General features: G+C 28.9%; 11 protein-coding genes and 2 long non-coding RNA genes across 17 annotated transcripts in view; 6 read left to right on the top strand and 7 right to left on the bottom strand.

The window, feature by feature from the left end:
* Window positions 1–34,101: 34,101 nt before the first annotated feature.
* LOC114124502 (uncharacterized) lies at window positions 34,102–38,635 on the bottom strand. The gene is made up of 3 exons (XR_003592452.2): window positions 37,734–38,635; window positions 35,220–35,482; window positions 34,102–34,288 (listed from the first exon to the last, which is right to left on the bottom strand). It is a non-coding gene; the product is annotated as an uncharacterized LOC114124502 (long non-coding RNA).
* Window positions 38,636–55,089: 16,454 nt separating this feature from the next.
* Window positions 55,090–59,657, bottom strand: LOC114127492 (52 kDa repressor of the inhibitor of the protein kinase-like). Its single transcript, XM_050203828.1, has 3 exons — window positions 59,604–59,657; window positions 55,965–57,678; window positions 55,090–55,889 (listed from the first exon to the last, which is right to left on the bottom strand). Exons 1-3 carry the CDS (start codon window positions 59,655–59,657, stop codon window positions 55,090–55,092), a joined length of 2,568 nt encoding a protein of 855 aa, XP_050059785.1.
* A 576-nt stretch (window positions 59,658–60,233) lies between these two features.
* On the bottom strand, window positions 60,234–81,394 carry LOC114124501 (phospholipase B1, membrane-associated-like). Of its 2 annotated transcripts, none has more exons than XM_050203434.1 (8): window positions 81,378–81,394; window positions 71,090–71,273; window positions 69,430–69,706; window positions 68,135–68,361; window positions 67,632–67,791; window positions 63,140–63,285; window positions 62,368–62,536; window positions 60,234–61,007 (listed from the first exon to the last, which is right to left on the bottom strand). In XM_050203434.1, the coding sequence occupies exons 2-8, from the start codon at window positions 71,207–71,209 to the stop codon at window positions 60,838–60,840; spliced, it is 1,269 nt and encodes a 422-aa protein (XP_050059391.1). In that variant the 5' UTR covers window positions 71,210–71,273; window positions 81,378–81,394; the 3' UTR covers window positions 60,234–60,837. The 2 variants fall into 2 exon arrangements, with proteins under 2 accessions (XP_050059391.1, XP_027843561.1); XM_027987760.2 differs by lacking the exon at window positions 81,378–81,394 and adding an exon at window positions 78,989–79,147.
* A 2,837-nt stretch (window positions 81,395–84,231) lies between these two features.
* LOC126550762 (uncharacterized) lies at window positions 84,232–109,313 on the top strand. The gene is made up of 3 exons (XR_007604798.1): window positions 84,232–84,708; window positions 84,783–84,933; window positions 109,140–109,313. It is a non-coding gene; the product is annotated as an uncharacterized LOC126550762 (long non-coding RNA).
* Window positions 100,728–151,451, bottom strand: LOC114124504 (tolloid-like protein 1). The gene is made up of 18 exons (XM_050202849.1): window positions 150,714–151,451; window positions 149,642–149,872; window positions 139,787–140,072; window positions 134,551–134,775; window positions 130,665–130,843; window positions 128,602–128,708; window positions 119,869–119,998; window positions 118,426–118,641; window positions 116,048–116,170; window positions 115,192–115,343; window positions 113,415–113,610; window positions 110,504–110,626; window positions 105,386–105,546; window positions 104,884–105,070; window positions 103,992–104,245; window positions 102,910–103,123; window positions 102,572–102,822; window positions 100,728–102,245 (listed from the first exon to the last, which is right to left on the bottom strand). Exons 2-18 carry the CDS (start codon window positions 149,793–149,795, stop codon window positions 101,907–101,909), a joined length of 3,297 nt encoding a protein of 1,098 aa, XP_050058806.1. The 5' UTR covers window positions 149,796–149,872; window positions 150,714–151,451; the 3' UTR covers window positions 100,728–101,906.
* A 1,654-nt stretch (window positions 151,452–153,105) lies between these two features.
* LOC114124505 (uncharacterized) lies at window positions 153,106–211,859 on the top strand. The gene is made up of 11 exons (XM_027987764.2): window positions 153,106–153,558; window positions 172,342–172,569; window positions 175,844–175,947; window positions 176,472–176,882; window positions 182,711–186,064; window positions 203,893–204,041; window positions 207,310–207,494; window positions 207,993–208,257; window positions 208,335–208,516; window positions 208,670–208,878; window positions 210,904–211,859. Exons 2-11 carry the CDS (start codon window positions 172,355–172,357, stop codon window positions 211,047–211,049), a joined length of 5,220 nt encoding a protein of 1,739 aa, XP_027843565.2. The 5' UTR covers window positions 153,106–153,558; window positions 172,342–172,354; the 3' UTR covers window positions 211,050–211,859.
* Window positions 211,860–213,212: 1,353 nt separating this feature from the next.
* On the top strand, window positions 213,213–219,542 carry LOC114124506 (valacyclovir hydrolase-like). Its single transcript, XM_050202851.1, has 6 exons — window positions 213,213–213,360; window positions 216,665–217,021; window positions 217,643–217,736; window positions 217,847–218,010; window positions 218,084–218,493; window positions 218,878–219,542. The coding sequence occupies exons 2-6, from the start codon at window positions 216,983–216,985 to the stop codon at window positions 218,969–218,971; spliced, it is 801 nt and encodes a 266-aa protein (XP_050058808.1). The 5' UTR covers window positions 213,213–213,360; window positions 216,665–216,982; the 3' UTR covers window positions 218,972–219,542.
* Window positions 219,543–229,054: 9,512 nt separating this feature from the next.
* Window positions 229,055–240,452, top strand: LOC114119745 (valacyclovir hydrolase-like). 2 transcript variants are annotated; one of them, XM_050202852.1, is made up of 5 exons: window positions 229,055–229,315; window positions 230,236–230,329; window positions 230,440–230,603; window positions 230,680–231,089; window positions 240,146–240,452. In XM_050202852.1, the coding sequence occupies exons 1-5, from the start codon at window positions 229,283–229,285 to the stop codon at window positions 240,237–240,239; spliced, it is 795 nt and encodes a 264-aa protein (XP_050058809.1). In that variant the 5' UTR covers window positions 229,055–229,282; the 3' UTR covers window positions 240,240–240,452. The 2 variants fall into 2 exon arrangements, with proteins under 2 accessions (XP_050058809.1, XP_050058810.1); XM_050202853.1 differs by lacking the exon at window positions 229,055–229,315 and adding an exon at window positions 229,447–229,465.
* A 269-nt stretch (window positions 240,453–240,721) lies between these two features.
* Window positions 240,722–243,114, bottom strand: LOC114119744 (protein unc-119 homolog B). Of its 2 annotated transcripts, XM_027981430.2 has the most exons (7): window positions 242,874–243,114; window positions 242,562–242,785; window positions 242,007–242,090; window positions 241,819–241,935; window positions 241,619–241,727; window positions 241,321–241,493; window positions 240,722–241,241 (listed from the first exon to the last, which is right to left on the bottom strand). In XM_027981430.2, the coding sequence occupies exons 2-7, from the start codon at window positions 242,641–242,643 to the stop codon at window positions 241,129–241,131; spliced, it is 678 nt and encodes a 225-aa protein (XP_027837231.1). In that variant the 5' UTR covers window positions 242,644–242,785; window positions 242,874–243,114; the 3' UTR covers window positions 240,722–241,128. The 2 variants fall into 2 exon arrangements, with proteins under 2 accessions (XP_027837231.1, XP_027837230.1); XM_027981429.2 differs by having other exon boundaries at window positions 242,562–243,114.
* Window positions 243,115–245,663: 2,549 nt separating this feature from the next.
* LOC114119742 (DNA-directed RNA polymerases I, II, and III subunit RPABC4) lies at window positions 245,664–249,174 on the top strand. The gene is made up of 3 exons (XM_027981427.2): window positions 245,664–245,877; window positions 245,993–246,085; window positions 249,009–249,174. The coding sequence occupies exons 1-3, from the start codon at window positions 245,814–245,816 to the stop codon at window positions 249,029–249,031; spliced, it is 180 nt and encodes a 59-aa protein (XP_027837228.2). The 5' UTR covers window positions 245,664–245,813; the 3' UTR covers window positions 249,032–249,174.
* Window positions 249,175–252,115: 2,941 nt separating this feature from the next.
* On the bottom strand, window positions 252,116–256,890 carry LOC114130133 (V-type proton ATPase 16 kDa proteolipid subunit c). The gene is made up of 3 exons (XM_050202850.1): window positions 256,442–256,890; window positions 253,862–254,051; window positions 252,116–253,758 (listed from the first exon to the last, which is right to left on the bottom strand). The coding sequence occupies exons 1-3, from the start codon at window positions 256,521–256,523 to the stop codon at window positions 253,554–253,556; spliced, it is 477 nt and encodes a 158-aa protein (XP_050058807.1). The 5' UTR covers window positions 256,524–256,890; the 3' UTR covers window positions 252,116–253,553.
* Window positions 256,891–272,686: 15,796 nt separating this feature from the next.
* LOC114130130 (AP-2 complex subunit alpha) lies at window positions 272,687–281,907 on the top strand. Of its 2 annotated transcripts, none has more exons than XM_027995024.2 (20): window positions 272,687–273,057; window positions 273,555–273,675; window positions 274,306–274,517; window positions 274,883–274,971; window positions 275,050–275,154; window positions 275,237–275,483; window positions 275,543–275,651; window positions 275,725–275,875; window positions 275,958–276,126; window positions 276,217–276,354; window positions 276,436–276,618; window positions 276,683–276,814; window positions 276,881–277,078; window positions 277,149–277,319; window positions 277,386–277,555; window positions 277,613–277,742; window positions 277,802–277,940; window positions 278,028–278,172; window positions 278,298–278,508; window positions 280,753–281,907. In XM_027995024.2, exons 2-20 carry the CDS (start codon window positions 273,612–273,614, stop codon window positions 280,828–280,830), a joined length of 2,841 nt encoding a protein of 946 aa, XP_027850825.2. In that variant the 5' UTR covers window positions 272,687–273,057; window positions 273,555–273,611; the 3' UTR covers window positions 280,831–281,907. The 2 variants fall into 2 exon arrangements, with proteins under 2 accessions (XP_027850825.2, XP_050061057.1); XM_050205100.1 differs by lacking the exon at window positions 272,687–273,057 and adding an exon at window positions 273,259–273,424.
* Window positions 281,908–285,586: 3,679 nt separating this feature from the next.
* LOC114130131 (valacyclovir hydrolase-like) overlaps window positions 285,587–286,982 on the bottom strand; it is a 5,286-nt gene continuing 3,890 nt past the window's right edge. Inside the window, exon 2 of the mRNA XM_050205101.1 lies at window positions 285,587–286,982. This exon is cut by the window's right edge and continues 420 nt beyond it. Coding sequence (XP_050061058.1) covers window positions 285,813–286,982 — 1,170 coding nt within the window. The 3' untranslated portion in view covers window positions 285,587–285,812.

The following is a 286,982-nucleotide window of genomic DNA, read 5'->3' as shown; positions in this document are numbered from 1 at the left end:
CGAGTAAATATTTTGTAATTTCACTTTCACGCCGTTTGTCGAGAGAGATCTCCGCCTTAAACATATAGATTTTTTTTTATATCAATAAAACTCGTGTTAGAATACGTCATGAATCACACGATGTTAGATATTTGACGTTTAAACACACATTTTTTTTTATATATATTTATAAAGAAATCACTTGTGAATATTACGAGTACATATTATGATGTGTCATGAGATCGAGAAAACGAACATTTTCCACCGCGTACGATAATTATTGTTATATTATATGGTAGGAGTTTAAAAATATTCACATTGTTGTGCATGCACTTATTATATCCAATCAGAAGTATTAAATTTACTACACTCGCAATATCGTGTCAGTATTGACTACTGATTAGTGATCGATACTAATGCACTACTGGCAGCTAGTATAGGCTATGTATTGGATGCATGCCATGGCTGATAACGCTTTTCCGGTACGCAAATATTCAGTATCTACTAAGCCAGTACTTGATAACCTGTACCAGAATTTGGCAAAAGTACAGTATTGTACCAATGGTTGCTTAGATTCAACTGTTAATATTGTTACAATAACAATATAATAATATTGTTCAATTATATTCTATAATGAACTTTTTACATTGATGTTTAGTTTTTCAACAATTTATTTATTGTTCTTATTTACCTTACTCTCATAACTACATATGATCATTCACCCCCCTTTTTTTTTTGCTGTTTGAACCGACCACCGGAAGGGGACTGCTTTCGCATTACTTCCTCCCAGATGATCATTCACCCTTATCACATAAATACCATATAATAAAATAGATGTCTCAAGATGACATCTCTTAATCCAGTATTTTTTGAGTGTATAAAGTTCTTAAAAATATAATTCATTGCATATTATTTTTATATATATTTGATCGATTGTGAGTAATATATTCAACTTTAAGTTAAAAAATTATTGTAAGCTATACGTCATTTAAAAGAACTATAATAATAAAGTAGCGAGATGTTTTCTGAACAAAATATCAATCATTTTTATTTTTATATTGTAAAAAGTATTTTTTATCTCATACATATTGTAAATTTGAACTATAAATATATCTAGCCTTTAAAAAAGTATTTGGTGATAAGTGATAACTTATTAGAATATTATATTATTAATTTATATATTATTTATTGTGTAGTGAAAATGTAAAAATCAAATAATCAAGTGGATAGGCAAAGTATCATACAAAAATGTATAACTTATTGACAGTAACTAAATTTAATGGAGTTCATAGAAACACAATTAATATTATAACTTATAAGTGTTAAAATGATCAGTATAATTAAATAAAATCTAACTAATGACTAATTATTTTGAATGCATTTGATAAAATTAACAGTTATGGAAAGTAGTAACAATTAAAAATAAATTTGATTTGCTATTTAATTAATTAATTTTAATTATTTATAAATTTAAAGTTATAGAACTAAGGAGGTACTTAATAAATAATGATATATATACATTTTTTTCATGGTGTTATGTTAAAAATCATTTGAATTTTAGGGTCCCAATAAATTATTATAATTCATTTTATAAATTTTTAAGTTAAAATTATATTTAATAATCTTAATAATTAGGTAATAACTATTTTTTTTCAGAATTTATGTTATTAGATAGTATTCAATGTATTTTTAAAACTCAAAAATAATATATTTCAAATAATTGTTAAAACGGCGCAATGTATAGGCAATATCGTAATATGTAATCGAAAATAATTTTTATAATATTATCATGTACTTATTCTTAATAGATTCTGGATCCGTGCTATAAATTGAAGTTTTAAAACTTCTGATTTAAACCAAACGTTGGATATATTAAGAAAAGCGCTACTATATAATAATTTATCAAATATAACGAACCGTTTAATACGAGTCCACGAGTAAAAAAAAGAGCTCTACATACCTTGAAGTTTAATTATTAATATTTTTGAAAGTGTAAGTAATAAAAACTATTTAGGAGAATATTTAAAAAAAACATTTAATCTAATAAAGTTTAGTAAATTATCTAGTTTCTTATTTTACAAACATATCACATTTAAAAACACATTTTTACACAGTACAATATATTTTAAATAATAATGTCGTAAAGGTTATGTACTGATAAATGTATATCTATATTTAATGTTGTTTTGAAAGTTTTATTAATTTTCATGTATACAAATATTAGGTTTTTAAAATATTAATATAGGGTTTAAAGTTTCTGTCTTGAAATCTAAAAAATATTTTTTAAAGAAGAACATTTAAAAGTATAAAATTCCTTTGTAATAAGTTAGGTAAAAAAAGTGTTTCAAAAAGTGAAAGATAAAATAAAACTATATAAAAAGAATAAAATATATTTTCTTTACATAAGCTTCAAATCTATTATAACTAATAACGTAAATAATTGCATACACAGTGTTGTAATATACCTAAATTGCCTACTCAACACGCCGTGTAATTATTATTTTATTCTTGAATTCATAAAAATGTATTATTATATTATATAATAATAATATTATGATGTAAATTATAATTATTAAATACAACTATTATAAGAGTAAAAATACTTAGATTAATATTTATATCTGATTATATTTTATATATAACTTAAGCAGGTTTCTGTATTTCAATGATAATAAGTAGGTACTTCTTAGTTTTGAAAATTAGAATCTTTTTATGAGCAATTGAAGTTCAAATTGTTACAACATTGGATAATAACCCAAATTACAACTATTTATTTATGAAAAAAAAAAAAAACGAATAACCGTTGATACTTGAAATGTTCACATATTCATTTTATATTTCTTATTTTAATTCATTTTAAGCTATTTATAACGTAATATAAACATGCCAAATGTTCAACATTATTTATTTTTTTATTAATTTCGGTTAAAAATTATTTGCTGTGTTAGGTTAGTATTACTTTTATATCTGTATAAAAATGTTTAAGCAAAGTTTTTTATGTGCATTAATTGAAATAAGAATTTTATCAACATCACTAATAAAAATTGAATACTATGTTGTTGTTAGAAATTCATAAAAACATTTCTTTTATAATAGCTAAGTTTTGAAAATTTAATAAAAAATGTTTCATAAATAGTTCATGCAAAAACCACAAAATGATCAATCTGCAATCAATTGTTTTAGTTCAAATTTGGACTAAATTACATATTACATGCAAATTTTACACATACATTTCTATGAACACGAAAAATAAATATAAGAACACTCTGATGGAATTGTTATGTTATATTTATTGGAGCGTTGTATTAGATTGATTAAGTGTAAAGAAAAAATTGAATTAAAAATGAGTTTTATTATTCACTCGAAATATTATTTTATTTTAAGTAAAAAACTTTATACAACTTTGCTTTTCACTACTTATGTTATCGTTTTTATCATTCATACAGAATATATAAATTCTTAACGTTGAAATTAAATTCATTTTATCAGAAATCATTATCACGATTCACCAGAGTTATGGCTAATGTGTATTGATACACCTTGGTTATGGTTCTCCTAGGTATACCAGTCTCTAGGCTGTTTGTTCTTATCGTAGATAATATATTGTGGTAGCACTGCCAAACTCGTATGACGTATACCCACTATTAATATTGGAATTTTTTTATCAAATCCAAATAGTAAAATAGAAAAGTCATTTGATTTAAAAACTGTATAATTTAAAAATATAACCATCTCTAAAATTCTTTAGTATTGATAATATTTTAAGTACGTCCATAGCCATATGGTTAATATTTTATATATTTTATACACTGAGAAGTTGTTCCAAGAAAATATGTAATTCTGTACACATTTGTTTCGTAATTTATACTAAAGTGTTGCTGTGGATAACACTGCATTTTCCACTATACAGAATTATCCATCGAGTTATACAACGCTAAAAGATATTTACCAGATACGATCGACTCAATACACCACTTGATAAAATAGTATGTAAGTATCTATTCGTAGTAAATTCCTGGAAATAAAATCAATGTAAACATTGCATTATTATGTAATAATGCATAATATTGAGTGATAATTAGTAATTGTAACCAAACCATTTAAATCTATTTCGGCACTTATACTCTTATTCATCAAAAATATGCTAAGCCGATATAACTTCCAGTATAGTTATTAAAATTTATTAACATTGATGAAAATTAAAAATCGATAATAAACCTTGTTATAAAATCGTTTGGAGCAAAATATATATGACGAAGTTCCCTCATTACCCACTATTTGGTTATTCCTCTAGCTTGTAATATTATTACATCAATTATTATAGAACTACATTTTTACAATATGAGTATTTAATTATTTGTCGTGCTTACTGTTTACTATTCTAAGTTAAGTTCGACATTATACATAAACAATTATCACAATTAATTTTAATTATTATTCTCCTTTAAAAAGATTTTTTTATCACAAACTTATTTTCATACTTAAAATATAATATTATACTCTAAGGCTGTACTTAAAAGGTATAAATAGGTATTTCTTTATACCATTTTAATGTCATATGTATAATATTTATACCTAATGGTCCTAATGTATTATCTGTACTAATATACGTACTATATAATGTACTATAGATATTATAGGATATCGAAACACAACACGTTTAATTTGTTTAATTTTAAATTCATTTGCATAAATATTTGTTACAATTTATTATTGGATATTATATCATTGATAAACTTATATGAATAAATAATAATATTAACATTAACCAATAAAGTATTTTTAGTTATCATAAGTATTCCCGTTAATTTCCAAATTGTATTGAAGTAATATTAATGTCACGGAAAATATATATTTCTGTTTACTGAATTTATTTCATGAAATTCTGTGGTGCCAATACGCCATTTATTTCTGTACAATAAATAAGTATAAGTGACACTGATCGATTTCTAATGTCTGGAAATTTGGAATCCATGTTATAAATATATCTCTGGGGGCTTAAATGTGTTGTTTTCCATACGAACAAATCAATTTTTTGTTACGTATGGGTTTTTTTTATACATTATACGGAGTTCTTTATTTACGTTTCTATGCATATTAAGTACATCTTATACGATCATTATTTTTTTCGTTTAGATTAATATTGGTTATAACTAATTATTATTATTATAATTAATCATGAAATAACAAACATTAATCATAAAAATTTTATAACATTTTTAAAAGACTAGAGAGTAGAGACTAGCAACAGATTTCTATAATAATATGAGCAATTGAAGCAATCATCTCTCGACATATTTTTATTAACTGAGTCGACTATCGGCCATCTTCTACAGTGGTTTTCACCACTCTTCTTTGTTGCGTTAATTTAGATTCATATTACTAGTTATTTGCTTAGCTATCGTATATTATTGTTTTTATTTTATATGTAGAACAATGCAGTGGATACTGCATTTTACGTAAAATTTACATTTATAATTATTATTTTTTTAACGTACATATTATATTTTTATTAAGCTAAGCATTTTAGGAAAAATTACTAGAGTATGTAATGCAAGGTGTTCATAAAATTTTTTTTATTAATTTATAATTTTTGGGTGAATGATGTATTGATAAACGGGTATTTTTAATGTTATGGTAAGTGGCTTGGTTAATAGCTTTTCTAATCCTAATTTGACTAATTTGACTATTTATTGATTTTCAATAAAAACCGGTGGTAGCCAAACTTCAAATTATTGAATGATGACAAATCTAAAATTTAAAAAAAACTTAAATATTAGTGGTTGATAATATTATAATATACGTCTTAAATTATATTGTTTTATTTATTTTAATAATACTGCAGTAATTTACAATGGTGTACCTAAATTGCCTATGTGTTATGCCGTGCATCACAACATTTTTATGTTATGTTATGTATTTTGTTAGAAGAAAAATTGTCGGTATATTCATATATTGTAATAATTATTATTTGTAGTGCATGTTCAAAATGTATATGTGTGAAAATAGCTGGTTTTTAGTTAGTCTAAGTAAATCAAAATAAATATGATGTATTTTACTCAAAAATAAAATATATAAGTGATATAAAAGTACTTAAGTAAATTAATGTTTTCATTTTAATTATCACTAAACTTGATATTAATTCTTTTATCATTTTTACAGCTCTTATAAAAAATGATTGTTAAATCCACCTAATATATAGCTGTTGAGTATGGGAGTACACATATTGTTTGTATCAGGATTCTGCAGAATTACTATTTAGTGAAACGGTATAAAAATATTTTCATATTTTATTAAACCATTTGTCCTGCTTAGTTTTTTTTTATTAATGATTATTTAGATGTATTATTTAGAATTTATACATTATTTATAAGTTGATTCAGTAATATTATTATTAAAATTAAATATGAACAATAATGATGAGACTGTTTAAAGATGCTATTGAACATAATGGATATATGTATGGATAATTATAATATTGATATATTAAATAAAACATATTTTAGCTTTTTGTAAATTATTTTTGGTTTTAAGTCCAAGAATTGTATGGTATAAATTACGAGTTATTAGATTTTTGATTATTAAAAATATATAAAATGACGTTAATAACGTTATGATTACGATTTTATAGGAATAATGCTTGAATAATCGAAACGTATAAAATATTTAAACAATGTAACGATGAAAATTATAATTTTCATATAATGTTTAGTAGAAACATTATTATAATATTCGTTTGTAAATATTATATACAGACAATAGATAATACAGACGATGATTTACGTGGAAATTTTTTTCAAAACAATATGTTCTAAAAACAATCAATCATGTATAGTGTATACTTAATAAATAAAATATATATATTATACAATTTATACATTATTATATTATTTAAATTTGATTTGATTTTTTCACGGGTTCCTTCTATTCGTCCGTTTATACATAGTGTAGACAATATCGGTGAACTTTTTAAGTAGAATAATCGTACAATCGTATCTATCTGGGGCCCATTTAGGTACCAACCCGGCACTACATCCGAGTCAGCAGCATTTGCATATTTCTATATAATATATTATGTGTATACTGTACGAATAACAAATCAACAATAAAACGTTTTGGCTAAATATTATAAAAATATGTTCAATTTCAATTAAACTCGAGTAGACATATAGTAAAATACTATTGATTTAATCTCTTATCAAGAGTCAATAATGTTTTTTAAAAAACAGCGTGTTCATACTAATAGCTTAGAAATGCAATAACTTAAAATATTGTATTTTCATAAGAAATTTTCAAGAAATAATTTTTAAAAATTACTCTTATGTAATACGCATCATATTATACGTCCGTTTAATATTTGACCTTATATTATACAACGTATAATACCATCATAAATGAACCTATTTAATATTGTTATTTTGTTTGTATACTATTTGTTTCAGAAAATTGTTATCTTTACTCTTAATTAACCTACATTATTACTCTCTATATCAATAATTTGTACGTCATTTTTGGTTTTAACTCTGAGAGAGATCAAGAGAACTATTGAACTATTAGTAAAGTCGTACGATGCCGCTATAGTTTTCTCCGTAACGCTATTCGGAAAAAAAAAACTAAAAACGAAACATTTCATCATCACCAAGACACCAACCGTTAAAAGTTAAATTCAGTTAAAACTAAAACATTGTTAAAATAATGTTAAATATTATTATCATATTTTAGAAACGATATCAAACTCGATCGCTCGAATATTTTAACAAAGCAATATTTATAGATCATTATTAATGACCCCTGTTAGGTTGCATTGATATATTATAATTAAAATGCACATAATAATTAACGTTTTAACGTATGCACAGATTTAATTTGACCGTATGCGATAATGATGGTTTTAGCATTTAACACAGCTCAATTACTCCTTACTGTTGCCAAAAGTCCAATCGGCTTTATCAAACCTGTCGGCTGTCACACAATGCCAATGATAAATATTATTATAATAATAATTGTTCTGCGGTTGTATTTACATTATTTATATCACACGAGGTTTAAATATACTTTCATAACATATTTTAATATCTATTGTTGTTTTTTCTGCTCGCGTTTGTCAACGCATCACATAACGATTCACGAATGCCGGCAGTGCAGGAAATTCGTACTTGTATCTATTATTATAAAATGTGTTGTATAAGTATTTATTTGCAATGATTGTATGTAAACTTCAGTCGAGTGTCTATTTCAAGATTGTTTGGTTGGAAAATCGTCGTTGGCATATGTTCAGACATTTCTCAAAACCATTTATATTTTTATTTTACAATAAATATATCTAATAATGTTTACATTTCATTTGCCAACAATTTTATTATGTAGGGTTACAGATTATAAAACACATATCATTAACGTATTATTATAATTTTACCATATTATGCAATCCCAAGTAGTGATTGGTTTTTTGTAGTCTGAAAAGAATATTTTCCAAATGGCGATATTATGTGCAGTAGCAGCAGCCAGTAGCATAACCTTCATCAACTTAGTTCATATCTAATTGAACCATCACGTTTAAACTGGACATTTCGTACTGTCTCAATAAACAATGTAACTCGTAGATATTGGGTTTTTTTTTTTAACTTTAAGTCATATCAGAACGTTTCAAGAGATAAAAATTATATTTTGTCGACGAACGTTGCAGTGTATAATAATATATTATTGATGGCGTGCACAATATATGTTGCGGACGGTATGTAGGTTATCCGATATTAAATCAAATAAAAAAAATATTTACCAAGTAATGATTGACCTAGTTCTTCAATAATAAATTATATATATTATAATAACGTGCGATGTACACATGCAGCGATTCATTTAACTAGAACAATGATTATGCTTTGTTAATTCGTGCTGTGTACACATCGACACGTAGTTACGTCCAATTAATGCGTTGCTCTCGACGTGCCAATTCGTACGGGTTTTAAATCTTTTTCAATTAAAAGTTCAATATTGATACTGCACCTAATATGCTTTCGATCGTTGTATAAAACACTATAATTTGCAGTGTTATCGTTTTGATTTATTACGAGTTCCTCAATGTGTTAGCTATATAATACGTCATGTAAAGTAAAAATTCGAATTTATGTTACACGTATTTTACCTATATACGTGAAATATGAATTGTATAGTATATAGTACAGATGTATTTTAACACTTTTTACAAAACCACATAATATTGTGAACAAATTATCCATGTATCATACTATAATATGGACAATTTAAGCGCACAACTTAGAAATTAGATTGTGCGTTGTGTCGGGCTGAAATTACATCTTGATCCCTCAGGAAGTGAATTGAAAAATGTTTTATCACTAAACCGTCTAAACCCATATTGTAGAGATCAAATGAATTAATTTTTAAAAATAATTTTTACTTTATACAATTTAAGTAAGGAAGCAGAATTTTGAATATTGAGCTTATTACAAATCGTATGATGTGAATCGACAAAATAGAAGATGTTACAGAAAAAAATTAAAAATTAATAGTGCTCAGTAGACACAAAAAGTTGTTAATTGAAATTATTTTTTGTTTATTGTTAATTAATTTTTCTAAAATGTATATATTATATTATATATATTCAAATCTATTGTTTTAAATCCGTATTAATATTTTAAAGTACCAATGTTACCATCATTGACGCATTTTTGAATAACGTGAACACCATTAGCGTTGAAATCAATAATATGAATATAAAAGCATTTATTTTTGTGGGAAAGAACACATGTCATAAATATATAGTAAATGGTAATATTATTATATTTTTTTCAGGACCTGCTTAACGTTTTACAACTCTTCAGTTTACGTCTTATAAAAATAATTAATTTTTAAGTAGAATAATTAACAGAAATTATAAAATACTTAAAATTCTCTAAATCACAAATAAAAATGTTTCTAGTTATTTAGAAATCAACGTTTTATTTATTAAATACTTTTATTATATCTGCAGCTGGTATACAAAGTTTATATTTATAGTAATAATTTATTATGCAATACAACTATTAAACTATGAGTATAATGTCACAAATAACCTTTACTACTATATTTGTAACTTGAATCAATAATAAAAAAAGAGAATTTATACAATAGAAACTTTTGCATAGATTACCTAATATATAATCCGATATAGGTGTGTTTAAATTATATTAGGTACTTACAATATTAAATGAAATCACGAAATTTAAAAACGTTGCAATAGCACATGTGACAGAACAATGACTTTATACTTATTGAATTATAAATGGATTGGATATGATAATTTATTACTTACAGGCGTAATTTCGGAAGGAGGGGGCTGGGAGGATATATTTAATTATTATTCTAGTTATTGTAGTAAGATATTATTTGTTTATATTTCAAAAATCGAATTAATTAGTCTATAAAAATATTTTTTATAATTTTACAAAACAGAATTATTCAGAATTGTGCTTGTACCATAATCGCACGATGTACTGATTAATAATAAACACACACACACGTATTATTTTAACATACATACTATTCTAATTTATGTCAAATCAACTAACAATTTATCATCATCAGTTTAATCAGTTAATATAACATCCGTTTATTTAAGCCCTAATAAGTAATAAAGGATGGCTTTAAGTAAATTGTCTATGATGTCTGATAGGTCTAAGTTTTTTTTAGTCCGCTGTCCAATAAAACAAACGAATTACATTTGAATATACATTTAAATTAAAAAAAACTAACAAAAAAAAAAAACAAAGGTTGAAATTATTTGCAAATCTCGATTACCCCAGAATATTATTTTTTTTTGTTAATACAAGATTATGACCAGTATAAGAGTAAACTATAATGTATATTGCAAAATATGCTGTACTTATCATTGTTTATGACTATGCTACAGGCTCGCAGGTGAACACCCAGATAATATATCTGCGCGAAGAAGACTTTGAAACTGTTTTGTAAACAAACTTATATCGTTACAATTTAACTTAATATAATATAACATTAGGTGTGAGATATTCGCAATATATATCATATTAGAAGGGAGAATGTTCCATTAATTGTATCAACACTTCGAGACATTTGATATATATTTAATGTCTGTACAAGTACTCTAAACACGTTACATATGCATACATTAACTTGTCGTATTATTGTATATTATACCTATAAATAAAAGTATTTGATCGGAAATAATAAAAAACGAAGGTCGAACGTTCGCGAAATGTCAGAATATAATATGTTGAAAAATTATGATTAAAATGTTACGTGTGTTAACGAATTAGAGTAAATATAGTTGATTAATATGATAAATAATATTATCAAAAATGTATTAGCTCGTATATAGCATTGTGGCACTGTAACAAATAATGAAACGTTCACAATACTACGACACGATGAGACCGTCATTAAATGTTGATAGGAGTAGCAAGATATCATCACAATCATCAATTTGAGATCAATAAGTTATAAATTGCTAGTTCCATATTAAATAATAACAAGATACATATATAATATTTATTAATACGTTTTTTTTTAAACTGAATGCAAATGGGAATTGATTGTACTATGGGTAGATTGTGGTAAAATTAGTTTATAGAAAACCATACAGTTTAAAATTTAATTTATTTTGGAATATGATTATTTTGGTTATGCAACTCCGACCTTATTGACTTGCAAATTAAGGCGACTAATTTATTGGATTTAAATTTTTGACTCATTTTTGTGAGATTTACGTATGTTACGATGGAATAGTATTTAATAATAATTAGGATAAATTCTTTAGAATATTTTAAAAATTCTTCGGGAGTTTTTGAATAGTCGTACTTAGTATATAGTACTAATATAGACAATATAGATTATAGTATACTATATGTATTGATTTCCTGTATTGGTAATTGGTATTCATATTAAATAACAATATTTAACAGCAATCATTACATTTTCGACATTAAAAAATAAAGCATTTAGTAATAATAATAATAATTATTATTATTATTATAATTATATAATTTAATAAGTGGTCTAGTTTTAAAACCAAAAGCGCGTTTACAGTAATAAATAATTGGAAACTTTGACCTTAAATTTATAATATAAATTTAGGTCATTCATTAATCGTATAACGTGAGGTCGTAAAAAATGAATGAAAACAACAAGAAATTAGTTCATATCATTGATAATGAAATTGGTTCATATAATATATTATGTTGTTGATAAGGAATAAACATGGTTACACAGGATTTATTTAACTTTTTTTTTTTTTTTACAAAATAAAATAACCTAAACACACAGAATTTCACATAAATATAATATAATATACGTTATGATAAATCATTATGAAGTTGTAACATACATTTTTAGCATTCTTAAATGTTATAAAAACATTCTTTCTGCGTCATTTATATTTTTCCGTAATATACATTTTTAAATTTAACAAAATATAAGTTTTAATTTATAATAGGTATATTTTTATAAGAACATTAAAAATGAACTATATCTAAATCATTATTTTACCATACAATAAATATGAAATTTTATCAAAACTCTAAATAAAAAGTATAATTTTAAACTTGATTAATGAATCATTATTTCTATATCCAGGCTAAAGAATTATAAAATGAACGACTTTATCGAATATACGACATCAGTATACTATTGGATACTTAGTATAATAATTAAAATAATAATATTGTTCTAATGCGAGTCATTCAACTGTTCACAATCAATTGACAAAAATTATTATACATCTAGTCAAAATAACGGCTGATCTTAAAAACATTTTATGAATTTTGTAATCCCAAAGGCCAACAGTATACTATTTTTATCAAGAATGTCATTGTTATCATATTATATTCTCTTTCTAAGTATCTACTATAAAGTGCGATACACAAAGACATCCTGTTTAAAAACAAAATAAAATAATTGATAAACATATTTTTACTAAAAATATTTATAAAAATAACAGGTTAGTATTATTAAATTAACATAAATACCTATATGTATTTTAGATACAATTGAATCGACAAAATGTTGATAATTTCAAACATACATTAAAATAATAGAATATTTTTATGAGCTATATTATTATGATTTATTATAAATTCTTATACTTTTTCTGAGATCAATAACTGATTTTTCTAAACAGGCGATATAGTGTGTGTTGACTGTTATGCGTTGGAAATTTCGTAGAATTACCAAAAGTTTATTTTTGATCAAGTTATCATTAAATAATTCTACAAAATATCAAGCTTTAAGTACAATTTAAAACATTATATTTTATATTTATAAAATATGGACACCATAAACATATAATTAAGTATCCAGAAATATACAATTATTATGCATTTTGATGCAAACATGCAAAAATGTACAAAAAAAAATAATAATAGCAGAATCTACGTATTACTATGAAACTAAACTTCAATATATTAAATCAGAATTGTTATAGGTCAAATGTAGAAGAATACGCATTTGCATAAAAATCTGGGCTTTAAATTATTATTTACATAATATTATGATATTAAATATGTCTACACGCCATTTTATGTAGGTACTAATCATCAAGGATGAGTGTATTAATAATTAATTAAAAAATGGTAAATAAAATTAATTTCAATAATTAGTTATGTAATACAATTTTATATTCTTAAATCCTAAACGATTTAGTCAAGTTTAAAATTAATTAAAAATACAATTTTAATTCTTCCTAGTATCGGGTGTTCCTTCCCGATTACAAAAATATCTGTCAGAAGTGTAAAAGTTATATATTAAATTAAACTGAGAAAATTTAGTTAAAAATTACTAGTTATTCGTTAGTAATTATTATATACCCATAAGAACTAGGAAGATAAGTCAATGAAAAAGTATACTATGAATGGACCTCGCGTTGTTAAAATTTAAAAATAATAATATTGGATTCGTGTATTTACTTATTAATAATAATAATAATTATAATAGTTTAAAATGCAATTACCATCACACATATTAAGTATTCATAGATGATGAAAATATTTGATAAACCAATATAAATACTATGAATCAGATATTTTTTTAGAGAAATAAAAACACCATTCACCGTAAGTTGTTTTTTCACAAATAATAATATATATAATATTAATATATGTCCCTAGACCTTGATTCGTAGTTTTACTGTAAATAATACAGCGAAGTAGATATACAATGATATTACTGCAACAACACAAAATCTATCGATAAATACAATATGATTATAATAAATTATATAGGTAAAACAAATTAGCGTATTTAGTATTATATTATCGATTCGCATGATCGAATCGAGAGTCGAGACTATAATTTTGGTTTGAGTGCTTTTCGACGTCAATTTTGACGTCATTTTGATATCACGTAATACCATAAAAATATTGTTTATACTATTGACGCTTTGTATGAAAACCCCAGGAAATAGTACATTAATCTGTTTTGTGGCAAAATACTGACGATGTGTAGAGTATAATTATACGTTATTATTAATTATTACAAACGTTTAGGAGAATTTTAGCATTTGTTTGGTTTTTTTTTTATGAATTGTTAAAAAACAGTTAGGATCAAATAAATATCTTCAGTTGAAAAAGAAATCCTAATCCAAAAATTTTACTTACATTTTTATTTTTCGTAATATTTTTTTAATAATGAATGATTTCTAATACATCTAACTTTCTACTAATTTCGTTTAAAACTATTCTGTGAATGAAATTTTGAAAAAAATCATTTTAATATATTAAAATAATACAATTATACCAAAATTACATAATTTAAAATAGTATGTATTTTCCCCTAAAATTAACTTTACTTATCTCATTTTTACTTGAGTAATGGTGTGAATATTACATATTTTTATGTTTCTTGTAAAAAATAAGATTTATTAAGTACCTACCTATAGTACCAACGTGAGTTAAAAGCGAAAAATCACCCTTTTTAACAGTCTTAATTGTTAGAAAATTTGCAATTTTTTTCACATTCAAATAAATCATTATAGTTGACACTTGAAAATCGAATATATGATTTATCATATTTCATATTAGATAGATTAGATAAACCATACATTGTTATACTGTTACTTCTAAGTTTTATTAATACATTTGTAAATTTTAATAAAATAAATATTTTAGATTATAACAATGTTAGTTATGATTTAAATATATTAAATATATAAGAAATACTAAAAATAAAATATTTTTATAATTTTCAAAAATGTATTTAACTAGATTAATTAATATTATTACAATGAGTGTCACATAATCATTAATATCGTTAATACTCTAATAATCGATGTTTTATTATAACGCGTATTATAACTGCTGTCTGTTTTATTGGATATACAATACATACTACATAGGTATTGAATATACTGTATAGTGTATGCAATATGCACTACTTACATAATATGTATAAATAATTAGGTCAAACCGAATTAATGTTAAACCATATTCATAATAATATTATAATATGTAGGAAAAAAATCCATATCGACCATGTACAGTTGTATGTCGAGTCTAACGTGATTATATTTATTTTAATGTAAATTAATAACTTATAGACATTAAAATGTGTTATATAATAATTGTACATAACAAATAATAATAATTATTAGGTTTTGAACATAAAAAAGATGATTGATTACAGATATTAACGTTGTTAATGTTAATGATATGATTGAAAATATTAAATAATATATGGCGATATAAAAAGTTATTTAGGGAAATTATTGTTCTTACTTATTACTATTATTGTAAGACTGTAATGTTCATAAAAAATTTTGTTAGTGCTTCCGAAGAAATATATATATCACCTATGTTTACATAGTATAATATAATTATACTTAAAATTTATGTTTTCACAATATAGAAGTTGAACAGGATTATTGCTACTGATATAATTGGTCTCTACGTATTACATTATTATTTATTATTGTAATATACATAATAAATGTATTGTAAATTAACTACATCACATTCAGGAAAAATGATGTCGAGTGGTTCATTGTGATGGATACGTTAAGATTGTATTTAATGATATATTATTCACTATTGTACCTATTTGAAAACCAATTCTGAACAGAGACGGTCTGTCAACTTATATTATTAAGACTAAGTATATTTTTTGATATAGCTATTAAAGCCAATCAAATGTTATTAAAATATCTATAAAAAATAATTGTATATCTTAAATTTGTGGTTCCTGTATGAATTACTCTATAAAAATGTTATATTAATTGTTCAAATATTAGATATAAAAAGAAAATAGTTTTTGAATTTCTAGATTCTAAATAATATGAGTATAAAATTTAGTGCCAATCGGTAAACAACTTTCGATTGCATATTATGCGTTATTAGATATAAACCTACTAAAAATATCTATATTAGTTGACTATCTATTATACGCAAATCAATCTATTTATCGTTTTCATTTTGCTCCAATTGAAATTACAAATTATCAATTGTTTTTTTGTCAATAATTTCGAGAAGATTTTTAGTATACAAATCTTAACTATAGAGTTTGATACGTAGATATTCCCTAATTTTACATTTATATAAAATTGTTTAATTAGTATAAATGACATACTATAATATTATACAGAAAACGATAATCATAAAAACTACTTTATTACCTATTACTAATACCTACATCAACCCTATATAAACAAAAATATTTTCGTTTTTTGAGAAATTAAAATAATTATCATTCACTATAGTAACTTATTTGGGTTGAAATATCTCTAAGGTATATATTGATATAACTTTAATTGAAAATGGTTCAGTAGTTTTTGAGTCTACTGTTGGATAAAGAATTAAATAAATAAAAAACGATACAGTCGTTGATAATATATATTATTATGCATAATTATTTAATGAATATTATTGATAATAATGTATTAATATTATTAATTCACTTAAAGTAATGGTTTAAATGTAGCCACTTTTTCATGTAAATATCTCACTGAAATCCAAAGTTATAAATTAATTTCCATTTAGTGGCATTAACCTTGTACTATGATTTAAGGTCATAAACATTCCAAATTAATAATAATAGTACAAATGTACAATACTTACGACTTAATATTGTAATTGACAATGCGTAAATATATAATTAGTAAGAATGTTAAGTCTCGGTAGGGTAGTTATTTTATGAAATAACCAAATCCTAACTCATTAAACAACGAGCATATTATAATAAAATTAAACAATTTTTCTCGATAATATAATATTGTCATTTTTTCCTTAACGTTTCCTTTTATGTGTAAGGAAATCATTATAAATAAATCTAGAAATAACATCATTTGAAGGCAAAAAAAAGTAACTAAGACTGATTAATAAAAAATAATATATGATATCCACGTGACCACGTTACATTAATTGTAAATGAGAAAAAAAATTGTTATGTTTGGTAATCTTTACAATATATTATTATCTCCAGAAATATCCATCTGTATTGGGCCATGAGCAGGATTTTACTCTCTTTACCATATATATGTTGGTGTTTGGCTGATTATAAAAATAGTTAACCAAAAATAATGCGTTGATCAATGATCATAGGTAGTTGCCAAATAATGGCGTGAAAAAAATGCACTATTTACATTTTTTTTTTTTTAAAAAAATCCGTTGAAAAATTCATAATATTATATTCATTTTATTATTAATCATAATATAATATTCCACCGTAAATATTCGTTTTCAATGTCAAAGAATCTATGAGGGTCGGCAACCTTTTTGATGTCAAGGGCCAAAAACAAAAAAAAATTTCGCAGATATACATCTTATTTTATTAACAGTTTAAATTTTTTTTATCGACTAACATTTTATGGTATTCTATATTTTTATGACTTTTCACGCAAGATTTGTGATACATTCGTACGTGCAATTAGACAACATTCGAATGCTGCAAGAAAATGAAAGACGTTTTATGAACTCAGCCGAGCTCTGTGCTGGTGCAAGTGTCATTCGCAAAGTTGGATTTAGAGGGGAGACAAACCGGGGAATTTGTCCCGGGAGTCTTAGTCGGGAGGGGAGGGGGAGCGCCAAATTATCAAATAACAGCGGCATAATAGAGGGGTCGGAATTATGAGAGGATGCTACTTTTATACCTTGTCCTGATAAAATATATGTTATAGAATATAGATCCTGCCCTAGTCGTTCGACAAATTTTCTTGAGCCACGGATCACCCAGCAGGCGCTGTCTGTCACTACAACCATATTGGCATTCGTCTGTATTCTGAATAGTGTTGTTTCCTATGCAATAATAATGAAAAGATAAACTTGAAAATGTTCTACTTACTTGTGAAGGCTGACTACGAGTCAATAGTCGATGACGGTCCATGGTCGATAGTCGTTTGGGTGAACTTGTAGCACAGGCTGTGACAATCGAGGTATCAGGTAGTTTTGAGAAATACTATATCCGATAACCGACAAGACTGCTAAAATTATTATATAATCCATATTTTATATTAAAATATTATTTTCTGGAAAATGCAGTCTAAACTCTCCAGTCACTCTTTACATGGCCTTCATGTGGCAAACAGATAATATGAAGTGTTTTTGAATAAAGTACTCGTATAGACTGTCCTGCGTTCACCATAGATAGTTGATTAAAAGTAAGATGTTGTCTTGAAATATACCTTCGGACCATAATATTTAAACAAATTTATGAAATAATTTTTATTTACCAGGATTGTTGGAACTTTTTCAAACACTTTTGTCCTTTGAGTTGAATGAGAATATTTTTCCAGGATTGGCATCATCATTGATTGCAGGCATCCTAATACACGATAAACTGAAAAATATTTTTTTTTTGTCAAATTGTAATAATCTTCAGTTCCTCTATGTAGCGACTAAATTAAACGAACTTAGCGATGTTGTTTTGTTCATGAACACACACACGCACATGCGTATATATATTTATTATTTATATATATGATACACATAAATACGGGAGATTTCGTTAGATAACATTTTATGACGTTCAAAAAAATAACTCGTGTCTCATACTCTCATAGTCTCATATAGTAATGTGTAACACGTAATTGCAATAAAATATAACCACCCCAAGAATTTTTCGTATATTATTAATATCAAAAGTTTGAAATCCAGTTTAAATTCAGTATATCGATGAGTGTATTCATGTATACAATAGTATACAATGGACAATGGTACGAGAGCTAAGTTCCAGCCGTGGTGGGTAGCCTTCAAAATAAGGAGGATCCCGGCCTAATTATATTATTTACTTTATCCTAAATTTTTAAGGTAAGTCGTTTATGTATAAATAATATAAGATACGTATTATAGAGATGTAGTAGGAATATTCTGGTACGACACAGAAAATGAGGGACACGTTTTTCGTCTAATCAGCTTTAAAATCGCAAAGCTTTACAACATATGAATGTTGGTTAGAGTTCGATTAGATTTAAAAACCAATACTACGTATGTTTTTTTAAGTATTTTAATAACATTAAATGGCTGCATATAGTAGTTAATGGAGGAGACTTCTACTATACTGTATTCTTCTCCATCCTAGACAGCTTTACCAAACTGTACTATGTATTGTGTAATACATCATAATTTTATAAAAATATTTAAAACTTGTATCTGTGTGTTTAGATATTTATGTGTTTATAATTGAAACGCGGGTATATATTTTTATATATCAGATATACAGAGTGATTCACCCAGCATTCTTACCTAATTATTTTATTATTTTGACATGTATATGTCTTATGGCTGGGGGTCATTCTGTTAATTTGTCCGACACCTAGAATGTTACCATTTGAGACGGCGATTGTTTATAGCAAATGGTTGTTATAGAAACCGGTTGCTATGTAAAAATGTATAAAAAAAATAATAACAAAAAATATATATATTATATTATTAGGTTAATCTAACTATTTTTAATTTTTTTTTATTTTTTTTATCTTTACTATTTTTTATTTTTTATTTTTTATTCTAATACCAAATTGACATTGGCATTCTTATGTCAACTATATTCAGTAGAAACAAGACATATACATGTACCGATGTATCTGCATGTAGTGTAGATACTCTTTAGTTTTTCTTTTATTTATTTATTTAAACTCTTAATTTTAGAATTTTTAAAGGCCATATAACATATTTTCGAATAACTCAGATTTGTTGTACTATAACGCCCTGGGGATACAAACGTCTGTGTTTTATATAAGAACCTTTCTTTTTTACTATGAACTATTTATTGGATAATTTTTCGAAAATATTGATATTGAGTAGATTGTCTAATATTCAAAGGCTTGTAAAAAGATGGTCTTAAAAAATGGTTTTACAAGAATATAAAATATGTGCAATATTAAATCTCGTAGTGTTTATTATACTAATATTAATTGGACCATTTTCATAAATAAAATTATTAATGTTGATGTTGATAGATTAGTATTAATAACAAAAATTTCCAACTCATCACATTTACCGAATCCATTATCATGGACCTAAATAAAGTTAAATAACTCAAAAACTACTAATTCGAAATTAATTTTGATCAAAATTTTAGAAAAATTATTTACTAAATATTTTACAGTAGAAATGGGTTTCTTATTTGAAAAATAGAAGTATACCTACCTATGTATCTTTACGGCAAACTTATAAATTTATTACTATGTTTATTACTCTTAAGAATTCAAAACTCTCAAGAATTTAAAATATATAGTATTACCTAAATATATATATTTAAAAACTATAAAAAGAGATTTTAAATAACTAAATTACTAAAGAAAAATGGCGAGAGTGAACATGTTCTGTGAATCGTCTTGTATATACCTACCTAGTATCCTTAAAACAAAGCCGACTTCCGCATAAACTATACACACTTGAACTCGATATAATTTATAACACGCGTTATACATATAGGCGGCTTTTTTGTAGTTTGAATAGTACTTAGACTATTAATGTGTATGCAAAGTGAACGTATTAAGACATCTTCCTTGAGTTTTACTTACATATAATATATTATTATGATGTAGACCGTGACGAATATATCCGCATTTTTAGACAACATAAATTTAATCCTATCATACTAATTATATGATACCTCATACCTATTAGTAAATTATTCAGTGACTCGGTACTAAATATATATTTTTAAAACAGCTTCATTTGATGATATTCTAAACAATTAATTTGTCGATTGCATATTATTTGCCAAACCATCATAATACCTTTTTTCGCAGGTTTGATAAAAAACAAATAAGAATTATATTAAATATATTTTATGATCATTATCATTTACTTTTTAAACATAAATAAGTCGTTTCTTTCACTTATTTAATTCTTACCCTAAACACGTTTCTATAGGAACATAATACATTTTATTCTTTGAACGCAATTGTAACATTGAATTCACATAAATTTTACGCATAAACACATTCCAGATGTGTTATAGCATCGTTCATTGCATAGTACTTCCAAATTGCGACGAATCGTTGTGAAACGCGTTATAGTGATTCGCGGGTGTATATAACGTACGAAACCACTCCATCGTACTAAAACTAAATAATTTAAGATATAATATGTTTGTATGGACATTAAAATCGTACGTTCTTAACTATTATTTACTTACACGATGCTAAAATAGCAGTACGACATTTTTACTTGTGTATGTGAAGGTATATACCTACGTCCTACATTTTATAAACACTTGACCATCGCCGCCGTAGAACATGCACTAGACATACATGACATATATATTATACACTTAAATATATTTAATGCACAAGTATAGGTATATTCGACAAGTGGTCGACCTTTCTTATGTATACGGGATGATTCATCTAGCATGCTCACTATACCATTGTTTTTCCTTTAACATAATTTATTTTTTCATGTTCTAATAATTTGTATAAGCATATATTTAAACACATTTTTTTTTTTTTTTAATAACTACATTGTTTTATTAAAAGAGTCACTTGCGGCAATGATTCTGAGTAGAGCATGGATTTTTTTTTTATGTTTGAAAAAAAAATAAGTGTTCATCAACTTTGAGGGTGTTTTCTAAATTAAAAATATAAACAGAAAAATTGAAACTCGAACAATTTTTGCTGTGTCCCATAAAATGATGAAAGCGATGACATTCAAAAAAAAAAATTACATAGATAATTTATTGTAAAACCAATACATTCATTTACTCAGAATCTAAAAAGTAAAACAGGAATTTGTAGTTATTTAAATTGTACGGCTGGTTAAATTTTTGTTTATAGTAAAACACCTTGATAATTCAATACAAGGTTTTTTGGAGGTTGTTCTTAGAGTGAATAAAAAATATCAAAAATACATAGTCACTATGTTACCTATTTTATTTTTAATCATTCAAAATTTAATTTAATTCATTTATCAAAATCTAGAAAACGTACGATTTATACTTGGGGTTTTAGCTGATTCATCATTTTAAGATTTGATAATTTTATGCAACATTCCTAATAAATGTATCAAAAAAAAATTAAAAAGAAAAAAATTTAGTTCAAGTAAATTACAATATTTTTATTTTGCTCTGAGCGATTATATTTAAAATTTTGATAATATTGGATATGCTTTATATATATTTCACCATTAAAAAAATATTGATCTCATAATAATATTTGAAATACTATAATTTACCGTTAATTAAATTATAAATTTCTATATTTACTAATTTTAAAACATATTTAGATTAATATTGTATGCATGTATAGGCATTTAAATTTACGAATTATTTTAGATTATTTTTTAAGTGTTTGTTTTAACTAGGTCAAAATGTTGATTAACTATTTTCTGAGTTATTAAACTTTATGTTATATCAAGACTAATACCTTGTGGATTACAAGACATTGTGGGGGCTATAATATTTGAGAACTATATAGTATTAATATTAATCTACAAATATTTTATAATTTGTAAAATTGTTGAACATATAATAAATCATAGCTAGACTAAATATTATGTATTTAATCTCAGTTAGAATAGTCAATAAATAGTAAATATATACATTTTTATAACTCGTGTATATTTACTTTAAAAATTTGAAAATTTTCTACTTAAAAATTCGCAATAAAAACCAATAATTCTCATTTGAGAAAAATAAGTTTATTTCGGAGCTGCTGATAACTCATCAAATGAGATAATAATCTAAGTATTTGAAAATATGAACTTTCAGAATAGGTACTTATAATAGATTCCTGATATATGAATAAGTTCGTCGATAAAGATTAATAGTGGAGAGGGATGATTCATGAAATGATCATCCCTCGGTATACACTGTACAGTGTACACATAATATTATTATGTAGTCGTGTAGGTATTATAATATAATATAAAACGCGACACCCTGATAACGCCTCTGAGAACACACCACTGAAATTTTGTACGCGTAGGTATTATACGCTCAAGCATAAAAATTTAGTACAATGCTGTAGACAATAAATTATGTATAAATACAGCACTATTTTTTCGTCACTCTGAGAAGGCGGTCGAAAATTAATTATAATTCCGCAAACAATGTATGGTATAAATTTAATATCATAATATTGCACAGGGCTCGGTCGCAACAAGCACGCGAAAATAATGCGTTGGTATTAAGTCAAGCTATACATATATGTGTAATAAATGTACGCAGTAATGTGATACTGGCGTAATCGCACTACATACATACCGCGCGTTTATAATAAACCTTAACGGTAGCGTAGGTTATACGGTCAGGATATATGGGTATTATATTAGTCGAACGACTCGATATGACATTCAAGGACTTCCGGTAGCCAAATGCCCGTACTCGGTGTGTATATGTTATAAAAGTTTTCAGTGCGATATTTTCGGTGTTGTATTTTTGAAATCCAAATAAACCGGAAAAGTACCTATTGCTATAAATCTACAACAATCATTTTGACGATGACAACAACAAAAACAACGATAATCCAGTAGATGTAGTTTACAATAATATATTAATAGTATTTCTGAGGTTGAGATTTACGTTTCGATCGATTTCACAAGCTCGGTCATGATACTCAATATTAGTGTAACTGCGCAATATTATGATTTACGATTTTTTTTCACACTTAACCTTACACTTGACCAAAAATTAATAATATTATAAAAGACACATAGGAATTTTCAATCTAAGTATTTAACTAGTATATGCAATATTGTATAACATATAGTTTATAGTGCAAAATAAAAGCAATACATCAAAATACAAAAGAAATCCAGTAATTCAAACAAGAAACATTTTCGTACCTAATATATAGATATAATATAATATATGTTTACTAAGATCGTTTAAGTTTTAAAAAAACTTACAAAATTTGAGAACTCGCCTTGCTGTATATTATAAGGTGCTAAGTGTATAATATGTCATTGAATAGGTATAAATGTAATGAATATGTTAAATTTGAATTCAATGATAAATTATTGCATACAAAAAACCAATGAGAGTGAAAACACTCGGGCTATCAGTCTATAAATCTACATATATATATACATAATATATATATATAATTTACAATTTATTGACTACCTATAGTAATCTATTTCTCTATTGATAAAATGGTAATTTAAATGATTTTATATCCAAATCAAATAGCATAATATGTTATGCAGTACTCATTATATAATATATTAATATAATTAGCTTTTGTTAACTTCTAAATAATTTAAGACGTACATGGCCATAGCGTGAGTAGATTTATCGTATAAATAGTTTTATAAAAAATTTATTGAATATCGCGGATAGAAAATAATAATAATTATAATAATTTTACACTTAGTAAAAAATTTCAAATTCTCGAGAATAATAGTATATGAATTAAATTAAATAACTAAAATGTTGTTTTAAGTTTGAATATTAAATTTTGAAGATATTTTAATTTCAAACGCTAAAAAAGATATGATAGACTAACATTTCCACTCCTATTAAATTCTCAAGCTTTAAATCAACACTTATAGAAAAAATCAAAATTATTTAATATTTTTAAATATCTATAAATAGATCAAAAATATTGCACCATATTGTACCTATAGAATAATAATTATAACATTTATTAAAAATTTCAAGTGACTGCTTTTATTTGTTTAACAATAACAAAAGATAATCAAATTCGTCAAAAATTGGCGTTGGTTATTAAGGTTTATTTTTTTATTTATTGTTTTCTCAAATTACTAAGAAAAATATGGGGAAATTTTTTATTTTTGCCCCTTCTAAATTCAATTCAATTTTCTATCAGAAACAAATTAGAATTGGAATTTTGAACTAAATCATTTTTACTACTCTAAAAGACCCTCTTCCTCACCCCATCAAAAACAAACACACGTCATTGTAAAATAAATACATTCATCATTCCTCTCAAATCATTATTACTATTATTTGACCCTTATGTTAATTTGAAGTGGTCAGAAAATTGTAGTTGATAAATATCAAAAAAATGCCACTATCTACAAGTACAGAATATAGAAAAATATTGTGCTTTATTAATTAATTTATAAATGTTATTATTTATGTTTAATTTAAGAGCTGGTGAATGCAGAATTTACAGTTTACTATAAATGGCATTTTAAAATATTAAAAGATTAAAAGAGATAAACAATATTTTTTTAGTCGATTCATGTACACGATACATATTTTTTTCGTATATGATATAAAACCTTGAAGTTTATAACATGGCATTACATAATAATAGTAAAATATATTTAAATGCGTAATTTTGTGCATTTACCCTTTACCTATTGTTTTAACTTATTTTAGGGCATCGTTTTACATATAATTTGTTACGAAAATAAAAATAATTACGTAACTGATCGATTTAAATCGGAACTATACTCTATTGCGATAAAATAGTTTTTATTAGCGAATGTTTCGATTTAAATGCAACACTAACCGGTTGTTAATTATAATTATTCTCCCATTGCTCGTTTTGACAAACTTAATATGATGTGATATTGAGCACACCCAGGGACCTTGAATCCATGATCTCCGCGGGTGAACAGCTATAATGGGTAATAGTGGGCATCTATACGCTGACCTAAGCTTATATGACTTATGAGTTATAATGTTCACGCGTGGCATAATTATACGCGACGACAGTTCCGTCTTTAAAAATTAACGGAAAAATATAACGTATTTCGTGAGAGTATGTATACATACCTCGAAATCATGTGCAATGACGTACGACCAACGATTGATACACAACCGTAGAATTATTTCGACTTTGTATTTCAAAATATTACGAAGTATAACGTCTTATTATATTATTATACTCACTACTGTTACTTTGTACGAATTATGTTGTTTTCGATGCCGTTGGTTGGTTATTTTTTTTGCATATCAATAATATGTTTACATCACGTCTATAGCTATATAATAAATTGTCTGGCTCGACTACGGAAGTAACCGTCGATGATTATACGCCAAAACCTTCGGTTTACGACCGCGGTTGGTCATATTTATACCTATATATATATATATTGTATACAAGATTTGGTTTTCTAGATTTATATTCCTATGATATTTATACGTATTATATGATTGGGGGAGAGACGTTTTGACCGGACGACAATACTGCAGCGGTAATGCACACGACTACACGAGTACACAATGACTTGGGAACGGGTTTCTACCAGACCATGTTGTGTATCGGGCAGAGTTTAACATATTATTTAACTTTTAAATTTTTACCGAAATTTTTTTACCTACATATCATAAAATATACACCACACGATACGATTCGATTTTTACGAACTCGACTTTATCTTTAAGACTGTATCCGTACGACATGATTGAACAATCAATCAACGCGTAGTCGTTTCTATTACAAAATAATATTGGTATATTCTGTGCAACTGCTGCAGATTGCTGATAGCATATATATATCACGTGTATGAGTATCTGGTAATTTTGAACGATAAAGTTATTTTTTTACATTGTTCATTGGTCACTGAAAGTTTCAGCAGTTTTTTTATTGCGTAGCTCTATGTTTTGAAATTCTTGTGGTAAATTTGACGTTAAATAGTTAAAAAAATATATCGATCATTTTTCATTTAGAAACGTTTGTTTTTTATCAATTCAATTGCTTCTAAAATTCACATTTTCATAAAATTATAACTAAATTAATATCAAGTACAGTTACATAAATGACAAATTTTGAAACAACATGACAGCTTTAAGGTGGAGCTTAATTTTAGTTTTTTTAGAGGATTTACTTGGGGAAATATCAAATTGCATTGCAACATTGAAACTTGATAAATATTTTTTTATTTGTAAATATAAAAAAAAATGAGATATTATAACAACCCGTTGACCATTAATAGTTCACGGACACTGTATAGGTACAAAGTGAAATATTATATAGTTGTATTAATTAAATTCTGATTATAAATATAACTTAATAATATATATTATAATTATTATATCAATATAATATATAATATTAAATCATTATTATGGAATCTTAAAGCGAAAATTTTTGTCAAAGAACTATAATTATAGGTAGATAGATGTATTGTATTTGCTATTTTTATATCATAATTTTTTTTCTACTATCAACTTTGCGATCTTGACCTAGAATTTCCTAAAATAGCTACCGTGTTGAAAGCGTTGTATTGAGTTTTAATGTTTTGTCTCGTCCATTTGTTACTATGACTATATATATTACACTCTATAATTATACTGATTAGTGGTTATACATGAAATCTATGTATTAGGTAAATGCATATAGGTATATTATTGGTATAGGTACTCATACCCAAGTCGAAAATATGTGAATTTCCGAAAGAAAAAGTAGGACCAAAGATGCAACATAAAAACACAATAAAAATGTATTAATTTCGGTAAAATTTAACTAGAACCTATTTAATCACTTATTAATCATGGCGTGTTATCATTACATCATATAAACTCATAAACAATTTAAGACAATGATGCAAAATTATTTTAACATGAATATGTGCCTGCTGATATTCATTGTTGTGACCAGCTTATATATTTTGTTATATTTATACTATTATATTATATTATAGAACAAAAAAAAATGTATTTAACCAACGACATTTATCACTAAATGTGGTTAATTTATTATTAGGTTGTATACCTATCCTTGATTCCTACTGAACTCTAATGAAATATTAATATTGCATATCATTATTATTCAGCTGAGATATAAGACTTTATCGATTGTCTTAACTCATTAATGTTCAATTTAAATGAATATGGTCCTTTTTTATTAGGTTTCAACGTATAACAAATTTTTTGTTACATTTTAAATTCGATTTTGCATTAATCACAAGCTTTCGATAAAATATAATTTTAATCTACAGTTAAATTTGTTAATTTGATAACGTTTTATATATAAATATTTAATTGCATAAAAAATCCTTTTTATGTTTTGTTATTTTTTAATCTACTACTGATTACGAATTAATTAAATTTTAAAACTATTATAATTGATATTTATACATTTTCAATATTTTTATCCATCATTGTTTCTATTTAAGCGTATTAGTAGTTAATTATTATTATATTATAATTTATTATTATAGCAGACACTGCAATCGTTGTAAGTAATGTATATCATTCAACAATTTAATGATACATACATATTTTTTCCAAATTGTTATGAATATTAGATGAAGGTACATAATGTGATTAATTTTGAATAATATCAACAATAAAGTTATCGTTATAAAAAACGTGTTAACGTCGATACTGTAATAAATCGATCACGTGAGATTCTTTTTTCTTTATCGAAGAATTGTAGGTTTTTTTTTTCCGAGTGTTACTTTATAACCATTTTAAACTTATAAATAAGTTATATTATTTTATTAAATTATCTTTTAAAACATATAAACAAAAAGTGTGATAAATGAAGACATTTAAATAAAAAAACCAAAACTAAAATCAAAACTAGATTTAGATTTAGGTAATATTAATAAACTATGAACATTAAACAATTTCTGATTTAATTTATTAATAGTTAACACATAAAACAAAAAAATAAACATAACATTTCAACCTATACTAACTTTACAATAAATTGCAAATGAGATATTATATTTTTATTTTCCATTACAATAACATACTTGACGTTTTAACAAAATGTAAATATGTAATTACAATCGTGTAAATGTATGTATAGCATTGTAGCTTTAATATTCAAATCATCGGAGCGTAAAAAAAGATTGATAAAAACAAATATCGGAGATAATACACATACCACATATTATGCGATATCTTATAATTTTTTTTTATTAGCTGGAAATGATCTATAAAATATGTACTACGTAAAACATTAAATTCTCAATATTAATCTCGTAAAACAGTAAATTATTTCATCAGATTTTAAATTGCTCATTGGCCGTTGCTGATTTAATTTCTATCCATAAATACAATGACTACTGTAATCATAATATTATGTCGTTTCATAAATATTTAATTTTATGAACCTCACCATTTCTTCTTCTTTTATTTACTAAGGACTGAGATAAAATAGCTTTCGTATAACTTCGGTGTTATCAATCAAACCTAAAGCTGCAGTACACCGTATAATAATAAACGTTTTAATAGAACGATTATGGCCAAATTTATAGATACTATTTTAAATAATACATTACCTAATTGTAAACTGTAAATTAATTTACATTTTTAATAATCATAATTCATTAAAAAACGCTAAGTGCTCCAATAAAAATAATATACCTAATTATTAAATATCTATATAAAAATGTTTAGAAAATTAAATTAAAAACTTATACACTCAAATAGTTAAGAAATATAATATATACACTAATATATACACTTAGAAACCATAGGTTTTGGCCTCTTTAAAATACTAAAAAGCCTAATAAATTAAATTACATAGGAACACTATTTTATTTATTATAAACAGCAGGTAGGAGTACTCAGAATTTCAAATACATTATGATCATCATAACAATTTCCTAAAATTTGTTCATATTATAATAATTTATTACAAAACTGAGAAAACAAATGATTAATTTTAATTATTAATTATCTAGAGAGTTTTTAAAGTTTGAATTCGATATTATCAAATTGTGTATATTTCAATATTACTATTTATTTATTTTATATTTTAAAAACATTTTTAATTAATGTATTAATCGATTTTCTATCGTCCAGTGGTCAACAGAAATCAAATAAACATAGGCACTAATTAACAAATTTTTTATAACTGTTATTATGAAATAATTTGAAATAATTTTTTCTATTTATTTAATATTTTTAACCATTTTAAATTCTCAAAATATAGGGATAAATAAAATAGAGGATGCCACAAAAAAAGCAATATAAATATTATTAAATGATGGCATACGAATTTATAAAAACGAATTATATATTTCTGGGACATATCGTAATCATAATAAAGATTTTTTCGCATTGAAGTGAACGACCGGTGTATCTAAAAACCGCCTTTGTCCATATTATTTCGTCGTTTATAGCACCATACCTTATAAGTTATTATACAAAAATAGGAGGAAAAATGTATAACTATGGTCAAAATCCTTGTACTATGGTGTACCAAATATATCAAATTAATGTTAAAATTGTCCCTATATTTGATCTTAATATTCCGATAAAATGTTTCGGAATTAAATTTTGATAATTTATGAGTCAGTATAATACTACAGATGGCTATTGACATTGTAAAATACTAATATGATATATTATGATAAATAATGATAATAATTGATAATATAATATTATACGTATGTAAAATATATTCATGAATAAAAAGATGTAATTAATTTATTATAATTTTTATAATAACAATAAATATCTAAAAATAATTGTCAATTTTTGGTACATCCGATTACGGAAACATTCTACCCAGAAATCGTTCATGGAAAATTCTAATAATGCTAACCCTATAGTTAATGATGAAAGCAAATGGTGTCATTGGTGTCATACCTCATAAGTAATGATATGCAGAAAGAATGTACGTGCTACTACGTAATATAACATTTTTTCGAAAATGATCCTTTCAAATTTGTTTTTATTTACCAATCTATATTATATTCATACAATTACCTATTTTTTTTTTTTTTAATACGTTTTTAGTATAATAACGCAAATAATACCTAGCCTGTATAAACAAATAAACAATACTGTGTGCTGACTACTGCTGGCAGAACAGCGATTTCGCCGTAGGTCACTTTTAAGGATTTAAGTATCTATGGTATTAACAAATTATTTACAATTATTCATTACGTAAGTATTAATAATATAATTCACATCACACGATTAACATTATAGTATGACTATACTTCTTTTAACAATTTTATTTTTATTATTAAAATTTTGCAGTGTATTTTATTTTAGTTTCAATTCATTGTGAAATATCATTACAGTATAGCTTAATTCTTCTGAATATTTATAATTATTTTTTACTGTGTGATTCATTTACTGTAAAAACTCTTTATCTTGCTCTTAAGTTTTATATTAAATATATATTTTTTAAAATAATTTGAAATAATTACAAAATAACATTAAAGAACATTACAACTATTAATGTTTTCAGTTTTTTTTGACACAAATATACATTTTTAACTATATTTTTCTATTTTCCTTATCAGAATCCTATATTCCTATGTATATAATAAACATTTCAGAAAAGCAGTTAATTAATTATAACTTAATATTTTAGTTAACCGAGTAGTGGAGCAATGTTACATACTTCTTACCTATACTTGAAATGCCAATAACTCGTTAAATACTAATTAGAAATTTTATTTTCATACATTTTAATTCTTAGAAAAACACTCTGCACGTTGGAGTATAGAAATAAAAATGTATGTTTTCTGTCAAAAAAGTAAAACCATCATTAGAATAACCGTTATTGTTAAATCAAGAACACTGACGATTTATACCAACTTTTTCCTTTTTAAAAAAATCTCGCTATTAAGACTTATGTATCTAAACTTAAAAATAAAGTATCTCTATACGTCCAGTTCAATCCGTTATTGAAAAACAGTCACCTTATCGTGTTTTTATAAAAACATAATATGTACTGTTATGATAGCTGTTATACAAAGCGTTTCCTTATGTTCCTAATTCCCAGGTATTGACGTAATTTTTTATTCATATTGAGTCGAACGCATGCGCATAATTGCGCGCCTACTCGCGAGTTCGATTTAATAATAATTATATTATTATTATCGCGTCCCGACTCTGTTAACCTTCGGACTTTGCTCCCAAATGATAAATAATTTATCTTTTGCAATGATCAGACAACGTGTTATCTCGGCCGCTCGTGTATGCGTGTGTGTGAGCGTATCAGTTAACTATCGCTGTATTATACATACATATATATTTATTAAATATAGAGCGTAGATTGAAATAATTAAACATGTTGTTTATTATATTGATGCTGTATAATATGATGATGTATGTAATATGGGTAACAGATATTCAATTGCCATTTTGTTCGTGGCCCGAGGGTCATTATAATAATATCGTTGTAATCATCTATCTACCAACAACGATCTATAATAATATGTGTACAAATATGTGTGTGTGTGTGTGTGTGTGTGTGTGTGTGTGTGTGTGTGTGTGTGAATAAAAAATATCATTTTTAACGACCTATTCGCGAACAAAATCATGTGCGCACTATATAGAGCAAGTCTATGCGGTAAAAGAGAGACGAAACGTCGAGAAGACGTTTCTACATAATATGCATAAAATAACGTTATTATGATGCCTGTTGAACTCCACATGCCGTCGAGAAGACTTCGATAAACCATTGCAGTATGCCATGTAATTGTCAACATCCAGTATGTCCGAAAAATTGGCGAGAAATAATTAATCTACAGATTTTAAGGAATGTGTACCTGATTTATTATAATATTATTTAATGAATTTATAGAACGCACGTGCTGTGGCGTACATCGATGATTTTTCCGCGGGTATCGAATTTTTATAAAACAATGCTACTTATTATTTCTATATAAATTCAACGTGAACTATAGACTAGATACGTATCATAATACTTTGGTAAATCAATTGCTTAATTATTTATCTTAACTTAGAAAATCGTAAATTCAAAATCAACATAGGATATTTTTGTTAACTTGACATAATAAACGTAGCAAATTATGTAATATTAAATAAACTAATTAATACTAATAATTTATATATCGTGAAATATTATCTTAACTATTGCCAATTTAGATTATACCGAGACGATGTAATACTTAAATTTTAAAAGTTAAATTGTTATTTTAAACAATACGAGTAGATAATAATATTTATTATTTATCTATTATTGCTGAATTTTAATTAATACTAATATAGGACATAGGTATTATACTTGCTAGCTAAACATTATGCATGAGTGATAATTTCCGGTATTGTCTTCGATGTCGATCAATATAAAAGTGATTCAAAGAATTTAAATTCAATAGTTCACAAAATAATGTCGTGTATATAATATATATATATATTATATTATATATTTTTTATTTTATTTATTTTATTATTTATTTATTATTGTTGATACACCAATTTATCAACAAACCATGATTAAATTAGTAGGTGCATGGTACGTTTCATTATGTATAGATATTAAGTCAATTATTGTTAAATGCTAATCGTTGTATAATATTAGATCGGTGAATGTAAAATAATTCAAGATATCATTTTTGAAAAATCATTTGTTTTCTATTATATTAAATTATCGCGTTTTTTTTCGACCAGAAGGGATGTGTATACTGTATAGACAAGGTGTTCAATGGACATCTGCCAACAATAAAATACTATATCGTAAATGTATCGTGAACATTTGACCGTTTTATACATAAGTCATAGGTATAACGTGTGTGTACATTGATCGAAAAATGTAACTTTTTTGTGATACTCTCCGTGTACAATTAATAATTATTCACCAAGTAGAGTACACTACGACAAACAAAATAAATTACTTGTCGAAGAGTATAGGTTTTCGACCTAATGCGTCGAAAATCGAACGCAGTGAACGCTGCCTACTATAAAATAATAAATAATAAAAATACAAAGTAATATGCTTACACGTTGAATTGTTTTTGAACACAAAAAAAATTCATTTTTTCTAAATAAATATTATATATTTTATATAAAAATATCAAAAGTTGAAATTTTATACAAATACAATAAAATTAATAAAATAATACAAATATTACACGTAAAAATAAAAAAACAATATTACGAGCACATACGTCGAAAACAGTATAAATAAAAAGTAGTAGTATACATCTTCAAGTAGTATTCGTAATTCCAATGCATTTTCTGACTTAACTGTATATCACAATACAATTTTAATCTGAAAATAAAAAATACAAATGAATATTAATACAAAAATCGATATAAAATGTAGATAAGATAATTTATATTTGGATAATTTAACTAATTGGCGAATTATTGTTTGTCAAATTATCTTTACATCGAAAACAAATCCATGCATACTTAAATAATATATTATACTACTGCAATTTCAGCTGTTAAATAGAATTTAATATTATCGACGTTTAAATACGTTATAGTATTATATTATATATTATTTCAAAGATACAGGTCTATCCGTTCATTGACTCGCTGTTTTCAATTAGTCCACGCGCGTGCGTCCTCTATTCGTCCGAAATGTCACCGTGTTATACACATACGTATTTTATAATTTTTACGCATTATTATACCTGTATCACGTTCAGTCTGAGGATAACAGCCGGTGAATTTTTTTAATACCCTCCCCTTCCAAATTTTGGATTCAAACCAATGACTTCCGTATAAGCAATGTTTGTACGGAAATTTAATCGTGATATTTAATAACTTAACATCATACCGAATTACCGAAATCTCCGAGAAGCAATGTGTGTACCCAAATTAAATTCCACAGTGATAATCGATATTCGATACCATAAGATAATGATATAGTAATTGCTACAATAAATTCGTCTAATTATTTAAATACTCGTTGACTCAAGTTTTGTTGATATAAAATTCATTCATTTTTGATTTTTTTCATATTCAATCCCAATTTGGTCGTTGACATGAATTTCAGTAAAGGTATAATATGTAACTTCGGTGTATATGTATCATTTATATAATGAGATATAATTATTATGACGGAAAAACGTATAGGAATGCAACGAAATCGTATCGATCGATGTAAACATATTTTTCCATACGATTAACGATTTTTAATAATGTTTAATAATTATATGGTAATATTCAATATATATAAAAACAATCCTCACCTGTTATTACGTAAATCGACTAGCTCTGGACGATGTGTCGTCGTTCACATTTTCGTGGAACGCGAATCCACCTGCTCGGTCATCGGCTTAATATGATGATGATGATGATGATTATGGATACATAATAGTCCAAATCCGTTTTGACTAAATTTACGGTAATTTGGACCAACAGAATACGTACATATGGGTACATATTATAACAATATGGTTTTATCACGATCCAGACGTTGTACTGTTTATATATCCGGACGACCAACAAACAGCTGTAAACCAAAACAAAAAGTACATCAGTAACACACCCTTAACAATTACGATAGCGCGGTGTATTTTAATCGGTGTAGTAAATCATTTCGCAAAAATATATCACAGTCCATACTCCATACTTTATATTTCACGCACGTGAATATTGCAACCAGAGACATTTTAAAAAAATATGTAAAGTGATACATAATATATTAGTTGGATAAGTCATTAAACAAAAAGTAGAAAAACTGTGGGAAAAGAAACATATACTAAATATTTGTATGAAAAAGTGAAAGAATTTAAACGGAAATCGTTGTGTTTAATACATCTGCTGATCCTGAAATGCATTATGCTACGCATAATATTATATTAATATTATCTGTCGGTTGAACTCGAAACAATGTAATTTATATTATATGCTTAAATAATGTACTATGAAACATTTAAAGATTTTTGTCAGTTTTTAAAATCTATTGCATTTTTGGTATAGGTATTTATGCTATATAATAAACTAAGCTAGATGATTCGGAATCTTATAAATTCGAATGCCACCGATAGTCGCTAGTTGTTTTCACTCGAAACGGTAACTACCTATACAAAGTTCAACATTTTTACACGCGCAAGCCACGCATATATATGGACGAATGGAGTATAATATTCGTATTTTTCTAGGCGGCGGTAGCATTCCCCGCCAGAGGTCAACGCAACGGAAGACGCGTTTTTTTTTTTAAGGATTACATGATAATTTCAAACAATGAAACATCGGAACGGCATAGGAAAAAAAAACCGGCTATGGCCTACGGGAAACGCGACCTGCAATCAACGCGATCGCATTTTTAGCGGTTTTCGTCCCAGAGTCCTTGACCATCACGACCGCGGTGTCCTCTTCATCACGGGTCCACGGGGACGCACACGCGTTCTATTTATTATATACAAATCCTATGCCTACAATAATGGTAAATAGTAAACATATTATAGTTTTTCCGATCGCCCATACTTCAGAAGTATACGTATGACTATTAATATCCCATATAAATCCGTCCTTATCAGCCGCATAAATTGGTTTCGTGATAAAATGTCAAATATGCGGTAAGCGCATACCAGCGCCGTTCGTTTAATATACGTACCTATCGCAATAATATTTGATTATCATATTTTAACATAATTATAAGTTATCGTCAGCGTATTTTTCACGAAAATCCATATCTGTACTTTACAATGTACTTGTACCTATGTCAGGACTAATTGATTTTCGATTGCACCATACCTAATTAATATAATAGTAACTATAATATTACATTTAACAAATAAAACGAATGCGAGAACGGGCAAAACATCGTGAACGTTAACGTACCTATTTTATCTACGTTGATTTTCGTAATCGTCGATAACAATTCTAGAGTAAGACTATATACATAGGTAGATCGATAATATTATATTGTGAGTGAACGAGTAAATTTATTTTAAATCGTGATGGTTTTTCGTAAGTATTACAGGATAAAACTTCCTCCGAAGGTTAAAGGTTTCGTGATTTTTTTCGATTTTTTTTTTTTTTTTGGTATCGTTAAAAGGAACGAATAGTACGAAATGGGAATGGGTACAGCAATGGAGTAGGTACAAAAAAGTATCTTCAAACAACGGATGAATGCACGAGTGTTTAACAAACGTAACGCTTTTACATTGTATGATCTACTCGGATTATACAGAAAATTCGCAAGTTTATACAATAATAATAAGTTATTAACTATATAAAAAAATGTTTTATTTTGATCAGCTGCTATGGATAAATCCGCACGTCCAACGTGTCTTGACCTAGCACACGTATGCGGTGACCTTTTCATTTCGGTTCAATTGCGACGTATATGATATTATAATATAAATAAATTTGATTATAAATAACGTTTTGTTATTTTTATTATGAACACTACCTTTTACGGACCGGCGCCTGGCTATCTAAACACGCGGATATGATTGAAAAGGTCTAATTATGTACCTATATGGAACGGAAAACCGAGTTGATCGATATCAGCCATACTGAACACCGTTAGTTTTAGATAACTTAGTTTTGTTATATACTACGACATAACACAACATTTTGTATAAGTATATATTTTAAGTTAATGCGGTCTATCAAAAAACCTACAGCAGCTGTATGTATACAAGCAGTATAGATATAGTGCATGGACACTGAATATTTATTGAAGGTACTTAATTTTGGTTAAAAACCGTTAATCGCGCATTTTAAAAAAGCAAAAAGTATGTTTGACTTACCTCGCGAACTCATGTGAGACGTAGTGGTGTATACTGGTGCGGCATATTATATAAATATATATTTACAATCGGCGTATATATAATCGTTATCATTTATCATAATATTGAATATATGGTGTCTTCTTTTGTAGCCGTGATTATTTTATATTATACAGCTATATAATACTATACTATAGTTATAACACGATACGAGGGTACGAAACGTGTGGTAAACGTATATTATAAATGCCATATAGGTATATATTATATTATATTCTTCGGCGGTCGAGGGAGCCGCAGAGTGTCTCTCTGACATCACAAATATCATGTTTGATACAATAATATATTATATATAAGTAGGAACATTTTCGGACGGACATTTTCTAATAGCGTTAGTCTACAGTCTTCACGGCCGTGCGCGAAAAAAAATACCGCTGATCGGATTTCAGGCCCGGCCGAGGCTAATGTTTGCGTCGCTTGTCCACCGCCGCCGTCGCCGTCGTCCTGTTACTCCCGGTGTGCTTTTTCTTGTTCAGCATCGCGTCGAACTTCCTCGTCTTGTTCGAGTTGATCGACAGCAGCTTGTCGATCACCTGTCTGATGGTAGAGTGTTTTCTGATCCACGGATTCGGGTACATGTTGGACGGACGATACGAAAACGCGTAAGTATCTACTTATATTATATTATTATAAACCGACGAAAAACTCCAAAACAAACCGTCGCGTAAATTACAGTTATCGACGATAGAACGACGGAAAACTGTGGTAACGGAAAAAGAATAAAATTTGTCGCGTACGGAAATCTATATTATGTTCGCCGAATATCCAAGAACTGTGATTGCGAAACCCGGTTGTGTGATGGCAATTGCGGTTCCTCTGATATTGACATTGAACTCGGTACTGACCACGAGCGATCGTGCGTCCGACCGTTTTATAAAAAAAAATATCGCATTGACCGTGTGCCCGCGCGTGCGCCAATCGCTCACCGGCGTCGGCAGTCGTGGAGGTGGTTGATGGCGGCGGCGGCTGGGCGGCGAGACTCGTTAATCGTTAGTTATACACATGTATTATTATTATTTATTATTACTATTACAGTATTACCTACATCATAGTATAATTTATACACGGCAATATGGTACAATATAATATTCACGCTTTCCTGTATCATATCATCATCATAGTAAGACGTAGACCTGATAGCGTTCTCCCTTAAAGTATCAAAACATAAAGGTTTTTGTCATTTCGTTGGTTTGATAGTATAGTTAGTATAATATGGTAATCTTTTATAATATTTTAAGTCAAACCCGTACAACTAATAATTAAGCCTTCATATTTGTTTGTTAAATAATGAATAGATATAGCTAGTGCCTAGTTTGCATGTTTAAACACAATTTAATGATAATAATATAATATATATTATCGTGTAATGATATCATACAAATTATTATAATTTTATAAAAGTGTACCGTAAATTAGTGTATAGGTATTAGGTACATTGATATTATATTATAACGTGTTCATTTTTCTCACAGAATATTGTATTATCATTATGACCCCCTCTATAAACGCTATTATTGTTTGTCCGGTACTAATGATTTATTAATTCAATTCGAAAATATGCGTTTATGAGGATGACGTTTTCTCGCGATTTCCGGTCGCTCGAGAATCCGGGAGTGTCTGGGTTTTTCCCGTTTTCTAACACGTCGTGCGAGCCACTCGACTACAACTGTAAACCGGTATTCCGGAAAACACGATTTTTATTATTGTTATTTTCTTGGTCACTCGCTATATATACATAATATATAGAGATAGTGCATTATTATTTATCTATTTTTTTTTTAATAATATAGTGTCTTGAATATAGTCTCGGAGAAGAAAGCGCCCAGCGGGGGCTATATATATAAAGGTACTTATAATGTGTACCTATAAAACAATAATAAGAAGTTTTTTTCAAGAGATATTCCTGCAAATCCGTAATTATTTGTGAAATAAGACAACTGTAAATATAATATGAATACGTAAGATTTCAGAACGTTTCTCCTTTCGTTTTTGAAAAAAAACACGTTAAGGTCAACCGATGTTATTCTTTTCCAAAAAAATGTTTATCACGAAATGTATCGTCAACGAATTAGATGAATCTAATAAAGCTAATTTTACACGTAGGTATTCAAAATATGTTGTTTTGTGGTATATAAAATCATGGTGCAAAACGATTCAAAAAACTAAACTAAAACTAGAAACCGATACATGCAATACTAGTATACTTGCAAAACTCATATTGCACAAAAACATAATACGTCAAAGACTTAAGCTATAAATAAGTAGAACTGCCTTTTTTATATAAAAACAAGTACAGCAGAGAATGTTTAGAGTTAGAAAAATTACATTTTGTTGTATGTTTAATTTAAATTTAATTTTACATATATATTTTAGTTGGATTGAACGATCTATATCCTATATATAATTGATGTATAGTAAGCTTAAATGGTAATTTAATTATGTTTAACATTAAGTTATGAAGATTTGATGGGAAGATCCAGATAAATTAAGAAAATAGATTGCGATACCATCATCTCTTTCCAATATTAGGGGTGTACCTATCATTAGTTCGTTAGATTTTATGCTGGAATAATTGAGTGATCGAGAAGTGAATAGTACTATGTTCTTTTTTAAGTTTCAGTATAGTGTTCGATTAGATAATAGAAAGACGCTTTTATTATTAAATTAAATCTTATTACAAAGCCCTAAATTTAGACGCTATTCATCCAAATAATTGATTTTATAAAAGTTTAGTTAAGATGTGGTATAGTATATAAACTATAGAGTGAAAGTTTTGATTTTACATTAAAGGACATATTTAAAGATACCAGAATAGATAAACAAAAATTTAGTTCGGGGTTGCTGTTATATGACGAACAAGTACAATTCTTGTTGAAAATAAAATATTGTAAAACATAATTTAAGTTAGATTTTATTTTTAAGAGTAAATGTAATGTAGCTGGACTTACTTTCGTTAGTTTTAACTTTCCAATTTTCATATTTTCAAATCCAGACAGATAAGATTTGTGTATAATATATTATATTATAATTGTTAATACTCGATAGTATTATATAGATAGTATACACTGTAATATAGAAATTTAATATTTTAATGCAATGCAATATTATAGTAGATAATATGTCACAACTTACCATACGTTCTTATTTATAATACAAATCCGATTGAAAATATTTTTGTGACATTAATGTATAATGTATAATGTATAAAACTATGATCGATACATTTGTCTAGTAATCAATGTATACTATTTTTGTTTTTAAGCAATACTTATTAGTTATTATACCTAGTGAATCACTAGTCACTAGTAGTAATATAATTAATTATATTATTCTGTTCGTCATTCGATGTTATGTAACCGAATTTTCAATACGAAAAACAAATAAAAACCTATATGATAATTTTTATACTTATATCGATCATTCTAATTTTCTATTTTTAGAGTTGTCATATTAAAAATAATTTATGCACCACGTGCTGTCATATTTTGTTTGTCAGGATTTCACAATAATAAATCCTCATACTCACACACGCATAGTATTTTTTAATATAAACAAGATATTATATTATATGATATACTTACAACCTGAGTTCCTGCCAATAAAAATCTGTGATGATTAAAATAATAATTGTCCGAGTTTCGATCATACCAAAAAATATTTCTTTTTAAAACTACCAACTTTTAACCTTTAATATTGTGTAAATGGCTAAGTAATACAATAATTCAAATACAAGTATATAACTATCTATAATATTGTTATTAAAATATAAAAAATTAGGTATAATAAAAATGCATTAATCTACTGAAAAAATTTCTTTTTATAACAAAATAAAGTGATTTACGTTTTTCTAAACAACTATTAATTATTACTTCATCGGTTTTATAGTAAAATACTTATACAGGGTGGTTAACTCACGTTATTATTTTTTATACAGTTTAAATTATTTACAATTTTAAAAAAAAATCAAATTTATAACGGTTTTTAAAAATGGTTAAATTACTTAAAATTATCTAAAAATAAATAAAAATAAAATCTAATCTTTTTTAAGAAAATATGCACTTAGCTTGAAAATAATAGGTCTCTGCTACAATAATAATTATTAATTATATAGTATCAATAGTAGTGGTTTACAATTCGATTGATAATGCTAATGTTGCAAAACATCAGCTATACTTGGAAACAATAATAATTATTAATAAATGACTACAATATTATATAGATTAAGAAATAATATTATTTTATATCGTATTATAAGAATCGTAATACAACGTGAAATAGTAATGGTTTTCCTATTCTGATAAAAAAGAAAAAAAATACAATAAGTCGATATAAATTATTGTAAAAAAATATTTTCATATAAATCTTGAATTGCGTGGTTTTCTCGAATTGTATTACTGCAATAGTGCAATATAATGATATAATGATATAATACTATATAAAACATATTGAAACCATAAATTAATGTATCGTCATGATTGGCTATATAGCTTATAATAGTAAGAAGGTACCTACATATTATGATACAGTAGGAAGTGAAATAGACATCAAAATATTGATATCATCTGAAATCAAACGTTCATCATTGAACTCACATAAAAAACTATAATTATATAAATTTGCATTATTCGCATTAAATAAAGTTTCAGTATTTATAAAATATTGAATAATTTTGTATACTGTATAGGATCATTTTTCTTATATGCAAACAGATACACTGCCCTGTTACTGAGAAAAACAGTAACTAAAAAAATATTAAAAATTATGTTTTGATGTTACATCATCATAATGAAATTATTTTGTATGTAGATGTATATAAAGGTTAAATACTGAAAAAATGAAATTTATTGGATGATTGAAATCCCATCTTAAAATGTTGTTACTACAGTAAATTTACAAAAATTTGAAAAATCGTACATTTCCTAGACTAAAACACGCAGTAAAAAAAAAATCCTACAAACAAAATCAGTAGTATATTGGACACTGTAGTTATAGTAGTTACTACAATTATTACTGAAATACCGTTAGGATCTAAATATTAAATTACTTTTAATAATTCTTCTTGTTATTTAATTGCTCTTAATTCGCATTTCTTACACAGGGCGAACACCACTCGTTGTCACTTGTAGGCTACACATTACATCATTCGAAAATAATAATGTATTTATTTAAATTCTTATTTTTAAAATATTTAAAACTTAAAAGTTAAATACTTATATCGTTTAAGGGGATGGAAGCGGCGATTTTCTTTCTCTGTCTTACATACGTGCAACATATAGCAATTTAGACGTTTTTTAGTTCCAACGTACCGATCGATATATTGATGCAATAAGGAATCTAAAACAGATTTGAATTCTTCGTCAAGTCTACTTTAGATTGACTTTCTCACTTTTTTGATTTTTATCCCCAAAATCCAATAAATTAGCTTTAAGCAAGTTAGAAACCTAAACACTATTAAAAGTTAATTTTTCGATATTCTATTAGCATACAATTTAACAAGTAGCATACTATAAGAGTTAATATGTTACTAAATACCTATTGTTAATTCGATTAAACAAAATAGAAATAAAAAATTACAAATCAAAGTTTTTTCAAAATGTAATATAAATAAAATTGAAAAGCATTACAACATTTTAATGTATTAATTAAATTGTATTGTATATATACATATAAATAATAATATAATTATAATTACTTATTGTCAAAAAACTGATTAAAATTATTCTTGTAAATTTCATACCTCATAATATTAAGACTTAATATGAATATATTATTATTTAATATATTTGAAAAGACACAGCATTAAACTAACGTCTAGAATAATGTGTATGTAAACTTAATTTCAATGTAAGTTCCTTTGTGGAAGCAATTCATCGTAAAATTAAGAACAGTATCTTAAGAAGTAAAATTGCACATAATCAGCTATACGGCTTAAATGATTGAGTTGAGGTAGATAAATGTTGATGTATTTTCATTGGAATTTAAACCAGTAGTTTCTGAGTTATTAATTATTATGTACCTAATAAGATAAATAGCCCATAATAACAGTTTTGCATAAAAAAAGGTTGTAATATTTGGTTATCTTATAATATTATACTCGGACAGTTTGTTCAAGTCATACAATTTTAATATAGAAATCAACATGTAAATTACTTATTATAATAAAATCACTAGTTTAATTAGTAATAAACCTACTCTCCTACGAATTTCAATTTTAATAGATATAATGACTAATAATATGTACCTATTAAAATAAGTAGTTCTCAATTAAAAAAAAAAAAAGTTGCATTGCATCGGAAATCCGCTGAAAGAGCATGAACTTATATATTAGATTCTGAACAAAGGGATGAATGTATTGATTTTACAATAATGTGTTTTTTTTTTTTTTGTCCCATAACTTGTTGAAATAATACTAAGGATAGAAGTCAAAAGTAAGAAGTTTCCAGTAGTTTTCAAAAAAAAAGTAATGAAAGAAGCCGTCATTACTGCGGTCACATAAGTTTAAAGAATCTTAATAAATGAAATTTACAAGAATACTTTTAATCAGTCTTTTGGCAATAAGTAATTATAATTAATATTATTATTTAAATATATAAAAATATAATACAATTTAGTTAAAACATTAATTTATAATGCTTTTCAACTGTATTTATATTACATTTTGTAAAAACCTTGATTTATAATTTTTTATCTTTATTTATTTTTAATCAAATTAACAATAGGTAATGTGTAGTGTTCTCCCTGTGTATGAAATACGAATATTTAACACGCAGATTATTATTAATTAAATTACATTTTATACATACTTTTATGTGTTATTGACAATTTATAATACGTTTCTAAATAATCTATAATTAATGAGGTAAAATCATACAGTATGTAGAACTGTTAGGCTGATTCAATATTCACATTAAATTAATATTATTACAAATATTTCTAATTTAAACACATCACAATAATAATTATTGTTTTATTTTTGATGAGCCCTCTAATTATATGTTTAATTATTCCATTTTTTCGTATTACAGACAACGTAAATAAAAAATTATTGGTATTTATAAATGTATAATAATAAATAATAATTAAACTTATTTCATTTATTTCTGTAAAATAGAATTAAATTATGTATTATATTTGTTTGTATGCACAGGTCAACTTACGATGATAATGTTTAAGTTTTTAATGTGGTGTGCTATTATGAAGTTCCCCGTGATATCATCAATGATAGGTATCAACATTTGTCACTGCTTTTAGAAAAACCAGAAAACGAAAAATTTTAAAAAATAGGTATACTTAAAATATAGCTACAAAATAATAATAGCTAAAATTGTATTAAACATATTCTTTTATTTTATATAGATAATAATATATTTGATTGTCTATGTCTTTAAATTTGCGATTTGGAAAATACTAAAACCCATTTTATAAAAATATATAGTCATGATCTTCAAAGCGGTTAATTTAAGATATTCGACACCAATTTTCATCTAATAACGAATTTATTCGAATTCTGAGTTTTAGAATTTTTTAATTTACTTAAGATATTTTTTAATTCTCTGTATTATTTAGTAGCTAGATACTATTTAAAGAGAATCTTGATCATTTAGGGATTTAGGTGTCGTATCCCCCCTCAACCGTTTTTTTTTAAAAAAAAAGACTGGTTAACATCATTTATTTACTGATATTATTATATATTATTGAATTTTTTGTAATTATTTGTTTCCGTGTCATATGCGTACATAAATTTATTGCATTGAAAGGAGATGCTTATGATGAATATAATTTTTTTGTAGGGGGGGGGGGGGTTGGGGGGTTATAGGTGAAATGTAATAAGATTTCATCCCCCCTTACAAATATGACCAAATTACGCCACTGGTCTTGATGTAGGTACTTCAAACACAATTTTAACGAGCAATTAATAATATATTTTTATTAAAGATAATAGTGCTTAAAAAGTTAAGAATGATTTTACAATAATATATAATACTGGATCTACCATGTATTTATCATACTTGAATCATCATTTTTATAAATTCTAAATGTAACCCATCATATTTTCCAAACCAATTATTATCATGGACCTATACAGTTCTTAGTACGTAAAGTTAAATAACTAAAAAACTACTCATTCAATTTTGATTTTAATACGTTAACATTATTTGAAAAAATCATTACTAGCACTACAAAATAGGGGTTGTCATATAAAAAACAGAATTTATTATTTTTCAAGGACATTCCTTCTAAATAAGTAGTACAACATATCATAAAAATTTGGAAATATTGTCTTGAAATAAATTTCAATACTTCAAAAATCGAAATTTTACAAACTGCATTTTTGAAAAAGAAAAAGCGAGAGAGCATATTTGGTGAATCTCCTTTTATGAAATTGCTTTTTACATCTCGCTACTGTTTTTTAACCATGTTTAGACAACTACGACTATTGGTACAGCGTTGGATCTAAACTTTCATTTAATTTCTTTAATTCTACGTCAGACACATTGAGTAGATAAAATTCGACAACATTCTAATGTAGCACTGACGTCAATATATAATACGTCAGATATATTTTTTTAATTATACCTAATGCTTTAACGTGGAGTGTTGTAGCTATAATGTAGCTAGTAAATTATACACATTAGTTATTATTTTTTAAATGTTCCCATTCCCATAATTCCCAACGTATAGGTACATTATAGCATAGATGCAGTTGTACACGTTATAGTAACTAATAATAGAATTATAGTAATATATGTACATGAGCGACTGCCTCGTCCAATAAATATGAAATAACGATTTATAATAATCTAATCGAAGATTAACTTTTAAAAACTGTAATTTTAAAATAACGTAAAAAATTATGACAGCGTAATAAAAATATAACTTCAACCAATATCAATATAAATATGAATATATTAAAACATGCGCTAGAAATTCACAAGAAATCATATAATTATTTCACTAAACAAATATCTGAAATACGCAAACGTATAATGTGTATGTATATATAGTAAAGTTACCAACAGTCTTGTAATGTTGTACAATTATTACGATGAATAAAATATTATATATAATATTATTATACATCATACATGATAATAATATTATAACAATATAATATATACATTATACATGTATGTTACATATACCTAACCTTTTACCCAACAACAAGTATAATCAAATAAATCTAAGAAATGCATTAGAAAATTAAAATCATTTAAAAAACGTATTACAATTTTAAAAAGTAAAATCGAGCACCGTGTAATAATGTTAATACACTGTACGGAACTGAATTCATGATCGCGTGCTGTCTTATTCTTGTCTTACGACGATATTACAAGGTGCGCATCACGTTTAAACATGTTTAAACAAATTAAATAATTAAATAAATTTCAATTCATAATTTTCTCTATTAAATATATTTCTTAGGACAATATTATAGGGTATAATATTGGTTGTGTTGGGTACATAACATAATATAATAAACATTACAATTGTAAATATTAAAAGAAAAAACCATTAGTATAATTAAAACGATATGTACTTATCTATTGACTCTGAGGAATCTATATTTTTTAAATCACAATGAATTCGGCATTTTCTATTATTAACAAATGATTTACACGCGCGAGTTGAGCTGTTCAGCGATGATAGCGTCTGAAGTGAAATTTAAAATTCATTCTTTTTTTCATCTCTTGTGTACCTATTTATGTACCGCTTAAAACAAACGAACATATTATAATACTTCATCATGCTTCCGAGCGTACATTTATTATTATGATAATACGTTGTTTACCTACGTACAAGAACAGCACGACGAATACGAGATACATAATAATATAAGTTTCACGTAAATTTAAAATAAGTGTATAATACTTGCATACAATATAACATCGCTAACGTATATGTATTATAGTTTATACAATACCGATGAGTTCCTACTTAATATTATCTACCTATATATAGTATACACGGTTATAAAAGTTTCTAAATGGATTTATATGTTATACTTATTTTTTCACACAACTGTCTTTTTTTATTTTTTATTTGTCAATCACATAATTTTTTTCAATTGTTGATGTGTATTGACATCTAAATTCAACTAAGTTGTTTTTTGAATTTTTAAAGCAAAAATAATAGTTAATTAATCCATAATGTTTTAAATTTCAAAAATTTAAATATGAATTGTGGTATCATTTAAGGATACAATATATAGGTGACTGTACGTCGGTGAATAAATCATCTTATGTATTAGTTATGTATTTATTTTGAATAGCTCTAAAAGAAATAGTGGTCATCGGTCATAGTTATAAATTGTTATTTTACCACTCAGTACACCCAATGTAGCTTGCATATTATATGGTGATATTATTCATTAAGCAGGTAATATTTATAATGTTTAAATACATACCTATTTTATAATGACCTCTGCGTGAAGAAATCTACAATTTAAAACCATTATCGGTACAAATATACAATATGTTTATACAGTTCTATGTTACAATATAATGCAATTTTAAAATATAGTTAAACAATTATAATCCAATTAGTGTTCTATTTTTAAATCATATATCAAGCGCAAAGACGTGTTATAACTAAAAATTGGTTGATAATTAAAAAAATCTAATAATTATATATTATTATTTATGACTTATAAGATAATAATATATTGATATGTTATATTTACCCGAACATTCGATAATCACCTTAAAAGAAGTAACTGTAAATGGGTTGGTAGGTACTACAGGATAATTTTTATTATTGTCATAAAAACTGTTTCTCGATCTTAATAACATAATATTACTTGAATCGTTTTTTGGTTTATTTCGTTTTTCAGCCGATGTGCATGCTTTCTACTAATACTCTTTGGAAAAAATGATTAACTATAAATCAACAAAATAATGATTGCCAACTTAACATATTTAAAATTGAAATTATATAGTATGTTTTATTGTATTTTTCAATAAATATGTAGTATTTAAAAATGTTTCTTATTTTATAAAACGTAAAGATTTTACGATTATGTATACATGAACAGTTTAAATATTATTATTTATCTATAGTTTCTATTGTCTTAACACACGATTATAACAAATCAGTTTGAAAGATACTTGAGAGTGAAGCCACTGGAATACTGGATAGGTAGGTGACAATTATATACTCGTGCGCACAGGGTATGTTAAGTACGTTGTGGTTTTTAATTTTTGTGTACGACTTTAATTCATTGGATGACTTTTTTTTAATATTTAAGCTATAAATAGTAAAAATGCTAACCCATTAAGACGAAGTATGAACAACTTTAGGTAACCAATAAAATAAACCGACTAGTAACCACTAACCTTGATATTATACTTATCACTGCAGTTTAAAAGTGTGAATTCTACCACAGTTGTATAACACTGATAATACAAAAACTCAGGTATATGGTATATACTTTATTATAAAGAGATTTTGTTGATAGTTATTTGTTGAAAAATATAAAATTGTTTAACCAATAATCAATGTGAGTTTTTGTGAATTGATATTTTGCATTAAATGTTTTTTTTGGCGGGGGGGGGGGGTTGACGGGGTCAAGTTACATTAGGTTTGGTTTGATAAGAATCATTTAAAGAAAAGTGGGCCATTTTCTTTCGTGTCACACTCCATACCAAATTATTATGCACGCCTATAGTGACAATATTATATAGATCAGTATGGGGCCTCATCGTAACATTTTCTCGAATATTATTCAATCAAGTCGATAAATCTCTTTAATTTTTATACGACGATTAAAGATTGAATTTTAGGTTTCGGTGTATAATCTGTTTATTGTTACATTTTTTTTTTCATATTTCACGAATGAAAATTATTTTTACTACTATCAACAACCAATATTTATATCATACAAATTATATATGTCAAATAAAAACGTGTACTTGAAAATAATTCATCGAGTTAATCAATTAGGACATCTTAACATCAGAAATCAATATCAGAACACGTACTGGAAGAATAATTTTCACGTCGTTTACTCTCAAATACCTGTAGATTATAATTACGATATTTCGTATATCGTTAGCTTATGATAAATGATAACAATCATATCAATAGCATTTTATTTACAATTGAAATATAATCACGATTTACAACCGTGATTCAAATATTAAACAAAAAATATTATAAGTTCGTGTTTATCAACATGGACATTTTAATCGAGATGCAATTCGTTTGAACAACCTCAAACCATGATTCGTTCGTTGTTAATACTGAGCTTATCGCAATATACATGTAGGTATGTTTTTGAAACTTAAATCATAATGTGCCTACTTGCCAAGGTGTTATTGGAACATCTATTATTCATGTGCACCTGACGTATCACTTGTTGTATAAATTTTAATTGAATGGTTTAAAATATCAGCGTACTCAATGTGCTAGCTATTATATTATTAAATATAGGGAAGTAATTTAAATTAAATTAAAAATTGTTACTGTAACGAAATTTTTTTTAAGTAATTTGATGGTAATTTATTTGCTTGTTTATATTTTATCTATATTAGTAATGTAAGTTACTTCTTTGTAGCAAAATTACTAAAAATGACTGTTTAGTCTTTACCAGTGCCGGATTAAGTGTTCCACGGGCCTAATTGGTTAGTAAAAAAAGTGATAGCTACAAATTAAAAAGAAATGTGTCAAAATCGTGTCGAACACATTTTTAAATTATAGTTGAATGCTAAAATATATGTATATATTATTCATAGGATTTCGTAAAATTTGAACTCAAGATAAAAAAAATTTAATTGGCCAAAGTTCAAGTTTTTTTTTTAAAATTATTGTAAACCAAACTTATGGAAAATCTCGTATACAATTTTCAATTCTGAGCTACATAATATACAACATTTTGCTGATTTTTTTTTTGAAAATTGTTGGAAAATTTTTACTTTTGACCTCTATGTTCCAAGGAACACTTTGGATATTCACTTTGCCATTTTAAACCACCTTCGAAGTTTGAAAATGAAGCATTATTTCGATAAGTTATGCTGTACATAGACACAAATACAAAAAAAACACACATCATTGTAAAATCAATACATTCATCACTTTGTTCAGAATCTTAAAAATTACTGGCCAAATTTTTTTAAGGTCCTTAAGCAGTGTTTAATTTACTTGTAGGTTAATCCGGCGCTGGCCTTTACTCTATTCAGTCTATTCCATTTTAATAGATTTATAGAACCAAATGATATTGTATGTAAGTATAATATATTACAAGTACTTATAAATTTTTAACAGTAACATTTTTGTAATTTTTATTTTTCATAACTAATAATTATAACTAGTAATTTGAAAAATGCACGGTTATTTAAAATATATTTAAAAATGTATTATTTTATTTTTACTTTATCTAGGTATATAGTTTTTAAATAATATTTTATATAATTTCATATTGTTAATTGACAATTGTTATCAGATATTGATTACTTTGTGGATACGTTTGCAACGTAATAATTAAATTCTAGAGTTATTTTTAAAATAAAATTTAAAATAATTTTAATTGACCAAAAAAAAAAAATTTTTTTTTGAAGCGATTTGAAAGGTAATTTCAAATTATTAATGTATAATAATAATGTATTATGTAAAAAAAGAAGTAATTTCTTCAAGATTGATCACTACCTTTTATATTAATTAAATATTAATGAAACATTAAAAGTCTTTTATACGAATAAAAAATAAATACATACTCGTAAAATAGACATTATATTATGATTTGTAATTTTTTTTATAATTTAAGATTTTATTTCCATTAATTATAAATAGATTCTGAAAATATATTATACATGGCTTGTTAAAATTTTCGTTTAATAATTTATGATTTCTAAAAGGTTTGAATAAAATACATATCTGAATAACTATTATTTTTTTTGTATTTTTGAAATTTTAAAAAATAATTACCACTAGCTTATCAATAATCCCATACTTTAAATAAGAATCATTATTTTTTATTGAAATATTAACTATAATTCATTTTATTATTTAATGTTATACTTATAATATTAATAAAATTAAATACATTACAATATATTAGCAAAATTATTATTTATATAATTCCTTTAAATTATAAGATATAATATAATATACTTAATTAAACTTAAAATTTGATAGCCATTTTTAAAAAAGTTTTAGTCTTTATTAAGTATTTTTTTTTAGTCATTAACGTTTGAGCCTTAGTTATAAATTGATAAAATTTTATTACACTTTGAACTACTTCATTAATTATCAAATTGGTTGTGAATGATTAAATGTAACTATAATAGTAAAGGCGATTTTCCTAATAATTTTAGCTTCTTGTTTAATTTAAATAATTAATATAACGACAAAAGGTTTATACAATTTTGTAAAATAAAGAAAGCTTTAAACCACATTTTTTGTCAATATACAATTGGTTATACATCTACACATAATATGTACATCATATCACCACAGTCCGTTCGTTAATTTCTATCGACACGAGAAAGTTAATAACGGAGAATATAGAAACGAGATGGCACTGTGTGGATATAATAGAATGTGCAAAATGTACATTTGAGAAAATGAGAAATTAAAGATAAACTGAAATTCGCAAAAACTCAATAACTATTTATAAAAATTTAAAACAAATTGTATTTATTTCGTAGAGTATCTGAGTATCCACAATCCACATACGGACGCTTTTTTTGGTGAAAACTACGATCGTGTTACATAACACGCCGTTAAACTCTTCAATCTCGAATATGCTAATTATACATAGGCTAAATGTATAGAGAAGCTAAAATAACATAATTATATTAATTTAAAAAATGTTTAAACTGCTAATTTCTTAATTATAAATATATGAAATTAAAATATAGTTCATTTATACATTTCAAGAAGTTAGATAAATTAATTTTTTTTAATTGTAGGGATGGTTATACTGGTTATTGTTTTAAAACATTAAAATAATCGGTTAATTGTATCCATTACATAATACAGTATACATTACAGGATTTCTTATAGTACCTACTTAAATAAAAACCTTTAAAAACGGAACTTTAAATTTATTAAAAACCGGTTGAGAGCATTGACTGCTGAATAATTGCACCTACGAAATAAAAATATCCAAGCCGATTATATAGTGTTACTATTTTCTAATTTTATCCTAGTAATGATCAGTATTGCAACTGCAGACTGCTTGTTTACAGAACAAATAAATTATGTCATAATATACGACGTCTTCACTCATCGTGATTTTTTCCTATTTTAATCAATACAACCATTCATTATACAAATGTTATAAAACACGGTTAACCGTAGTTTCCAATACGCAAGTATGGGTAATTATAATAATAATAATCGGATGGGTTTTCGATGTGTTTATGACGCGCGGAGTCCTGTGCATTATATTATTATATTGATTATAAACATAAGTACTACTAGTACTAGTTTAGTTCATATATATAGGTACATGGGCGGTAATAAAAATACTAATTTTCCTTCCCCCCTCCCCCCGACAAGGTTGTGCGCATAAATTATAATAATATTGTTATAAATTACATAGTAATAAAGTAATAATGTAAAGTAACTAACAACAACAACAATAACAAAGTTAACTGTTTACAAGATATACCTACCTACATACTGGAAAAACCAGCTAATGAGTACATTATAGGTAAATACGTACAACATGGGTTTTGACCAATAATTATGCGTTGGTCATTACCGCATACACTTATGAATCTAATATGTAAAGGACTCGTGACATTTCCGCCAAAAAGTGACATGCTTGTTATGCAAAAGCTGATCAATCGAGCATTTTTAATTCATTTTAAAGCTGGCTTACTAGAAAAATAAACTGATTATTTAAAAACAAAAACTCTTTTATCTAGCTTACGAAAACATTTGAATCTGTAAAATATCGTACTACAGCGATCGGTATCTCTATCGGGTAGATTTTTCTAGATGGTTTTAAATTTTTTAGGTCATCCGTCGGTTTAGATTGGCAGACTGTATAAATAATGATTAATACGTTTTAATAATAAAATATATTTTATAGTATCTTTTGTTTTATACCTAATACTTATTATTATAAGTAAACGGTAGCAGAATTTCATGTTTTGCATCGAGTTCGTGTGTGGCTGCCATGGACAAGGATCTGCGAGCTGCGTGCTAATGTAAGAGGTGTTTAAAAAAAGGAATGCGGACAATTAATAATGATATTATTATTATTATTGGGCGTAATAAAGACACGAGAACACGATAAAACGATTAATAATAGGTTATTAATACATATATAACTATGGCATAATATTATATTATTATTGTTGCAGCTGGCGTGGACCAATTCACAGTTTTACCTGAAACAAAATTATTATTATTTATGGTCAGTGAACCAATATTATTATTCATGTTTTATTGTGCTTCTTATATTATTTTATGGTCTTCGAAGAAATAATTGACCTTATATTTTTTAGTTTTTCTTTCTGGCCAGAAAATTTATGTTTTCATCCAATACAATAATTATTATTGTTTTCCAAAAAAATTAAAATTAATATGTGTTCTGCAACACCGGGGAATTTTATTAAACGTCATATTGTAACATCACAACATATAAACTGCAGGTGTGCATTTATTGAATGATAGTTATAGACGAAAGTAAGTTTTCGCTAGTTATATTAATATGTTAGTTAGTCTAATCGGTTCGTTACACTGCACAATACTGTTTTGGGATAATATGAGGTAACACAACGATGATAATATTATAATACAATTATTATATATAATATTACGTACAATTATCGTTTATTTTTATTATATCAATAATAGTTGTTAGTTTTTATATATTTTGATTTTATTTTAGTAAAGTACTCAATTATTGAATTTATACTGAATATAATAAATATTATTTTACATTCTAATTACCAACGATTATATTTTTATTCCTCGCAATAGGTCTATATTAACCCTGAAAATAACCGAGTGCAACTGGTCCATTGTAAAAAGGTCATTTCGAGCGCAACCGGTAAACTCCCGCTGCAGCCAGAAGTCATTCCATACCAGGATGTTGACGAGTAGGTATACAGTAAAACTGCCCAACCGTCATAACTTTTATTAATTATATTATACCTATAAAGCCGTGTGTAATTAATTTTTCACATCCGCATCTGCGGCACATGAACCACCGTTTTCCTGGATTCTCGCGGAATCGGCTCTATAGACAGGCGCGGATCTAGAACTAAAATTGAGGGGGGGTCATATTTACGAAAAGACAAAAACTTAATACACAGTTAAGACATAATAAAATAAGAACTTTATTGATAATTGTTGTTTTAATTAATTAAATGACAAAGTTTAGTCTCCTTTGTTTTGTTTTTCCAAATCTGGTTATAATGTCATCAACATTTACTGCTATATTCTTGTGAATATTGAGTAAAGCGAGACCAGTGAGGCGTTCCTCTCCCATGTTTGAACGAAGCCACGTCTTAAGGCGCCTGAGAGTGGAGAACGATCGCTCCGCTGTAGCTGCACTTACAGGAAGTGTTGCGAGTATTTGCAATAGAACATTTATATTTGGGTATAAATCTGTGTCACACTGTTCTATTACCTGAGGTAAGAATTCCGGTACTTTATTTCCACTTTCTACTTCACGTTTCCATTTTGTAACCCAAAGCTGAAATTCTGACAATACCGTAGATATATGAGGCCTGTGTAGAAGTTCAGTGTAGTTTTTAACTGCTTCCCGTACGGCTACCAAATCAACTTCTGAGTAAACAGTTTTTGGTAAAAATACACCCAAATTAAACAATGAAAGCACCTCTGGAGAAAGTCGTTCTTCCAAATCTGCTATTATTGAATCCAAGAGAGGAATATATATACTTTTGCGGAAATATTCTTCTGCAGTTTGACCTGGCTGATTATTTTCTCGGTGCTTCTGTCTAGGAACAATTCTTGGTAATCTTATCTCCACATCTAACTGCTCGGAAATCTCTTTTGACTCTGAAAATAATTGCTGGAAAACAACATCACTATTTGTTCTCTTTTGCTTCAGAAGAAAAATAGTGTCTTTCATTGCGTCGGTTGCCCTTTTCAAGTCAATAGACGAAGTCTGAAGAAAACGGCTAAGTGACACAGTTGTTCCTAAAATGTAAAATATTAATACATTAAATAAAAAGTCATACATTTTTTTTTACAAATCTATAAATCATCACATACCTAAGACATCATTCAAACATACTGATGCAATAATGAACTCAGAACTACATAAAACATGTCGGAGACATTGAGCATCACTCGCGGTTTTGCTGTCCTCCCAAGTTGTAATTCGGTGCAGGGCATTACATATTTTGACCAAGTTATCGCCTTGAAATTGTAAGTGTCCATCATGCCTTTCAACCCAACGAGTTTCACATATTCCTTGTAGAGCCATTCCTTCAAGCTCCTCTTCAAAGACTTTGTGCCGTTTTGCTGACGCATTAGCAAAAGCTACTACTTTCCTCATAGTTGCTGAAGCATTACGACAAGCCGAAACTTTTGAAGATTTGGCTAATGAATTGTTTAAAATATGGTTGTTGCATGGACAACGCTTAGCGTTAGTGGCTTTTTTAGAAAGTTCATGAACTGCACCCTTAGTTTCAGAAGCCATCACAGAGCAGCTATCTGTACCAATACCAACACACCATGCCAAATCAATATCAAATTTAAAACAAAGATCTTCCACTATACGTGACAATTCAACGCCTGTCAAACGACGCTCTGCTCTTGCGTCCTCAAAATGAATCATCTCGTAAGCATCGCAAAAAGTTAAAAAATCCTCCTTGATTACTCCATTATAGAAATATCGAATGGAGAGACTCAGCTGCTCAGTGTGAGAGATATCAGTTGTTTCATCAAATATTAATGAAAATAATTTCGCTTCCTTTACTCTAGCTAAAATAGCTTCTTGAATCAAATCTTTACATGTATCGATCAGTTCGTTTTGCACTGTTTTGCTGATATATGTTGCATTGGAGTTTGCTACTTCTAAATGTTGACGCAGATTTGAGTCACCTGACTCGATACGAAACCTTAGGAGAGCTCTAAAATTCCCCTCTTGATTTGCTACCACGCTATTTTGCTCATTTTTGTCAACATTTAGAATTATTTTTCCGTCGTCCCTATGCCCACGCAGGGGAATATTTTGGCGGCCACATAATACAATTGTACTGACAATTGGTCGCAAACGATCTCTATTTTCTTTTACCTGCGCCATTCGCTGCTTACAGACTTGGTTAGCAACATTAAGGTCAGGGTTATGGTAAGTTACAAGAAAACTTTTCCCAGCTTCGACCGACATTTGGTGATATTTATTTCGCTGGTGTGTTAATAGAGACCCCTTTTCTCCAAGTAGGTCATCAAAAGCTTTTAAAGGTTGTTTAACAAGCCGTTTAAGAGGCGTATTTGTTTGAACTCCACCACCTGAGCCTGAAGCAAATAGAGCACAATACTTGCAATACAGCCCCTGGTCTTTGTGTGATAAAACGAGCCAGTGGAATTTATTAAGATGTGATCTTTGAGCGTACTTTTTGGTTTGTTTTCCATTCTTGGTGACCACACAAAAAGGAAATTCGTAATTTATAGGTGGCATCCAGTGTTTTTCAAGAAGATTAGCTTTAGAAGAATTGTCAATGCTTTTGCTTCCTATAAAACAACCAATATCTGAAGAGTAATCAAAATTGATATGGGAGTCGTTTTTCTGTTCAGATTTAGATGCAGATAACGTATTCGTACACGGAATGTCAATCGCCAAATTATTTCTATGGTCAGAATTAGGTACCGAAGTAGATATAGATGACTCGTTTTGTCGATTGTCAAACCCAAGTTTTGGCTTCTTACTGAAGAATGTGTCTATTTGTCTTACCGACCTGCTATTTCTTTTAAATGAATCACCCTACATAAAATACAGAAAGACATTTCAAACATTTTATACTAAGATAAAATGAAAATACAAAAAAAAAACTATAGTTAAATAGGGAATGCAAAATGTTTTTACAGAGGGATATTTATAATTTTAGTTATTTTTGTATACCTATAGATTATAAGTAATTTTCTATTGGTATAGAATAAATAATATATCAGAAATCAAAATCACTACTACTTATTAAATATTTTATCATTTAACAAATATAAAAAATTATATTTATAATATTATTTTTTTTTATTGTGCTACCAATATTAAACTATACCAGTAACAACCTATTTAAGTATTAACAATCAACCATGTATTTTTTCTATAATTTTAATCAAATATAATTAACTTATAATTAACGACGATAAGATATTAAGATATCGCTATAAACATATTATGAATAATTAGTTCGTACTTTATTTTAATAATGAAAAATAAATAATTTGGAATTTAAAATTTAAAATTCAATTATATGTTAGTATGTTATAAATTATATAAACTTAATTTTTATACAAAATACATGTTTTTACTACGGATGTGTCCCTCAAGATTTCTAGAAAATAATAGGTCCACTGCATAAAAAGGTTGTAGACTCCTAATATAAACTATTAGCTTATACATTATAATCATTTGAATAATAAAATGCTCGATTGAAACTTCATTCGAATAGGAATTGTATCGATTATTACAATAATTATAATTATATACTCACCATAGTTTTTTTTCGTACTCGACGACTGATGCACGTGTCCCAGACGTTCACAGCAAAATAAAATGATTCAATAAGCAGTCAAACATTTAACGTTGTATATGGTATTTTCAATTTTGTAACAAATTATTATTAAAACGCAAATTAGTGATTAGCGGTGGCTGCGTCGCCATTCCGAGTACCTATATAATATATAGACGTACGCGTGTCGCGTGTAGACTGTAGGTAAGTGTAAGTATACCTTATATTATTATACGGGTTGAAAATAATATTTCCGTCATATTTTTTATCTTTCCGCCGATTTCTTATTAATTATCGTCAATCGTCAATCAGTTTCTAAATACTATTAATATTCTTAGAAAATATATGTTTATTGGAAATCATGATTTTATGAACAAGTGGTGATTTAGTTTAAATGCAGGCTGTAGCCGGTAGGTACCTATATAATATAATATATAAATAAAATATGTTCTATATATTATATTTTATATATTTTTTTTTTTTAAAATCTGTGAAACATTAAAACACAATTTCTGCATATTTTAATTTTTAAATAAAAATAAAGGACTTAATTTTGATTTTTTGGGGTGGGTCATGACCCCCATGACCCCCCCCATAGATCCGCGCCTGTCTATAGAGATATATTATCTTATAAAACTATACGATACAATATATAGTAGTTGACTTCTAATGTTGCACGAGTAAATGTATTATAATTGTACGTAAATAATAATATTATGGCCGAGATCATCGCATTCAAGGGCGCCCGGTCTTGTCCGGTGTAAATTATTAATAAAATATTACGGACCACCCGCGATTCGTCCGTTTTATACAACGTAGCAGACATATTTTACGCTGTTTATTTTTCTTTCTATCTAGAACATTCTAGAATCTCGTTTGTTTGGGATTTTTGTAAGCGATTCCAGCGAATACAATGGCCCACGATATTGTGATGAACAAGGAAAAATGGAGGAAATTTAAAAAAAAAAAATGACGTTTTTAAAAAATATTTGTTCTATGTTATCGCGATTTGTGGCTGTGCGGTCGTTTGATGTGATTTTCGTGATCCGACTACGCTACGACGAAAACTGCAGATGATATATAATATATAATATTACAATAATACATATTAATATGATATATTATAATAAAACTACACGCATTTGTCCCGACAAATCATTCCGGTATTACTACACACTATTGTACGGAATATTCCATCATTTGGAGGTAGTCCAAGACGAACAGCTAACATTATATATTATAATACAAAATGTTAATGAACTGGCTCCCGTTTGAGTACATAATAATATGCGTTTTGTGCATAGTATGAGACATTGAGATCGTTGAGATGAATAACTGTTTAAGGTCTGCTACAGAGTGGATTTCGGAGACTTAATCAACGACAAAAATAAAAAAAAACTATACGATCGAAACGTGAATTTTGACCTATGCATAACCGCTTAATAACTATTATAATACGATTACACTTTTTAATTTAATAAAAAAATAAAGCTCTATAGTTGAGAAGACCATTCGTTGTTACATATATGTTTTAATCATAATTTAAATTTTAAATATACGCATTGCATACATGCATATATGCTATTTATTATAATTATAAAAGAAAATAGATATAAATAAATAAATATAACCACTTTTAATTATTATAATATTATAGTTTCACTGATTACTCATTTTTTTTACCCTTCAAACATCATTATAAACCCCAATTATAACAAACTACGAATCGGAATAACAAATAACTAAATCTATAGTTTTTAATGCGTAGATATGTTATGAAATATTTAATAATTGAGAAAAACCACAGTTTATATTATAATACATGTTTTTATTGTAGTGTTACATCAATAAACATCGTCGCAAAAGCAATCATAATATCATGTATACGCTATGATAATTTCAGAGACTTCTTATATAACCACACATTGTGTAAGAAATGAGAAAAACATATAAATATGAGAAAAAATCAAAAAAAAAAAAAAAATAGTTTTTAGGAATAGGTACCTAGTATTTTATTTGTATCTGACGTCAAAAACGGCCAGAAATTCCAGATCGGATAGGATAAACACGCGATATACGATGGGACGAAATGCAATTTTTTCATATTATTATACATTATCTATGTAACGTCACTATGATAATAATAGCTTTCCGGGATCTATCGGAATTCATCGATTGACGTAGCGTGGTGTACACACTGTGTACAAATATGAAATTATATGCAAATCTTAAAATAATAATAATAATAATAATATAATAATAATAAAAGAACGTTGAGAAAACATAAGAAAAAATAATAATGTATACACAGTATAAAACAATTAAAAAACGATAATTATAAATTATGCATGTATTCATAATCTACGTAAGTATATTTTTTACGACCGAATCAATATCCAACGATTGTTTGTTCATCTGAGTCTGTTATCGTTTCGATAGTCCAATGGCACCGAGTTGTTGGCAGTAAATATGTAGGGGCTGCGAACCGTCGGACAGACGAAGTCCTTCATGATGAAGTCCATCGTGGTCTCCGATTTCGACCCGACGGGTTGCAGCATGTTGTTCCACAGCAAATTGGCAGCTAGAATTTGGAAAAAAACAGATGATTAATATAACTCGAGACTCGTGAGGTATGATTTATTTTAGTAATATATCGTATAATGAAGCGAATCAGTAGAATGTTAATACAATGTAGATTTGTGATGTTCAAAGTAGGTGTGGGTGGTATGCAATATTGTTTCAAAAGTCAATTAAAAAAAAAAAAAAATAAAATCAATTAAACTCATATCATCTTAAATGTCCTTGGTATGATATTATTATAGACTTATTATTTAAACATTTAGTTATAGATAGTTAAGTTTTATTATACTTTATAATAATAATTATTACTAAATAATAACTTATTGTACATTTTTATAAGTATAGGTACCTATAAAAAAACCACGCAATAATATATAATGAACAATAATTTAACATGTTTGCATTTGACGTCATAAAATACAGTTTAATAATCAAAACAATGCTGACTATTCCTGTAAGAAACCTAGAATTTATTTATTTTTAAATTGACTTTTTCAAATTTTACATTACACATTATTCGAACTCCGTGTATTTGGTTTTAACTAATCAAACTAATAATTATACAATATTTAGAAGATTGAAAGTGCAGAAAGTATAGTATATGGGTAATTTTGAAAATGTTCACAAAAAATATTAGGCGATATAAAAATGACAACAAAGTGAAGTCTGTAAACTTAAAAAAATATTAGCCTATATTATAATATATTATAAATATTATAAATATAATTATATTCATTTTTCAATGTACGTTGTTGATATTTAAATAAATTATTCATGGATTGAAAAAAAAGTCTACTAAACATAGGGACGGAAAAAAAGTTACTTGTTAGGAATAGCCAGCTAGTATAATGTAAATCTGCTCTTGTTTGCAAAACAAACCTTTAGCTTGTTCTGCTTTAATAAAAGTATATAATAATATACTTAATAATATAATAAAAAGTATGGTTTTAGATTAATATGAATCTACCCATACACAGTATATAAATCAGTAGTCTTTAGTATTATTTTTGGCTACCGATTTTAGTTATAATTAATATTTTATAAATTTCTTGTGTTAAAAAAAAAATGTTTGAATAAGTTTTACATTACTAAATATAAACTAATCTTTTATCGATTTACTATTGTTTTTATTATAATATTTATTTTATTTTATTTGAAAAATTTAAGTAAATGCATTTCAAATGAATATTTTTTTTTATTTACTAAGAGGGTTTTGTGACTTGATTTTGAATCTAAATTTAGTTGTGACCCACCAGTTGAAAACCACTGTTATAAACATATAATACTTTTATACACAATATACTACAAGAATGAAAAACATTGAACGTGTGCATATCCAATGAACTATGTACTAAACCCACCTAAAGCGTGTCCCTTTTGGCTGAAATGGAAACAATCGTAGGTAACGAACGATATGTCTATGACTTCTTCGAATTGTCGCTTTTTATCCAGCGGCGCATTGAACAGTTTGATGAAGGGTTGGATGACTACGGTGAAGTCTTCTTTTTTGTTGTATCGACCACTGTTGATCTAAAAAAAAAAAAAATGAGGACATTAAACATTTAAAAACGAATATGTGTATATACCTAAAGGTGAATAATATATCAATATGATATTAATATGTTTATGCAATTTTTTTTTTATTGTATTTTACTCATTTTTATCATATATTTATTTTTACTTTTTTAAAGAGTATTCAAGAAATTTTTTAGAGAATAATTACAGGCACATCGAAAGGTTTTTCATGGAATTAGGTCCCCATTATAAATATACAGTGATTATCTAATACGAGTACTTATAACAATAATTAATATCATTAATATTGTAATTTATTTGTAAATACTATTTTTTTAATTTTGTACGGTTACACTCTAAACGACCAATATTGAGTGAAATAATGATGGTTGTTAAACACTGGTGTTTTATATTTTTACAAGAATATTATAATGTACGAGTATATAGAATCTTTACACTAGAACACAATAAAAATGTGTAATAACTTATTTGAACAAATTTGATATTTTATGGTTTTATACTTTTGCAAACGGGTTTTAGGTTATAGTTTTTCCGGTTTTGGTTACTGTGTTAGAATATGAAAAACCAATATTTTAATAACTCTTAAAAGAAACTAACCAATATCTGTTCTGCAGTCTGATAATCTCGGACCATTTGCGTTATCTGATCCATTTCGTTTCCCTTTTGGTGGAAACAAGTACAAAAGAATCTGTGTAGCATATGGCACATGAACGACCTCTTCACACGAACGCTAACCGACACGTCTACACAAAAAAGATAAATTATTATTACAATGAATTTATTTATTATTATTAATACAATAAGACATTATTTCGAAAACGAAACGTTGCTATTTCTAATATTAGTATATACTAATACTAAATTATACAATATACATCATGCGTGGTCGTCCTTCTAAACGTATATAATGTGTACGAATTTATATTAGTGATTGGCATTATCATTCGAATAGTGATAAACGATCAACATTAATTTACAGTTTATAGAGCTTATTAGTTATTATTATGACGTAATAATCGCATTCGAAAAAAGTTTCATCCGTTGAACGTGGTGGGTGGTTTATAATACGTTTACTCCCAAGAAAAACACATAATAACACTACACGCCACACCAGAGTTGTAAAAGGAAGAGGAGTAAGAATATTGTTGTAAAATAATATATCAGTTGTAACTATGCGTGTCCAGTGTGCGGTGCTTCAATTAGAAATCATTTAGACCAAGAATATAATATATAATTACGTTATTGCTCGTATATAATATAATAGTTTTTTGTTTTATATATTATATACAAGCACTATGCCCATTATGTAATATCACCTTACCTAGTTACCTCCACAAGAATATTTATATATAATTATAGGGAGGTTATGTCCGGATATGGCACGTTTTATGTGAGAAATTAGTTTAAGAAACATATTACCTATATTATATTTCAAATTTCTGTTTTATACGGTATTACATGTATTCAAGTAAGAAAAAACTCTAGAAAAAGCCAGATATTTATATTATGTTATTAGAATAAACTTAAAAATGTCCAAGAGATATTAATAAGGATAATATTTAAAAGGGCACAGGTCCGTGAAAATTACAAATAACGCGATTGCCGATGAATTTCTAACTATTGCAACTCGTAGTATATTTTAGTTTATCTATTAATATTAATAAATTACGTGAGAAACATTATGTTTTAGCCGTTTGAATAATTTATTAGTTTCCTTCACTCGTGTATACTGCACATTACTACAGTACGTTAAAAACAATGATATTCTATTATATACCTATTATACGCGACACGAATACGTTTGCATTGACAGTGCGCGAGCGAAATGGCTTTCACTTTCGTTTCCGATCCAAGCTCTTTTGGAAGTTCATTTCGTATGCGTAACGCGTTTCGAGGTGACTTTATATCAACAATGTGTTATATTATGCCACCTCCGTCCGCGGTGAGACGATATCGCGATACAACAGTCCACTTTCCAGGCGCGATTGCAAAACGCCGACGACGCAGTGAAAATAGACGGAAGGTCATTGGATAGTGTCAAAATAAATAATTGTTTACGTCTGAACGCAATATAAGAAATAATAATAAGTATAATAACAATATCGTCAATCTACAGGATTGATGCATATCACCGTCATCGCCAACAAATAACGGTAATAATCGATCTCGTCAGTGATCTGCGCTTAATGACGACGAACAATGATAATTGAAAATTTGAACTTGGCGACCGTCAGGGTCATTTAATTATAGAAAACTGTTGTACCTTTTTATGAGGTTTGTCCTCATTCGAACATCTAATCGAGATTAAGTTTACCTACAATAGGGTGACCAGACGTCCCGTTTAAAACGGGATTGTCCCGTTTTTGGTCATCATGTCCCGTTGTCCCGACAAACTTCGAACGGGACGCTTTTTATCCCGTTTTTAGAAGATTGTCCCGTTTTAATCCCGTTTTTTCCATATTATAAATTATAATACTATGTTTGTGAAAAAAAATATCGATATATGAAACAAATATTAAACAGTTTTACTAGTATTTGTATTTAAAATTAGAAACCAAATTTATAAATAACAGATAACACTATAACAATTACGCTTACGATACACAATTATTATCTTTTATTATTATTGCATTATATTATATTATACTATTATACATGCATGACGTGAATACGGAACGACCCATCGACGGTCGTCCGCTATTTTTGTTTGTCAATTTTTACGAATATCTAGTATTGTCGATGCCTACAGTCAGCAGTCGAAATGGAGTTGTTATTTTGAATCGTTCAAAATTTTTCGATGGACTCAATTATTAGATATTCCGGTTTGAATAGACGTTAAAGAAAGTATTCAATATTTATTTTAAAATAAAAAATTCAACCTGGATGAGGATAAGTTATTTGATGAATCTAATTATGTAATTCATGTGATACAAGTTTAAAAATCTTAGAATGGAAAAATTTTTCAAAAAAAGTGACAGAAAAATGGCGTGGTGTATTTTAAATTCTATAAAAAAATCAATTTTTTTTTAACACCTTTTTAACAATTATTTGGTTATTCTTGGAACAAATGCATTTGTAGAAAGAATATTTTCAATAACAAATGTATTGTGGACAATTGAAAAAACTGTTTTAATGTAGAAACCATTATATCAATAATTATTAAAAAACAGCACTTTAACTTGTTCACAATTTCATAAATTCCTTTTGAACTACCCAAAATTGTTAAATTCGATAAGTTCTTCAGAAAATATGAAAACATAGTAGAAAATGTGGAAGAAGGATTATCAAAATCACGAATAATGAAGAAAGCTGATGTTTTAAATTTCCTAATTTTTGTTAAGAAAAAAATGTATCAGTATTGGTAACAACGTATAAATTGTTTAATTGTTTAAAAAATTATAACATTTTAACACTTTTATTATTATGCTATTTACTCAAAAAATGGTAAATTAATAAGAAAATAATTGTTTATGATACGACTTAAATTTGTATTTTTACTATATACAGCTTATTATGTATGAATTTATATAGAACAGTTTTTTTTTTGGAGGAGGGAGGGGTGCTGGGGAGGAAGAAACAAATGTCCCGTTTTTTTATTTTCTTAATATGGTCACCCTAACCTACAACATTATGCTGCTAACAATGTATAAACATATTATTTATGTTGGTCTATCGTGTCTAATCGTATAACTATGATGATTTATAGAATTAAAGCGAGAGAAAGAGATCCGAAAATGACTTTTGAAAACAGCGATATTTGACCATATTATTATAATAAAGATCAATAATTTAACCCTCATAGCCGCTAATATAAATAGTATAATATTATGACTATATTGTTTTAGCTCATCGTTAAGATTCCATAAGATTTACAAAATTATTTCCTAGTGAAACGATACGATTGGAAGAAGACCATATTTTTCTATTATGATTGTTGCTATGGTAAATCACAAAATTGTCCTTGTGCACTATGTTTATATTAGAAATAAAAGTTGGAACACTACTTAAAACTTTGATGTCTGGCCACGAACTACGTCCGTCGCACCGTCGTTCGTAACGTTCGAACGACACTCATGCATCGTTCCCTGACGGTATATATTAATATTATACAGTATCATGTACTAAATGGAATAGCGTTTTGACGTCGAATTTATTAAGCGAATAATTTTAAAGGCCGATCCGAAAAAAAAGGTAAAACATGATGGGCAGAGTACACCAGGGTTAACGTTAGATATGATTACCGTAACCCGATCCCATTAATAATAATTAAATTAAAATATAATATACCCAGAGTCTGAACGTTGTATAACAACACTCGCGGCGAATTAACGAACCACTATGGTAAAGATGATAGTGCATTTTTTTTCATATATTCCGTGGGGTCTGAATCGTGAAAGTGAATTGGCGCGACTCTCATTCATAACGAGCGTATAATCAACACACACACACATATATATATATATATATATATATAAGTACATATAGGTAGGTATGTCTGGCGCGAACGATCCGTTCGACTAACCGGGTTTACGGTATAATATGTGTCGCGATCGTGCGGTATCCCCTCCGCCCCGGGAACACGTATATTCACTGTTACCCTATCGGCGCTTTAACCTTGCTGTTCATATAGGCACGTCAAATACGTGTAGCAGTGAACGCCGTTTTCACTTCCTACAGCTGATGACGGATGCAATAGTTATAATTCAACCGATAAAACCTGGTAAGCACATTGTTATACCTCATCGAACAGAGTTGAGATGATAAAAAAAAAATATTTAGATTTCTTAAGTTTGATCCAAGTTTACTAGCTTTTTTCTATGCACACTATTTCAACAGCAATGGACTGCCAGGCGAGGATGAATTTAGAAACGGAATGTTGTTGTACGCCGACAACCTATATTTTATAAGTCTGTTAAATACTACCACAGGGATTTGATTCGAAATTAACACTTCTATAATATATGCTAAGACTATACGATTTTTGACCAATGATAATAGTAATATTATTGACGCACGTTACTGTATACCTACAATCTAAATACACGACGTAATTATAATATTATGTCAAATGCATATCTTAATAACACACCTAGGACAGGCACAAGGTTCACGAACGTCCTGGGAAGATTGGCTTGGAGGTAGTCCAACGCTTTTTGAAGTTTCTTGCTGTGCTGTAAAGGAGTCGTGCCGTCCTTATCGTAACACTGTCCCGAACACAAGTCGTTGGCCCCGAAAAACATGGTTATCAACTGTACGCGAGGAAAACAAAAAGACATTTTTAATCATACATACCGTATTATAATATAAAAAATAATTAATATACATGTAGGTAAATATACCTGCATTGGTACCTACGTTGATGACAGCGCTAAATTAATGATGTTTAAATAACGTGTTAATTATGACGCATTATATATATATTATATATTAGGTCTGGCACTCCAAATATAAAAAACATTAAATTTAGAGGTGTGTCGAATTGCGCCTTATTGATTGTGAAGTAGGAGTAGTAGTAGTAGTAAGAAGTAAATAGATTTTTTTTAGTATGCTGTGTTCGGACTATTATATTATGCACGAATATCATGTTATTACCTTCCAGTCGTTTTTGAAGTCGACGTCCGGGTCTTTTTTCATCTTCTTCACCAAGAACTGCGCTTGTCTGTACGCGTCGAAGTCGGCCGACACGGGGAAAGCGACGTTCATGTGAGAGTTGGGCGCGAGAAATTCGCCTTTTCCCACGGAATAGCCCTTCAGCCCGGGGTTGAATTCCTTGAGAATATTAGGCAACGTCAGGTAGTTCCGCCACGTAGCTTCGCCGCCTGCGGGTTAGGTATTATTATATACAAACGCAATTGGTAAGTAAGTGTTATACACGAATATATCGATATTATTATCATCGTAGACCTATAGAAGTGTATATACGAAAAAAATATAAGTTAAACCGTGACAAACACGTCATTATTAATTATCATAAAGACGTTTCGAAATGGAAAATACGTATTTTACACGGGGACGAATCATTTTAAACTCTACAATAATATGTATTCATATTTCATATATAATATTTACATTTACGGCCAATAATGCAATTTACCTATTCATCATACAAGATATCGGATACTGCAGGTATGATGACATCATGGAAACACATGGAATTTTAAAAAAATAAACTCTACCCAAAACTAATAAATATATTCTAAACATAAATTATCTCTAAGTTTTCGATGACTACAATAACATGTTTAATACTATTATATATATTTATATATATAATATATTATACATACACTCTTTTTGCTTACAATGAACAGTTTGAAATTAAATTTTGGATCCTGTAAGATCTACCAAAGGTATGAACATTTTGATTTTTGACTGCAATTGGCACACCTAAACCAAGATAAAAGTTCGAATAAATTGTGATTTGTCTGTGGTAATCGAAACGAAAATCGCACAATCAACGTAACAAACGAATTCAGACACCTAAAGGCCCCAATTCTAAACATACAAAACTTATTATGCATTAACTTAAATCCAACTGTATTTATATAATATATCTCAGTCACGCACTCATAGGTACTCATAGGTAACATATAAGGCTACAGAATAACTCATAAGTTAAAATTTCAATATCAATTAGGTATAGCCGGGTATAAGTATGAATGAAAGTTAGTTGCAATCGTTTGGTAAACGTTTCTAACGTTTCTAACGCAAAAAACGATATAAACCTTATAAATACTGTAAAAATTATTTCTAAATTATTTAAAACACGATCTACTTTTAATTGAGTCAAAACACTATAATTTAAAATATATTGTATTCATGTTATCATGTTTATGACATACATGTATCGAGTATATTATATTATGTTTAATGTGTATTATCCATACCTGCTGCCCAAGACACTCCTCTATACTCGATCAACGTTCCCATAGCGAACTCTTCGAGCGCGCCATTTCCGGCCACCAGACTGTCCCCCATTGCACCCACCACGTCAATGTCACCGGGCCGGAGTCTGTGCACGCTGGTCGGCCGAACGGAGCTTCTGCCGAGTCCCGGAGACGTCATGTTCTTACACGGGAACGGCATCGATCCTGGAAACGACGGTTGTCTCCTAATTCCCGTGGGCCCGGGTGTCATGACAATGTCTTCGCTCACGGCCGGTGTCTGCAAGAGTAAATGGAAATTACTAACTGCAATTAACGAAATAACCGTTTTACGCATCCAGAAGTCTGTATAATATATCGATAGTCGATAACGAGTAAATTAAATGCATTTGAAATATAAATGCTGTTTTAATGATGATAACAAATTTTGAATTAGTCGCTATTTGTTTTTTTTACTAGTGCCTGATTTTTCTATACTGCAGATTTCCATGAAATATAAAGTTATTCAGTCGATATACAAAAAGTTAAATTCGGCTAGAAGCGATGCGTGCATCCGAATTGCATGCCAAAAAAAAAAAACATAAATTGGGATGTCCGAATTGCATGCCATCTCTTGAAAGGGTCTGTCTGAATTGCATGCCATCAGATTATCAGGTATTAGCAATAGTTTATTTACTATACACTTATTATACTCGTATTAGGTATAACTTGAACTTTTTTTTTGAACTTTTTTAATTTAACTTACTTTTCCACTGTAAGAACGGGCTTTTGTTTCATTTAGTTTAGTATAATAAAGTGAATATATTTTACATTTGTACATGATATATTTTAAATAAATAATTAAAATAATAATTTACAGTTTTTAAATAAACAATTATAATAATAATTTAAAATTTGGTCAAATTTTTTAAAAAAAAAATAATTAAAATAATAATATACAATTTGGTCCAATTTTTGAAATAAATAATTATAATAATAATAATAAAAAATTTATTTGGATGTCGGCAACACAATATTTGCCAACTTTTTTACAAATGGAATTTTACAAATTTCATTATTTTGAAATTGCGTCATCATTGAACTTTAAATTTTTCTTTTCCCAATATTTATAGACGTCTATTATTTAAATTTGAACTATACCTTTTTATATTTATATATCACATTGTACTTGTTTTAAAACATCAATTAAACATAAATTAGAAAAGTTCAAAAAAAAGTTTAAGTTATACCTAATATAACAAGTGCATAATAAATAAGCTATTGCTGATACACGGCATGCAATTCGGACAACCCCCTTTATGAGGTGGCATGCAATTCGGACAAACCCCTTTAAGAAATCGCATGCAATTCGGAAAATTTTTTTTTTTTTTGGTATGCAATTTGGAAGCAGCCGAAGCGTTAGCTCTCCTAACGTTCTTGTTAATTGTCATCATGGTTATGTGGCACTGGAATGACTGATTTTGTTGAATTAAGTTAACGTTGTTTTATTAGAAATTAATACATTTGCTAAAATTTGATTTCTTCTTATACATATAATCGAACTAACGGAGAAAAAAAAACATTGATGGAAATGTGCATTGCAGAACTTTCTGTATGTACTTCTATACTGTTTAAACCAATGTAATATAATATACATAATGTTATATTTTATATATAAGCGTACCATTCGGACGTTCCTGCCATTGTTTCTTCTGTTGGGCAAAAGCTGTTGGTAAGTCAGCTTTTGGGCGGTGCACCACGCGACCGCGCAGAAATATATCAAGACGTAGCTATTGGTCAACATCGTTTCGTTTGATGGCGTCGTTCATCGTGGGTCACTTTTCTTGTAAGTCCATTTTCTAACCGAACTATAACAAATTAAACGACAATTCAGTTAAAAATAATAATAATAATAAACTACTTATTATATTACCTATATATTGATAATAATCACTTAATACATTATTAAAACTGCGTTCGACTTAGCAGCGACCACTAAGTCTGTGTCTCGCTTATTATCATAATAAAAATATAGAATTGTGATTTACTGAATATAATAAATAATAATACTATATAAAGCGTATTCAACTTTTGATACGATTGCGGTTTAACGAGCACAATAGCGTATTTATTATGTCATGTGCGTCGCACGTTTCAAACTTTATTTCGGTCTCTTTCGTCTTAGATAGAAAACTGATGACTGGAGTGGAATAATTTATTATATGTGTCAAGTTTATGTTATTACACACTATACACATAATTGTCGCATGTGGGTGATTATGCGCGTGTTACCTCTCCGGTTAAATATATAATTATCTCAGCGAACGCCGTCGTCGCCGTGTTTCGTCACGGCTGCCGGTAGTATAACATTATTATTATGTATTGTGTTGTATTTATTTAGTTGTGAAAGATGAGTTTACTCTCCGTTTCTTTTGTACACGGTCGATAAGTGTCGATCCGATACTAAAAATTTTAAAAAATACAATAAATAAAATCATGAAAATAATACATAGCACGCCGGCGTGTAGCTGTTCAGATTGTTGCCAAATAATTACGTTTAATTGTGTCGCAGTCGTCGTGAAATCCACACTCGTGCGTTATTATAACGAGAAAACACATTATTTTATTTTATTTTATAATATATTACTTATAATACAGGAACAACGCGGACTCGAAGTGAGGAGACAAAAGACGACTGCGTAACGTGCTTCCCACTTGGTTCGTTCCAAATACTGATTCCATTCGCGTATTCGTAATTCGTATAGCCTATATTCGTATATTCTACATTATTACATTATCATACCATTTTGGCGTCGCATATTCGGTCGTCACTTGTGCGTTATAATCAGTGTTTATACATTTTTATATGACGAAAGAAAAAATTGTCAAAAAACTGTTATCTGTCAAAAGTCACAGTCGGGTTAGGTTATTGATTTTAAGTTTTTTTTTTTTTCATAAAAAATAAAAAATGAGTACACAATAGTTCTTAAAAATGTATTTATTTTAAAGTTCATCATAGCCAATTCATAGGATAAAATGGATGATTTAAGACATCCTCTCTAACACACTTTCAATGAAGAAGTTGGACTATTTTATCCCTAAAATAATAAGAGCACTTCACAGAATACGTTATTTTATCGTCAACAAATAATGCATTTTCATTCCATTCTCAAAAATACTGTACCTTAATTTTTATAATGTTAAAATAGCTGTTATTATAATAACCACGCCGTATCTTTTATTTTAATACTCTTTGGACACGTTTGAAATCCCAAAAAATATTTGGGCAAAATCCTGTGCAAATCGTTCAAAACTTGTGGTTTCCCATATGCACTATATAAAATATATATCTCGACTAATAATATTTGTGTTAGCCGACTATCTATTTATCGTTTTCAATTGTTTTTTGTCAAAATGAAAGAGTATTTTGTTTAGTAAATAAACCTGAACCGTCTTATATTAACTTATTAAACTTTGTCATATATAATATATGATAATTTGTGTACACAATTTAACATTTATATAGAATGCAGCTTTATTAGCTTAAATAATAAAAACATATAAAATTATTTCCAATTATAAAACTATTTAATGATCTATAACTAATGTCAACCTTATATATAAACAAAAAAATATTCAATTTTTGTGAAAAAATGAAGCTACAAACCTACCCAATGTCTCAAGAAATCTATTGATATAACTTTTATTGAAAATGGTCTAGTACTCTAGAAGTTTAATGTCTTAAGAATATTTATGTGTATATATATATATATATATATAGAATATAGATAATATTTGGTTAGAATTTGTCGTGTACCCACTGTAATACACGTAGCATTGTCGTATTTCGTCCGAACCGGTCTGCGTACATGTATTAAACCTCACTGGGTTATGTATACCTATTACTTGTACAGCAATATAACGTTTATAGGCATACATATCAATGGTTGAATGGCACATTAATCGAGTTCCGTTAAGTGTTGTCGAAGATACATAGAAAAAAAAATGAAAAAAAAACACGTTCACTTGTCAAACGTCGCGTACCGCCACCGCCGTCGGGGTCGAGATTCGCACGCATGCAGAAAACCGCAAGCTTTCTAATAAGTTTTCTAAGGTCGTAAAAATAAACAAAACACGTCGATTGTCATTAATACATAGTCGGACTATCGGATACGAAACCTGAGAGCCCCTCGGGCCCGGAGACGTTGACGAACGTATACAATATTACATACATTATACAGAGTGACGATTTGTTTTTTGTCGTCAATTGGGTAGGATAATATTATTACATTTATTTAATGTTTTCGGATTTTTAGGATAAAAGTTTCATTATACATATTATTACGTCATCATTATCGAATCATAAGACTAACAATTTTGTAAAACCTACAATTTACGACAATGACGAAAAATAATCATCCTATATCAAGAGTGCACTGTAGTAGATACGCAGTAAACCATAATAGTTCACTGAAATAACAGTGATAAATATAATACTATTATAACGGTCACAACCGCTGAATCTCCTAATTAGATTTCATTGTATATATCTACCAATTACTATTATACGTATACATATTATATATAATACGCCAACCATTAAACAAACCTCAAATATAAAAATACATCAATATGCCCAAAACAAATTACGTGAGCTGCAAAAAAAAGTGCACGTGAGAATCTAAGTATGTAGGTATACAGTATGTGGTTATAGTATATATAATAATCATTATCACGGGAGTGTGTCTGCTGTTACTAATACGTAACAGCGGCGGTTATCTTCCGTCTGGCGGCCGCGTTGGCTGCGACGACAAACGACGACAATGTCAATCATTCTATTCGGGCCCCGCGGGTATGGTATCTCCACACAAGCATCTATTATACGTTAACTGTGGTTCTCATACTTTTTTTTTACAGAGCCCTCGAGTTTCTGGAAAAAACTAGGAAACCCCGCAAATCAAGAATATTATGATTTTAAATCAAATATATTACTAAATAAATAAATCATGATGATTATTACAATATTTAAATTAGTCACATTATATACGTCTAATAAAAGTGAATCTGACTTCATTTGAAAGTTCCATGACCCACGAATAGTTTAATCAGTCCAGCAGAATTCTAGGACTCCATGGATCTGCACAGTTTGAGAACAACTAATATACATCGTTATACAGTATATACTATATTATGTATTATTAAATAATGATAAAGATCACCGCACGAAATTTTAATAACAATTGAAGCTTTGATAACGCATCAAAATTTGTTCACCGGAAACTTTAAAATCATGGTAGTGAATATAATAATAATAATAATAATAATATTATAATGGAACGATTTATTCGAGTTTTCCAATTCCACAATTAGCCAACGTCTGACCGACAAATTCCTTACATGTATAAATTCAAACAAATAAAGTAAAATAAGTAAAAAATACTACAGATACTTTTTGAATTTTCCAATTTACGTCGTATCCATATATTCTATATGACGTATTTACCTAAGCGCTATATGTGCATGTCACAAGATTATAACCGCATTACATTACAATACGTGTGCATATATAACGCATCGGATCAGAAACAGGATTTTCATTCCCCTGTCGAATTTGCCGGAAGTGGAATCGGTATGTACATACACAAACAGGCCATAAATATTATCGAACCGATACTTTCCAAACGTGAACATATTTTAGTAAGGCCAAATAATATATTAATGCGCGAAAATATTATGGCGGCACACGCGTACAATATTATCATATTATACGCGCGCTCGCACACGTCGAAAATACAATTATAATTATGGTTTTAATGCATAGTATAGCCTGTGGCAAATACTATACAATATACATCACATATTATAACTATAAACGCGAATTCGTATGCTTGAGCAACTGCAGTAGCAGACAACATTTACAGCGTTAATACTATATATTATTTCGATCGATTTTTTAACAAGAGATTATTATTATTATTATTATTACGATTCCATCGATATCGAAAATAAAAACGTATGCAAATATGATGTTAGGTGTTAAAATAACTTTGAACATTATGCGCGAGTCTGGTTTTTATTGTATATAATCAGAAATAGAATATCTCTCCACGTGTACTTCTATAACGGGTTGTACTAAACGCTCTTCGATTGCAACATTTCGGCCGCATCATTAAATGTTATAACGTCTTCGACTGAATAAATAAACGCTTTCCACTACGACTCGCATGGTATTACTCACCCATTTACATCGATACATTTAAGTTTGATCCGGCGCAATGTGAGTTTCTTTTTTAGTTCCAATTTATGTCCCATCATTAATAATTTTAACATCTATTTTAGTACTGACTTACTCAAAGCTACCATAGTTTTAACTCTGTCGAATTACAATTAAAATTACCTATAACAACGTTTTTCAATAAACTCTACAGTAGTTAAGTTGGGGCCATATTATGAAAAAAAATAAGTTGAAATGATTTTTATTAGCGATGCTTGGGGTGCAATCTACGTGTATTTATATTTTATACAATTTACCAAAAGTGTATATCCAAGTTAAATTGGCTCATACATTTGACAGTTTAGTTAAAATATATTATGTAAATATATTATGGTATTATTGGTATTAATCGTTGATGTCTACTGCTCCAGTAAATTTTTATAGTATTTTACTCGAGTGAATCTATGTTTTCTACAATAATATAATATTATGCTTTTGAAATATTTAAATTTAAACTATGAAAATAAAACACACAAGTATTATAATTATAAGATGATATAAATCATAAATGCAATACGTACCTATACATAATTGATATGCAACGTATAATAGATCACATCGCGTTATTTGTGTCATAAATTCATACGTTACATATACTTATATAATATGTATAATGTTAATGTAAATGCACAAACGAAACTCGCTAAACTTGTTGAAAATAGATGCATAATATACATAATATATTTACGAATTCGGTTGTCCGGCGTATGTTTAATATTGTATCGGAATGTGTAGTGTAATTATTATGGAGTGTTAATTTATGCAAACGACGTTATGCGACGTACCTATACGTTTGGAAAGTTCTGCGCCACGAACTCCCGAAAACATCGCGACGCGAAGTATGGCCCGGGGGTAGCGAGGAATTTAATAATTTATTATTCGCGGGTGTACGGTTTATCACGAAAATTATAATTATTATAGTAATAATATTAACTTCATCACGTTGCTGCAGCAGCGATACCATACTGAATATTATACGGTATTTAACATTTATTTACCATAGTTCGAGACTACCGCACGTTGACGGCCGTCATAAACCTTTAAAATTCTCGCTAGCTATACCTACCCACTTGTACGTACGTGTATTAGATGCTCGTCGGGTATTATTATGTACCTACGACGTCCGACCGGTTGGTCTGTTCAGAATAATAATAATAATTGTGATAATTTGTCGGATCGCGGTTATATAAACGATGACCCGGCGAAACCAGATCACCGCGTCGCCGACATACACACATTATATTATAGGTAAAATATATATATTAAATAGGTATATCTATATGCACGCCGCCACCGCACAGCATATTATATATTATAACATACATGTGTAAGAAAAGCAGTTATTGTATAATTGCACGCGTTTACCGGTAAATTCGCATATATGAAATCGTAAATAAATATATATTTTTTTGTGTCTGCACTCGCGTTGAGCAATACGCCGTAATCGAACGCAAACTCGATTTGATCATAGCCGATGCGTGTAATTATACGATTGTCATTATTATTATATTTTATTATATTACACGCCAGCAAAAGCGGTGGGTATTCTCTACGATGACCAAAACGAAAAGGCGACATTATCACAAAATTGTCGCGTCCATACAGCACGCCCGATCGCATTTTAAAATACGCGCATAATTTGACGGTTTTAAGATATAGGTACAGTGCGCAGATCGAAAATAATAATTACAATAATAGTAAAGAAAAAACCGGAATATAAGAAATAATGTGTGATTTTCATTTTTTCACTTTCTATCCGGTTGTCCGACGAATTATAATATTACATCTGACTCAGCTCTACCATGGCAGATGGTCATGGCGATTATCCTATAGGGTTCTTATTCGCCGCCAAACGATGATCAATGATCAATATATTATATTTCCCTTTACATCGATCGTGCGAGGGGGGCTCGTGAGGAACTGAAGAAAAAACGGGTTTTGGCTGGCTATATGCGTATAATGGTGAGTCTCCATATTATGCTCCGTCCGCCGCTGCAGCTATATATTATGTTATGGTGGTGCATATATCATGCATGTTATATTATTTTTAGTTTCAACATTTTATCCACCGAAACCGGTTCGTTCGAATGATTAAAAATCGAGAGTATTACATAGTAGATTGTTAGAGAAAAAAAAAATCGGAAACGAAGGGAAACTAAAAAATAAAAAATATTGATTCCCACGCCTAACTTTATAATAACGTATCGATAATAGTGGTTGTTAACATCGCATAACCATAAATATATTAAAAGTTCGAAGACTTTTAAGTCGTAACCATCATCGTTGACCCATCGACATATGTCTATCCCGTATTCATGATAAATGTTATATTAGTAGGTGTGGTAAAGGAATTTTCAGATTCCTGATTGCGGAAGACTTTTCGTTTTTCACGTTTTTACACACCCGTATAAACATATAAATTACACAAAAAAAAAAATGCATCATACGACTGTTATACGGCTCGGCCAATCGATTTAAAAATAATAATAAATCATTACATTATTATGGACTGTGGTGTACTGCGGATTATGAACATTATATCGGCGGTCATGACATATTAACAATTTATTGTATACGCGGCGCGCATAATATAATAACGCATTCTTTATGTAATAATTAAATTAAAATACAATTTTACATTAGAAAGGTTACGCGCACTTTGTGTGTGTTATATTGCCGGCGATTCTCGATACCGATTTGCACTCGCGATTTCTATTACAGCGGATCTTGATAACTGCATTATTATATTGTTGTATAGTTGCGCGATTTCCCACGGACGTGATTTGGCACGGCAATACGTAGTTGCATATTCGATAATAATTTATTGTAACGATAAAAAACCGCTGTACCGCTTAAACACCGAAGGATAAGACGTATACATGTTGCACATTGTATCATCAGCACTCGACGGTACATTACGACCGCATAGACGAAGGAACAAACTTATTTTCGAAACAGAATATGAGTCGTACACGCCAACAGAAAACGAAAAAATAGTAAGATAATTTTTGTGGAAATCGAAATGGTAATAACTTATAGCGTACAAAAGAACGGTTATTGTCTGACTAATTAAAAACCTTATATACACTCCGGAGCTGCACGATCCGAGTGTGCATGCAATCATGAGATGCGATTTGAAAATCATTCGCAACGACGACAACGATACAGTAATATACTAATATTATGTTACGCGAAAGAGACGATCATATTTTATTTTATTGTGATACACACATATCGGAAAAACAATAAGTACGGGTGGTAAAAATTAAATAAGTATAAATGTACGAAAACCGCTGTGCGAGTACTTACCAGATCGAGATCGAAGCCGGTCATGACGCGTGGTCCCCGCAATGAGAGTCGAACGGTAAATAACGTCGTCGGCGAAGAGATAGCGGCGCACAGGTAACAGATACTATAACAGACTCGTACTCACACTCACAGATATTCCGGTCGGGCGGGATGGGTGAAGGGGCGGCGTCGACGGACTTTTATGGTACGCAGAGGGGCCGAGAGTGTGCGCGTGCGCCAGTCGCCCAACGCCGGCCGGTTAGTCTGCAGAATGGTCGGACGGGCAATTATTACGAGCGAGTAAAAAAATTACCTTCATCATTATTATTATTATATAGAAATAATCATGATAAATGACGATAAAACATTTATGATAATAAAAAATAATGGCTTATAAATCCGCCGCCGCCGAACCGGGTCGTCGCGTCTGCGACATCGGCGGTTGCGGGCTAACCGCATTTTCGACCCGCGGGGTGCGGTTCGACCAGGCGCGCGCGTACACTCGCAGAACTTCCGGTAATCCGATAAAGGATAAATCGTGTTTGAGCGTCGCCCGACTCGAGGAGAGGAATTTGTTTTACACACTGACACACGCATGATACGGGTTACAACTTTTCTCGTTCGAGCCGTAACGTTCACAGCTCAAAATTTAGTACCGACAACCACAAGTACATCGTTGAAATATACCACGAATGCCGAAGACCAAAAATAAAAACACAAATTATAACCATTTATCTCAATTCGATATTTTCTCAAAATATTGTGTAAAAAGAGTATCACGTGGTATTAACAAATTAATAATTAAAATCGTGAATGGGTCATGGATAATATTATTAAAGTAAACATAACATTATGATATGTATAAGTTGACGGCAATCATTATTCTTGCGTCGTTAACGACGCGTGGTACCAATATTAAAATGTGTTACTTAACGTCCACCGAATATGTTATCATCCGCGAGAGGAATGAAGTTGACGCAATAACTATATACGATTTAAACCAGTTAAGTCTTTACTATAACTAACTAGACGATGTTAAAAAAGTTGTAAAACGTATTAATTCTAAAAACTTTCGCTAAATAATCCGAGTATAATATGCTGGCCATAATGTTATCGCAACGTGAAGGTCCGTCTCCAAAGTGGCTGTATGTAATGAGACTCGAGATGATAGAAAATAAAGTATCGAAATATAACAACTAAATGAGGTTATAGTTATCGATCTGATTACTTATGTGTTAAAAAAAGTATTACCTTAATACAATGAAATTGTATTAGCTTTTTAAAATCCGATCATAAAAAAACGTAACTGATGAGACGGGTTCACATAGCGCAATTATTCATATTTTATTATATCTTTTTCTAAAAACGTTAAAAACACATAGTATAGGCATGTTGTGGTGTTGGAATCCTGGAATGCGTTTAATCGGTACCACGAATCGACTACCCGGGTAATCCCCACAAATAAAATACCAAAATATATTGAATTAATATAAAAATGTTATATATTTCGTAATATAATTCGTAGTATCGTAGTATATTAAATTAATTTAAAAATATGTTATTCCTATGCATTTAGATTAAAAACACAACAATTAGGTAACAGTCCAAATAACGGACACTTCGATAACTGGAATTTTGACAGTTTGTCCATCAGCCGATATTACCGCGAGTGCGCAAATGTAAAGTGCAAATGAAAATTATTTTCAACTGACACTATTCATAAGTTCTAAGAATTCTAAGATAAGGCGCTGCTACCGCGAATTAATATACATTTTATTTTAATAAAATTCGTGGCTGCTACTACACGATATGAAAAAAGTTCACTACTACCAACCTTATTTGTAAACACAAACTTGTAGGGCGCTATACAACGTTATTTTTGTAGTAAAATAAATTTAATTAATTAATAAACTAATTAATACCCAACACTATATGTAGGCTTATTTGATCAGAAATTACATCTTAGACGCTACCTACCTTTAAATCTACCCGTGACACTGTAATTTAAATTTTTTTCATCCATGATTTAGCGACTTGAGTACACTACGTGCCTGCTATATAAATATAATACCTACGTATACGTCATTTCGGTATTTTCTTTGGGAGTTTACATTATTTGCTAAAATTATAATGCGTATCTTCTTTATTTTAGAGTAGAATACAATTTAAATGTTTTTTTGCAGACTAGAAAGTGTAAATGATTTGAAAACAATAACAGTAATGTTCAAAGTATAGCAACATTTACAATAAGAAATTATCGCGACACTCCACAATTATTATAACGCAGTGTCAAATAGCAAAAATACGTAATAACGTACAATATTGTATATTCAAATTCGACTACTGTAATATCCACTAAAACCATATTATAATAATGTTATTACTTATTATGTTATGTATAGGCGCTTACCAATTAGTTTTTGACTGGCACTGCATATTATCGTTGTCTCGGTCACGTACTACGGACAAGTGTGTTCTGCGAATGATTATTGCTTAATATTATTGCGGTTTTATTTTAAATTGAAATCTGATAAAAGACGATTTTGAACGCGAAAACGATAAAAATTCGAAACGAATATAACATAATATTATAATGTTAGGTACGACTTTAATGTGGACGGGTTATTCGTACTCACGGGCTATATATATACCTATATATAGGCACAGCCGTATAAATTTGCGACATGCACCCTTCGCTGTTTCGAAAGATTAGTACATATCATTATTATTACCATTATAATGATATAATATATTAATAATACGAATCTACGTACAACAACTCAACTATAATATATACTATATAATATGCAACAAACTGCAACGGTGCAGCTTGAAGTTTCTCCACGACTTAAACGTTCGGCAAAACATATATACCTGCATACCTAACATATAACTGGTAATAATGTCGTCTAGCGAATGCGATTGGGAAATTTGAAGTAAAAGTCCTGCGGCAGTGGTGTGCAGTATACGAGCGTGGTGTTATTGTAATGTGCATTGCTGCAGTTCTCGGTGCAACAGCCGCGATCGGTAGATCCCGTGCCGAAACTGTAACGCGTGTACGCGCACTCGGGCGACACAGTTTCACGTGACCTAGGCCCGACGGTTCGGGGCCGGTGTGTAAATAATAATTAACATCGCATCAGCGTGTGGTACGTATCGTCATTATTGTCATACATCATAATATTATCATGTACGTTGTTAGTGGTCGTTTCGTTATTTAAGTATATACATAAATATAGGTAGTTATAAAAAAAAAAAAATAAAATAAAAAATAAGTATACGTACGTCTTATTACACGCGCGTCTAAGTGCGGGTAATCTAATAGGACATATCGCGTATATTAAAAAATCTACGGCCGGTGATCAGTGTTTCGTATACAAACACCGTACAAGTACATCGTAATAGTATTATGTATTATGTATACGTATCATAATAATTAAATAATAAATGGTACGGAAAATTAGTTGTGTATATTATTGTTGTAAAGACGTCAGACGACGACGACGGCCGCGCATTTATAACATAATATTATTATAAACACTATTATGTTATTATTATTGTAGCATTGCGATAACGAAAAAAATAAAAATAAATAAAAACTAGTCGAGAATAATATTATTATAATATACATTATACGTTTTATTATTTTGTATTGCCGTGATTAAACGAGAATGTTTCATTATGACGTTACATTTCAATATAACAATTAATGTGACAATAATATTATAATAGTATAATTAATATTGCGGGGAGGCGTTCGCGTTTAAACTCGAATCGTCAGTAGGTAAACGGCGTGTGTACCTACTTACCACCAGGCGTAGGTAAGTTTTTTTTTTTTGATTATTTCTGTGACTTAAGGTACGATCTATATTTCACCTATGAGCATTGATTTACTCTTACGCTCACGATTGAGAGATCCAAGTTGTTCTTGACAAATTTCTAAACCCGATATTGACTCGACTGATTCCAGACTACATGAGATTGATTCGTTTAATCAAAATCAGAAAAAAAATATGTTTTAACATGTTATGAAATTAACGCAAAAAACATTTGGTTGCTTTTTAGTTTATTATTATTATGATTGTTTATTTTTTTTTTACCACAGATAAGAAGTATTATCATAGCATAATCTCTATCAAATAATAATGAAATACTTGCATTTTACATTCCTAAAACTATTATCGCCTAATTATTTTGTCTCTAATTAGTCTAATTACTTTTTCTTTAAGGATCCAAATGTCTTGAAAAATTGCAAAGATCTGGGTTAGATAACAGTTATAAATAAATATAATAATGATTTATGAATTTGGGATAATATTATACTTCCGAGTAAAAACGTCGAGCAACCCATAGACATGCTAATCGTACGCAAACTTTTTCAATAGGTACGTCAGTTTATCGTTAACTTTGAAGTGATACAATAAATTTGTGACCATTTATAACGTCTGTCTGTTAGATATATATTTTCTGGAAAGGCGGAAACATTACGAAAAATGTACAACAACGCCTTAATATAATTTATAATTTTTTATAGACGAGTGCTCATTTCTAAAAAGAAAAAATCATAAACCCAAACCTATTAAACCTTAAAATATACACTACACGTCTATATACAGCAGTATATAATAACATTTATGTAATAATTATTACGAGTATATATATATTAAAAATATAATATTATGAAATATGCATTTAAATGATAACGATGTGTGATATGCGAGCGTCCGACGTTTTAGGTCAGCACCGTCTTCACTGTACCGTGTCATAAATAAAATTAAAAATACCTTAATATTAAGTTTACAAATCACGTAGAATTTACAAATATTTTAACAGAAACTATACTAAAATATAAATTATATAGATATGTATTTTTATACGTCACAACGTCAGATCTGAGATGTGCTTAAATCTAATCAATAATCGCATAACATTATAAGTCGTAAATTTGAATAAACTCACACAAATTAGACAAAATGCAGTTATATATCACTGTAATAGTGATGTTTTAGCGAATATTCAACAGATGATATTACTCGCCATTTGGTAAAAATAGACAAACCAAAATATTAAATAAAATTTTACGTCGGTATTGACTTGCAAGTTATATAATATAATCGAAATTCACCAAGCTCAGTTTAGAGCTTATACTGTATCCTTATGTGTATTAGTCATTAATAATAATTCGTATTTGTAAGAAATTGTTATGTTCTAATTTTAATTCTATATAAATGTGTTTTATTATAATAATATTATAGGTAGTTTTTGAAGTGAAACTTCTATACGCGCGCTGGGAGTAAATTTTCAAGGCCACGACACACGAGCCATAAAAGACGAAAATCCGTCACGATTTTTAATTTATTATTATTATTTTCGGTCGACGGCGTCGGTGTCGTGTTCTGTTCCTGACTCGGATGGCGCCAGAATGGCGGGCGCCCTCCGGTCCCTTACAGAACACGAGAACGGCCGCAACAAAGTTCAGCGACTCGTGCGCGCCGGCCAAGAGTCTTCAGTCTTCGATCAATGTCAAGGAGCTTAGAAATAATTTATTATACCTATTATCATTACAATGAACTTAATATGTAAATAATTAAAAACTCAGATGGCTGCACTGCTGAGTCGTGCACATGAACTTTATGTTGAAATGAGACAACGTTATCAGTCAAATTGTGGGAAAAAGAGGTTCAACCACTACTATTTTGTGTAGCAGACTCTTATACTATATATATACGTAGAAGACAGAAGTAGGTACTTATAATTATTTAAATTTAGATTTTAGATATTGTGTTAATGGATATTTTCATCTATAATTTAACAGGATGTATATTCTCACAACAAGCCCAAAATACAGATTGGATGAATTTTAATGGTATGCAGTTGCCTATATTAATCTGTGAATGACGCATCGTAATATGGAAAATATACATGAGACGCGATGTGTATGCATCATATACGTGCATGTGAATATGGTAAGCCCTTCACAATAATCATAATCCGGGAAATTTCGATTAACTCGTTAGTCATATACATTTGTTAAGCATTTTTAAAAATGTGCAATAGTTATTTCGCGTATATTTTGACCTTCTCGAGAGCTTGATCGTCTAATACTCTAATTTTACTATATGCCCATATGTAGTATATACAAAAATACGATTTGCATAAAGTGAACGAGACGACTCGACATTAAGTGATTACAGTTTAAACATACCTACACATTACGATACAGGTTGTCTTACATAATAATTGTATTTGGTAAGTTAATAAACCCATTGTTAATTCGATAACAGTTAACTTACGTCTGATTGCTTTGACGAAAGACCGATAGTAAGTAATTGGTCGATTTTTTTTTTTCATTTTTAGACGTATTCCCTGCGAAAATCGGGTCCTTAGTCGTTGTAGATCAAAAAATAATCCAGAAGCTTTTGTTTTACATTTCTTCGCGTTCACGTTGGCTTTCCGAATAGTCTCGACGATAAGCGCGTTTTTCGGGAAACCGTTTTCTTCTGTACAACGAGTTTATAATTTTAAGTAGACTTTTTCTCATATAGTATTTCCTTCTGAAATTTTTGGCCATGTGCGTTGCTCGGGGAAAGAGGCCACCGTTATATAGCCTCCGGCTTAATAGTGCTTAATAATATGTAATCGCGTCTCGCCGAGACACTACGTCGTCGTGGTGACCGGTTTACTATTTACTTTCCGGTTTTCAAATAACACCGACGCGGATATGGCAAAACGATTATAATACACCGTGCGCCGCCTCCGTTAAAGTCGTGATGATTACTTAGTGACTGGTGCTTACGGTATTATATACATATTGGACCAAGAATATGGGTGTGTACGACGGTTTTTAGACGCTGATAGTTTTCTAATGAATTTCATAATGACAAGTGAATATTATATATATATAATATTACGTTAAACGACATTATCTTTTTCTTTCGCTTATTGTGCGGCACTCGATCACAAGGTTTACTTCACAAAAATGTGTTTGTTTTAGTTATGTGTTTTTATAATCTCGTAAATCCACTATAATAATATACTCGTACATAGGTTTATGGGGTACATCATTAAATATGTACATACTCAATACGCATGTGCATTATGAAGATTGTAACCGATGCTGTAATAAGAATAAGCACGCGTATACTCGGTCGACGGGAATTCGTCCTCGTCAAATATAGATTAAGATTACAATAGAAAAGCGAATAACCTATATCGATGTTTGAAATTTATAAAAAAAAAAACACATAGCCTAGGCGTTCGATTTTCGTCGTATTTGTTTTATACCCACGAAATCACTGGCGCGACATATTTGAAAAACACTGGGCGTTGGGTTAGTATATTATCAGCTTATCTGCCATTCGACGATACCTGTCGGATCCGTCATACATTTTTTTCGGTTCAAAATGGTAGTAATTATTATTGATTGTTTACAAAAATTGTAATTTAAAGAGTGAAAAAAAAAAGATTAATAATTAATACAATTAAATTAAGGATTCAAAGATGAAAAAAAAATATTTGAAACTAAAAATATAAAAAAGAAATCGCTCGACGATGTCTATAAATCATATTATTATACCTTATTAAGTAAACTAGCTAATATACATTTTATACGTAATATGACATAAATATTCAAATATTTCTAAATACTACGGTTTTACTGCTGAAGGTTAAATTATTAACCGATATTGCCATGCATGCGATTTCTAAACATGTTCATAATACTATTGTTTACGTTGAAAATGAGAAAAACCATCGATACAATATTATTCACGTCATATATATGATTACAAGACGTTTTTAGGGTATTCCGTACAAACGCTGGGAACGATCTCTTATCGGTGAGTGAAATCGTTAACCTATTTTGCGAATGGGGGATATATTTAATAATATATGTAAAGACCCAAAAATTTTTTTCCTTCATTCTTTCGCCCCGCATGTAATCAGATTTAACGCTTTTTTTAGATTAAAATTAGTTAGTTATAATTTTAATTGTACTTTCGTAAAAATCGTATTAGAAAAAATATATATTTCTATTCGATCGATGAGATTTGTCCTTGATAATATGAATAACTCAAGTATGATTATTATTTGAGGATGTTTTTTTATTCCACGTTAATTATTCCTATTTACAATATATATATAGGTACAGTAGGGTGGTTTTTCAATTTGCTCTTCTTCTTTTCTTTGAAGAATAATAATTTCCTTTATTTTCTTACTCGTGTATTTTGCATTTGCAGCAGGCAAAGATATTTTTAAGAGGCTACCACGGCTGATACATATAATGCGAGGATCTTCTCTTTTCACCAAGTGTTGGTATGATGCATTGATGTGAGTCATGGACTATTCCTTATTTTCCGAGGTCGTTAATACAGAGGTCTCACAACAACATGGCATTAGAGTAGTGTGGTCGGGGTATGGCACAGAATTTTTTTGCACGGGATTCTTATAACTTTATTTTTCGAGTTTCGTTTGCAGTTTGAGTCAATCTTTTTTCGCTTATCGTGTATGACACTTGTTCATTTCAATTGTACTATTTCCATTTACCTGTAAGAAATGAAAAAAAAGACTCGTTATATTATTATTGCCCGAATTTTTATTAATATAATATCGTATAGTATGTTATAATTTATAATTATAATATTATCATGTAAATAGAGACGTCGTACACCACGATTTCAGGTTACGAAATCGATAGAGCCAAAAAAAAAAAAAAAAAAATCGATCATTATAATTTATTGTGATGACCACTATTAGCATTCTACTCCCGAATATTTGACACAATATATCATTGGTCGCGAGTGGGTGTCACGAACGAGCAGGGAATGGGGAGGTCATGTGCCAAATAATATTTCACAGTCGTCTGGTTACATGATAATAATAACCAATATTGAATCGGATATTGGGATGTCGTATTACGCAAAGTCGTAACAAGTAACGATGCAACGACGACGACGACCAATGATGATGACAATAATAATATACAATATAACCTATACGTTTATCGATAGTCTAATGATCGATTGTCTTCATAACATTATATTAACTATTATTATCGCCACATCAATGGTTTTATAATCATTTTTTATTATTACCATGTGATGGTGATGGTTTCTTCCTCCAGATTGAGCTTTGGAAAAATCTCGCGATCATCATTATTGATAGTTATTAATATTATACTATAATAGTATGTACTAAGTTTGAACCATAAGTTATAATATCCAAAGGCTAATTAACAATTTTTTTCCTTTTAATTCGAGAATTCTTAAAGGATAATATTTGAACGATAATATAAATACCACTTAGATAGTAAGGTAAAAGTAAAATTTACTTAAATAATAGTCGGCGATCTCGTAATCGAAAATATGAATAAATTTAAATTAAAAATAAATAAAATTGATCGATTTAGCAGACCAATTATTTTCTCTGCATTTTATGAGTTAATAACCATTTAACTTTAATTTAATATAATACACCGCGGTAGTTATCAATGATAGTATTTCTGAGTGTGTGTATGTGTGACGCGTTAATCATTAATGTATGTTGATCATAACGACACAGTTCACAAGCCTACGGACAAGCTGCTATTAATGTGGTTTTGTTCTGATATTTAAATAATATAGATATTATCTTATTCTAATTATTATTTTAATTAATATTAATACATTGACGTATTACCTATTGGCAGACGTTACGAAATATGGTATTTATTATTTAGACTAACGACCATTCGCTCTGCGTCAAACTAAACCACTCTATTAATAGGTATGATATTATACAAATCTGGTGTACGTGATAGTTAACATGTCCTAAAAATATAAAATGTTATCGTGTATATTAATGCATTACCTGTTCGTTGAATTCCATAATGATTTTTGAAGAAAAAACTATGTATTTCAACTAAAAATATATAATATTATATTATATAAAAATAATTTTTAAATCAGTTTACAAAATTCGGTTTATAATATTGTTTATTTTGTATAGATTTTTTTTTAAATAATATTATTTAAAAGTATACAAAAATATAGACTTCTTAAAGATACTTACTTCCCTTATGGTACGAATTATGTTTTCAATAAAAGATATTGATAGTTGATACAACGGATTACAATAATATGTATGTGTGGTATAATATATATATTATTTAAATCGAACAAAATTTTAATAATAAGCTATTTCCATAGTTTTATCCTAGCTTTAAAAAAACACGAGACAACAAAGAAATCATGAAAAACATGAGTATAAAGATTTTCTTCTATAACACCACGCTTGATAACTTTTTTTTGGATACCCGCTCACAAAAACATATCTGGAAATGAAAAAAACAAAACGTAGCAGTTAAAGAAGTTTTTATACCAATAATAAAACAAAAAAAGAACTCTCATCTCTTAAGGAATACTGCAAAATATCTTTCATATCCATAAAATATACCTCCTTTTGGCTTCTTGGCCTCCTCGGTTGGATAGCTATGATAAGAAGATAGATTTTTCCACAACCAACAATCTAGAAGATATTTTATCTATAAATAAATAAAATTTACTAATGTATTTTCTTAAAAATACCAGCTACTACCAATCTGTACAACCAAATTTAAATTTTTCATAAATTTCTGCTATTATTATTATTACGTCATGACCTTTGTATAATTATTATGAAGATTGCATATAATATAAAATAAACTTTAAAATGTAAATGTAAAACCGACTAATGACTTTATTGTTGAAGCCTTAAGAATACATTTTATTTATATTATGTATTTATATTCATATATTATTATAAATTTCATTATGTAGTTCATATAGTTTTGTGTTTTTTTCACGCTATTTTAAATTTTAACCGATTTCTTACGTTTAATTTTTATTGACTTCTATAAAGAAAAAAATTATAAATTGATGTGATGATAAAATATCGAGATCCGTGTCGAATAAAATGATTAAAATATTTTCTCAACTTTGATGTTCATCGACACTTATTTTGGATATTGAATAAATAAGTAGGTACAGTAACTATCTTAAACGTATAATATCCAACTCAATATTATCACGTCGTTGACTCGAGGGGGTTGTAATGAAATACTATGTCTTTAACTAATCGCGACAAATTATGATACACATAAGCATTTAGACGGTTGGTCAACACGTTCGTCGTTCGCTCTACTACAGTTCGCCGTTACTTCGTTCAAACTCATCATTCTGACAAATGACGATCGTCCGATCGAATCATCCTACTTGTACATCTATTTTTATTATAACATTAGGCGTTTTTATGTTCGGATTATGGAACTTGGAATCAAAACGCATGGGTTTCCGGACGAGGCTAAGGGGGCCGCGAGACGAGTTCGAGATGCGCAAACCGGTAAACCACCGCGAGTCTGACATCATATTATTATAATATTCTGTTTCATAACTGCATGCCATCACACGCGGTGCGGTTCGCACTAAGAACAGAAATTCAAAACAAGTAACTACCCCTACCTCCGGAAACATAAACTGTAAAATAAATCAAACGCACGAAACGACGACTACCTATTACATATTATTATAAGCGCAAACACACGAATACGCAGACATCATAACGTATACACGTAAACATTGCAGTATAGGTTTTCGGAGTAAACAATATTATATACAAGCTATCTGTGCAACACTCGTTTGTGTTATGACGATGATCTTATACTAGTTTTGGCAGTCTGCGGGTCCCGCAATAAATTATACGCGCACATATATTCGCATTTGTAGAATATCGACGTTATGGGACTGCTGATACTTGATTTGGAGAAAATAAACGTGTATTTAAACGAAAAATATTAAAATCGCATTTTTAAACCTTTTGACATTTATATATTCTTGAAGCTGACAAAAAAAAAACCATGGTACATGAGCATAAACGATCATATAAACGATAAACGACATAAGATCGGCAGGTACATGTTTAATACGACATGTGTGCCAATGATATTATTATAATATATGCACAGCTTTCTTAATTGTCTCGTTGTTTTATTTCTGTAGCCGTCTACTCGGGATGGCGAACAACATTCGCTAGTCGACACATATTATATTTACGTTTATATAATGTTTAGATTATAATATTACTATCAACAATGTCATTATCGTGCTACGGTGTTTGAAAATTCATAGTGATAACACGATGTTTTATTATCTGACGAATGTTTGTTAGTGGACATCGATATAATTTAAATACTATTTTTTTTTAAACAGACAAACGAATTTTTAAATTATACGAATATTAATGTAAGACATCGACAAACATAATGCGTCTATATAATATAATATAGTATTACATTAAAATATCATATGATTATATTTTAATGAAAGTAGACGCAAGCTACAGCAGTCGTTTTAACTGGGCACGACGTCATAACGACATTCTGTATAATATTAATATGTATACATGCAATAATGTGATCAAAATTTTTTTTTCGATGACCGCTCTGGACGACGGTTTCACATCGCGATCATATCCGGCGCGTATTAATCGTTTTCCTGATCATATAGTATTAACTGAATGTTAGTAAAAATACATCGACGAGCTTAAGTTTTATTTTATTGATACACTCGTGTGCTGCAGAGTTAAAAAATAAAAAAGTCTGGCGGACACGTAAAAATAATGATAATTTAATACACAGCTAGTAGCCTGCAGGGTGTTGTGGTGTAAAGCACCAGTGTCTCAGATCTCTCACCTCGGTGCAACGACCCATTGCGGTAGTTGTTTTGGACATATTTTGAAAGTCGGGCGAAAATTTCAGACCGCTTTTATAGAGCAAATGTATTTTCAAAAAATATACGTGCACGTGCATCTGTCTGCAGTACTGTAGTGATGGATGCAAACGCCCTCGTTTTAATCTCTACTCGGAATACAAAGAAATAAAAATAATCACATCTGTATATAAATACATATTGCTCAAGACAGTATAAACCAGAAGTTTTTTTTTTTACCTAATTTTGAATTAGGAATTAACTAACTTAAACTTCTACTTTTGTTAATTTCGACCCTTTTTTATAAGCCAGCTGCGCATCCTTCGATTTTTGGATTATAGTATTAAATATGGTTTGTGCATCGTTCATTTATCTTATGTATTAAATAATTGTACATCAATAACATATTTTAACGATTAAATTAAAAGAAATTGTGAGTACCAGACGCAGACGTTGTTTGCTTATTTAAGCTTAAAACTTGACTCTGAAAAAAATATTTTGAGAATAATCCGTTCACTCATCGAAAACAACATAATATTGTCTTGTTACAAATAGTGTTTCTCGATTTTGTTGTTTTTCCCTCCTTGAATCTTATACAAAATAATTTATTCAATTAGTACTAGGACTTTTATAGGCTTAATAATTTATTTTTTATAAATTCATTATTATAAATCCACAGTAATAAAGTTACAAGCATTCAGTAGACATGGCAATGAATAAATTTTACTGTGACATTAATTAAAGTGTGCTTACTACATGGTGAGGGTACTACTAACCCTATTGCGAAAATAATTGCGGTGAATTTTTAGTAAAAAATGGAACGTTCCATTTATTCAAGTATTATACTTATAATAAGTTACAAATGAGACAATGAGTTGTGATTACTGATCAGTTTGAGCACTAGCCAACAAAAGACAGTATTTTTTAGATGAAGAATAATCACATAAGTAAATATAGGTACATTATAATTACTTCTAAAAATAATTCAAAACATCCAGTTTCGTTTTATTTTTTTTTTTTTTTAGGGGGGGGGCAAAAATATTATAACCACTCTAGTATGATCAACGACATGTATACTTTAGTGTAGTAATTATTTTGAAAACAACCAATCTATGAGTCATTTTTTACCAAAAAAACATGGAGATTATCAAATACATCTCATCCGTTCAGGTATCTTCTAATGATGAATTAGTTTGAATTTATGACCAACTAATTTTCTATAACGTATTTAATTAAAAAAAAATAATACTTTAGAGTAAGAATAATTAAACATTTTTTTTTTTTTTTTTTTTTTTAATATTATTTTTAAACACAAACACATACACATATTACCAAAGATACATACCTACATCTTGTTTACGTGGAGAGAGTTGCAATAATTTTATTATAGTAATAATAATATTATATGAGTAAGGTACTCACGAAGCCAGTCTAGTTGATTTTTAAAAATATGAGCATTTCATTTACATAAGATTTATTTGTAATTAGTTGCCTATTCGAGCTTAATATTATTAGCACACATATATATATACACACACATACACACACACACATCATGATATATTAAATGACACGAGAAAGTATTATTTTTTCTCCAATATTACGTTACAATATATTATGTATAAATATAATATTTTAAAAGTATGTTTTTGTATGGTGTCGCATGAATATCAACAACTGTTTATAATATTGTTATTATTATATTGACATGTTATATTTTGCACGCACTTATTTTAACGAGAAATCAATTTTGATCAAATCATAATACGTTACACTGGATGTCTGGATACTATTTAAAATATATTTCAAGAATCAGAGTACACACTAGGACGCCATAGAATCCATATAATAATGCGATCTAATGTACATTTAAAATAATGATTATAACTTTTAAGTCTGGTGCTAAGCCAAGATTTTTTAAAAGGGGGATGTTAGAATTCGTTTTGAATTAAAAAGTAAATAACTGTTTCACATGAAATTTAGTGTCAGATGTTTTTAAATAAACTATTTGAAATAATTCTATAAATTTATTAGACATTATAAGCATTGGTGTGTTTCCAAAAAATATAACTATAATTTGTTCACAAATGTAAAATTACATTATATATATATAATATTCCACCTTGTGTGTGTACGGATATATATATATATATAAATATTAAATGCTTCCCAACAATTGAGCGCTATAATATATAATAATAAAATATATATAATATAATATAATGTACTATTAATCATACTTTGACTTATTTATTATTTTAAATTATTAATATGCATTTTTTATTTGATATTAAGTCTTGACTCATAATGTATTATTAACCAAACTATGACTTATTTATTTTTTAAAATTATTATCATAAATTTTTTATTTCATATTTTGCCTTGACTTATAATATATATTATTAACCATAGTAAATATAAATTATAAATTTAAATAGACATGATTTACAAAATATAACATGCCATGACTTAAACTGAGTTTTATATTGCGTTCAGTTATTGCACGCTCAATAATCTTCGCTCAATTGTCCTGCACTCAATTGTCGTGAATCCGATATAAATATATAACCCAGAAATATATTGTGTGCCAAAATTTCAAGTTAGGTTAGGAAAAATTATTTTTTTCATGTATCTTGTTCATAAAAAATATTCAAAAGTCACACGTATTTTAAAATTTATTAATGTGACCGTATGATTCTATGATGGATGTGTGGACAACTTCCCCCCATACCTAAGTTATATATAAATATTAAATTAAAACACCCTCTCCACTATTACACTATTACAAAATCTTGGCAAAGTGTCTGTATGTGTACGTCCGTACCTATGTGTGTTTATGTGCTTAAAAAAGCCTTTTAAATTTGTATTTAATTATACCAACACCGATGTCTGTTTCAATGTGTGTAATGATATAATAATACTAATAATTACAGTAATTATGATTTCTTCGGTAGTTATGTGTTTTACAGCACACACCCATATATCATTATAATACGCGCGTGTATTATTATTATAATATGTGCCACTACCATAGAGCTACATTTCTCGATTTTTACCTCTGGCTATATGTCCATATCATATACTTACATTATAATATATATACATTTATATATAAATGATACATACAACATACGTACATAAACTGATTTCGTTGGTGGGTGGGTCAACCGGGCCGGTGTGTACAGTAGGTATAATATTGTACGTACGATAGTGATAATTAATATATACACTATACTATTAATATTATATCGAACAACGGCCGTCACATTATATTATTATAATATAATGTTGTTATTAAATACCGAAAACCATTAATCATCGTGTTTCAATACATAGCAAGACGTAATAATTATAATAATAATTGTTAAAGGCTTAAACGGTATTCTGCAGCGTTTTTTTTTTATATTTATTATTATTATTTTTGTTAGATTTTATAGTTTATTCGTGTATCGTATATACGTTTTATGACTTTCACGAAACAAACAAAAAGAAGAATTCCGCTAACACACCCAAAAGTGTACCTAAAACAGCCGATATAATATAATAGTAATAATATAACATCCGTTTTGCGGTGACGCGGCTATCGTGTACATCCGGTTTCCGATCGATCATCGCCAGGCGCGTAGGTATACCTATACACTCGGATACATACGCGAAACTTTCCAAGCAAGTTTTGTGGCGTGTGTGATTCGTAAACATGATAATATACAGAGTGTTTTCGTGGACTGTAGGCCATACGACCGTTGCGTTTAAACCACCAATGTTTTCTGCTTTATTGTGATTAATTATAATATATTAATAATATATAATAATAGCCACAATAATGTTATATAGTTGAAGGTCCACCCAAAACTGTAATATAATAGATTGTGTTATGAAAAAAATTATTGTAATATTTATTTTTCAAGTACTATAGAAAAGTCAGAAACCTATATATTTTGCGTAAGCCGGACATACTACGAATAGGTGATGGGTGAGGGTATATAGAAGTAGAGTGGTCGGTGGGCATCCGTTCGGGACAAACACGGCGTTCACACTGTATGTTCCTTTATAATATCATATATATTATTATGAGCGTAAAAGTGTTCTTGATTAAATGATGAAAATGGCAAATCGTATGTTTTCGAAAAATGTGGTCAGAAGCAGTCTCTCGTTATAAAGTCGTCAACTGTTATTCAACTCAAATATTAAAACATGTAGATTGTAGGTACAATGTACATGGAATATAAATGAATAATAAATAATATATAAATAATAATGTATCCCAATGGCCTATGTCACCGAGGGTAATTTCAAATAAAATAATAATAATAAAATATATATATATATATAAATATGATAAACTAAATATTATTTTTTGTGAAATAAAAAGTTGTTATTTATATTATAATATAGGTAATATAACAAAAGTAATTTTTATAACATTGAGCAAATAGATATAAACTAACCAAAATATTTAAAAACTACTGTTATATTTAAGTTATTACTACAACCTTTGCCGGATGATTAAGTGCATAGTTGGGTCTGGGGTTAGGGGTTGCGGACGCGCGACGACCGTGACCGACTGGTGGTGACAGTATACTATTGTGCCGGAATGCGAAAGCGATCAGTGCGATGTCGTGCACTTGAACGGTAGCGACGGTGGCTGGAGATGACGGAAACTCCGGCGAGTGCAAGTTACCTTGCAATAGAATGCAACGGCTGGAATGGATAGCGACCGGCCGCTCGTGCTCGGCCAACGGGAAAACTATAGGTGAACCAGTGAGGACATATGTCTGTTAATATAAACGAATTTAAAATCTTTATAAAAAAACACCATCTCGATTATCCGGCGTCGCACAACAACATACCTATAATGGTCCTAAAAACACTTCGGGGTGCTGATAGAAACCGGCGTCGGTATTGTTGTGGTCGTACTAATGGTACCGTTTCGTTGGTGCTCATGATGATAAAATGCGACTCCTTATCGTTTTTCTCAATTGAGAGCTCGGCTTATATTATTTCTGCTGCTGTACCACAGGAGACGCTACTGTCGGCCTTATCATCTGTCGTTGGTGGTCTGGCTGCCGGTACACCGAAATCTGTTTCCACTAATCCACTTAACCGATAATCTCCTCTGGACACACCAACGGCGGTACCAATTCAAAATCTGTTTGCAATTATCATAATATTACGATATGTATGTTACGATCGTTTTAAAACACGTTCAAGACTATGGCTGGGTACCTACCTTTTTATTTTACTTAATTATTTTTTTTATTTTTTACCATTAAATATCTACTTTTTTTATATTATTATGAAGTATGAAATTATATTATATTATGAGTTTTATCACATTCACGATGACGAATAATTTTGACTCAAAAGTTTTTAGAACAAATTAAGAGGTAGATTTATAGGACACCTCGGTGGCGTGTTATCAAGCCGACAAATCTGTTCTACAGAAAATATTGTATCCAATAAAGCTGCGGAACGATAATCACAAAGCGTAAAAATAATAACTATCTACCAACCGTTTCGACCATAACCCGAAATGATATAAAATCGCACTTTGAATGTTCTCGATAAAGGAATTTGAGATATCCCTCAGCTCACATCCCACAAAGTAAGATATAGGAACTTTTTAACTTTCGAATACTTTAAAAAAAAAATCGAGTTTAACAATTTTCGGACGGATATTGTATGAATATCTATACTTCAGCTCTATCGTATTGTAATACGGTTTTGTTTAAACTTATAATAACATATTATGCAAATCAACGTTCAACAATAAGTAAAATAAAAAATCGGTGTTTTTAAATGAAATAGTTTTTTTCAGAAATTGTCAGCCGAGCTTTTCGTTTTAACGCGAAAAACATAAACGATTTTCAATCTTCAGAGCAATGAAAAATTAGTAGAAAAAAAGAGATAATATAACGATTATGGCGCGGGCTAGCATAATATCGTAATAGTAATTAATCGTACGTTGTTATGACATATTATTATATCGTCGTCGTGATTATTCAACATCGAAAACTTCGAATCTAATCGTGATTTCTCGAATATCATCATTTATAATACATGCACACGCGCGTTTGTACAATACGATATTATGTTGCGTGTATAGCAGGTATGCCTATTATACGTTTGATAACAAAACCATGATAATTGACGCATACTAATCAGACACTAATATTGCACCGTGCGTCGTAGTGTCCGGCCACGCATTATATATTAATAAAAAAATAACATAATATTAAATGTGCGGACGTGCGTCTGTTTGTTTTTTGTTTTATACAGTTGCGCGTGACCGTCACTTTCCCGTTGCATTTGGACGGCGGTTTGGCCCGCGGATCGTCAAATAGTTATATTATTGGTTTTCGAACGATTATTATAACGCAATATTTTTACAATATTATACTATACTAAACATGTTTTAATCGTTCCGATGTGATGCAATAAAAGTCGCCGAGCCGTCACGCGCACGCGCGAATAATAATATAATATTGCAATGCAAACAGCCGACGAAACGGAAATCACTTAAGACGGCGCTCTGTTTTGCGCCAATTAATCGATTTTACGATCCTCAGAATTCGCCGTCATTGACGAGAATATACTAAAGAACCTACGCAGAGATGACGTCTCTGATTCGTTTAAGATAACTTATTAAATGACAAACATTCGTTCGCGTCCAACGGCCGACAAGTGTGAAGTGATATAGGCAGGCCCCATGCGGTGCGTAATATAATATGAAATTATTTTAAACTGTCTGTAGTCTGTTTACGATCGTGTTTGTATTGGTCATATATTATTTCTTGCTAAAGTTTATGCACGTTTCAGAATAGCACACTTCTACTGCGCTGTAATAAAGGTGAAAATTATTATTTATAAGTGGCGCTTGTATGTTGTTAAAGAAACTGGTCGAAAATTAGATTACTAGTGAAAATCCTGTGAAAAGAAACCACTAAATAGTTTTTGTGTACGTGGATTACTAAACGGTTTAGACTCTAAACGTTGTTACTTATTAGTTTTTATAAATTACAATATGTTTCTTAGTGGTATGAAATTTAAAATGTTGAAATATTATGTTGAAATATTTTATTTCCACTTTTATTAAAAAATTACGATTGCTATTTTAACCTGTTTATTGTTTCTGTTGAAAGATCAAACAAGTGGTCCTTTAAACTTTATTGATATTGATATTTTATTTTCATTCTAAAACTCACAGAAAAAAATATTAATAAATCATATTTCTATATTTTATTTTATAAATTTGTATTACTTATTTCGACCGTTTATTTATTGTTTATGCTTCCGTTCATTCAATTTATTAATAAATCAATAATAAAGGGGTGTGTATAAGTATAACTATACAGATATTCCCAAGAAAACAAATATAATACTGTAAAATCTCTTGGCGAAGTGTAGGTACATGATTGTATGACGTGTTTTAAATGTATAAGATTTACTAAATATAAATAAATTATAGCATCTTTATATCTTTTTTCGCGAAAGAAATTCTTTGTTTAATTTTTCGTACTTTTTAGAACTTAATAAAAAAAAAAAAAAATTTAAATGTTATAAACATAATATGATGGCCTATCATTGATTTCCAGCCAATAACCAATACGAACCTGTTATAATAGCGATTTGTATCAGAATCTATCTGTTAGATTTTCAATAGATCTACTCTTATAATTATTGAAATCAATGCTGTATTTGAATATAGTTGTACACTGAAAACAGCAAGAGTGCCACACAATACATGTATTAATTATGCATAAAACTTACACGTCATTTCTCATTACTCGCATGTGTGTAGTACAACAATCTCGCAAGTCGTAATACATTTTGAGACATTGCGTTCACGTGCTGGCGTGCGATGTGTACATTTTGAGTTAATTGAGTTTAATGATTGCTTGATTTGAACTACATGTTGTTATTTATTAAACATCAATCGATGACGCAAACAAAATAAAATATAATAATATAAATGATTGACGAAAAGGACGTTTAATATTTTAATTTATTTAAACCTAAAAACTCTAAAAACGAGTGACGACAAAACGAGCGATTGAAATCAAATTTTTTGAAGTTAAAATTTAACAACAATACTAATAACTTGTACAAATCCAATATTGACGGTTATTTTTCTTTACTAGGTTTTTTTATGTTAACTATTTAATCAATGATATAATATGAGATGTCGTTAAATAATGATATACATTAATACCTAATAATAATTATAATTATAATATATATATTATATACATAATCTTATACAGTATAAGTATACTAATAAAAATCAAACGGATTTTTAAAAAGAAAATGTTTCTATCATAAAATTTCACCTATTGATTAGAGTCGTTTAATATTTTCTATATTTTTTTTTTTTTTAATTTTTAAAGGTTAAAATCATCTTCATTATTTTTAGTTCTTATTTCATGACATTCACGGATTATGAGTTTGCTGTATAAATTTCAAATCATATACAAAAATGTATAGTGTAGCCGTGTAGGCGTTTGACGGCCAACCACATTTTTATAATACATCTAATATTATTATCTGAACTCAGTGGCGTGACGGTTTTTCAATATTTATTCGTTTAGGTTAAGTTCAAAGTGCACATTATTATCGCAACCGTTGTCTCCAAATATCCAAGTACCCAAATACAGACATTAAATTTATTTCTATTTTTTTTATTACAAAAGCCACGTAATAATAATAATCTTATGTATTTATGTATTTAATGATATATAATGTGTTGTTTACCTATAAATCGCAGTAACAATGAAAATCTGTCGATCAACATCTATTAACCTATCGCAATTAAATGTTTTGTACATAATATATAGGTACGTGTATTTTTCTTTCTCTTGCGGACAACAGGTGCTGATAACAAATACAGCGCTTTTTAAATAATATACTTCGACGATAATAACAAACACAAATTTAAAATGATTTTTGACCTTTGAAGGAATCATAGGAATGATAACAATAATTATTGTAATGCCTTATGCGTGCATTACACAAAATCCAAAAACACAAGGTGACGTTCAAAATACACGAGAAATAATGTTTATTTTGTTATTGGTTATAAACGATTATCAATATTTTCGTTTGAATAATGATAATAATAATATAGGTACAATGATATTATATTATTTTTATGTCATATTAAAACAACACACGTGGGGTTTTTAAACGTTACGATTAAACAAAAATTATATAATAACGTACGACTTGCAGGGTGATGGGTCCTATTATATGGCTATCCGCGTTGCTGTTCCGACGATCTCGATACGTTTTCGTTATGTATTTCTTATTTCATTGGTGACCACGTGAAGTATCGTCATCGTAATCGTATATCAGCTGCATTCGACGACCGCGTATCGTTTTGTTTCGCGTATAAATGGTATATTGTTATAATTTAGGAATCTCGTCCGAACATAGTAACATTACATCATCGAAATTTGACATATCTAATACCACGTGGAAGGTATAATATAAAAGTCTACGGAAAAACATATTACTAAAAAAAAAAAAAAAATACTGATAACGTAAAAAAAAAAAGATTATCAAATTATCGAAACATATAAAACTAAAACGATTAAAATAATATATTAATAATCTTAATAATAATAATAATAATAATAAATAATAATAATTGATACGAAATCGAGATCGAGATCGATCGGTTCGCGTAACGCGGGGGAACCGTACGATACGACGGTGGTATATATAACAAACTCAATAATAATATTATCTGACGATTTCGACGGGTGTGTCTAAGACTGGACATTAATCGTGGAGTTCGAGGCGCGCGTATTTCACACATATAATACATATGAGATCAACGACTGCTAAAACCGTATATGACATCGATACATATTATTTTATTATATATTATTATTATAATATTATGTATGACACGGCGAGTCGATCGTTTTCTATTTGGCACATAATGATAAGCGGCTCCGACTGCAGTGCAGTTTTTACGATTAAAAGAACAACAATATACAACGGGCACCCGTCACACGTACGATAATGATAATATTATTAAAAATAGGAGTCTCGTAGAGGTAATTTTCTAGAAATCGATACCTACATTGAATAATCATATATTAAACTAATGGTTTGCCTCTTTTTGAGTAATTTTTTTTTTTTTTATGAAATTCTTAACCGTCCGTCGTCGCCGGGTTACTATGTTTATGTTATAATATCGTTGTCGTATATCGTCATTACGGACTCTTGACGGCGAGCATGTCTTCGTCATCATCGTCCTCTTCATCGTCGTCTTCGTCTCCGCCGCCTCCGCCATCGCTATCGTCGTCGTCTCTATCGCCATTCGTCTGGTTCGACGACGATGACGTTGGTTTGTTTTTCTTCTTCTTGTTTTTTTTATTCTTGTTAAAGGCTAAGTCAACGTCGTCTTCGTCAGTTAACGATGAATACTCGATGCTGGGATTCATCGATTCCATAGCTATGTACGATGCGGAGAATCCTTTGCTCACGATTGTGCTGTCTGTCTTAAACCGAAGCAACAGAGCGTCGTTCGTGGATATCACATCCGTCGGGTTCTGAAAATGAAAATAATGTTGGTTATGTTTGGTTTAGTTGGGTGAGTGGGTTGGAGAGAAGCGATTTAATAAGAACTAATTTATAGGGCATGTAACTTAATATTCGTAGTATACAAATACAATAAATTACAATTTTTATTCTATCAAAATATATGTTAAAATACTCACTAGGTACCATTAAAACAAATTTCCGTTAACATTTTAAACGGACAAACAACGACCGTAGTTTATTTTTTATTTATTTAATTATATTAATCTCCATCGTAAATTATATAATTATATTATATTGTCTTATAGTCGATTATAGTTTTTAATAGTATACTAACAGTTGGTCCGCAGAATTTTCCGAAGAACGGCCCACTCGTGTCCAAACTACTCCATATTTCTACGTAGTCGTACATACAATCTTTTTCGTCTTCCAGTTCAAAAGTTAAGAACGTTAGGTGCACATTCATGTTGGCTTTGGCTTCAATGGTCCATTCGCACATAGCGTCGCTTTCGTAGTTCAAATCGCCATAATTGGAATGCGAGTAAAAATGTTTCACGTTGTCCGTGGCTATCAGTCTACCACCGCAAACTGTAAAAAAACAATGAGTGGTTATTTATTATAATATACATAATATTACCTAACCTAGAGAATATTTTGTTTTTGTCGACGTCTTACCTGTGCTGTGCGTGGCCAAAAATCCTTTACGTTGTACCGATGCATCACTTTTGAAGGCCAAATACAATTGATTGGACGAAGATACTATGGGGTGCGGGATCTTGGAACCGCAAAACCGTCCAAGAATCTGTGAATCCGGTGTAGGTCCGTCGTAGAACGTAATATGATCGTACGCACATTCTTGATGAGGTTCCATTTCAAATGTGTCGAACAGCTAAAATATAAATATATTATATATCATCATCTAAAATATTTACATAGTATATAATCAACACCGAAAGATCGCTGAAATCGGGACGACACTGTGTCCTGTATGAGTAGATAGTATGTTATTCGATTTGACTCAAACTTTACTATTGTTATTATTATTATAAATATTAAATATACATAACGATGCGGAGCGGTTGCACAAAATATAATTTAATGGCCGTTTTATGTATATTACAATGATAATGATCAGTTTGCAGAGGAGCCCGGAAATGTACTCGCTATAAAAGCCGTACACGTTGCGGCATCACAAAGCATCACACGTTTAATGATGACCTTACGTACAACTTCAATAATAAATGTACCATTAAAAATGAAAATATTGTGAAACATCAAGTACAGTTTATTTATTCTTCCTGTACTGCAGATGCAGTGCACCTATACTATTCAAACACAATTATATATGTATTATGTAATATTAAGCATAAGGAATATTAAATTTTGTTTAAGGTGTTAAAATTAAGCATTTACGAAAAGTGAATTCGTACTGATAATTATATAATATAATAAATATGTCGTAAAAAAAAATTTAAATGTAAAAACGCATTGAAATAAATTGCATTCCCTTTCAAACACCTATCATTTCATGTTCCGAACATAGACATATAATAACTAGTGATAATTACAATTTTCAAAAAAATTTGAATCCTTAGTTGCCAATGGCAACTAAGTTCAACAGTTTTTGTTAACCGAACGATACGCGTGTAAGTCAGTCAATAATAAAAGTTAATCTATAACGGAAAACATTACGTGAAAATCGTTACACAATATAGAAAAATCGGAGTTATTATTATTATTTCAACCATTATGGTTACCACTTTGATCCTGTGGCCCGGGGTGGTGGTAAAATGCCAGACGCAATCCTTCCGGCCCGGATACGAGTCCGGGTAGTTGGGGCTGGTGATGACGTCACGTGGGGCCGAAATCTCATGCTTACAACCACCCTCCTTGCAATCGTGCTTATTCTCGTGCAATGTAAATCCGTTGTTGCACGTGCACTCGTATGATCCGGGAGTGTTTTTGCACTCATGTTGGCATCCGCCGTTGTTGACGGCACACTCGTCCATGTCTGAGAATAAAACAGCACAGCCCACTCAGTTTAACACGATATATATAATTTTGTACTTGGGTAATTCTTAAACAATTATGATAAGAAGTTAATTTATTTTTTTGTATACGAAATTTTTCATTAGTATACCTACATTCAAATGTGAAAAGTTAATTTATATCGTATATAAAAAATAAAAAATTGACAGCAAGTATATACAAACGTACATTATTATAATGATAGGTACTAAACAGTTACGGATGTAATATGTGAAAGGTCGGTAGACATTCATAAATATGAGTACCTATTGCTAAATTAATATAATATGACAACAAACCTTTGTTTTAAGTAGTAAAAGTGTATATTTAAAAATATATCAATGTATTAAATACATACATATTTAATTTTGTATGATTCACCAAACGGATGTTTGAAATGTCAATATTATATTTTTATACGTATATTACGTTCATGAAACGACTTTTTTCTACTAATGTATCACCAATGATGTTCATCTACATCAAACCGATCTAGTGATCTTTATTGTGATACACACTTCATACTTATTTTAAGAGACTTTCTTAATACTTTCCGATTGCATACGTCCTACTACTCGCTGAGTAAACTATACTGATATTTCTTCAAGCGCAATGTCTTACCAGTAAAGAAAACTGCAGCGAATCCGGTCTTGTGCACAGAGCTATCTGACTCAAATTCCACGCGCAGTGCATTTGCCTCCGAAGTTATCATGGATGGTGCTTCTTGACCGCAATACACCCCGTGCTTCCTGAGTTTATCCGAACCAATTTTGCTGTATACCTCCACTCGGTCGTATTCGCATTCAGCCTACGAAGGAAGGAAACAAGGTAAACATCACGTCAAATACTGAATTATAAAATGTAATTGTTCTAAATGAAAGACGACGGTTTCGAGTACGTGCTGTTTATATTATATCAACACTTGATTAAGTGCACAGCACCGCATACGATATAAAACAATATTAAAAAATTGCTATTTATTATATTCGTCCGTTGAGTATAATATTATCTCTTATGCTCTATCGCTCACCTGGTGTAACTGAAAAATGGAAAAAAAAACACATAAATACGTAGTCCACGTGGAACACATAACCACGATAAACTTTTATGGGGTTTAACTCACGTTGTTTCCTTCTAGGTCAAAGTGAGTAAAGTTCAGTGTAATTTTGAACTGAACTGGCGCTATTATTTCCCATATACAACTTTTATTTCCAGGATACAGATCTGGAAACGAAGGACTTGTAATAGTACCATTGGTTGCTTCAATTATACCACCGCAAGCATCTGAAAACAGCTTATGTATAATACGAGAACAAAACACATCATACTTTTATTATTATTTCTGTTACTTTTTTTTTGTTCATTTAACATGAAAATTATAATAGTACAACATAACAGATTAGTATTCAGATTTCAGAATGGAAGGTTAGTTTATCATAACCACCAATGAATTTGGATTGTAATATTATTTTTGATAAATTGTATTAAATAATCTACTATAACAATTTTATAGATAATATACATAATATATTTCTCACATTAATTAATATGACACTAATCTAACATTTTGATACGTTTATATTATGAAATCGACAATTATCAATGATTTTTTTTATTATTATTTTAATTATTGTTGTTATAAAACTACCTATATAATTGCAAGAATGTTTTATTATGACTTGAGAAGTATAGGTTAATAACGCCAATAAAATTAAAACAATATTTATCTTACAAGAACAACAATAAAAATATTATATAATGTTTTCGATAAATTGATTTTAATAACATGCACGACAAATAACCGACAAAAATATTATTATCGGCATTGTATAATGACTCTAAATGGTTATAATTACAATATATATATATATATATATATATATATAATATATATATATATATATATATATATATATTATTATTAACACCGAAACATCACACGGAAAATAAATGTGTAATTATCTGCTATATAATATTATATTATACTAATTATTAATTTGTTTGTTCAGTCAATTAATATCTACGATGATATTATAATAAATTGCAATGTGCATGTAATATTATTCAAAGTAACGTTTGAAATATAAATTTATCAAACAAATCAGCTGGAAAAACGTTGGTAACTATAGTGTATTTTATTTTGTAATAAAATGTAATGGAAAATAATTTTTATAGAGATTAACTGTGTAAAGTATATAATATGTTTTTATGCGTTTGTAGAAATGACCAAATTTCACAAATTTTAAAAACTTTTAAGAGAAAATACGTTTATAAAAATAATAACATCGAATGTATCAAACAAGTATATATCAGTATAATGCATATTCAATTAAGATAGTTTTTAAACTCTACATCAGTGGGTAGTGACAACATATTGTAATATCTGAGATAAATAATGTAGTATTATACTTATACATAATATATATCTGCAAATACTGTGCGAATGTGGATTCAGAAAATATTATGTTCCAATAAATTCTAACTATATACGTATAAAATTAAAATAAAAAATTGAATATTAACGTCGAAAATAAGGGATACTAGACTCAAAAATATTATTTGAATAATTTATGTAAGTATGTGGTCAATATTCAATCATTTCAATCACGTTATTGCGTGTTTATTCAAGTAATAAATAAATAATGGTCTGAGCTAAAAATTCTTAAGGATTCATGACTTAGAGGGAACCATAAGTTTGATAAACTTTAAGAGACATCAATAACGTTTTGCTAATAGTTCAAAATCTATCTAGAGGTACAGTAGTAGGTTAGGTTAGGTTAGGTGTTAACTATAAGGACTCGGTGAACAAACTGCATAGGTGTTCGCGACTATCTACTCATGTAATGCGTGTTTGACCTACTTCCGCGATAGCGTCACCCGAAATATCAAAATTCGTTTCAATTCGTTTTTGTTTATCAACACTTTTTATCGAAGAATAATGTTCGAAAAGTTCTCTGTTGATTCTACATTGATTGAACACAGATGGTTTAGAACTTCCCTATACATTTTCGATAAACACACACTAACTGCTACTTTCACAATGAACTCAAGGAAATATTTTATTATAAAATACTAATTTTGTATGGATTGTACAGTGATATTCTAAATATTTTCATAAACTTTTGAATGATAATACATTTAATCTAATTTCCTTGAAACTTTTTCAAATGAAAAATGTGATATTTTATATAGTTATAACTTTATATGAAATATAAAACTTAAATAATCTTAACAAAAAAATTAAATTACACTTTAAATTTTACCACCAATATATTTTTAATTTCTGAAAAATGTTTTAATACGATTGTATTAATACAAAACATAAAAGTAAACGATTATATCTTTGTATTTATTTAAAGTAGCTTTAGTAACTTGAAATGCCGCAAAAACTTGATACTTAAATACATTTTTTTTTTTAATATTTAGAGTACTAATTTCTAATGTTTTATAAAAAAAAAGTTCAAAAATTTGTCTTTATAAAATAGGGTAATAATTACCATATGCTATAAATAGAAATAAATATAAGCACCTAATGTTTTTATCAAAGTACAATAATAACCAAACAATTTTATTCAAAAGCTGTGAATATAAATATTGAATAAAGAATAACAGAATATATTATTATTATTAAAAATAAATACGTCAAACATAATAATACATTTAATTGATCTAAATCATTCTTGGTACAGCTTAACACAATTATTGTGTGTTAAATCTAAAGTATATTTTATGAAAAAAAATCATCAATTTAAAGTCACTGCAGTTAATCTTACTCAAGTTTGAGTAAATTAATTTCATTCAAACAATTACTGAAATAAATAAACCATTTCATGTTTATTTATTTTATTCACTCTAACTTAACGTCTCAAATGAACTCGAGAAAAATAAAAGCGTTCTAATAAAATACGAAATAAAAATTTATAACAGGATATTGTTTTGGGTTGTTTCATTACATGTTTTAACTAGAATAAACAATTATATCATATTTAATATCAACACACGAACATTTATTTACATAAAAAATGTACAAGAAGAATATAAGTCATACACTACACTCACAGTGCTATAGATGATGTCTTATATTCCTAAAATATATTTATACCTTTTTTATACTATTTTTACATTTGTATAGGAAGTATATGTCCTATTATTTGCAGGATTTTGAGTTATGCTAAATATTTTTAATATGCAGCAAATATTAATTTTATTTATCAAAAAATTTTTACTCCTATTTTTTAATAATATCATACTTGGTTAAAGTCTATGAAACATGATGTGTGGCGTGTGCGTGAGAAGATTATGGTCTTACATCATAAATAATCATTTACATTTTTAATTAAGATTTGTATCACACAAATGTTCTAGAAATTAAAATAATTCGAAATTATATATTAATTATATTGTATTTAGCTCGCCTGTTGCGTTTTAGTTCAATACAATAGTTTTGGATATTTTTTACATTTAGTGAACTAGATTACTAGTAATTTATTTATTTCGACAAATAAAGTAAAATAAGTACTAAAATATTTATTAATAAAAAGCCTATTGAAAATATAGTTTAGAATGTCTGTTTAATGTATGTATAATAGATAATTTATTATCTAAATCTTAATCAATTTGCAGAGAGTAGAACTATACCGCATTTCTGCTTCTATTTTAACGTCTGCTATTTTCTACTCACGATCACATTATGAAATTTTCGATGAACCATCTCAGTTTAGATTGTTTAAGACGCTTAGGTGATCAATTAACTTTTCGATATTATTTTAATGCACGTGAAAACCATGTAGACCCCGAAAATTGTGACAATAAATATTATCACCACGATAGCTCTTATATATATATACATATTACCAAATACAATAATAATTTTACAGCTTTGAAAATACAAATTCGTGTGATAATGACACGCCGATTCAATGCCGTAAACCAAAATATCATTAGCGCCCGATCAAAAATTGAATTGGCTATCCGAACGTCATTCTACGCTCATATGCTGTCATATTGCATAACCAGAACGCCGCTCTATTGACGACGGTTACATGAATACATGATGGATAATGATTTATAATATTATTTATGTACTATTTGATATGAAGTTTTCATTTAAGCTTCCTGTCGATAATCCTTCATTTGAACGTTTTTAAATATTATTTATGTTTTATTTTTATTATTATTTGAAAAATTGAATTCACAAACATTATTACTATTGAAGGCATAAAAAAATAAGAATATAATATTATCGTTGATTAAATATTGGTTAATTTAAATATAAGTATACTACATTATATCATATTAATCAACAATATTATGTTGAGACAAAAATGTGAAAATAGCGTATTAATTAAGAAAAAAATCTTTTTTAGATATTTAAAAAATTAAATAGCTTGAATTGGGATGATGAGTGCAACCGAATGAATTTAATTAGAAAAAGAATTTTATTAAAACTTTAAAATGTTATCATTCTCTTGAAGTCGTGAAAATGTATTATAACTGTCATAACGGTTTAGGTACATCAATTTTCTATCATTTAGATTTTTTTAGACTTTTTTTTACCTGTTTCAATAATTGACTGAAAAATTAACTAATTTAGTGTCGTAATAACTTAAGAATTGATATGATATTGTATTTATAGTGTATATTACATACATTATACAAATTATAATATTGAAAAAAAAAAGATGATTTGGAAAAATCAAGATAACGATGAAGCCAAAACCTGCAATCTGCATAATTATCAAAGCTAATACTAAATTGAACTGATAAAATTGTTTATATGCGAGGATAGAGTGAATTATAAATTTAGATTTGGTAACATTCACAATGGAATAGTCACAAATGATATCTGTCACAAAAAATCGTTAAGGTAATATTGAATCTATTTCAAAATCTCATGCACGAAAATATCTTATTAGCCCTAACTAATCATAAATATGCATAATATGGATGTACACTATTTTTTTAAATTACCTATCAGAACGTGGGGAGATAATTGGAAATATAAAATAGTATCAAAAAAAAAAAAAAAAAAATGAATTCAGTTGGCTTACTAACATTTTGATCAATCATACATGTATAATATTGTAGACGTAACGTTCGTTTTTAAAATATTGTTTCTCGTAAATTAATAAATACCCCTTTTACGGGTTGGTATTAAATATAAAACATTATATGGAAGTATAAAATAATGTAATATAAAATATCAGTTTAAGTTTGTAGTAATAATAAATGAAAATTTTACCTTCACAGTGTTTGTTGTCCGAATGTAGCTCAAATCCCACTTTACAGGCGCAATCGTATCCACCTAACGTGTTAATGCAAAATTGTTCGCACCCGTGATCCACTGAAGTGCATTCATCGTACTCTGCAAAAAATGGAACAGTACAAACAAATATAAAATTGTTATTGTATTAATTAAGCAACCATAACTGTGATTGGGTACTTAGTAGACGGTATCTGTCATTATATCTCAAAAGTCAAAATACAATAGACCGACAATTAAAACAGGGAATAAAATAAATGCTTTTGATCATTATACGAGTAAGATGTACACAAAAATAAAAAATAAATATAAAGATCAATATAACATTTATCTGCAAAATACTAATAATGTCATAATGTTACAGAAAATCGCACTAAATAGGGTAAACATGGCAAGTTTTATCATGTTAAATATGCAATATTTAAATTGCAATCGAGATTATATTGTTATACACTATCCAAATTTCACGAAGGCCAGAAATGAATTCCAAACGATTTTTATGAAGCTATTATATTTTTTTTCAAATGTCAAATTAAAGATCTTAGTTTAAAAAAAATAATACGTATACACTTGAATATAACATCAATCCCATATTAATTTTATCATAAGCTAATATCTTTGAAAATTATGTTTAAAAAAACTTAAATTATTTCTAAAAAAAAAAAACATTAACATATACGAAATGTTACGTCACTGCAGTATCGCATATGTGTACAGAATATGGATGTGTGTTCGCAAAACAAAAAACAACGTGCGGGTGTCGTCGAACTAGCCAAATAAATATTATTCCCACGTGAAATATATTATATGTATTAAGTAATTTATATTTTAATAAAACATTATGTCGCAGTGATATATTATAATGGAATTTTTTGATTTTCAAATGAAATCAAAGCACGTTATTTTTTTAATATTATCATTTCGAAATATTTGTTAAACATGTACCTACTAGTATAAAGTATTATAATAAAATGTTTCACAAAGAACGTATTTATTATAGTTATAGAATAGTTTTTATTTCTATACAAATGATTGATGTTAAATATATAGTATCGTTTATAAATTTATAACGATCATAATAAATAAATAAAGATAACATTTCTAAGCCTAACCATACAAAATTATCAATTTAAAAATGATAACTAATTACTATTTTCTCAAAGAAACTTAATGTTTTCAGAAATATAGTTTTAAGTTAAATTGAATATACGCGGATGAGCTATTTTTATTGCACTTTTAATTAGATGTACTAATTATTCGAAAGTCTTCTGATGACCAATATAATACAAAAATGTTTGCATTTTGGGCTTTACTCGTTACTCTCAAAAATACTTAAGTAAAGCAATACAATTACAAAATATATATGATCCACATTTTAAATACATTTTATACATTTATATTACTCCATAAGCTATAGAATATGACGATTAGCGTTTATAATGATTAAATTAACACATTATAGTTAAAAGCTAAATAATTAAATTTTATTATTGATTAAAGTCAAGTTAATATTAATATATAAATGGAAATTATACTTTGTCAATCATTTTACATTTTGTCTGAAATAATAATTAAACGAACGATTAAGAATTTACCAATAATATTATATAATATATAGTACTTTATTAAATTATAGTTAACGATTTTTTTATCTCTAAAGTATTATGTCTTAGTTAAAAGCAAGTCTAAAAAAAAAAAACACAAATTATTGTTTTTGAAATAGGATTAATGTTTATAAAATAAAAATGTTCAGAAAAACGTTTGATAAAGTAGACACAAACAAATGACAAACATTTGCAAATTAAAAAAATAAAAAATTATTTGGATAAAAAATATATATTACGCTGCAAAATCCTTAAAATTCTAAATAAGCTAACCTAAAGTTTTGAAGAATAAAATATAAATATTGAAATATCATTAATAAAACAGCTGTATTTATTTAACAAGATATATACAGATAATAATATTAGCTATTATAATATAATTAATTACTACCAATATATAGCACGAATTGAAGTTAAAATAAGAAAGTAATATTGGGAAATTGTGACTTTTGGTTGGTTAACCTTTATGGTTATAAAGGTTTTACCGAAATAGACAAATATACTATCTTATTTGGCTTACAAATATAAAATATTATCTGCTGGAACCCAATTTCCGTTTTTTGTTATTGGTTTTTCAATAGTAGTATACTTTTTCTTCGAAAAACGAATTTTTGAACAGGAAAAGATCTAAAAAGGTTTAAGGTACTATTTATATCATGTGTAGACTTATAGATAGATCGACAAATGGAAAGATGTATTCTGATATAATAAATATCAGAAATCCAACATAAAATTTAAAAGTGTGATGATTTTTTAAATTTATTGGCAGCAGTTTTTTTCCAGGGCATATAAAAAAAAAGACTAACGAATATAATCAAGTGCTAGTTTTTAACAAACTAACAAATTTAATCAAGGTCCAGTTTTAAACAGACTAATCTAATCCCACTAATGATCAAAATCGTTTGCACAGATGCAATGATTTACAGTCATTTATTTTTTTTTATAAAACACAAACACTCCCACGACAATACTAGCTTGGACCATTCCACGTGAATCCCAGTTTTCTTTTTTTTTAATTTAGCATTAATCCATTCAAAATAGTAGAAGGTACCTACGTCTATATCCTATATGAATGCAGAATCATAATTTTTAAGCATATAATGTAGGTACATAAATCATAATGTATACATTACGCATATGCACTTAGAGTAGATACAGAGAACACATTTATATTTTTTTAACCCGATTATATTTACAAACAGTTTGGACGACAAGTAAAAAAAAAAAAAAAATGAAAAAGGCCTAAACCAACTAAAGTGAACATATTATTATTATTTATAGTATACCTTTCATAAATGTGGCGGAAAATCCGGCCTTCTGCACGGAGCTGTCCGATAGAAATTTGACATACAGCTTATTAGTGCTAGAATGGACGTCCAAGGGAAGCTTATAGCCGCAATACTTGTTTATCAAAGGGCTATCAGCGGAGTGCCCGTTTCTGATCTCCACGTAATCGTAGAAGCAATTGTCATGGTTTTCGATCTGTGTCAGATTAAAACATAATTATATACATGTTTACATGTTTATATATAATAATAATAATAATAGTAATAATATGATCGATACCATCAAATTAATATTATGACTCTAACCATGCGCGAACAAGAGATGTCTGTTAATAATACATTTAAGTTGACGCTTAGCACAAACATTTAATCACCGAATAAGTTCGCGCCCACACATCACTTTATTTATATATACGAATACCTACCTAGATTATATAATCTATTAATAGTTGGTATTAATTGATTGCGAATGAGAATTAGATGTTTTATGTAAACCCGTTAATTATATTCGCTGGTTCAAAAAGTTCGACGTTTTACCAATTTACGAGCTGAACAATAAACTTTCGGAACGGTGAAATAAAACATGATAATAAAACGCTCAAATATACTATAGGTATTATGCTATATTATACAGTTGCATAAATATTTCGAATAGATCACATAATTTTACTTTAAATTTACTGAAAAGTGTGTTATTAAACACCAATAAAGAAGTCAAGAGAAAATGTTATCAAGTAAAAAAAAAAGTACAATCAAACAATCAATATAAATATAAATATATATATTAATTATGAATCATAAAACTTCAATAATTTTAATACTATTATAACTTTTAGACGTTCGAATTATCATATCAAATAAATTAAAATATTGATAATTAAATGTTTTTGAGGTTTACTTCTATAAAGGATTTAGGTAAATATCATTCAAACATAATATTTTAATTTATTTTTACACATGAATTCAGTTGTTAATAAAATCTTTAGAATGTTTAAATTAAAAATATATACATATATTTTAAAAATATTAAAACGTTGAGTTATACTTTTTCTTATTAAAGGTGACTTTGAGTTTAGTTCAATAATCTGATCACAAAATACAAAATTATATTAGAAATATAAAATTTTAAAATGATTTGTTTTAAACTAAATTTGCCAATTTCTAGAAATTAATATAACCTATAAGTTTTTCAAATAGGAATTGCAGTATCTGAGTTAAAGAAGAAAGATGCCGAATGTTATGTTTACAACGATAATTTAAATGGTAATACTGACTTTTCTGAATTACTTTTAATAATTTGTTTAAATGTACAAATATCGGTATATCACAACTTAAAGAAAAATATTTTTTTTTCGTGTTCAGTTTAATAATAATAACATAATTATAGTAAGATTCTTTTATTAGTGGGCTAAATTTCAGTTTATGTAGATTTTTTTTTCTTTACATCAATATATCACGTAATGTTTTAAAATAAATTCATTCAAGTACTATTGAAATTTGATTTCTTCTTAATTTGTATTTAATTTTTACTTTTTTTTTTTTTAATCATTTGTTAGTTTTCTTATATTTTATAATATTAAATTCATTATTTTTACCATAAGGTTTTTACCCAGCAACAACAATAATAAATATAGGTATGTACCTATACATTATACAGACTCCATCGAACATTTTTCGAAATTAATTAATTAATTTTTTTTTTTTTGGGCAGTTAGGACTTATTCTAACTAGAACAAAAATAAATTATTTTTACCACAATTAAAACATAAAAATATACCTCAAATACGTTAAATTTCAATCCAACTTGGTATCCTTCTGGTGCTGTAAGTTTCCAAACACACTCTTTATTCGGTAAATAATCGTCTGGAAAATTAGGGGACTCTAAATGCCCCTGTTCGTCAGTTACCATGACTTCTCCTCCACAAACGGCTAAAAATAAAAAAATAAAAAATTGGCTATTTTAACATCAACCTGCGTCATATATAACCGCTATTACAGACATGTCTATATAAAAGCAATTTTTAATTACCTATTTTGACATTTATCTGACATAATATACTCGCATAATCCAAATTATAGTTATAAATAGTTTTATTTTTGAATAATACAATTATAAACTTAACAAATAAGGCGGTTACAATAATTCCATAATAGATGACTTTATTGAAAAATAAATTTAACATTACGAATGATCATAGAATTATAGAAAAACCTCACTCATAATTAGTATATACCGATTTATAGTTAATGATTTAGCAGTATAAAAACTTGTTAGACCAGCTTCGTTGATACTAGCTGAAGGGTGACTTTCGATGAAATTGCTTGAAAATATGTGGTTTATAAATTATAATATTGCAAGTATTATTAACACTATTCTACTTTGACTGAAAAGTAAAATAGGATCAGCGGATTAACTGATGGCATTTTATAAGATCTTTATGTGAAGAACTTTGGTCACTATTGCTAAAAATACGTATACATATTTACCATAGAGCATACATTTTTTCAGATTGATCAGAAAGACGAATTTTTATATAGATGCTAAATATACTACTAATAACGGTTTAATCATGATAATTTTAATCGTCTCTGAAAATTATACCAATAAAGCAATGTAAAAATTAATCACTAACCTTCGTAGTTTGCCGTGAATCCTTTGTATTTTGTACCTTTGTCAGATATCATAAAACTGATGAGCATTCTGCTGTTGCCAGTCACTATGAGATCTTGGATGCGAACACTCCCACAAAACCTGCCTATATTAAAATACAATCAATAATTATTATTCTTCAATAATAATCATACCTAATTAAAACTAATAGTAGTTATACATATATATATTTTTTTTACGGTCAAAGTAGGTAATGTTTACATAGCCCGAGCATTATGGTACTGGCCGATTATAATGGGCAATGTAGTCAAAATTATTCATTGTCCAGGCTATGTAGAATTGCTCAGTCTAGTTAGGGCAATATAAACCAACATTTTTATTTTATAATTATAAACCTGTCTAATCTTATTAATCTCATTAATTAATTTATTAGTTAAATACTATTATTGGTCAGAGTTACATCAAATATAAATATATACCTATTGTCACATTAACTATTTATTTTTACAATTATTATAATCTAGAATTGACAATAATAGATGAAATATTAAGTTAGGTAATTTCTTAAGTTACAATGCTCGATTTACTACGAGAAAAGTATATTTGGACCGATCAAAGTATAACTCTGTCCGACCAAAATAATATTTTAATGTATTACCCAAAAACACTAAACAAAGTATACATAGATCGGGAAATCTAAACATTTGTCGAAAGTCTATTTTGTCCGTAACATATATGTATATAAAATACTTTTCATCAAAATAAACTCAAAATTTAAATTTATATTTTCTTAACCAAAATATTTATTTTTTTGTTTATAAGAAATATATTTTCCATGAAAAAAAAAACTAAAGTTTTAGCGTTGTAGGATATTACTTATTATACTTATTATACGCTCCCGTAAACAGATTATTTTTTCCAAGATTAGTTGCTTAAAATTCATAATTATTTATAAATCTTAAAAGTTTAATTTAATATCCGAATAAATGTAGCGTTTATTGATAAGCATGAGATATAATACAGTATAATAATGTATTTTTTAAGTACGAGATTTAAGAATATTATATGAGTACATTTTTATTTTTAATACTGCCAATTTTAACTATTAAATTATTCTAAAAACAATCTCAAGATTAAAATACAACTAAAAAATTATCAAACATCGTTTCAGTGCTGTTGGAAATATGACCTACAATAATTTTTTTTAATTCATATCTAATATAGAAAAATAAATAAAAATAAAAAGGTTATTAGTTTAAATATTATGTTCAGTTTAGAATACCTACTTTTATGTATATTAAATGCATAGTTACATAAAAACATACATCTAAATACTTAGTGAATACTTATAATATTTTAATAAATTTTGAGTAAATAAATCTGAAAATTATTTCAAAAAATATTTTTATAAAATAATGAACGTAACTAAGTAAGAATAAAATAAATGATATCGAAATAATGATTAGAATATTATGAATAAAATAACACTTGTTTAATTATAACATTTCAATAAGTTATTAAAAAATTACTAAAAAAACATAATTTATTGTTATTATTTTGTTATATTTCATTTTTCATTCAAAGTAATAAAAATAGCAAATGTTATATTTTATGACAGCGAAAAAAAATGAAATATCAATTTTTAAAGAATATATCTATATATATTTTAAAAACGATAGGTAAAGTTGCATTTCGAAAATTATTTTATGGCTATAAAATATAATAAGTGAATTTAGGATTGAAAATTAAAACTTATATTTAATATCGTTCGGACAATGTACCTTAAACTATAGCAGAAACAAACATTTTTTTTTTAAATATAAAGTTTTTTTTTAAAAAAAAAAAAGTTTTATCAAAATAAAACTATTTATGGTACGGTATTATTTTATTTACTCAACATCAAATGCTTTTATTTTATATAATATAATATGTATTATGTATAAAAATAACTCTTTGATTAATAATTAGCCCAATAAATAACTACAATGTTCCAAAAAAGTACCTACTATTATAATAGTAGTACACTTATATATTATTTTTTTTTATATTCATACACCTGTTTCTACGAATTTTAAATAATTGTCAATTTAATTTTTTTTATTTAATGTTTTGAAAACTGTTCTTTACAACAACTTTTGTAATTGGAGTGGAAAAAATCTACTGTTTTCACTTTGAACAATGAAACTTTTAAAATAATATGTCACAATAACTATATATTCATTACTGTATAGTGTATATATGTTGAATAAGATACAGTAAAAGTCACGTCACATAAATCATTTTGTGAAAGCTCTCAATAAATTGGCTATAATATTATTTTCATAACAAAATTTCATCGAATATAATTCATATAATATAAACCAATAAGTAACCATAATACTTTTGATGATTAACACTTACCAAGCAGTGGAGATTTGTGCCAGTACCCATCGCGGATTTCCAAATAATCGGTACTACATTGATCAGATTTCAGTATGTCGAGTTCAGTGATATTTAACACTATACGTTCACCATGAGTGGCCGTGATACGCCATTCGCATCTGTCTCCGTACTCCTGCCCAGGTTCAGGCGAATAACCAAATATTCCACTGTTCTCCTGCAAGGTCTTTCCACATCCTTGAAAACAATAACAAGCAATAAATTATTTAAAGGATTGCATATCTCGTTCAGTTGCTTTGAATAATTGTTATCTTCCGAAAATCGTCTCATCATTATAAATTATATTTAAAAATCAATATCCTGTATATCGCTATACAAAAATAGTGCACCTACCAGTATGACGTACTTTTATTTGAAACACCAAAAGCAGTCACATAAAATATTTTTGATAACAATTTAAACCATTAATTAATATCAAATACATAATTGAAATTAGTGGGCGTAATATCATTAAAATATTTATCATAACGGTTTATATTATAATTTATATCATGTTTCTTAAAAGTCTTGATTGAATAATAAACTTAAAATAATAGTAATTAATGTCGTAGTAAAAGTATTCTTTCTAAGCGCTAGAAAATCGAATTTTATCTTGCTTTTTAGAACTCGTATTCCTTATATAAGTACATTGACAAGTAGTTGCTACAGATAATAAAGTGCCACTAAGCCTTTACATAGCATTCGTAAGATCCCAGTATATTCTAATCCATTCCATTTTAGGTATAATAATAAATAATAATAATGATTGCTTGAGTCCCTAACGATGTATGCAACATAATATACTTACCATACATTATATACAGCTTCACAGAGCTTCACATCAACACAATATCCAAAACTACTACCAAATCATAAAAGTTACTTAGCACAAAACAACCCTCCTCATAAAATATTATCATGAAAATCCTCATATTTAATTTACATTTAGACATTAATGCTCAAGTTTCTCCTAGGTAACATAAACTGCTGGTATAGGGATATAAAATTCTAAATTATTATTATTGATAAAAAAAAAATGTAGAAGTTAAAAAGTTCCACCGCTAAGTAGTTTTCAGTCTAATTCATTGCGCATATTTCAAACGAACGTTAAAAAAATATGATAGATTTTTTATTTCATACACAATAAATATTATATTATATTATTATTTACGGTTTTAATAAAATATAAATATTTATATAATATTGCATACTATCTCGTTTTGAGGTTATTCATTTTTTTAAATCCATTAATACCAATTCAACTGGCAAAATTAAATGATGTATAAAAAGTATTTTCATAATATGTTATCAGTTATAGCCAATCGTGTAATAACGTTTTTTGAGTTGTGTACTTATATGTATGGTATAATATGTAAAATCGGAAGTCAGCAATATAATGATCAAATCAAGTATTCTTTTACTCACTATAACATTTATACAAAAGCTTCGTCTGGGCTATGTCTCCTTCGCTGAGACGAACACGTTGTCCGATCTCTGGCCGTTTCTTCAAATTTCTTACCGCGTCAATTGGATGTATTGTCTCTAAATAAGATCCCTGCAAATAAGTCAATAATGTAATGTTTAAATGAAAATTAAATAAAAATTTATACTTGTGTACATTAATCATACATATTTTATACAGAGCGGCCGTAATGTGCATTATTATCGACAAATATAAATTAAATATTATATAAAATATAATATATTATCATGCCCTCCAGCAATAAGCCTCTCCATCGAACGTTTCAGCGCTCAACCATAACGTGCAAACAACAAATATAATATATAATAGCTAAAATACGAAAAAGATTTTTAAGTACGATAAGATTACACCGGTAGAAAAAAATACCCTCCTTGAGACTATTACTAACAGTATCATGAATTTACCCGTTGCTTTTAAGTCGCTAATATTTAACAAATACAAGGAAAAGCACAATTTAAAGCTACGAGGAACGGTTCTCAATTACTTCCCTATATCGACTGTTTCTGTATATATTATGAGTACGACGTGGCGGATGTATACAATTAAATAAAAAATTTGATTTTATATCTATGAGTATATAAAATATAATATTATATAATATCGCAATTGAATTCAATAATACGTCTGAATCTACACTAAAGTGAAATGTCAAACGCACGTCATCTGAAGTGCAATAAAAAATTCATTATACTACGTATACCTATCATTCGTGCCTTTGTTGTAAAATGAAATTGGTATAAAGTCATGTTACGCATGAACGATTTTATTAAATTAACGCAGACAAAACGGTGGTATGATATTAAAGTTCGTGCGTAGATATCTCTCAATCATAAAGGCATGTTGACTAAACCGTTCATTAGACACAATGAATGTTTTTTTTATATATACAAAATTAACAGTATTATTATATATTTGCACAACCAAAGATGATCGTGTACAATATTTAGACGACGGTTAAGTGCTATTCTCGGTTATTTAAATTTTAAAATAGATACGAATATAATTTTCCCTTTTAATCTATTAGATAAAGCAATATTCAACTTATGTAAATATTTTTAAATATATCATCAAAAAAATTATCGATTTTTAGTACATCCGTCAAAATCTTTTTTTGATAAAAAGAAAAAAATCAACAAGTTTATTTATATATATAATAATTCAAAATATGACATCTGCCTAAAAGTATGTCAAAATTAAAATTAAAATCGTTTGAAATGACAAAATAAATTAAAAAATATAGCGCGACACTATCAAGACGAAATCCACAGTACCTAGATATAAAATCCCAAAAACCTAAGATAAGAATAGTACATGTATCATTCGTTTCAATAGCTTTTTTGAATATTTACTAACGTCACAATGATCTATATTACTATATTACTAAAATATAGTAGGCGAGGACAAACACGTGATGGCATATTATCTTAAATATATTTACGGGTATTTATTAACATATATAAATAATAAATATCTATACTTACAACCACGAAGTTGTGTCGATTGCAATTCTCGCGCGCTAATGGATCAATTTTTTTATTTTCGCTATCGATCGCCATAAATGGATAATACTATATTATGACATGTAAATGCGAATCCGAACTCGTACACTAACATTAAATGCAGAAACACTGATTTTACATTTTTTAGCCCACTTCTCCCCCCCCCTCCCCCGTTAATGTTATTTTATATGAAAATAGTATTATTATTTGTTTTATTTTGTTTTTTGTTTCATAAACCGGACCCACACTCCCTCTTTGCACGATTTATACTCGTACCTTCCGTATCGTCCCTTTTCAAAACGCACATGCGGACGCCCATAAAAAGTGACACATGTACGGATACTAAAACAATATAAAAATTCATTATATGCGTTAGATTTAACACACGCGATGAGACTTCAGTTGTGTCGCATACACATGTGTTAAAACAAAATAATATCACACGGCACTACCATGAATAACGATGGTAATAATATGCATGTAGTCGTTTGGTCTGGTTCTAAACGAATCGGATGAGTATAATAATATAATAAACGTTTACGCCCTAGCCATATTGATGAAATAAATAATATTTAATCAATAGCGTATTTTGATTGTCTGTGATTGAAAAAAATATTGAAATATCACCATCGCCCAACATCCGGTATTAAAAAAATATACGGTGACATGAATACTATGATAATAATATATGCATATTACATAGAATAAATGATTTATAATTCATAAACAATTTCTCAAACAGTACAACAATAATAATACAAAATAATTGAGATGAGATTTCAAAGAAAAAGAAGTCATTGCAGATAAGATTTGTCTCGAGTCGTCATTTTATTGATAATAGTTAATTTTATGAAATCTACAACTATACAAGTAGTAAATTCCTAATTGGTGTTCACAAAACAAATTTTAGGTGATACTTTATTCATATTAACAAAACAACTCATATTGATGTAATTTACACAATACTACTTGATAATCGTTTTAAATTTGTCCAAATCCTTTGTTGAAATTGCCTATTCAAAACCCCTAAAATAGTAAATGTTTCTAAAGATTAGGTTAAAATGTAATTATCGCGATAACATGCGTGAACAACAATTGAGTTAGATATTTTTGATTTAATATTATAACGGCGTTTTGACCGATGTTTTAATTTATAGTATCGCATTATATTTCAGTAGATATACTATCCATTGTAACAATAATAAACAAAACAAACGAATATAATATTATAATGTACTTTAACTTTTAAAGATTTTCGAATGCTTTGCTAAGTGTATTAAAAAAGTTCATCGTGTAGTTTCTTTATTAGAGTGTTACATTGCGTTGGGAACAAATGGTGGTTTTCTCCATGTAACAGTAATATCAAAAAATATAACATTTTACAGACATCTTTAATGGATTTTGAGTTAAAAATTAAAACACGTTACATCACAGTTTAAACTAGACCGGTTTTCGGCTAACTGTTCGTTATCCGATTTGGTTTGAAATCTTAGTGTCATATAATATTTTATCATCATAACAGTACCTATAAACGTCCTCAATGGCGACGATCGTACATGTTAGCCACATTTGTGAGAAAACAATAAAACTTTATGACACACTCTTTGTATGCATGTATTAGAGTGTGTGCGTATAGATGTATACGCGATGGTTAACAGGTATTATGGTGATAGTTGATTATTTGAGTATACGCGACGGTTGTTAAGCCAGCTTCTGAAATGATTTATTGTTTCTGTCAGTTTTCAAAAGTTTTAAGGTTCCATGCATTATATTATTATAACGTCATTATAATACATGCGTGTAATGTCTATTATATACGGAGACCATACCGAGTAAAACAGCGCGCTCGATTATTGTGATTATCTCGTACACACTTTATTGCAATTTACGGAATTAATAATAATTTTGGTGGGTATTATAATGTGGTTCACGCATTGTTGTGTATTTTAAGGTATATTATAGAAACTAATATTAATACACTTAGAATACTTACTATCTTATAAATGTAATACAATTTTAGATGTTTGATATATCCAAAGTCACTATAGTGAACTTTCGAGGCAACATTCTCGACTTTTTGTTTTGGAATCGGGTTTCCAGAAAAGTAGAATTCCGTTTTCGTAATTAATGCGCTAGGGTGTATAATTCAAATGACAAACAATCGTTTTTAACGCGAAATACATAATGTTATTAGAAATACATAATCGTATATTTAAGTGCGCTATGTATAACGATTAAAATTGTAAATATTTCGTATTTACGAACGATAATTAATACCATTTACATCGAGCATTCGAGCGTAATATGGACGTAGTGGTTTATTAGTATAGTATAGAATATATTATTAAATAAAATAGTAATATAACTTTTATATAGTGTTATATTGATCAAAGCATTTTTTGTGATGATAAAATGTAAAACACGATACATAATAATTACGAATAAGTAAAATTGAATAATAATACAGTGCAACCTAAACTAACCTAATCTAACATAACCGAACACTTTCGGTCGCTTAAATTGCGTTCTCTATTCTGGAGGTTAAGTTTGTAAAAAGTTTGTAGCTTGTTTCCAAAAATCTACTATTCGGAGGTGTTTATTATTACCGGAAGGGGTTTTACAGATTATAGTTTAGCCCCACAAAATCATTAACGATTTACCTATATTATTATATTCCACGATTTGTTATATTGTTGATATTTATTTTATCATTAAAATACAATATAATAATAATTTACATCTATTGGAATACATTTGTGTTGATTTTTTATAAATATTGGTAAAATATACGTAATGTTAAAACTTAAATAGAAGCTCAATAGAATTATTTCAGCGAATAAACGTTATACCTACCTAAAAAGCTTAAATTTTATAGTAATATCATGTGTGTCAATTTATACTTTAATATATTAAGTCAATATCTTGTAATTATAATTAAAAATTCAAACGATAATAAAAAAAAAGATAATATAGATTTATATAAGTAGGTTTTGATATAATTTAATAAACAAAATGCATTTTGATTATTGAACATGATGATCGCGATAAAACGACAATATTATAACATTAAATGTTACAATATTGTCGTTTTATAAAAATGTTATTTTAAGGATGGAAAACAATCATAAATAACATTCAAGTCATTCAACGGTGTGGCTAAAAAAAAAGCTGATATAAATTTTGATACCTAACCTATAATAATAATATATATAATATACGTCAATATGTGGTTATACAACATAAATATTAAGAACTTATAAGTGTTGTTCACTTTTGCTGTCAAACTTGAACGCCGAATTCGGACGTATTTTAATTGTTACGCGCGAGTATATTGCGAAACTTAAAATCACCCACGCGAATGTGCGATTACGAATAGGATAATTATAATACATTAATACGGTTAATTAAAATTACTCGTATTATAATAGTCTGTCGGCCGTAGATTTATTCCACAAGGTGATGGTATGACGAGTGAATAAGTCCGTCAACGAACGAAAATTAGCGATGGTTTAATCATATAATCACCGCGCAAATAGTGTACAGCAGGAACGTCCAACCAAAGTATAATCACTATAATATATTACCTCTGTATACTATACTACAGAAGCGAGTGTATATACAGAGTGATTCACTATAGGCACTCTACCGATATTTACTCAATTAATTTATGCAAATTGTAATTTTAAGAATGCCTAATTATACTTATAAAAATTAAATAAAAATTCAAACGAGTAGTCTTCAATCAATAATATATAATATATACATATGTCATACAATATGTACCATGGACAATGTCCTTAAAAATGATTTTACACAAATATTAAATATATATAATATTGGATCTAGACTTCGTATTTAATGTACTTTGAAAATTATAAATTGTTGATGCATTAATATTAATTACAAACATATTTAAATCATCAAGACATTAAGTTAAATTAATATTTTGAATAACGATCACAACATTTTTTAAATATTTTATATTCAATTTCCAATTTATACAAAAAAAAGAGTAGTTCTCATTTTTTAGATAGAAGTTAGTTTTACATAAAGGGCACTCTTTACATGGCACTAAAATGTAAATGATTAATAATTCTAACCTTTTTAGAATTTCAATAAATTCAATATAAAAGAAAACACTAGGGCGAATATGCCATGTTTGTAAATCACTCTGTATTATCTATACTCTAAATAGTTCTAAACCATTGTAATTTATTAAGTGCACTCCGATTTCCATTATAGATTCGTAATCAAATGAGAGATATCAAACAATATCTAGGGAAATATCCCGACTACGATTTGTGCTATATTTAAAACTTTATGTGCTGCTACAGTACTGTGTAATTATTTTTCATAATGATATTCGAATCACTATTAAACTTTTTGCATAAGTATTATTATAACAATATTATATGGGTCATATTTTTACATTCTTATTTTTCGTAAAAACAGTATACATATAATAATCCTTGTTAAACGAAAACCAATAATTTCAAGTGTAATATACATGTTCAGTGACAATAGTAATGTAAATGTTGAAATACTTGTACACTGTAAAGAATGTATACAAATTGGTAAGATGACAAAAATGTATTGTATTTTATATAATAGGTATACTAAAGTTAAAGAGCCTTCACTTTTCTTAACTCTGTACAGCTTCAGTTAATGAAATGCATCTGATGTTATAGATTAATTACTTAGTATTAAGTAAAAAAAAAAAAATAATAAAATAACCAGAAAATTATTTTCTCCGATAGTTAAAAATTAAAATTATATTACATTTTAAAATTTTAAGTCGATATCGGTGCAGACTGTGTAATTTGAGCACCGTTTTTTTTTTCAATGAATAAAGAACAAGAATTTTCAATAATTTTTAAAAAATCCAACGGCATAACGTACCTATTACCAAAGAAAATGTACTAATATTTTATTATAATATCAATATTAATATACGCTTTAAGAGAATCATTCCATGAAATCTAATGTTGGCAAACGTATCTTTATTATAATAATAATATAATATGTATATTTACATAACATACAGATATTAATATTAATATCACAATTCACAATATAATCGAAAACCGTTTTGTTTAATGTATTGCGCACATAGCAGCTATTATAATATAATATGTACAAATTATACGTATATGTAATAGCGGGATACCGGAGGTACACGTGCACAAAGAAGGCAGGCACCTATATACCTATATTTATGCAAAATATAACATGTAGAGGTATATTATACACATTTGATGTCCATAATTGACACGGTTTTAAGTAGGTATGACCAATTAAAACGCCATTGCGATGGCCGGGTAGTTTGTACATTATTATATATTAATATTATGTATACAGTGAACACGCTACACAACGCGAGTGTACGGTGTGTATTATGGGTACAATATAATACATACATAATATTATTATAATGTACTTCTCTGACGATGATCTATTATAACCGCGTAACGGCCAGTTATGATAATATAATAATAATATGATTGCATTATATATTCCGAGGCATACGCACTATACAAACAAAGCCGGTACTATATGTGTACGATATTATTACTATATTATTATACCGTATTTATTATATAATAATTATATACACTTATGTCATAACATAAGCATGTATATATATATATAATATATAATATATATATTGTTGTAATAATAGCGACGACAGACCAAATATTGCAGAACATATCAATCAGCATTCAGCAGATAATACAATAAAATCGTCTTATAGGTACCTACTAACGATCTATACTTGTCACTCATACTCATGCATAATACCTATATAAAATACTATGTAATATACACTATATACCTATGTCTTGTAGACTCCTGTTAGGCGGTTTTCACTGGTTAGGATATCGCCTCATGTATAATATACTCGTATACCTACATAGGATAGATACTATCTACTATATCGCCATTGTAATCAGCATTTTTATTGATCTCATTGATCTCAATACCCATAATGATTTTTTGTATAAGCAATTCATGATAATGGAATTGTTTTAAGTAACGGTGATGGGTATTTTGTTAAGAATCAATATGTTCGTTAATTCATTATAATATTCAATAATTTGTAAATAGTTATCTGTATGCATGGGATTTTATTCTCTTAAAATTACGAAATTCAATGTTACTAGCTATACACGTTTCCACAAAAATGATGTTTTCAAATCAGATTCAAATTTATTAAAAACATTTTGGAAGATTATTATTTAAAAAATAGTGTATGTTGGTTGGGTTGTATAATAATTAAATTATTAATTTGTATTACTATAATAAAACTAAAAACCTGTCCATATTATGATGTTAAACTCACAAACATATTTTAAAATTTACAAACTTCCGGTATGGAATTAATATTTTACTAAAAATGTTATTTTAATCATAAGAATAAATTCACAGTTGTATAGTTTATTTTATATACATCGGCGAATAAAAACAAACTTATTTAATATATTTTTGAAATATTTTTGAAAAATGTCATTAAGTTTTAATTCTTTGTATAATATATTTATCATTTTAAATTTAAAACCATAAATTCACTGCAATTATATTTTTCAATGGTGACTGGGTAAGTGGTAAGTGATAAGTGGTAACCATAAAATAAAAGGTATTTTAAAATAATAAACATAAATTTATATATGTTATGTTTTTAATTTTTTTAGTTTAACTATACGACTTTTAAAAATAAATCAGACATTAGTCAAATAAAAATTAAGAGAGTCGATTATCATCTTTTTAGTATTTTTATTTGTATTTATTTGTTGTTAGTATATTCTATAAGCTTATGTTATTGTATATTTTTATGTAAATAGACTCAGTTTGTAAAATATCTTTTCAGAATTCTTATCGTTTACTAGCCCAATCATTATTTCAGAATCTGAACACTAAACTTCTACGTTTCACTTGTAAAGACAAAAAAACACCGCTTAAATCATTTTAATACATAAGTATCTCTAGATTATTAATTAATCGGAAAACCTAAGAAAAAAATGTATGTATTTAAGTACTTACATTATTATACCTATGGAAATACTAAATATATAATTTAAAAACCTTCGTTTGTCCATAATCATTTGTATATAATTTTTCAAATAATTATTATAATATAAAATAACTACTTAAGTACAATAAATAAATAATAAATCATACCTTTGAAAACGTGTTCTTAGCGTAGTGCATTATGGAATCATAATCGTATGGAAGTCCCAACGAATTTACTTCTTCTTCCGTTAATTTATTGAAATTGTATTCTTGCCCTAATAAACATATAAATCAGGAATTTGAAATACAAACGTAATTAATAACATTTTTTTCATCAATTTTTTTTATCAAAATAAAAGCTAATAAATTTTATCTGTTTAATTGAATCACATAATATAAATTATAAATCCTTATAATAAAATAACAAAAACTATTTATTTTAATATTTAATAATAATTATAATGAACAATAAAAAGTGGTAAGAAAATACTATTGGCTTTGGTTGTCACAAAGTAAACAATTTAGGATTTTGAGTATCGCTTCACATTTAAAAATAGCCATCGAAAATGTTTAGCATTTGCAGACGTTAATACAAATATAATAATAATATAAAATATTGTTGTAATTAATGTATTGTATTTAATTCTCTCTGGAGTATGGGTTAAGTGTATATATCTACGTTACTTTTTACTTTATACAATAAACTAAAACGACCAAAAGATGATAAACATGGGTATGTTTAATTTAAAAAAATATAAAAATTAAGAAAACACTTGAAAAATAAAATCCGATAAATTTTGATACGAGGTATAACAATACATATTATGCGCAGATAAAAATAGTATGATTTTGAATATCGCATTATTACGATAAGGGTCATGGTCGTCTACAAAAACACGGTAACACCTAACTTATGCTCATATAAAATATCATGTTTGACTGTTGTCAATGTTTTAATTAACGATATTGATAATTAATGAATAAATAAACATACAGCTCGGTGAAAATTGAATTCATCAACAAGCAGCGGGGCGAATAATTTATAGCTGTTAGGCGCAAATTTGACACTTATAATTATTATCACTATAATACTTGTGTAGGTACCTATATGTAAGTGAGTATAGATGTATAATACACTAATATTAATACAATATAGGTACTATTCGACTTTTTAATTTATATTAAACACGTGTAAACTTCAGTTCATAGGCTCATATAGCCAGTTACAATTAATAATAAAACAAATAAACGTCTTATTCACACTAAACTCCTTGCGTATCATGTTATTATTACTAATATAGTAATAACATTAAATTGAACCTTAATATGTCGTAGTAAAATAGATTAATAGATGTAAATTAAATTAAAGGTATAATATAGTATGAAATAATATGAATTTTCACATATCATTGCAAACAACACAACTGTTTTTAATTTATATACATTTTTTTAAGTATCTGAAACATTAACGGTTTTAATATTATTATGTGTGTTGTTTATAAAACTAAATAAATTATTTTTCAGCAAAAAAAGTTTAGAGATTGAAATTTTCAAAAATAAAATCAAAACATTTTCAATTTGAGCATGGAACTGTAAGACTTTATTTATAACATATATATAACAGTATCAAATGATTGATTCCTGAGAAAGTGAAAAAAAATTCACTTCAAAGAAAAAATATATTACTTTAATATTTTCTCAAAACAATAATTAATGTTTTTTATGAGAAAATCAATCCACGCATAATATTAATATATTAGGAATAAAATAGAAATTTTCATCGATGCAAATTTATAATTTGCTTTTTAGTATAAAATGATAAATATCTTATATTTTCCCTAAACAAGTTAAGTATTTGTAAGCAGTGATTTTAAAAATGAAATATTATATTAGACTAAGAATATTTATTTGGATTGACAGAATTCCCTTAGAATACTAAACAAAATTTTTTAAATCACTAGTATAATGAAGTAAAATATAGAGGGTTAGTAAGAAGAAATACCTATAATAATTTACTTAGACACCAGAAAGACGCTTAATGGAATTTATTATTATTTTTAAGTCAGCGAATTATTTTATGAAATGTTTGTATAATATACTTTAATAGAGATGATGTGAATACGAATAAAATAGGATCTATTTGTCAAACGCTGAATAATATTATGTTTAAAAAAAAAATAAATACTAAACTATAATAATATGATATTTCAAATATTTTCACATTGCCTTACCAACTATGATGTGATCTCTCACGATCTGCACGTGATTGTCACGATCCGGTCTGGTATGTTCGTGCCAGAAGCCGACCACATGTCCAAGCTCGTGCACAACGATGCCGAACTTGTCGCAATTTTTGCCTATAGATATCGCCTGCGGACCGTTGCCACGTTTGCCCACGAAAGAACAACATCTGAAAAATGAGGAGAAAATGAATATGTACATAAATCATCGATTAAAAACCACCAACAGAAATCATTTAAATACTTAGTTATTTGGAATATTGATACAAGACATTGAAGAAGCGGCCACCGTGATTTCTACACTACATGATTATGTGTATAAGTATAATATACATTGCTATATTATAATGGCCACCCTTGCACTTATATAAATATTATTATTATTACATTCATAATTTCCATAGATCATTTAAAATATCTAATAGAGAATGCATTTAATCGCAATAAAATATATTACGAAACTAGAAATTAGAAACTTAATTTCTAAAATTTAAATTAGTTAATATTAAACATAATCTATACGGATTTAGGAATTTGAAGGCATGGATCTCTTATTAAACATAACAGTGGGTAAACTAAATTATTTTTCAATTCTATTAAATAATAGTATACAAAAAATGTACTGTAAAAAAAAAAAAAAAATGTTCTAATTAAAATATGGTAAAAAAAATTTAATTTTATTAAAATAATTAACACAACAATTTAATAATATAATAAAATAAAAATATTTAGTTATATTAAATTATACTTAGATTTTGTTAACATTTCGAGATTTTTTTGCTGCATTTCGTTTAACTACTTAAAAAAAAATTAATGAACTTAGTATGTCACTTTCAATACTTAAAAGATCAATAACTGATAATCGAATTTGTGTCAACGAAGTTTGTCATCTATTTTTTATTAATTTCTCTGATAAACAACTATACACATTATATGTGTTTATTTATAACTAGCTTTGTTAAAACCAAACTGAATTACCGATCTTATTCAGGAAAGTTCATCCAGCACTCTACAAGTTTTTAACTTTCGAATGTAAATTCTTATTTGTATCCTCACTTTTAAGCATTCATTTCACTAGGTATTAATTAATTTATGAAAATAACAATGATTGGAAATTTTTATTAAAGTCGTGATTTTAATTTGTTTTGCGTATAGAAATAATATTTGAATCGGTGTTTTAAAAAACAAATACTATATAATTTACCATACGAGTAGTTATTAATATTATAATTGAGCAAGTTGTGTTTATTAATAATTTTTTTCCATAGCTTAGATCAAACCTATTTTTTACCATAGTACATAATTAATTCTAATCAACCAAATATATAACTAGAATATATGCATTCATTTTGTTACTATTAAATATAATGAACAGGTACCTACGTGATAATAATTAATGACTAAGTAAAAAGTAAGAGTTTTAAGGAAAATACAATAAATTGTTAAACTACTAAACTTTTATAAAAATAATTAAACCTTGTAAATATTTATTAGTATAGAAATGTATCACATGCTTTAACCTTAAACGGATTAACCATAATATAAAACTTATAACAAATACGTCAAAGAAAATAATGTATGACTTCAAATATCTAGCTGCAGATAATTATTTAAGAAACTAAGAAAATTAGAGTAACTCGTGTTTTATAAGTATCAAGTGTATTATACATAAACAAAATCAATAACTAACTATGATGTATATTCCGAGAGAGACTTCCGAAACAGCTATTATAGACCAATTAAAACAATACAAAGCAAATTATTATTAACCAGGGAAGTCGCTGTGTTGTATAGATTCAAGATTGTAGAAACCAACAAATGTTTTGCTGTATTCATTAAGTAGGTACCTACCTAGTTATTGAATAAGTATGTCAGTATATTTTTGATATTTTATTATGTATGTACTATGTATATTGTATATATTATGTATAGGTTGAAATCATTTTTACCAAAAACAAATCGCATAATATATAATATGTACTATGTAGTAATAATTATAATATAATTTTCTGATATTGACTAACTTCTAAGTAAATACCTACCTATGTATATTGTAGATATTGTACATTAGAAAAGTATGAATAAGTTCAAACTATAAATCTCTTAAAATATTTTTAAGATTTCATTGTAAATAGTTAATAATAATTAATAATACATGTAATGGTGAATAGTTTCAATTTCCCATCAATATTGTGACTAGTATATTTTACAAGACGAGAGAATTCGTCATCTCACACAATAAAAACATAGTTTTGAGAGGAAGTCTCTTTGATGTATAGTAAAGTTATAGGTATATCTCAAATAGGTCACTGCAATGGATATATTAAATTTGAATCCACTGATAAATAATTTCATACGAAAAACGATTCTAAGCGAAGACTGTCTATCAGCCTATATTTCTAAGAATTTAAATTGGAATATGAATAATTTATTTTTTTATTAGTAATACGATAGGTCGAATTGATTTATTTTAAATACAAATCGCAAACATTATATAGCATTATTATAATATTATTCCATATATTATATTATTAAAGACTAAATGCAAGTGCGTAATTATGTAGACGTATATATAAGTCATAACTCAATACTAAATTATTAAAAAAAATGATGAAATAACTAAAACCATTATTTTTTACTTAAATATCTAATTTAAACTTTGTTTTTATAAGAACATTAGATTTTTTTGCTGGTTTTATTATAATTACGATTAATTGTTATGAAAATTATTAATAAATATGTATGTAAATAAGATAACTATGATATATATATTAAAAATGTAGCCTAAACATTTTCAAATATATTTTTTTTGGTACTGTAATTTTATTATAGTTTTTATAATTATTTGTGTATGTTTGTTGTAGAATTTTAAAAATATGAAATCCAAATTATGCTTAATATTACTGTTAAATTATTATGTTGACACTTATCGACAACTTTATATTTATAGACTCATAATTAGGATACTACTTTTTTTTTTAAGCGCGTTGTGGCATAAATTATTAGCTAAGACATTTTTTATTCAGAGTTACTGATTATTGATTAAAAAGAGGAAAGTAGCATGGACCGAATATTTCCCTAACTTAATCTTTTAAATTAGAACACAGATTATACATTTTACTAGTCCTTTTTTAAACTAGTAACTAGTCTATAATTTAATATAATTATATTATATCTATTATATCTTTATATAGCAGTAATTCATTGCTTGTAATAATAAGATAAAGTTTTAATAATTATTAGTAATTGTAGTATGTATCATTAACTATTAATATTCAATTATTTAATCGCTTAAAAAGATATATATTATCGAATCAATTAATAAAACAGTGTATTAAATAACTTTATTTATACTTTATATATTCTAAATATTTTATTGAATATCATGAATTCATGGACCTGTTATGTTCTTGAAAAATAAATATACTAATTTCTAATATCATAAGGTATTGTAGGTATATTTTACTATATAGGCAGTAGTATTTTATATTGTTTGTTATATAATATATAAATATAAATGAGTTTGTTAAGAACGATTATTCATCATGCTAATAATTAAAAATCCATGTGTTATATAGAGTTATGTATTTGGTTAGCTATATTTATCACAGTCATGTATGCCGCAAATGGTAAAATCCCTAATAAAATATATCACATATATTTTTAGGGACTAAGCTCCCAATCCCATTTACTTTCTTTCTGTAAGGTTCTGTGGCTCAGTACAGAAATTTGAATATTTTAGAGACTGTAATGGTACGATAACGTTTATTTTCGACTTCAAAAAAAAATAAATAACCATTCTATAATAATATACAAAAACATGATATGTTTCATGAGAAGTGTACCATATTTTACTAATGTGTACGAAACGTCTTACCCACAAGGTCTTTCGGTGAACACAATGTAATTAGGGTGCTCGTCAGGATTACGTTCAACGAATTTAATGCACGTAAAATTTTCCCAATGTCGCATAGCTTGTTTGAACAGCGCTTTGTGTGGACCACCGAAGCTACTATCGATCTCGTAAGGTATTACGCCGAAATCCCATACTCTTTCTTTTCTTGCAGTGGCCGCTCTACGTCTCCTCGAATGAACAATGTTTCTGTAACCAAACAAATTATTTCAATGTTATCAGAATAAATTATTGAAATAGTATAATAATTATGTTATCTTTCTTTGAAGCGCATGTATTCTAATTTTTCCACTTCCGCCTTACATTCGGAAGTAAAATTCGTAATTTATTAAGAAATGAAATACGTTTATGTAATAATTAATATGTCATGCAATAATATTAGCAAAAGAAACGCATATGAATAATTCCTTATTTTTTTACTATTTTACCTCATTTTAGCAATAATACGAGTGAATAATTATTATATTTAAGATTGAGAAGATACAATAAATCGTATAAATTAGCTGCTTTAAAAAAGCCAAAAGGCATAGATGCTAAAATTTCAAAATGAATATTTTTCATAAAAAAAATATATATATGTAATGTATAATATTTGTGTATAAAGTACTAATTGTATAATATCCCTGAAGTTTATTATAAATAAATTATAATCATTATCTACTAGAGATGGATTTTTAAAATTGTATTATCGTAGAATTTACAAATATATATAGATAGAAGTACCTATTTTCACGAAATACAAAACAAACCTGATGACTTTAAATTTAATTTCAAAAGATTAGTGAGGAGCAAATGTTACAATTAAAAAAATTATCACTCGTTCTGGAATGAAGTAAATTTGTGTTACATACAAAAATACTCTTAAATACAGCAATATTAGGTTTTAAATTGATCTAAAAACAATGCATTCGTTTAATGTGAATATTATTCATATAGTTTTTTAGTATACCTATAGTATATTACATTGCATTATGTACAGAATAATTAATTTATAATGAACTAGCTATTTTATAAAAAAATTTGAAACAAGTCTACAAATAATAATAAACGGTTATAATGTATAATACTCGAAATTATAGTATCTACTATCTTACTATTAGGATTTAGAATATTTTGTTGGCAATTTATTCACACAAACACATGAACACGCACACATGGCATCGTTAAATGTTCTTATGCCGCTATAATTAATCAAATCTGATCGGAACTGACACGCTGTGCGGGTGCACATAAATTATAATGGTAAACATCAAACCTGCGCGTCAAATTTTCGGCAGTGAGTAAATCTATGTCTGGATGGGAACACTCAAAATATTACTATTATTATATCAAGACATAAAATAGTGATACGTTGGATATTTCTTTAAATATCTCAAAATGCCATACATTGACTTATTATAAAATTCGTAAAATTTAACTAATTTACGAAGTTGATATAAAATCGTTTAAGAATAAAATAATTGATTTAAGTTGTCATATTTGATAACAAATTTTGTTTCAAATGACACATTCAAAATATATGATGTAAAGCTTTTAAAATTTTTGGTTTAGTCAAGCGTATATTTGCGTTAATTTTAAATTATCTTTTCTACCAAATAAATTTCCATAATATTATTCTACTGTTTGTTTTATTTTGGGTAAAAAACAATTTAATTTTCTTTGATCCTTATCAGTTATCACTTTTACTATAAAGTGTCAGGTTGAATGTTTCGAGCAAACATTCTTCAATTTCAATACATTTATTTTAAAAATTGAATGAGTTTCAATTTGTTGTGCCTCGAATTAGAATCTTTAGTCCTTTAGGTAATAAAAGAATGGATAGTAATATAATATTATTGACAAAAAAAAATTTTTATTCTGTTTCAGTATTATTGGGTAATGTAAATATTCTAGTTCCTCTTCAGAACTTTCACCAGTCCCAATTATATCCCATTCCTATATCTTTCATACATGTTATTTAAAATAACCCTTTATACAGAATCACGAAACTAGTCAATGAGGACCTATAATATTCTTTATTTGATAACATAAATATATTGATATTAATTTACTACTATTACCACTATTTTTATATTTATTTGCTTAAATTTTAATTATCTGTAATTAATTTTAACATAAAATTTTGCATTGGGTTTAGCCCGTTTAAATAAATAAATAAAATATCTCGTTTCCGCAAACGGGAATGCACCCTTCTTCTGCACATTTTTTTAAACGGTTGCGACCGCAACACAACGTGATACATAATATATTATTTTATTCGTTATCATCGTTATTGCAGTGCCAAACATATATCACGTACACAAAAAAACAGTTTCCTACACGCATGATAACTTTTTATTTTCTGTTATCCCGCAAAAACAAAATCAATTTTATGATTTTTTGATTTTTTTTTCACAAGTCGTGACTTGTGGAAATGTGGAGTTAACCACGTAACACGAACTATACGATGTGTAATTAAACTTAGCACTTATAGTAATCGCATATTCATATTATACGTAGTTAAACATAGAAATGTAATATAAGAAATAAGAATACATGTTTATGTATAGAATATATTTTAAGTATAATATTTTAACTTATTAAGGTATATATGTAACATCTTTCAATTAATTATTCTTAACAGTTTTTTGTAAAATATTTATTTTAGAATATTATGTCACAACCAGTTTCTATAAGAAAAATAAAATCTTTTCTATTATATTTTTTCAAATTCATACCAAATAATACAATTATTTCACTTTAAACTAACTATAATTTAAACAATATAATATATTATGCTAATGTTTTCTTTAATGCTCTTGTGAAATGCTTAAAAATTAAATTAAAAATGCATTTGTTTTAAGAAACTGTGGTGCTAATTTCTACGTATTTAGTCTTGATGATTACATTTATAAGGATATACGTAAGAATGCGTCTATTTTTAGTGATACTTGTCCTGTACCTTGGATATTATATACAATAATAAATATATACTAATGTCATATAAATGATTATGTGCCGTTTTCTCGCGCAATTTAAAGAATACATATTTTAGTATGTGATAATAGGTACATGATACGTAACGTATATGGTCAAAAATATAATTTAACTATAAATAACTTATAATACACCGTTATTAAAGAAAAAAACATTACAGGAGTTATGACATTACATCAAAGCAAAACGATGACGACATTAATGCAGATCAATTATATACATTATATGTATACAATATACATAGGTACCTAGTATACAATGAACCTACATACCGATCGACGCGAAGACCTATCAACCGAAAATCAAACTCCGTAATATGTACGTCTTGCAGTCTTTGTACAACTATATATGAACGACGTGTCTGAGGTGTCTCATGTTATAATATATAATATCACAATTATAGGTATAATAATGCTGTCCTACGGCTATCTAGTGCGTACCACGGTTTGGATGATTGGGTAACGATAGTGATTTCATTTTTCGAAATCGACCACACGAATTTTTCACTCCGCAGCCAATGAGAAATGTTTTTTTTTGTGGCCCTGTTAAAAATATGTCGGTGAAAATTTCTTAAGTACACTATAATCCAGTAGTGTTATAACTTTTTTACTCGATCCCGTCAAAAATTAATTATAACTACCTATTCATGATGGAAACTTATGGATTATAATTCATTAGAGATTTCAAAAATTATTTGATATTTTGTAAAATATACAAATTGTATATTAATATACAATTATATGGTAATAAAACGTTTCTTAAAAAATATTATTTAAAAACACAAATTTAATTTCATGAAAAGAGAATATAAATTATAAATTATGAAGAATTACAATTTTTTTTTCAAGTTATTAAGGATCGCTCGAATAGCAGCAACATGTAGGTATGTGGTATGACATATGTTTTTAAAATTCTTAGCAACACTTATGAGCAGCTAATTATTTATATGTTATACTGATTATTTTAGATTGATATAAGCTGTATATATAATTAGATTCTCATTAGCTAAATGTAATCATCTCCAAATTGTGTACTAACCAGTAATCGTATCAAACTAAAAATATTCTAAAAGAGCGAATTAGCACTTCAAAATTGAACATTTTAACTCAATTTTATTCTATACGTTTCTATAGTTTAACACGATAAACGTACTCATTGTATTGATATAATAGAACGAGCTCGTTATTTTTTACACTGCATTATGTGTGCTAATAAAACTGAGAACAAATTATAAATGAAAAAAAAAATCAATATTATTATACATTTATCCAAAATTTTCCCAGTTGTCAGTTGTGAATACATCATTTGAAATAAATACAAATGTGAAAATAACTAAATAGGTAGGTATAGTTTTCCTATTTTAATGGAATTATATAATTGATGTGGATTGTAGGTAGGTAGGTATATCATAAATTCATAACAAATTAAAAATGTAACAAAACACTGAAAAATAAATTAAAAACTATACTTAGGTACTTTTAAAAATACTAAACATTTCAATTGTATATAATCCATATACTTTAATATTTTATAAACGAACTCTTTAAATATTAAAACATTTTAAAAGTCGTACAAATATACAACTGCAATACAACCTATATTTTAAATTATTGAAGTAACGATCAAAAATGTTCATATAACATCGATCTATGACGCAAAATGTAAATTAGACACATATGATAATGGTACATACTTAAAAAATGGAATGTTTCTTTTTTTTTCGTAGAATAGCTAAATAACATGAAATAGGAAAATATAAGCAGTAAACACAATTAATTTTTTAAGTTTTAACAGGGTTTCATAAATTTATATGAACTAGCATTCAAATTTTTTGTATACTATAGTATTAGCAAATATGGATTTAAAATTGGTTCGGTTCACTAATATTAGACTCCTATAACTTTACAGGTAAGCCTTAAGTTAGTGGATCCTTTGAGTAAAAAAATATGGGATGTGCAAACCGTATATTATATAAAAATCAATTACGGATTCTTCTTTTTATATTTTGTTTAAATTTATTGTTCATTATTTTTTTTTAAGTTCATCATTTTGATTATTGATTTGGAGTATTATTTGATTTTTTTCAAAGTAGGTATTATAAAAATTACAAATTCGATTAACCTCCCTCATTCTTTTAAGCTGATGTTTTGTTTTTTTTTTTCTGTATAAAATTAAGATCCATAGTACATAAAATATTGCATAAGCCCCTTGTTTAGATAGATACCTGCTTAAAGAATTATCAAGAACTGTTGTTTTATCCTGATGATCATCATTTTTTCTTCTGTTAAAGTGGTTCTTCCTTGTCCTATTGTTGTGCCTGTGTCTTATCTTGATCTGCGCTACATCAATTGACTTACTCATCCCTTGTATTATACCTTCTTCTTCGATCTGCAGCCCTTCATTGATTTCTTTTTTATATTTTTCAATTTTTTCTGCATATACCTGTCTGTCTTTTTCTTTTTTGTTACTGTACTCTACATCAGGTACAGCTATATCGCCCATAAAATTACCTAAAAAAAAAATATTTATTAATAACATGATTAAATTAAAATTAAAATAATTATTAGGTATAGGTAGTTTTAATATTTTAATTTATTTAGGCTATTTTTAGGCTAATTGTTCATATGTGAATATGTTAATGGTATAAACATAGGTAATATTTTAAAATTAATCTACATAATTTACAAATTTGTGTGCATATAATAAAATTCATAATATACATAAAAAATTCTCCATAATCTTCACAAATAATGTTATTAAACAATAACAAAATAATTTACATTATTCTTCATCGTTGTTAAAATATTCAATCTCTCCCAAATGTGTATAAAAGTAATTGTGTATAGCCGTATAGGTACAAATTTTTTGGTTCCAGTATGATCTACTAATGAAACATCTTGTACTGAATTTTCATAAATTAGATATAAAAAAAATATATATATATATACATAATTCTATTTACAATAGTTCGCTATTTTTTAGGATGTTGACGAGTTTTGTTAAAGTTCTTTCTTCAAATACATATAAAAATTAAACTAAATATTTTTATATAGATGTAAAAACAACTTTTTTGGGATCTTATTATATTAAATTTTTATGATTTTTGATCGAGTAGAATTTTTTTTATCGGCACTTATAGAAAAAATATTAAATTGTCTGTAAATATCTCAGAGAGCCAAAATATATATTGAAAATTATACCATATATATAAAATTGTAATAGACTCATAGGAACATTTGGTAAATAATTTGAATTATCATAAAATAAATAGAAACCATTTTGATCAAAATCTGGTTCAGCGTAAAATTTCATGCTTTCCTTAATTGTATTTTTTGTTTTTCTCAATTATTAAAAAATTTCTATAAAATTATTAATCAAATTGCCAAATATATTTATTGTATACCAAAAAAACTAAAATAACATACATCGATGTAAAATATATTGATCCGCTCAGAATCTAAAAACGGTTAAAAAAATATATTACCATGGTTATAATATTGTCTACACTTATTAAACTTATTGTATATTTATATATCTATTTATTTATAGTTTTAATATACAATCAATTAAATTATCTAATTTTAAAACCAATTATTCGTGAATTGTTATAATAAATTTATAAAATATTTATTTAATAATTATTTATAACACGATCATAATTTACCTTTCCTGAACAAAATATAATTTATAGATTTTTAAATATTATAAATAGTCAGATTCTATAATAATGATCGTCACTTAAAAAAAGAATGATTTGTGTTTTCAGATTTTTAGCATAATCCAGAATAATATACTATGTGTTTAAAGCAAATTCCAGATAACGATCTAGAATTTTTTTAATATTTCGATAATGCAGACTAGAAATTCCGGTAAAATATTTTTAACGTATGTATAAACCCAACCCAATGTTAATAAAATAGTTTATTTTTTTAATCTAGCCTTAATAGTTTGATATTCACTTATTTTAAATGTTATTAAAATTAATACAACGCCTCGAGGAACTTAATCGTCATGTCTCTATATACCACAAAATATCAGTTATATTATATACATAAACGCGCTGTTTTGTTCCCTGTATGAAAATCACGCAACTACCTTTAGTTATATATTTTTATTTCGTTGCAATTGGTATTTTTTTTATACATTATTATAATTACATAGTAATATGCAATATACGTTTATTCATATTATACTTGCAGCTAGCCGGAAAGATTTATAACTTATTATCCCAAGAATCTGAATGATATATATATATATATAAGGCACGCGAAACCATTTTACTGACTTTCAGTAGGTACCTTGTAGACAGAACGTGCCTTTTTCCTTAATGCCTGGATTAAGAATAGATAATAATATCGTTAATTTACGTGATAAACGCGTCCCTTAACCACTACACAAGTATTATAAGTACTATATAGAATTCTTGAATAGAAATCGTTTATATATTATTGAACCTATATGCATTCTATATAGGTAGTAAGTTGGTAGGTACATCAATCAAGAACGAAATACTGATTTGCGTAACAACTAACAATGTATCCAGTGTTAACTCGATTGACCCTGCACATTATAATATACTTTATAGTTTATACATTACACAATCTAGCAGTATAGTGAGCGTTAAGTATAATACGGATTAGAAGATTTTAGTGTGTGCGTTTTAAACAAGTTTAGAAACACGTTTCAACCTCCGTTATTTATATATTCAAAATTTCAAGAAAATCAAACCAATGAAAAATTAGTTCAGATATTATTTTTTAGTAAAATTTTACTATAAATTCTTAACAAGTTTTTAGTATTATATTGAATATATAAAACGAGTGCTTTCGATTATTCTTGCCATCATATAATACAATATAAAGGTATACTAAGTACTAAATATTTACTATTATATCATTAACTGTAGTGTCTAATTATATGATATTTAAAATCACATCATTATATTATTTAAATTCATTATTTCGGACGGGATATTTTATAATATTTTTTTATTTTTTCTTAAAATGCGTTGGGCGCAATATAAAATAATATGCTTTTGAAGTTCTATAATATAATTCACTTCTAGAATTAGTTCTAAAAAAAAACCAAATCGAATTTGACAAATAAACTCTGTTAAGAATATTTTATTATTAACACCCGTTATAGGCGTATATCTAAGTATCATAAGTGTATGTATACTGATAAAAAAGGACTTTCGCTGGTATGAAATTTATATAAAGTATTTTAAATAACATGTTTTTTAACAAAGTATATAAAAAAAGAAATAATAATAATGAGATATATCTTCAATACAGTATGTACACTGTGTAATTACTTATTTAAGTACGTATATTACACTTATACTATACAAACAATAAATGTATATTATTTTTTATACATTCTATGGTTATACTATACGCGGAACAGTTCTTTTTAAAACGCGTATGATACAGAAAAAAAATTCGAAAATGTGTGCGGTTTGATGTGTGTAATAATTATACGGTACAGCGATTCGCATGGCGTACGTGTGCATCGTATAATCGAATAGGTAAGTAGATAAGTAACACATAATAAGTATATAAATGATATTTAGAAGCAATGAAAATAAAAACGAAATTAATAACGTACTATGATATTTAGGTCAAGAAAATAATATAATAATTTATCGTTAATTCAAGAAAATTTGAACGAGACAAGCCTAATTTTCTCACTCATCCAGATGATGTGGTAGTATTTTGATTGAAATATCTTAACTTTTGTTAACGAAACCTATTAATATAACTAAAATTGCATTATATACCCTCGCTATGTTCGTCCACCAAGTTACACATTAACAGTCATCCTCAAAGATGCCTCAAAGCGATAGGCGGAATTATAATAAGTCAATTTCATTTGCATAAAATTCAAAGAAGTTCAACCCCCGAATGAGTTAAGACTACTGCCGTAGGCTTCAACAGAATAGGGTACGTGTAAAACTATATATCTTTAACTGGTATACATAATTGACTCATGACGATGTTCGAATCATTTATTTATTGTAATAATAGTAATAACTAATAAGTTATAATAACTATAATCGTAATATGGTATTTGTATATTATATAGTTATAGTATAACTGATTGTCATGGTGAGTCAGTAAGTCGAATTCGTGTAGATATAAGACGTGCAAATTTAAATCAATAAATTTTCCTATGAGTTATACTTCAACGTTACTCTTGTGCTAAGCGTATAACAAGCTAGAGTGTACAAGTCGAAAATTGAAAATTGAATTTTAGTTTGTACGTTTATAATATTATTCTATCTCTATAATATAAAAATGAATCGCAAAAGTGTTGTAAGCGCATAACTCAACAACGCCTGGACCGATTTCGCTCATTCTTTTTTTGTTTGGGTCGTTATTGCCAGGAGAAGGTTCTTACGGACGAAAAATTTGAGAAAGTTATCGGGTTAGAGAAATATGACGAGGTGGTGATGAAATTACAGAAGCGCCATCTATCCAGCAAATAGTCAACTAAATTATTTTTGGTAGTCAATGGCAACCATTTAAATAAAATAAATCATTTATTTAAAATGTTTTTAAAAATGCATGCAAATAGACATACAAACTTAAATCGTTGTCATAGTAAAAAAAGAAATTAAAAATCTTTATATATAAAAATGGAGACAAAAATATATAAAAATTCATCAATTGAGAATAGCTGAACCGATTTCGCTAATTATTTTTTAGGAGTATTTGTTATTGTCTGGAGAAGGTTTTTACGAAAGAAAATTTTTAAAAAGTTGATGATTCGCTCCTATTGGTCGCAAGAGAAGGTGCTTATGTAGTTATGTAGTACAATTTTAGTAAAATCCACCAGAAAACTTCGGAATCTGGATGTAAAAAAACAACAACTGTCACTGCAGTCCAGCAAGAAAATAAACTATATTAAGGTCACTATTGATTATGATTGAATATAATAATTATAGACCTGTTGTTATATTTTGTTAAAACCATAACAACAAAAATAAGAATTAGCAAAATAAGTCAATGTCTACAGTAAATTTCAAATTCATAGCAATAAACTAACATAACAAGTTATACCAAGTTTTATTGTTTTACCAACAGGCAACAATATAAAAATTACGAGATGGCACATTATTGTATTTTACCCACCGTAGTAAAATAAAAAAATGATATAACTTTGAAACTTAAGTGTTAGAAATTATAAGCTTACGTACACATCTCGCGGGGTCCGCAATCCACCATGTGTGGATTGCCTACATGATAATATACTGCTCGCATAATCATAAGGGAGTCTCACGGCAACGACAAGCAGAATGACTATAATATTATGACTTGAGTAACTCACTGACTAATAAACGTAGAGCCTGAACAATGATAGATCGATGCTTAAAATTTACACGGTACATTCGTAAAATCGTACCACAAATTTAGTGTGCAATAAGAAAGCATTTTACAAAATTCGCATATTAAAGTGGTGGTTTCACAAGATTTTTGAGAATCAAAACGGTCAATGAAAATATATAAGTTTTGAACACCGTTAAACCGAATATTAAATAACAAATTAATCAAAATTCGAATCATATTATATAGAATTGTCATTTTTAACGGGCAACGAAGTGAGTAATAAAAAATATCGCGAATGTGTACAGCTGGCATCTAAATTAATTTGATCACTAAAGAATGTTTATTGATTATTCAAGTTTTACGAATACTACCAAAATTATGTGTAGCCGAACTTTTATTTATTTACACTAAGTATAACACGGTAAATATACCTAATATGACTTATGAGTTCTTTATGCGAAATATGCTTTACACCACAAAAACTGGTTGCCATGTGCATATTTGATTTTTTTGGTACATTTTGCATTTATTATAAAATCAAAATAAAATAAAACCCCTTGCTTATTATTGGTAAAATTCGTTACTATCTTAAAATATGGGGTCCAAAATAATCAAATTAATTTAATAGGAATTTTTATTTTGATAAATATTAATTATATTATGTTTATAATGTTTATATGTTATAGTTATACAATATTATAAGTATTTTAAAATCGATAAAAATGAGTTGTATGAATATTTAATATTCAAACTGTTAACATATATAGGTAAATTCTGGATTATCAAACAATGTTTAACAAAATAATTTTTCTCAAACATTTTAAACATGAATATAAATTTAAAAAAAAAATACATACCTAAATAGTTTTCGAGTTCTGTGTAAAATAAAAATATGTAATTAGCCGAGTTGATGTTGCGAGAAAATATTATGGTAAATCTATTAGGTATAAAATATTTTTTTATTGTTTTATTTAATATTTATCATTCATTAATCATTAGTATAATAATTATTATAACTTTACAATAATGCAATGTGTACATTTGATAATATAAACGGATATTAATATTACGATTGATAATATTTATATTCTATTTTAATATAATCTTTTACATAAATATAATATTATGTAGATAACATAATATCTGAAATTAGCTAGATGTTCATTAAATAGGTACACGTGTTACAATATTATTAAATATTAAAAGGACGCCACACCTGTATGTGTTACTTCCGTCTTACAAACGTATAGCATAGCAAATTTGTATTCAACATTTCTTATTTTGTGTATTAACCTTTAATAATACAGTGAATTGACCTATTATCGAACTTAAGGTAAAAACATTATCTGTGTTTTACTATGAGGTTTTACGATATTTTAATTTTCAAGTGTGTTATCAATATGTATGTAAATATTACAAATTAAAATTTTTTTAAATATAATTTATAGTAAAGGTCGGATTTAAACTCCCTTAAAATTATTTTTTATGTCCTTAAAAACCCAAAATATTCTTTTAATATTCAGTAGAAAAAATATATTATTTTTTATTATTATTTATTCAATTAAAATTTATTTTATTTCCAATAAAAATTAATTCGTGCATAAATGGTACATAAAATTAATAATGTGTAATATAATTATCAATAATTTTTAGGAAAAATATTTACAAAAATAAAATATTTAAAATAATAAATAATATAAATATTTTTTATTCTCAAATATTCTTTAACGTAGGTATTAAATATTATTCTCTAACAAATAAAAAAAGGTTTTTTATGCAAAATAAAATTGTTTCTACGAATTTTGTTTCATGAATCATAAATATTTCTTACTCCCATTTAAGTACAAATACTAGAAACAAATATGTAAAATAATAAAAATCCGATCACTATAGTAGTTAATAATTAATTTTTGTAATAATTTTTAATATGACTTGTTTTTATACTTAAATATGAATAAATAGAACATTCAACAATTCGATTGCAATCCAAACTTAATGTACAAATATTATTTATACAGTTCTATACATCCATTTTATAACATATTTAGATGTTTTATTGCATTATAAAGAATATTATATGTGCATACTGCATAGTGCATACAGACTTCTGACTACAAACTACATACTGTAACTGCTCACTGTAAGACATATTATGTGGATATATATTTCAAAACTATCACATAATGATTAATATTAAACGGAATTAGGTACAATATACCAATACTGCAGTCCCAAGGAAATGCCAGACTAATAACAATCTTCGCTAATTTTTGCGAAGAATAGGTCATAACTTCATAAATCATAATATAGTAATTAATAGAGTTTAATATGTTTACTTTAACTATGAAATGACCTCGACGTGTTGATATACACGTAAAACTCTTTTTAATTACTGTTTATTCTGCTAAATACTAATTATATACTGTATAGAATAATATAGTTATTAATAAAACTAATTTAATACTATATTATCTTCAATTTAGTTAATTGTTTTTCTTCATTTTATTATTTATATTATAAATGATGTTAAAGTGTATGTTATACGTATCATGCGTTGCCTATTTGTCACTTGAGAAAAAAAATTCGCCAAATATTTTTTAATTCTTTTAATTCGTTTATAAAGTAAAAAGTTAGAAATTTAGAATAATAAATTTTACATTTTAGAGTCAGATACAAGTCAGATTTGTAAAGTTATTCTTTTAAAAAAAAATAATATACATAATATTCTAACGTAATAATCTTATGGTTTTTATAAATTAATTGAATTAATAACTGAATATTAGGTAATATAATGTGTAAAAGTATATAATACTTAGTCTATAATATAATAAAATACGTAGGAACTATACTTATTTTAATTTAGGATTTCGTATTTTCATATGAAAATTAATGATAATATCTTTTAATTATGATATTTTCAATTTAAGAATACTGTTTACAAAATTAGCTAAATCACAGAATAAATATTCATAGTATTAAGTTATTATAGGTACCTCTTTAATACCTTTCCAATTTGTACATTGTACATAATACATATTATATTTTTGTAGTACATTTTATTATTATTTTACAAAAATAAATCACATTATAAGGTTGAAGTTGAGTTAGTTTAGGTTTAAAGCAATTTAAACTTATCTATATTTTATGTGAATGTCATATTACCAAATCCTAATTAAAAACAAATTTGTAAAACATATTTTCTATACATACTTACATATTATGACTTTTCACAGAGTTAAAATGAATGTTTATTTAACATACATATTAATAAATAGAAAATTTAATTTATCTTTAGTAAATAAGTGACAAAGAAAAATATAATGTCGAAGGATTTTATGTTAATGAAGGTCGTCTTGCCAAAATAATATTTTATTATACTATGTATTTTAGATAAAGTAATTGGTACAGCTGTATTATAAGTCTGCAGTGTAGTGTTAAATGTTAATATCAAAATATTAGAATATAGGTACACTCGAGCATATATAATTTGTATTTAAGTAAAATAGATAATGTAAATTGGCAAAAATCTATGTATAAGATAAATTGACATCTTGCTTTAATTCAAAATGTATACCTCTACGGCTCTACCTACTGCATATTATTCTGATAAATACTATAATACATATAACTATGTTAATAACGTTTGTAGTAACTAACACTGAGAATATTATAATTTAAATGGAAGTAGGTTGTAAGTATCTTAAAAGCTTTAAAATATCTATGGAATATATAAAAAAAAAAAATATAAAATGATATGCATTAGAAAAAAAAACGAATTCTAATGACAGGATTATTGATTTATAAAAGTATTAATTATAATAGTACTTGAAAATCTCTATTTGATGTTTGAAGAAATACGAATTCTAAAGGTTTATTATATTATTTTTAATCATGGATTTAAGTTATTTACTTAAAAAGAAATAGACATATGCTCAACTACAAAGTATTTTAATTAATTTTATATCAATAATAATTATTATGTTATATTGGTATAAAATGAAAAAATATTTTATGTCTACTTTGTATTTATACCTGTATGTACATTGTACAAAATAATGAGGTATAATATTATGATAATGATTTAAAAACTGTTATAAGTTATAATTCGTGAGTATGGTCAAACATATATTTTAAGATTAGTATTTTGTTTTTTTGAAATACTATTTTTTTAACCATTGTTGTATTATTACAATACATCATTTTTGTGCGTTAGATATTTGGATTTAAGAAACCTGCACATTTTTTTCTACTCGAAAATAAAATTAATAATAATATCACTATAACAAACCAAGTATAATTGAATGGAAAATCACATACATAAGACCTACAATAATATAGAGTTCATCGACATTACGTATTTTAACGACCTAAGTCCAGCGGCAAATACGAATACTATGACAATTATCCAGAGGAAAGAAGAATGTCATTCAATAATTACTTTTCTTTTTACTTTATCCTAAGTAGTTTACCAAAACGGAGTTATTCTGACCTTTTTTAAGACACTGTGAAAAATCCTCTCTATACCTAGGTATAAGTATAGTAGGTACCTAACTACTATATAAAACTGCAAACGACTAAGAAATACCACCCCCTCGAGAACGTTTATAAGAAAAATGTGTCAAACGGCACCCCAAACAGTGTACACCAAATCTACACGGACCCCACGGGACATGTTCATATATATATATATACACAAGCTAATATAAGCCATTTCTTTTCTTTTATTCCTTTTTTTTAACATCGTTACTTACCGGCTTTGCAGGGGTCTAAATCGACATCATTAGATATTTTTTTCGGGTAAATCGCGCAAAGCAGTTCATCGGCGGTGAACTTGGAACAATCGACTGTAAGCCATAATCCCGCTAAAACGCGGATAAACAAGAGGAACCCTCCGGCCGCCTCCATAGCGACTCTCGAGTGTCGTCCCTCCTGGTTAGTGCTCAATTATACTGCTTGACGATGATCATTATCTGCATGTTATCCTGTACGAGGAAATATAATTAATATCATCTATTTTCGTATATATTTTATAAATACTATTTACTTTTTAATATAACAAGAAATGTATTTATTGAAATAATATTAATAACGAACTATTTTCTACACGCTCACGTTAAGCATAATATAATTATTATAAAACACCGATCTTATCACAAGTATTATTATTATTATAATACTCTAATATTACATTTTTTATTTTATGATTCAGAAAATATAACGTGGCCTCGTTTCTTTTCCTCATGTGTACCTATATCACAAAGTCCACGGACGTTTTGGATATGAGAAAAACGGTAGGTATTTAGAGTTTATTAACAGTAGTATTGATTCTCATTCAATAATGTTTGTCGATTGAAATAGATAATATTTTTTAATAAGTAAAATTATTGTGAACCGATTATGATTTGATAAAATAATACCACTGAGTTAATTTTTCATTATATGGTCGTTATCCGTTTAATTTTCCAAAATCGTATACAAAAATGGTAAGATAACATAATTTGTCTTATCTAATACATAGGGTGATCGGTACTGATTAGAGAAAAATATTGAAACGTACATAATTTCGAAAGGTTGCATTACTGATTTTATTTAATATTAAAAATAATGATAATAATATAGCTATCAGTTTTTTTCTGTTCAATGTTCTGTCAAATTAGTGAAAATCGGTTAATTTAAAAACAAGAATATTTTAATCTCGTTCGTGATATATGGGTACTATAAAGTATCTATATACCTAGGTTAAAATCGAAACACATCTGACGAAAAAAATATACATATCATACAAACTATAATAATATTATATTAAACGGTATAGATACTTACAGTTGTATTTGTTGTACGTGTTGGTGATTTTCGAACGAATAAAAATAAATAAATAATTTTATCGAATTAAACACGTCAGAAAAAAAGTATTACGACAATACTGTAAATTAGACTTTTATTAATTATTATTATCACACTCGACGATGTAATATTTCAGTATCATTTAATTATAATATTATAATACGAACGCGAACACGAAACGACCGGCTCGTGAGCCTACGGAACGACGCAGTACGTACTACGCCCGACACGAGTACTTCTACGGTTACTACTAAAGAGCTCCCGCGAGACGCGATGCGCCTGTACCTATATGACCAATTTTTATCCACCCTCTTTCGCCGTATCAATCTCCCGCGTTTGCCGCCGCCGACGCCGTGTACCATAAATATTGACATGCCTATCACACGTCCTGTCGAGCCTATAATATTGTCGCCACACACTGTATCGCTTTGTAATGCAATATTAAATGCACTAACTTATTATTCTTTAGACGATGTGTAATTTAAATGACAGCAAATATTTTTATTATTATAATTATTATTATTACACGGCTAAATGACAAATGTTCGACTAACACTGATAAATACTAAAATCGACCGGTCTGTAATAATACTAACAATAACAGCAGTTATGAAATCTGCCGTCGATGCATAATAATGTTTTCATTTAAGCCAAATTTTATCGGAAATACAAACATAATAGTGCTAAAAATTATAAAATTCCTATCTTTTTGAATCGAAATGTTATTATTTACAGTATTGTTTAATATTAATTAAGTATATTATTGTATACATTTTATATAATAATAATACAATTAGGAATAATATAAACGTCATAATAACTAAAAATTTTAAATACGTACTACTATATTCATACGTATATTAAAATGTTCATAATGTTGCACAAACAGGAAATATAAATGACATTTCGAGTTACCGTAATAGGTTCGAATATAACACGCAAAGACAAAAGATATTCGATGCAACCTGTACGTTGCAGTTTTAATGGTTTTGTTTTGACGTAATATATTTTTCGCACATATCATCCGGATCCGGCAACACAATATTATGACGTCATTTAATAATAGTGTTTTTAGTAAACAGCGATTTGCAATGCACCCTTTTTGCACTTAGTCATCACACTTCCCTCGCTACAATTTCGTTTACCAATAGTGCGTACGTCGTTAGACGATCCCATCATAGCCAGGATAACGCCAAATCGCAATTTTCACCTCATGATTTTCGTTTTTCAATCTCACTCTTAATATTATATCTGCCTATAAGACTCCTTTTTATTTTATAAAATCGATGTCAGTCATCAGATAGCTATCGTACAAGCGCAGTACTTATTGTACTAGTTAAACACAATCTTGTGTACGTAGGTACAACATTCCACGCGAAAAAAACACGCGGGGTGATAAATCGTATTTTAAAAGCGCCTGTACTGGGATACGCATAAAAAAAAAATAGATCATTTATTGCGGTGGCGGCGATAGTGTTGTTCGTCGTCGTAATTATCCCAAACAGTGTGATGGCGTGTGCGCGGGGGTGGTGAGGACAAAGACAAAAAGAAAAGAAATACCCAGTACGCACTTTAACATAGTTGCAGAGCACAAGTCCTTGGCCTTTCGCCATTGCACAAACCTGACACATGAAGTCGAATAAATTTTTAGAAACGGCATTTCAATTGTGCTTGCAGTGGTGTTCAGGCACATCAGCGGCTGTGTGGGGTCGGTTCGACTGGCAGTAGTGTGGGCTAAAGATTTTTTTATTATTATTCTTACACACACTCACACATACACACACGCACATGCATCAATACGACATATAATATCAACAGTGTTGACCACACAGGTACACTCCTACCACGAACCAGGTATCCGAGTGGACCGGTTTTCGGTGTATACCTATTTGTTGTAAACGGCCGAGAGAGAGAAAAACGCCGCGCATGCGATCTATACGAGTAAAACGAAAGCGATGGAATCGACGTAATAATATTATATCGGCAGTAAGTTCCCGCTCAATGCACCTGTGTTAGTAATACTACCAGTGCTCAATAATAGTAATGTTTTCTTGAGGACACAAAAATGGAGTAAAAATCTTATTTTTTCAAATCGTCAATAAAAGACGACGACGATGTACCTCATACAATTTAAACAGTCAACATACACGTGAGTAAACATTACGCGATAGGCGTGTGTGTAGTGTGCAGTCGCAGACAATTCGAACACTTCATGCAGTTCATACACACGTCACACACACGCACGAGCGCGCGCGCACATACGGAAAATACTAAGAACACTATAATATAGTAACTGTAGTGGGGATTCGGCGGCAGCAGTAACTGCGGTTACGGCCAAGGTGAATACCGCGGTGGTGGTGGTGGTGGTTGTTGGGCCGGTCAGTTGTGGTTCCCGCGGTGGACTGGTGGAGACTAGAGGTAAACGTGCGGCGACGTCGGCGGCAGGTTGACGAACGTTTTACAATCGGTTCGTCGTCGGTCTGGGTTTTGTTGTTTTTGTCGTTCGGTTTAACGTTCCTTTAACGCGTATTATGATGTTATAATGTGAGCAGTCGGCCCTTCTATACAACAGTTCGGCTGTACGTGACTATCGCTGAATTTGTTTGTTTATTACCGTGTTACTCGTTTTCTGATTTCAATAATCGCGCGAGTGGTCGCAAAAGAAGTTTAGTGAAAAAAAGTTCTCCGTGGACACGGCACACAAAGCGTACCGGAATTCGGCCAATAGAGATTCTTCTTTTCCATGGAAGCAGCTCAGTCGCAGTGGTCGGCCAACGACCGTATTTGAATCGAAGTGCAGGAGTGACAAATTCGCACGGTAAAGGTAAGAAAAAATGACATTGCTTACTTACGTCGGATATATTTTGTCGCAACGGATGAATTAAAATTATTATGTAATATATATGTATAAATCGGAATAAATTTTTCACAAAAATTGGGACTAACTATACAGTTAAAACGTTTTTTCCGGCATTAAAAACTCCAATGATTCCACTTTATAGTGATATGTGCTTTGAGTACATTTTAGTACTTACCAACATAGAGTATAGTATTTAATAAAATTTATTTACCATCAAGTGTCAATTAACATTTCCCGTACCTAATCACTTTCATCCTCGACTGACATTTTTGGTCACCAAAATTGTGAATTAATAATGATTGGAAACTACACTTCATTTACATAAGAGTAGTGGGGTAGTGCCGTAGTGGGTACGCATGACAAAATCCGTCAACGAATGTAGTGATAGGTAGTTAAGCTTTTCCCAAGAATGAGTGAATATCGAGAATTTTAAGTTTTAACTACACTCGAAATAAAATATGGTTTCTCCATTGACTCTTAGTATTTTTATAATTTATAACAATTTGACGAATCATTGTACCATAAACTATACTTGCATACTTAGTACTTACTATCTATACATATTATAGAATTTGTTGACCTTGAAATATTGCAACTGAATACCCGGTGATATACATATAATTATTATGATATAAATAGGTATAATGTATAATGTAAAAGTTAATTTGCTACAATTTTGAATTTATTCAGAGTATTAAACGTAGGTTAAATGTTCAACATAGGTTCGGTAAGTACTATGAATGTTTTTATGCACAGAAAGCAAGAATGCTGTGTAACAGAGATAACAGTAATGCGATTTGAAATCAAAGACTTATCTTACTATGGTATTGAAATATTATCTTCGATCACAAATATTCAAACATAACTTTTTTTTTCTAAGAACAATCACTGGACGTTCGAAATATCTCAGATAGAAAATGCTAACGGTGGGTACCTAACGGACTTTTAGTAAATGATTAAAAATATAATTAAACATTTGATTACATCACGATTTTAGAACCATTGATGTTGATATTAATATATCTAATGAAAAATATGCATGTATGGCATATATTTTGAGTATTAACGAACTACTTAAACATTTTGAAAACAAAGACAAATATTTAATTTATAACGTAAGTTTTGTTATGACAAAAGTTACACAATTTATATTACAATATGTATATGGGCGTACTATATACTTTATAGCTTATAAATATATATTACCTATTATAATTTATAACGCATGAGTATGATAAAACGTTTATAATACGAGACTAGGACGTAGAATATTTCATTTTCAGAAATGGAACTGAATATTTTCTCTCTTATAATATTATACTATAATTTAATATAGGTATGGTATATATTTACCTATTATATACCTATAATAATAAAATATACCTATATGAAAATTACAATATATAAAATTAAAAACAAATTCTAATACACATTAACATAATTCCTACTGCTTGTAAACGCACACAATTCTTTGAAAACATTTATAACAGTACCTTCCTACACTGTTAATTATTATGTTTGATATTTGAAGCTGATATTAAAGCTACAATAAAAATTAGTATATTATAGTCGGACACAGAACGTTCTCTCCGTAAGCAAATTGTAACCGTTCATCGGCACTAGTCACGAGTAGGTAATAGGTAATTTATCCAATTCAATGTGTCCTGAGGCCCTGTACTGGATACCATATAACCAAATCCTGTTCGAATATAAATGGCAAACATTGTAAGTTTTTTTCGAGGTTTTTTCATAGTATAGGCCAGGTATGGGCAACTCAAAGTAACTAGCGTGCCACTTTTAAGTACTTAAAAATCTAGCGGGCCGCAGTGCATAGGAAAAAGCAAAAAAAAAAGGTCCTTCAAATTTACTAATATTTATTTTTTATCTTTATTTATTTATATTTACAATTATTATTTAATGTGATACTTGAGGATGAGGTTTTTCAATAGACAATTTAGTAAAATCCACTTCTATGTCTGTAGTTGAAAATTGTATGAAGTAATTTGAAAATGTAGCTCGGGCCAGATAAAAAAAGTACGCGGGCCGCCAGTTCCCCATCCCTGGTATAGGCTATAAATGTTTTTTCAAAATGAGAAAAATAAATTTTAGGTATATGTTTTTGACGGCAACCGCCCTATCCACCCTATTCTTGACCTACTTGGATATTTGCAATTGTATTTTATAGAAATGTACCTACTTTGCAATTAAACAATTATTATAATACATTAATACTATTTATTATAAAATAATACTACTACTACTATTATTTATTTTAGTGAATTTACACGATATATTAATTTAAATTATTAATGCATTCAATGTCGTATTGAAATATTAGACCATAATATTACACGAGTTCTCAACGGTTGTTGATATATAGTAGGATTTATTTATTTTAAAACATTTTACGGCGGCATGTCGACACAAAGCATGTTCCAATGACGTTACGAAATATCGCTTACGATAAAAAAAAGTAGGTAATATTGTGTATACGTACAGTGTACATTGTACATACTGTAGTGATTATAGTGTATACTTGGTAATTTACATTTTCGATATATGCTACACAAAGACGAATTACACCCATGCATGTGTAGAGTCGTTGGTTAGGTTATCTTGAGTCGTGTTAAGTGGAATTTTGGTAGGTGCTGATATTTGTGTGACGGTTGCCAACAGGGATGGTAAAGGCGTGAAAAATGGTCGCAAGAAAAAATATTAAATGAATTCTCAAACACTAATTAACACATCTTTTTTGTGTGTGAATTTAATTTTTCAGTATTTCTTACAGTGTATCATATTTTATTTAAAAACGACTATTTGGAAATCATATATATTTAGTATTAAATATAATATAACTTACACAAATATTTTATGAGTCTAATTATTTAATATATTTCTTCAATTTCAATTCAAATACTTTGTAGGGATACAAGTCTTATTTAAGTTTTATTTAACTATTAAATAACTATTTCATTTTGAAATAATTTCTGGGACGCAACTGGACATCTTTGTACTTTTCCTATTGCTAATGATCGAATCCCAAGTGCATCACAATAACCGTGGATTATATAGTCTGTCGATCCGAACTCTTCGTACGCGTTTATCCCCCAAGAGCATACAATCAATGGATGTTATGTATATACATTATACAAGTACTCTACTTGCATTAACGTTTCTTATTCCGGTGAGTCGAGAGAAATTTAAAATGTATTAGTCATGGCGAAAGGGGCCGCAAACACAAATATTGAAACCAAACCATCTACCTGCAGGGACTAATACAAACTCGTGAAGTAGGTTGTAGGTTAATTATATAATATATAGTATGCACTATGCAGTATGCAGCAATCATAAAGTTGCCATGTTGGTATTACTATAGATTTAGTTATGTAGATCGTATAGTGTATACCATGTGGTTCCTATCCATATATCACGTCTTCACATGTTTGAATTTGAAGTATAGCGTAGACAAAAACTCATAACTTAAAATCAATATCAATCAAATAGTGATTCGTGATACGTCATTATAGACAGGTATATTTTATTTTAAATTACTTACATGTATTGATATTTGATGCCGAGTTGTGTTCCGTAGGGCATTTGTGCCACCGGTCTGCAGTGATTAATCTATGCATTTTATATACCTATTCATATAAATATATACACACTCCTAATATATGACATAAATTGAATTGATTTATTATACATTTGATTTTTGAATTAAATAAGTACCAACATGTTTTAACATTAAAAATAATTCATCCGTTGGATAAACATTGTAGACTATTTATTTATTTTATTTTTTGTGATAAATACTGCTATATTATGCGAAGAAAACTGCTGTTAACAGTATTATTTATTAAGATAAAAAACGGTTGTAGGTTGAAGATTAGAAGATAGTAGAGAGCCTACATAGTAATATATTATAAATACTATATTATATAGGCTCTCTAGAAGACAGTATTCGAAATTATTAACAAATTTAGTGCTCACGAATGTTACGAAAACCATTTAGTGAACTCTGTGGGTATTACTTAATAACAGCTGTTATGAAATAGTTTTCTCCATGATTTTTTCCAAGATTTAATACATCCAATTCAAAATGTTTTATGAGCTTAAAAATTTGTGTTTTTTCATTTGTGTAATTGGACTTTGTGAAATTAGTGTCTATGTCCGATTTTTAACAAAATAAGTAGAATATTGAAGAAATCATTAAAACTATAATTGGGTTAAAGAGGACGTTAAAAAGTAATTTAAGAATATCATTTTAATAAAATTCATAAAATTTGTATGACTGACGAATGATAATATTATGTAGTATTGTAGTTCATGAATTATGGCATATGACGTATATTGATGTGGAGTTATCTATAGTAATAATACTAACTGCGAAAATATTTTAGTTCATAAATCCATAGTTTATGTCCATAATGCAAGAAATAGGTTGTTACATGTATTCTATGAATTTCTGTCTATAAAAACTTATAAGTGAAGTGATATTGATACTTTTTTTTTTTTTTTTTTATTTTTTTTAAAAAAATGAATATTTACAATCTGTATACATTATTATACAATAAGATTTATACTTATGAATGAAAACATATAAATAAATTAAAATTTATTAAATATAATATTATATATACCTATATAATTATAAACATAAATATACCATATTAAAATCGGAGAAGGTAAAGGCTGAAAATAACGAATTTTTTGCTTCTAAAATTTACATTATAGATTTATACGATGACCTCTTTATGACTTGTACCGTATATATATAACGTATAAGATATAGTAAATTTATTATGTTTAAGCGGATTGACATTGGTTATCTTGTTACGGTTTTATCGGCTTAATATAAGACTCGTGCAATTAAGTGTTAGCCATATTACCTATGATAATAACTGCAATGCTGTTTTCTGAATTTATTTCACTGAATTACTTTTAAATTCATATTTGTCCACAATCCAAAAACCGATCTTATTATACAGATAGTATTATTTACTTGATGTTTATCTTACAAAAATACGTTTTTAAATTACAAAAATGATATAATATTATAAATTATAATGTATATAAATAGTGCACTTAAAACTAAGGTATTCTTTAACTATCTATCGGCTATTAGTGTTAACCAAGTATTTTCTTTTTCGATTCATTAATTTCTATGTCATTGGTTATAATATTTTGTTATATAAAAGACTAGATAATAACAATAATAACATAATTTTATATAATAGGTATATTACTACATGCATGTACAATAGAAAATATGATTATCTCTACTATATGAGTAAATAATACATTCCCCGGGAAATTATTATTTGCTAAATTGTAGGTATACTTAAATTGTAATAATAGTTATTAATTAAACTTCCCATCTAAACATAATTTTATGTTTCTAAACTTCGTCATCAGTTTTCCACTACACGGATCAAAGATAGAAAAGAAATAGTGCCCTGCTATCCTATTAACTTTTATGACAGTCAATAAGATTTTAAATACAGCACCTATTGCAATACTATAAAGTTTACTGTGTAATAAATAGCTTGTTTGTGTACAAAAATAATATCATTGCTGTCGTAAATAAAGCGAAAATCATTTAAATTATAATATAATAGTATAGGTTTTATAGCCATTGAAATAATATAGAATCGTGGGAAAATAAAATACACCTCCAGTTTAGATTAACATAATTAATTAGATAAACATAAATCTATTAATTACTATACAAGTTAGGTATACCTAGTTAAGATGATTCTCAAGTATAAAACAAAATTTTTGCTTATGAATACATTTTAGTACATATCTAAGTATATACGTTTGTTAATGTTTATTTAATTATGTCTATATAAAATTCTTAATCGAGCTATCATAATGATTATATTAGTACGCAATTCCAGCATTTTATTAACTATTATATTTAGAACTGTAAATTTAATAATTTTAAAAAAATACACGACATCTAAGTACAATTTAGTTTTTTTGCTTAGGACAATTCAAATATTATCTTAGAATATACCTATTCGTTTTTTATAAATTACCCAATAAAGTATACATCTATTTAAATTAATAAAAAATATAATATATATGTATATTAATTTGATCACGTGGAACGGATATTGGTATACTTCGGCATAAATGGACGATAGATATGAAACAGTATTCTAAAGTGTTTTATTGAAGAACAAAAAAATATTAATACAAATGTTAATCTAACGTAATAAATATAAACGAAAATCAATTATTTCTAATTTAAAATTACCTCAATGTTATTTCCAACAAGCAAAATTCATTATAAATTACATGCCATTTCAAATATATTACTATTACACATACAAAAAGTATTAAAAAAAAAATTACAAACATAAATCGTTAAAAAACCATAATTTTAATCGTAAATTATCGTCAAAAAAGCAATTTCACTCAATGTTGGCATTAAAAAACATAAACTTACCACATATTACCGACGTCCGACATATTTAAATATTCTAAGACAAAGTCAGTATTAGTTTTTATAATAATACATTTTTAAATAATTACTTCATTTCAGCTAATATTGTAAAACAAACGAAGCATTATATAATATTAATACAATGAAAGAATAAGAGTCGCATTCGTATACATTAATACGTCAAAACAAACGTTTGTAATGAAAAGTGTTGTCGTCATCTATATATTGTAGTTACGTAGAATTTAATATAATCAACAGAGTTTATTGTTTATAGTTTTTTTTTTGGTCTTCTTCTAAAACAATAACTGACATAGTGATTTTAAACCGACAATATTAGTCATTCGATAAGCGCGCGTACTGTCATTATTTCCCGAAACGACTTTCGGATACATTTTATTGTAAGAAAAACCTTTCTATAAAATTATTTGTAAATATTTAAAATTAATATTAACCAAAGTGTAAACTAAATCCAATTTCTATATTGAAATTTCTTTAATATTTAAGCGTTTTTACTGCTTCTAAGGAGTCATCAGACTAGAAAAAACCTATAATTATTGGAAAATTAATAATTTCTGCTCCACTCAGAATTTAAAAATTTTTGATACCAAAATATCCCCTTGTCGGTCGCTACCGTTCAATGTGTTTCTTATGGCAAAGATATATTTATATTAATGAGGTCTCAGGGACTTAACTTTGGCGTATAATATTAACGCTAGAGATCAAGGTTATACCTTACTTAAGTAAAGTACCCGATTCTTTATATATATATTATATACATATATCATAAATTAATAATATATAATAATAGTATAATACATAGATAATATGATGGTAGTTAACAATCTGAGTATGGTGTGCTTATGTGGTACCGACGTGGCGACATGCAGCAGTAAGTGTGAATGTTCATTGTGGTAATGCAGATCATTGTGGAGTATTCTCGATTGTATTTCTGTTTGTATAATTGTATCGCACCCTCTCTATTCACGCATTGGTCATTATTACATATTATTAGTATACCATGACGTGTGCTGGAAAATCTTTAGTCAGCTCACCCCATTTCCCTACACTCGGCAATCAGTATATTATTAGCCGTGCCCTACCTAAGGAACAATATACGATGTCAATAGATGGCAATATTTACAATACGAAAAGACTAGCTCTAAAACCTTATTGTAATATAGAAATGAACCTTGTACCAGTGACGTATACAGAATCTTCATAGAAGGATCGGGGTTGTATTAAAAATATTCTCGTATATATTATGTTAACAATATTTTCAAGTATTTATTTAATATTGTGAATATAATCTAATAATGGACGGAAGATGATAGATAACATTCCTTTGTGTGTGTATCTCGTTTTGGTGTATGCGACTACCCAATTGCGCTGTGAATGATGTCATCGAGGCTCCGACTTGGATGTATTCGTTTGTTTCATGATATTTCATTGCATTTTTATTATATGTTTGATACCATCATTATTATTATTTATCATACATAATAGTGATATAACATGACGTATGCCATATAAGGTACGCGATATCTCGTCGATTCGCGAATTTTATATCGGTCTGATACTATATTGTCCCTCTGGTAATATATTACGTATTGTGAAGTAGAAGTAGCAGTAGGTATCCCGGTAGATATTGACTATATAGTCTATGAAGTATAATATAAACTTTAATATTATTGTGTAAGTTACACCAACCAGATTCCTCCTCATGCATCCGTGACCGGAATATAACTTGATACAGACAGCCGCCGTTCGCATCCCGCATTCATGCATCCATTGCGCTATCACAGTCACGGAGAAAATTTTTATGTTATTTTTTTTAGCTACCTATAGGTATATCTATAAAGATAAATATATATTTGTATATATCTATAAAGATATATCTTTATATTTTTTTCATTTTTTTGTTTCAATAAAATCTCATAAGCTATTATCTATTATTATGTATCATGTATATTCATTAGTCGTTGCTTCTGTTATTGTTGGAAGGAGGGTATATTCTACATATTATTCTGCACTTGTCTATTATACTATGACGTATGTTCCCTAAAATATGAACTATTCACCAGTTTTAGGTTATAATTAGAACCTAAATGTTGGGTCTACATCCTATCCGTGCGTATATTTTAATCTAACCTATGGAATGAAGAATGTAACCAAATATTCATATTATCAGCTCTATGTACAATGCAGGAGATTTTCATCGTTACGATGAGTATTTAATACGATAACACGTTAAAAAAATAGTTAATTGTAACATATCCATGTCGCTAGCGATACTACGAGGTTGTTGATCATTTGACGGAGGGATTGAGACGACCGTGGTGAGTATCAATAAACGAATGTGTGAGTTTGATCAGAGACCCATAGACCAACACAAATAATAATTCAACCGCGTAGTATGTGTTGTGTTTGGATAAACTCTATAATACAATTAATGTATTTAAACGCCACGCGCCGTCGCCTTCACCGTATTATTGGGTTGCGTCATGAACGGCCAAGGTGAGTCGCGAGCGTGCAGATAATTCGCGTACTATAACGTCTATATGTTTATCGGTAATAATTACACTCTATACTTATGAACAATAGAGTGGTGTGTGTGTGTGTGTGCTATGTTTATTCCGCCACAACGTTAAGATCGTATCGATTTCAGAACTGGTCTGGTAATAAATTCCTTTGGATCAAAAATTCGAATGGAAAATAATTTATAAGTATAAAAAAAATTATATAACATACTACCATATTATTTGCCGCTGTTAGGTTTACGGTGGTTATATATTCGAATTAAATTTTTTTTTTAAATATACACATAACATAATCATGTAGTATTTTTGTTTTTGTTTTCACGAAGGTGGCGATTTAAAAGCGATTTGTGGTTTTAGGTTCATGTACGCATTTTGTATTTTAAGTACACATAATTTTATACGTAAACATTAATTTAGGGTTTGGTTCAGGCGCGTAGCCACGGATGAAGGAGGAGGGCGTTGCTCCCCTAAAAATATTAAAAATATTATAAAGACATTGTATTAAATTTATAATGCCCCTCACAAAAGTTTCCTTTGTCCCACCTGAAAATTTGGTCTGGCTACAGGCCTGGTTTGATTATACTAATATTATTATAATGCGTGCACGAGAATGCATCGTTTACTTGCTCTTTACCTAAAACTAACAATAAAAAAGTCTGTTTCCGCCAAATTTAAAAAAAAAGGTGGCAGTAAACTCCCGATATCAGAAACTAGTGAACTCTTTCGATGATTAACTCTCCCTGGTCAATATTATGTTTATTTGAAGGAAATGTGTTTACTCTCTCGTTATCGGTCAATGTTATGTTTACCCCAAGAAAATATGTACATTTTTCAAGTTGTTTTAATTAATGTATACTGAAATGACAGACTGACACTAGCGAAGTTGGAAATTGTTGCGTTATATTTTTAGATTAAATTTCATAAATTGAAATTAAGTTGAGAATGTTTATATATTTACATTAGATACAATAATGCCTTCACAAAATGAAAATTTGAAAACTTTTGCTTCGTTTTATATCGATTGGTTTAAAATTATTGTTAGAAAAACCTCCGGTAAATCGTAAATGATTTATGTAGAAATTATCATGACTTCATGAGTTATAATTATAATTAATAGATAAATATTTACAAGTCGCATCAAGTATCTACTATTACTAGATAATACACACTCACATTTTACCTATTTAGATAAGACGATTTACAATATCGATTTAAAATAAGTTTAAAACCTGGTAAAATTTTAATTTTAATGGAAACGAAATAGTTTTTTTCTGCAGAAATAAGATCCACGTGCATTATATTATACGGGAACTTTTATACAATATTATATCGCCATGCTGAGTGTGTAAATTAAAATTATTACATTTACTTTGAAGTATAATATAATGACTATAATGTGTAGAAGCATACTGCCCACACGACTATTGCGGTTCATCATTGTTATGTTTGATCAATGATCAGAATGACGTTAAAACCAGTCTTTCTCATATTATATTCCGTCGTTGTTCTTGACAAATGACATTGGCAATAATTTTGCAGCATTTAGTAGCATTAAATTTTCTTTCAGTGAAACGGTTTATACTCGTATAATATAAAACAGTAAATTTAGAACCCCTTTAATGCCGTTGTTCACCTGGTTTGTGAGTGAAATGATGACTGATAGAAAATTTCGAACAAGATATAATTATTCAAATAATTTACATTCTATTTGTATTATCATTTATATCTTGCAAATAATGATTATAATTTACAACTAATACAATTAATACGATGGTCGAGTGGATGACTATAATAAATTACAATCGTCTTCAAAATATTTGATAGTAATAAGTACTAATAACAATAATATAAGATATACCAACAGATCCTAATGTAATTTGATTATTTACACGGTTTTTGAAAACGCTAAATGATCGAATATTTCAACAAAAATTGATTGTAATTTAAAAATTGTAAATTTTAATTGTTATGAATCATAAGAGAAATTATTAAGTATCAACTTGATATTTACTTATACCATAACTGTACAGTTAATTTACTATATCATTAGTACTTATTAATTAAACTTTATTCTGTAATAACTGTCATGCATTAATTTCGACTTGGTTGCTCATGGTAGTTTATTACTATAATATTTGTAACAACAAAATCGCTGTTTTCTTTCATTTTAAATAAAAGCTAGTTGTATAAGGAAACAAAAAAAAACTTATTGTTTTTTAAATCTTTAAAACGTGAGGTTAAATTTATGCTTACAACTTTTAAGGCTTTTAACCATAATATATGATATTCATGTTAACGTCGTAAAGAAAATAATGACTCTTTATTTAAATAAATACATTTTATATGATGAAAATAGTTTATACGTCATGTTCTTTTATACATAATTTAATTTTTTAAATAAATTTTGTTTTTATGTTGACATTTTCAAATATTCGCAATTTTGACGTGGAATTATATTCAATGATCGATCTAAATATAAATATTTGTCATAATTTTTTTCTAAAAATATAAATTGTACTTTTAACTACATGCCCAAATCCGTATTAGATTTTTACAATTTTCTCTTCAATCACGTATTTACTTTTGTAATTTATTCTATTGCTAAAAAAAGTTAAATAATCGCTTAATATACCTAATTTACTAAAAATTTCACTCCTCTCTGGTTACTTATATTCTTATAATAGTCATATTAACATATTATATTATAACAATTACAATAAATTATCAACTATATATAGTTATAGTATTATTATAGATGTTTATACCTAGTTAGGTGTTTGTATTGTTCCACTTTGAATTTTATAACCATCTTTGATACTAAGGTAAAGCTTCATTATAACTACATACAAAATATAATCGTTTTATATGTATTTATATTCTCGTTTATATTATATAAAATAGCACTACTCTATATTAAATTAACTACTTTTAAGAGATTTAGAGGTCATTAAAATAATATAAGCACATTGTTATTATTAAAGAATATTGTTTATGAAACCAACTATTAATATAAATTTTATTTGCAAATTTACAACATATTGTGTTTACAATTATAATTATAAAATAAATGATAAATGTATTGAAAATAAGTAAAAATCAAAACAAATTATTTTATTCAATTGTAGAAAGAAGCAACAATATGTTTATTGATTGCTCTTTGAATTATATCTATATTTATTACTTCATATAAATACTAAAAAAAAAAAAAAAATTTAAATCTAATATTATGTATATAATATATTATAAAAATATTTAATTTGGATATAGTTGAAGTTCGTATTACCATTTGATATTTATACTTCCATTATAAGAATAGATTGTTCCTAGCTTAAATATTTTATTATAAACGAGTAAATACCGCATTAGAAACAAAATTAATTTTTTGTTTAATATATAATGAAAAATATCAAGATATACGCAATATTTTTGATTTTAAATAAATACACATTTCAATCGTTTCAGTATTTCAAAAGTAATCAACTTGCCTGTATTTTTTACAGTTTTTTATTGTTGTATGAATTCTAAATTGACTTCTAGATTTACACTTGACTGAGTTAAAATGACCCCTTATTATTGCGTAAATTGTACTTGGACTTGGACATTGAAAAACAGGTTTTTTGCTATTTACACACGCACTAGTGTGTTTTAAAAATAATAATATATCGTATTATCTTCTAAATACAGTGTTCTCTTTTTTTATAATACTTCTGATATTGAATTCTGATATGAATATATGATTTGACTTAATAAAAGTTTTTCTTAGTAACCTGGTTCAAATTTATAAACTACTTATAGTTTGAAACTTAATTTTTTTTACCAAAAACCGTTAAAATTTATGAATACATCAGAATAATAGTTATATTTATTAAAATTTTTCTATACTTTTACTAGTTTTATTTGAACAGCATATGCCGTTTTGCTATTGCAGTCGTAGGCGTCGCGAGAGGGATGCAAGGGGGTGTATTTGCACCCTCTCCATGGCTTTAAAAAAAAAAAAAAACAAATTGAATGATATTATATAATATAATATTTAATAATAATAGTAATAATAATAATTTATAATATTTTATATATAATAGAATTAAAAATCAACGTATTCTATGGAAGATGCACCCCCTAATAAAAATCTTGACAATGCCTATGATTGTGGTATAGAGATAAGTTTGATGATATGTTATACCTCTTATTATCTGTGTATTAAATTTATAATTTCGTTAACAAAGAAATTCATTTTCAGGTTTAACCTCGTTAAAATATTATTATAAAATATATTATATTATTATATTATAAAATAATAGTTGGTGATCCTTCTCAAAAAAAAAAATAATAATAATTAATTAATAATAAAATAAGACAATTCAATAATATTTTATCTTATATTATAATAAATGGTTTATAAATAAATAAATAAAAAATGATAAAAAATGATTCGTGTTTTAAAGTAATTTTAATTATATTAAAAAGTTTTTTGTGGCTACATAATTGATTTTGAAACTTTATGTGTTGATTATTGACGCTAACCTAGCCTAACGCGAAAATCAATTCAGTTTTATTACTTGTAACTTGTTAGTCATAATGCTAGTTTATGTAAGTCATTCAAGGTTTTACTGTAGTTTTCAAATGACTGTACACATCTTGTATACCTGACATTTCTTTATTCAGACCAACTAAGTTATTCTTTAGTGTACAAATATCGTTTATGTATACTTATTATTTAAATTGGAAGAAACAATACCAGATACCTCTACTTCTTGGTTCTTATCTCATCATAAGTATAACGGAAACGCCTCTGTTGCACTGTCGCATATAACGTGATAATATTATATATTATGATATAATAAAATATTATGGATAAAGTAGTATTATATCGTACATTATCAACACAGCAGACGGTTGTAGTAGCAATAATGCGGACTGCGGATGTGTGTGCGTACGTGAGTTGAAAGACTCGTAGCGTTTCATACATATGGCATGTGTGTGTGTGTGTTATTGGTCGTTGCCCTGTTCTCAGTGCTCTTCGTTTTCCTTAGTTCCTCCTCGTCGACGTTGTCTTCGTCTTCGACTATATTATAATAGTATATAATACGCGAGTAGTACGTGAGCGCATGCGTGCGTGTGTGTGTTAGCCGGTATGAGCCGTACCGGTTCCTCTATTACCGCCACCGCCATCCATTGTTTATATTTTCGCTGGTGTATGCGTACATATTATTATATTATACTTGTCATTCGCAAACGGACCTATTGAGAAGTAGGTACACCAACCACCAGTAGTTACAATTATAATTTCAGAATTTGTTAATAATAGTATATAATAGTATTATAATATTAGTAGCTATAATAATATGGTTATATTTGCTATTAATTACCTATATGAGCTATGACCTAATACTGAAATAGCGTTGACATTTTTGTTTCGTTTGCGGGCTCCGATGAGTGAGTACACGGGTATTAACCGGTATACATAGTCTTTTTCATATCTAATATTTGTTTAGCCACCTCAAGATTTAAAATATTTTAATCGATTTTGATTTTACATTTCTACCAATGATATAGCTTTGGTAAATAATTATTACTAGTTTACTACCTAGATCTTAAATTAATATTACAATTACAACTATAGTAAAATTCCTAAAGTCGAAAGAGAAAACCATTTAGTTTATTGCAGCCTAAACTTTTTTTCCGCGGTGCCCTATTTTGGGCCAAATTCAACAGTGGTGCCTTGCTGTGAATATTATGAAAGATAGAACAAAAAAAAATTCTATAGGTACATTTTAAACTAATTGTTATGAGCCATAGACCGCAGAGTACAGTTTGGGAATGTCTGAACTAGGTTATTTATCATATTGTTTTAATAATTATTAATTTTATTTCCGTTTTACCTATAAATAATTGATAGTCTTACAATTAGTAGGTACATTATATTGTGTAAAGAACTAAAGACTAAGTATTTTTCAAATTATGATACTGTGAAAATAATTAAAATATTATATTACACCATAATTTTTGTTAAATCTAAAGTAGGTCAGGTTTATCATTTGTAGTGTTACTGATTGATTATTATGCACGTTGTGTACATTTTTGTCTCTAATAAGTAATAAGTAATAACTAATAAATTATAATTATACATACATCTTTACTGTCCCTATATTTTTCTTTGGTAATTTCAATGTTCAATGTTCAACTTCATCATTGTTATTTTATTCGTAATTATTATTATCGATTCATTTATATTCTCACCTACATTCCAAATGACCTAATTTCATAAAAGTGACAACTAACGAAAAAATAACTTGTACTTATACGTGTTATCTGTGTTGTCAGATTTTAGTACTTAATAAATATAGATATAATTCTGGTATTATATGTTTTTACTAATTGCGATAATATATAAATATAGTATGTATATTTTGTGATATGTTGAATTCTAGAGTTAATAAAATGTACAGTAAATTTATTATTTTTTTACTTTGACCACGATGTAGAGAAGATATCATCTCTACATCATGCTATGACGAATATAAGCAAGCGTAAGCTTTATAGCTTTATCAAAATCGTGAAGATGTTTGGCCAAAACTACTTAAGTACTAACAAAATATCGTAGTTTATAGAATATTTTTGATAGCGATATACTTATGATGATTAAACTACTTCCTAAATCTATTATCGGAATAATTTTTTTTGATTTCTAAATAAAATGTTTAGGATTAGGTATATATTTTAAATTGAATCGTGTTTCAGTTTCTAATTCTTAAATATTTTTGCAGTCTATAAAAATTAATAATTAATAATTATCTTAAGCTAACTTATTGGTGAAGGATTATCTTAACTTTGTATATTTTATTAAACGTTTTAATATGTTTTGTATGGATTTACAATTAAAGTAACATTTATCAATAATAAACAAACTATGATTATTTTAAGTATCTACATATAATACAAATTATATTTGTTACATGTGAAACATGATATTTAAGCAATTATGCAAATAAAAATTAAGTTCTTACTTTTGAAACATATTTTATTCACAAATATCACTCAAATACTTGTATAACATATAGTCGTGTAAAGATAATGACTATATTGTGTATTTTGTATTATACGAGTAAACTAGTATAATATTACAAATATTGTGTTATATTTTTTATCTATTGCTATAATAATACTATAATTTATATTTTTACAATATCCCGTTTAATTAATTACAATAACATAAATTAGTATCACTTCTTACAAATTCCCCCAAAAAGGTCAATTCTTTTTTTTTTTTTTTTGGAGGGGAAGAGGAGAGAAGAAATTGGTATCTGACGGTTTTCGTCATGATTTTACCTTATATATACATTATGCAATTGTACATTTGGACTAGATTTTTTTTGAAAAATATAATACCGAAAAAACGAGTTGTAACTGTAATTTGTTGGCATAATTATGATTGATGGTCTAGAAAATAATATAGAATAGTCACGACGAGTCATGAAAGATAGAAATGATTAAATATAAAAAATATCTAAACATTGTGGACTACTATTTTGTATAAATAAATTAGAAACCCAATTTTATAACACGTTAAACCAAGTTGCTTAATTTGAATTTAAAATTTTAATAAAAACATAATTTATTTCTTACTATTGAAAATGTTTATTAAATTAATCGCCCATACCATATGGTTTGGAAATGTTAGTTTATAATAATAATATCTCAGGGGCGTGCCCAGGATTTCTTTTTGGGGATGGTTTAGTTTAACCTTAAAGTTTTAAAGTTAAACTTCAATACTTAGAACAATATCATTTAAATAAATGTAAGTATGTATTATTTTTTATTATTTTTTCTACACTTAATTTTTTTTTTAAAACAATAATTATACATTTTGTACTTTTATTTTTTATTCAGTTAAAATAAATTTGTATCTAATGCAGTGTCATCTTCACTGACCTTTTTTTTAAATTCGTTGTTTATTTCTTCACAATTTAATGTACAATTATGTTGACGTATTTTAAATAATAATAACTGTATGAAAATAAATTTCAAAATAATAAACGTAAGAGCAGGTACAACAGATCACCAATCGTGGTAAACACGAACTAAATGAAAGTTTGTACACAAAGCACAGAATAGATTAAATTTAATCTATTCTGTGCACAAAGTAAGAGTAGGTTTATTTTACCGTTGATAACGACAAAATTAAATTGAAAATACTGTGTCGGTATTGTCAGTTACAGAAATGATGTGAAACAAATATTTATGATTTGCTTTTGTTGTAATAAAATTATTTTTATGTTATCGATAAGACCCATACGGCAACGTAAAAACTGATTTCATTCAAATTAACGTAAAACCCCAAAAACAGCGATAATAACCTGCCGTTGTACCATGAATATAAAATACGCAGAAATATACTAAAATACAAATATTGTATTATTTTTATGTTAATTATTATATTATCGGATTTCCCTATAATATTATGCTAATGTATATTTTTTATTTTGTAAATATCATTTAGTTGAAAAAAATAAGCCAGTGAATTTGGATGTGGTTTGAACCCCCAAAACTACCTTCTCGGCACGCCCGAGTACTACACCTACTGAATACTATAATACTTACTATAATATGTATATTTATACCATAAAACCAAGGCCTATATGGCTGTATATCAAAATTTATACCTTCTGTTATTGCTGTACTCAAATATGTAGTTTATTCAGAGATACAATAACGTATTATACTATATTTCGTTGTCTGTTAAAAACAATATAATTTGTAGTAAGTAATACTGCAGTTATAGGTATACCCAAACCTGATTCACAGATTTAACAATAAAATATTCGTGGAAATACTATTCTGAGATGCGTTTCGTCTGGCGATTATAAATTTATAATCAATGTATAGCATATAATAAAAATTAAAAAGTATTTTGTGAAAAATATTATGAATTCGCATTGTGTATTACTATATTAATGCCTTAACAACACACAAACATTATAAAATTGGATTGAAAAAAAATCGGTAGGCAATGTATAAAGTAAATTTTTATTATATCAATGATATTTATCTAATGGTGGTACGTAGGCAGAAGTAATTTGTGCATGTTTTATTTTCCATTTACCAATACAACATAATATAATATGTATATTATGTAATATGCATTGTATTTTAATCGGGAGTGCCGTTTAACATTTTTCTTGTTATAACCCTTTGTATTAACATTCTTAAGTGTGTTTTCATAAATTTGAAGATTATGTTGTATAAGTTGCATACGCATTGGCGGAAAACTAGGAACGGTCCTCGTGGACGTGACAATAATGAGAAAAACAGATGTTGTTTTTACAACGAACTTGAGAGGAAAATAAATAATGAATTTCAATTACGAATGGTAGTTAAGGTCATCGTTCATAAGAAATACATTTTCCTCTTACAGAAGAACAACTAGTTGAATTTAAAATAATGGAACTGTATTTTCATCGTATGTAAATTGTATTTATATACTTAAGCAATGAGAAGTAGCATTATTCATTTGTACGTTTAATTTAATTATCATCAAGCTATGTATAAAGTGTTGCCAGGTTTAATTTCATTTAGTTTTTACAATTTAACCATGGTGTGAAGGACAATTAATCTTTAATTTTTTAGACTTTAATGGAACACCGTTATTTTTCTTAAACTAACAAATATAAATTAAAACCTTCTTGTGGGAAAATACCTACTTTCATGATGTTAAATATTTCAACAAGCAATATTAAATGTACTAATATTTATTTTTTCCAGGCAATACGATAGTATGGCTAGCGGTGAATTAGAAGTATTGCGATGTGAATCCAGTTTATGGTCTGGGCACTGTTGTGCCCGATGTCGGGCCGAATTGGGCCGAATAATCAATAGAGGGGCCAATTGTCGTGCTTGTCGTGAACGGATTTGTATGTCTTGCAGGGAATATTCAACTGCCACACATGTTCCCGAATGGCTATGTATTCGGTGTCATAAAGAAAAAATTGAGTACGTTTTTTATTTTTACTTGATTTCTTTATGCAGAAAAATATTATAACAACTGGGTCTACAAGTAACAAAAAATTTTAATGTAAAAAAAATATTATATTATAAAAATTATTACCTAACCACTTTGACAAAGACGATTTATATAAAGTATAAGTTAAATTATGAAGCCTTAATTGAATTCCAACGGTATTATTTTCATCTAAAAACAAAGTACACATTTAAATACATATCAGTTTAAATTAGTTTAACATTTGAAAATAATTAAAGTTAGTTAAATTTAGAACAAATAAAAATCTTATGTCAGTTATTTGGTTACTGCTTACAAATTTTTTTATTTTAAATATGTATTTAATTTTTTTTAACTTCTTTTACTCCATGTTTTATTTTATGTTTTTGTATTTCCTACTTCAAAATGTAATTAGATGTAACATTGAGTATGTTTTTTAGTTTATGTATAAATATATATTTTTTTAAATTAATATATCTAAATAGTAAAATATGTTGTTTTAATTAAGAGTAGGTACTAAAAATTTAAAACTTTTAACAGTTTTAACTACTTTTTGAAGAAAATAAATAAATTTATGATTATAATAATATACTTGATAACATTATTAACTTATAATAAACATTTTGTTTATTACTGGCTTAGTGACATTTTAGAATTGGTTTGTTTTGTTTTATAATGTTCATACTTTATAACTTAAAAATTATATTGTAAATCCAGCCAATTCAGAATTGAATTAAATGATTTATCATTGCTTGCAGATTTATAATAATATGTATATAATATTGGCTTATGCCAAGGTAAACGAAAGTAAATGTGTTTACAACACCCAATTTATATATCCTGTCTATATTCTGTAGTCTGTACCAATAATCAACATTATAAAAATAATATAAAGAAGTGAATATTAATATTCAAACATTAATTTGAGGTTAAAAACTAAATTAGCTATAATAAATAAAAAAAATTTAATTCTCTGAAATCAAAATGATAGTTTAAAAATAGAAATTTAAGACTTTTTAACAAGAATATAATGTAAGTAATAACTTTTTTGTCTCGTCTACACTGAAAGTTTAATTTTCGATGTCGGTTTAAGTGTTAGAAAATGACCTTACTCTATCCCGTAGATTGTAAATCATTTTTTTTTGTCCAATAACAGTCGATATTAAAATCAAATCAGTATAAATGAAAGTATCAATGGTACATTTGTCTAATATATCAAATACTAGATGGTAGGTGGGTTACTCCATGCTTTTCTAAGAAACACTTTGACGAAGTTAGACAACTATAACAGTTAATTATGATTTTTGGATTATCGTAACATCGATAAAGGTGAGAGTGGAGGCGGTAGATAAGTGACAACATATATTATGTGGCTCGCGCTAGAATGTAATTTCAGTATTGGATGAAAGCAGCGCTTGACAGCTAGGCTTAAGATTAACAATTGTGCCACTCACATCACCCGCGTCTGAAATAGCACAGTTCCCACACATGTTACACAATATATTATTAAACTAAATTTTTGATTGTGTTAAGTAAAAAACAAACTAATATTTTTCCACTATGCAGAAAAAATTGAATCATATATATATTTTTGGTGGTTGCTATTTATTTTTAAGATTTTAATATTTTTCCGTACCTACATATAATTATTTATTCCGTTAAACAAGATTTGTGAATAAATAATTTATTTATTTATTAATATTTGATTGCCATTGCAATCATGACGGAAAATATGTTAAATTTGCTACAACAAAAAATATTGATTTATATTCACAAAAGAAAAACCAATTTTAAATTATTTGAAAAAAATTGGCATATTTTTCGAATCGATCGGAAGCTTCTATCCTACAATGAGCTTAAATTATATTATTGTAATAGTATATTAATTATTTTAACTTGAAATTATTTATGTGTAGTATAAAATATGTAATGAATTATTAGTTCGTCATTATAAGCACTATTTTTAAATTTACATTTTTTCAATACGTGATGTCTAATAGTAAGTATACTAATATAAAATAAAATAACACACTAGATATGTATACAGTAATGTTTATATATGCGTTGTCTAACGTTTCGTCATCACTCAAAATATTATACAATGAAATAAAAAATATGTATAGGTTATTTCAATATCATCAAATAATAAATATCTATTCTTGAATGTTTCTGCTAACAATCCATATGTTTAACTATCGATAAAAGAATACTTATACCGAAATATATCCGTTGAAGCACTTAATTCGACTAAAAATGTACTATGTAAATTTTAAAACAGGGTGATAGATTGGAAAATAGTAAGACCTCTAAGTTTTTTCCCTGATGTTCTTACACTAGTCTTGTTACGGCATGAGCACCATATATAGGTACGTATATGTATATTTAATATACTATTACTGATAAAACTTAAATAATATCTTTATATATACCATTATATTTATATAATGTTATATGTGACCGTGTTGCTACGTGTACAGTGTACACTGTTTAGTAAGTAATCGTTAGACCAGCTATCGGTTCGGCACTCAAAAAATATATAATCCATTGATATATAAATTCTAATATTTATTTAATAAATAGTTATATTACATAACAAGTCTAGTAAATTAAAAATTACATACATTAAGAAAAATTAGGTATTAATGTAGTATGTTAAATCATACCACGGGTTATTTTTACTGTAAATTAATATCGATATCAGATTTTACCGTCTCCACGCCATCACGCATCGCCTTTTAAGCTATTACGGTAATTTGAAAATTATAATTAATACTGTTCTTGGTGTCAAATTTCGCTTGACTGTTTCATAGAACATCGCGAAATTTCCCTACTTACCAGTCAGTTTTGTCTAATATATCAAAATATATTAATGTAAATGTATTAAATAGATTTAAACAATAAATATTTTACACTCCAAGCAGAATAAAATCACTTATTGTCAGCTGATTGAAAAAATTCAATTTAACTTAACCGAAATCAAAAATTCAACAGCACAGGTGTGAAAAAATTTAAAGTAAATGTTTTCTTCCATTTCCTGACGACAATATTAAAAAAGTTATTACTCAAGAAAAAAAATGTAATTATTCGATAAAATGAAATGATTGATTTTCGTAATCTTAGCGTTTAATATCTTGAATTGATAACATTTTTTTGTTATAGTTTTTTTCTATAATATATATTATATATATACTTCATAATTATGTTATATACAACTATACAAAATATGTATAGATCATTGTATGGTATTAAAAAATAATGTAATTTCAGATCATTGGAGCCGGCAAAAGAATGGATCGTTGATTTTTGGACACCAGAAAACATGAAATATCCGAAAAACGAAACTAAGCTCGGCAGGTCCCTGACGTTTAAAGGTACGTTAGCGACGAAAATAAATCATCAGCTTCATTATTGTTCACCACGTATGATGCAATGGCGCGTGGTGCATATATTGTCGTACGACGATATTTTACATTAATATTTCATTCGTTACGAAATTCGAGCACATAATATATACAACTTGAAAACAATTGTAAAAATTTGTCGTCTCCTTCCTCCTCTTTCGTTCTCATCGTCGTTATTTTTTTCTACGCACTCTTTTCACGTCTCTCCTCAAATAATATAATACATATATGATATATATATTATAAATTATAATATTACATCGTTCATACATAATATTAAATATAATATGTATGTACTGGTGAACGAGTCTGCCCACCAAAGTCCGTTGATCCTAATGGATCGACGCTGTCTCCTCCTACAGGTGACCGTCCCGCCAGCGCGCGCGTGCCTACGTGCGTGTTGCCACTTTTTTGATGCGTTTTTTTTTTTGTTATTTTAGTCTCCTCGTTCTCTCCTCGTAAACGTAACGCGTTATGTGTGTTTCTGTCTACAGACTCGTCTCCGTGGTCGGCCGTCAGAGGGTCGCCCGAACTGCGAGCTTACAGCAGCATGCCGCGGGGTAGCGTACCGTGGCCGCAGCGCAATGGTAGCGGCGTCGGAGCGGCCATACGCATCGGACGATCCGCACAAGCCGCCGTAGGACCGACGAATCCCGACGATCTTCCGGCACAGCGGCAACCAGCAGTAGAAGTTAACACCGTCCATCTGGTGGACACTTGTGGCCACATCATCGACATGCAAACGGTCTCCGAGTCGACGGGGACAGCCATCGCCGATCCCTCCACGCTGAAGACTTTGGGCGACATCGACCATCCCGGCGGTGACGAATCCGAAGACTTCAGCCGGAAGCAAGTGGCTACCGCTCTAACTAGATTACAAGAAGATCTCAAACATATTCCGCCCGGTAAGAAACAGCTTTTACCCCGTTCATATTGTTGTTCGGCATTTACGGTTGGCTGAGAGATCTATTGTATTTGCCGCGCCGTGTCAAAATGCTTGAAACAAGGTCCACTAAAATGTTGAATTAGTAGTTTTTATTGATAAACAATTGAGCATTAAAGTACTTGAAATCGCAAAAGTTCGGATATATTATTATAGGACCATAAAGTTAATATTTATTTTGGCCTCGATTGCCTAGATTAAGCCCCTTAAAGACATAATTGTAATACCAACATGATACAGACTGTAGAGCACATAGTAATACTATATTTGTTTTTCTTTACCACTAGTATTATACAAACCAGTATTTATAATAAAAAAAACTTTTTAAGTTTAAAATTTTATCTGCTGATTTTATTAGATAATGGGTCTTTATAAATATTTTTCAATTAAAAAACTCCTGAATATGATCAGGCGTTAGTAATAGGCAACTTAATATAATATAAATTTAAAAGTCAAAAAAATACGATTTCCGTTATTTTTATTTTGTTATAATTATAATATTGCATTAAGAAAGTAAATTGAATATATTAAAATTAGTTAAATGCATTAAAAAGTAGATAATTATTGTATAAAAATACTAAAATAAACAAAAACATTTTTTAAATATTTACTTTATTCTTTTTAGTGTAATTTAATCATTAGAAATCTTTTTTTTGCGTGAACATGTTAAGAAATAACAATTCAAAGCAGTACGAATATTATGTAAAAGTTTCTTCTATTAATATCATATGCTACTTAAACATTTTAATAAAAATAATTTCAAAAGTGATTTTTGTAAGTAAAAGTCAAATACTACCATCAAACACTCATCATTTCACTATAATAAAACAACAAATTATTATTAGTATGTTAAATAAAATCTAACTTTAATGAAATTCAATTCCTTCTATGAAGTAATCAAAAAATACACGAAAGCTTTAATCTTTTGCATAACCTTGATTATAATGTACAATCAAATTATTATATGAAGCAGAAAAATATTTAACCAAATACAATTTAAAAAAATTACCCCTGTGATATAAATAAAAGCTAAAATAAATATCATGGGTATGTTAATTTAATCATTGTATTTAGGTAAATATTAGCATATTACTTATAACTTATATACATTTTAAATTTATGTATTAAAAATTAAAATATGTTGTTTATTTCAAAATAAGTTTTGCCATGTATATATTTATAATTATTTATTATTATTATAATATAATAATGAGCCTACTAGCTTTTAATTTAAAACATAATATTAACTAAATAAAACTTGATAAATCAAATAATATTGTATAAATATTAATTATTTAAAATTATTCTATAAAAGTTATTTTAACAATCAATAATTACTGAAGTGTATTTAGTAATAAAAAATATGGTATAACAGTTGTCATTCATTATCAATATTCTTAATAATTTAATAGGTATGTATATTATTCATTAAATATATATTATATTTGTATATAGATTCAACAATATATATTTTATATTGTGTTTTATGAGGACTACGCCTGAACTGTATCGAATACGTATTCAAACGTGCACTTGTGTCTGCTAGGTAGCATAACCACGTACATAATCAAAAAACTGTTTCTGTTCATTATAAGTTTTCTATTCCTCTCCCACACGGTGCTCTCGACCATCGTTGATGTGAGGTGGTTAACCTTGCAGTCACTTCTTTCGGCAATCCGTCCATTGTGCTTACCGGCCTATTGCCATTGTTATGCATTCATTTGTCACACCCAGGGTTGCCAAGTCTTCCGTGCAATGTATTTTGTATTTGTTGTGTGTGTATTGTGGACTCCTTATTATTATCTAACATCAATAATGGACACAGTGATGTCACATATAAATATATAATTTTATGTTTTTTTATATTCATACATTTATTACAACAAGACGAGTGTAGAACTTACATACGCATAATATTACATTTAGTACCATTTTTTCTTATAACTTGGTACATTTCTATGTATTTCAAAATAATAATTATATTCAGCATATTGATCCATATTTTACTATCAGTCACCGCATATTGAATCTTGGAGTATTTTTAAAAGTATTTCTTGTTAAGAAATTTTATTGCATTTTACATTTAAAAATTATATTGTCTCTCGGTTTTACTTTTAACTTTTGAAACTTATTCAGTATATAATTTGTATTTTTAAATAATTCTTATGGCTACACTTAACGTATGTGATTAATGACTAAATTAACATTCTCCGACAACTTTTCATCATTACTTTTTTAACATTCAAATCAGAAAGTTAATATACACGAGTAATTAGGTATAGAATGATTTCACCACGAATTTAAATTGTTAAGAAGTAAGAATATACGTAAATTTACTATTGAAATCATCATTGGCACTTCAATGACTAAGTCTTGTGGATACGATAAATAAATAATTTTCAATTTGCTTACCAACTAAACATTAAGTTCTATATTCATCAATAATTACTTTTTACATACGTGTTCTTATAAAATAATAGATATTCTGTGTTATAACTATATTATCTATGCATTATTATTTATAATATATTCTATAATATCTCGACTTGAAGTTATGTAAATTTTTATAATTACTTTGGTATAATATGTATTCAATTGCGGCTTATAAAACTTTCTTTTAAAATTTGTATATTATTATAAACATTAAGTAATAATAAATTACGATTCTAGCATAATACATGAAGTAACTTTTTTGGATTACATTAGTTTTAAAATTGTATATTCACAGACCGTAGACACATTACAATTGTCGATGAATGATGAGCGTTTTATCGCTATCGGTTTCATATAACTCTGGTTACTTTCATTTCAAGTTTAACAATACAATCTTGATAAAAGGCATAAATATAAAAATAAATTGCATAAAATGTTTATTATTAATTAGACTTCCAAGTAGTTAATCTTACTTAATTTTAAATCAATCGATTAAATTATTAATGATAATACATTGTCTCGTGAATTCATGATTGTCTACTATACTTTTTTGGTGATAGGTATTTCGAAAATTTAGTTTTTTTATACATGTTTATTATTTGTGTACATATTTTTGTACTGCAGCACCTTAAACTTATTATCTACTGATTAGACAAATATAATTTATTATTATTTATTTGCATGCGTGAAATCGGTAACACATTTCTCGAGGTCTAGTCGAATAACATATATCTATTTATTCAAATTGTGTGGGTCAGCTTGGATATTATTTGAAGCCGTTACACTTTTAATTTTAGTATAATAGTATAATATTATATCTATCACATCTCCATGACTCACAAAATATTTGAAAACGATTATTTATTTTAAATAGGAGTTTCCGACTACGATGCTGTCAATAATCGTGTTCAATAAAACTTTGAGTCGCTAAATCCAGATTCTCTCCCATTTTTAATTAAAATAATAATCAGAAATTAATAATACTAAAAAAAATTTTTGTTAAGAATCAAAATTACGTCAGATTAGACATTTCTATCGTCATTATAGCCAATCTTAATTCTTATGCATCTTTTTGTTCGACACATAAATTTGTTAGTTATTCCCTTTAATTACTTTGATTCTCTAACTGGGAGTTGAAGCGCAGATTTAATCACATAAATTACATTAAATACTTAAATGTAGCCAATTAGTTAAACCACAAATAAAGGTAGTTGTCTATAGCTAGCGTACCAATCACCGTCAATTATATTTTATTTATCTTAATTACATAGTAATATATTAAGTGTTTATGTAAATTAAACCACTTAGAATTATATGTATATCATATTTATAGAAACCTATTTGAAACTTGATATCTGAACTCCGTACAACTTTAACACACCGTTTTCAAAAAAACTACAGATGCTGTTAAAATCAAATTTAAATGAGTAAAAAAAAATTTTTTTTTTGTTAGTTTTGTAACATCTGTTTTTCTAAATAGGTATGCATTATTAGTAAATACCTATTATAAGGAACACAATATGGTGCTAAAGGGTGTTTATTGTTCTCAGATTTCCGGTGCATAATCGATATCGTCAGAATTCGTAACTCTGCTCAACAACAACTAAAAATTATAATTAATACGTGTGTGTGTGGTCCATGATGCAAGTACCTATAATATGCATAATGTAGATAGTATGTTTGTTGAGTTTTGATATATGTTTAAAATTACAACCTTGGTCTTGATGAATAGGACATTTTCCCCAAATAGTTATTTTTATATCATATTAATATATACCTACATAAATATCGAACTTGGATTGACAAGAATGTAAATTTAAACAAGCATAATATAATATTTACGGTTTATAATTTTTTAACTTAATTAAAAAATATGATTCGATGAAATGAATTGATTAAACCTCGTATCGTATACACAATATTAACGTCATCGGAAAATAAATTATTATTAACCCATTGAATGCAAACAGCAAAATTGAATAATTAAAATTTGTTGTGTCTTTAATTAGTTATATACATTCATTAAATATATATTGGTTCTAGGTAGTTATTAAAAGAAAAAAAGTAATAGGTAGGTACATTACGGCTTATTTTGACCCGATGACGTGAATTTTATTGATGAGTAAATATTACTCATTTACAAAAAATGTATAATATTTCTTTTTATTAAAATCTTTATAATAAAAATATTTATTATTTTTGTTACTGTCATACTAAAAATCGCTATAATGGCTTTTTAAGTATGTTTTTACATAATTTTTCATTTCTAAGATGATTAATGTACTTATGTAGGTATTTACGAATTCAAGTAATTTTAAAAACTGACTTATTTGTAATTTGTATGTATGATTTCTTAGTTAAATTACAACTCGTATACACGCTAAGATTCCAATATCCTTAAATTATTTTGTATTAAAAATAGTTTTTTATTGTAAATCTAAATTCTTATCGGAATTCTATCGTAATATGTTTTATAAAGACCAACGTATGCATTTCTAATTTCAAACGATTAGCTATTTTAAGTAAATTTTTTGGCTAAACATCAGCCGTGAGGCATTCAAAACATAACAATTTCACCCTATATGACTTCTTTCACCATTTCACGTTTTACTAGTTTTTACATTTAAAAACTGAAAGTTATTAGATCACGTTTGTTTTTACAGAATCAGCTTAAATATAATTAATATGCAAGTCTTTCTCGTAAACTCATCGATCATTTTTAAAAAGCAATTATCATTTTCGAAAGCATTATAAAACAAATATAATATTCTGACAAACAAAATTAATATTTTTTATAACACAAATTATGATTATATGATTAATAATAATGTAATTAGTTAAACAATGTTACAAATAATAATAACGTGTATAAATGTGTAATTTATTACCTATAACATTACACTTCAATAATTTTCTTTTGTAAAATTCGTTTGTGAAATTAATTTAAAATTTTGTAGAATATATTATGAAGTGTTATATTTATTTACCTAATATTAAGTAATATGAAACTAGTAAAATATTTATTTTATTTTATGCTATAATTGATTATAAAATATGATTAAAATAAAATTTGTATAATTATGTGATTACTTTTCCATGTGTCCAAGTAATTTTAAATTGATATTACTGTTTTGGAGTTTTGTATGTGACACAAATATTTCAATTAAATTATAATAAATGTATTGTCTCTGTTTGATTGTAAGTTGATTTGTGTTAAAATTCATACGAAATAAAATAAATAAATGATTCGAATAAAATATTAATCCGAACATGAATCAAAACCTATGTACTCGTATATTAGATGTTCGTTTAAAACGATCGCTGAACAATAAAATAGGTTTTTTTTTTATTTTGCAGGAGTAACGCCACCTAGAAGTCGACGTTTTCTCCGCCGGGACCCTTTCCTACACGAAGAAATCCTGGGCGGTAATCGGACCAAGGATGACTATCGTCTGGTCTTCCTGAACGGAGCTGACTGGTCATCGGACGATGGCGGTTGTGGTCGACAAACGTCATCCAGCCTTTCGGCCGATGACGATTGTGACTGGGACTATTTTATGGCCGGCCTGGACGATGACAACGACCAGACGCGACCGCCGAAACAAACACAACAAGAACAGCAACGCCAGTCGGCAGGTGGCGCAGGTACCGGTAACGGTGACCAGTTAACCGGCTGTAGCGGCGGCAGTAGTGGTGGAAGTAAACTGAGCGAGACTGACGCACGCGCAATAACAACGACGTCGACAACGTTCGTTCCGGTCGTGTTGCCGTTCCCCGTGTTCGTGCCAGTGCCGATTGTGATACCGCCGGAGCGCGCGCACTACACGCTTACTACCGCGTTCGCAAACGTTTTAACTGAATATTTTCGTGAACGGGATGCCGTCAGTGGTACAGAAGTGAAAAATGTGAACGACCAAAGGGGCGCCGGTGGTGTCGTCGTGAAAATGCCGGAACCTCCCGCGGCCGCAGTAGACGAAGGCGGCGGTGCTGTGCTCACAATGTACGCGACCCTTGACGCTAAATCGTCGTCGTCGCCGGTCGCATCGTGTGGAGATGAAGATCGCGATGGTGAGGTCGGATATTATTCGTCATCCTCGTCACCATCTCCGTCGCCGTCAGATGATTCGGACGATTCGGACGCGCAGAACATTGCCATGTCGTACGACGTAAACGATAGTCCGGACGATGACGACGATGAAGATGAAGACGACGGGTGTAATGTGAAGCTGTCCAGTATCTTGGATTCGACGTCCGCTGCGGCAGTTAAATCTGCCACCGGAAACAGTAGCGCATCTGACGAATTTTCCGGCACTGAGTCCATGGAACAGATATCCGTTGACGAGTCTTCCGCCGCCGCTTGTTTGAGCGGAAAGTTTACTAGTTTAATAATGATAACACGTGACGACAAGCCGGCAGTGAACGTTGTGACCAGTGATACGACAAAAATAATGCCCACGGTGATCCAAGATGAAGGGTTCAAACTCACTCTGGATACTTCCGAACCGGCTGATGACAGTGAAGTGAAGGTCGTAACAGGTGGTGACACATTGTCAGCTGTCATCGCGTTGGAAGAAGGTTTGGCCGATGATGATTCTTGGGTGGAAGATTTGGATAGAGACGATTTCAAAATTGAATCTTCCGAAGGTGAAGAGATGTCGTTTGAAGAAGAACCTGAGTTCAGAAGATCGGCATTAGACTTTACATTACACACTATCGTGGAGGAAAGCTGCGAAGAAAGCGAAGTTGAATCTGACCGGAATAACCAGACAGAATTAGAAAAATATTTTTTCTTTGGTCTCTGCGATAAAGATCAAGATGCTGGTAGAAACACTGACGCGTTTTCTGAAACAAGTTCTATCATGAGCGAAGGCTTCGAGTCTTTGGACAGCATCGAGCCACAACCTGCAGTATCTGAAATGGCTGGATCTAGACTAGAACGATATTTCTTAAGCGAATTCATGGGCTTCGATCGACCAGATTCGGACGGTAGTGTTGGTAGTGATAGTCCAGAACACAGTCCTGAACAACGGAGAAAAAGATTGGTTAGAGCTAGAGGAACTGGGCGACAACATTCATCACTAGACAATCTTACAGAATCTGAACAACAAGTAGAGATTCAATTGGATTACGAAGATTCGTCCACAAGTTCAGATTCAAACGAGGAATCTGTATCGTTCGAAAAAAATGATGGTCAATGTGATACTGTTAAAAGAGGCAAGAAGAAGAAAAGATCGATTGTAACTGCTCCACCTTTGGAAGCATTAGAAACCGAAGAAACCGCAGAAAATATTAATACTGTAGACGACGTACTAGATAAAAATCCAGATAGTGTTGACGTGCCAGAGGAAAAATTAACAGTTCCGATAACAGAAAACGATCAAAAACCAAATGCCACAGAGGGTCTGACCAGAACCGATAGTTTTAATTATTGGAGTTCGGATGAAGAAACCAATCTAATGATGTCTAAAATGAGAGCGTTTTTCAAGACCATGTTGGCAAACCAACCAAAACCGGAAGTGCCAGGAGAAAAGAGCAAGCCTCCTCAATTGGTAAAATTCGAGTCCGAACTGACTAGACTGATGAAAACTGTACCGGGAATTAGAGACGAACAAGTGAAAGAAATCGTCGAATATTTAAGCAGCGAGGACACGTGGAGCGATTCTTATGATTCATCAGACTACACAAGTTCTGATCTGGAGACCGGGTCTAGACTACAAGATGAAAACCGGGACACTGCTTTTGTATATCAAAAACTTATGGCTTCGTTGCGTAAAATTGAAGTACCTAGTTCCGATTCGTCGGCGTCCAGGAATTCGCCGCCTCTCGTTACCAAAGTGATGCAACACATTGGAAGCAGACTCGTGGCGCTGATGCATGCGGTTTCCGAAAATCCTGGTACTCCACGAGCATCCAGATATCACAGAAGATCTCATCATCACCACAAAACTTCGATCATTTCCACTACTACGGAGGAAGAGGATGAAGGCGATGACGAACAGTTTAATAGTCCGTTGCCAAGATCCAAGTCACACGATCCGTTATTAGAAGAAGCTCGACAAGAAGCCAGCGACAATGAAAGGTTCAGTTGGCGAGGTAGTTTCGAATCGACGCTCATGATGTCGGACTCACGAACCCGGTTAACGTCAAGTGGCGAGAGTTGTGTGACGCTTGCTGCTAAAAGACGGTCCGCTGGTGACCTATTGATAAAGAGTGCCAACAGTAGCCGGGAACAGTTAGACCGGGTGCGATCTTGCGGTAGTATCGGCGGCAGCGTTGAGGACCGAATCTGGAGGAACGGAAGAAGACGGAGCAGCGTACCTGATAGTGGTGACTCGGGTGGAGACAGCGACGATGGTGTGGTGGCCACTGGTCCAAAGTCGACCACATTACCCAGGAGTCTTCAGCAGCAGGCCATCGTGTCGTCCTCGAATACAAACTCACTACCCAGACTGCCTACTACTGCCGCTGCCGCACCCGCACCATCTCCGAGTCCACTCACTGGTATATACAAGGCGCACAGCGTACACCAATTCAACGTAAAGTCAGCCAGGTATAGACCACCTGGCTACAAGAACGTGGCTTCGCCGCCACGCAGGGAGTATAACCGCAGAAGGATCACGCAGCATCCAGGACAACAACAATCTGCGTCAACGTCACCATCCCCATCTTCGTCATCAATGGCCAACTATAATTTCCAATCGCCGCCGACCGGTAAGTAAATAATATAAATATTATAATTTAGCTGCAGCGCCTAAGTTTTAATTGTTCCGACCTGTTGGTATTAGTGCAATTTATTCCCCTCCTTAAATATTTTACAGCTATCATAGTGAAAACTGTTCGTATAAACTATGCAGTTTATTTTAATTTAATGATATTTGTATTAATTTTTATTACAACTATGACCTCTAAAATATAATAACAGGTAACCTAAGTTTAAGTTTCCCCTAAGCCTAATGATTTGGACCAGATTAGATTGTATAGAACGCGCAGGCAATCGTCGCGAGAATTCAGTGCACAATGGTACGTAGGCTTTTTAATAATACTAGTACATCATTCGATTTTGCGACCAAAGCACTCACAACTCATTTCGTCACAGTTTAAAGAGCACATCTGCACACTTCGGGATGTACGTACGTGACCTCATCGTTTGACCGAAACATGTTAATAGTCCGTGGCGTAGCCTGTAGAAAATAAATTTAATATAATATACAGTATAAGGTGAAAAAATAAATTCAAGTAGGTACATTATGGATGGTGAACTCGAGGTTCTGGCAATGGCGATCAATTACGGTACTTATATATGCCGGATGGCGTGTATACGCAATACGCATGTCATCTCAGTCTAACTTGTTCACGAATAATCATAATTCATAATGAAATAACGACAACTACAGTCACCAAGTAAAATATTATGAACAAATAAAATTATCATTTTTTCTGAGCATAGGGATTTAAACTTAAAAAATAAATTAGGTAGATTAAACTTTATTTATAAAATACAAGTAAATTGAGTGAAAAGTATCTGTACATTTGTTGTAGAATCGTGAATTATAGGTGACTTAATTGTGATCAATGTCTGCAAACATTAAGTACCTCTCAATTATAACTTAATTATTTTACCGCGCGGGTACAATTTTTCAACGCATTTTTTAAATGTATGACCTACAACTTGACAAGCAATTGTTTATACTCTCTATAGTTATGTAACGCATTCATTATCGTCACTACTTCTACTCCCAATTATAATCCTAAATACTGAATTAATTGTACATATTTACTCTATACCAAGGTATTTAATATAATATACCATGTTATCAACACGCACAAAGGGATAGTCTTGGCGTGGTGCGTACATTTGTAAATTACATAAACTAAATGTTCACTTGTTATTTACGTAACATTACTTGGTACTTGAAAATTATTTAAATACTTCGTTTCGTTTATTTGAAAATATCCATCTGCTTTTGTCGCTCCCGTGGGCTTTAAATTTAATCGTAATCTACAACACTTTAAAAATGGTCTATATACGTTTATAGGTACTTTTCATGTTAAGAAATTTCCATTAGGTATTAACATTATTACTTATAACGAGTAAAATACAACCTCTACATATACCTTCAACCAATATCGTTAAATTCCCGCGTAAACCGTTGATTTTTAATCCTGTTTATTTGTGTTTGTAAACCAAGTAGGCATTTATGCGTTCATTCCTATCGTATACGAAGCTTAATAATAATGAACAGGATGTTGTGTCTTGCGATTATAGTATAAATATATCATTACATACGTGTGATTTTTAATACTCAGTTAATTATTGTGGTTCGCCTTTTATAAAATTATAAAATATAACAATCAACTCTTTTCTTCTATCGAACAATAACGCAAATGTAGTATTATATTATTTAATTGACCTGTTTAAAAATCTATAAAAGACAAAAGAGTGTTAAGGAAACTGAAATTAACAACAAATATGGATACCTTATAATATTAAGTACCTAGTTTCTAATATTATTTAAAATATTTCTACTACCTACCATACCAAGTGGCAAGTATTTGGGTAATATTCAAATACTGCATTGTCTTTATTTATGATTCGATTAAGAATATTTTTCAAAGTATTTATCCAAGTACGATTTTATTTATCCTTTATATTTTATGCACATTCCATTAAATATTCCTTTAATTGTGGCTACTGCAATATCATTTTCTGAGACATCATTGTTTTTTAGTCTTGTTGTCATGGAACATTGTTTCGCAATACGAAATAATTTTATTTATTAATAGGTTACAATTATCTGTAACTTGTCTATTAATTCGTGACTATTGATCAATTACTGCGACGTGGTGGTCTCTTTGTGTACATATATGCAGTATCGATTCTCATAGTAGGAAGACATAGATAATTTATTGTCAAAGCACATTTAACTTGTCCATAGGATTACTGCGACTTATTATTACCAGGTATAGGAGTATAGGACCCACGCGTTCGCACTTATATAGATTCGCTCTGTATTATATTATATCGTATTATCTACTATAGAATTTAGTAGATATTATTATTTTGATATTGATGTTTTTCATTTTCTACCCGTCAAATATTTCAAACATCAATGACACCATAAACGTATTACGTTGCTGAGTTGCTGATGATATTGCCAAGTGCTTGTGAGCGTTTCGTGTACAACCAATAAGTCAACAGTTGCATGTGGGTGTGTGTGCGTACGCCAGGTGTAAATACACTCATGCGCAAGTACTTCCTTTTTTATATTATTATATGTATATAGTGTATACGCATGCCCCTTTTTTTTGTTGTTTATTTTGTTATGACATCATTTTTGTTATTATTTTTCCGTGAGGCTCCCTTTATTGTAGCTTTATAGTTATAATGACCCCGTTCGACTTATATACGTACCTACATATACATTTATAACCTATTACTTAATGAAAATCCATTAATAATATAGGTATATATATCTCATATAATATGTAAGTAATCTAAAAAAAAAATTAATTAATTAAAAGGGCCTTTTATAAAAGTTAATATTAGTATGAATATTAACTTAACCTATCTTAACGTATATTCATATAAATACTAACGCGAGTGATATTAAAAACAATCAATGAATGTTTTATAAAAAAAAAAACTTTGAAAAATTATCTGTGATTAATTCACAGATTATCCATTGTAATAATATTGCATAATATACTAATAAAACTGATGACTTTTCCAATTTTTTACTTTAAATTTGTATAGTTATATAATATAATATTATAATATAATAATAATAATAATATAATATATATATATATATATATATATATATATATATATATATATATATATATTATATATATATATATATATTATATTATAATATATTATTATATTATATATTATTATTTATTACTGTTTTTTGTTGGTTCGTACCTATTTTATGCACTCTTGTAGTGATGAAATAATTCGAAAAATATATGTTGGCTTAAAAATTTTAATTGCATTAACTTAAATTATGTGTATGTAAAGTTGTTCTATAGTTATGGTCCATAAATAATGTTTCAAAATTCAAATAACTCTAAAGAGTTGTAAAATATTAGATATAATAATAAAAATTATTCATTTAAAATGTATATAAATTCATGTACATAGTATAGTACCTTATCAATAAAATACAATACAAAATATTATTGAACAAAACAGTTATTTTACCTATTATTTTTACCTACAACTAGATAATATTTATATTTGATGTATAATGCATTTAATTCTAATTGTATTAAATTTATGTAATATACGTTTATTACATTTATCATTGAAGACATAATTGTACGTTTTACAGAATTAGGTTATAGCCAAAGAATACGCAATTTCTCAATATAATAATAGCTTGATATTTTAAAAGGTTACATTTATTTTTCTATAGTCAAAATCTATTCCAATAATATTAATATTATGAGTGGGTATTTATTGAGGATAAACGTTATTGCACACGTTATTGAACAAACAAGCTTAAATTCAACACTTTCATTTGATGACGGTAAACTGATTAACAATTAATTTTTATATTATGTTTATTAATTTTTATATTTTCTAATTAAACAACGTATACAATCAAAATATAATATTATTCACATCTACTGATATTCAATTGTAACACATTAACACTCAAACCATATTGCATATTTATCGTTTAGTTAATTATAAACTCAACGTTCGTAATTAAAATGTTACGAACTAATGTTTTCCCAGTATCATATTTACTGTACACGTATTGATATTAATTGTCATCGACTGTGAATAGTTTTAAATTTAAAAAAAAACCATGAAACCCGTCTTTTACATTTTTCGTATCTTTTTTTATGTATCATATATTCGAGCATTCCTCTTTGTTCCATTTTTACTTTAAGGATCACCACAAAATAATATATAATATGTTATATAATGTATCTAAATATATTTATGACATTATAATATTTACATAGCCATTTGACAACACAAAAACAAATCGTTTAATATTATAAACTTAACACCCTTATAAGCACTATTTTAACACGTTCGATCATAGTATTTAGTAGAATTTCAAACAGTATTGTGCATACAAAAACTACAGCACCACGCACAAATAAATTTGTGGGTACTGAAGAAATAGGCTTGAAAATTGAGCTTAACTATTCCAATTTATCATCTATAAGTTATTTTGAATTTTTTATCTAATTCCTATTGTATAGATCTCAAAATAAAACACTTGTAAACAATAAATAAATTTAAAAATGCATAGTATCATATCATGGCATAATCATAGATGAAGTGGAAAATTAGATTGCTTATGGATATCATAACCCTGTAGTCTAATATACGATTAGCCATCTCTGATGGTTTTTAACGTGAACAATACTGAGCAACAGGAGACTGGGTAATTTAAGACACCGTGACACTTTCATAATTTACGACTTGGTTATGTCTTGGCAACTTTTAACTGTGACGTTATAACATTAAAAGCATGGTCAATGACTTGAAAAAGAACAAACAGCGTACGTCGTACGATTATAATTATAAGAAATATTGTTTACTAATAGTTTTCTGTTAATAAAAGAAAAATAATCATAAATTAATAATGGATGTAGAATACAAGAAAATAACACTATACTATACGAGTATAATGTATATATAATAAATTGTATACTATGTCTATGAAAATTTATTTTGCATATCTGTATATTTTTCGACTCTCGATTTCGTGTTGCATTATAGAAACGAAACAATTAATCCTATAGTCATGTTTTAATATATAAAATATAATTCGCCGAAGCACGTAATCTTCAGTCTTCGGTTCAAATTTGACTATTACAGCAGAGAAAAATGTACTCAATTTATTTTTTACGCTTGAAAATAGTTAACGGCGTAATGATAGAGACACTGTTATAAAATATTAGTACTACTTACATTAAAGTGTATATTATGGTCATTAATTAATTTGTTTTATTATTATTGATATATAGCGTGTTGTTTTGTGTCAACAACGACTTGAAAGACTATTGTTATTATATAAACCCCACTCACACGTATAACGTATCAACTTAAAATATAATATTGTCGACAGCATTTGTGTGTGTTTCAATCAAGAATATAACAATTTTGGCAAAATCATCTTACATATTGTGTGCGTCTTTCAAGGTCTTGTGAATCGTATATTTTTTCAAATCACTCGTGTATTATAATATCAGAAATAACAGACTCGATGTCGTTTGAGTAGGAAATCGTTGATTAAATTAATTATAATATGAAGTAAATATATCTACAATTTCTATAGTATCTGCCAGTATTCTAATTATTGCATAAATAATTCAGGCAAATCGACTATAATATATAGGTGTACTATTGATAGGTAATTAAACTATTCGCTCAGTTACTCTGTATTGATAATATTTATGTTGTACTGTGTTTTTTACAATGTAAAATTTATAGTATATTTATAGTTCGAATCAAACTCCTTAAGTATATCTGTATTGTAAGAAATATAATATCTTAGGATACATCTTTTTACACTAGACAAGTTCGCACAATTCGCATAATTCTTACAATTATTGTAGGTCGATAATATTGTCAAATAAATATTATTATTATTTATTATATGAGAAAATTATCCAAAAATCGTGTTATAATAAATACAATAATATGACAAATAATATAATAATATCGTCTCGCTTTTCCGACGACAAATCGGATAATCGTTATCTGTGATACGCGACAGTGAGACTCAACACAATATGTTTGTATGCAAGTTGAGTGATGATAATAACTCATTTTTTCTCTTCCACTTATCTCTCGCATTGACGCCCAATGAATCCTCTGCAATCATATATTATACTACAATATGGTTAATTTTCATATGTATTCTACAAATTATTTTACTGGGCTCTGTCTGTTAATTTCTCGCAACGTTAGGTATATTTTATTCAGTAAAAAAAAAAGATGAAGAATAAACTCAAAAATGTATCCGTCCGTGAAAATGACAACTTATTAAATAACCATGAACAGATCGTCCCACGTGCATCGATTTAAATTCGTATTACCGTATATCTAATGCTAATGCAATAATGCGTAGTATATACCTTCATATTATTATAATGCCACCTAACACAACATCAGAATCATTCGACAGGAAATGTTTTGAAATCGTCCGGTATTTTTGTCCCTCGTAATTCGTTGATAAAATACGTATTTGTGGTTTGATAGCCCATTCAAATCGTGACAACATAATATTACAACAAAGTTCAACCAGCTCATTGTTACACGAATTGACACAACCCAATAGACGCAACTAAAATACATTTTTGCGTATGCATCGTCAATATTATTATAATATCAACTATCGTTATTGAAAATAATTGGCTCTTAGTTCTTACGGCCAATAAAGTATATGATCAATATTTTCGTTCTAAAACAACAATATTATTGTATAATACGTTTAAACAGTTTTAAAACCGTATATACTCGTATAATTCGGAATCGTCTCATACATATTTCCTATTTAAAATAGTAATATGCAAGAACAATAATTATCAAACGGACAACCGATGACCTAAATTTACCCAGAGTTAAATATAATATTAAAATACACGTTTCCCTTTCACTGATTTCGTACATTGTGTTAATCTTAATCCGAGATTAAAAGATTGTAATTATATTATAACAGAATTACTACATATATACAACGAAAATACACGCGATTAGAAAGGATACTACCAGGATGTAAGCAGTGATCCACGTTCTATCCGTATATACTATACATATTATATGTATACTGTGAAATTTTTTCATCCGAGCTGGATATTATTTTAATATTATATTTTCATCGTTTACGTTAGATGTACTAACTTCGCTGAATTCATAATAATATAAGATATTGTTCATAGTACAAAAACCGCAAGAGAAGACGTATGCGCGCATAAACGTTCGGCAGCTGGTATTTGAACAATTTTTTTTTCTAGTCCTGCAAATTATGATGTATATAACTATAGCGCCGCTGTGCAAGGTTGACTGCATGATAATAATTATGTAAAAAATATTATCGTATAAAAACCCACGTTTGTAAGACATGTAGGCGAGTGCACTAGACAAAAAACCAAATTATACGTTTATTACATGCAGGCATGCAGCACATATTATAATATGTAAACAAAAATCAAATAACTGCTGAGTAAAGTTATTAGTCTAGTCCGACAAGCGACAAGAAACTCGGCCGATTAGAAGTCTGACAACTCTTTATTTTACTCGTTGAGTTTCGGACGCGTCTTATGTATTTACAAATCGCTAATGGCATATTGATATGAATTGGGACAGGTGGTGCGTAACGAATAAAAAACAGTTTTTATTCGAACGTTTTGAAAAATTGACGAAATATATGGGTACCCTGTGAAAGTCAAATAATATCGGTTCTCGCATGGTCAGTGGTCACATAATTATTTCTTACGTCGATAAATGTATACAGTAACTTAGTAATAATAGAGAGAGAAAATTTTTTTTAAGCTACTAGGCTTTAAACAATAAATGAGCGAAACGGGGATTATTTTTTGGATTTATATGAGACGTCGATTTTTATTCGCCATTTAACCTTCACGGACGCGATACAATACGTATATTAACAGATTTCCGTCTACAATGCTGAACTTGTACGTATTTATTTCATATTATACCTTTATAGTCTATACTTCTATATAGCTATACGCATTCAAGTCGTCTACAACAATATTGATATTCAAATAACTATGCACCGCGTGATTGTTATGTATAGATAGAAATCATACATTCATATAGAACGACTAACGACGATGTATGCACTGAGGAACTAGAGTAATTATAATTAAACAGTTACGCCACAGTGTATGTACATAATATAGAAATAGTATATTATTGTACTGCAGATAGACGGACATCACACTCATGCTATTTATATTATCAAATTTAGAACCATATAGGTATACAATATATATTATATGTATATTATTACACTCGAAGCAGAACTGCACTCGGTTCGAAAACCATTACTAAATATGATCTACGTTCATGATGCATCATTATTATAGGTACCTATTATATTATTGTATTCACCATTGACTGCCAACGGACACTGATAGTACTCGATAACAGTAAATGTGACTGAGTGTGTGTGTATACGCGCGACGTGACTCCTTCCTCTGGCACGCCTGATTTTGCTTGATATTTACCGAAATTAAAACTTATACCTAAAAACTTTTATACATCTATATACCTACATAGGTATATATTATTTACATATATTAACATGTATAAATACAATCAAAAGTCAAATCAATTACCTAAATGGTAATGGGCAACCGGTGGGGAGGACTTCTTATGTTTCATTTTTCATATGTTATTTAAGTAAAATCAGATTTTTCTAGAGTTAAAACACTTAACACTAATATTTGTTGTGTGTGCTGTTTAAAAAAATCAATTGAGTGTTGACGAACACATTTAAAAATATAAAATGGTCTTTATTTGATATTATTAAAACTTTAATTTTTGTTATATTTATATTTCTTTTACCGTTATTAAGTATGTATAGTTTATGAATTTACATATTTAATATTTAAAATTACCATTAAAGTTAGATAATAAAATGTTTTTTCTCTTTCGTAAATTGGGTGATAACTATTTTACTTCATTATGAGACACTGTTAGTTATACACTTATTTGGGTGTACGTTTTCTTTTGTACAGTAAACATTTACAGTTAGGTACACATCATTTTAGGATTTAGATTTTTTTTTTTTTTGTAATAAATAATAATATAATATGCTTTTCATGTTTGAAACGCCGTATAATGATTAATGTGTGATTTTAATGATCAGTTATCGTGCTCAACCTAAATTCATATTGTATAATTATAAACATTCTAAGATGAATACGGTTAACAATATTGTAAGGTTAGGACATTATTTACATACTATACTCCATTATCAAAAGCTCTAAACAGAACTTTTTATTTATTTAAACGTAGGAAACTACAATAAATTCTTTTAATAACTTATATGCTTATTGCCTTAACTGTTTTTACCGTTTAAAATTAAACAACATTTTATAGATAAATTACCTATTCACTAGTTGTTTATTAATTGATAGTCTTTTAATTAAATCGCAATTACAAAATAATATTTTTAATTTCAGTGATATTTATTTAATTGTTTAATTGAAAAAAGAAAACCGTGTTTTTGCATTATTCATAAATTTACCGTTACCTTTCAAAGGATATCCATTATCCATAGATGATTTTATTTCATAAAAAAGACATTACCTATATGTTTTATTATTTTCATACCTACTTGTTGTTTTTATAGATTTATAATTATTATTCTTACCGCGGTTGAAGTCGTAAACATTTTATACATAAGAATAGAGGTTTTGTTCTTTACTGAGAAAGAAAAAGTATTAACGACAAATAAATGCAAATAACATGTTTGATTTGTTCATTATTATAATTGTATGTTATACACCTTGAGTATAATATTGTTTATATATTATGATATTCATCGAAAATAATTATTAAACATAATAAATAACTCATGTATAATGTTGAAATTATTTGAAAACTTTTTTTTAAATAAAATCACTTATGTTTATATTTAATGCATTTATAATAATTCACTATCACCATGTTTAAACAGTCATATACTCGGTTGACAAAAATGTTCATAACTTTCATAGTCCTTATAAATACAATATAATATATATAATGTTTAAATCTATAATCTGCTAAACGTTTTGTATTATGACATTTTTTTTTTATCAAAACTTTAATGACCCTTCATTGATCTACAAAATTATCTTTTTATTTTTATATCGTGGATTTCATAACTTGGGAATTATAATAATTTGATTCATTTTTTTCATTTTCAAGAGTTAAGTATATTATAAGCTATAAAATCATCATGACGTATGAAGTAATTACTCACTAATTAGTAATCGTTATCTTTACCGTTTCTTTGGCCTAACAAAATACGTGTATTTATTAGAATTCATTAATGTAGCACACGTAGTTAAACGCGCCACAAGTACACAACAATTTAAAACAGCCTATTGTTTCTACACTGGTTAAAGTTAAAAATATAAATATCCTCATATTGTCTACCACTAGAATATAATATCCATTATGTCAGGTTGTCGGTAACACGAACCAAGAAAATCAATGTATACTTTTTCAAATGTTCATATAATATACATATTCATTCACATCGTAGACAGAACGTTTCATCTAACGTTAAATCCGTCATAACGTAAGTCTCTAACTTGATAAAAAACGTCTCTCATTTTGTCGATAATCGCTTCTTGATCGGTTGCGTGTACCTTAAGTTTTAAATTTCGGTGTGGAAATACTTATAATCGTGCAAGTATAATGCGTTATGCCGTTATATCTGTACGGATGATATGACATTAGAATTAGCGAAACGGATATACATAGTCCGACTTTTCGAATCGTTCGTTTAAATCCGCCGCTGCGTTCTTAGGCTGCAAATCTCGGCAACGCAAGTGAAATATTTTATTATATTTATGCACGGTATAGTGAAAGCCGTAATGTACCCGCATATATGCAGCAGAACGTTTTCAGTTTCACCGTGTCCCGCGTGTGGAGGATGATGACCTTGTAACCCACATCATCGACTAATCGCGCGTGTGTATGTGTGTGTGTGTGTGTGTGTGTGTGTGTGTGTGTGTGTGTGTGTGTGTGTGTGTGTGTGTGTGTGTGTGTGTGTGTGTGTGTGTGTGTGTGTGTGTGTGTGTGTGTGTGTGTGTGTGTGTGTGTGTGTGTGTTTAACGGATATACAATATAGTTTGGTAATACTAGTGGTGGGTTGGTAGATAATGTCTCGATGACCACCATGCGACATTGAAAATTCCCCACCGACCGGATAGGGTCGATGTCTCCAAGGTCTTTTTTGAATACATACCATAATTTAACTGTAAGATATTTGTTCGATAAAAGTGTCCTCGGGAATGAATAAATCATCCGCCAGCCAATGATATGTGTATTCGATTATTATTATAATATCATACCTTTTGCACATACTGAAACCTTTTCCCTCATATTGGACTTCTAAGACCAGAAATGGTCCAAAAAGAAATTCTTAACTGCTCATGTAGAATTGCAGTATACCATTTTTCATTCTAAAATTAGTAAAGATAAATTAAAAAAAACTATTTCGTCATACTCATAGAGTGGAGTGTACTCAATGCTCCATCTTTAATGCGTATATTGACATGCAGGGACTGAAGCTGTTTTCTTAGAAAAAACTTTTTTTGTAAATGACAAATAACAGGTTTTCAAAAATAAATTTTGTTGTTTTCAAAAAATGTTTTTAATATTAAACTGTACGAATTATTGTGCTTTAAATCGAACACGTTAGAATAACAAGTTCGTTGAATAGGTAGGTTTGAAATCGTAAATTTGATACGAACGTGGAGTACAAATTTATATTATAGACAACCTTTCAGTCCGGAATTTCTTCAGTCGAAGACGACGATGTTATTTTATAAAAATCTGCGCACTCGCGCATGATTTCACTTTCTTTTGATCTCGCGATCGGTATTTGTATTGTCTTATAATATACTCAGCATCGTTTCGGCGATAGAATTTCAAAACAACCGTCTATTATATTATGTTCATTGGTCGAACGTAGGTATTATACATCGGTACACACTAGATCACAGTATTTGCATTTAAAACGAAAAATATGTTGAATTCACGATGCGTACGATCGCACATGTGTAACGCAATATATTATATTATGCTACCTATTTGTGGTGTGTTACTAGTATATCGTAATGCGTTTATTCTTTAGACTATGTTTATTCGTAAAAGACCTACTGCATACAATAATAAAAATTGCACGCGTTGAATGATTATACTATTTATATAAAATATAAAACATTTCCCATTGGAATAACACAGCTGGTAATTTGCATTTATGCTATATGCACTCAGCAGCAATAATAATCGCTAATTATTTTGGCAAGTTTATACATCATCTCCTCCATTGTTAAGTAATCTCGCTTTTTATATCATACCCATGCATTACTGCAATAACTGACCTATTTACCAATAATAATTATAAACATGGACGTAATAGCATATTTCATTTCTCCACAAAGCATATTCGCATCGTCACTAAATTATAAACATGTCGATATATTAACTGTAGAAAAATAATACATTACTTTTTAGTTATTAAACAAAATAATCATCGAAATTATAACTGTTTTATACATCGAAAGTATTGAGAGGATTGACGAGACCAATAAGTTGAACGAAAAACCTTACAACTCTGAAACTTTTAACCTCAATAAAATGTATAACTAAACAATTTAAAAATATAAATTTTTATATCTATTAGTTATTACGTCAGTTCGTATTCAATTTAATGTAGTAGTAATGCATTATATTAGCTACAATTATATAATATTATTTAGAAATAGTGAATTTAGGGTATTATAGAATAAGATAACTGCGGTTAAACCCTCCAATTTAACATAGGTAGGTATATAATTTTACTATATGAACAAACTGCATGTGCAATAATGAATTTTTACTTTGCTGCGACGGAAGATAACGCCGCAAACTTATTGAACAATTGGTTGTAAAGGTTTTCCTCGTATACATTCCAACGGAACATATGAACTTGATTTTGTTTTGTTTTATCGATTTCGCTTTCGTCAGAGAAAATCGGCTGTGGTTGTACGGTGGCCCATCGTAGCCGTTATTTCGAAAATAGCTATGGCTGACTGAATTATTTAAAAGTAAAACGCGGTAAACCGTATACGACGTACGTATACCTGTATACCTACAATAAAATATTGTGATATTATATGATGGGCAAGAATGTACTACTGCAATTCGTTTAGGATTTAAATAGGAACAATACTCACAAATTATATTATACAATACTAGAGAAACTCTGTATAACGTAAGTGCAGTGTTTCTGCACCAATCATCACTCATCATATAAGTAGTCCTCATAGTATTCTACTCGCTTGACTACATTAACTCCTGTTCCCGATTAAATATAAATATAACAAATATTTTAATTATTTTATTTTAAGAAATCAACAATATTGACTATGTATGTAGTTTCCTATATAGACTAAAATAATATGTTAATCCGTTTTCATTAATACTTATTTTAGTAAATATTATCGAAGTAGAACAATCTCAAAAATACACCCTGTACAAAATGCGTATTATTGTGATTATCATCGTTTAGAAAATATCCCGCGACTCAACGTCACAAACTCACAAATAACAACTTTTACTTTGCACACATATTTCCGCCACGACTGTGTATACTTACAAATTCTATATGGCTATACGTCACGGATATTCGTGATATTGTTTCACTTTTATAGATAATAGATACATATAAACGTTAGTATATTGGTATACCTTGAGTGAAAGACGGGCATTTTCTTCCTCACACGAAAAAGTCTCCAAATGCAGTAAAATAATTTATTGAATTATTTCAATTTAAATTTCTCATTGGTTTCAAATCATATACCAGGTGTTCAGAAAGTTTAGAAACTCTTAATTGCTATACGCATATTTTATTACCTACATAGAGCAATAACATATAACACCACTGTTTATTTTTTATGTAAAATATTTAATAACCTCATTAATTATATAATTTTATCGTTTATTAGTTCCAATTAGGTTAATGACCGTTTCCAAACTTTTTTAACACCTGTATATTATTTTATATGCATTATTCAAATATCTATAAATATTATAATATATATAGTTATTATATAATAAATTGTTATGAAAATACACTATACGGCAAATCTATCGTGGCAATAGATTTATGACGAATTTACTGACAATGTGATCTTGTCATCTTACAGTGTGCACTCAAGTACGTGCCTACCATAAATACCGGATTAATACTTTCTCGCACTTGTGCGACAGACGACTGTGTGCACTGTAAGCCGCAAGGGCGGCGGTGGCTGAGCGGATATAGTCAATGGGGGCAAATGTAATAAATCCGTGTCGCCTGATCCACGGCGTTAGTCATTTGCAAACGACGAATACGATGCGTACGTATATATAGATGGATACCAAGAAGTTTATCCGGACGTATGTCTAGAGTGTTTCAAAAAAAAATTATGTTATGACCTGCTGTTAAAATAAATAAATACTTCTAATTTTTCACTGACGAAAATGACGCCAATAAGCAATTCATTTATCACGACACAAAAGTGAAAATTTCCAAAAAAAAAAAAAAAACTTAAAAATTGTTAAACAAATTAATATATTGTGTTATACATTGTGGCCGTATTTAATGTATAATATAGTATATTAAATAATAATATAATAATATTCAATTTCTGAGCGGTAAAAGAATTAAAAACAGTAATCTGCCACATTGTTTCAGTATTTTTAAATATGTTTTTTTGGTAGAATTTGCACGAATATGATATAGGTACGAATACTCGTGTATCGACGGCGTGCAGTGTGAGAAAATCGTGCGATGTAACAGAAATTTCACTGGACGTCTAACAATACCCATTCCGCCCTCGAAGTAAAACCCGTAATCATAATATATACGTATGGCGTTATTGACTTCTCGTTGTTTAAACTACTTATTTGATAAAATATAATGAAAACCCAATTTGCTACGGATTTTTTTTTTTACGGATTATACATAAAAAAAAACCAAGTTCAAATCTGCATTGTTCGAAATGTGCGGACCGTGGTAGTGTTCAATATCGAATCGAAGGTCGACGCGGTAGTGAAATATTATACGTTATGATATAATATCGTCCGATTTACACGTTATATCTTTCTATTCCCAAACATTAAATAAATAAAAACACCATTTCAAAATCCTGGACAATTATTTAAATAACGAATACTAGGCGTATAGCAGTTATTAACTTGCGTAATATCTACATACACGTCGCCTTCTCATTGTAATCATTGCACGGATGTAAACTGCAATTAAGTTGCAATGAATATAAAAGTATCAAATATATTATATACCTATACCTACAATTATTAATCATAATTCGAGTAAAATATCGGTATTTATTTCATTGTTACTGTTATCACATTGAACGGCTCAATGTCCTATTTCAGATCATTTTTTTCGACTTTACAAAATATAAATAGCCTATAACCTATGTACCTATATAATATATAAATATAGTTATAATTTCAAACATAATTCACTGCGAAAATCATTTATTTTTTATTTCAACTATTCTTAGAAATCGTACACTTGATCGTTGTCCAATTATAATGTAGCTACCGACTAAAATTTTACTATTATGATATAATTCGCTTGGCTTCGACTATTGTCACATATTGTTGCTTATTTCCAAGGTTTATAATTGTACATGCATAGAAAGGCGGCATTAAAAGTAAATGATGCTCATCGCATGTAAAATATTGTAATGTTTGAAAACTTTCATTAACTATTTGATTGCTCTGTATTTCCCTACACTCAAAAAATGCCATGTATAAAGAAACGTGATAATCCTGTCCACGGCCCCTGTCTTTATTATTTTCGCACTTTCTCGTTTATGTATTTATAAATACATATACGCATAACTTGACATATTTATGTATAATGGCCGTGATCGTTACTTGTTATATGATATTTTAATATTATTCAATTCATTTTTTATTATTTATTCTTACCTAATTTGTTTAATCTTATACAATTTATAATATAATATAATAATGGATTATAATGTCGAAGAACGCCGTATATAATTTATCTATACCTAATAGTTAATACCTGTAACAAATATAATACATATTTTATCCGTAATTTGTTATGTGGATGAGAAACAAAAAATTCGTATTACCCAGCATTTTTACGAATTAATTTTTTAAGTTTCTTTTGTCAATTTAAAACTCATCTACGTGTAAAATAAATTTCGGAGGAATTGAAAATACGTAAAAAAAAATATGTAACTATTTTTTTAAGGGTGATGTCTTGAAAAAAATCAATCACGCAAACAATAATAGCAAAACTCCTGGGGAATTAATATCTGAAACTACCTGCGATGTACGTTTAGAAATTACCAAATTGGAGTTCTGTACTACAATTCGGTCGTTGTTTGTTGTATAAGTTCAGCTGCTGAACAAAATTAAAAAACAAAACAATGAATGAATATAACGTATACAATACAGACACACACATACATTCTACGCTATGTGTGTTATGCTGTTCTATGTTCATTGATGCATTAGTTAATTAGTTAGTAGACATCACATAATACTAATTAAAAGAGGTGAAACGCGTTGAGTTCCAACCCGTTGATTATTGTAACCACTAACCACACGATATTAATGATTATATTGACGTGTATATATTATTCACAACGGTATAATCGTCTGTGTGTTTCGCAATACAACAGAATCGCATGTGCATATAATACAGGGCGATTATTTATTTTATCACAAATCAGGCAATCTTATTAGGTTTGAATTTTGATTTAAGTTATTTTACTAACTATTAGATTTGTTAAAAATGTAGAACAATATATCATTAAAATTGGCAACTTTTTTATAAAATAGTATAACTTTCGAATAATTTATTGCCTATAGTTTGTAATCGAAAAAAAACCATTCCTACAATAATGTTATATACCATTGATATTTATCTTGCTAATTGTGTATTTCTTCGCTAGAGTGCTAGCAATATAAATTTTGATTTTATACACGATAATATTATGTTTATCTTATATACTTTTCTTTAATTTCTTAGCTCTGTAATAATGTGTGGTTAGAACAGTTTAATAACCAAATCACAGTAATCATATTGAAACAATTTTATTAATTATCATATCAAATTAGTTTGTTCTATACAAATATACCTCATTAGTAACTTTTCAATCTTAACGATTTTAATCATACTATAAAAAAAAATAGCAACGTTTTAATAGCAGGGGGTATCTATGTATATGTAAACATAAAATATAATTATTGCGATAGAAAATGCATTACGTTTTTCGTTATAAACTATTTCTCAACATCACCATAATATAATGGACGAGAACCGACGCAGTTTTATAACAACATTGAACGTAGAAAATTATTGTGGTGATGTATTATGAATCAATTCTATTATGTCCGCGGTTATTGAAATAAGTAAATTATATTATTCGCTTCAAAATCTGTAAATAAATTAAAAAGTGTGCTTTATTATTGAAACAGAAATGTCGTTTTATAGCTCGCGGTGTTTGCGTAATGGATTTGTACGTGGCATATAGAATGTATGACAAACATTTTTAAAAATTACAATCGAAACCCATAGTTATGTTGGTACCAACGACGAATAATCGTTAAACAATCGGGTGAGGTAAAGTGTAGTATGATGATAACTCATAAAACGACTTTAAATGATGGGTATAAGTGTTAAACGTTAAGCGGCTTACGGGATGAACAAAAAACTTCTGCGCTACAATACTTCCAAGGAGACGCCATAAGAAAAATATTAAAACTGTTTCTGTTTTGTATGCAGGTTCTATGGTTAACGAAAACGACTGCAGGACGACAATAGCATGTGGTAGTATCAGTGGTTCGGAACCTTTGGCTAATTCATCGTTTTGTTCAAAACCCGAAGACGAGATGGAAAAATTATCGCACAGGAGTAACTCTTCACTAGGAGTAGTAAGTATTTTTTTCGAAAAATAACGGTTTGGGAGCACTGAAAATAAATCATAGACCGTATATACATGCATATTAAAATCGTATACATTAAATACTACTAACTTTATGTATTTTTGAAAACTCCGACGCATCTAATCACCATCGAAATACACTTATATACAGCTAAAGTTGTAAAGTATTTGAGTACCGGTATTTTTTTAAATTATTATTAGGTATTTAATAAGTATTCGATAAATTTTTTGTATATTTTCTTATCTAATACAAATTAATACCTAATATTACTTATAATGAGCTCTTTAACAATATACCTTTCCAATCCCCTTAAGATAAACAAAATATCTTTAAATGTTTAAAAAATGCAATTAAAAATTATTTAACATGATATATGATACAATATTATTTATATATATATAGGTATATTATATTATATGTTAATTATCATAAGAGAGGTTTGGTAAAAACATTGTACAACAGTACTTCTTTTTTAATTAAAATAATTTTTAAACGTATTTTCTTCAATTTTGTAAATTGTATGATTGAAGTGATTGGATAATATATCATATTACTAACCATGAAAGAGAAGTATTTTGGATTTTTCTCTAGCAAAGATGAGATTTGTTGGAATGATTATTGATATAATGCAAGTGTATAGGTTAGATAAAAGGGTGTAGATCAATCACCTACACGTTTTAGGTTATTGGTGTGACTAGGTTGCATCAACGATTCTTACTATAGCTTGTACTTATTATGTTAAACAGAATAAGATGTATCGCATTCGAAAATACTTGAGATTTTATTTATCATTATGAATGCGTTTTCCCGTTTAATCTGTAGGATTTGGATGGAGCTTTCGGTTTTGAAATTGTTTCTCATCAGTTTTATGAGAAAAGTCCGTAAACTTTTGTGGTTGGGGTGAGTTATGCCGTGAATTATTTTTAATGCGAATGAGCCTCTATAATCTCTATACGTTTAACAAATAGAATGTAATGGCAACACTTTAGATTCTAAATCACGGATTTAGGAAATTGATATTCATTGGTTTATTTTATAAGATGTACTTTATTTTTTAAATACCTAACTATAGAGATTTTAGAAAGTTCGGTAATTTAATACGGATTAAATAAAAGTACAATCAGTTTTCGAGAAAACTGTAGAGAAATAGATATACGTAGTGGTTACTAGTTCCAATATCAAAGTCAACTTATCCATTAAGTATTTATTTATTGTAAACATACAAACATAACAACACTTGTGTTGTACGATTTTTTTTTTCAAATTTTACAATAATTATTAGTTTAATTATAAATATTTTCAAACGCAAACTTAAAATTATTACATTAAAAACAAAACTTTTACATCACACTTATAAATTATAATTATCTCACTTGTAAATTAAATACAAACCAACTGCGTTCTTGCCTGCCTACACCGAGTAAAATTACATGTTTTCAGTGGGTAATACGCGCACTTCACACGCGCTTGCTACTTTTTATTTCTTTTATTACTTTTACCAAACTGCACGTGAATTTTAAACAATGCATATTATCATTTGGTTCGACAGAACACCGTGGTGTGCTATCTTCACTTTTGGTTTTCCTTCGCCATGTATACGATTTTACGTGTTTACGACGTTTTCGCCGTTTATCTTGTTTTGCACAGGATTTATCGTGTCTACTGCGGTAGAACTCGATTAATTTTTTTTTTATGTTAATGTACGCATTCAACGCAATTCGAGTGTAGTCGAAAGCTTTTATTATTTTTTCTCCTCATGAAATAAAATCAACACAACTTTCAAGGTTTCCCATCTCGTATTTTGTCGTTTGGTGCACGGATTAATTTTTTGTGTTCATAGATATAATGTATTTTTATACAGGTGTGCACTCATACACTCTAAACGTAAACTTTTGTACATTTCATTATTATACGATTGTGAAATGATTGCTACATAACTAAGGAACTCACACCGCATACTACTTCGAGTGATTTTCCCAGCAAAATGTTTCAAATTATTAAATTATTATTTTCCTCGCTTCCATGAGGTTGTTATATTATATACGTTTAATGTATATGAAAAATAATACAACTTTTCTCGTGCTGCGGCCGCTACCCGAAATCTACGGTCGTATATTTAATTTAATCGTATAACTGCGCCATCGTTTATTTCACTATTACTACCGCCACCACCGCTGTCCCATCTTTCTTTATCGCGGTTCTTTAATTCTCTCCGTAAACTTAGCGATACCGTCTAATAAATAATAATAATAAACATTTTGCCTATATACCTATATATATATATATATATATATTATGATGTTATTAACTCGCACACGTTTAAACCCCGTTAACGAGAGTGGCGCGTATTAACAAGTTTGCTTATTCCAGTGCGCGTTAATATAGTCATTACGCTATTATACTTAAAAAAACGAATACCTATAGGTAAAGTATTATTGTGAGCTCGAGTGTTTCCACGTATTACTGAATATTTCCTAATTTATTTTTATCGTAATATATTCATATCCAAGCTGCTCTAGGTATATATAGGTACGGTATATTTTCATTTTTAACTAGGATGAAAATATTTTAAAATCTTGAAAATAATATAGCGTTTGTACAGTGAACACACTTTGCACGCCCTAAAATATGACAGAAAAATGTCGTACATAACGATTGATGAATTATAAATAGTGTAAATAAGTATAATATATTCCCTTGGTCAAAATATTGTAATAATATAACATTACTACTTGTGCACCAAACGCTTCACAAATAAAAAATCTATTCATAACGATGATATTTTTAATTAATAATTAATCACATGTTTTAAGTGTACGACAAAGATTAACGAAAATAAGGTAGATTAGGATCTCAAACGGAGTGTGTTCGGGTGTGTGTGTATGTGTAATTGAAGTTATTGTTACTTATAATTGGTGTCTGCCATTGTGACGATTATAATTTATCAGACCTATATTATTGGTTTTCGCACGTTATCGTCAAACCACGAACGATTTTATAATAACGTCGTAATTTTCTTTTCGAAGGAGATATCCAATTTTGGTACTAGTGAATTACATTTTTTGTTCAAGTCTCCCGAGAATAAGCCGATTTGTTTCGTATGTGTTCGAAGAATCGGTCATACTTAGTGCTGCGGTTTTAAAAAACAAATCTATGCTTCAATGTTTTTTACACCATTTACAATGCATTATAACAACATTATACAATATAATTGAGTGGCCATTTTGTTTCAATGTTCGTTTTGATTAATTCCCAGGCTAGAAGCGATTCCATGGCATCCGTATACTCTGGAGCTGGAGAAGGCAGGTACGGCACGGTACCTATCAGAGGCGAGGTGGAGTTTGGTCTTCAGTACAATTACAAAGCGGCACAGTTCGAGATCAACATCAAACATTGTCGTGATTTAGCAGCGGCTGATCCCAAAAGAAACAGATCTGATCCGTAAGTCATCTCAATGATCATGTTATAAAGTGTTTTCTGTAATCTATATGGTATTTAATAAACAGCGTTTTTACGGTTTCAATAAAAAATCGTTATTTTTATTTTAAGGGTGTTTTTAATACAATAACTCGCGCCTCGTGAACTAGTCACATTATTGTCATGAATCGTAACTTTGAAATTGTCTGAATTATTACCTTAAGTAAATACTCCAAAAGCCTGAATCCTAATATGTATTTGAGTCTGTCAACGAATACTATCAAAATAAATCGTTATTGAACATTACAAGTATGCTTGTACTGTAATCAATTTAGATTTTTTCAGTCGATCGTTTCATATTTTATGATAGGAATTCAAACCCATTATGACTAAAATCACTATACTAAAAATAAAATATTTTTTTTAAATTTTAGTTTAATTTTCGTTAAGTTTAATTTAAAAAAATATTATGCCTCAAAATACAATCAATAACCGTTATATGCATCGTTTTTTCTTGTTTAGCTATGTCAAAGTGTATCTATTGCCTGATAAGTCTAAAGCTGGAAAAAGAAAGACTCGAGTAAAAAAACACACGATGAACCCCATATTTGACGAGGTGCTCAAGTATAGTCTGCCATTGGAAGAACTTAACAGCAGAACGTTATGGTTGAGCGTATGGCACTCAGACATGTTTGGACGAAACAACTTCTTGGGTGAAGTCCAACTTCCTTTAGAGAACAAAATATTTGATGATCCATCACCTAAGCTCTACCCGCTTCAGGAACGAGTGAGAATTATTTTATTAAAATATGTGATCAATATAAACACCGGTGTCTATAACAACTGTGATTTTGTGTGTTACAGATAGAACCTTTAGATGATATGTGTGTCAGTAACAAAGGTGAAATTATTGTCGGCCTGAAGTGTGTACCACCCGACCCGAACTCAAAAAAACGCACCAAAGGCACATTCCTTCTGCTAGTAAAAGATGCAAAGAACCTTCAAGCGATAAAATCTAACGGCTCATCCGATCCGTTTTGTAAAAGGTGAGTAATCGACTGATATTTCAATTTTTGAAATGTCGCCGTCGAAAATATACGATATATTATTAAACTACACAAAAAAATACACCCTTAATGTTAGTGTTAATTTTTTTATCAATGTCATTTGTACTTATTTATTTTTACCCCCCTTTCCAGTTATTTATTACCAGATAAGGGTCGCAGTTCTAAGCAGAAGACCAACGTAGCCCGAAAGACGTGCAACCCAAATTGGAACCAAACGCTCACGTACCGAGACGTTTCTCCAGACGAATTGGCTGAGCGGAGTCTGGAATTGACCGTTTGGGACCATGACCGGCTAGGCAGCAATGAGTTTTTGGGAGGTGTCCGTCTGTCATTGGGCTCAGGTAATTTATTTTTTAACTGAATAAGTCCAATTTAAAAAAATAAATAAATAAAAAAAACTATTCAAAATGATCACGGCGATAATATTAAATATATAAATATAATTGATAAAATGCACGCCAAAATGTGCTGCCGGACGCCGGTTAATGACACCTAATAGGTTAGGAGCTTATGAGCTATCGTTGGTAGGAGAGATTTACCATAGTAATCATCAACCCAACCCGACAACCAATTTCAACAACGAACTTTTATTCTGTAATATTAGGTAATGACATCTTGAATTTGACTGTTGTAATTACGTAGAACGGGTTTTATTGAGAATACACACGATCCTCTCACTCACTCCGTTATAATGGCAATTATTATTATCACCGGTGTTTGCCGGCCACAATATCCTAATTCACAGTATAATAGACGTATACGCCATGTACGAATGATAATGGTAATATTCACCTGCCGGTCCGGTGTGGGCGTCGACGACTATAGCACATCGAAAACGTAATATACAACAATATTATCGATTGGAGAAGACACCATGTCGTACAGAGTTTCAAAAACCTTACTTTGCAGTGCTCATATTCATAAAAGATAAAGCACTTTTTTTATCAAACTTGATAGATTTAAAGACTATATCGTATCATTTAAATATTTTATAAGATTTAATCTGTGGCGTATCTATTTGAGGGGAGATTCCGAGAAAAATTATTATATTCCTTTATATTTTATAAAAATCAACAATTAAAAATTAATGAATTGATAGTAAAATAATGTTTTTGTTTACTAATGAATATTTAGTACATTAAAATGCATATAAAGTATATTATCAAAAATAATAGTAGTGATATAGTTAGGAACATAAAAAATAATTTAATTACCTGTTATTTTCTACAAGATGTTAAATTAATTTTTTTATAATAAACGGGTAAATTTACTTGGAAATTATGAGATTAGTTGTTTATTTGGGTGAATGTTAATTCTTAAACGATTACCTATAACATTTGATATACCTAATAGTTTTCCTATATGAAGTTTTCTACTTAGAAATTAAAATTTTAACTTACGAATAATATAATATGTATTTATATTTATAAGAAATCAGTTCAATGCATAGGTATCTACATTATTTATAATAATAATATATAATAATTTTATAATATATATGTATCACATGCAGCAACTACATAATATACTTTTTTTTGTTTGTGTAACTTTATCATTTATTTTTTTTTTGCATATTTATAATCATGGTAACCATTAATGTATTTCATAGCATTCCATATAAAATTATTTTTATTAACCCGGTAAGAGAATTGTCTTCAACGATATTTTTCCGGCCTAGATCTGGCACGAACGCCCTGCTCGGATCCGTCCTGGATAAGTGAGAATGGTCATATTTAAAACTCAATACATAATTATTTTCTTGCACCTGGACAGATTTCGGTACGGACTCGGCCCGGAGCAGTGGGTATAGACCTTTATAAGTATCATAACTCACCTACTTATTTAAAAAAAAAATCACATACATTATTCAACGAATTGAATCATCGAAAAAAATTAACACTAAATCACAGTTGTGAAGTTATATTCTATTTCTCTATTCATGAAACTAAAATTTAGTCATTTCATATTTTGATATGAATATTTCATATTATATAAAAGTGATTCTAGTTCAAGCAAAACAATTTTCAACTATAATTTTGTAATAGTACAACCATCCAATAATGAGTGAGTGATACTGATACAGAACTTTTGTAAATGTATTTTAATACATTCTAATCAATACATTTTTTTTCTTTTTTTTTTTTTGGTGTTGTCAAATACTTAAATCTCCTAATTTATTATTTATGTATACTACGTAGTATGTACTAACCCCTAAATGTGAAATATAGAATTGGTAATGCGTAAAACGAATTTAGGTTAAGTTAATAAATCCATAAAGAATTAGCTCTTATGATATTACTTACAAATACGGAATTACTAACCAATGTTTTTTTTTATGTAAATTTTTAAAAATATACTTTTTTTAGGTATGTGTGACGGCAAACCGGTCGACTGGATGGATTCCAATGAAAAAGAAACCGCCTTGTGGCAAAGGATGTTGGACAGGCCAAATTTTTGGGTCGAAGGTTGCCTGACTTTGCGACCGTCGTTGGAGTTAGCGAGCAAAAATTAAAACTAATATCCATTTATTTTTATATATACATAAATCAATTATTTTATTCTTCAGACGTATACATATATGTCTTCGTATATTTCTTTTATTATTATTATTATTCCGTTTCATGATGTATTTACGTTAAATAGTATCATCATTATCTTGATACAATATTATGTAGATACTCACCGATGGAAACATTGGTCTTTGATTGTATTTTTATTATTTCTAATTTTTTTCTTTTTTTTTTATGTTTTGTTGTTTTTATATAAACGCTAAGAATATCTGTGATTTGAGATTATTTTGATCGTGTAACAAACGAAGAATTTATAATAATCATAATATGTTTCGGTCTTCCATTCGAATTTTGTACGCATTATATATTAATATTACTATTATTATTATTATTATATGATGTATATTATGTAGTTTTAATATTTACGTGTTTTTCTATGTACATGGATAATATTTATGCGTTATATGTGCATCTCATGTTATTTATTTTTTGATAAATGTGCAGTATTTTTTATTTTATTTTATGTACATTACTATTACTATTATTACTATTATTATTATTATAACTTATAGTCTGTAGTTTTATATATATATTTAAATGTAATTCGTTCGATGGTAGAGAAAAATAGAAATGGGTTAAGGAAAATACTCTTTCAGAGATTATCCTAAAAATATTATATGCTACTCGTTTTTTTTGAAATGATGAACATGTGTGTAACTTGACGTATAAGTAATAGCTAAAACATGTATCTATCTGAAAACATTTAATGAATATAAAATTTTGTTGTATACAATATACGCATTACCGATTAATTGAATATGTACTTATTATATAACATGTGCTATAAAGTTCATTTTTTTAACCCTGCTTATTAATATTAATAAGTTATTAATAATAACTAAAACACAATAAGTTATAATAATATTATTATACTTAAGATCACATCATGTGTAGCTATATAATATTTATATTTTTTTTATTCAATATCTTTTATGAAATTTTCTACACAACTTTGACTGATTACTATAGTCACTATACTACTATAGTATAGTGGCATACTCATTGACAGCATAACATGATTTGAGTCAGGTTAAAATATGTGTACTCTTAGGGTGCAAAGTGAGTGCATTTTAATCTTATAGAATTGGCATATATGCTCATTATATTTCACAGATTTGTTATTAAAATTTATAGATACTTTTTCAACACAATTATGAACTTTTTAATGATACATTTTGAATTTTAATTCTTTTTAGCTATAGATATATAATATACATTAAACATTTAAAGTATTAACACCAACCAAAATTGAAACGATGCCCCTAATTTATCTAGACAACTATGTTACTAAAATGACTACTTTGGTTATTCATTAATTTTTAGGAATATGTTTATTTTTAATAATTTTCTATTTAAAAGTAAATTATGTAAATTATCTATCAGCAGACAAAATATAAATATATCTAATTAAGGCAATAAAAATTATAAAATATGCATTCGAGGTATTTACAAAAATATGTGGAAAACATTTTTTTTTATTTCTACATAACATTGATTATATTTTATACAAAAATCAGAAATTAATTAGTAATTGTTTATTATTTGTAATAATGTTATTACAGACAAATTAGTTATAATTTCATTGAATATATTTATGTCTTGTAATATGTTCTTTCAAAATTTAAAGTATTAAACTATTAAGTAATAACCAGCAATTGGAACAAAAAATGGATTGACTAAAACACCTTTCCACATGACCACATCATACACCATAACACGTCGTATAATTGAAAAACAAAAATAATATATATGTAATTCTATCAGTTGTAAGATAAGATAGTACCATATTATTTTAAATAATATTAATTTTTAAGTGAAATTTGCGAATTCGTCGATATTCCTACAGGTTATTGGTAAACACATTTTAATTATTTTACGATCCTAACTGAATAAAAATGAAATCTAATGATTATAACTACATTCAGTTATATGGTATCCGTACTCTATCCAGAAACTTGTATCTACATACCGAATCAGTTTAATGCCTGGACACACTGGCCGTTTTTATCACATTGGTCGGACTGATCAGTGATCGTGCTCGTCAGTCTCTAGTCAGCAAGGAATTGAATTTTACTAAAATCATAAAAATCATTTCAGAAAAAATCAAAATTATTAACTAGAGTGACTTGATTGTTTTTTTTTAATTGTTCACATTAAAATATAGGTATTGAATAAATTTTTCTTTTTATATAGATAACTGATAATATTTGTCGGCATTCACAATGAACCAACGATCCGCTATTTCAAGAGATGGTAATAAATAATATATTATGATTATTTTTAATATTAAATAAATTCTCTCCCAATGAATTATTTATTTTTCTGTCTTAAGTCTTCTACCTGTCCTGCACTCTTTTGAAATATTACACAGCTCATTCCATGATTTTAATAATGATTACCTACAATAATTAGAAAAATTATCTTTTACGACGGAGATGCGATTAATACCACGTTTGCTCAAGTTTTTCTGTTTTCCAAACGCTTTCCTGCAGATTTTCTATAAAAAAAAAAAAAATTGGGGATAGTCAAATACCTAAGTTGTGTTAAATTTTTAGATTAATTTCATATAGTTTTATAATATGCTTATGTATTATTAGTACTATTATACTATGTGCGCGTGACGTCCACAGCTGGCCCGATCAGTGGAGACTACCACAGTTCAAAATATATGGTGAAAAGTACGTGTCGGACAAGTGGTCTGAGTGGATAGACGCATCCCGGATGATTCTCGACTATGGTGGTGGCGACGTGTGTATTGACGCACTGACACAGATAGACGCACCCACCCTCATTTTTCACGGGGCATAGGACGTGTTAGTAGCATTCGAGCACGCTGTATATTTACATAAAAATATCAAGAAATCAACGTGAGTGAGATGTATTCTTAATAGTACTATAGGTTTATTTGTACATCATCTATAAAGGAAATCAAAATAATGGCGAAGGCTGTACCACATTTTTGGTCACAATTCGTATTTTGTAAACATCAAATTAAAAGCAATCAACGATTAAGTACACTTATAGAACTAGTAAAAATAAACCAACGAACCACAATATTAAGATTTCAATTTTGAAATTTGATAATAATTTTATAAAAGGTTTAATCAAGAGAAAATCTCATCTGAATTTGTGGTATCCATCTCACAAGTGCATAGGATTCTATTGGTAGAAATAGTAAATTACATATAAAGAAAAACACATTTAACTAGGTACGTATTAATTAATAATTAAAAATAAATTGAGTTATCATCAAATGTATAGATAGGTAACTATTAGATACACTGTTTTTGGAAGTATTTTTCTATGTTTTAAATTTGAAACAAAGTTTAAATGTGTGAAATATTATTATTTTATAATTCTTATACATCAATTCAAAATTAAAATATTGAATGATCGAGAACCACTGTGTTAAAGTTGCTATGTTACGAACTTACGAACTTTTAAAACAGAGACAACAGATTTCGATAAAACGAAAGAGAACTAAGAGAACTTAACGATCGCCAAGTTAGACTAGTGTCTACCTAGTCAATGATTCACTACAATTTGCTGAAAACTATTTTTGTAATTATTTAAAATTTGATCAAATGAGTTTGGAATTTATACCTAGATCGTAAACGTATATCGCTAACTAACCCGATTTGATTATGAGTTATGATTTTTAGTGTTTGTTAAAAACAATCGAATCAAGTATTTACTGATCATAGATTAATTTTTATTTTTATTTTAGACTTGAAATATTCTCAGATGGCAAGCATATCATACATTTTATGTTCCCAGAAAAATTCAATTCGTTGGTGAATAACTTTCTTACTACTATACAGTAATAAATCGGTTACTACTACCGTACTTAATACTAATAATACGTATATCATTAATTTAGGTTAAACTTACTTAATTATTAATATTATTTATATTATTTTGATGACAGTTTAAATATTATTGAAATAATTATTTTATTTTTAATTTGAACTTCACAAAATAAATAAAACACAATATAATAAATATTAAAAATGTATATAAATGTACGAGTATTGTACAATAATTTTAAATTTCATAGTGATAAACATAATTTTATAATAATTTATGTTGTACGACACTATTTAATTTTTAAATTTACTTATTATTGAGAATAAAAATTTTTTTAATTTTTACTAATATTATTTATAAAATTATGTAGACATCTTCTTTGGTTTAATAATCATGAGTGATAATTATTATTTATTTTACAATCCAAATTGAACAAAAATAACGTTAAAAAATTATACTTTCACGTAGGTACAAGACATTGTTTAAATATTCCCACTCTCTCCACAAATCATAATTAAAAACAAGATACAATAATTTGGCATTAATCCAATCGAAAGACGGCGCAAGGATTACAACAATAATGTTACAATATTTTTTTTTTTGAAAACATTGACTTAGATAAATAATTAATTAAAAAATATATATAATTAAATAATTGCTTTAATTACAATATCAACAAATACAAAATAACGGATAATATTATGATATTGGCTGATAGGCTGTCTCCGCTCAGAATCGTTTTTCGTATATATATGATAATTTATTATTGAATTCAAATTTAACTGTGAATTACTCAATGACGAAGAATACTTGATACCTACTATACAATAGAGTGGTTACCTCCTTTCCCCTTGTTGTGTTTTTTAATTTGATAATCATTGAAACCCTCAAATCTCCATGAAGTAGACAAATACGTCGATCACACAACAAAAACTATTTTAAATCCAATAATAAATTACACTTCTACAAACAACATCTGAATCTCTATTTATAAAAATGTTGTCAATCACATTATGCTGAAATCATTTGAATTCAATTCCAACAAATATAATTCACTAAAAAAAAAATTGAAAATATCACACTCATCCCTTCTTAAATAAAAAGACAAGGCGTCGTAATCATCCGCATAAGCATTAGACACGCGTTTCTCGCTCATTCACGCTTAATCATTAAATAGTCTCAACCAATATACTGTTACAAATGCCACAAAATACTATAACTATAAAATACACAGTTCAGGTGTATATACAGTATTATAGCACAGCACGCATATATTTGAACATGTCACATTGTCACTTGACATAGCTGCAGAAGCGCTAAATAAAATAAAACTATAAAAACGTTCCAATTTTTAAGTATCTCTATAAGTATATCTTTATATCTTGAAATATATGGTGACGTCGAAGCATTAGTTACTAATGTATCTAATGTATAGAACTAAATGTATAAAATAAAATATGTATGCAACTACAGTTTTCTTGACTCAAAGCCAAAATGTTCACATCGTCATGGCCTACCATTATTTTACCTTGTATAGTGTATACCTACTTCTTATCTGAACCGTTTATATAAGAAATTATTATAATTTTAAATTTTTCCGAGCAGAATTACACTGAATATGAAATACCTTAAACAAGAAGTTTGAGTATGTGGCTATACCTCTACTATGATAGCACAATTAAAATATATGCATATTTGTTGTCATTCGTACAATTCGAAATTAACTTTAATTATATTCAAACATTTTAAGGTTTTAACCATAAAGTCGTTTCTACATCCCATCATTCAAACCAGAAACCAGAAACCTAACCTAACGAGATACTGAAACACTGGTCAGATTAGTCGTTACTCGTATAACCTCCGTGTCGCCAGTACTCAGCAGTTGGCACACAAGCGTTCAGCAATTGCAGATGGTGTATGAGAGGATGCAAAGTTTCCAGTAGTAAAACAGTATTTTGGTGTTTTTAAACGCATAAAAATAAATTTGGATTAAATTGTAACTGTAATTTATATTATGAGTCGTACTATATATATTAAATAATTTTTTTTAACTAATTATTCATTGTTCATGATAGACCAACAAACCACAGTTTCAACAGAAATAACGGTAATTATACACCTGTTAAAAAAATATTTGTCTTAACATGCTTGAAACTTTTGTGATTATTGAATATAGGCACATTTGTTTATTAAAAACGATGAATCAAGTTTTTCAGTATTATTCAATTATAAATATTGTTATTAAAATTATATTTAGAAAGTTATGTGATTTTATACTCATTTTAATTATACAAATAAATCACACAAATTAAATAATATTATTATTTTTTTTTTTTTTTTTTGGTAGAGTTTTTTTTAACTTTTTGGGTGTGATAAATCCATATTTGATATTCATATAATCATATTCCATATAAAATTGACAAATATTGATCAATATTTCTGATTATGAAATAAAATTTCCACTTGTCCCCGAATTTATAAACATTTTTAAGAAAAAAAAAGTTCAAACTTTGTAATTATTATTTATCTAATACAATAATTACTAAAATCAAAATCTATATGACATCAATTAAATTATTGTTGTGATGGTATTGATGTAAGTAATCTTACGCGTAACATTGTACCTAGCAATTAAATGTCCTCTTTTACAAAAAAATATCTTATGATAAATATTTATTTTACAATTCACAACAAAAATTAAACTTTTAAATGTATTCCTGTTATACAGAATTCGACAAAAATCAAAGTCAAAGGCTTTGAAATAAACTACTTTAAAATTGGAAATGGACCACAGAAATTGTTGATTTTTCCTGGAGCTTTAGGTACGGCGAGTATATTAATAAATTGACTTAGTCTAGTAAAAGGTTTAGATGTTTGGCATTGTTAAATTTTTCTATATTGTAATATTATAAAGTATTAATTACTTCTCTAGGTCAAGTTACTAATTTTGAACCACTGATAGAAAACTTCGATCGAAAAAAATATACGATATACATATGGGATCCTCCCGGTTACGGTTTGAGTCGACCGCCGAACAGAGATTTTTCACCGGGATTTTTGTACCGTGACGCCGATTGCGCCATTGCGCTCATGGAGGTAATATTATATCATTAAATCGATACGCCTATGGAAGTGTGTGGTAACGATAATTCCTCCGTTTCGGATGCAGGCGTTGTGCATCGACAGGTATTCGATGTTGGGCTGGTGCAACGGCGGTTGCACAGCTCTGATCGCAGCGTCCAAAGCCGCTGACCGAGTGGAAAAGCTAGTGGTGTGGAGCTGCAACGCATACGTCACTAGCAAAGATCTCGAATTCTACGAGACGACGCGTGACGTCTACGCGTGGTGTGAGAAGAGGAGACTTCCTCAATTCCAAATGTACGGCGAGAAGTACGTGTCGGACACTTGGTCCGGGTGGATAGATGCCTTCCATAAAATACTCGACGAAGACGACGGTGACGTATGCCGCGGAGTACTGGCCGAAATAAACGCACCCACGCTCATCCTGCACGGATCAGAGGATGACCTCGTACCGATCGAGCACGCCGTATACCTACACGATAACATCAAGGGCTCGACGTGAGTGGACATACAGCGTACAACATAATATTATTTGATCAAAAGACAATAATAGATATAGATATAGGGGTAGTCTCCCGGGTAACCACAGCGTGTTACCAAGAGTAGGTCTTACAAATTTAGGTTAGACGTTCTCTTAATGCTCTTTATAGGTTGAACTAATGTCTGTCTGGAGTGTCCGTGATCAGACTTTTGGTCTTCAGCTTCAATGAATTTGAAAACTATTTTTTTTATAAGTATTTAAAATTTGTTCAAAGGAATTTATATCTATAACGCTATTGCTTAGATTTTATTATGAGTTATGATTTTAGTGTACGTGAAAAATAACAGTAAGTATCAATTAATATTTACTGATTATAGATTCGTTTACTTTTTATATTTCAGACTTGAAGTATTTCCAGGTGGCAAGCATATCTTACATATTTTGTTTCCAGAAAAATTCAATTCGTTAGTGGATAACTTTCTTACTATACAGTAATAAATCAGTTATTTTATACTTATATAATTTATATTATTTTGATTACAGTAAAATATTATTTTATTTTTAATTTGAACTTAATAAAATAAATAAATATTAAAAAAATATATAAATATATTGTACAGTATTTAGAATTTTACATAATATAAAATAGTGTTAATCAGTGGTTCTTAACCTTTTGTAGATCACGGACCCCCGATGAACAATTTCTAGATACCGCGGATCCCCTAACAATTTTTTTGAATACTTTTTTTTTACATCTCATGTTAACATAACCAAAATTATAATAAATATTCTATATTATAATTGCATAAGTTTACATAACAAAACATATTAATTAAAAATTAAACATTTATAATAATATCTTGTCACGACGTTTTAAGCCTGCCGTGGACCCCGGACATGAGTATCGCGGACCCCCAGGGACTTTGGACCACAGGTTAATAACCGCTGTAGTATTTTATAATTATGTATAACATCACTATTAAGTTTTTAATTTACATATTATTATTATTATTAAGTATTACATTGATTTTAATTTTCAATAGTAAAATATATAAAATTTCGTAGACATCTCTTTTGGTCTAATTATCCCGAGTGAATATCTAATATTATTAATATTTCAACTCAAACACTCATAAAAAATTCATAGACATTTCTAGTAAAAATCTTAGATTAAAAAAACTTATAGAAAATCTTGAATTAAATTTTTAATTCTTAGTTAATTATACAAAATTTTTTATAAATTTTAAACTACGAGTACCTACATATTTTAATAATGATGTTGAAAAATACGTTGATTAATTTTAAGAGATTATCTTTTTATCATATGAACCTATTTCCATAATTTTACAGTAGGTATTTATAGTAAATAATATAATATATATATATACGTCATATACTATACTAATTAAATACTCATAATAATATAATTAACTACGAAAAATACTTCTCTAGTTTAATATAAAAATGCGACTTGATTTTAAGTTGAACAAATCACATTTGGTACATCGAGCAGTCGTGATAGGCACTGCACTAGAGACTTATTTTATTCTGTAGAGCGATAGATCTCCAAATGTCTCATTGGGTGTAAAACTCAAATAATAGAACATGTATTGGTTAGTACACGCAATATAAATAATAAGTGATTAAAATATGAAAAACAATGTTATTTTTTATGTGCACAAAAAAATGTATATTTTAATATAACAAAGGTAATAATTTTTATAACAAAACAAATAGAGGTATAAAATAACCAAAAAACACTTAAAAAACTATTGTGACAGGTCCAGATGGAAAAAGAAAAATTCGTGATGTCTACAGACTTATAATGTCGTGCTCTTGGATGGGGTATAGCGGCGGTGGCGGGCGATGACGGAAACTCGGGTGTAACGGCTGGGACGGATAGCGGCCGGCCGCTCGTGCTCGGTCGACGGGATTCCGAGGCGAAAACTCAGGGCGAACCACCGCACTGGTTCGTGTGTCCGATATGACGTTTTCGCCCAGGTGCCCCGTCTGTCGAGTTCGAACTGCCGGCCGCCAATGCCGCACGTCCGGATGCACCAGACAGGAAACGCTGCGGCCGGTTGCAAGCACGCCTTGCGACCGGTCGCAGCGTCGACCGCCGGTGCATGGTGTCGCGGACATCCGTTCCGCCGCCATCACTTAAACGAATCTGCGCCACTGCAGCCGCCGCCGTCGCTACTGTCCGACATCCGTCTTTCGGTTTTCTTCTACTTATTTCTATCTATCTGAACGTCTGTCAAAAAAAACTCTGTCATCCTCTGCTAATCAATATCACGTAAATCTGGCTTAACACAGCAACAGCAAACTGCCCTGAAGGTTCTTCGTACAACACTCCTGATGACCGACAGAAATCTACGTCTTTTTTGTTTTCGTTGCACCGTCTCATCGTCTAAGCCAAAGATACAGGCTACTTCTCGATCGTCATCGTCGTACGGAGGCTCCTGTACCGGCTCTGGTTTTATGGGTCGAAACCAATAAGGCCCCGGCGTTATTGATCGTACTTCCTCAAGACGACACACCAACTCCAAATTTGCATCTCCTGCAGGAGCTTCACTATCTATATATTCCGCCGGCGCGTCCAGATCGATTTCCACGGCTTTATCCTCAGTTGTTAACGGTTCTGTGGAGAGCGCCGGCGTGAATAGTGTTTCTCCTGCAATAACCATCTCCAAATTTGCATCTCCTGCAGGAGCTTCACTATCTGCAGGTGCTATATATTCCGCCGGCGCGTCCATATCGATTTCTACGGCGTTAACCTCAGTTTTTAACGGTTCCGCGGAGAGCGCCGGCGTGAATAGTGTATCTCCTGCATCAACCATCTCCAAATTTGCATCTCCTGCAGGAGCTTCACTGTCTGCAGATACTATATATTCCGCCGGCGCGTCCAGATCGATTTCCACGGCTTTATTCTCAGTTGTTAACGGTTCTGTGGAGAGCGCCGGCGTGAATAGTGTTTCTCCTGCAATAACCATCTCCAAATTTGCATCTCCTGCAGGAGCTTCACTATCTGCAGGTGCTATATATTCCGCCGGCGCGTCCATATCGATTTCTACGGCGTTAACCTCAGTTTTTAACGGTTCCGCGGAGAGCGCCGGCGTGAATAGTGTTTCTCCTGTACTCACCTGCAACTCCAAATTTGTATCTCCTGCAGGAGTTTCATTATCTGCAGATATAAGACATTCTGCCGACGCTTCGGGATAGGTTTCCGCGGAAAGCGCCGGCGTTATTGTCTGTTCCTCTAGAGAAGTGGATTGATTTGAAGTTTCAGCAACTTGCAGTTCATCCGCACAATCACTATCATTATTGTTAGATGTAGACAATGAAGTATTCGGCGATACGTTTGCCATAATTTACTTGTTTTGTTTAAGTACGGTAAATACAAAAAAATTAATGAAGAATATTTCTTGCAATCCGTCATAAAGTATGAAAGGTAGTCAACTGAAATAAAATTTGTTTTCGCGATGATACACTTTTTAGAATATTATCTCCTTGACAACAATTAAAAATGATATAATAAAATACTATAAACAGCCAATAAGCGCTACTAATAAACGATTCTGAACGCAGATGATTTGTCAGCCTAGGATATAATTTCCAGTGGTTGGTGAAAAAGGTGGTTTATGTTTTAATGGCCTAAATACACCAAAATTTAAGTTATTTTATAATTATTGTAAGCTAAACTTATGAAAAACCTTGTATTAAAATTTCAACTCTTAGCTACCTATGCAAACATTTTTATGAATTATACCTACAAAATAATTTGCAAATATTCATAATTTTAACGAATTTTCGTCAAAATTTGAACTTCAAATGCTATTAAAAAAAAATTGTGCATATGTATTCTTATAATTTTTTAATCACTATAAAAATAACATATGAGGAAATTTGTATAAAATTTTCAAGTATTTTGATAGGGCCAAAATAATTTTATCGACACTTCAAAAAAATTTTTTTAGAAAAATTGAAAATTTCAATTGTCTATAAATAGCTCAAAAAAATTTAAAATATTTTAAAAATTAAATCACGTAAAGAAAACGCGAATCATAATAGCTGGTAAAATTTTCAAGTATCTACGACTTATACTTTTTGAATAATAACAAATATTTAAAATCGTTTGGGATAAACGTTGTCGTTATGCTATTTCTTAAAAATTTAAAACTCAAACGCACATAAAATTTTTCCTATAATAATGTTATGAGTTTTCTCTATAGCTACTTGAAGGAAAACTTATGGAAAACTTAGTGTTATAATTTTAATCTTTAGTTATGAACACAAAAAATTTTATGATTTTTTAACTTCAAAATTACTTGCAAATTTTCGCGTTTTCGACAGATTTCGTAAAAATTTGAACTATAAACACTTATAGAAAAAAATTGTGACTAACGATTTTTAATTTTTTTTAGCTACAATAAAAACAACTCATAAAGAACCTTGTATTAAATTTTCAAAACTTTTTGGTCATCCAACAATTTTTTACCGACACTTTAAAAAAAATTTCTCAAAAAAATCAAAAATTTCAATGGTCTATAAATAACTCAAAAAAAGTCAAAATTTTTTGAAAATTTAACTATATACAGATACCACTGACATTAACATTTGGTGAAAATTTCAAGTATTTTCAGTGATTAGTTTTTGAATTACAACCATAAAAAAAAATCGATTTTGTCGAAAACTGGTTTTGCGTACAAATTGCCGTTTTTCCGTCATTTTTTTTTTGTTTTTCTCGATTTTTTTGAAAACTGTTGGAAAATGTTAACTTTTTACCTCTATAATGCACCAAGGATATTCACTTTTATATCGGAAACCACCCCCATAGTTTGAAATTGGAGCATTATTTCGACTAGTTATGCTGTACACAGACACAAAAAAAAACAAAAAAAAAAACACACATCATTGTAAAATCAATACATTCATCACTTCGTTCAGAATCTAAAAGAATATTTTTTATGATATTTTAATTTTATTAATTTATTATGACTTATAAATGTCAAAATACTAGCCGGACTGGTAATATATAAATATAATATAATAATTACTAATAATCTACGGTTATGAAATGAAATTTTTGTTATAAAATAAAGACATTATAGCATTCCCTATATTATTAATTATCTTTTATCTATTATAAGGTCATTCCCACATGCTACACTAAATCAAGAAACCAGAATAATAACTAGATATTAAAACACACAGGTTACATCTTGATCTAATCACGTGACTCGCGTCGACGCGCGATACTTTGGCCTCGGCAATCGGCTCCGCCGACGGAAAAAGTACCATAACCTTTAGAAATAACAATATTACGATCTTCGCATAATTTTTCGAAATACACAAAAACAATTTTGGAAAAAAATCTAAATTTCAAATTAGATTGTTATTTAATGTTAATTGTATTTTTATACAAAATTCATTTATGTTCGCTATAAATCAACAAATCATCATTTTAATAGAATTATAGTAATGATATGTGTATAATACTATAATTATAATATTAAATATATTTCTTCTTAGATCTTTGAACATATGTGGCTATACATGATGATGGTATATTACCCCACGTTTATTATACTTAATATAATATAAGTGATGTATAATATTATGTGCCACATATTTTTAGTCCGTAGTGATACGTTTGGGCAATATTTTATTAATACATATGTTTTGCATATCGGCTGAACAAACTTTAAGCTGTCCGTAAATTATATTGCTATATAAATAAAAATACAGTGTTTTAAAATTACAAATCGACAACCGTGAGTCAATTTATTAAAAAATATATAATTCAACTCAATATTATTATTTAAAATTATTAATTTATTGATTTTTTTTTTTTTAGTATGCTTATGTTTTTTGACTAGATACAAGTATGAAGTAATACTGCATATATTATTTTATCGAATGTTTCTGTGGCTATGGCAACCAAAAAATAACTACAATTAGGTATATAAATTTATCATTATTTGATTATACATGTATTTATATCGATTATTTTCTTAACAATTTCACATAGCAGTTACATGTGATGAATTCATATGTTATACAATACAGTATACACGTAACAACTAATTACAATAATACAATTACTTCATATACACAATTTATAATAGTCATTTCATCAAAAAAAACTAAATTTTATACAATAGATATTAATCTACAAAATAAATGTCAATCAATATCAAAATAAGATAGTAACTTGTCCTCGACTTTTTAGCGGTACATCACGATTGCGCACAAAATTATATATGTATAGTAAATTACATAACCTGTATTTAATTTATATAGGTGAAAAATAATATATACATAACTTAATCAAATATATAATTTAAAAAATGAAAAATTCTGTTATAAACTAAACGAGTAAGCATTGGTTTAAAATAGCGGAATTAGGTAATTAAAATTGATTATTTTATAAGGTGTATATTTTATTATTATTATTATTCTATATAGTATAGGCTTCAACTTCAGATGTTTTTAGTTAAAATTACCTAACTCAAAATAGAAAATTTATTCCAATATAAAATATATTTTAATATAAACTAGATATTATGTATATGTTATATAAATATTATATTATACGCGTAATTGGGTATTATGCAATCATGTCGTAATTAGTAGGATGTGATTTGCTTTGATAAATTGCAACCAGAAGTTTTGATGTTTACATTACGACTAAAATCGCCTATCAGAGAAGATTGTTAGTATAGCAACAATTCCTATCATACCTATTATACTGTTGCCTCCCGAAGTTAAAAAAGTCGATCATTTTTTTACGAATTACTATCGTAAATAATAGTCTTGTATTTTGTTAAATATATTTATTATTACGCATCACGCTCAGATTCTTGGGCTGCATACTAGTTGCGTCCCGAAAATATCTACGAAAAAAGGTCTAATCTAATCCGAATTGCGGCCCGAGTTTATTTTGGGTACAGACGAGTTGCGGCCTGGGTTTTTTTTAATTCTAGATAATTTAATCTTGACTGGTAAAATATAATTACAGTACCAATAATGTAGATACTAGATAGTAGATACCAATTAGTACACCTTAGTCATCGCTTTACTACCGCTAAGAACGTTCCGTTGCTTTTCTATTTTAATTTATTTATAATGTCGAATGAAATGTTGAGTGAAAAAAATCGCACTTTATCGATGGATATATATTTCGTTTTCATAAGAATTTAAAAAATAATGTTGATCGATCTTGCTGTACTAAAAAAACTTGTGCAGCGTATATTCATTTTACATTTAAATAATAACGAAATTATTAAAAAAATTTTAAATCATGGAAACCACGAAAAAGATAGTGATGAAACAGACAGACTGTAAGTAATCAAGTGAAACGTAAAGCTATCGATGATATTAATGAGAAGCCAAATAAAATTATTCATAGCCACCTTACACAAGACGTAGACACTTTGACAACATACGATTTAACATTAATTAGAAAAAATATTCACCATGCTCGATCATCTATTATTCCAAAGTTACCTATGGACTTGAATGAATTACATATTTCTTTAGATAATATAAGTAATTTATTAATTACAAATCGTAACGAAAATTTTTTACTTGTAAATGACAAAATATCAAACATTTTATTATTTTCTACTGAAACTAATTTAAAATTTTTAAGTAAAATCGATACAATTTTTGTAGATGGGACCTTTAAAAGTTGTCCGAAATTATTTACACAAATGTTTACTGTTCATGGTTTACAAAATGGTAATTATGTACCACTTTTATTTATTATACTTTCCAATAAAGAAACTAAAACATATGAAAAGGCGTATGTATGCACATCATGTCTGAATATAACAAACTCAATTTAACATTTTCACCAAAAACAGTTTTTGCTGATTTTTTAAAGGCGATTCATTTAGCTCTTTTAAAAGTTTGGCCTTCTATTAGCTTAAAAGGATGCCGATTTCACTTAGCCCAAAGCTGGTGGCGAAAAATACAGACAACCGGGTAAGTAGTGAGTATAAAAAAAATGCCGAAATAGGTAAATATTTAAAATACTTTTTTGGCCTACCGTTTTTGAATTCGAACGATGTGAGTGACTGTTTCACAAATTACTTAATGACTTTTCAACCTAGAAATGAAAAAGTAGAAATATTTGTTGATTATACATTGGAAACATACATTTCAAACGAGTCCAATTTTCCTCCTTTTTTATGGGCAGAATACTAAGCTACTATGCGCACTACTAACTGCAGTTGCGAGGCTTTTCATTCAAAACTCAACGCTTTGTTCTATAGTGCTCACTGCTCATCCTAATATTTTTGTATTCATCGATGTTCTGAAAAATATACAAAAGGATACCTAAATAAAATTAAGAGGCACTCATTTAAATATTCGAGGAACAAATATAATTGAAAAAGAAACATTTATTAGAAATGCTATGAAACGGTTAGAAGAAAACCAAATTGACAAACTTGAATTTATACAAATACTATCATACAAGTTTTTACCAGTACCATAATACCTCCAAATTTTACTAAATTATACTACCATTTTTAACTTCAATACTTATTATATACTTTTTTACCAGTGCCAACATTTTTTAATAAAAACATAACATTTTAATATTAGATTAAATACTTCAATTAATAATATACCGAAAGATCTTTCATGCAGTGACTTGGTATACTTTATAAGTACGTCCTGATATCTTCAATGGATGTAGAACGAAGTTTTTCTCGATTTAAGAATATATTTACTAAAAACCAACTTACCGAAAATTTATCCAAGTCTTTAGTAGTCAACTTTAACTCTTCAGGTAACTTTGAAAGTTTGAAATATTATAAAAATATACTAAATTTATTTTAATTTATTTTTGTTGATGACTTTTTATTTAGATGAGTGAAGGTTCAAAATGCAACATCCTACTTTATACAAAATACATAGCTAAATAAGTACATTATAAATCAATTATTTCAAATAGATATTTAATAAATTTTTTTGTTTTTTAATGAATTATATATATTTGTCATTTTTAAACTAAATAAATTTAATTAACATGCATTTTTGTTTGCATATCTTTGCATATTTGAATGAAAATCAGTGCATAAATGCATGCATATTATAACATAATACAATTTAATTACATAGATATAATTAATTTAATTTTAAATTCCGGGACGCAATTCATATGTAACTCAAAAAAAACTCGGACCGCAATTCGGAAGAAATTTTTACCGCGGGACGCAACTATAACTATAACTATAGTAGCCACCCGAGTCTTGTAGTTACAGTTATATTTGGTCATAATTATAATGACAGTACTCGACATTCCGCTACCATTGATGTCAACTATCAATCACTAATCGTCTCCTATAAGAGCGGCGTGGCGTGAACATTAATATTTTGGTGAAAATTTCAAATACCTACCTACGATAATTTCTTTTTTTAAGTAGGTAATTTAAATCATTATACAATCATTATAATCATTGCACCGTTCATTAAACCAATGAAGATTCTTCCAATTTTTATAAAATTCAGTACTTACCTTCATTCCTACATTTTGATAAAATGATTATATTTATAACTACATTAGTTTTAAACACGGACGTATATAGGTACGTACGTACGTCAGTGGTTTTAAAATAATAATTATTTTTGTAGGTATCTAATAGTTTCTAAATCATTGTGTATATAATCCATGCTAATAATATACCGGTATATATTCTTTAATGTTTTTCCTAGTCGATATCTGATACTGTCTAATTTGATCAGAAATATCATTATTAGCGAGACGTTTACATTATTTACTAAATTTACGTCTTTGCTGGTAATATCGTATACATAAATATATACAGTTAATATAACCAAAGTAAATAAAATAATATACAACTAAAAATTGTACTAATTATAAATACATGACTATAGTATCACAAAATAAATATCATAAAATGTAAATAGAAAATAATAATCTTAAGTGAACTTTAATAATATGGCTATAGACACTGTGTGATATTGGCCAAATCGGGTAACTTTGGCCTTGAACACGGTCTCCAGGAAGAAGCGGCATACGTTATCACTTAAATAAATCATATCAATATTATCACTGAACAATACATTTTTTTAATTTATAATATTATTTTTTTAACAATAAACTAATGTCAAATAACAATAATACAGTAAAATGCAACTATTGCAATTTCAAATTTGCCCATTTTTAGCAATATTAGGTAACGTAAGACATGTTACCGGACGTGGTCAATGGATTGTTTCCGTTTTTATAATGTCGTAACAAATAGGGATACACATTACCAACATCTAATCAGATTACGGATACGGTTATAATTTTTAGAATCCAATACTTCATATCGTAGGGATACATTAGACCGATCAGCTGATTGATTGTCGCTTCTATAATTTATTCTGTGATGATATTTAAACATTTTATTATTCACAAATATGTATTATTTTAGCTATAAGGTCGTTCCCGCATCCTTCCACTCAATCCTAATTATCTAGAAACCAGAATATAAACAAGATTTAATATAACTGGTCGGACTGGTCCTAACTCGTGGCATCGGTCGTACACTCGTACCTCGTACCTAGCAGTACTCAGCAGTCAACGTTCTACAGTTGGCCCCACCCTCGAGTATGAGAGGATGCTAAGTCTCTGTAGCAGTTAAACAGTATTACGACGGTGTTTTAAAAAACTTAAAAACAATTTTGAAATAAATGTTAACTGTAAATTAAATATTTTAATATTTACTCCTACTAAAATGTATTCATTTATTCATTTTACATAAAATTATTACGTCGTTGTTCGCGATGAATCAACAAACCACAGTTACTACAGAGATGGTAATGAATCATGCTTCTGTTAAAATATAAAATATATTTCTTGGACAGTTGAATCTATACACAAATACACAGTGCTGTGAAGATTTTCATTAAAAATATTCAAAATTTAAAAACATTTTTAAATACTTTCACCATGAAATATTTTCGATGGTATATACATTTTTTTATTGAATAGTAAATACCTTGCAGGCTTTCTTTTAGAACATTTTGTTTTTGAAAATATGAAAAATTTAGTCACGGAAAACAATTGTTTAATAAATATATATATATTACCATATTATATTACCTAATATGCTGCGTTACTTATCTACAAAATAATCAGCAAAAATATTCGAAATATTTTTTTAAATTATTTGAATAATGAAAAAAGAAATGTTTTGTTTTTTTTTAATTTGATCACAATAGGTACCTATGTATTCTATATATGTACCTATACCAAAACACCTAACGACGATTGGTTGTATAACATTTATAACATGTAAAGTATACCCTCTGTTTTTTGTACAACCACAGCATTGGCAATAGGTATAAGTGTATGATACTATGATGTGTCATATTAACTTATCACACTCCGTTTCTTTTCAACAAAAAATAATTGTAAATACTCGTATATTAATTTCATAATTATTGTTTAACGAATTATTTTTGTATTTATAAATTTTAAGAATATTCTAGTTTATACTTCTTAAAATCAATTTGTGTATAATATAATATAGTAATAACTAATAACACTAACTACAGTAGTGGTGTGACAGAAAAACTAAACCTCCTAATTATAATACCTCCCGGGAGTATGATTCACCTGTTACATTTTACCTAGCAATTAAATGTCCTCTTTTACAAAAAAATATCTTATGATAAATATTTATTTTACAATTCACAACAAAAATTATACTTTTAAATGTATTCCTGTTATACAGAATTCGACGAAAATCAAAGTCAAAGGCTTTGAGATAAACTACTTTAAAATTGGAAATGGACCACAGAAATTGTTGATTTTTCCTGGAGCTTTAGGTACGGCGAGTATATTAATAAATTGACTTAGTCTAGTAAAAGGTTTAGATGTTTGACAATGTTAAATTTTTCTATATTGTAATATTATAAAGTATTAATTACTTCTCTAGGTCAAGTTACTAATTTTAAACCACTGACAGAAAACTTCGATCGAGAAAAATATACGATGTACATATGGGATCCTCCCGGTTACGGTTTGAGTCGACCGCCGAACAGAGATTTTTCACCGGGATTTTTGTACCGTGACGCCGATTGCGCCATTGCGCTCATGGAGGTAATATTATAATATCATTAAATCGATACGCCTATGGAAGTGTGTGCTAACGATAATTTCTCCGTTTCGGATGTAGGCGTTGTGCATCGACAGGTATTCGATGTTGGGCTGGTGCAACGGCGGTTGCACAGCTCTGATCGCAGCGTCCAAAGCCGTTGACCGAGTGGAAAAGCTAGTGGTGTGGAGCTGCAACGCATACGTCACTAGCAAAGATCTCGAAATCTACGAGACGACGCGCGACGTCCACGCGTGGTCTGAGAAGAGGAGACTTCCTCAATTCCAAATGTACGGCGAGAAGTACGTGTCGGACACTTGGTCCGGGTGGATAGATGCCTTCCATAAAATACTCGACGAAGACGACGGTGACGTATGCCGCGGAGTACTGGCCGAAATAAAAGCGCCCACGCTCATCCTGCACGGATCAGAGGATGAGCTCGTACCGATCGAGCACGCCGTATACCTGCACGATAACATCAAGGGCTCGACGTGAGTGAACATACAGCGTACAACACAATATTATTTGATCAAAAGACAATAATAGGTATAGGTAGGGGTAGTGTCCCGGGTAATCACAGCGTGTTACCAAGTATAGGGGTCTAAGTGTGCATAAATAATAAGACACGTCTGTTTTTAGAATTTCAATCGGTTCGTAATCGGTTAAAATAGAGTAGACATGAAGAAATAATTTAATTTATCTACTAAGGTATATTGTCTTAACATTGTCAATAAAAAAAATGTTGTTCTTTTTATGATCTTCGTCCTAAGAAAAACTTAAATTTTAATTCCACAAACTGCAGTCGCCAGTCACTTAATAAGTTATGACTTATGGTTCGATTATACCTAACATGTTAATAATTTAGTTTGTAAATTAAACACATCTTAATTCTTAACAATTTCGTACATAAGTGTCCAACTTCTAAGACTTATTAAGTTATAATATGAATTTTAAGTTTTAACTCGAATAATTATTTAACAGCCTATCGCCCTATCTGACTCTGTTATACCTTCAAGCTTTAAATTCCTTCCTAAACTCTTGTCTATCTATTTTTACCTTCAATTAATTTTATTTTATTACCCTGCTCTGCATAAACGACCATTTTCATTAGTATTTCTTTTAATCTCCACTACATACTCAATATGTAACTCTTATAAAAACTGTAATCATTTTAATTTTGGAAGCTAGTTTATCATACAATATACTTGTAATTTTTTTATTTTGTAATTATTGTAATTATTGAGCTATCTTAGGCTGTACACTTTAAAATAAAAAGCATATGACTGAAACTGTCATGTTATGAATACCTTGTATAGTATAGTGTTAGTAAAAAATAAATGGACACCATAACACTGAAAAGAATGAAAAGTTTAACATAGAAGTATTGATAATGTTGGGTACAGATCACCAGTACGAGCGTTTTTGCCGCGGGGTGTGCTGCAGTCACTCTTGTAGTGCCTTTTGCATCCGGTAGGCGCGTGTCGTCGCAACCGTTCCCCCCCGCGTGGTTTCGCGTCGTCCCCCGTTTTGTCTTCAAGAAAATGTCTCCGCTCCACGGTCTGGTGCCCCGTCACCGGTTTCTTGTTCGCCTTTTTTAAAGTTTTGGCAATGTTGTCATATATCCGAGTGAGCTTGCGCCCCGCGTTCACGTACGTAACGTGTGTTTTGGCCCGTTAGCCTCTCGGCATATCACCGTGCTGTCGTTAGTCAACCGTGTTGGCCTTTTACCGTGAACCCCTCGTGTTCACCGACTCATCGCCCTCGGGGACCGGAGTTGTTCCTGCGATTCGAGTCACGGCCGCCCGTGTCGGAGTTAAAGTTTTGTTGCGTGTCCGCCGTCCGTCTAATCTTTACCGTGCGAAGCCGAGCCCCGCTCGTTCACGCGCCCACGTGTTCCGTCCGCCGTCCTTGTTACGCAGATACGTACGTGGTGTATTCGACGTTTCGTCGAATTCAACGGTAGTGCGAGTGACGTCATCACCGCCGGAGTCTCATCGTCGTGCCAGACCAGCTGCTGCAGAAGCCCAGCGGCATCGTCGTGTTATCATCGACCCACCCGGTTACCAGGTCGTACACACGATTTTATATTGTTATCATTTGTTTTGTTTTGTATACTCGTCACTTTGACATTATTATTATTATTATAATTATTCCTTTTTTTTCGTCTACGACGTATTGTAAATATATTATTATTCTTCGATGTATTGATCTTCCGATCGTATTTTGGTCGCGTATTGTTATTATCATCTACTAACCTTAGTTTTAAGTAGTACTTTGTTGGTATACACGATGCAATAAATTTGTATATATTTTGTTAATCGTCAAAGATCCATTGTTCTTTTGTATTTTGGGTTGGGTGCCTTTACTCAACAGCGCCCTGTTGATACATAACACATACAGTCCACTCTTTACCTTCAACAAATCACAACGAAGACAACAAGAGCGTCGGGTTTTGCGTGTAGCTGCCGCCTGCGCACACATGCACGTACCTACACACGTCGCCCGGTTTTAGTGTGCAACCGTCTCTCGCACATTTTTGGTCCTTACGGTCCGGATCGTTCACAAAATCGTTGTCTTCGTATCAAATTGTTCGACACGTTGCACTAGTACTTATCGATAATGCCGCCGAAAACCAAGAAAATTGATGCTGAAGCAGCCGAGCAAGCGTTGGAATGCGCGCGAATTGCACGTAACCGCGCACAAAAATCAATATCTGATATTTTGAACATCGCGAGATTATCTATGAACGATCCCGCGAAACGTGAACAATTATCATCAAGTGTAAAACGGTTAGACAATCTCTTTTCTCGTTTTCAAGCCGAACAAAGTGTTATTATTAATTCGCTGGTCACTGTCGGTCGTTCCGATGAGTACGATGAAATCGATTCACCCGTAACGGATACCGTCGAAGCTATTGTTGACGAAATTTACGAAATATTTGATCGCACGTCGAATACGCCCGTAGCTATACAACCGGTGCCGATCCGACAATCGTTTAGCGCGCTTCCGAAAATTGAGTTGCCGTCTTTCGACGGGTCTGTTACAAATTGGTGTGCGTTCCGTGATACTTTTAAATCGCTGGTACATGAAGATTCCAATATCGACAATGTACACAAATTTCATTTTTTGTCACAGAGTTTGACCAGTTCTGCGTTATCTGTGATCAAATCAATTCCATTGTCGGCGGCGAATTATAATGTTGCGTGGGCAGCGCTCACAGACCGATTCGAAAATAAACGATTGCTCGCAACTGCTCATTTGGACAAGCTTTTCGCTTTCAAACCTATCGCTCAAGAATCAGTACCAGCTCTGACTACGTTTTTAAATATTTTCAAAGAAAATGTGTCTACGTTAAAATTACTCGGAGTCGAAGATCTCGCGGGTTTCATGTTGTTTTTTTTGGGTTCACGTGTATTAGATCCGAAAACACGTCAGTTGTTTGAAGCGGATATCTGTCAAGCCACTATTCCGAATTTTGATACTCTTGTTACTTTTGTTCAAAAACGTGTCAAGATATTGGAAAACATCCAGGGTGTTGACAAGTCTGAAACTCGATCTAATAAGTTTCCAAAATCCAACGCGCCGAAGTTTTGCTTTTACCGCCGCAAGTAGCAATGTTCATAAGGCAAAAGGTTCGTCGTCGCATTCGCCAAAATTGAATAAGGCAAAGCATTGTACTATTTGTAATCGTGGTGAACATATTTTCGCTATCGCTGTCCAGAATTTAAAACATTTCCCGTGCCACGACGTCGGGAATACGCTCGAACAAATAAATTATGTTTTTCATGTCTGAGTTCGACGCACATGGTAGACACATGTAAATCCAAATACCTTTGCGGAAAATGTCAACAACGTCATCACACGTTGTTACATTTTTCATCAGAATCAGAACCTACGATCACCACCAATCAGGAACGCGTCTCAATCGACGGTGGAGAGGGTGGAAGCGTCAATACTAAGTTTTCGGGCATGTCAGCGTCGGGTACTACGGTGCTATTGGGTACAGCCATTGTTCGTGTTCTAGATGCGCGTGGAAATTATCATATGGTGCGCGTATTATTGGACAGTGGGTCTCAAATATCAGCAATTACTACGGATTGTGTAGCTCGCATAGGATTGGCCCGACGTAAATGTGAAAGTGAAATAGTTGGTCTATCTCAAAGTCCGGTTACCCAAGTTAGAGGTAGTACGTCTTGTTCGTTCATACCACACCATATGTCGAATCCAAAATTTAATTGCCACGAGTTAATAATTCTTCCCAAGTTGACGTCTGTGTTGCCGTCTACGCCACTACCGCCAGAGATACGCACACGATATCAACATTTAGTATTGGCCGATCCCCAGTTCGACACTCCGTCTCAGATCGACATGCTACTTGGAGGGGATTTATATCCGTTTCTTATCCGTTCTGAGTCGATAGTAAAACACACTGCCGGTTTTCCTTCAGCCATGGACAGCCATCTGGGATGGATTATAATGGGATTAGTGAACCCTCTTAGTAGGGCTTCCGCCCCGCGTACATCATTGTTGCTTACGTCTAGTCCGTCGATAGACACTTTATTACATCGTTTTTGGTCAATTGAAGAACCCGGCGTTCCCGCAGTTCCTACCACGGAAGATGAGCTGTGTGAAAGGTGGTTTACCAAATCTACATCACGAGATGCAGATGGGCGTTTTTGTGTTGCCTTACCGTTTCGACACCACGTTTTCACTAATGACGATGGTATTCGGATATCCCCTCCCAAGGCCGGAATTAGTTCGTCATCATGTCAACTCGGAGAATCCCGATCTTTAGCTTTGAAACGTCTTCTGAATTTGGAAAATCGCCTCCAAAAAGACAAATTGTTGTATGAGTCATATCGATCTTTCATGAATGACTACCTGGCGTTAGGACACATGAAGGTTGCCACCCGACCTGGTAAATATTATATACCTCACCACGCGGTAGTGAAGCGGGATGGCGATAAGTCTAAATTACGGGTAGTTTTCGACGCGTCAGCGAAGTCATCGTCAGGAGTTTCTCTCAATGATATTCTTTGTGTTGGGCCGAAACTACAAAATGACATAAGTGAACTCTTGCTCACATGCCGGTTATACAAATATATTTTCATTGCTGACATCGTAAAGATGTACCGTCAGATCAAGGTCCGTGATGAAGACTGCGTGTTCCAACACATTCTTTGGCGACATTCCCCGGAACTGGAGATCCAGGAATACGAATTGCTGACAGTTACGTATGGTTTAAGTTCCGCTCCATTTTTGGCCATACGTGTTTTACATGCTTTGGACGCTTGCGCGGAACCACCTTTTTCCGCCGCCAAGGGCGTCTTAACTAATCATACCTACGTCGACGACATTGTGGTAGGACGGAATACGGAAGAAGAATTGAATCAGGTGCAAAATCATACAATAGGACTACTTCGTTCAGCTGGTTGTAGCCTGAAAAAGTGGTGTAGCAATAGCTCCAGAATTTTGGACTGCATTCCGCCTGAAGATCGAGCTAATTGTCCTTCCTTCGAACCTAAAGATGAACCATCATTGAAAGTACTAGGCCTACATTGGGACCCCGTTACCGATACCTTTGGTTATCACACGAATGTCGAGGACACGCCCAATACAAAACGAGGGGTATTATCTGCCATTGCTAGATTATTCGACCCCATTGGTGCTCTCGGTCCGATGTTATTGTGGGCGAAATCATTCATGCAACAACTTTGGCAGACACAATTAGAGTGGGACACTCCGCTTCCCCTACATCTACAGACAGCTTGGCGTCATTTCTTGGCAGAGTTACCGTCGTTGGGCAACATAGTAATCGCCCGCCATATTGACACCAGAGGATTTAAGGATGTCCAATTATTAGGGTTTGCCGACGCCTCGCAAAAGGGTTATGCTGCCACGGTATACCTCCGCGTTGTGGATAGGACGGACAAGGTGTCCATCTCCCTTGTGACATGCAAGACCAAGGTCGCCCCTTTGAAAGGCAGTGAAAAGGACGAATCTCTCACCATACCTAGGTTAGAGTTATGTGCAGCCCTCTTATTGGCTCAATTGTTACACCGGCTCCACCTGAAGATCACGTCCATTGTTCCGGTGTCAAGAGTGCGTGCTTGGACAGATTCGTCCATAGTGCTGTCATGGCTCACTACCGACCAAAAGTTTTTTAAGATTTTTGTTACCAACCGAGTAGCCAAGATTCGTTCCCTACTCCCAGAGTGCGATTGGTCCCATGTGTCTACTATTGATAACCCTGCTGACCCTTCATCACGTGGATTATTGCCTGACGACCTCGTAACATGTAGCTTGCATTGGAAAGGTCCACCATTCATACATTTTCCGGAAGAGAGTTGGCCAGGGCCACTCATCCAATCGCTCAGTCCTCAACATTTACCTGAAGTGAAAACTACGTCCGCGTGCGTGTTGGTTGTTCGTGAAGCGCCGAACTTTGATAACTTTTTACTTAGATTTTCATCGTGGTCTCGTCTTCAACGAGCATTGGCATATTCTTTGCGCTTCATAGATCGAGTAATTCTCAAGCGCCCTACCGACGCCGACTGTCTCACGCCCGATGAATTGCAGCGTGCTATGCGACTTGCCGTCCGAGTCACTCAGCGAACGCATTTTCAAGAGCTCCTGAAACAACTGGCCAAACCAAGCCACATCGTAACCCCTCCTACTATGGCTCAACTAGCCCCTTTTCTGGATCATAATGGTTTAATTCGAGTAGGCGGGCGGCTGCAGCGTTCAATGTTGAGTGATGATGCGAAACACCCGTATCTACTTCCGAAGGAATCTCATGTCACGTCACTGCTGATCACCGCATTTCATCGAAGACTCTTACACGCAGGACCGAAACTCATCATCGCGATGCTACGTCAAGAATTTTGGATTGTGTCATGCCGGGAGGCCGTTCGTCGTGTCATTTTTAAGTGCGTCACGTGCACAAGGCACAAAGCACTACATCCAACACCCCGTATGGGTATCCTGCCTGAAGCTCGCGTCCATTCAGTTCGTGCGTTTTCTAGTGTGGGCACGGATTACGGAGGACCATACCTCATCAAGGAGTGTAAGAGGCGAAACACGAAAACCACTAAAGTCTACATTGCGCTATTTGTTTGTATGGCTACCAAAGCCATACATGTTGAAATTGTTTCCGATTTGACAGCCGACGCGTTTCTCGCCGCTCTAGATCGATTTGTCGCCCGCCGCGGTGTACCAGCACATATGTATTCAGATTGTGGCACAAACTATGTTGGTGCTGCTAGACAGTTAAAACAGATATTTCGGGATAAAACCGTCCAAGCCCAGGTGTCCGCTCATGTCGTTTGTGATTGGCATTTTAACCCACCTGCCACGCCGCATTTTGGTGGCCTCTGGGAGGCGGGCATCAAAAGCGTGAAATTCCACTTGAAACGAGTGATTGGCACTCAAGTGCTTACCTACGAAGAGCTCGAGACATTGTGTGTTCGAATTGAGGGAATTCTGAACTCACGCCCCCTCACTCCAACGTCGATGGACCCACATGATCACACTGCCTTGACCCCTGGACATTTCCTCATCGGACAACCAATCATGGAGATACCAGAAGTAAACCTCAGCGAGGTTCCGATGAATCGACTGACACGTTGGCAGCTTCTTCGACAAATGCATCAGTCGTTCTGGAAGCGATGGTCACGGGAGTACTTGAATACACTACAGGGGCGTCAGAAATGGACTACTATCCAGGATAACCTTAAGGTGGGTGATCTTGTCATTGTGGATGCTCCAAATCAGCCTCCTTCCGTGTGGCGGATGGGACGTATTACAGCTGTTCATCCAGGTCCAGACCAAATCGTCCGCGTAGTTACCATCATCACACAAGATGGGGAGATGAAGAGACCGGTGGTTAAAGTTGTTAAACTGCCAACAGATAAGTAGACTGTCCGGCATCCTCTCGTTCATCCTCCATCCTTTTTTAAATTTGTATATGTATCGCTGTACCATTCAATGTATTTTTATATTTGTATTTTTTTTTTAATTTTTTTGTGCATTAGTCACATTTGTTTTATGCTAATTATGTTATCTATGTACTTATGTATCATTAGCTCCGTATGTTTTGTAATGTGTACGATCTGAACCTCAACGTGCAGATTCATGTCAGATGGTTTCTTGAAAGACGCCCTAGTCTTCCAACCCGGGGAGAAAATGTTGGGTACAGATCACCAGTACGAGCGTTTTTGCCGCGGGGTGTGCTGCAGTCACTCTTGTAGTGCCTTTTGCATCCGGTAGGCGCGTGTCGTCGCAACCGTTCCCCCCCGCGTGGTTTCGCGTCGTCCCCCGTTTTGTCTTCAAGAAAATGTCTCCGCTCCACGGTCTGGTGCCCCGTCACCGGTTTCTTGTTCGCCTTTTTTAAAGTTTTGGCAATGTTGTCATATATCCGAGTGAGCTTGCGCCCCGCGTTCACGTACGTAACGTGTGTGTTTTGGCCCGTTAGCCTCTCGGCATATCACCGTGCTGTCGTTAGTCAACCGTGTTGGCCTTTTACCGTGAACCCCTCGTGTTCACCGACTCATCGCCCTCGGGGACCGGAGTTGTTCCTGCGATTCGAGTCACGGCCGCCCGTGTCGGAGTTAAAGTTTTGTTGCGTGTCCGCCGTCCGTCTAATCTTTACCGTGCGAAGCCGAGCCCCGCTCGTTCACGCGCCCACGTGTTCCGTCCGCCGTCCTTGTTACGCAGATACGTACGTGGTGTATTCGACGTTTCGTCGAATTCAACGGTAGTGCGAGTGACGTCATCACCGCCGGAGTCTCATCGTCGTGCCAGACCAGCTGCTGCAGAAGCCCAGCGGCATCGTCGTGTTATCATCGACCCACCCGGTTACCAGGTCGTACACACGATTTTATATTGTTATCATTTGTTTTGTTTTGTATACTCGTCACTTTGACATTATTATTATTATTATTATAATTATTCCTTTTTTTTCGTCTACGACGTATTGTAAATATATTATTATTCTTCGATGTATTGATCTTCCGATCGTATTTTGGTCGCGTATTGTTATTATCATCTACTAACCTTAGTTTTAAGTAGTACTTTGTTGGTATACACGATGCAATAAATTTGTATATATTTTGTTAATCGTCAAAGATCCATTGTTCTTTTGTATTTTGGGTTGGGTGCCTTTACTCAACAGCGCCCTGTTGATACATAACACATACAGTCCACTCTTTACCTTCAACAAATCACAACGAAGACAACAAGAGCGTCGGGTTTTGCGTGTAGCTGCCGCCTGCGCACACATGCACGTACCTACACACGTCGCCCGGTTTTAGTGTGCAACCGTCTCTCGCACAGATAAGCTAATAAGTTAATATAAGCAGAGGAACATTAGGATTAGGCTCTTAAAATTTACCCTACATACAACAATGTTTTAAACTGCAAGTACAATCCTAACTAAGGTATTATTATCAACACTTTATAATATTATATAACATGGAAATTAACAACTACTTTCAATTATGTATTGTCTATTATTTTTATGATCATAGATTTTTTTTTTTTATTGCAGACTTGAAATACTTCCAGATGCCAAGCATATCATACACTTTATGTACCCACAAAAGTTTATTTCTATAGTGGATAACTTTCTTACTGCTATATAGTAACGCATAGTTAATCACCACTAATTATCATGAATTCAAAAGCTGCATTGTGAAAAACTTAATATTGAAAGAAGGTCTTCAGTTTTGAGACCTAATAATATTTTAACTTAGTAAAATTAATTTATTACTATTAAATTTGGTTTAACTTGTACACTTGACAAATAATAATATGTCATGATTTATTGTAAAATAACATTTTATCTTTTTTCAGAATGTAATAGTTTTATTTTTTATTCAGAGATCACAAAATAAATAGAGCAAACTATAAATAAAATCTATGAAATAAATAATTGATATATAATACAAAAGTGTATGATTTAAAAGCATTAATAAATTATTAAGACTTATTCAAAATTAAGTTAATATTGCTTGAATTGCATTTAATGAGGGTTTATTTAAACAATTAGAAGATAGTTTAAACTAGATCACATATTTAGAAAAACATTAAATTTATATGTTATATATATTACTCAAAAACTCAATTTGAATAAATTGTAAAAATGTTTTATTTCCTTAAATATTTAATATATATTTATTAATAGTGAAACTCTTTTTTTTTTTTATCACAGAAATAAAATATAATTGTGATTGATTTTAATGAATTATAATGAAATTCATAACAATTAACATTTCTAGTATTTTAAACAATAATAATAAATAATGTATAATACTAGGTCTTATACTCATAGAACACTGTGATATTTGAGTTCAAACAGATTTAAAAAAAAAATTAGAACTTGCTGGAGTATACGGTGCAACTCCACTTCAAAAAATGTGACAAATGTGACCACACAATGTGATATAAAATCATGTTAAAATGAATTTTAAGAAAAAAATCGTGAAATGTTAATTATGTTCAACAAACATAAAATAGGTTGTCTTGGTTCAACTAAACTCCGCCATTGTATGCGTATTCAGCTTTGTTGTGCATTATGAGCCGATCTTCAACAAAATAGAAACTGTCCGATTTAGTCTCAAATGGATTTTGAATCATTTCCTTAACTGCAAATACAAAAGATAAAATATTGTTTAGAAAAACATGATGGAATGTAGAATGTTTATTAATAATTAAAATAATTACTCGATTCAGGATCCAAATTTGGAAACTTGTATATGTGTTCACATGTATTTTTGCTGTGCGGTATGCAAAAACCAAATTCAAAGTCAAATGTCTTTAATAATTTGTTACGGAAATAATGACGTTCAATCATGCGAAACTTGTTAACTGGCTTACTTCCCACCGTAAACTCCACACTATCAATTAGACAAAAATTTAATATATATATTTTATAAAATTTAATTTATGAACTCTAATTGAATAACTAAAAAATGAACAATAGAATAAAATGAGGCCAAAAAATATTTATTACAATTCTTACGTTGCTCCAACCAATTTCAGTTTAAGAAACTTTGGTGTAAATTGATAGCGTACAAATCGGCCACTATTAAGATCTGTCTCCTCTACTTTTCCTTCAGTTTGATTGTCTTCTAAATACACAATATCACACTTTTAAATAATATTAAATCAATACACATATTATTATTATTATTAAATTTAATTGAATCAGTATCAACATACCAAGTACTACAGAAGGTTTGGCAATTTCAAACAAAACCATGCCTGTATCAAGATCACGTATTTTAAAACGTATAAAGTCTATATTATATACATTTGCATCTGGAGTGCATAAATACCCTGTAAAAATAAAATAATATAAATAAATAAACTCATGATCTTCTAAATATTAATATATATTAGTATATTACCTTCTGTTATTTTAGGCAAAGTCAATACATCTTCTGGTGATATAATAGTTTTTTTCCGTAAAATTTGTTCAGCTATCTCTTCTGCTATAGGAAAAAAAATAAGTTTATAAATGTTGTTTTGTAGCTACTTAAAAAATAAATTCTTTAATTACTTTTATATGTTGAAATATTAACTAAAACAAAATTAAAGCAATCTAAACTTTTCTATCAACCTAAAATTAATGTAATTTAATAACACATTGAAAAAATAAATTACAACATTATTAAAATTATTAATAATTCTCAAAATGTAATACTAGAAAAATATAAAAACAATTTAATTAAAGCAATGTATGACAATGGCACATCAAAATATTTAAGAAAACTTTAAATATTAGCATTGGATTAACTATGAGTGTTAATATAATTGGTCAACAAAAAAAGTAGGGCATTTTCTTACCTTATTACAGATTAAAAAATATTAACATTATATAGGTACCATTATTGTTTTAATTCGTAGTTTAACCGATTTTAGTAATACACTATAATTAATAGACAATAGTGTTGTGTACTCACAATCAGCGTCAGAGGAGGTAGAAGAGGTGGCAGCATTAGTCCTGTTATTGGCCATTTTTGAACTTGTCCCAACAGATATCATGCTTTATCAATAAAAACACTAACACAGTATTGTGCAAGCTGTCAACAGTTAGATTCCATTTTGCTGTCGACTTAGTCAACAACAACGATGTGCCAGTGGTAGGCAGTTCAGTAGACGGCCAGAAAATGAAAAATATTTGAACCTAAAAAATGTCCTGTCTTTGAGAACGATAATGATTGTTTAATGCGCAACGCAGTTCGAAATCCGGAATAATGGCGCAACCCACTAACCCAGACGGTTTATTTCGCACTTGTCATTGTCTCGAAGTGACACGGGTATAATGTGCACAAATGGAATAATAATGATAATAATAAAAAAAAAAACTAGAGGGAAAAAACGAGAACGAGGTAATATAATAATAGGGGTCAATGATCTAAAAAAAACACATTAACCCCACGAGCATAACAACCTACGCAAAACACCAGCGACCAGCCTTTCAGTCGTCCAGCTCGCGGGCGCAAGTCGCTCGATCGCTCTCCCTTAATCATTATCTCTTATCACTTATCATTCCTCGCCGATGATTGATCGGTGATCGGAGAGTATGGCTGACGCGCTCTAGTCGACAGACTACGTGACTACAGGTCACCGAAATCACCAGAAATCGGGACAAAAATTCAAAATTGTAAAAAGTAATTTATGGCTCAATTGAGTCAATACTCAATAGCCTGCTAAGTGTAATCATTAGCTAACCTAAATATGTCCTAATATCGTAATCTTAAAATATTCTTGTATCACACTACACGTGCCTAGAGCGTTTTGGTTGTTCAAAAATTTCTAATTTCAGTTGACTGATGAGACTCGAGAATCGAGATGTATAATATAGTCAGAATTATAAAAGTAATAAGTTTTAAATTTTAGGCAGCAAATGGATTGAGGACAGTAATATGGATCATGGAGAACATTTACACGTATAGAAAAAAAACGAAGACAAACACGCGATGAGGCCGGTTTTGGTTTTATCAATAAATTATAAATACTTAATAACTATAATTTAATAAAAGGATTTAATGACATGCAAATGCAATATATTTTATTCTTTAGTCTAAGCCTTAGACTAGCTATGACGACTAAACCACTGTAAGGCGTCCAGTAATATGTATGATAGTCATAATACTAATTTTTAGTTAGATGATATGGTATCATAATATAATATACCTATATTTTTTTTTACAAATTTATATGTATATAATATGAAGATATAATATTACGATCTTACTATCTCTATAATCCCAATAGCCCATAGGATTACAAAATCGAATGCTGAAAGTCCACACGCTTATTGTAGGTATATATTATATGTGTATAGTGTATAATATTTATAAGTATTTTATGACTATATTCTATAAGTATATATTCTAAAATATTCTTTACAGTGCTTTTGGCAAATAGAACTATAGGTTGAGTACCTACCTGTCATTAATTTTGATCGACGGTTAGATTCCTACTATTTTATAGGCGGTTTATTTGGCGTTCTTTTTAAGGAAAAATATAATAAGAAATATCTAATGAATATATATATCTATAATGAATAATGATGATGCGTCGAGTCGACTGTATTCCAAATTACGCATACACACCGACAAGCTCGATAAAATCGTGAGTTGAATATTAATGGTACCTGCGTATAGTCCTATAGGTACTATTTAAAATTTTAATTTTAACTTTTCATACGAGTACCTACTATTCAAAATAGTTTTAACAATGCACAACAATTGAGCAGGATATATAATTTATAAAATTATAAGTTATAACCTATATTATAATTTCAATATATATATTACCTATATATATGCCTACCTAACTTTCAAGTCAACAGATATGGTAGGTACCTATTATATACTATACAGTGTGTCCCGTTTTATATGTACCACTAAATATCTCCATGGCCTTAGATTTAAAAACGGTTTGCTGTGATAGATAGGTGGTACTGAAATGCACATTTTGGAAAAATTTCAAATTTTTAACTCCTTTGGTTCACCCATACACAATTCAAATTAATTTTTTTTTTGAATAGCAACCCTTTTTTTACACCAGATATGGGTAGATAATTTTTTCTAAGATATTTTTATCCATTGACCATAATCTTAAATTCTTAAACCTAAAATTGACCGAGTTACAAACCAACAGATTTTTAAAAATTGAAAATAATTCAATTTTTCGAAACAAAAAACATGGTACATTTGTGTTGAATGGATTTTTTTCATGTACTGCACAATTTATTAATATCGACAAACCATTTCAATGGTACATTAATTAAATTTATTGATTTGAGAATAGAAATAAATAATGGATTTGCTACAAATTGAACCCCATGACCCCCCCATGAGCACGCCCCTGATGACATTGAAAATTATCGTAGGTAATAAGTACAGTATCGTAGACTTGCTGAATCCTATTCCAGATTCCTGTTTTTATAATGTCATTTACCTACATCATAATGTTTCTCGAAAATTTTTAAAATTGGTTTTAATTTTAAATTTCAAAGATTTTTCCCATAAACTTTTTATTCCGTTGTTTTTTGGAATACTAAATTTACTTTTATTGAGTTCATTACAATTATAAACAGAACACATCTAAGCTATTTCTAAAGTGTTAAAAAAAAAACCTAACTAAATGAATGTACCGTTTATATTTATTATATAGAATAGAATCTATTCTAATCTTAGATTTGAGATATCTCATAATTCATATCACTCGCCACGAATTATTAAATAAGTTTAGTATTATAGGTACCTATTTAATAATTAAATAACATAATATTTTAATTCGTGTTTGCATTAGCATTATAGCATATTATTATCTTGAAAGTAATATTACAAAAATACAAAAAAGTAAATTATGCTGCAAATTTTAAGCGGTAAGTACTGTACTGTGATTGTGAATAATAATTATTAATTATGTTTATATAATATAATATATATTGACATTTAAACAACTAGGAGCGCTAGCAGTTTTAGATGTTTTGGATAGTTATCTTATCCACTGATAATATACAAGTATACAACATGTGTATATATATACACTATCTATGAGTTTACCGGTCATGAAACACAATTAATTGTCATAGCCAATATAGCCTCTTAAATCGTGTTCAATTCATTTTATTTTTTTAAAGAGTCGGCTCGCTGTGCTGAGTCTCAACTACACATCCCTAAGACCAAAAACTCATAATGATAACTGAGACAGAAACTCCTGACGATGCCCCGAAAAAAGCGCTCATTTACATTTGTGGAGGTAATTACAAAAATTCGTTATATTTGCTGTGTTTCAAAAACAACTTTCATCTGTTGTTAATGTACTGACTAAACATGATGATTTTAATTTTTTTTCTATACATAAACAATGACAGCGTGCCAAGCTGAAAATGAAATGAAACCTAAAGACCCAATCCGATGCAGAGAGTGTGGTTACCGAATCATGTACAAGAAACGAACAAAACGATGTATCCTTTTGAAATAATTATAAACAGTTTGACGCATTTAATTGTGTATGCTTGGATACTGTAACTAAGAATTTAGTAGGCTAAAGAGGATGTCATATCCAAATGTATTATCTCCATCTTAGTAAATTTACATTCAGCAAAATCAATTTTATGCTATTAGTAGGGTTGAGATTTTGAAGGCATCATTTTTTCTGGTGTTCTGAAATGTTAGTTTTAAAGTATTAAATGTGTTTTAGGTGATACTGATTATTTTAAAGTTACTTTTTTTTTCCAACTTTTTGATGATTTTAGTGTATTTTTTTAGTTTTTAGAGCATTTTTCTCAGTGTGCTTATAAAATAAAATAAAATTCAAAATTGTTTCGATTAACAAGAGATTTGTGGCAAACAGCTGACGGTACGAATAATAAATTATATAGCGTGACAAGTTATTGTCAATAACAATTTTATCATAGCTAGGCCTCGATAAGTATTATTGAATTAGTTACCAATTATTACGTCCAGAACTAAACAAGTAACAAATACTATAGCAGTGGCTCTCAAACAGTGTGCTACGGCACACTACCATGAAAATGTGTGATGTATAATAGTGTGCCGTGAACCAAAATGGTTGAGAACCACAACTATAGTAACAAATAACAATACTATAAAAAAAAACAATTTTTTTTTTTTTTTAGTTTTAAACTATAATAAATATAATTTAAATACATTTTTATAGTGTATTTTTTGAGATTTTTTAGGGCATTCAAATCCCAGCCCTAGTTATTAGCTTTAATATTAGTCGATTTATCTATTATCAAAACTATCTAGGTAATAATATTATCTATAACATCTCATAAAATTTTATTGAGATTTTAATTTTAAGATGATTACTACGAGCATTTTAAAGTGTTAATATTTCATGTATCATGTATTAATACCATACTTACGTTTATAAGATGTTATAGGACTTATGTCCGTTTATATTATAACCATAACTAACTTAAAAATTTAAATATTCATAAAAGCCTATGGCCTTAGGTAATATTCTTACTTTTAAGTTTAATAGTTAATTAATTGACTCTAATATTAAAACTAATTGCATAAAATTGATTCTGCTAAACGCAGATTTGGTATGTTTTATGTTTGTAAAACAAAAATCACACATTCGAGTATGGTCTCCTCTTAAACAAATCGAGTGTTGAGCTTTCTGCATTTAACCTTTACAAATAAATTGCAACATTTTATTCATTACGTAAAATTAGTAGGCATTTGTATATGCATACATTTTTTTAGGCATATCCTAACCTTTCAGTGTACATAATATAACTGTGTTTCAGCTACCTATACTGACATTTTATGTAATAATTAGTCAGCAGTTTCCAAAGCATGTTAGTATGTTATACAAGATAAGAGTAAAGCTATAGGTAGTTGTCTATTTTGAATATTTCTTGATAATGGGTAATGGTATGCTAGTTTAACTTTTAGTGAACATTGCGTTTTCACATTTTATGATATTAGTTATCAACTCAGATACAACTCTCAGTTAAATTATACTTTTAAACAGAACATTGCATTCTAACTTACGCACAATTATCCAAGTAATAACAATGATTGAAACCCAAACCTTTGCTTAATTTTAAAGTAAATTATTTTGGTATATTAATTTACTGTTCTCGGGTATAAAATAGGTATAATAAATAAAAAAAATTAATATTTTTTTTAATCATATAGGTAAATAGTGTATAAGAAAAATGAATTAACAAAATATAATTTCATTCTATTTGTCTTCCTAGGTACTTAATAAATTTTTTTTTATGATTCATAATTATTTAATGTTAAATGATTTTATAATCTACTTTACTCATAGCGTTTGATATAAACTAATAATACCTCTTTTTTAATTTTAAAACTATGTGCTTAAGAAGTTAACACACATTTTTAGAGTAGCAATACCATTTACTTTTTATATTATAATTTCAGATGTATAACTATTACCATTAATTATTTTCAAATAATTTATTTAAAATAAATTTCATGCCCTGGATAACTTACTTAGAATTTAATTCATATATTTGTCATTGTAACATTTACAAACAGTTTAAATTATTGAACTCATACATACTAAAAGGGGAAAGATGTATTTTATATGTTTAAAGTTGAAAATGATTGGTTTTCCATTATGCCTGTTTGTATTTTTTTTTATTCTGCTTACACTTTATGAATACTTAATACTATAAATAAATTATTGGCTATTGATTTAAATACCTTTTTCACATTAAAATATTTTCTAATTATGTTATTAGTGGTTTGCTATTAAGATAATTAATTATTTAATAGTATAAAATATTTAAAAAATATATACTTATTTAAATTATAAAATCTGAAATAAAATGGACATATTGAATGCTTATTTTATTTCAATACAAAAATTTGGGAATGTATTTACATAGTAAAATGTGTTAAATTGATTGCCAAGTACTTCTATCAATTGATCTAAATTGTATTATATTTTACTATGGTTAATACACTATTTAAATTATGCATATATAATATACCTAAAATAATATATTGTTCTCAATTCTGTCATAGTTCATTTTTGCTATTTAATAATTTCTCAATCATAATAAAAAACTAATTAATAATTAAAACTGTAGATTAAATGTTCAGGTTATTGATTTTACTTATATAGGTATTTGTTATTATTTTTATAGATCATTTTTTTGTATAATTATTAATGTGGGTTATTTTCTTGCTGTTCTGTTGTCATTAATATTTAAACTAATCTAATAAACTGTTAAAAAAATTAAATATTAATGTAGCAACATTTTTAAACACTCTGGTACTGCATTTTGAATAGAAAATACTATTATATTATGTAAATTGTATTGTGATTATTATTTAATCTAAACTCTTGGTAAAACCTTCCTTAATCAAATTTTTCAGTGGTTGTCTTTAATGCTCGATGAACATTTTTCAGCAATGTGAAAGTGAAGTTTATAAAAACAAAAATGATAAGATATACTAAACAATTTTATATTTTAATTTTGTTTCATGAAAATTATAAGTGTTAAGTTCTGTAATATATCATGTAATACATTTTCTTGAATAATCTTTTTTGAATTATATGTACTTCAAGGAATAAATGAGCCTTAAATGAAGGAAAACCATATCAGAACAAATATGTTTTTTAATCGAGTTAGAAACTTTAAATTAGTTACACGGGTATTCAAATAATGAAAACTTTTTTTTATAGAGTTTGTAATATAATTTTTTGAATATATTGTTATTTTATTTGATGGTGTAAAAAATGAAATACATAGATAGACAAGTATTATTGTATTGCGCTATTGTCAGTTTCATTTCTATATGACTGTATCTAGATACTATAATTTGTTTACTATTTTATTTATTTTGCTGCAATATGTTTTATCAAATAAGCTAAACAGGTCGGGTTTGTAAGTAACTACATTATGCAGGGACTATGGTAAAATTGATGTCTACACCACTTTCCATGTAAGTAGGTACTGTTACAGTGTTATATAGTTAAAATAACTATCACAGTTTGTGCCACTGACCACTAGTTTTGTTTTAGATAAAAATGTTCTATTAAAATTATTATAATAACTAGTAATATAATATAATACCATATATGGTTTGATCATTATTTTCTGCTTAGAGCTGTTGCTCTATGACCATAATAGTATCTACTAAAATAAATTTTCGAATTTTTTTTTTATAATCATACATTCTTTCAACATTGATTGCATCTTTGTGATTAAGGACACCAAAAAAATTTACTGTCATTAATATGACAGATGTACTTAAATTTTTTTTAATTTTCGAAGGAATCAAAATTAAGACTCGTGTCTAAAAAATCGAAAGGACTTGTGTTGTGCGGCTCTGTGTAGGTTACATAACATAGATAGGTACTGATATTTCTGTACCTAGTGAAAATATGTAGGTATGTATTTTATATTTTTATTGTCATCGTGCAAGTCAATTGCAAAATAACAAATAGGTATGAATATAATTCTCAGACCTTGCGCCTGAAAATTATTACGCGCTATTGTTACTCATTTTTATAATATTATTATTATAATAATTATCTCCGTTCTACATAGCTGCAGCGAATAATAATGACCGACAGACGAGCGCGAGTCCACATCCGGTGTTTAAATTTTAAATTTTACACAATGTTTTTTAACAAACTGGTACTCGTAACTGCTAAATAGCTACGTTGGCTATCTAGAGAATAGGTACTCATTGGGTTTTTTTATTGTGGTCGGGAGTAGACTGCGGAGGACAACAGTGAAGACTGAAGAGACGTCAAGACAGTATCTTATCGTTGGCAGAGGTACCTATTTTGGGCACGGGAATATGATTGGAATTTAAGAGGTACACCAGCTGATAATAATGCATTAATGCAATAATTATGATTATAATATTCTACATTTCTACCGTATTTTTATATTGGTATCAGTCATCAGACCGTTTGTAAAATATAAATCGATAAATGCTTTTAATGTATATTAGCCTTGGATGTTACTATATGTAAGGTTAGATATTGGACAATTTTAACCACCAGCGCATGCGTATTTGCATGGTTTCGTTTATGTCTTTATGACGAGAAAAAAAAATTTAAAAAGTACCTATGCAGCAGTGGCTTAAGTATTTTGTAGGTATAGATTCGGATCATTGTACCGCGGAAGGGTCATGTGTGGCCACTCAGCCACTGGCAGCGCGTATCGATCTCCCCACTTCACGCCCGAGTCGAATTCAAATTTAAATAGTCACGTAATACGTTCGGAAAAATAGAATTTTTTTTTGGTCATCTATATTTAACAACGCTGTTGGATAAAATTCTACCCCTACCCCTCTACTTTATATCGTCGATATGAATTTCTCGTATACAACGCGTATAATTTGTATCTTGCTGTACCCCTGCAACAGTAGTAGGTGCTTGAACTACTGCAGTTCATTCCTGCAGCCGGCTGCTGTTGCATTCCATACAGCAGCGGTTCCCAAACTGTGAGGCGCGCGCCGTGTTATTTTGTCATAACAATAAAAATATTTGTACGTTTAAATACTATAAATTTGTTATTTATATTTTATTCAATTATAATTTTTTCGTTCAACAATTTAAGCCCACGGACAGTGGTATGCGTTACGAAACACTACCTACTTAATGTATCCGAGCGCAGCAAATTATGTTTTATGACAAGCTAGCGATTTAGTTTACGTTTTGATTGATTCGAATATCACGATTTTATTATCGTACAGTAGGCTCATTGGGAATAATCAACACGAATTTAGACATTAAAATAATGTCGGGTTGTACGAATAATCACATCGTTTTTAATGAATCAATTGTGAGACCACTAATGGGCCATCAATTTATATTGAACTATTAAAATTAAATTTTTCATACAGTACATTATAATATGACTATAGAAAATAAAACGCTGATTACAACACTCCTCTAATATAGGATTGTTATTATATTTATCACGAAAAGTGAAAACGACATTTTATTTAAATACCTATTTACTGCTGTATATCTAGTACTCATGTACTCAATTTAAAACGGAAGTTCAGTGTTTGAAAAATTTGTTTTGGACACTATAGTACAGTACAACGCCAACATAAATCATACAATATTTTAATAAACCGTTGGTCATCACATCCTCTCCGTGTCAACAGGTAGTTGTCACTGTGCTATTCATGACTAATGTTCGTGTTCAATTTTTTTTTATCCTCACCTTACATTTTACACTGCGTTAAGGTCACATGTGTGAGACACAATCCTTGGCACAATGGCTCGTGAAACAGACAAAAACGTTTGAAGTAATAAAACGTAATGTCGATTTTCAATCATCATTAGTGTTCTCAAATCTTCGTCTCAATTTTTGTTATCATGCTAATATATTGTACTGGAACTATATACATGTGCACATAGCAGTTTGGTAAAACATTTCTTTTCAAAATTGAAATAACAATTTAGTGGTTTTCAATTTTAAAAACAAAAACAAATAAATAAACAAACGCAATGATTAACAACAATTTTTGTTTTATTACTAAATAATTGAAATTCCTAGGAAATTGTAGGTATAGAAAATTAGATAGGTTTAATTTACTCCCTTAGAATTTCCTCCAAGTCTAAGTAATAATATATTACAGACTTAAATTTGTTTAAAAACGACTAAAAACAATTGAAAAAAATTGGTTTTACTGCATTAAGTGTCTACTAAATAACCAAAAAAAAAAAAATATATATATATATTAAAATAAAATAAAAATAAAACAAATGTTAACCACATAATTTATACACAACTATAATAAAATAAATAGTGGATTTTTTTTAAAATTTTTTCTTTTTTTGAACAGTTATAATAATAATTACGAATAATTTGATAATGATGAGAAACAATAAACACGCGATTGATATGAATGGAAAATAAACAAATGTGTTTGACAGGATTAATAATAACTATTTGAACTAACGAACAATAATTTAATGGCAGATTTTTATAAGTGTTTATATATATACACATATATAAAGGTATGTATGTATGAATATATAATATCTAATTGTAAGTAAAATTAATATACTTCCATTGGATTATACGATTAAATTACAAATACATTGGAATGTTTTAACACGTCTTAGATGCACGCTCACTTAAAATAATTATTAAAAACACTAATAGTTGTTATTTAAACTTTTTTTTTGTAAATTTATACGTCTATTATAAAATTTAAAATAACCAGTAACCATGTAAGCCTGCTTTTATTTTACAATAAATGTAAAAAAAAAAAGAATGATAAAAAACAAACAATAATACTTTAACTACGAATTTTCATTAAATTGTACAGCTACAATATTTGTGCTGAACTGCAGTAATGTTAATTTAAATAATTTAATATATTATTATTATTATTATTAGTGTACGTTACTCGATAAGATGGAGAACAATCGTACACTTCCTAAGTTTAGATTGCATCACATCGCATAGAGTACTTAATGTTTGAGGGTGGTCCCCTCTTAGTTAAGTAACATTTAAAAGTGAAAGGGGGGAACAATATTTAATAATACAACTCATTGAAACATAAAAAAAATTAATAATAATAATAATAAAACACAAGTATAACGTTTGATACATGAGATGGCCATCATTTTATTTAATTTAAATATATGTATTTTAAAATAGTTTTTAAGATTATTATTACTTAATTTGCTACGTGAATGGAAAAATGGTTTAGAAAGCTGGGGGAAGGAAAAATACACGTAACTATTTAGGTGAGTGGCGTAAGGGCACAAATATTTGATTTCCTTTCAACTAAAATGTTTATAATAATATGGTAGTATATTGTTTGTATTGACGACAACAACTGGGCATCGTATGGGTGTTCACGGTTTGTTTGTTTTTTTTTTTTTGTTACAAAAAAAAAATTTGTTTTGTTTTTATATTTATTCAGAGGGAAAATAATTTATTTAGTGTATAGGTAAATTGCAACAATCAGTCCATACAATCCTAAAACTTCAGCGAAAATTAGGATCAAGATCATTCCTACGAATAATCTGGGCTGTTGGGCTGTGCCTCTGACACCAGCATCGCCAACAATTCCTATTGCGAAACCAGCAGCCAAACCACTGAAGCCTACAGAAAGACCAGCACCAAGATGAATGAATCCCCTAAAAAAAAAGAACAGAAAGTTAGCAATCCTAGTATTTTGCATTTTATTAATGAATACGACATAATTTGTCCAATTTTTTCATTCATTTCTTATAAACTTACTTGAATAAGGAGTATTTAGAGGGCTCTTCCAGAGCACCTGCTATTAGGACAGCTACTACGAGACCATATATAGCAATAATACCAGCCATGACAACGGGAATGATGGATTTCATAATAAGTTCTGGCCTCATTACTGACATGGCAGCAATACCTGTTCCAGATTTTGCCGTACCATATGCAGCGCCAAGAGCTAAAAACAAAAAGCAAAGATATACAATTAATTATACTATAGAAGCGTACATTGTATGTTTAAATTGTATTATTTACAGATACAAATTACTAATGTTGCAAATTGTTAACATTAATTAAATAGAAACAAAATGAGATGAAATAAGGTTTCTATTCATATAATTTGTTTTTCTATGTTAAACTTAAAAACCAACACAAAATGAAAGGGTCTTTTTCAGTTGCGTTTATATGGATTATACTCGAATTTACCTGTAGTGTAAAAAAGTATTTCAATAAGTACTATTTACAACTATAAAATTAAAAAAATATGATCTAAAATAACCCCACATGCATAACAATATTTTTATTAGGTATTATTTATCAGTTTGCTGCAAAATTTAACTATATTTATGAGTACCTATTTAGTTTATTATAAGTTACACTCCCACACTTAGTATGAGTCTTTTTTAAATGTACACACAATGCAATATTCATTAAACAAAATACTTGAAAGTCATTGCAAAAATTATTAACAGTTTAATTAATCAGGTTGAACATTTAAAACGAAACACCCATTGCAGATGTCATGTCCAATTTCTTAGTATTATCAATTTAAATATATCGTTGTAAATGCACCATCAGTAAAATTTAAATCCTGGAAATCAAATCGATTGGTAATACGATAGATAATAAAAAACAGAAAAGTAAGAGTACTTATAATGTAATAATTATGTACCAACAAACTGAGCCTTTTAATACAACAGGGAAAATTTTAAAACTGATGTGCATAATTTATTATTGTTGTAAAAAAGATTTTGAACAAAAATTAAAATAATTTTACTGGTAGGTACAGTGACGACTGTCTGTAATTATAGTGATGTGTTAAATGAAATAAGGATAAGTTAGGTATTTTAAAGTATTTTTTATAAAAGTACTCATAATGCCGATGACTCAAGATTGCTTAACATCTATGGTAAATAAAAGTATCTATAAAATGGCCAAGATTCTGTGAAAAAAAGGGTGTGGTTTTTCAAAAAATTTCCAATCTCAAAAATACAGAAAATTGCATTCATACAATATGCAAATACCTATTAGATATTATAGGATATTTATGAAACATACTGAACACAAATAGAATAATATTGGAAGACTTTGGACTAATATACTTTGTACTCGTATCACGATAAGTGTTGTGATCTGAAAACAGATAACGTCTAATCTAAGGTTTTGGCGAAAGCAACGTGTATCACTTTTGAAATTATAAAATTGTGCATTGGCGCACAATTATGTCCCAAAATATTGTTCTTGTAATCGTGGGGGAAATCAAAATCTTTAAAATATGACTAGCCACAGACAGAAGAGAAAGAGATAAGGATCACTCAAATCGAAATCTAATTAAATGACCTTCATGCGCCGCGCCCATGATTTGATGACTATCACACTAGTGTTAACTATTGTCAGGAACGTCAATCGGGAATTTTGCTGCAAAGGATTTAGTGTGGCAGACATTTTACAGGGGATGAAAAACAAGAGCATTCAAGACGCAAGTGTTCAAAAAACTCGACCGGGTCACGCCCATGCGGGCGAGTCGTATGTGGGACACGCGATGCGAACAGGTTGCGATGGCGACCTCGAGAATGAGAGGCGAAATGACGAATTTTATCTCGACCTTTAGTCGCTGTCGGAATTGAGTAGTAACTCAAATCGTGAAAATAGACGTCAGATGATAGAAAATAATGCGGAAAAAGGCAGTACGGGAACGGGTTTTGACCGATTTTTTCGGTTTTCAAAAAAGAATTGCGGTTCGTTACGTTCCGCGTCTCCATTGTCAGGGTGCTGGGGGCACAGTTTTCCAAAAAATCGATCGGTCGCGAACGCGTACACTCAATATTACGTCGTCAAGTGCTATGTGAATAAGAAAACCACGGTTATCAGGCCACGCCTAAACACATCCACTACTCGTGTAGGTCTTGAAACGCGTGCGTGCGTAATGCGGTCGAACCGCCTCACAAACACAATATAGGACGTGACGACGATATCAAAGGCTGCCAAAAAACCGCTGACACACGCCGTCACCGACGTAGATCCTCCGAGTCCAATCTCAATACGGGAAGATCCCGCGTCGTATCGACCACCACCGTCGTCGGCGGCGGCGGCGGGTGGGTGTGGCGGCCGTGAGTTTTTCTCGCTTTGGGGCCGCAATTTTTCGACGAAAACGAGGATGGCGCCCGCCGCGCGACATCGATCGAACACCGCCGCCCTGTCCGCCGCACACGAGTGGCGTCGGACGACATAATATCACGGGTACTAGGCCCCGGGGAGGTACAGTCCCGACAACGGTGTCGTCGATATATTATTACAATACATACAATACACACGACGCAAACATATTATCGTCGCCGTTATGCTTACCGCTGAAAATGATGGCCGATGCCGCGCCCATAACGCCGAAAAACGGCCCGTAAATCGGATTTGTCTCCGCCAAGCTGCTCATGGTTGTGCCGGGAACGTAATGCGACAAACGACGAAAGTCCAAACGATAGTTACACCGACGGTCGGAGACGTGTGTGCGGCGCGGCCGACTTGGTTCGGACTCGCGTGGAAAATAGATAAATCCAACCGGGCGAGAGCGGTGCACACGAGTTTCGATGTGTGTGTGTGTGTGTGTGTGAGTGTGTGTACGTGTAGAGTGAGTGAGCGAGTACGAACTACTACGAGAGCGGAATGAGCGAACGACGGCGGCTGCGATTAAACAGTGGCGAGAGACGCGTTCCGCGGATGGTGATAAAAAAATTGACAGACTGAACGCACGGCGGCCGGTTACGAAACCAGTAACTCGAACGGGGTACAGCCTACGGTAGACGAGAGTAGGAAATGGAACAGAAAAAATAATACGAAAACCAACCGTGACGAACGTAAAAAGGCGATCGGCGGTGTGGTGTGGTTGGTACTGGAGTGGTGGTGGTGGCGGCGGCGGTGGTGGTGGTGGCGGTGCCGGTGGCGCGACGGTGCGGCGGCGGCCGTAACGACGTCCGCCTGCCGCCTGCAAGACGCTGTTCGGCATTGTTCAAAATGGCCGGCGGCGGCTCTAATCGACGGCCTCCAAAGAAAGCGCGCCAAATATAAAATCGTCCACGCCCAAAAAAGTAGACGCCGCCGCGCCGATTTTCAAAAGCCGTCTCTTCCGTGATACATCATAATAATAATATGTTATGGCTTCAATGGATTTACAAACGAGCACTTTAACTTTTGGTCTTCCAATTCATAGAACTTTCGATTCTATCTCTGCCGGTCTGCGCCAGCTGCACTACGCATGTGATCAGCTCTATCCGGCCTTAGAAGTATACGATTTTCGGTCAGTACAATATGATGTCAATATGTTATTGTATAATTGTGTAGTTTATCTTATGGTATTTTATTATATTTCCCAAAAATATAATATATTTTATTATTGTAATTGTAAGACGTAGGTAACTAACATTCTATAACACGATCGTGAAAAACTATTAAATATTTCTGGCTTTTCTGCTACACGTCAAACGTGTATGAAAAAATAATGCCTACAAAACATCTGCATTAAATAATGTCTAATCAATAATATGTTGCTATTACTAGATATTTTTTAGTTTTATCTTTTTATAAATTATGCGTGTTTACTATGACGGTAGATCATTGATTATTGTTATATTTTCTTTTTAATCTTTACGACTGATTTGTACAGTCTATATTATGTGTCATATCTAATAATATTACGCAAGTATCTATCTATATTATACAGGTTTATTCTATTTTATTCGAATTTATTATTAAAAAATCTATTAACGTTTTTGAAAATATTTTTTTTTATATAATTTTCAGGTGAAATTAAAATAAACTTTTTTTAAAAAAATCATAGTTTTATAATATTTCTTATTGTTAGACCTAATTTTTTTCTTTTTTTCTTTTTTTTAAGTTACAATATACAATTTTTAATTTCATATTTCGAAGCATTTTTGAAGGATTTTATACATAAAAATCGAACTTTTGACAATTAGTAGTTTTTAAGTTATTGTTAGTATTTAAAGTTTTTTTGAGGGAAGTGGAGTGGTACGGGGATATCCGCAAATGTTGATCTACTTTTCTGCTCACCATTGTTTTAAAAATTTATAATAAGTTACAAGTTTACAACTCTTAACTACTAATCCTAATTTCAATTTTTGTATACCGAAACACTCAAAAATATTTTTCTTCATGATATGAAATTAAAATGTGTGTATAAAATATTATACATTTTTCTTAATAAAATGTTGTTTTAATTCGATTGAAAAATTACGTAGAAAAAATATTTTTAAAAACATTAATAGCTTTTGAAAAAATGAGTGTGTTCTATAAAAGTCTCACTCAGTATATTATATTGTGTATGCTCCATTGCCATATCAAAAAATATAAAATTATGTTGGTTTTTATTTGCATATCTTAGCTTTTAGTGGCTACTATTTTATATAGTATGTGATACATATTGCTGTTGTGGTAAAGGTATGCGGAATTTTAATTATTAGAACTATAATATTAAAAAAATCATCTAAATACTGCGACCCAACAAACGACGACCGTATAAAGTGATAATCGTTTCGCCATTCCGCGTATCACGTTTGTTACGTTATTATATATTTTATAATAATGTCAATAATTATACGGATTAGTGATTACCTGCTAGTTGCTATACACACATACACATAATATGTCATTAAATTTCAAGTAGGTCGGTGGAGGGCGAAAGCTTTAAGACGATGATGTCTTTCCTATAATGTATAGGTATACATGTACATATATTATACAAACAAATAAATCGATAATAATTTGGTGTATTTTTATTTTATCTATACGATGTTATAATAATATTATGCCCTATGTATATGAATTTTTCATCATTATGTATGTCCTTTCGATAACGACTAGTCATACTTATGTATAGAAGCAATGCAAATACATGTTTTCCGATTCTTAAAATTATTAATCTATTTATGATTTATTTCAATTTTTTTCAGTGATTATATGTTAAAATATACGTAAACACAATACAGTGTATAGGTACAGAGTCGTATAGGCGTATAGCATGGTGTTATAATAATATATAAATATATATATATGTATACAATTTAGAAAATCACTCGCGTCATACATGATTACAGTAAATAATTACGAAAATCAGTCAATTGAGTCCTCTACGATGATTAAAATAATATCTGCTTGCGACAGCTGAAGTATATATATATAGGTAACTTTCATACCAACAATATGTACACCGTACATGTGATAAAAATTCGTGTATAAATACGAGTTTTATATGTCAATTTTCAACTAAAAATCATTATAGGTTTATCAGTTTCATCTAGCTAAATAATATAACGTTCGTATTTCATGACGTGAATATTTTGATAGTTCATGATTTTACAGAATGATTAACAATTAAGATATACGTTTGTAGTTTCTTCGTCTAAATTCTAAAAGATCGATAACTTAAACTTGACACAAACACAATTATTATACCTCGCAATTATAATACCTAAGCAATTGTAAAAATTAATAATATTTTACTTTAAGTGTTATATTAAAATAAATCTTTTGGTGTGTTATTCTTTGAAATGACGCATTGACGCATTATCGTATTACTTATTATATGGCTATCAATATGTATATTTACCTATTGTTATCGTATAGTATCGATAAGATTTTCGTGTTGAAAACTTTTGTAGTTTCGTTGGACATACAGCTATGTAATAATATTACAAAATCTAGTATAAAACATTTAAAAAAATTCAATAGATATTTTTTATCACAGCTATAGTAATTAGTAATAGTACATAGGTAATAGGTGTAATATTTAAAGACGAAATCAAGGGAATAGGCCATCTGGCCATTACGATGTTAAGGCGACTCATTACTTATTTGAACAAATTTTTACTGTTGGCCTATTAGCGCATTGACGTACTCGTATTTATGATTTGTAAGAAAAATAATGTATTTGTTAATTAAATACTAACTAGTGGACCACTATATGAAATTAAGTTATAGGATTTTTCGTCTTCTATCATGATCGGGTGGATGTCGCGCACGGTCTTTATAATATACTAATTATTATTTAATATCACTATTAAAAATCTTGAAAATATCTTCATCAAATAGTTATCTCCATGATGGGTTTTAAATACTATTGAGCGTAGAGCTACCTACTGAATAATTTTTACAAATACCTAAATATTTATAAATATTTTATTTCAATTTCTTCGGCCTACAGCAATATAAATACATAGTACAATACCACAATGTATAATTTTTATTGTATAGGCCTTGATGGGAATCAATATATTTTTTAAAAAATATATTTTTTTTTTTTATTAACTTATATAATTAAGCACTAATTTAATAGTAACTATTATTTAGTGGATATTAAAAAAAAAATGTACCTATTTTATAGTTATATACATCATACACATAGGTACTATATGTAATATGTATAATATTATTATTTATTAATAATAGTTAATAAAAGTGTATATAACTCGAATAATGAATAGATAGCTAAAGCCTAGATTGTTGAATAAATAAATTTCAAAATTAACTTAAATGAAGAAAAAATAATAACTTAATTTATACTTACACAGTATAGCCGTATAGGTAAAGCACGTAAGTTTAATCATTTTCTTTAGATAAATAAATGAATAATGATGTATAATATTTATTAATATCAAAAATCGATTTTAAGTTATTTATTTATTTTAATATAAGTTGTAACTTATTTAATATGATAAAGTGATTAGGTAAGCAGCTTAATATAATGATATAATAGGTACTTACTATAGCCACTTAAAATATATAGGTATACATACTTTTTTTTATCTAACAATTATAACTATTTTATTTGTTTTTTATTAACATAATAATATGCTTGCAAATCATTTAAAAATTAAAACTTAGATTCCATGGAATTGCAGTGAAAACAATTCTAAATTTCGAGCTCAGTGAGAAAAGTTTTAATTGATATTTATTGAGTTTAAGTTGTCAATTTCATTATCCGCCGACCACCACCCCTTGGCTCTAACAAGTATTACAAAACGCCTGTTATTAGCAGTTTGATTACACGGTTACACCTTCATCTAAAAATTATAATAGAAATTCTATATCTGTATTGTTAACTGCTATTATATAGACTATAGTACTATGTATATGTATACTGTATAGTTGTACAACTACTAGCCACATTTAGTCACATTTAATGGTTTATTTGTATCAAAGTAAATTTAAATTTACATAGGTAATCAAAGAAATGCAAACATTAGTCGAGTATGATATAATAAACGATTCTTTTTTACGTTATTATGTAATTACTTCGTATATTTGTGATAAATTAAACATGATACTATGGATAGTATGAGTTTGCATAGTAGTCAAAAGTCAAATTATCATAATCAATATAATATATTATTATTATTACATTAATATTATGTTCGGTGTTTTACTGCATGGCATAGTTGCCATACATAATACATATGTATGCGCCTGTCCATACCAGTTATATATAGTGTACAATATATTATTATTGGATAGGTTAAGCTTGAATACATACATGATATATATTATAAAATACATGCTTTTTAAATTAGAATTTTACCAAAAGTACAGTATTCGTTGAAATTACACATTAGCTCATAAATATAAAATAAATAAAATTATAATTTAGACACACGTCATCATTATACTCAATTGTTTGTATAATGTTAATTATATTTTTATAATGAATAGAGTCCATGCATGCAAATTAACTGGGCGTTTGACATGGTTATTACTTATAATATAATATAGTTATATATATATATATTAATATTTCATATAAACTACCTAGTACCTACGTATATATAGAGTTAACAAAATGAAAATGAAAATATAATACATTTATATCTTTATAAATTACATATTACAAATATGGTATACTATACTTTATTGCCTTAATTGACATATCTACTCTGCATATTATATAATTATTTACTGCATGTTACAATATAGTTTCTAATAATAGATTGACTCAAGAGCACTAAGCGTAATCTAACTCGCAACAAATAACTTGCATCATCTCCATCTCTCCTTGGTATTTCTTTATCAAAAATCTTCAAAAGATCTGAAAATTTCTGCCCTTAGGCCTTAGTTGATTAGTCAAATTGTATTAGTCTTGTGCAGAAAGCAACGTGAAACCACTGCACAGTTTACAATAAAAATCTTCCCAGTTACCTTGCACTCAACAGTAGGTCCAATTAAGGCTTCAAAGATCCAATAGACTGTTGTCAAACCAATCTTAAGGTTGTTAAATCAATATATATATACATATATTACTTAAATTTTCATACTAATTTAAATTCAATTATTCCTAGTTAAATAATTATTCACCATCTCACTTCTCAGTAATGTACAATATATAGAAAACTAAAAATACATATGCCACTGCAAAGGCGTATTTAAGATTTTAGCGCCATATATAGGTACTATTGGGCATTGGCTACTTTTTTTTCTCAGTTCCCTTTCATTCGTAGTCAAAAAAAACCATTTAAGCTTCACTAATAAGACATTTTTCTTTTGTTAACAAAATGCTACCACAAAATGTTTATTTTCCCTTATTGCACGTGTGTTTAGAGAATAACACTTTTATTTTACCACTCTATTTATTTCTAATAAAAAAATCAGTCAATATTTATAAGTACCTATGTAGGTACATAAGACAAATTATAATTTTAGATTTTAATCTTTTTTCTAAGTTATACCAACAACAATATAATAAAATACATTATATACCTAATATACTTATATAGAAATGTAATAGGATATAAACGACTAAATGAGAAAAGAAGAAATATATAAGATTTGTAAATAATGATTATATTTTGCTATGAGCCTTCTGTATAGAAAATTCTTCAATAACACGATGTCACTATATTGCTGTAGTTGAAATATAGTTCTACGAAGAAAATACATTTATCATAATATATTATTATTTATTTTTATTATTATTTTATCATATTATTCATTAAAAGAAAGTATTTATCTATTTCAAATCGAAAATTTTTGAGACGTTTAAATAATTTAAAAAATTTTAACGGAAAATAAACATAACTGTATTCGTAAGTATAGGTATGTAATATAGGCAAATTTCGTTCCATTCGGCGTTTTTTCGTAAATATTATAATACTCTTAGTTTTGATTGGCAAATACTCAGTTCCCTAAAATCATAAGAATGAATATTTAAGTTTGTTAATTATTACTACCGAAAAGCTTTCTACAACGTCAACAGCGTAAGAGTATATACTCTTACAACGTAGACGCGTATTTTATACTTTAGAGCGTAATGCATAAAAATAAAATACGAGTGAGCCATGAAGAACCTGATAAAAGCTTTTTATAATCTTGATCGCATATAAGAAGTGGAATAATGATTATAAATACATACAGTTTATAATAATTCAACGTTTAATATATTGCTCGTGTTTTCCAAAAAAATTGTGAAAATACAATTATAATATTATATTAATATATGTTAATATGTTACATGGTAATGATATATAAGTTAAACTGTTAAAGTAAGAATTTATGCGACTGTAGTGCAATTGTTTAATCATTAGTGGCTCTTTCCTGGAGATTAATAGAAGTTAAATTACGTCAAAGACTTAAAAGTGAAGAATAAGGTATAATTTTCTTGCTCTGCTGAATCTAACAATAAACCTTGATATAATATAATACCAACCGAACTTACATCAATATTATTATTTGTTTTAATAAAATTACTTCCTCTGGGTCAGTAAATTATTATTATTTATAAATACAAATTAACTAATACTTTTTAAGCATGTATCCATTACTAAACAGTAAACACTACCCACCACCTCATTTTAAATGTGAGAATGTGAGATAATTGCCTCACAATAACCCTTTCGTGATCTCGTGCTTGAGTGGTTTTTATTAATGATGAGTGATGAGTTTAGAGTTATATCTAGCGACACATTTACACGTAAACACACTAAAATTAAAATTAAAATACTATTTTTATCTATGTATGTTTATGTTATCTTAACACAAATATTTATAGTGCTGTACGTGGACTATGAAGGTTGTAGTAAACTTGCCAATATATTGTGTTCTGTTATCGTCATTAATTTTTGAATATAAGTTTTAACATAATATAATTAATGTAGCTTTGTATAATATAATATACCTATGTGTATTAGCGTTTCTCAACAATAATTATTATTTGGCTATTAATTGCCTATTATTGATTATCTAATTCGAATTTGTTTTAATTGACATGATAATTTAACTTAAAAAACATTAATTCTCTCAATAAATGTTACATGTGTGCTATACCTCTCTAATATAAATATTATAATGTTTCACTGAAAATTTAAATTCACCAATCAAAATTGTCAAACCTATAACTTCGACGTTAAAACTTTAAACATTTTAGAACATTATTAAGTTTTTGCTTGAGTAATTTCTTAGCCTTTATTATGAATCCCGACCATAATACCAAACATATAATATATTTAGAATACAATTCAACAAAAAATAATTAATAATTACTAGAAGAGAATTATAAAATTCATTCAGTAAGAACTAAGAAATAATATAACTATATTTAATTTTATGTTACAGAAATATAGCTTTTATAAATTTGAAATAATTCAAGTCATTACTTATAATGAGTATTGACTTTATTTTGAGCAAAACGTTTTTATCATTATCTATAATATTCAGTATTCACAATGTCACATCACAAGAATAGTTCGAAAACTGAGTATCGATTACTGTAGTACCTACCACTAGTGATTAGTACCGTCCTACCTATTTTATACATATATAATAATAGCTACCTATATAATATATAAACATCATAGTATTTCTTCACTTATATTATGTATTTATATGATGATTGATGTTAAATAACACTGTAATACTGTATGCGTACACTCGAACTTTTAAACTAACGCTAGAAAATTCCTAAATTTAAAGGTACTTAAATAGTTGTAATGATCTACCTATTGTTAAATGTTTATGAGCGCGTATAATTATTTAGAAAATAAATATGTTTTATACCAATTTGCTTTTAAAAAATATTGACAATCACATTCATAACTGCCTAGTGAAATAGTGCTTACTACATGTATTTATAATACTATAAGATTTAAATGGCAACTTTAACTATATTCAAATTAAATATTAATATATTTATGTATTTGAATTATTTGATACTTTTGTTCCACAAATAGCTAAAAAATTGAATATTAGTTCATAAACTTTAAATTCGCAGGTTTTAGTCATTCAGTAAAATATAGTAAATACTAAATTGTAATTCAAATATATTACTGAAAATTTGGGTAAAAATTTTTAATTGGAAAATAATAAAAACTAACATTTTTGAAAAGAGGTATATATATATATATATATATACACCTTTTTCATTATTTAGTAATATATTATTAGTTTTACTTTTACTGTCTATCCACTCTTATATGTCTTTTAAGTTTTTAAAGAAATCAATATTTTTGCCATGATCGGTTTTTTTATAATTTTTAGTAGATATAGGTAGATCTAATAGGCAATAATATGCTTAATACTGATTGCTATTTTTTTTAAATAATATTTATTTCTTAATTCTTTTACCAAACTTAAGTTTAATAAACCTACTGGTAAAAATAAGAATTCATGTTTTATTATCTTGTTAACATTTTTAATTTTGGTTTTGACCAGAAATTAATTATGAATGTATTATCATTACACATAATTTCTTATAATTTATGTTAATATTTGTGTCTTAAAAATAAAGTTACTTATTATATGGGACATAGGTACATATATAATAGTGTCTACAACCATGAGCTATACATTCGAAACTAATACCCGTATATATTGTGTTTAAACATATAAGTAGGTATACTGCAAAGGGTATTCGTCTCGCTTAGTTTCGAAATTAACTGAAATGAAATATTTTTCTGATATTTTACATTTTACATATTAATAGAAATTAGGCGTATACATTTCCATAATAATACAATTTAAACAAGACGTATGTAAAGGAACAAAATACTCATACATGTTTCAAATGTTTTAATACTACCTACATAATAATATAGGTAGTACTAAGTACATAATATAATGTTATAATTTAACTTTAAAATTGGACATATTAAATTTTAAATACTAGTGTTTATTATTTAAGCATGTACCTAAATGGGCTGTATTGATATATTACTTATTTTAAAGTTTTAAACATTATTATACTTCTACTAATAATATTTATCAATTATTCATGTTGCAGATATTAATGTATTATACATCAATTATGAGAACATTTGAATTATTTCATTAAATATTTTTTTGTATAATATGTGTTTTCATAAATAATATATGTAAATTTTATATAATCATACAATGTACAATGTTTTATAATTTATATTAAATGATGTCCTGCAGATACTCTGTAAAAGATTTATTATGAATATTATAATATATAACCTCATCCTTTGCTGGATTATTATATATTCACTGGGTACCAATTAATTTTTAGTTTTTACATTATAAAAGAGTTTTTAGCTATCATATTATGGAAACTAAAATATTCTAGATATAAGTTATTAACTATATGAGACTATTTTGTTATCCGTTGTAAGAAAACTTCCTTCTTATATATACCTAGGTGATCCGTTTTACCTATTTGTTTTGTACTTTTGACTTTCGTATGACAAGTTACACAACATGAACGATAAAAATGTAAACACATTTTAAGAATTACCATAATAATATATAAATATTTTTTTAATGTATTAAACCAAATAGATTTATGGGTTGCTGCAATTCAACATGATATAAATTTAAATAAGCAGATAAACTAAATAAAATAAATATAAAAATTACAGCTATTAAATAAACAATTAGGTAAGTATAATAATATTAAAGACTAGCTAGATAGGTATATCTATTATAACTCTCCCAACTATTATATCTCGGAGATATTACGTGTAAGAAGCTACGCAAATATTAATTTTCAGGTTTTGTATCCAATCAACTATACATAGGTATTTAATATTCGCTGTGATATAGTTTTACGAATATCATTATTGGAGTGATTTCGAATGGGAAAATTGGGCCCAGAGATTTTTTGTGATACGTTTCCACAATCGTAAGGTGGTATGTAATTTTTATTTGTGCATCATGTGATTACACTTTCCATAATCAGTCAGTAAGTAATTAAAAGTCACCCAAATTTTTAGCGGAAAATTTAAGGCTTGATTGTTGGATTGGTGACAATATGTTTTGTCTATCAGGCTTCTTCAATATCCAATCCTTTAGCCATTTAGTACTTCCCTTGAAATTTTTCAGTAATAACTTGTTTGCGGTTATCTAAGGTGGTTAAAAGGTAAATCACGCAGTGTATCCCAGGCAACGTCCTAAACAGACGGCTAAAGATTTACTACTACAGTACTACACTTTATTAACTGTTGTACTTTCTCTCAAATCTCAAAGCAATTATGAACAAACACACACACAGGGGATCCATTGTAAGGGTATTTTACTGTATTTATTTTACTTTATTTTACTTCCCGTTCGTGTTTAATAGCTGTATTCTGAAATAAATTAAAACTTATAACATTTTAGAGTAGAATGTTAATTGTATTTACACACAAATATTATTATACAAAATACATTACTATAACGTCTGTTAATAAGTAAGATATACGTTTACTCGCGTCTATAATAATCGTATTGCAAATATGTTTTCAGCCTTATTATATACGTTAAGTCATAGATTTTATAAGAATAATAGATTAAATAGATAATTACTAATTCATATTGTTTTAATCTAAGCCCTATAAGGTATAGCTTTATAAGTACCTGTATATTGTATGCGAGTGTGTAGTTATTGTATATACCACGAGTTAATAGAAGAAAAGATTTATTCTTATTTTTTAACTACTTATTTAAGTATCTACCTATAACCTAATCGAAATAGCACTATTCATTTTTATGTAAAAAATTAAAAAATGTTCAAAATAATTTGAGTTCTTAACCATATAGATATGTACTTTGATGAGAATGATGAGATACTTACAGACCACATGCTATAAATAATACATAATCTATTTAAAATATATGCTTAAGCATGCGCATCTAGCTATCTTGCAGGTATTATAGGTATATTATTATATATGAATATGTATTATATATATATATATATATATGTATGTATATTATAGTGTTATTCAGTTATTGGAATTTCGATTCAGCTGATAGAATACATTCGGGATACTTACTAAGTATATTTTTTTTTGTATACAGATGATAACATTGTAATAACACAATACTAATTATAATTATAATATTTATTATTATTTTATACGCCTTTATAAATTGCGCTTCAAATTTTTTTATTTTTTTTGTATTTAATGGTGAAAAGTTTCAAATTACTACGCTTAATATTTTTTTAATTACAACAAAATAACTAAGATTGTTATTTTTTTTATATGAATATTCAATTTCTTAAAAATTTAAACTTGAAACGTACAAAAAAAAAATTATTAGGTACGTATTTTCGATATTTTTACTATGATAAATCTTATTTTATTTTTTCAAGCTTTTTACTAACCACATTCGTATTTTCATAATGTACCTTTTTTAAATATAAAAATCTATTTTATAATTTAAATACATGATATAACTATTCTTGTCGGTATACTTTAAAATAATTTCTAAGTATAAACTTAATTCACTTGACTATTTCATTGCAGTTTCGGTTTCTATGTAGTACCGTTATATGATAATGTAAATAATTTGTAATATATATATATATATTGTAAAATACGTGTTAAATAAATATACGTTTTTATTATTTTATTTCCATAGTAGTTCGCGACACAACTTTATCACGAACACTGACAAGGTATAATATCGTACAATCGCCCAGATCGGCCGCGGTAATTGCATTATATCGATAAGCGATAACTTAATGATTAACGATCAGTATAGGTAGGTAGTAGGTTAGGTTAGGTTAGGTACTGTACATAATAATAATAATAATAATAATAATAATAATAATATACACACACATATATATATTTATATATTAGAGAGAGAAGAGAGAGAGAGATTTATAAAATAATATCGGACACAGTGTGTGTGAGGAAACTTACTCATAGTATTGTGCATGACATATTTTGTCATGGTATTGTGTTTGAGATTGAGGTATAAAGACATAAAGTAATAAACATTTTAATTCTGTTTCGTTTAACATGGATGAACAAAATTGCTGATTATACATACACATTACCCATTTGCATACTATTACCGCTTGAAAAATTGCAGAATTGACGGCAAAATTTCGTCTTGTTAAATATTATTTGCAAGTGGAACTATAATCTACATATTTATTTAGATATCAAGAACAATAAGTAGGTATGTAATAAAATTTGTATAATTATAATTTATACATAAAGTAATTAGATATGAACAGTCATTACAGATCCGAGTGACTAAGCGCTACAATATAATATGTTATATACTTATTGATATATACATATTATTGTAGCTCTCGCGATTTCTATAAAAATCGTTTGTTCTAGGAGTGTAGAAACTAGAAAGTGATGGAATATATTTTATTATCAAGCGTACATAATGTTATGTACGATTATTAAATACTTATATTGGTAGTTGTATACTTGTATATGTTTGCAACTGATCACGACGACATAGGTATACAAAATAATATAATATAATATTGTGGGAAAAACAAATATTCAGCGCAAAATTTTACGTTTAAAAACTGCACGTTTGAGTAATTTAAGTTCAAAAAAAAATTGTTATTTTCATGCTAGTGTGTAGACCAAAAGTCAATGATCAAAATATCGAACGACATATTGTTATTATAAGTAATTAATAATGTCAGAACGGGCGTATGTTATGTAAATCGTCATCATTACGTATTATACGACAGAAGACGGCGGTATTGTCATTCATGTTTAATATTGTACATATTTTGTACGAATGGCGGACAATTTCCCCCCAACATATTTTCGATGCGGACATTGTCCCCCCATTTTTTTTTTAAGTTTATTATTTAATATTAAATAAGAAATTATTTTTTTCCAGTAAAATATAATTTTTTTTTTATAAATATAATCAATTATACTATAATTACCTACCTACCTATTATAGTAGATGTATATTTTTGATCAATTCAACTACTTGAAACAATAAAATAATAGTAATGTTATATTTAAAAGATTGTCTAAATAAAAAAGTAATAGTACTAGTATATTGTATTATTCGCTAGTATCTAAAATTAATAAACTATTAAAAATTAAAACAGCTTAGGTACGGTTTTTTTAACAAAAAAAAAAATAAATATGAAAGATGATTACAAAATATGTGCAAAAAGTATCAGAAATTAAATGTTTTTTTACAAAATATATCATTTGTATGTCGAAATTTTTAGACTATATTTCATAAATATTTTTTAACCTTTTATACTTATATAATGTTTTACGTTTTATTATATTTATGAAAAAAAAAATGTAATTTATAGTATAAATTTATAAAGTTTATTGTAGTGTAATTGATTATATTTATGAAAAATAATATTAAATTATTAAATAATAAGCTTAAAAAAAATGGGGGGGGGGGAAATGTCCTACTATGCCAAAAACAGTCGAGGAGAAAATGTCCGGGGGGAAATTGTCCGGTTAACACTTTGTACATCATAGTATGATGTACAGCAGGACGATCGTAAAACAGATCATTAATTGAATAATAATTACTGTTTAAATTTGCTTTAGGACGACCAATGCCATCATAATAGCATGTGTTTAGGTTTTACCGTCTACACAATGATTTATCGTTTTCGATGTGCTCGGTGAAATTCTTGATCCGAGATCACTGTTTAGTATATTAATATGGATCTATTTTGCTCGATAGTTGCTGAAAATCGGTTCAAATCGCCGGACTATAAAATATGGAGTGGACGTCCACGACAATAATAAGAAGACTTAATTTCTATTGTTATTGCGTTATTACATAAATGAGAACATAAAATTATCTCTTAGAAATTCTGACGGAACGCCGTGCGCGTTGCTTACAAGTTACATTAGTCCGGCCGCCCGTGTAGCATTGTAGCCACTAGCCAGTAGCCACTGAACTACTGATCGAGTGAACAGTGAACACCAGAACACGGTACGTCATCAAGCAACTGCCGAGAGGTACGGTCGTTCGGTGGTATTGTGGTAAAATGAAATCGGTAATTTAAGCATGGAAAGACAAAATGCAAAAAGCATAAACGGTCCGACAGAGCGCGCTGTCAGACCGACGGCCGAACAGCGTTTCGTCGGAACAGCCGACGTCGGTCGTCTTCGCCATTTTTCATTATCCATTTATCCCGCTAATCCTAATCTGCTCAATGGGCAATGGCTCAATGCCGACAAATACACGTCACACGTAGCTGTTGATAATTTTGAATCTTATGCGTAGATATTCCGATTCCGAATATTCCACTCGAGTTAAAAAAATAAAAATGCCACTTAATCGTGTCATTCATTTCTAAACAATTTAAATTTTTGACGGGCCTATTAAGAAATACGATTTGACAGGCGCTTAATGATTAGTGTTTGTACTACAAATTACAATTTAAGATTAAAATACAACGAAAAATGCTGAAGACGCTCCTTGCAGCACATTTTTTAATCGTTGAAAATAATTATTGCTGATTGCATAATACAGTATTATTTTTTTTTTTTATCATATATTAATCATAAAAACATGTCTTGCTACATACATAGTAAGTACCATAGTACCAAATATACATATGTTGTTCACAGTTCTCCACCCTTCCAACTAGTCAATCACCTCTATCTGGATCTGGATAATGACAAGGAAAGTAGGAAACGACTAGGTTGGTTGGATAGATCAGTGGCGAGTGAAATCCAATTAAGAGTCAGGACTTCGGTAGTGACGGGCACGTACCGCAGTACAATTGAATACTGATTATTAACTATTAAGTCAATAAGTCGCTGAACAGTGACCACACTCCATTGAATCAATAGTCAGTAATCAGTATTTCAGTAATCAATCAGTGTTCACTATTCAATACTGCAAAAATACTGAATCGCTGAATTACAACAATAGTAGTAATAGTACAATACTTTATACTACATCCGGATCCGGCCTAATCGATTTACCATCATTATCGGAATTATTCACTATTGCGCGCGCGCGTACACGTTTGGCTCGCTCTGTCCGTGAAATCAGATGTGATACCACAGTGTGACCAACAAACACGCCTGGTGTCGGTATATTGTACTCGCGGGAAAAAAATCGACACGGGGCAATAATATTGAACAGAAGTCATAAAGATTAAAGTGACCGTAAACCGTTTAGATACTTGTTAGCCCGATGTTTACGGGTGTTACATCTAATTGCGTATAATTGTGTAGCGGATATTTGGTTGCTGCCTTCGACAGCGTCGATTTGGAATACCTTTCTTGACCCAAAGCTAAGTAAAAAGCTTCAGCAGCAGCAGTTGCTCGACGAGGCGAGCGAATTGATATCCGTCCAGTAGATAGCGCGCGCGCGGAAGTTGTGATAGCGGGTCGAGTGTTGGAAGCGGACGCGGTCCTGGAGTAGACGAGAAGGGAGTAGTAGGACGTTGACGACGTCTACGGGTTACGACTACGATTACGCCGACTACGGTAGTACTGTACTGTTACTGACTACTGTACACCGTTACGGTCTACGATTGCGGAGATCGGATTTAAACTCGGGAGGAGGTGCAGACGACGACGAACGCTTTCTGTGCTAAAAATCGCTATCATGTCTACCACAGCCGCTGTTGCGCACTGACACCCCATCAGCCCCGACCTGGCAGAGCGTCTAGTCCAAACAGAGCAGAGAGCCGGTGGCTGAACCGTTGTCGGTGTGACTTGCGACTTATTTCTCGAATGACTCCGTTATAATACTACCGCCAGGTACCTGTACGCAAAAGCTCTCGGTCCCCGGTCTGTCGTCTTCGTGGTATGTGCGTTTAACGCCGCTTTCGGGACGATTCCGTTGTACATATTACGTACAACTCATTTTGGTTCGATTGGCGGTTTTCGATGTGTTTAGGGGGTGTGGTGGAGGTGACCTGGTGACGGACGACGTGGGCCAGTTCATTGATAACCGCCGCTCCGCTTTCCCCTTGCCCTGCCCGCCTGGCATTTGTTTTCAGTGCTCTTCTCGTCCCCCGGGGGGGCTGCTGCTGCTTCTCCGACACGCTGACCGCACAGGAAACTATCTATTAAGCGCAATAATTCTTTTTTACTATCATTGTCGCACAGTCTTAGGTGTTTATTGGTAAATTTTCTCTCACTATTCCAAAGTGGAAGCATGATATCCAGTCGATTCGACGACCGGTTGACCCGATTAACTTATGGCACCACGACTTTTTATTAACTTTTTTTTTTTTATCTGATATCTGTTATAGGTTTTGACAAACTAGATGTAAAGTACACTGTCAAAGTTTTTTTCCACAACTGTAATCATGCCGGCCGTCAGAGGAGATGGTATGCGGGGATTAGCTGTATTCATTTCAGACATCAGAAATTGTAAATATTTTGCAGTTCATAAATTTATATGTTTGTGTTAGAAAAAATTAGATATTTGTTGTTTTTTACATATTTTTGATTATGAAAACAAAAAAATTTCGGATGTATTTTATGCTCTTAAATAAGTTCCTGTTTAATTAATATTAGTTAATTAGTTTTTCTTATTACTTCATTATCATACATTTTATAGCACTAAACTTTTTTCATTTCAGTTTTTTTTTTCTTAAATATTCTTTATGCATCTCAAATAAATCATATAATTTTATTATATATATTAAATATTTACAAAAGTTTGGATAATATAGTTTATTATTATTGTATACTTATAACTATATGATATGTGTTATGTTATAACTGTCATTTTTGTGCTATAGACATTTATTTTGTTGGAATGTTATTTTTTAACACAACACCATTATAGCTAGAGATAATTATTTTATCTTCTGATAAGGATTTTATACACAACAGTTATATAGTTCTATTAAAACAAATGCGTATTATAAGTTATATATATATATATTAACATAATACATTGATTAAAATATAAACTAAAGCATATTATAGTAATTGTATTTAAATCTTTTTATCCCTTAGCAAATATTTAAATATTTATTCATTATTTTTTTTCAGGTAAAAGTAAAGAGGCTGAAATAAAGAGAATCAATAAAGAATTAGCCAATATTAGGAGTAAATTCAAAGGTGACAAGACATTAGATGGATATCAAAAAAAGAAATATGTTTGCAAACTCTTATTCATATTTCTACTTGGCCACGATATTGATTTTGGCCACATGGAGGCTGTCAACTTATTATCTTCTAATAAATATTCTGAAAAACAAATTGTGAGTTTTCCCATCACATGTCTTTTAATTCAATGAATTTATATGTTCTATTTCAAATTTATCATTTATTAAAAACATCAGTTAAGTGTCTAATAATTACATTATTTGTCTAAAATGTATTATTTTTAATAATAACGTGATATATAATATTTGTATATCTTATAATATGACATTATTTTTTGATTAAATTACATAATTATTCAGTTTATTTATTTAAATGTAAAAGTCTACAAATCTTGAATTCAAATATTATTTTTCTACTATTATGTTATCTTAATAAAAAAAAATAGAGCATTTGTATTTTTATTAATTGTATTTGATGTACATTAATAACTATATAATGTTTATGTTTGCATATTTTTCAGGGTTACTTGTTTATTTCAGTATTAGTAAATACTAATAGTGATTTGATTAAACTTATTAATCAAAGTATTAAAAATGATCTGCAATCTCGGTAAGTTTACATATTGAAATGTTAATAAATATTTAATTCTATGTATTCTAAAATTTGTATTTTAATGGTTTTCTTTAGGAATTCGATCCATGTAAATTTAGCTATGCAGTGTATTGCAAATATTGGTAGTAGAGACATGGCTGAAGCATTTGGTTATGATATACCAAAGCTATTAGTATCAGGGTATGTATATTTTATTGCACTGACTAAATATTTTAAAAAAATGTGTATAAACTTTAAACTTGTGTGTATTTGGGTTAAATAGGGATACAATGGACGTGGTTAAACAGTCAGCAGCATTATGTTTTTTACGACTTTTACGTACTAACCCTGATGTCATACCTATAGATTCAAATGGCGCCAGTGAGTGGACATCAAGAATTGTTCACTTGTTAAATGACCAACATTTAGGTGTAGTCACAGCTGCTGTTTCTCTTATTGATGCACTAGTAAAACGAAACCCCAAAGAATACAAAGCTTGTGTTAGTTTTGCAGTTTCAAGGCTTTCTAGGGTAAAGTATACTTAGTTAAACATCATACATAATGATAATAATTTTAATATTTTATATAGATTGTGACTGCTAGTTATACAGATCTTCAAGATTATACTTATTATTTTGTCCCAGCTCCATGGTTGTCTGTTAAATTACTTAGACTTTTACAAAATTATTCAACTCCGGGTAAAAATATAATTTAAATATCTTTTACCAAGTTTGTTTATGTCATAAAAGTTGTATTACTTGTATTTAATAGAAGATGCAGGTGTGAGAGTTAGATTGAACGAATGTTTGGAGGCTATTTTGAACAAGGCTCAAGACGCTCCAAAATCAAAGAAAGTGCAACATTCCAATGCTAAAAATGCTGTACTATTTGAAGCTATTAGTTTGATTATTCACAACGACAGGTGAATTAATAATTAAAGATTAAAATTTAAAATAAAATATTTATTATCAATCATCTATCTTAATTGGATTTTTCTTTTTTAGTGAACCAAATTTACTTGTGAGAGCTTGTAACCAATTGGGTCAATTTTTATCGAATCGAGAAACAAACCTAAGATATTTAGCTTTGGAGTCCATGTGTCTTTTAGCTAATTCTGAGTTTTCACATGAAGCTGTTAAAAAACACCAAGAAGTTGTTATATTGTCTATGAAAGTAAGTTTCTAGTATCTTCTTAGTTTGTTATTATTTTTATGTTTGTATTTATATTTATAATATATTAATAAATCAATTTGTATTTCATAGATGGAAAAAGATGTTTCAGTTAGACAACAAGCTGTTGATTTACTTTATGCTATGTGTGACAAGTCAAATTCTGAGGAAATTGTTCAGGAAATGTTGAATTATTTAGAAACAGCTGATTATTCAATAAGAGAAGAAATGGTATATAATATATATTTTATATGTTTTATTAAATAATAATTATTATTGTAATATTTTATTTTGTGAATACTCGTTGTTTAGGTATTGAAGGTGGCTATATTAGCTGAAAAATATGCAACTGATTACACGTGGTATGTGGATGTAATACTAAATCTAATAAGGATAGCAGGAGATTATGTTTCTGAAGAAGTTTGGTATCGTGTTATTCAAATTGTAATTAATAGAGATGATGTACAAGGTTATGCTGCCAAAACTGTATTTGAGGTATTTTTTTGTTTAATGTTACCGTTGGAATATTATCATTTATTAAGCTCATGATATTTTTTAGGCATTGCAAGCACCTGCTTGTCATGAGAATATGGTTAAAGTTGGTGGTTATATTCTTGGAGAGTTTGGCAATTTGATTGCTGGTGATACTCGTTCTGCGCCAAACGTACAGTTTCAACTATTACATTCCAAGGTAAAAATTAGTATAAATATTAATGTTAAGTATGATTATATTTAATAATAATTTTTGTGTGAATAGTATCACTTATGTTCGCCAATGACTCGAGCATTACTACTGTCAACATACGTAAAATTCATTAACTTGTTCCCTGAAGTAAAAACTACAATCCAGGAAATACTTAAACAAGACAGTAATTTACGAAGTGCTGATGCTGAACTACAACAAAGAGCATCTGAGTACTTACAACTATCAAAAATTGTATCGACTGATGTTTTGGTATGCTTTTAGGACACATTGTATGACATTACTCAATTTAAATCTTATAATGTTAATTTTGACCCATTAGGCTACAGTTTTGGAAGAGATGCCTTCTTTCCCAGAACGTGAATCATCAATATTGGCTGTTCTTAAAAAGAAGAAACCAGGTCGAGTGCCAGAAACTGAAACATTAGAAAACCATAGTCCTCAACCATCTCCAATAAATCATCAAAATAATCATGTTAATAATCATACCAATGTAATGAAATAATGATATATCTATAAATAATGTTTTGAAATTTTAATTTATCAATAAATGTTGCAGTCCAACAGTAATTCTGCTGATCTGCTAGGTTTATCGACCCCAGTAGCATCTACTACACACACGAGTAATGCAAATGTTCTAGTTGATGTCTTGGGAGATTTATATGGTGGTGGAGTCTCGACAGGTTCAAACTCACTAAATGCCAGTCAAAATAATTATAACCCTAAAAAGTAAATCTATATATATGCTTATGTTATTTTGCATTATTTAATATATACATTTTATAGATTCATTTGTAAAAACAATGGAGTACTGTTTGAAAGTGAATTGATTCAAGTTGGTGTAAAATGTGAGTTTAAAAGAAATTTGGGACGTTTAGGTCTGTTTTATGGCAATAAAACTACAATTCCACTGCAGGTGAGTTTTCATAACTATTGAATATAACAACAATGTACAAGTATAATTTTGGGTTTTAGAATTTTTCCACAGTATTATCTAGTCCACATCTTTGGGTCACGAAATTGGCAATACAAATTAAACCTATTGAGCCAGTTCTGGAAGCTGGGGCTCAAATACAACAATTAGCTATCATTGAGTGTGTAGAAGAATATACAGGTTAATATTTTGTATTATTATCATAAATTCATAACTATTGACTAATAAATAATAATTTATATATTAAATGTACATTTTTTGTTTAAGACACACCTGTTATAAATGTTTCATTTGTGTACAATGGAGTACCTCAAAATGTTTCTGTTAAGCTGCCGGTAACTTTAAATAAATTTTTTGAACCAACTGAAATGAATAGTGAGTCTTTCTTTGCACGGTGGAAAAATCTCGGCAGGTAATTGGTATATTATATTCATGTATATATTTTATTAATTATAGTTGTATACACTGAATGCTTATTTTAATATTATTTAGTTATTAAAATTATTTAAAAAATTTATTTTTATTTTATTGTTTTAGTAATCATGATCCTCAAAAATCACAGAAAATCTTTAAGGCATCACAGCCAATGGATCAAGTTTCAACGAGGACAAAACTATCTGGATTTGGTATGCAATTACTAGATGGCATTGATCCAAATCCTGACAATTTTGTTTGTGCTGGTATTGTTCACACAAAAACACAACAGATTGGATGTTTGCTACGTTTAGAACCAAATAAACAAGCTCAGGTATGTATTTATAGCTACTATTGAAAAATTTTAAGTATCTACTGTCTACATTTCAATTAGTAATTACTAACATGTGCCAGCCAATGAATGTATAAACTTATTTGTAATAAGATTTTATTGATATCTTATTTATACATTTGTAGGCTTGTAGATTTTTTAAGTTAATAATTATAAACTTAAAATAATGACTTTTTTTTAGACTTGTGCTTTCATACATATACATTTAATTTCTCGGATAAAATATTATTTATATTTTCTTGGTGATTTTTAGATACTTTTAGTTTTTGACATAATTCATTATGCGTTTTGACAGTATGTATACTACCACATCATTAGGTGATCTTTTTATGCCACCTATTAATAAATAAATTTATTTAAATACTTATTTTTCTTATGTTATGTTCCATCAGTTATTATTGTCAACTGTAATCATTTACCATTTGCTCTAAAGTTCTATAAGTCTTGAATGCTGTTAATTATTCTTAAGCATTGAGCTACGACTACGTTATGGTAAATAAGTACTATTTACTATTTGGTATTATACATATCATACATAATCAACTCGAATAAGATCAAAATATATTGAAATTACATTGTTTTATTATAAATGTATATTTATGTTCAATAAATTTCATTTTAACCCAATGTGCACTAGATTTTTTAAATTCTAGCACAATATGACAAGATATTGTTATGGTTAATAAAATATTTTGTATTAAGAGAATTTGATACGTGACGTGAATAGTTATGAGTTCTAACTATTTAATTTTTGTTGAATAAATTAAATACAATTGTTTTAAAAATGTTCACATTACTATAAAAAAAAAAAATGAATTTAGTTGGGGAACATTTCAGTATAGATGCACAATTAGGTTATACATTATAGTAGGCTACCATATCAAAGACAAGTATTTTTTTTTTTTTTTGGTTCATATTAGTTTTATTCAATCTGTTTCAAAAAAAGAACAATAAGAACAATTGATGGTAATAATCTAAAATAAATAAAAATAAAAATAAAAAGGCAGATTAGATGGATCGCAGAGGCCTCCTAGTGGAGGTACTACGACATGAATAAGATTAATCTAGGCTAGCAGATTGCGACATCACTGTCTTTTTAATCTTTTAATTGGGTTACCTGGGATAGAATCAGATGATAGATTGGAGATTAAGGGATTTCTATGGTTGGCTAGGCGGCTATTGAAACGTTTGTAGTATGTTTTCGCTAGTTCGGAGACATGGAATTTTGAGGTCTGAGTGGAGGGTGCGATTACAGACAAAGAATGGCGCTTTTAGAATTGTACGTAGAGTTTTTGATTGAAATTTTTGGATGCGGTTGATGTTGAACATTTTGGCAGAGTCCCATAGTTAGATCCCATAAGTCCAAATGGGCCTGAGTTGAAGCTTATAGAGCAGGAGTTTATTGGAGAGTTTCATGTGCTTAGATGTTAGAAGTGGTCGAAGGAGATGGAAACGGTCGTTAAGTGTATGGGTTTTACTAATTATGTGGGGTTTCCAGGTGAGGCGGCGGTCAGTAAGGATGCCGAGGTATTGTACACACTGGGCAGGAGAAAGCGGTTGGTTATTGAGGAAAAGTGTTGGACATATGCTATGGTGAAGTGCAAAGGTACCATGGATAGATTTAGCTTCATTCATTTTTACTCCCCAAGTTTTATACCACGATTCAAGGGTGTTGAGGTAGTTTTGTATGTAAGAGGAAGCTAAGACAGGATCTGAGCTAGTTGTTAATATGGCTTTGTCGTCAGCAAAGTCACCAACTAGAGTATGGGGTGAGATGGGCTGGTCTGAGATGTAAATGTTAAAGAGCATTGGGGCAATTACTGCGCCTTGTGGTACGCCTGCTTTTATTTCAGTAGGAGCAGAAAAAGAAGAACCTACGCGTATGGAAAAGAACTGATCTTCGAGGTAGGATTTGAGGATCAAATAGTAGTGGCTAGGAAGGAGAAATTTTAATTTGTAGAGGAGCCTGAGTGCCAGACTCTATCAAAAGCTTGAGAAACGTCGAGGAAAGCACTAGTTTAATGTATTAATTTAAATATCTTAAATAATCATAGATTGTTTCATTGATTTCATTTTTTTTTTCAATATAAAAATGTAAAAATTGTTAAATGTATTACCATTGTTTCATACAATCAGTTATGAATGGAAATTTCAAAGATAATATTAATATTAATACAAGTATAATTCTTTTTTTTTTGTCTAATTACAATTTTTTTTTATATATAGATGTATCGTTTGACAGTAAGGTCCAGCAAAGAACCCGTGTCCATTGAAATTTGTGACCTTTTGGCTGATCAGTTTTGAAATTCTGGTAATAGTTAATAATTGTGTAAAAACACCATGGAATATTGAATATGTTTTTTTTTTTGTGATTTTGAATTATTGTTTTATATGTATTATGCACGCACACACTAGATATATGTACACATACAAATCTAAAATCATCTGTGAATAAACCTAAAATAAAACGCTCTAAGTCTGAGATCATATAGTTTATTTTATTATTATTTTTATGTAATTTATTTAATTGTTTTTCTTGTAATGTATTTTATATTGTATGTGTACATGTATCTGGATAGGAAGTGTGGCCAAGACCCCAAAGATGTTAAGTGGTAAAATTAAAAAAATATTTTTATTTATTTATCATGGATAATAATTAAAGAATGTAGGTTTCTTTTATATTGTTTTATAAACATCATCATTATTTTTTTTTTCAATATCCCAAAACTGTAATGAGTGGACTAATACTGTTATAGTATTATGTGATGATTCTCTTTTTTTTACTGTAATCTACTCAAAATCGAATATCTGGAAGTTTAATAAAAAAAGTTTCTTGACATTAATTTGAATAATAAAAACTTTATTTTTTATTTTTTTTTTAAACTAGGTTTTAATAATGTTTTAGAAGTTACCACAAAAAAATTGAAACAAAATACATTTATATAATATGCTTGTTTTGTGAAGTTAAGAAAAGTTTAATATAAACAAAAAAATGATCTTACAGAGCATTGTAAATATATATATTAGAATATTTAATACATTTGCTAATATATATATCCTACACAATTATTGTGCAAACTATATCTTGTAATGTATAGAACCCTAGGTTTATATAAAAATAATTAATACACATAAATATATTATGTTATAAATATTGTTTTAGTCACTAGGCTAGTATTTTATTTATTATGCCATTTTAAACTATTTGTATGAATCTATAAAATATAATGATAATTATGAGCTTTTTTCACTCTAATTAGCTTAAAAAATTGCATTAAGTGGTAATTCTGGTTAGGTAAAAAATTAAAGAAACCGCATTCGTTAATTGTGTGTAAATTACCATCACAATATTAGTAAAATTCATCAATTTTATTTTTGAAATTTGTTTAGTTCTTAATAATTGTTTTCGATTCCACAGTCTCGTGAGTCTGATTAATAATATTCACCACAAAAATAAACTAGAAATAGTTAATCTTATTTTTTATTCATATGATTTCTTCTTCCTTATTATTATATAAATTAATTTTTCTTAAAATAAAAGTAATTAAAAATATTTTTATATCGTTTAACCAATTGATCTTCCCGGTCATGTTAGTTCTTTCAGCTCCTTGTAATGATCCATTATTAATTGTATTTAATTTTTAGGTACTATGAGAACCTATTATTTAATACCGTTTTATTATATTGAAAGAAAAATGTTTTATTCCTTAAAACAGTAATCAAATTTTAACTTCTTATAAATTTATGTTCGACCTTAGTTCTTAAACTATTGTAAATTAACTATACTTACTACATTATACTCTCCAGATAGTTCTATAAGAACATATTAATAACTTATAATAACCTACTAGCTTTGCTAATGATATATTATATACTTATTATTATTATTATTATTATCATCGTCATTATATTGTTATTTTCTAAGAATGACAATATATTTAATTACTACTATATTATCATATTTTATAAACAATTTAACTTAACATGTGATCCATCCTTTTATCCTAATTATTTATTTTTATTTTGTATTTTATTTTATTAGACAAAACTTGAAAATTGTCTAAGAAAAAATTCTCACTGAATACAATATAAAAAAAAACAATTATAAATGTGACTATTAGTAATTATTTATTGTTAATTTACATTATTTTATACCTCTTTTTTTTTTTTATCTATCTTTATTTTATTTATTTCCATGTAATAATAATATAATAATCCACGGTTAAAATTTATTTTATTGAATGTCTTAAACTTTAAAACATAGTAATTTAAATATATGAAACCGACAACTATATTCATTATGACATGTCTATGTTGTCATTGACACTACAATATAATATTATGATATATAAATATATTAATAGATTGTCTATTGTATGTTTTAGTAAAATCTTCTTTTCTCAACTTGTTTTATCATTAATCAACATCCTTGAAAAAGACATTTGTGTTCAAAAAGAATATTTACTCATTTTCAAATCAAAATTTGTACCATTTTTCTCTTTACTCATTTAAAATGTTTGAACTGTTGTATCCACTTATAATTGATTTCACTCTTTTTATTTCTAAAAAATTTAAATTTATTTTCATACAAAATATAATACCTGAAAGTAAATTAATTGTGGTTTATTCTGTTTATTCTTGATGGATGTAATGGAAGTTTTTGAACAGATTCTATAAACATGTTTTCTTGTTCTATCTAAGTATTTTGATTATTTAAAAGAAAAATCTAGGTACCTTTAAAGTTTCCACACTAATTAACAAATTACAAGATTTAATTTAGAACCAACATCTTTCTTTTACTATTGATATCAATGGTTTTTGTCTTTAATGTACAGATTTAGCTTTATTTAGGTACTTGGATACTAAGTATGCATTTCAAATAAATCACAAAAAGTTGTTAACGTGTATGTTTCTGGTTTTTTAATTACCTGTTTAAATACTTGGAAATCGTGAAAAAATGATGAGTCTTGTTTTATTATACACGTAACTTGTCGTAAAGTTTGTTGGGGATTAGGTTTTAAAAGCTAAAAATGTTTATGGTTCTTCGAACCAAAATTCACTATTACTTAAGGGTATGAGAAATTATATTCTAGTTTAAAATTAAAACAGTACAATCTTATAAACTTTTACAATAATACAATTTCCGAAACTTAATTCTTAGTCCTTACTATAGTATTAAATAATTGTTATGCTGTGAATAAACATTCTTGAAAATTATAAAAAAATATTTTTAACTTAGTGTTATTTTATGTTACAATTTTTACTCTGCATTTGATTTTGTTGATTGGATGTTGAATAGTAGGTACTAATAACCTATATTGTATACTATTTAATTTTTATTTATTCATTATTGGAACAGATATTGATTACAGTGTAATTCCCACGGACTAAGATATCTTAATCTGTGGTAGGTAATACTTTTTTTCAATTGATAAAATTTGTTAAGAAAGTACCCATTGGTAATAAATATAAAGATTACGCTTGAATATCTATACAAAAATGTACAATGGGTATCTTCTTAATTTCAATTATATTATATTTTATTCTTTGTATAATTAACTAATATTATATAACAATAAAAACTTGTTATTTTTTATTTGTGTCATGTTAATCTTTATATTTGGTAGGTAAATAAAGGCGGTAAATATTTTTTTGCTAATTATTATCATTTTTATATCATAATTATTTTAATGTATAATTTGTATTGTTGTTCAAATTGGAATTATTTTAATTTGTTAGGTGACGAGTTTTCCAAGCTATTATCGTCTTTTGTAAATTGGTATTTTATTATTTGGTCGATTATTATTTGTAATAAACGTGTACTCATATACAGTAGGTAATTTTTAATTGTGTATACATAATCAATGAATTAACACCTATTGGCTATTTGTATATTTTTAAATTTACGCGTATTTAACTTGTGCGATTTGTGTTTTTATGTCTAATCGAATCTGATTCTGAAACTTATCTTGTACTATGATGAGTATGATGTACTCAGTTTTGGCTATAGATATGTTTATTGAAAACATAGATTATGTGATGACGTATCTTACACTAAATGATGTAGGTAATTAAAAAGATGGAAAACTACTTTAATAATAACACGTTTACGTCATTCACGATTCCGCAATATTTTAAATGTAATATTAAGTACATATAGCTAGGTACCGAAAAACACCATGTAGGTATAATCATAATTCATAACACATTGTTACATTAAACTATTATTAAATCAACACTAAGAAAAATTAACATTTTATTTTATAGACTTTACTCATTGTTGGACACTCAGAATATTACTTATGTTCAATAATAGTTTAAATTATAATTTTATTTAGGGAATTAACTTGGTCTGGTATCCACGATCACACACGTTATAATATCTGGGGAGGGGGGGGCGAGAACTTATCCTGGGGATAGTCAACCTCTCCCACTTAGCATCGCGCGTTCCTAATAATACATGTATACTGTATAAATATGTATAAATTATACATATTTAAAATTATAAGAAAGAGAGCAAACAGATGTAATGAGAACTTGAATGTGTAAAAAAGTCTACAGACTCATTGTACTCGAGTTCATACAAGTTTCGACATTTTCAGTTTGTATTGAAAAATAGTTTTTTTCATAGCAAATTAGCTTAAAATATTTTCCTACGAGGTTCTTCGTAATTATTTATTACAGCAATTAAAAGTATAGAAAATATACGTATAGCCATAGGTGTAGTCATGATTTGCTTTTAACTATAGTTAAAATATATATAATGTCATAATAATTACAATACTGACACTTGAAAAGAATGATAGGTTTTTGTAATAGCACTATATGAGTAGTTACCGTTCTTTGTCTTATCGTACAATGAAGTCCTAAGTCATAGCGAATCGCTGCCCGCTGAAATACAAAGGATTTATGCTCCGCTTTCCATCACATCTACCGTCTTTCCGATTCGCGCAAGTATCGAAAATAGCAAAAAGCTGCAGGATAGGGAACTCAATCGAAGAAACGAGTCAAGAACCAAATGCAAGATATCGATGGACGTATATACAATATATAACAGGTATTAAGTTATCGGCGTTTATTCGATGTCTTCGTTACATATTTTATTTAGTACATCATATAGCATACATCCAAGAGTAAAACATATACTATTTCAAATCGTAACGCGCGACCGTAATTCGTACATATAACATCACACACCCACTTTTCCACTTAACCGCTTCACCACAGCGCGCGGGGACGACGCGACATGCGGTTAAAATGGCACACGCCTAACCTTATGTCGTATGTCATCCGACTGAATACTGTCGGTAGGCCGACGCGACTTCCGCGTTGCGAATCCGGTGTTTTTCGACAGTCGACCGCGGTTTCGGGTCTAAATCGGACACCTTGACGCGTACCTCGGTCCGCGGAAAAAAGATACGGCTGCTGTGCGGGCGGAACGTTACGAACACGGAACAGTCCCGTGCCGTGGCGGCCACCAGATATCCGTCCACCGGGCTCAAAACGGCTGCCTGTCCGTCGTGCAGGGCTCGCAGACGGGTGACGTGGCCGAACTGCAGATGAGGATCCCGCGCGCAGTCGTCGTCGTCGTACTCGGCACACACGGCCGCGAAACCGGTCGTTTGCATCCGCTGCATCGCGAGGATCTCGTTCAGCACGCAGTGCCGGGGCATTGGAACCGAGCGGAAGTCGCACCCGAGTGATGATGGACTGCGGAAACCGTGCAGGTCGTTATCGCCGTCGTCGTCCCGCTCGTCCGCCGCCGACGGATCGTCGGGCTCGGAATCGTCGAGCAGAGCGTCCGCGACCAGCTCGCAAAATCGCGTCACGTCGCCCAGCACCCGTTTCGCCGCGTCCAAAAAACCGTTGTCGCGCGCGACCTGCAGCGGTTGGCCGTCAACGAAGATTTTCAAATTGTTCTGCGGGTCCTGGAGCAGCGCCCCGACGGCCCGTCGGACCCGTTCGCGGCACCCCGAGAACATGTCCAGCGGACAGTACGCGCTCGGCCGCCGGACGTCGCCCCGGCACAGCTTCAGGTACTGGTGGACGCAGAACGGGCACATGGCGGACGTGCTGCGCGTCGTGTCGCGGCGGTCGTCCTCGTGCACCCAGCCCTGTTTGGGCTTGATCTCGACACACCAGACGTCGCTCGGCTCGTCCGCCGGCGGCAGCATCGTGTAGTCCGGGCACACGGCCACCAGACCCGCGGCCCGTGACAGACGTTTGTGCTTTCGGCCGGCCGGCCTGTCCGGCCCCAGGAGCCGGTCGATTTCGCGCAACTCTTCGGCGGCCACGCGCTTCGGCACGGGCACGTCGACGTGACAGCTGCGGGGGGAGACTGACCGTCTGTCGGTGAAGAACAGACGTTTGACGGCGCAGAAAAACCGCAATCGCACCAACAGCGTTTCGGCCACCGCCGTCGCGGTTTCCTCACCGCAATCGTCGGCCTCTTTCAT

This window comes from Aphis gossypii, chromosome 3, assembly GCF_020184175.1.
Source record: "Aphis gossypii isolate Hap1 chromosome 3, ASM2018417v2, whole genome shotgun sequence".
In the NCBI taxonomy this organism is placed as follows: Eukaryota; Metazoa; Arthropoda; class Insecta; order Hemiptera; family Aphididae; genus Aphis; species Aphis gossypii.
Note: the sequence above shows the minus strand (reverse complement) of the source record. Positions and strands in the feature narration are given on the sequence as shown.

Excerpts from the sequence above, each read along its gene's own strand:
- LOC114119744 (XM_027981429.2), bottom strand. The coding sequence starts at position 242,643 with ATGATATCTGTTGGGACAAGTTCAAAAATGGCCAATAACAGGACTAAT. Across the intron at positions 242,091-242,561 it reads TACCTCCTCTGACGCTGATT|CAGAAGAGATAGCTGAACAA; the intron begins GTGAGTACACAA and ends TTTTTCCTATAG. Across the intron at positions 241,242-241,320 it reads AAATTTGGATCCTGAATCGA|TTAAGGAAATGATTCAAAAT; the intron begins GTAATTATTTTA and ends TTGTATTTGCAG.
- LOC114127492 (XM_050203828.1), bottom strand. The coding sequence starts at position 59,657 with ATGTTAGCTGTTCGTCTTGGACTACCTCCAAATGATGGAATATTCCGT. Across the intron at positions 57,679-59,603 it reads ATGGAATATTCCGTACAATA|GGTGATTCATTTAAAAGAAA; the intron begins GTGTGTAGTAAT and ends TATTTTATGTAG. Across the intron at positions 55,890-55,964 it reads ATGTTTGAATGATGTCTTAG|GAACAACTGTGTCACTTAGC; the intron begins GTATGTGATGAT and ends TTTACATTTTAG.
- LOC114130130 (XM_027995024.2), top strand. The coding sequence starts at position 273,612 with ATGCCGGCCGTCAGAGGAGATGGTATGCGGGGATTAGCTGTATTCATT. Across the intron at positions 274,518-274,882 it reads AATATTCTGAAAAACAAATT|GGTTACTTGTTTATTTCAGT; the intron begins GTGAGTTTTCCC and ends CATATTTTTCAG. Across the intron at positions 274,972-275,049 it reads AAAAATGATCTGCAATCTCG|GAATTCGATCCATGTAAATT; the intron begins GTAAGTTTACAT and ends GGTTTTCTTTAG.
- LOC114130133 (XM_050202850.1), bottom strand. The coding sequence starts at position 256,523 with ATGAGCAGCTTGGCGGAGACAAATCCGATTTACGGGCCGTTTTTCGGC. Across the intron at positions 254,052-256,441 it reads ATCGGCCATCATTTTCAGCG|CTCTTGGCGCTGCATATGGT; the intron begins GTAAGCATAACG and ends TTTTGTTTTTAG. Across the intron at positions 253,759-253,861 it reads TCTAAATACTCCTTATTCAA|GGGATTCATTCATCTTGGTG; the intron begins GTAAGTTTATAA and ends CTTTTTTTTTAG.
- LOC114124504 (XM_050202849.1), bottom strand. The coding sequence starts at position 149,795 with ATGGAGGCGGCCGGAGGGTTCCTCTTGTTTATCCGCGTTTTAGCGGGA. Across the intron at positions 105,547-110,503 it reads GGACAACAAACACTGTGAAG|ATGCTTGCGGTGGTATAATT; the intron begins GTAAAATTTTCA and ends AGCTGTTTTCAG. Across the intron at positions 105,071-105,385 it reads TTGACCTAGAAGGAAACAAC|GCTGAATGCGAATACGACCG; the intron begins GTGAGTTAAACC and ends CTTCCTTCGTAG.
- LOC114124501 (XM_050203434.1), bottom strand. The coding sequence starts at position 71,209 with ATGTTGACCAATAGCTACGTCTTGATATATTTCTGCGCGGTCGCGTGG. Across the intron at positions 62,537-63,139 it reads AGACTGCAGAACAGATATTG|ATCAACAGTGGTCGATACAA; the intron begins GTTAGTTTCTTT and ends TTTTTTTTTTAG. Across the intron at positions 61,008-62,367 it reads CCAAAAGGGACACGCTTTAG|CTGCCAATTTGCTGTGGAAC; the intron begins GTGGGTTTAGTA and ends TCCAAATTCTAG.
- LOC114119742 (XM_027981427.2), top strand. The coding sequence starts at position 245,814 with ATGATAACTGAGACAGAAACTCCTGACGATGCCCCGAAAAAAGCGCTC. Across the intron at positions 245,878-245,992 it reads GCTCATTTACATTTGTGGAG|CGTGCCAAGCTGAAAATGAA; the intron begins GTAATTACAAAA and ends AAACAATGACAG. Across the intron at positions 246,086-249,008 it reads CAAGAAACGAACAAAACGAT|TGGTTGTCTTTAATGCTCGA; the intron begins GTATCCTTTTGA and ends CAAATTTTTCAG.
- LOC114124505 (XM_027987764.2), top strand. The coding sequence starts at position 172,355 with ATGGCTAGCGGTGAATTAGAAGTATTGCGATGTGAATCCAGTTTATGG. Across the intron at positions 172,570-175,843 it reads TGTCATAAAGAAAAAATTGA|ATCATTGGAGCCGGCAAAAG; the intron begins GTACGTTTTTTA and ends ATGTAATTTCAG. Across the intron at positions 186,065-203,892 it reads TTTCCAATCGCCGCCGACCG|GTTCTATGGTTAACGAAAAC; the intron begins GTAAGTAAATAA and ends TTTTGTATGCAG.
- LOC114124506 (XM_050202851.1), top strand. The coding sequence starts at position 216,983 with ATGATAGACCAACAAACCACAGTTTCAACAGAAATAACG. Across the intron at positions 217,022-217,642 it reads CAGTTTCAACAGAAATAACG|AATTCGACAAAAATCAAAGT; the intron begins GTAATTATACAC and ends CCTGTTATACAG. Across the intron at positions 218,494-218,877 it reads GATAACATCAAGGGCTCGAC|ACTTGAAGTATTTCCAGGTG; the intron begins GTGAGTGGACAT and ends TTTATATTTCAG.
- LOC114119745 (XM_050202852.1), top strand. The coding sequence starts at position 229,283 with ATGAATCAACAAACCACAGTTACTACAGAGATG. Across the intron at positions 230,330-230,439 it reads GATTTTTCCTGGAGCTTTAG|GTCAAGTTACTAATTTTAAA; the intron begins GTACGGCGAGTA and ends TTACTTCTCTAG. Across the intron at positions 230,604-230,679 it reads GCGCCATTGCGCTCATGGAG|GCGTTGTGCATCGACAGGTA; the intron begins GTAATATTATAA and ends TTTCGGATGTAG.